This window comes from Pan troglodytes, chromosome 2 (assembly GCF_028858775.2).
Source record: "Pan troglodytes isolate AG18354 chromosome 2, NHGRI_mPanTro3-v2.0_pri, whole genome shotgun sequence".
In the NCBI taxonomy this organism is placed as follows: Eukaryota; Metazoa; Chordata; class Mammalia; order Primates; family Hominidae; genus Pan; species Pan troglodytes.
This window is the reverse complement of record NC_086015.1, coordinates 32,302,896-32,532,715: the sequence shown is the minus strand read 5'-3', so window position 1 is coordinate 32,532,715 and position 229,820 is coordinate 32,302,896. Positions and strand designations below refer to the sequence as shown.

General features: G+C 36.0%; 2 protein-coding genes and 1 pseudogene across 10 annotated transcripts; 1 reads left to right on the top strand and 2 right to left on the bottom strand.

Annotated features, from left to right (window-relative positions):
* Positions 1-27,378: 27,378 nt before the first annotated feature.
* ZCWPW2 (zinc finger CW-type and PWWP domain containing 2) lies at positions 27,379-201,144 on the bottom strand. 7 transcript variants are annotated; one of them, XM_009445066.5, is made up of 11 exons: positions 200,645-200,753; positions 198,222-198,276; positions 158,807-158,926; positions 136,052-136,396; positions 117,487-117,646; positions 73,622-73,739; positions 59,204-59,250; positions 39,389-39,447; positions 37,892-37,959; positions 32,427-32,551; positions 27,379-29,021 (listed from the first exon to the last, which is right to left on the bottom strand). In XM_009445066.5, the coding sequence occupies exons 4-11, from the start codon at positions 136,381-136,383 to the stop codon at positions 28,860-28,862; spliced, it is 1,071 nt and encodes a 356-aa protein (XP_009443341.1). In that variant the 5' UTR covers positions 136,384-136,396; positions 158,807-158,926; positions 198,222-198,276; positions 200,645-200,753; the 3' UTR covers positions 27,379-28,859. The 7 variants fall into 7 exon arrangements, with proteins under 7 accessions (XP_009443341.1, XP_054537548.1, XP_016795578.1 ...); XM_054681573.2 differs by having other exon boundaries at positions 200,583-200,725; XM_016940089.4 differs by lacking the exon at positions 158,807-158,926 and having other exon boundaries at positions 200,645-201,127.
* LOC134809433 (large ribosomal subunit protein eL34-like) lies at positions 102,789-105,138 on the bottom strand (annotated as a pseudogene).
* Positions 200,805-226,296, top strand: AZI2 (5-azacytidine induced 2). Of its 3 annotated transcripts, XM_001166351.8 has the most exons (8): positions 200,805-201,247; positions 209,240-209,460; positions 211,247-211,369; positions 211,825-211,924; positions 212,973-213,121; positions 217,433-217,491; positions 222,897-223,015; positions 225,379-226,296. In XM_001166351.8, the coding sequence occupies exons 2-8, from the start codon at positions 209,245-209,247 to the stop codon at positions 225,789-225,791; spliced, it is 1,179 nt and encodes a 392-aa protein (XP_001166351.2). In that variant the 5' UTR covers positions 200,805-201,247; positions 209,240-209,244; the 3' UTR covers positions 225,792-226,296. The 3 variants fall into 3 exon arrangements, with proteins under 3 accessions (XP_001166351.2, XP_001166162.2, XP_009443342.2); XM_001166162.8 differs by lacking the exons at positions 222,897-223,015; positions 225,379-226,296 and adding an exon at positions 217,910-218,170 and having other exon boundaries at positions 201,107-201,247; XM_009445067.5 differs by lacking the exons at positions 222,897-223,015; positions 225,379-226,296 and adding an exon at positions 217,906-218,170 and having other exon boundaries at positions 201,107-201,247.
* The last annotated feature ends 3,524 nt before the right edge of the window (positions 226,297-229,820 follow it).

The following is a 229,820-nucleotide window of genomic DNA, read 5'->3' as shown; positions in this document are numbered from 1 at the left end:
GTGACTTCCTTTGGCCTGTTAAAGAAGAGTGGAAGTGACAGGTGTCTCTCCTGGATGGAAGCACTTCAAAGCTCGTATGTGATTCCCCTTGCATTCTCCTCTGTTAGAATGTTGAGATGGTGATGTCAGTCACATGGCCAACTCTCTGTCAGCCTGTGTCCCTGAGTGACAATGCTAATATAGCATCCCTCAAGTGACATGCTTTAGACGTGAAGTGTGAGTGATAAATAAATCTGTGTTGTTTTAATCCAAAAAAAGATGGATTAAAAAGATTTAAATGTAAAACCCACAACTATAAAAATCCTGGAAGACAACATAGGCAATACCATTCTGGACACAGGAACAGGCAAAGATTTCGTGACAAAGACACCAAAAGCTATTGCAACAAAAGCAAAATTGACAAATGATATCTAAATAAACTAAAGAGCTTCTGCACAGCAAAGGAAACTATCAACAGAGTGAGCAGACAGCTTACAGAATGGGAGAAAATTTTTGCAAACTATGAATCTGACAAAGGTCTAATATCCAGAATCTATAAGGAATTTAAACAAATTAACAAGCAAAAAACCCAGCCCCATTAGAAAGTGGGCAAAGGATATGAACAGACACTTTTCAGAAGAAGACATACATGTGGCCAGCAAGCATATGAAAAAAACTCAGCTTCACTGATCATTAGAGAAATGAAAAATCAAAACCACAATGAGATACCATCTCACACCAGTCAGAATGGCTATTAATAAAAAGTCAAAAAATAATAGATGCTGTCGAGATTGCAGAGAAAAAGGAACACTTATACACTGTTGGGAGGAGTGTAAATTGGTTCAACCATGTTGGAAGACAGTGTGGTGATTCCTCAAAGACCTAAAAACAGAAATACCATGTGACCCAACAATCTCATTACTGTGTACATACTGAAAGGACTGGAAGTCATTCTGTTATAAAGACACTTGCACATGTATGTTCACTGCAACTCTATTCACAGTAGCAAAGACACAGAGTCAACCTAAATGCCCATCAATGGTAGACTGGATAAAGAAAATGTGGCATGTATATACCATGGAATACTATGCAGCCAGAAAAAAGACTGAGATCGTGCCCTTTGAAGGAACATGGATGGAGCTGGAAGCCATTATCCTTAGGAAACTAATGCAAGAACAGAAAACCAAATACTGCATGTTCTTACTTATAAGTGCAAGATTAATGATGAGAATACATGGACATATGGTGAAACAACAAACACTGAGGCCTATCAAAGGATCAAAGATGGGAGGAGGGAGAAGGTAGGAACAATAACTAATGGGTACTAGGCCTAATACCTGGGTGACAAAATAATCTGTACAACAAGCCACTTATTTTTGTTACTTATGTAACAAACCTGCACGTGTACACCTGAACTTAAAAGTTAAATTTAAAAGAAGAATGATAAGGAATGTCTAGGGGCAATGTAAGAAGCTCTACAATCATACAGTCCAGTAGAACTTTCTGGGGTGATGAAGATGTTCTATATCTGCACTATCCCATTTGGTAGCCACTTTGAAATGTGACTAGTATGACTGAGGAACTGAATTTTTAATGTTAACTTTTGGTAATATAATAACCATATGTATACAGTGGCTGTCATATTGGACAGCACAGATCTAGAAGCTAATCCTAGAGCTGAACAAGGGAAGCATGTTTTGCATAATAGTGTAGGAAAAGCTACAACTTCTCTTTGTGCAGAGATAGAAACGTATTTTCTTTTCTTTTTTTTTTTTGAGATGGAGTCTCACTCTATCGCCCAGGCTGGAGTGCAGTTTTGCAAGCTCAGCTTGCTGCAGCCTCTGCCTCCCAGGTTTAAGCGATTCTCCTGCCTCAGCCTCCTGAGTAGCTGGGGTTACAGGTGTGCACCACCATGCCCAGCTATTTTTTTTTTTTTTTTGTATTTTTAGTGGAGACAGAGTTTCACCATGTTGGTCAGGCTGGTCTCGAACTCCTGACCTTGTGATCCCCCTGCCTTGGCCTCCCAAAGTGCTGGGATTACAAGTGTGAGCCACCACACCTGGGCGGAAATGTATTTTCTTAATAGCTAGGGCCAAAATTTGTATAGGAAAGAGAGCTGTCTTTTCTTGGAAAACTGTCTTGGTAAGCTAATTGGGGTAACACTATGGCTCTGAGAACATGAGTGTTGCACTAGTTTAGGGTCTCTGAATCTCAGCACTATTGATATTTTGGACTAGATAATTCTTTGTTGTAGGATGTTTTCAGCATCCCTGGCCTATACTGATTAGATGCCAATATCACTCCCAGTTGTGACAACCAACCAAAAATGTCTCTAGACATTGCAAAATACCCCATTGGTACTAAAATTGCCCCTGGTTAAGGACCACAGAAATAATTTAAGTAATAAAACCACTGCCAAGCTGCTTGACAGGACAAATCAAGAAAAAGTAGGATTTGCTCTTGGGAAGGATAGGCAGAAAAAAGACTTGAGATGAGGAAAGCAGATAAGGAGGGAACATCTGCGGAGAGGCATGAGGTAGGTGTTTTGGGTTGTTTGGGTAAAGTACCAGTGGGAATGCCCAGGGGCATGCAGCAGAAGAAAATTTAAGCATAAGAAAGTTAGCTTTCCAACCTGGAGTTCCTTGTAATACCATGATGTAAAATTCCCTTCATATCTTCCTACGCCTGACCAGTAAAATTAACTATGCTTTGCAAATGTTTCTGCAAGCCAATTTTTATTGGAATCAAGAAAGAAGCTAAGAGCCATACTTGGACTAAATTACAAATCTAAAGCAGGTACCTGGGTATAAGGTGATAACAATAATGAAGATAACAGACTGAATTCATTGAGTTTTTTTTATGTGCCAGGCACTGTTCTAAGTGTACCTTAGAACATCTAAATGCCGCCCCATATATTAGCCTCAATTTACATATGAGGATATTGAAGTACAGAGAGACAAATTGCCTGTATCAGTTAGGGTTCAACTAGGAATGGAGAACCACCCTACTATTAAGGCGGTTCTGCACCCTACCATATAGTAAGCTCTTCTGCATATAGTAAACTCTTCTTACTATTATGGAGTAAGGAGTGTGCCAAAGTAAGGAGACCTTGCCTAATTATGAGACGAGCTAGAGAAGTAAAGTTCCAGAGAAGGGGAAGTAGAGGATCAGAGAAAAGTCAATAACACGGACCACACCACAGATGGACAAGTGAGAGCTGGCAAGCACCTCCTGTCACTGGGATGGGATCACAGTTAGGGGGTAAGTATCTTTTGGTGGGCCTGGGGCCTGTGCTGGTCAATGGCTTGTAGTCCAAGAATGGGAGGTGAAATGGAGAAAACTAAGACAATCTACCCGTAGGTACCCCTGGGTCTGTCCCGCACCACAGCTCTCTCCCTGATGCCTTTTACCCAACAGCTTAAAATTTACTTGAAAGGCAAATATTCACACTTAACATTTATGCAAGCAGATGTTCCTGCAATATTACTTATAAGTAAAATAACACTTTGCTTATTATAAACAACTAAAATAATAGGAAAAGATTGTGTAAGTTATAGTATAGCCACTGAAATATTTTCAAGACTTTAATGATATAGAGGAAAGATTATTATATAATGTTAAACAGTGTTATGAACTGAATTGTGTCCCCTCAAAATTCATATGGTGAAACCCTAACTCCCAAAGTGACTGTATTTGGAGGTAGGGTCTTTAAAGAGGTAATTAGGTTCAATAAAGGCATAATCCAATATGACTGGTGTCCCTATAAGAAGAGGAAGAGCACCAGGAGTGCATAGAGAAAAGGTCTCATGAGGACACTGAGAGAAGACTGCCATCGGCAAGCCAAGGAAAGGGGCCTCAGGAGAAAACAAACCTCCCATCACCTTGACCTCAGACTTCCAGCCTTCAGAAGTGTGAGAAACAAATTCCTGTTCTTTATGCCACCAAGTCTGTGATATTTTGTTATGGCAGCCATAGTAAACTAATACAGATTGATTGGAAAAGTATGTATGTGTGGTGTGTGTATATACACCAATGATCCAATTTTTAAAAAGGTTTTCTCATACACATAGAGAAATGACTAGAAGGAAATATACTAAAACCCAACCGGGAGGTTATGAAGATTTTTATTTTATTCCTATGTTATATTTTTCTCTGAGTGATTTATATAGGAATAATTTAAAATTGTTTAGTGTGCATCATTCATTTATGTAGGCTTTTTAAAATTTTTTCTTGATGTATATATATACTCTGCTTTATTACAGAAGAGATCTACACTAAAATTCTTTCCTAAAAACAAACCTTGTTTTTCAAAAATGATGTTAACTCACTTATTAAAGAAATGAGGTAAATATTTTAAATCCTTGTTCATCAGCATCTCAAATGAGGTGAAAGCTCTGTTTTGGATGTCACAGATGGTCGCCAGTTCCTGCCCTCAGCATTGCAACAAAATGGGCCAGGACAGCTCCCCGGCTAGAATGGTCAGCCTTGGTGCTGAAGGGGCTCAACCTCAGGTAAGGAGCACCCCTACCTTCTGCTCCTCTCTCCTCCCCTCTCTAGCCACACAACACCTACAAGACTGAGGGAACTCAGCCAGTCTTGAGGTGCTGGAGAATCTGACAACTGAAGATTCATCTTCTAGTGGGGTTATGTTTGAATGTGGCTTGGCACTGCAATTTTTTAAGGAATAAAGAATAGGGAAACACTTTTGGCCATTCTCTCCCTCTCACCCTTCCTCTCTCACTCTCTCCTTGTATCCTAAAATTATGCATTGTTTCACTAAAAAGGAATTCCCTATGATTTTCTAAGTCTGATGCCTGTTCTGCTCATGGCTGTGATAGAGCAGTTAGGAGTGGAGCAGACAGACATCCTGGAAGGACAATCCCAGTTATACAACCTGGGCAATTGGTAACAGAGTGCTTCCACATGGGTTTATGGGAAACGCTGACCCGTGGAAGGTGCCCAGGAATGGAAAGATGAGCAGGAGATCCATACAGCCTAGCAGAGAAGTTTATCAGAACGAATCAGAGCCCTGACTTCCTCTCTTGCCATGGATGCATGCAAGATAGGTAAGTGTGAGGAAGCTGTGGGAAAATGTTCTGGGCTTAGAACCCTTTCCCCCTGTAGTGGTATGATTCCTACATATTTCATTTATCTGGAAATATAATTTCCTGTATGTTCTCTAGCAATGAGGTTCTCATCCAATTTCAGTGTCTCTGCACAAGGCCAGCTCGCTTTCTCACTGGGCAACTTGGAATAACACACATTTGGCACAATTGGCTAAATCATTTTCATTTCCATACCAGCAGGTTCCAACCAAGGCAACCTAATCAATCTTCTGACCACCTACATTAATCCCCAAAATGACCCAGATAATCTGATTGGCTGCAGTGCACCCAGTGACAATTTACATCAGACCATCTGGTGATTCTATGTCCTCCAAGGGTAGCCCAGAAGGGCCATCTGCTTTAATGTTCCGTATGTCCTGCTGAAGGAGGCAAAGGTTGAGGCTGACCACACACCAGCAAGCCATTCTCCTCCGCCCATGCATGGACCAAAGAAATCCTGAAATGCACTGTAATTCAGCTGCTCACAACCTGCAGAGCCTGCTTTGCATTCTCCATGAACACATGGTAATATTCAGAATGCAAATTAAACTTTATGGGTGCCATAACCTTGGCCATTTATTGCAGCAGATTCTGTAATTGCCTGATGTTGCTAATACAGCCAAGACTACTTTGACTTTTTCTTTTTCTTTTTTTTTTAACTTTTGCAGATCAAGCTGCCATGTTGATTAAGCAATCCTGTTGTTTCTTTGCGGTATTTCTTTAGCTAATGTGTTAGTTAAGGTTCTTTCTCATACAAGCAAAGGGAATCAGTTTCAGCTAGAGATGGGCAGTAAAATTGAGAATAAAATATATTAGCATGCTCAAGTTCAAGTAGTACTTGGGAAATTAGTAGAGTTAACATTCTGAAGGAAAATAGGTTTGCACAATAATACAAGGAAAAATATAGGTTAATTTAAGAGCAACTGGTGACTACATACTAGAAGGTAAAAGTTGCTCTTTGAATAATTTGAACCACAAAGGCATCTGTGGTTTGTACTAACTTGGAAGAAAATCACCAGCATTAGAGCTGTCACCAAGGGAAAACCAGGAAAGTCTGGGCTATTGTTGGCCTATATAACATCTGTGTGCAAATTAGAAAAAGATGTGCATTTCTCTAGACAGGTAAAGCCTGCCATAAGCAAGCATATTCCATTGTAACCTTCAGCCCTGAAGATGCCACCACCAAATAAAATGTCCCAGGACAGCAATTCCCCCTCCTATATTTTAATGACATGGTGATAGAAGGAGGTGAACGTAAAAATCCTAATTTGAGAATGGAACTAGGTAGCGTTTCCAGAATGTCCAGGGGTATGGACTTCCCCAAAGAAGATGTCAGGTAGAAACGTAGGTGGAGTTAAAAGAGAAGTCTGGGGATTTGAATAAAAACTAAACCTCAAGCATATTCTTTGAGATGCCCTGGATTACAAGAGACCTGTTTTCCTCCCACTGTCCCAGTGAACTGCCAGTGTAAAGAAATCAGACTTAAGTTCATTTTCTTTTGCCTTCCCTACCTAGTGCCATGGTCATCAGAACTGGATCTTAAACCAGGACACTGTCGAGCTCATTCCTTTGGCAATACTTATGAGCTGGACTTGGCATGCAGCAATGTCCAAGGTGGTTCCTGCTTGTTATTTCTGAGGTGGCTAAAAGAAACTAATGTATTGAATGGACATGGGGCAAACAACAATCAGCAATCAACACAACCAATATTCTGCCATAGCACCGTGATAAATTGCATAAAGGACCCTCGTTCTTCACCTCCCCATGTCATATGAATTTGTCATTCCTCTCTCTAAGAGGCAGAGTCTGTCTCCCCACTGTCTTAGATTGTTTGTATCCCTAAAACAAAATACCACAAAGTGAGTAATTTATAAACAGAATGTATTTCTCACAGTTCTGGAGGCTGGGAAGTCCAAGATCAAGATTCTGGCTAGTTCAGTCTCTGGTGAGGGGAATATCACTCTGTCTGAGATGGTGCTTGGTTTCTGTGCTCTCTGGAGGGGATGAATCTTGTCACATGGCAGAAAAGATGGAAGGGCAAAATAGAGCCTAAGCTGGTTCCCTCCACCTTTTTTATAAAAATTTAAAATTTAAAGACAACATTTTTATAACTCTGAAAAGTATACAAAATTAGAAATGAAAGTCCCCACGTGCCAGGTTTTTATTTATCTTAAATTTTTAAAAAGCCAATACATAGTCTTACCTCACTTAAGCTGTTGACTTAATAGCTCTTGAGAAGCTATACTGCTTTTCCTACAACAGCTCCTCCCCAACCCACCACCCCATTTGGGGGGCATATAAACAACTTTTCATCTAAAAATACATAAATGAATAAGCTGCAAGGAATGATATTTTGACATTACCGTATTAGTCAGAGACATGCTAGCCAATTTACTAAACAGTTTCAGGTCATAAAATAGCATATAAAATAAATTTAACTTATGCACTATGTATAAAATAACCCAAAGTGTTTTTGCTGTCATTTACATGCTAAGGAACAAGAAAGAGGTGGCCTCGTCTATAACTTTTCGGTCTGTTGTACTGAATCTATGCAATTTCTGCATGTTTCAGAATTCTCACACATAGAGGGTTTATTTGGTCCCAAAAGTGCTTTTCTGTTCTATAATTTTATTTTTAAGTTTATTTTGACTTCAAGGTAACCACAAGTTCCCATAGGGTTGAAAACTAGGTGAAAGTATAAGTACAGAAAGAAGAATGCGTGCTTCAAAAAATGACTTCCTCCTGGGCAGGGCACGGTGGCTCACGCCTGTCATCTCAGCACTCTGGGAGGCCGAGGTGGGTGGATCATGAGGTTAGGAGATTGAGACCATCCTGGCTAACACAGTGAAACCCTGTCTCTACTAAAAATACAAAAAAATTAGCCAGGCATGGTGGTGGGTGCCTGTGGTCCCAGCTACTTGGGAGGCTGAGGTAGGAGAATGGCGTGAACCCAGGAAGCAGAGTTTGCAGTGAGCCGAGATCCTGCCACTGCACTCCAGCCTGGGCGACAGAGCGAGACTCCGTCTCAAAAAAAAAAAAAAAAAAAAAAAAAAAAAAAAAAAGACTCCCTCCTATCAGTCCTGTGCAAAAAAAATGAGTAGAAAAAGGCATCTCAGTTGGTCATGATTCTTTACCTGTTGGAGTGACCCAAACCTTGATTCTTAAAGGGTCTTGGGCCATTAGTAGCCTTGCCTGGATGGGACTGTTGTAGTTTTTCACTGACATTAATCATAGGCCATGGTAATACTAAGAGACTCCTTACATACTCTTCCTTACTTCCATTGTAGAGTAGTAGTACAATTCCCCCTTGGTAGTCAGGGTCAATCACTCCAGCCAGCACAGTAACTCTCTTATTTATCTGTTGATTCAAAAACATGGGAAGTCCAGCATGGCTGGGGGCGGTCTTAACTTCTATTTCAATGGAATCACTGTTGTGTCTTCTAGTAGAAGCATTTCTCCCTTTGGAACTAAGACCTCTAGGCCAGCAGAGCATAAAGTCACAGGAACAAGAAGCAAAAATTTTGCCAGTAGGTCACTAGGGGTAAGGGCAAGTACTGCCATTTTCATTTCTACGCCTTGATGCCTGAAATGTGAATCCTGGGTATAGAAGAAATAGCACCACATATCAGACACTGATTCAGAGCATATACAGCCTTCTACAGAACCTTGTCCCACCCCTGCCATTGTAACTGAGTCTTCAAAAGGCCATACCATTTCCAGATGGTAGAAAATATAAAACCAGTGAATTCCATAAACATGGGCTCCTTACCACACTTTTTTTTTTTTTTTTTTGCTGTGAGTTCCATGAGTGTGGATAAAATATTCTAAAAGTCCATGATGGTAGTTTTAGCAGAAGCATTGCATGCAGAGAAGGCAAATCTGTATCTAGAATAAGTGTCCATGCCAGTAAGAACAAAATGCTGCTCATTCCATGATGGAAGCAGTCCAATGTAATCAACCAAGAAGCTGGCAGATCACCCCAGGGAATGGTGCCATACAGGGATTCAATGTTGGTCTCTGCTGCTGGCAGATTTCACACTCAGCAATAGCTGTAACAAGGTTGGTCTACATGAGTGGAAGTCCATGTTGCTGAGCCCATGCCATCACGATGACTTTATTCATGAACCCTTTGGGTGATGACGGGGGAGGCTGGGAAAGAGTCTGACTGCTATCCATAGAATGAATCATCCTAACCACTTACTTATTAAAATCCTCCTCTCCTGAGGCCACCTTTGGTGAGCATTCACACGAGACACAAATATCATCATGGTTTTTGTCCATTCAGAGAGATCTATCCATATACCTCTTCCTCCAATTTCCTTGTTATCAATTTTCCAGTCATGTCCAAATCTCTCATTACTATCCAGCAAAACCACTAGCCTAGCCCATGAATCAGTGGCTAGGCTAGTGAATCTAATGGCACATCTGGTCATTTCTCCTTTCAAGCAAAGTGAACAATCAGATTCACTTCTTGAAGTTATGCTCACTGGGAAGATTTTTCTTCACCATTGTGCTTCAGAAACATCCCAGGTTGGGGCTATAGGTTTGCAGCTGTCCACTTTCAGGTGATGCCTGCAGGTAATGCAGAACTCTCTGTTAACAAAGGCCAAGGCTTCTCTTCCACTGTCAACTGACCATAGGGAATTCCCCAAAAAGCCAGAGGTGCAGGCTGGGAGAAAGAATAACCCAGTTTGTATGAGCATCTCAGATCACAAGGTAGCTTGGTGGCCCATGGTTAAGCACCCAGCCTTTGCTAAGGCTCAGTAGCAGGCCAAGAGGTATTTCCCAAAAGGACCATAGTTCTGTGGATGATGGCAAGACTTTGCTCCAAAATCCTAAAGATCTATACTGTGATTCACCCATAAGGACCTGTCAAAGCCTCCAAATAGCATCTCTATATGCACTGACATTTCAGGCATCATAGAATCTGCAGGATCATATGGCCCAAGTGGCAAAGCAGCTTAAACAGGAGCCTGGACCTGTTGCAGAGTCTTCTCTTCCTCTGGGCTTCTCACAAAATGAGAAGCTTTTCAGGTCACTTAGTAAAAGGGCTAGAGAAATACATCCAACTGAGGAATATATTGCCTCCAAAAATCTAAGGAGGCCCACTAAGCATTGTGCCTCATTTGTGATTGTAGGAGGGGCTAGATGCAACAACTTATTCTTCATCTTGGAAGAGATATCTTGACATGTCCCACACCACTGAGCCCCGAGAAATTTAACTGAAGTAGAAGTCCTTGAATTTATATGGGTTTATTTCCTACCCTCTGGCATGCAAATGTCTTACCAATAATTCTATAATGTTGGCTACTTTGTGCTCACTAGGTCCAATCAGCACAGTGTCATCAATGTAATAAACTAGTGTGATACCTTATGGAAGGTAAAGATGATCACGATCCCTGTGAACTAAATTATGACAAAAGGTTGGAAGGTTAATACACCCCTGAGGTAGGACAGTAAAGGTATATTACTGGCCTTTCCAGCTGAAAACACACTGCTTTTGGAAGGCCATTGACAAAAATGGAGAAAAGGCCTTTGCCAGATTATTAACCTCATACCATGTTGGGGGGTGTGTTAATTTACTCAAGCAATAAAACCACATCTGGTTTAGGAGCTAAGCTGTGGTTTGAATGCATACCCTTCAAAATTTAGGTGTTGCCAATGTGATAGTATTAAGAGGTGGGACCTTCAAGAGGTGATTAGATCTTGAGGGCTTCTCCCTTATAAATAGGATTAAGGTTCTTATTTAAAAGAAAAAAAAAGCTTCACACAGCATTTGACTTACTATTTTCCTAGGTAGAGGCAGTTCTAGTGGCTTCCACTTGGCCTTTCCCACAATGATAGCCCTCACAGCACAAGTTAGGGAACCAGTGTGGGGATTTCACCAGCTGCTAAGTACAACTATTCCAATTATGCATTTTGGAACTGGAGAAATAACCACAGGCTAGGGTTGAGGACCTACAGGGCCCACTATGAAATGGTCTTCAGCTAAAACTTCATTGATTACCTGACCTCCGTCAGCCCCTACTTTCACCAGTGGACCCAAAGTGACATTTTGGGTCTCCTGGAATTAGTATCAGTTCAGAGCCAGTATCCAGTAATTCCCCAAAGTTCTGATTATTTCCTCTCCCCAATGCACAGTTACCCCAGTAAAAGGCCAAAAGTTCCTTTGGGCTATGAGGAAGGTTAACAGTAAATTTTTGGCAGTGTCCCATGGTCTCTTCTGAAGAGGACCCAGCCTCCCCTTCATTCATGGCACTCTATGTCTGTAATCTTGCTCAAGTCTGGAAATTGATTGAGGAGTTGTGACTCTGTGTTTATGATTCAAGTTAGAATTTTGTTCACTTGATCTAGAACATTTCTGCTTATACAGATCAAATAAGAATTTAGTAGGCTTTTTTTCTGTTTCACTTCTAGGGACATCATGATCAATTAGCCAACACCCTAAGTCTTTGTGAGTCAGGCTATTCTAATTGCCGCTTTGACTCTTCTGTCCATTATGGTAACGATGTCTTCCTTCCCTTTAGCAGTTGCGTGATGCCACTTGGCCTTTGCCACCCAGGGATTCAATTACTTCAATTACTCCCATTGCATTTTAATTTCCCAATTCAATCACTGCAATCCCTACTGTAAGGTCTGGCCTAGAGTGATGAGTGGAGTGATCATGGAATTCTGAAGAGGTAGCTGGGACTCCCTTCACAAATTTCTCTCTCAAAGTATTGATGAAAGGTACATCTTCTGGGCTTTCCCATAGTGGGTTAGTAGGTCTTAAATGAAAACTCCACTCTAACCTTACAATCTCTCTAAGCCATTGAATCTCTTCCTCAACATTCAACCAAGGCAGGTCTGGCCTTTCTAATTCCCTCATCATAGGTCACCTTTTGGTCCAATGTTGCAGGAGTCAGGGACCCCAAACAGAGGGACCAGCTGGAGCCACAGCAGAGGAATATAAATTGTGTACATTTCATGGACATTTATCAGTTCCCAAAATTAATACTTTTATAATTTCTTATGCCTGTCTTTACTGCAATCTCTGAACATAAATTGTGAAGATTTCATGGACATTTATAAGTTCCCAAATAATAGTCTTATAATTTATTATGCCTGTCTTTACTTTAATCTCTTAATCCTGTTATCTTCGTAAACTGAGAATGTATGTCATCTCAGGACCACTATTGTACAAACTGATTGTAAAACATGTGTGTTTGAACAATATGAAATCAGTGCACCTTGAAAACGAACAGAATAACAGCGATTTTAGGGAACAAGGGAAGACAACCATAAGGTCTGACAGCCTGCGGGGTCGGGCAGAATAGAGCCATATTTTTCTTCTTGCAGAGAGCCTATAAACGGACGTGCAAGTAGGAGAGATATCGCTGAATTCTTTTCCCAGCAAGGAATATTAATAATTAAACCCTGGGGAAGGAATGCATTCCTGGGGGAGGTCTATAAACGGCTCCTCTGGGAGTGTCTGTCTTATGTGGTTGAGATAAGGACTGAAATACGCCCTGGTCTCCTGCAGTACCCTCAGGCTTATTAGGATGGGGAAGAAACCCCACCCTGGTGAATTTGAGGTCAGACCGGTTCTCTGTTCTCAAACCCTGTTTTCTGTTGTTTAAGATGTTTATCAAGACAATACGTGCATAGCTGAACATAGACCCTCATCAGTAATTCTAATTTTGCCCTTTGCCTTGTGATCTTTGCTTTGCCCTTTGCCTTGTGATCTTTATTGCCCTTTAAAGAATGTGAACTTTGTGACCTACTCCCTGTTCATACACTCCCTCCCCTTTTGAAGTCCTTAATAAAAACCTGCTGGTTTTGCAGCTCAGGTGGGCAACATGGACCTACCGATACGTGATGTCATCCCCGGTGGCCCAGCTGTAAAATTTCTCTCTTTGTACTTTCTCTTTATTTCTCAGACCGGCTGACACTTAGGGAAAATAGAAAGAACGTACATCGAAATACTGGGGGCCGGTTCCCCTGATAGTCCAAGTTTTAGCCAAACAACAAAACAGTTACAGTTCTTCCTAACTCCCAAGCTGCAACATTAAATGCAGAATCTCTGCTTAGTAAGCCTATATCAGCAAATTCAGCCTGATACAACTTTATGTTTTTTCCACCGTTATTCCACACCCTCAACATTCATTTCCTCATATGCTCCCCATTTCTGTCTATATAAATTAGAAAACTCACATAGTTCTTTTGTAGTGTAGTGCAACTCCTCATGGGTCATTCTTTATACCTCACCTTTAAAGTGCTGGTAGGGCTTGAGTTTAGTTATCATTATAGAAGCAAAGAGGGGTTCTGGGGGTGGGTCCTGAGGACAGTCAGCATTGTCTTGCATGGCAACTGCATCAGAAGAGGCTATTATAGTTTCCTCAGGCAATACAGAGTCAATACCCTCAGACAGAGGGTAGAAAGGCCACCATAACTAGCGAGGCAACTTCTACTGGCAAAAACACTAATCAGAATTTAGGGGGTCAGGGTCCCCAGATTCATCAGAGTCTTTTCACACATCTCTGTTTCAACATAGAGAATCCCATTCCTTCCCAATCAATGCCCTCAGTTTAACAGCAGACATGCTAGAAGGCTAGGAGTTCAACTTGCATTGTAATTCAACCAATAACAGGATAAGATTCTTTATTTGATTTTTCAGCAATCTCAGTCCTGAAGCTACAGGCAATAAGGATCTTCTTCAGGGCACACATAGATGTTTTCAGGTCATGTATGCGGCACTTGCACTGGGAATGAGAATCCCTGAGCTTATTCTTTACTTTCAACACTTTGTCCAGGGACATTATGCACAACCAGCCAACCTCATTACATTCATTAGAGTTCTAAAAATATTTATACATATAATATACACAGTCACCCAACTCCTTGCTCCTTTAAGTGGTTGATTAGGGTATCAAATGGAGATATTTTGTTTATCTCTATAAATACTACATACTATGGACTATCAGTGCTCTCTTTACTACTGAAAATAGAGTCATTAGCATCTTCAAATCTAAGTAGATTAGAGATCCAATTTCAGAAACACTTTGACCAATTTAGAAAAGTCATCCTTAAAATTATGTTCCTCTGGAACCATTTTTGGTACCCAAACAAAAATCTGTATTAGTCAGGGTTCTCCAGAGAAATAGAAGCATATATATATCAGCCTCCATGACTGTGTGAGCCATTTTTTCATAGTAAATACCTTCATTTATATATGAAGTCCCACAATCTGCTGTCAGAAAGCTGGAGACTCAGGAAAGCTGGTGGTATAATTCTACTTCAGGTTGAAAGGTCTGAGAACAAGGGACTGACAATGGTGGTCAGTCCAAGGACAGCAGAAGACTGATGTCCCAGCTCAGACAGGCAGGCAGAAAGCAAAAAGGGGTGAATTACTTCTTTCTCTGACTTTTTGCTCTATTCAGTCCCTCAACAGATTGGATGATGTCCAGCCATATTGAGGAGGTCAATCTACTTTATCAATTCCACCAATTCAAATGCTAATCTCATCCAGAAACAACCTCACAGACACACCCAGAAATCATGTTTAGTCTGGGTACCCTACTGGCACAATCAATTTGAAACAGAGTTAACCATTGTACCACAAATGCTAGATTACCTAACAAAACAGTATATGCAGTGTTGAAGACCATAGTGCAGGAGGGCAGATCCCTGGATGGCGTTGGCCAAGCCAGCTCTTTCCCCCTTGTTTGCAATTCTCAGGCCAAATGTACTGAGAATGCAACATTCTGAAATAAGAAGGAAGTGTCAGAATATCCTAGACCATGCCTTCATTCCTCCTAAATTAGGATGTTCTGCAGTGTTTGCACTCAGAGACTCAAGTGACACCCAGGGTATAAAACCCAGAGCAAAGTGCTTTTAGTGGTCCCTCAGCTGCAATGCAAAGTGGGGCATGCACAGACCAGACTCTCTCCACTCTGGGCAGCTTTCCTGCATCTTGAAGAACTGGCTCCTCATGGATTCCAGGCTTCTATCTATCCTTGCTGCCTGTCTATGAGTAATAAATTTGCTTTGCCTGATGTGCTGTGTGAGTATTCTGCCTGACCAGATTTATTCTCTGGTAGCTGGGTTTGTGCAAAACTTCCTGCTAGACCTAGGAACTTTTGCACATGGTTCTGAGACCAGACTGAACTATAATTCCTGTTCTGCTACTAGATCTTGGGCAAATTACAGAATCTTTTTATGTGTCAGTTTCCTCATCTGTGAAACAAAGATAACAACATTGTCTATCTCATTGAGTAGTTGTGAGGACTAAATGTTTTATTAAAAGCTAAACCACTCAGCACAGTGTCGGGCATATAAGAAGTGTTTAATAAATGTTAGCTATGAAGGAAAATGAAGCGTCAAACACTAAGTGTAAACATTAAGTGTTGTTTTTTAAAATCTGAGTAATTGAGGCTCTCAAATTCTCTTTGGCCTCAATCACAAATTTTCTTTTGCTTGAAAAATTGCTTTAACAAACTCACTAACTCAGACAGAGCTTTTCTTCATCCTCCACCATAAACCTCCTTTGGTTATTATTCTGAAATAAAATAGATCAGATATCAGAGTGGTAGATGTTGTCCAGGCATCCCACATCACCTTGATTCTGACCACCTCAGTCCATTCTGCTGTATATGGCAGGCCAGAAGCATGGGGAATCATTACCTTCCAGGAACAGTCTCTAACCAGTGACCAATGGGAAGTGGCATATAAATAGCTTAGCTTCCTCACACTCTGGGTGGCACAGTTCTGAGGTGTATGTCCCACACTGGCTCTCAGAGTTCCCCAGCAGCATTGAGCTTTAGTTGCCCATGATGGGAATTTGCTTGATAACACACCCTTAGTGTCCACCTTCCCTGTGTCACTTCTTCACATCGCCTCCCAGTATTGTCTAGCACCAACTCCCAAATAAAACACTTACCCCCCAAATATTTGTTTCTGGGGGAAACACTAAGACAATTAGCAATACAAATACGAAAACTACAAAAACGTGTTTTTAAAAATACCTGTCTTGGCTGGGCTGGGTGGCTTATGCCTGTAATCCCAGCACTTTGGGAGGCTGAGGCAGGCAGATTACTTGAGGTCAGGAGTTTGAGACCAGCCTGGCCAACATGGTTAAACACCATCTCTACTAAAAATACAAAAATTAGCTGGACATGGTGGCACACACCTGTAATCCCAGATACTCAGGAGGCTGAGGCAGGAGAATCACTTGAACTTGGGAGGCAGAGATTGCAGTGAGCAAAGATCTCGTTACTTCACTCCAGCCTTGGTGACAAAGTGAGACTCTATCTCCAAAAAAAAAAAATTGTCTAAAAAAAATAATAATAATTAAATCACAAACCAAGCAAATGTAAGAATTTCCAACTTATTCTACTTTGTATAGAATTTGCTTTAGGCCTTATGTATTTAATGGTTTCAGGATAATGTGTTATTTCTTTGTTAAATCTTTGGCTTAAACATGCTATCACATAGTGAACACTTCTATTCTTCTCTCCAATCTTATTTGAGACTAGAAGAATGCTTTTGACCTTGTTTGGAGTCACTTGAACTCTGTGGGCTCTGAGCTAACTTTTTCTCTCTCATCCCAAGCTCCATTTAGTGTCAACAAAACATGAACCTCTAGTCCAAATAAAAATATCTTGGAAAAGACTTATAAGAAGACTCTTAAAAAGTGTTGGTATTTGAAATGTCTCTGAAGATGTATAAATGAATCAAGTACACACAGATTAGATTTCCCTTGAAATATAGTTTCTAAAAGAAGGAAGTCCTTTAGGGAAAATATTTGTGAGAATTTACTTCTTTGGTTGTTTTTTATTTTTCTACTTAAAACATTGGTGGGATTCTTAAAAACTCTTCTCTTCAATAAAAGCATACCAAAATTATCTTAAAATTGTCATTAAGAGATAATCATTTCTATGGAGAATGAATTTTTAAAGTTCTTGCTACTTAGAAAACCAAATTCTAGGGGTTTGGAAAATTCCAAATAATTGTTTGAATGTCCTGAAGCTAAAGATTAAATATCGTTAAAAATTGTGCAATTTAAGATGAATAGACTTCAGCATATGCTTAAGTTTATGCTAAATGTATGCATTATAACTCATGAAAAAAAGTTGTAAGAAAGTTTGAAATTTGTTTACATTTTACAAATTCATTTACTAGATTCTATCAAAGTTAATTTTTTTGATAAATTATTATCAGAGCCGAGTGTCTCAAAGTGAAACAATTCATATTAAGTAAATATGAATCACAGAAAGATTTTTAAAATACCTTTGTCTGTATCTAATTAGGTTATCAAAAGAAATTCTGATCGAGCTGGGAAAACTCAATTATAAATGACACTACACATGCCTAGCCCTCATACCTTTTAATTCGCTTTGATAAAAATGTATGGTAGTAGGCTTCCAGGTAAAATACTTAATAGATGCACTTATTTTTAGGAATTTTTGATATTTTTCCTTTTATAATTTGAATGGCCTCATTTTTATTTAAGAAGAAAAAGCATGTATGGTAATTACATTTTTCAGTATTATGTTTTTAAAAAATAACAAACTACTCTTCTTTCTCACCAACAAATCCTAGTCTTTAAATGGTGGTCCTTTTTCCGTTCTGGCTATATCTCAGTAGTTACCTCTTCACTGTCTTGCCTGCACACACACACAAATGCACACCTACTCCTCCTCCCCACACACACACGCACACAAGCTACAGAATTTTTCTTTGTATCTTTCTATCTCTGTGTCTCTCTTTCTGGCTTCCTCTTTTTGATTCTCCCTTGTTCTGCCTTATTATTCCCTATTCCCAACTTTCCCCATGTGTCCTCTGTGAAGTTTACTCTTCAGCATTATAGCACAAATAAAATAATTCATTAATTTGCCAAGATTATGTTTATAAAAGGGAGCAAGAAAGAAAGAAAATCACTCATCTTTTAAAGAGAGAACACCAGCTACTGTCGTAGTAAAACTATGAGGAGTTTGGTTTGTTTGTTTTGTTTTTTGGGGGATGGAGTCTGGCTCTGTCGCCCAGGCTGGAGTACAGTGGTGGGATCTCAGCTCACTGCAAGCTCAGCCTTCCGGGTTCATGCCATTCTCCTGCCTCAGCCTCCCGAGTAGCTGGGACTACAGGCGCCCGCCACCATGCCCGGCTAATTTATTTTTTGTATTTTTAGAAGAGACAGGGTTTCACCATGTTAGCCAGGATGGTCTCAATCTCCTGACCTCGTGATCCTCCCTCCTCGGCCTCCCAAAGTGTTGGGATTACAGGCGTGAGCCACCACGCCCTGCAGGAGTTCTTATTTACATATAATTAAAAATGTTAAATGTGAGTTTAAATTCTGCATTATGCCTCTGAAAGGAGTGTTTACTTTTAAAATAAGGATACACTTCACTTGGTTATCTAAGGTGAAATATAAGATTAAAAAAATTGGATGTCCATGAAATGCACACATAATTTCATTTATTTATGATAACTAACACACTGTAATGAAGGCCAAATTCATTATTCAGTGATCATTTGATTCAACATGATATGTGTTTCAGAAGTGAAGGAAAAGAAGTAAAGTCCACAGCATAGAATGACAGAATTTTATTTGTTCTTCTGTTGGGAGAGCTAATCACTTGCCAATTTGAGACGTTATTTCTTCATAAACATATACTGATTGAGCCTGATTCTTTCCTGCAATGTCAGTAACATTCAAACATATCTGTGTTACTACAAAGGCTATATAATTTATTGGTGGGCACTAATGGCTTTAACAAAATCAGAAAGCTTCAAAGAGCAGAAATAATAACAGGAAGATTGCAATCAGTAAATTTTCTAATTCTTCATTCCAATTACAAATATTAGCTTATTTTGACTTATTAGCCATATTCATGTGTTTATAAAATGACTAACTTACATGAACAGATCTGTTTATTGCAGACCAATATTTGGTGCCATGTTCAAATTCAGGAAGAGAGGGATCCAAGCCACTGTGAGAGATTCAAATGTAAAGGTGCATTCGTGAGCTCAATTAACTAAATAGTGAAATCTGAAGCAAATAGTGAACTCAGCCTTAGCCATATTGGCCTTATTGAATATGCCATGCTTTTGCAGTATCATAACCTTTGAACCTGTGGTTCCCTCTGCCTGGGATGCTCTTTCCCAGATACATGCATAGTTCTATGCACAAATGTCTAACGAGAGAGGCCTTTCTGACACCTTGTCTAAAATATATAAAGTATCATCCCCCATCCTTGTTTTGGTTTTCTTCTTAGCTTCATATCTTCATTGATTCATTGACCTGATCCATATCTATTTTTAAATTATCTGTCTTCTGCATTAGACTTTACCTTGTCCCTTTAGGTTTACTTCTTTTCTTAGCCCCTAGAAGAGTATCTGGTAGATATTAATAAATATTTGTTGACTTAACTAGAATGTAATTGTGAAGCATTAACATCATTTATTGAGACAAGTATCTCAGTGCTACTCCAGGCACTGTGAGAAATAAGACATATGGTTCTTTTCTCTAAGATGCTTATAATCTATTCGGTGAGACAAGCCCATCAAATATTGCATTATTTATATATTGATGTGTAGGAAATTATCCCAAAACATAAGTGTGGGTCAGGAATCTAGGCAAGCCTTAGTTGAGAAGTTTTGGCTCAGGGTCTTTCATGAAGTTGCAGTCAAGATGTCAGCCTGGGTTGTGGTTATCTGAAGGCTGGACTGAGGCTGGTGGATTACTTCTAAAAGAGCTCACCCACGTGGCTGTCATGTTAGTGCTGGTTGTTGGCTGGAGGCCTCAGTTTCTTACCACTTGGACCTCTTTATAGGCTTGCTAGAGTGTCCTCATGGTGGGGCAGCTGGATTCCTCCAGATGACTTCTCCAAAAGAGAACAAAGTAAAAGCTGCACTGTTTTTTATGACTGAAACTTGGAGGTTACATTCTGTCATGTTTGCAATATCTTAATGGTTATACAGCTCAGCCCTATTCAATGTAAAAAGAGACTACATGAGTTTGGATACCAGAAGTTGAGAATCATCTTAAATACTGGCTGACACACACATGAAATAAGTAATAAAGCATATGTGGCCATGTGTGAGTGCTAAAATGTGAAAACATTCAAGGTTCATCCAGTTTTGAGAATTTAGACTTACATAATTGGAAAGGCTAAGTTAGATGGCAAATTTAATCTTCACTTGGGCAAGGGTATTTGTTCCAGGCATTTTAATAACATAAACTTGATTTATTCATTTATTAAACAAATATTTCTTAAGCCCTTGCTTGCTGTGCTAGGTCAAAGGATTATAAAATCCATAAGTCCCAGATCCTGACCTAAAAGTATTTATAATCTATTTTGTGTAAGGTAAAATTTATGAGCAATAATGGTTTTGAATGAATTTAAATACTTACTGCAAGGGCTGGGGCAAGAACCATCATACAACGCTAGACATTACAAAGAGACTACAAACACACAAAATATGTGTATTTGTGGTGAAATATGTGAATGAAAAATGAAATAGTTTTCATGCTCTCATTGCAATAAATTTCAATTTAATCCAAGAAAAGTGGATTTTAAAAATTATCAGCTAAGTAATTTAATATCAAAAAATTCACTGATCATGACTATGATATAGGAAGGAAAGCTACATGACCACTTTCATAAAAGGAATCTGTAAACACTGGCTTCATTCTCTAAAGCACCTCCAAATCCCTACCCCTGTCCAAACTGGAATATAACTCTCTGGATCTTTAAATTCTATCAGTTCACCAAAATGTTTATTAACCCAATGTCTCTGCACTAGTATTCATCACAACAGTGATTGGCAAAAAGGACATTTAGCATTTAAATCAAGTGACACATCATTTCTTTTAACATTTAATTTCCCCCCCTTGACTGCCAGATTTATTCTTTTATAAATTAGTCTATTTTATTTATAGGTAATAGTTATACATATTTATGGGGTACATGTGATATGTTGATATATGCATACAATGTGCAATGATCGAATCCATCCCCATAAACATTTATCATATTTTTGTGTTGGGAACATTTAAATTCTTATCTTTTAGCTACTTTGAAATATATAATTTTTTTAACTATAATCAACCTACTGTGCTATCAAACACTAAACCTTTTGCCTTCTGTCTAATTGTATGTTTGTACCCATTAACCAATCACTCTTCATCCTCTCCCCCACCTTTCCCAGACTCTGGTAACTGTCATTCCATTTTCCTACCTCGATAAGATTAATTTTTATAGGTCCCACATATGAGTGAGAGTATGTAATACTTATCTTTCTGTGCCTTGCTTATCGCACTTAGCATAATGGCCTCCAGTTCCACCAAAGTTGCCGCAAATGACAGGACTTCATTCATTTTTACAGCTCAGTAGTATTCCAGTGTGTATATATACAGTTATCTTTCTCCATTCACTTTTTACCACTCAGTAGTATTCCAGTGTGTATATATACAGTTATCTTTCTCCATTCAGTTGTTGGTGGACACCAAGTTTGATTCCCTATCTTTGTTATTGTCAATAGTGCTGAAAGAAACATGGGTGTATGGGTATCCCTTTGATATAGTGATTTTTATGCCTTTGGATAAATACCCAGTAATGAAATTGCTGGATTGTGTAGTAGTTATATTTTTAGATTTTTTAGAAACCTCCATACTGTTTTCCATAATGGCTGTATTAATTCACATTCCCACCAATAGTGTTAAAGAGTTCCTTTTACTCTGCGTTCTCATCAGCATTTTTTTTTTTTTTGTGGCTTGTAATAGCCATTTTAACTGGGATGAGATGATATCTCATTGTGGTTTTAATTTGCATTTTTCCTGATAATTAGTGATGTTGAGCATTTTTTTTTCATATACTTGATGGCCTTTTGTCTTCCATTGAGGAGTGTCTATTCAGAACTTTTGCCCACCTTTTAATCAGATTGTTTATTTATTTTTTAATTGTTTTGTTTGCTGTCGAATACTTGAGTTCCTTATATATTCTGGATATTGGTCCCTTGCCAAATGAGCAAATATTTCCTCTTATTCTACAGGTTATCAGTTTGTCTCTTCATTAAGTTAATTGTCTCCTTTGCTATGCAAAAGTTTTTAAATTTAATATAGTCCCATTTATTTTTGTTTGTGCTGTCCGTGCTTTTGAATTCTTAGTCCTAAAATCTTTGCTTAGACCAAGATCGTGAATCATTTCCTTTATGCTTTCTCTTAATAGTTTTATAGCTTTGAGTCTTGAGTATTTAATCCATTTTGACTTGATTTTTATATATGGTGAGAGATAGGGGTCCAGTTTCATTTTCTGTATATGGATGTCAAGTTTTCCCAGCACCATTTATTGAAGAGATTGTCCTTTCATCACAGTGTTCTTGGTGCTTTTATAACAAATCAGATTACCATAAATGCATGGATTAATTTCTGGATTCTCTATTATATTTCACTTGGTCTCTATGTCTGTTTTTATGCCAGTACAATGTGGTTTTTGTTATTATAGCTTTGTAGCATATTTTGAAATCTGGTAGTATGATGCTTCCAGCTTTGTTCTTTTTACTCAGAATTGCTTTGTCTATTTGAGTTCTTTCTTCATTCTGTGTAAATTTTATAATTTTATAATTTTTTTCCTATTTCTGTGAAGAATGTTATTGGTGTTTTGATGGCAATTGCATTGACTCTGTAGATTGCTTAGGGTAGTAATGTCATTTTTACAATACTAATCATTTGAATCCATAAACTTGGGGTGTCTTTTTACTTCTGGCTCTTCAATTTCTTTCATCAGTGTTTTGTAGTTTTGTAGGAGGTCTTTCACCTCCTTGGTTAAGTTTATTTCTAGGTATTTTATTTCATTAAGTTTTTGTAGCTATTGTAAATGGGATGGCTTTTTTTTTTTTTTTTTTTTTTTGAGACGGTGTCTTGCTCTGTCACCCAGGCTGGAGTGTAGTGGCATGATCTCTGCTCACTGCAAGCTCCACCTCCCGGGTTCACGCCATTCTCCTGACTCAGCCTCCCAAGTAGCTGGGACTATAGGCGCCCGCCACCACGCCTGGCTAAGTTTTTTGTATTTTTAGTAGAGACGGGGTTTCACCATGTTAGCCAGGATAGTCCGATCTCCTGACCTCGTGATCTGCCCACCTCGGCCTCCCAAAGTGCTGGGATTACAGGCGTGAGCCATTGCGCCCGGCCGGGATTGCTTTCTTGATTTCTTTTTCATCTAGTTTGTTATCAGTGTGCAGAAATACTACTCATCTTTGTATACTAAAGTTGTATCCTGCAACTTTACTGAATTCATTTATTCATTCTAAAAGTTTTTATTTTTTATTACACTTTAAGTTGTGGGTTTCTTACATAGGTATACACGTGCCATGGTGGTTTGCTGCACTCATCAACCCATCATCTACATTAGGTATTTTGCCTAATGCTATCCCTCCCTTAGCCAGCTGCCCACCAAAAGGTCACAGTGTGTGATGTTCCTCTCCCTGTGTCCATGTGTTCTCATTGTTCAACTCCCACTTATGAATGAGAACATGTGGTGTTTGGTTTTCTGTTCCTGTGTTAGTTTGCTGAGAATGATGGTTTCCACTTTCATCCATGTCCCTGCAGAAGACATGAACTCATTCTTTTTCATAGCTGCATAGTATTCCATGGTGTATATGTACCACATTTTCTTTATCTAGTCTATCATTGATAAGCATTTGGGTTGGTTGCAAGTCTTTGCTATTGTGAACAGTGCTGCAATAAACATACATGTGCATGTTTCTTTATAGTAGAATGATTTATAATCCTTTGGGCATATATCACTGATCCCACATATATACAAACTACCATCAAAGAATACTATAAACACCTCTATGCAAATAAACTAGAAAATCCAGAAGAAATTGATAAATTCCTGGACACCTACACCCTCCCAAGACTAAACCCGGAAGAAGTCAAATCCCTGAACAGGCCAATAACAAGTTCTGAAATTGAGACAGTAATTAATAGCCTACCAACCAAAAAAAGCCCAGGACCAGACGGATTCACAGCCAAATTCTACCAGAGGTACAAAGAGGAGCTGGTACCATTCCTTCTGAAACTATTCAAAACGATAGAAACAGAGGGACTCCTCCCTAACTCATCTTATGAGGCCAGCATCATCCTAATATCAAAACCTGGAAGAGACACAACAAAAAAAGAAAATTTCAGGCCAATATCCTTGATGAATATTGATGTGAAAATCCTCAATAAAATACTGGCAAACTGAATCCAGCAGCACATCAAAAAGCTTATTAACCATGATTAAGTCGGCTTCATCCTTGGGATGCAAGGCTGGTTCAACATACACAAATCAATAAATGTAATCCATCACATAAACAGAACCAATGACAAAAACCACATAATTATCTCAATAGATGCAGAAAAGGCATAAGATAAAATTCAACATCCCTTCATGCTAAAAACTCTCAATAAACTAGGTATTGATGGAATGTATCTCAAAATAATAAGAGCTATTTATGACAAATGACAAACCCACAGCCAATATCATACTGAATGGGCAAAAGCTGGAAGCATTCCCTTTGAAAACCAGTAAAGACAAGGATGTCCTCTCTCACCACTCCTATTCAACACAATATTGGAAGTTCTGGCCTGGGCAATCAGGCAACATAAAGAAATAAAGGTATTCAAATAGGAAGAGAGGAAGTCAAATTGTCTCTTTTTGCAGATGACATGATTGTATATTTAGAAAACCCCATCATCTCAGCCCAAAATCTCCTAAGGCTGATAAGCAACTTTAGCAAAGTCTCAGGTTACAACACCAATGTGCAAAAATCACAAGCATTCCTATACACCAATAATAGACAAGCAGAGAGCCAAATCATGAGTGAACTCCCATACACAATTGCTACAAAGAGAATAAAATACCTAGGAATCCAACTTACAAGGCATGTGAAGGACCTCTTCAAGGAGAACTACAAACCACCACTGAAGAAAATAAGAGAGAGCACAAACAAATGAAAAAACATTCCATGTTCATGGATAGGAAGAATTAATATTGTGAAAATGGCCATACTGCCCAAGTAATTTATAGACTCAATGCTATCCCCATCAAGCTACCATTGACTTTCTTCACAGAATTACAAAAAACTACTTTAGATTTCATAAGGAACCAAAAAAGAGCCCATATAGCCAGGACAATCCTAAGCAAAAAGAACAAAGGTGGACTGGAGGCATCATATTACCTGGCTTCAAACTATACTACAAGGCTACAGTAACCAAAACAGCATGATACTGGTACCAAAACAGATATATAGACCAATGGAACAGAACAGAGGCCTCAGAAATAACATCACACATCTACAACCATCTGATCTTTGACAAACCTGACAAAAACAAGCAATGGGGAAAGAATTCCCTATTTAATAAATGGTGATGGGAAAACTGGCTATCCATATGCAGAAAACTGAAACTGGACCCCTTCCTTACAGCTTATACAAAAATTAACTCAACATGGATTAAAGACTTAAGTGTAAGACCTAAAACCATAAAAACCCTAGAAGAAAATCTAGGCAATACCATTCAGGACATAAGCATGGACAAAAACTTCATGACTCAAACACCGAAAGCAAGGGCAATGAAAGCCAAAATTGACAAATGGGATCTAATTAAACTAAAGAGCTTCTGCACAGCAAAAGAAACTATCATCAGAGTGAACAAGCAACCTACAGAATGGGAGAAAATTTTTGCAATCTACCCATCTGACAAAGGGCTAATATCTAGAATCTACAAAGAACTTAAACAAATTTACAAGAAAAAAAAACATCAAAAAGTAGGCCAAGGATATGAACAGACACTTCTCAAAAGAAGACATTTATGCAGTCAACAAACATATGAAAAAAAGCTCATCATCACTGGTCATTAGAGAAATGCAAATCAAAACCACTATGAGATACCATCTCACGCCAGTTAGAATGGCAATCATTAAAATGTCAGGAAACAACAGATGCTGGAGAGGATGTGAAGAAGTAGAAACACTTTTACACTGTTGGTGGGAGTATAAATTAATTCAACCACTAAATTAGTTCCACACTGTGTAAGACAGTGTGGTGATTCCTCAAGGATCTAGAACCAGAAATAACATTTGACCCAGCAATTCCATTACTGGGTATATACCCAAAGGATTATAAATCATTCTACTATAAAGACACATGTACATATATGTTTATTGCAGCACTGTTCACAATAGCAAAGACTTGGAACCAACCCAAATGTCCATCAATGATAGACTGGATAAAGAAAATGTGGCACATACACATCATGGAATACTATGCAGCCATAAAAAGGATAAGTTCATGTCCTTTGCAGGGACATGGATGAAACTGGAAACCATCATTCTCAGTAAACTAACACAGGAACAGAAAACCAAACATCTCATGTTCTCATTCAAAAGTGGGAGCTGAACAATGAACACATGGGCACAGGGAGGGGAATATCACACACCAGGGCCTGTTGGGGGTGGGGGGCTAGGGGAAGAATAGCATTAGGATAAATACCTAACTAATGTAGATGATGGGTTGATGGGTGCAGCAAACCGCCATGGCACGTGTATACCTATGTATCAAACCTGCACATTCTGCATGTGTATCCCTGAACTTAAAGTATAATAAATAAAAGTAAATACATACACTTCTCTCCTGACTTCTCCTTTTCCTCTGCAAATTGCAAGAAGTTCATTTCATAAAATTAAAGATTTATGGAAATTCACTACATGTCATAATAAGGAAGCGTCGACAATGAAGGAGACTAATGCTGATCAAATATTTTGGTGAACTTCCTGATTTTCAAAAGTTATTTTGAGCCTGGGCCCAAATTCCAACTTGCTGCAGGAACACATCCTTAAAAACAGCATGGCTTTCCTGCAAAAGGCATTTGGCCATTTGCTGAAGTGCATCCAAAATGACACAGAAACCAGCCACTACTCATCAAAACTAAGACTTTCCCCCACCTTTCCCTTTTTAACTGAATGTCTATTAAGAAAGCAAAGTTATTTAAAGCCATTTCTAAAACTCAACAGTGAGCTGTACCTTAAAAGATAGACAGAAGATCATAATGTTGCTTGTGATGGTTTCCAAAGATTAATTTTATAAATGAGAAAGAAAGAACTCTGATATTGATAAGTAGTAGATTAAATGATATAACAGAAAGAAAACTGATCATTTCAAATGTATAGTTACATTTTATCTCAGTAATTATTAATTGCAATATATTTAAACACATACTTGGTTCTCTTTGCAAAGAGTAAACAGAAGATCAAATTGATTTACAAACCACTTTCACAAAAAATATCTCATTTATTCCTCACAACAGTGCTTGGTTTACATAGTTCCATCCCCATTTTACATATGAGGAAACTAGATTATCATTCCACCACCCAGATAGTTAAAAGCTTCATCAAGACATTATAGATGATAATCAATGGCATGGGATCTGGAACCTGACAGAAATGTACTCAACTTCCAGGCCTTCTATTTACTGGTTATATGACTTAAGACAAGCTAGTATGTAAAATATGAACCCAGATAGGCTTTACAACTCAACATCCTACGACACAATATCAGAATGCTAAGGAATACATGAGGAAAACAAGGAGGACAGAAATACATACATACTTTACTTTGACAAATAAGATATTTCACCGTTGTGAGTCTATCTCCACTCTCCACTCTACGTAATTATCATAGTATCTAAAAATACTTAAAAGAAGCAACCCACTCAATGAGTGATACGTTGGTTGTTTGGTGTCTTATTTGTTTTTAATATCTAGACATGTGCTGCCTCCTTGTTAAAGCAATATGAGGCAACTCACAACAAAATTCACCGCTGTGGTGATGCTCTCTTGCACTTCTTCTCTCCTCAAGCTTTGGTTTTTATGTGCTTGGAATGCCCTTTTCCCCACCCCGTACCACCAGAAAGAGATAGAGCAGGAACTAAAGATAGGTGTGAATGCCCACACATTTCAGTGTATGTAAAGCAAGATCTAGAAGGATATCTACTAAAACTGTTCATGAGAATCCCTGAAAAATGATGCGTTTTTACTTTCTATATTGTTAGATTTCTTATAATCAATATTTTTAACTTCTCTCTATACACTTTAAATTACATTTTTCCATCTTCCTGATGATACCTCCAAAGACACTGATTCAGCAGGGAAGGGTCCAGGATTTTGATCTTCCAAAATCTCCCAGAGACTCTATTAAGCAGTCAGTTTTGGGTACCATGGTTGAAATAACTGATTCCAGTATAAGTAGCAAGTGAAATTTTGCTTTTTAGGAAAAGTTTCAACTCTATTAAACAATTATTTAAAAAATTATTTCCTTATATTTTGTAATAGTTTGATTCCACTGCAAATATACATTCTCTAAGTTTATTAGATTTGAATTACCTCTGAGAATTATAATAGCTTGGCCAGCCATTTTAAGTTATCCATTTTTGAACAAAGGGCCTAAACAATCATTGTAAAGCATATGTTCGTTAGGCAAATTTCACAAACCATTTAAAAATTAAGGCAAACAAGAAATATATAAATACAAATATCAGGGTTTTTTAATTCTAAATTTTTAACACTAACTTAAATACCATTTGACTGGCTCTAAAAATCATGGCCATTCTCAAAATATGAAGCAGAAAGTTACCGCAAATATAAACTTTGGTATAATTTATACCTATTTCACTAAACATTTTTAAAGTTTTAACTTTGGATAAATATAAAGATGCCAATATTTTTATACTTAATTTGAAAAATGTATAATGTTCTAAAACTCAGACATCAAAGCATCTATTTCTTTAAACTTATTAGTTATATCCTCAATACATTCTCCAGCTTTTAATTTTATCCCATCAATTACAAGATAGTCCTCTTCATAGTGGTTTTCAAACAGACTGCCTGCAGGAGCTTCTGGGCTGCATTTAGATAACTGCAAAACAACCATATAATTAATCGGAACTATGTCAAATTTACCTGATTACTTGAACAAAACATAAGGTAGTAATTCCGCAAGCCACATTAGCTACACAAACTTTTCTGTTATTCTAGTGTTCAAATAATAATCACTATGTATAGTATAATGCAGGATGAATGTGTTAATATAAGAAAAAGTTATTATTTAGGTCTGTGTCTATTCCCCAGCCTTATACATTTTTAGTTTTAATTTTATGCTCTGGAAAAATGTGATAATTCTAATTCTATGTGAGTTTTCTACGCTGTTTTATTTTTTACATTATTGTTATAGGGAATACAACTTAAAATGTGACTGTTTCAGTCACATTTTCTGTGGTCATCTTGTCAAAAGGTCATCTGCATTACTTAAAAATAGCGATAATTTGCTCTTGCTTAGTGGGAAAGGACACTAGTAAAAACAATGCATATGTGGATTTATTTGATTTATAACTTCAGAGTTTATTAAAGATAGGGTTCACTTCCCATGTAATTCAAGGGAAAAAGTATATATGTAGTTCATATAAATATTTTCACATAACAAAAATGTACCCTTTTATAGAAATAATTTTTCAGTAAACTCTGTTTTATTTGTATATGGATTATTCAATTTGTGAATTATTCAGGTGGATTTATAGAAATCTAAAATTTATTTCCTCCGATTGCTTGCCAAGTCAAGGCATGTCACCCAATGTTAATATTAGCTTAAGAAGAACATAATTAGGAAGGTGACTCTATGTAGGAAAATAATTTCATAAAACATTTCAATGACAAATAGAAATGAGTTTTGATTATCTATGTGTATAAGCTTTTTTCCATGTTTTTACTCTCATCCATTGATGTAAATGCCTGAGATAATCCAATTGAAAACTCACAGGTGAAATGAATGATGAAAACATTATCAAATTTACAACTTTGAAAACAGCTTATACAATATCTGCTCAGAGAATCAACATGCTCAGGACTTTAAAATTCTTAGAGGTCTCTTTGGAGTACTTAACTTATAAGAGGCCACCCTCCCCTAAAAACAACACATCTCCAGCTTTAAGTGGAGTTGTTTTTGGGAGACATATTAATTATTTCTAATAACAATAAATAAATAAATAAATGAAATCCAACATGTGATTACTTCTTTACTTTTAAACTGAAATTTCTCCAGCTTTGCTAGTTGGTTTCACTGTTATTCTCCTCATTTAAAAGTGAACAAGAACCCAAATATCCTGAATCTGGCATGAATGCCAGACTTACAAAGCTCAGTGTGCAGAGTGCTTATGAATCAGTAACCAGGAGGCACTCACCTGCCCACTAGCCAGTTAAAATTGCTAATTTTTACACTTCTGAAATGCTGTTTGAAAGCATAAAATAATACAACAATCTAAAACAACAAGCAGTCTCCTGCCTGGTGATGGGTTAAAGCTATGTATTTTACCTTAAGAAATAAAAATCAGAAGTATTTCTCTGTTCTATCAAGTTACTACTTATAATGGCAAAACAGAAGTCAATTCTGTGCCTATAAAAGCTCCAGGACATCGCTATAAAGATCAATCTGGCTGTATTTTTGAAAAGAAACTGCTAACACTGAAAAACACTGCACAAAACCATATGGTATTCGAATAAAACACACATTTGCTGAAAAAGAATAATTTGTATATTAATTATACGTATATAGGATGTATGATACCAATCTGCAGGTCTTGTTCTGCAAAAGACCCATACATAGAAAACAAGTCTTTTTTTTTGGAAAGGAACCCAACTGGAAAAGTAGCATTTACAACCCATGAACATTCAGGTAAAAATTGATATTGCTGATTCTGATTAAGAAAGTTATGTTTTTCAACTAAGTAGGAGTTCCTAACATTAATATTACTTTCCTTTAGCATAATAATCTCCATAGCAGTACATTCTGTATATTTTATTAATTTCTAACTCAATAAAGGACATGTTTACGAATAATCTTTTTATTGACATTCTGAATGAAATCATACAACTGGGCAGTCTGTTTAAAGGTATAAACCCCTTTGTCCATTTATAAATCCATCTTTTTCTACATCTAGGAACAGACAGACTTCGAGATAGGCAGTTGCTCAAATTGTGAATGTGGGAAAAGAGAGATGAAGTAAGAAAATCTAAGCACTTATTCTCTCTAGCAACTGCCATTGCCAATTTTCAGTCTTTAATAATAGCCAAACCTTGGGTGTTTGTTCCTATGCAAAGCACTTTTCCTGGTTTACCATTTTTTAAAATTATACTTTAAGTTCTAGGGTACATGTGCACAACATGCAGGTTACATATGTACACATGTGCCATGTTGGTGTGCTGCACCCATTAACTTGTCATTTACATTAGGTATGTCTCCTAATGCTATCCCTCCCCTCTCCCTCCACCCCACGACAGGCCCCAGTGTGTGATGTTCCCCTTCCTGTGTCCAAGTGTTCTCATTGTTCAATTCCCACCTATGAGTGAGAACATGCGGTGTTTGTTACCAAATTTAATCCTCAAAACAATCCTCTGAGGTAAGTGATAAGCCACTTTTTCAAATTACGTAAGTCCTTATTGGCAGGACCAGGATTGGGACACAGGATTATATTTCAGAGTCAGTGTCAATATGCTCTCTTGACTCCAGGCACATTGTGTACCTAAATGAATGAATGAATAAAGCCTTAAGGTTACAGAACTCCTCACTGCCATTTTTTTTCCTAGTTAGGGAACAGCTGCATTGCCATGTGAAAGTGTCTACCCTATGACTTCTTTTTCTCATACCTACCACATCGCTGCTCTGTACTAATGGCATGAGCCTTGTATCACAAACTCATTTTATTGCAGAGACACTGAATAAAGTAAGCACATTTGGCCTTTCTGAGTTCAACATAGAAAGCCAAATGAAAAAATTAAAAAAGGAGGAGTCTACATATAAATGGTAAAACTTATTCCAGTGAAAAATTCTACCTCCCATATGTTAATGATAAGGTTTGTCCCTGTAGAGATTATCTTGGTACATAATCCAGACGGGGCAGATTTTCCAGTGAGCTCTTGGTATCCTGGCCCCCTCTCCTGACTGTAAAGACTGGCAGCAAGGAGGAATTCTCTCTGGAGTGGCCTACTTCAGCTATAGTGAGCATCATCCATCTTTCTTCACTCCAATCCCAAAGATTTAAAATTAAAAGAACTCCTCTACTTAAACACAGATTTTTTTTCAAATACTGATAGATGTGTTTTGATTTCTTAACAGGTTACTAGTTTATTATTTACCTCATGATAATCAAGGACTCAAATTTCAGACATGAAAAGAGTTTTTTATATATTTAAAATGTACAACTAGGAACAATTCTGCTGTTTAAAGAATTTGAAGTTGTTATTTAGGTCTGAAAATAACTATCAATATTACCTTTTCTCCCATATTTATTTCCTCTCCATGTCCTTCTTCTGATTCATCAGGTGTGGCTGTGGGTTGCAGTGCTTGCTGCAGCATTTGCTCCAGCTCTTTTAGTAAAACTTCCGTCTCATAGACAACTAAAAAAACAGGGTTAATACAGTAAAAATGCTACATCTCACTTAATTCAATCTAATTCATAATCTTAACTACCCAGAAAGAAGAAATCTTTTAAATGCTACAAGGTAAAATATAAATGTTTCATATAATTTTCATACATGACTTCTTCCTGATACAAAATTATTATGAATTTCAAGGTGAGTCTTTTACAATTCTTCCTTGAAAAATGTAGGTGATAGTCTTGCTATGTATAAACCATAAAGTAGAAGTGAAATATCAAAAGCTTATTAGAATTTTTTTTTAATTAGGGGCCAAGGGCACCAAACTAAATTATATTATTTATAGAAAAAGTGTCAGCAAATTTTTCTCTAAAGGGCCAGAGAGCCAATATTTCAGGCATTGGGAGCCAGATGGTCTGTGACAAAAACTCAATTCTGTTATTGTAGCACAAACCATTGACATGTACATAAACAAATGAGAGTGGCTATGTTCCAATAAAACTTTATTTACAAAAACAGGCAGCAGCTGGTGACCACAGTTTGCCAATCTCTACTATAGACTATTAAACTACTGTTTAAAAGGAAAAGTTTTGTAATTAAGTGGCTAGGCTGAACACAGGCTAGTGCCTTCCCAATCCAAATTGCAACACATCTTAATTGCCTAATCTAATTTTATTTTAAAAAAATACTGCATTTATAAAAGTCTTTTTGTGTCACTGTGACATGCTCATGCCTGTAATCCCAGCACTTTGGGAGGCTGAGGGTGGATCACGAGGTCAGGAGATTGAGACCATCCTGGCTAACATGGTGAAACCCCGTCTCTACTAAAAACACAAAAAAATTAGCCTGGTGTGGTGGTGGGTGCCTGTAGTACCAGCTACTCCGGAGGCTGGGGCAGGAGAATGGCGTGAATCCGGGAGGCGTAGCTTGCAGTGAGCTGAGATCACACCACTGCACTCCAGCTTGGGCGACAGAGGAAGACTCCATCTCAAAAAAAAAAAAAAAAAAAAAAATAGGCAAGAAAAAAAAAAAAATCTGGTAATTCATTGACCTTGCTGAGATAAAACAATATCCCCACCAAAGAAATAAAAGCCTACTATAACTCTAGACTTAACTACTGATTAAAAATATGCATTTGAATTCTTGACTTAAATAAAAGAAACATTTTCATTTGATATAGGGCCTAGTGAAGCCTTTGCTTCAAAGAAAGGAGGCCACATGTGGCCTGCTGTCTTGCACCAGAGGCAGATGGAGCATCTAAGAAGCTCTTCCAAAAACAATGTAATTCAGAGAGAAAGGCTGTGAGTACACATCCCTTCATCTTCCACTTTTTAGTAAAATCTAATATACCACCTTCTATTATCTGCAGTTCATGGGCAAGTCAACAAAAATCACACCTAGTAGAGCAGCTGAAAGGTCATGGAAAATGAAAACACCCAAACAGGACATAAGTAGGAAAATTTTTAATTCTGCTAAAGTACTTATTAAATAATGTTAAATAAAATCATAGCAGGTTATGATAGGTTTCCCTTTCTTGGTTGTCATTACAGTACTGGAAAACTACTTTAAGTTTATATTTTTCATAACACAAGTTCATCTTGAAAATAATTTTTCACTCAATATTTACTGCTTTCCCCAAGCACTTTCATACTCAATCAACAAATATTTACTGTTTACCTACTAAGGGGCAGGAACACAAGAAAATAGGCATAGACTAATAAGCCTTCCTAGCTATCACCTCCTTCTAGTCAATTTCAGGTTTTCTCTATGGAAAACCTCTTTCAAAATAGTTTGAAACAAGCTTTCTGATAAGCAACTCCACATCTTATAAAAAGTTCTCATGTTTAAAAACAAACAAACAAGCAAAGCCTGTAATTAACATGTTAGTTGCATCCACATAGATCTGTGTTCTAGGGTTACTGCTAAGGCCTAAGAACACGAAGTATAGAATGCTAGATTCTAAAACAGTGGCATTCAAAATTGTGTGGGCATAATAATCACCTGGGGAGTTTATTTAAAAATATAACAATGTCATGTCTATCAAATCAGGATTTTCTAGAGGAATGTAAATTTTTTATTGAAGCACTTTTGTTAATAAAACTAATGCCCTCTTTAAGACAGATTTCTTATTTAGTAACCTGTTAATAGATGACTGCTCATGGTTATTTTCACACCAATTCCCCAGTTCCACTCACAAATGTTACATTTTCCTACTTTACATTCTGAGTCTATGGAAATTGACAATGACATTTAATACACTGTTGAGAAGATAGATTTGAAGCTATGCTATAAAAGAAAAAACAGCAAACAAACATCTTTATATTTCTAATGTCAGGCTAAAATACAATCAGTTTATGATAATAAATATCATTGCGAAATGGCATTGTAGGCTCTCTGTTTTCAAGTGATCTGAAGAAATATGTACACTGCCTTTTGATCAAAATTAGACAAAGTAATGGATGACTTCATAAGTCAACTAGGGTTTACAACACCAACCTGACTGCTGTCAGCTTCTGCTTCCAGAGCAGTGGGAAGTTTGCTTTTCTAAATAAGTATTCCTATATTGTAAATGAAGTTACAAAATAATTCTCAAAAAATAGCAGTTACCTTAATCTACAAACTATGTTATCAGAATTGGTCAGTGATATCCTCCAAAGATACGGACAAAATGAATGCCTTTGCTGATTACATGACCAATCATCTTCTGTCAACACTGATTATCTTGTAGTTTCTCTGACTTGTTTCAATTTATTGTTGAGAGTGAAGTGGTAGCATTACGGCCACTCCATTACTCAGAGAAAGTTAAAAAAAAAAAAAGAAATGAAAGAAAAAATATGTATCTGTAATAGCGAAGTCCATATCTAGCTTTTTTTTTTTTTTTTTTTTTTTTGAGACGGAGTCTCACTCTGTCACCCAGGCTGGAGTGCAGTGGCACAACCTTGGCTCACCGCAACCCCCGCCTCTCGGGTTCAAGCAATTCTCCTGCCTCAGCCTCCCAAGTAGCTGGGACTACAGGCACGTACCACCACACCCAGCTAATTTTTGTATTTTTAGTAGAGACAGGGTTTTACCATGTTGGCCAGGCTCGTCATGAACTCCTGACCTCAGGTGATCCACCTGCCTCTGCCTCCCAAAGTGCTGGGATTACAGGCGTGAGCCACCATGCCCAGCCCCATATCTAGTTTTTAAAAATTAATGTGTAGAAAATAAATCAGTGTTGTTTTTCCATTCCTGATAAGAAATAACTCACAGTTTGTCTCAATAACTCAGTCACTATTTTAAAAACTTTCAAATACAAAATTTATGGAGTTTTCTTTCACCTCGACCTATCTATTAAATGTTTAAGAAGCTGTTTCCTCCTGATAGAGTTTGGATATGTGTCTCTGCTCAAATCTCATGTTGAATTGTAATCTACAGTGTTGGAAGTGGGGCCTGGTAGGAGGTAAGTGCATCACGGGAGCAGATTTCTCACAAATGATTGAGTACTATCCCCTTGGTACTGTCCTGGTGATAGTGAGTGAGTTCTCATGAAATCTGGTCATTTAAAAGTGTGTGGCAACTCTCCCCTTTTGTTCCTGCTTTTGCCATATGACATGCCTGTTCCCCCTTTACCTTCTGCCATGATTATAAGCCTTCTGGGAAGGCTCCCAGGAGCCAAGCACCATGCTTCCTAGAAAGCCTGCAAAACTGTGAGCCAATTAAAAACTCTTTTCTTATAAATTACCCAGTCTTTGGTATTTCTTTATAGCAATGCAAGAACAGACTAACACATTCCCTTATATAGTAGCTACTGGTTGGGTTACCCCAAAGCTGGCACTGAAAAAAAAATCCTAAATAAATTTGCAGGGCTATGTCAATGTTGAAATTCTGAAAGTGTTTTAATAAAAGAGAAGGGTGATGAGGAGGAAAAAGTACTTAGTTTTCTTTTATTTTCTAAAAGAAAGGTGTTAGAGTCTAAAACTTTTCCTACTTTACATTCTGGATTTAAAAAGAAGTTATTTTTAAAAAATAACTACTTCATCCTTTCTGTAACCCAGAGTGGAGTGCAGTGGCGTGATCATAGATCACTGCAAGCTCAAACTCCTGGGCTCAGGTGATCCTCCCACCTCAGCTTTCCCAGTAGCTAGGACTACAGGCATGTGCCACCATGCCCAGTTATTATTTTTTTTTTAAATTTTAGTAGAGATGAGGTCTCACTGTGTTGCCCAGGCTGGTCTTTAACTCCTGGGCTCAAGGGATCCTCCCACCTCAGCCTCCCAAGGTGCTAGGATTACAGGCATGAGCCACTGCACCTGGCTTTCCTTTCTTTTAATAAGACTACAACAACTGACTTATTTAGCCAATTGAAATGCAATGCCATAGGATCCCCTGGGAGTGGCTTCAAGGAAAAGGGAATATATCACTGATAACTCCTCAGGGTTTAATGGGCTTTGAACATGACTGCCAAAGTTCCACATTGCAAATAAGCATTTCACTGCTTTTCAAGACTAAAGAAAATGTAGAAGGAGGAAATTGCCTTTGAAAACTAAAACTTTCTCCCTGCATTCCACATTCACTCTACTGTGTTCTAACCAACGACAATTTAGTTGGAAGCCCCAGTCTTCTGCTTTTCTTTCTTCTCTCCCTTTGGCACTCCTAGGATCCCAGTAAGTTTGGAATGAAGAAGTCTGGATTGAAATGTATAGTTGTTGGTATTTCTTCCCACAGCTGCTGGTGCTTTATTTATTTATTTATTTATTGAGAGGGAATCTTGTTCTGTCGTTCTGTCGTTCTGTCGCCCAGGCTGGAATGCAGTGGTGTGATCTCGGCTCACTGCAACCTCCGCCTCCCAGGCTCAAGTGATTCTCCTGCCTCAGCCTCCAGAGTAGCTGGGATTACAGGTGCATGCCACCACGGCCAGCTAATTTTTGTATTTTTAGTTGAGACCGGTTTCACTGTGTTGACCAGGCTGGTCTTGAACTCCTGACCTCAAGTCATCTTCCTGCTTTGGCCTCCCAAGGTGCTAGGATTACAGGCGTGAGCCACCGTGCCTGGCTGGTGTGTTATTTTAAAAAATTAAATCCATGACTGAGACAGAGAAAATTCAATTCAAGGAAATAGAAACCTAAAGAAAATTTAAAAGCCCTGGTATGTAAATCAGTAACAAAAATGATTCATTAATATTTCTCATGTATATGTGTATATATACACACACATATATATGTGTAAAAATGTATACATATGTACGTACATGTATATATGTACACACACACACACACACACACACAGGAGATCTTTTTTTTTCCTTCAAAGGACTACAACTACATTCTGTGGAATTATATATAGGCTAAAGAACTAAAAGCAGGACAGGCTTTCACATACCCATGTTCTCCTTTGATAAGGCATCATCAGAACAAACATTTTCAAAAGAGCATTTTAAAATTGCTTTCCTAGAAAAAGAATTTGACAGATTTAGTTTCAAAAGATCAATCATGAATATTTAAATGACCATTTATGCCTATTCATTGGTAACTGTAGATTATAAATGCATATATTTTCTAAAGGTAATTCTCTTGGTTGTTTTATGTAGTAACAAAGTATGTTGCAGTGAAAAACAAAAAGACTAATACTGATTTGAGCTCTCACTAGGTGCAAAGCATTAACAATTTACCAAGCACCTTACACTGGCTTTTTCATAATCCTCCTCCAAAACACCTACTAATTTTTACTGTCATTATATAAAGAAACTGAGAATTTGAGGTATCAGAGAAAAACAAGAAATTTGACAACTTAGGTAAATGGTGGAACATGGTAGAACTAAACTCTCTCAGACTGCAAAATCCATACTGTTTCCACAATTCTACGTTGCTGACACAGAGTCAGAAAAAAGTTTGCTCAAATGTACTTTCTCTAACCATAAGGTCTTGAGAAAGTCACTAACTTCTCCAAGCTAGGGATTCTTCATTTTTTAAAATGGAGATTATAATATACTTCCTAACAATTTGATAGGGTTACTGTGAAGTGTAATGAAATAAGGCAGTGGAAGTCCATTTTTAAAATTTAGTTATTCATCTTCTGAAAAAGTACAAAGAAGGGCTACCTATTGGTGTCAGTCCTTGTTTTTGAGTAGGACCCCTCCTAACACAGCACTGATTACCATTCTTTAAAAAATGACTGGTTCAACGATAAACAGTAAAACTTGTCATCTGTGGCTTATTTGTTCACTATGAAAACCTGTTTCTGGTTTACATTAACTATTTTTAAACTAAAAACCTCATTCTCTTCTGATTGCTCATAAGATATTAATCTTTAAAAGTTCTGTTTCAAAATATTTCATGAATATAAAGCTTTTTCCGTACTTCTAAGACTACTCTTATAATTCTATTAATTCTTTTAGAAAACTATAAACACAGTATTTTCCAAGTGAAACAGAATCAAGGATTGTGAGATGCGGTTTCCAATAAAGCCCAGCTCAAACTCCTTTGGCCCCTTATCCTGGCACAAATTTCTTTTGGACCCTCACTATGTCAGTTTCCACCTATATACTAATAGCTTTGCATTTCATGTGCTTCTGGCATTTGATATTTTTTCTTTATCTAAAGGTTATATATGTGTGTACAACTTTAACGTGTTTTTATTACCATTTTTATGTGTTTGTGAAGTTATGTAAGGGGGAGTGGATAATATAGGAGGTAGGCATCCAAATCAAATCAGTTTAGCACTCCTGAAAGATGAGCAGATCCATGCAATTGCCCTGACTATGCAGTGGTTGACTAGACGTAAAGATGTTGTTTAGGGTTATCAGCTGGGGTGTTTCTAAACTAAATCCAATATATATTTCAACTTTATCATAATACTATTTAATTTCAAAAAGCATACCTTTTCCTTTTTCTAAATTCGGGCTTCTTCTTTTCCATATTATTTTTAGAAGTCTGCTTCTATAACACAAAAACAAAAATATGAGTTAGTTCATATAGGACTAAATCAGCTCAGTAAAATAATGGGTCCCATGCAGTTCAAGTAATTTGGTCAGAAGAAACACCCCGGCTGATAACCCTAAACAACATCTTTACGTCTGGTCAACCACTGCATAGTCACGGCAATTGCATGGATCAGCTCATCTTTCAGGAGTGCTAAACTGATTTGATTTGGATGCCTACCTCCCATATTATCCACTCCCCCTTACATAACTTCACAAACACATAAAAATAGTAATAAAAACACGTTAAAGTTGTACACACATATATAACCTTTAGATAAAGAAAAAAAATCAAATGCCAGAAGCACATGAAATGCAAAGCTATTAATATATAGGTGGAAACTGACATAGTGAAGGCCCAAAAGAAATTTGTACCAGGATAAGGGGCCAAAGGAGTTTGAGCTGGGCTTTTCATGTCTAGGCAAAGATAAGTGACATGTTTTGAGGGTGACACTGGTTAGAGAGCTGTGCTAATAATGTTCCATAAAGCCTAGGGACTTCAAGGATTTTTTCTGTCCATAACAAGAAAATAGGAAAAACTTCACTCACCGGGACACAAAAGCAATAAGGTAGTACGCAGTCTGACATGGGGAATTAGATGACAAAAAGCAATAATCCTAAAAGAATGAAAACACTAGGTCTACACCATTAAAGTGAGAAATCCAATTTCATGTCTCCTGAGATTTCCCAATCGAATAATTAACACGAAGACTTAGCCAGGACTTCTAAAATCACCAAGACAAAAGTAAGCAAAAGAGCCAAGAAATTAATGTAAAAATGTATACAGGGTCTTTGTAATTCACAAGTATTAAGAGCATACAGATCATCTGGAGAAGAAAAAGCCCATAAAATAATTATATTTGCACTGTATAGTTCAGTTGACATAAAACTATAAACAGGCAAAGCTAAACTGTGGCACTACAAGTCAGGATAGCAGTTACCTTGGAGGTAGGAAGTGTGACTAGAAGAGGGCATGAGAACACTTCTGGAGTTCTGGAAATGTTTTGCTTCTTGATCTGGTGCTGGTTAGAGGGGAATGCTCATTTTATAAAAATTCATCTAATTTTATCTACATTTATGATTTTCATTTTGTAAGTTTGTATTACAGCAATAAACCTAAATTAAAAATAAGTATTTAAGTTATTAAAGGGTTAAAATGGATTAGAAACTATAATGAACAACTTCAGGTTTCTATGATATCTATGAGACATGAAAGAATTTTTAAGAAGAGCCAAATAGCACTTCTAGAATCAAAAAAAAAAGTCAAGTCATTGAATTTAAAATTCAATGGATGAATTAAAGAGCTGATTAGATACACTGAAGAAAGAATAACTATTCTGGAAGGTAGATTTGATGAGATCGCCAAATCTATAGCAGTGAGAGACAAAAATACTTTTTGGAAAAGCAGCTAAGAATCATGGAGAATAGAATGATAAGGTCAAGAATATTTCTGAAAGGAGTTGCATAAGAATAATATAGAAACAAAATGGAAGATAAAATATTTGGAGTGATAATGACTAAGAATATTCCAGAATTAGGCCAGGCATGGTGGTTCGCACCTGTAATCCCAGCACTTTGGGAGGCCAAGGCAGGTTGATTATCAGAGGTGAGGAATTTGAGACTAGCCTGCTCAACATGGCAAAACGCTGTCTCTACTAAAAATAAAAAATAAAAAAATCAGCCAGGCATGGTGGTGCACACCTGTAATTCCAGCTACTTGGGAGGCTGAGGCACGAGAATCACTTGAACCCTGAAGGCGGAGGCTGCAGTGAGTTGAGATTGTACCACTGAACTCCAGCCTGGGTGACAGAGCAAGATTCTGTCTCAAGAAAGAAAAAAAAAAAAAGGAATTTTTCATGTCAATTTGTAAAAGCCCATGGTGCCAAGCTATAAAGGTAAGACAATTAGGCTGTAATAGACACCATATCAAAACAATATCCAGGAACATATCTTCAATTAAACAATATCCAATAAAACTATAATTCAAGAAGGTAGCCATATGTGTGTGTTTGTTGATACTGAGGAGTATAAAAAGGTTTAATACTATTTTCTCTGCTTTTTGTGATTATTGATTTCCATGATTATGAAAAAATTACAATTTTTAAAATAATATTTTTCAAGAGTGAGAACTAAAAAGATAGAACTTTGCTGAAAGAGCTACTACAGAATGTACTTTGGAGGAAGAAGATTAATCTAGAAAAATCAAAAAGAAGTGAAGATAAGTAAATTAAGTGCTGAACATTATGTAAATCTAAATAAACACTGACCTAAAAAAAGACAAATTGGTAATGGAGTAAAGAACAAAGAGGATTTACAAAAGTAGACAACTGAATGGAAGAGGAAAAGGGGTTAGACAAAGGTGAAAGCATCTTAAGAACCTTGAATTATTCAGAAGAAGAGTGATGGTGATTAGGTTTACATTGTTAAACCCATTAAGCATGTTCATATTTAAGGATAATCACCAAAAGAAGAGAAATATAATTTGTATTTTTTTAAAGAAAATTCATTTCTATTATGTCTAAAAATATGTACTTCAATGGATAGAAAAATTCATAGATTTAACACTTGGATAGACAGATAATGCCTGTCTATTCAGCACATTTATTATTAGAATTTGCTGCTAACATTTTTGAAAACATTTTTGAAAAAATTTTTCAAATTAAGTACTTTCCATTTAAAATCTTGTTTACATTATGTACATTCATTTGCTATATTTTCAAGTTTCATAATTTTGTTCGAAACTCACTTTAAGCTATTAGTTCCCATGAGTTAGGATCCAACCATATGACCCATATAAAGAATAGACATTTGCTCCTAGTTGGTTAACATCTGGATAGTTGAATGACTTCCTGAGTTCCCTTACTGCCGTGAAATTCAATTCATCTTCCAGATTGTCATACGTTTACCTCTTCCCCTCTTCTCTCTCCAGTGTTGATCCTTTTCACTTCAGCATTGATTATGCCCAGGGTCTTTCTTGACATCTGGGGTAGATTCTTAGCATTGACTCTCATCTTGATAGCTGAAAAGGCTACAAGTTCCAGAATGTAGCTACCAGGTGGTAGAGACTCAATCTGGTTCCCTTAGTGACCATGGAGTAGAGATTCTGTTCTAATTGTTTCATTCCCTACTAATCCTCAGTGGACATGCATAGTGTTTGTAAATGACTAATACAGTTAAGACATTTGTAGATCAACATCTTCTCATGGAAGATCCTAGACTTTCCTTACAGAAACTGGTGGCTTCTTTTCTTATGTCCTCAGGTTGGTTGAGGTTCCTCTTGGTTTGGTGGGGCATCTCTGATGCACAGTGAAACAGCTAGGAATGCTCTCCTGTAGGTCTAGGGTTGGCTGAGGTAGGTAGCTCTGCCCTACATGAATTGCATTTTCCTAAGACCACTGGGTAAACTTGGGTTAGTGTAGAGCTAAAAAGATAGAACTTTGCTGAAAGAGCTACTACAGAATGTACTTTGGAGGAAGAAGATTAATCTAGAAAAATGAAAAAGAAGTGAAGATAAGTAAATTAAGTGTTCAACATTATGTAAATCTAAATAAACACTGACCTAAAAAAAGACAAATTGGTAATGGAGTAAAGAAAAAGAGGATTTACCAAAGTCAAAAGAAAAGCAAAAATACACAAGCCTCTTAAGGACTATGTTGGAATTATCGCACTGTCACTGCGACGTTATTCCATGGGCCAAAGTAAGTCACAAAGTTCAGCCAAAGGCATGCAGTGGGGCAATATACTCTTCTTTAGAAGGAGCAATTGCAAAGGGTGTAGCTAAAAGAAGGTGGTCACATCTCCTCATTTCAAAAGTTATGATAAAGCTACAGTAATCAAGATAGTATGGTATTGGAATAAGAACAGAAAAATAAATCAACAGAATAGAATTGGGAGTCCAGAAAAAAACTCTCATGTATATGGTCAACTGATTTTTAGCAAAGGTGCCATGACAATTCAGTAAGAAAAGAATAGTCTTTTCAACAAATAGTACTCAGACAACTGGATATCCACATGCAAAATGAAGTTCAACCTGTACCTCACATCATACATAAAAGTTAAAATGGACCAAAAATGTAAACGTTAGAGATAAAACTTACAACTCTCAGAAGAAAACACAGGAGCAAATCTTTATAATCTTGGATTAGTTAATGGTTTCTTAGCTATGACACCAGAAACACAAACAACAAAAGAATAAATTGGATGTCATCAACATTTTAAAACTTCTGTGATTTTAATGGACACAATCAAGAAAGTGAAAAAATCTACATAATGAGAAAAAAATATTTTCAAATCATATATTTGATAAGAAATTGTATCTAGAATATGTAAAGAACTCACAACAATAAAAATACAATAAGTCAATTAAAATATGCACAATGAATTTGAATGGACATTTCTCCAAAGAAGATGTATAAACAGCCAATAAGCACACAAAAAGATGCTTAATATCATTAGTCATTAGAGAAATGAAAATCAAGACCACAATGACATACCACTTCAACCCACTAGGATAGCTAATTTTTTTTAAAAAATAGACAATGACAAGTGTTCACAGGGATGTGAAGAAATGGAAATCTTTATTTATTGCTGGTGGGAATATAAAATGGTACAGCTACTTTGGAATATAGTTTAGTAGTTCCTCAAAACCTCAAATTTAGAGTTACCCTATGATCTAATAATTCCAATCCTAGGTATATACCCAAGAAAAATAGAAGCATATTCCCATACAAGAACCAGTACATGATTGTTCATAATGGCATTATTTATAATAGCCAAAGAGTAGAAACAACCCAAATGTCCACCAATGGATAAAGTGTCGTATATCCATATAATGAAATATTATTCAGCCATTAAAAATGATGAAGTACTGACACATGCCACAATATAGATGAAAAGTGAACAGCCAGACATAAAAGTATTATATGATCTAAAATGTCTAAAAAAGGCAAATCTATAGAAGCAGAAAATAGATTCCGTGGTTACCACGGAAAAGGGCAAGGTGGGAAATGGGCAGTGATGGTTAATGGATATAAAGTTTCCTTTCAGGGTGATGAAAAACTGTTCTAAAATTAGCTAGTGATGTTGGTTGCAAAGCTTTGAAAAAACTGAATTGTACATTTAAAAAAAATGAACTGTATGATATACAAATTAAATCTCAATAAATCTGTAATTTAAAAAACGGAATGACATGGAAAGGTTGAAAGGGACAGGAGTAGTGGCTCACGCCTGTAATCCCAACACTTTGGGAGGCCAAGGTGGGCAGATCACTTGAGGTCAGGAGTTCAAGACAAGCCTGGCCAACAAGGTGAAACCCCGTCTCTACTAAAAGTACAAAAATTAGCTGGTGTGATGGTATACAACAGTAATACTCAGGAGGCTGAAGCTACTCAGGAGGCTGAAGCACGAGAATTGCTTGAACCCGGGAGGTGTAGGTTACAGTGAGCCAATATTGCATCACTGCACTACAGCCTGGGTGATGGAGTGCGACTCTGTCTCAAAAAAACAAAAGCAAAACAAAACAAAACAAAAAGGTTGAAAGTGAGGAGCTGGAACATATTCATAATTATTAACAAAAGAAACCTCATGTAGCTATTTTCATGTAGAAAAAAGCAGACATTAAGTCAAAAAGCACAATCAGAGATAAAAAGGGTTATTACCAAATGCTAAAAAAAAATTAACTCAGAAAATATAATTGTCTTGACCTGTCTATTATCTAAAATATTGGTGCAATAATTTTGATGTTTGTTCCCTCCAAACTTCTTGTTGAAATTTGAGCCCCAGTGTTGGACATGGGGCCTAATGGGAGGTGTTTGGGTTATAGGGGTAAATCCTTCACAAATGGATCAATGCCCTCCTTTGTGGGTGAGTTCTCAGTCTATTAATTCTCACTACGGTTGGTTGTTAAAAAGAGCCCTGCTGACTCCCCTTTGCCTTCTATCATGAGTGGAAGCATCCTGGGCCCCTCACCAGAAGCTGAGCAGATACCAGCACCATTCTTCTTGTACAGCCTGTAGAACCCTGAGCCAAATAAATCTTTATTAATTACCCAGTATTCCTTTATAGCAACACTAAATGAACTAAGACACGTAGCTTTAAAATGTACAAAGTGAAAACACAGAATTACAAATAGAAAATGCTGAATCTACAGGGTTTTTTTTACCTCTCTTAAAATTTCTTACACAATTTACCTCAAAAAATAATAAAGCAGAAAAAATATAGTGAATAGGATAATTCAACCACAAAAATAATAAGCCTAATATAATGAACATATATTAAACCTAGCATTGAATAATTAAAGAATAAATATTGTTTCCAAGCCTGAAACATTTATAAATTTGACCACCTACTGGTTCGCAGAGGAAGTCTCAAAAATATTAAAGTAATCGCTATTTTATAGACCACATTCACTGACAAAAATGCAATAACATGTGAAATCAAAACCCAAAAGGTAGCTAACTAAAATTTGTAATAAATTCATAGAAGCCAAGATTGCACCACTGTACTCCACAAAGGGAGACCCCATCTCAAAAAAAAAAAAAAAAGAATATTGAAAAGTCTAAATCACTGACCACCATCTCCAAAGACAATGTAGAGCTATTATTTCTATATTGTTATTAAGTATCATCTTAAATTAACTGCATGTTTGAATATAAAGTAAAAAGGTTTACTACAGGAGGAAATAAGATTAAAAGATAACAACAAGTGAAAAGTACTTTATCGGTACTAATGGAAATACCATTAAACAGTTACCATAAATCACAGAGATTCCTGCTGAAAAAAATTAATTCTTTTTCTACTTTGTTAAATATTCCACAATGACTGAAATGAACAAGTCAGTATTTACCAAAATGCTCTCTGCCTTCCTAGTATGAGCCTTTGATAAAATGTGATGGAGAAGAGCACAGCATTTGGTATAACAGGATCTAGAGTTAAGTGCTTATTCTGGCACTTACTGGCTATGTCATTTTTGTAAGTCACCTGACCACTCCAATAGCCAGCAAGTCTGGTGTAAACAATAAATATTTGTGGCCTAAATAACTATTTGGCATTTCAAGGTCTTCTTTTTGTTAAATGATGCCAAAAAATATCTACCTCAAAGTATTTGAGGGAAGATTAAATAACATTTCAGAAAATATCCAACTCTGCTTGCCAATTAGTTGTTCAATCATTGTTTACCTCTGGACCAGTGTCCAGATTCTACCCTTTTTGTTTATAGCATATGACCGAGGGAACTTAGCATTCTGGTATAGTAGGAGCTTGGGTAGTACACTAGTTTCCTAGGACTGCTGTAACAAATTATCACAAATGGAAAAACAAGAGAAATGTATTATCTTATAGTAATATAGGATAGAAATCTGTATCTGGTGACACATTAAAATTAGGGACCATCTCCAAGATGATCTCATCTTACTATCCTTACCTTGATTACATCTGCAAAGACCATTATTCCAAACAAGGTCATATTCTAAGGTTCCAGATGGATATATCTTTTTGGGGCCACTATTCAACCCACCACAGGTAGATACTGTAATATTTACCTATCCCATCCCTTCCACCTCTCTCACTACTGTTGCATAGCTGATTCTCCTATGTTGTCTAGCCTAGTACTATTCAGAGTAACGGCCAGAATTAGCTTGATAGAAATGCAAATTTTTATGCCCACCCTAGGCCTACTGAATCAGATACTCTGGGAGTGGGCCCAGGAATCTGTGTTTAAATAAGCTCCTTAGATGACTCTCAAGCAAATTAAAGTTTTTGAGGCACTAATTTAATGCTTTCCACCTATCCACACAAATATAACACTAGGTGTCACTGATTTTAAATAAACCAAATAAGTATTAATGCTTTCCTTGTTGAGTGTAAAAAACAATGTGGTTACATGGAAAGACTATATATATATATTAAAAATATATATTTGTTAAATATATATATTATATATTATATATATTATATATATATTTAATGATAATTAGGATTGCTGACTGGAATGGCAAATGACAGAATTGCCTTTAATTGCAAAGGACAGAAAATCCATAGAACTGTGTTTACATTAGATTTATATAATCTGCATAAACTGACTTGACATTGCCCATTTCCTTAAGTCACTATTCAGCTAAATGAAGTTTTCTTTTTTAATTTTTAAACAAAAAGAATGAGTCTGTTAGTTCTTTTAAATCCGAGGGTGTGAAATTTTGATTCAGTATTTTATGCTCAGGGAAGACATAAATATGTTTTGTAATCTTCTTTTGAGAGTAATTGTCAGTCAATAATCACTAAAGAGCTGCTTGCTTTGACAGAATTTCTAAAAGTGAATCTGTGTGCTTTGAATAATGTACACAAACTCCTTGTTAAAAGTCATATAAAAGAAAAAGCCAATATCCTCATTTCCCTTTGAAAAATCTGCTTAGAATAAGGATGAAAACTAGTTACATGTAGCACTGCAAATGATAGTTATTACTTAATCTGAGTATCCAGACAGTAGAGATAATATAGTTAAGTCTTTGGGCCTAGACAATGATTGCTTTCAACTTTCCTTTGAAAAGGAGGGGAGGATTAAAATGATCATTTGGTGGCCCTATTTTAGACACTATTTCAATAGAAAGAACACAAATCTAGTGTTTCTTATATAAATGTCAATCATCAATTGCTACATGCTCCAGTCTAGTCAACCTTTAATAGAGTTCTGCATTCCTATGAGATTTGAACAATGTGAGAGACCAGTCCCTGGCAATAAGACTTATAAATATCTTGCTGTTCCCTGCACTCTCTTCTTCAGCCATGTGTAAGTTTACAATAAAGCACTGTGGATTTCTCTGCTTTGAGGGGCTTATCAAAGAGAACACTGGAGTGTGTATTCAAGCAGTGAGCTGAGACATGAGAGCACTTTCCCTAAAAATAGCAGTCGATCACCAGCCCACCTTAAACAAAAGGCATAAAAGGCCTTTGATTAACACTTACAATCCTGGCTGAGGATAGCAGTACCAGGAAACTTCAAGGAGCTCTATGATTTGGTGCTTCACTAATAATTTTTAAAGCCTTACATTTAATTTATTTTTTAGTGGTCTTTGACTATATATACCAGAGATAGACCATGAAAATCCAGGTATTTCTTTTTGTAATAGAACAGATTTCACTTATAATTATAAAGAGTTTAAGAATACTAAGGACTAATCCAGACAGGGTGTCCGGGGAGGGACGAACCCCATGGAAAGCAGAATTTGTGACACAGTTGCTTAGCTGATTGAATAAAGCCAGTAAATTAGATTATTTGACCTCTAATTGTAGACTTTTTGAAAATCCAAATCAGTTGAAACAATTCCTACTTGGGTACAGTTTTTTCCTAAAAACAACAGATATCTTAGCAAGGGGAATGCTGGGAGAACATACTGTTTTTAGGGAAGACTTTCTAGAATCTATGTGTTTCAATTAAATTCTAAAAAGCTGATGCAGAGAATATTCAGTGGTTATAGTATCCACATTATGCTATTTTTCTGGACAAAAGAATGAATGTCAAATGTTTCATTATTTGTTTTATAATTTTTCTCTATATCAGCTAGAATAGTAAGGATAACCAGCCTGATTATTCAACCCATGGATCATTGTCAAATGCTTTAAGCATTTACCTTCAGTGTAATGCATAAGAAGATCTCTCTCATACATGGGAATAGACAGACTCTCCACAATAGCACAACTAAAACATTTAAAAATTATTTTTAAAATGTTGTCTAGTATAGTAGAGTATAAGTTTAAGATGTATCTCTAATATAAATATTTCATGATACGGCAAATTATTTCTGGAACAAAGTGAAAGAATTATTGTTATTATTATCATTATTTGAGATAGGGACTCACTCCCGTCACCCAGGCTGGAGTGCAGTGGCGCAATCTTGGCTCACTGTAGCCTGAACTTCCCAGGCTCAGGGGATCCTCCCACCTCAGCCTCTTGAGTAGCTGGGACCACAGATGCACGCCACCACACCTGGCATAATTTTTGAATTTTTAGTAGAGAAAAAGTTTCACCATGTTACCCAGGCTTGTCTTGAATTCCCGGGCTCAAGCGATCCACCTGCCTCAGCCTTCCAAAGTGCAAGGATTATGGGCATGAGCCACCCTGCTTGGCAAAGTAAAGGTATTAACTACATAAACAAAAAGACAAATAGCATCTCAAAATCATTATAATTTTAAATAATTTTAGAAGTAGTAATTTATAGGTTTTTAAAGAAAGAAAATAGGTCTGTGTCATTTAACATAAATGAAAAGTCGAAAGACTTGTGGACAAAAGCCAAATGCTTATAAATTTGAAACCGTAGGCTTGAATTCTGCTATAAGCCAATTTTCTTTTCACTGACATTGTATTTTTTCCAGTGATATCTCTCCCCTTTGCAAGCAGAATAGTAGTGTAACTATTAGGCATAGAAAAATCACTTAATATAACTAGTGTAATTGCTACAATCTATAAAATACAAACTCATTATTCAAATTCCTATCTATATTATATCAATAACCTATTGATTGGTAATACTGGTTTTGGTTTTGATGGAATGGAGTGAAGATGATGATGGTGAGCAAGAAATATTCCAGACTTCAGAGGAAACTCAGATTCATTTTGTGTGGAGTCTGAAGTTGGAAACAGGACTTATGTGTCTCTGAATCAGAGAGAAAGGATTACATTTTCAATAAATATAATCAGCAAAATGCATTGAAGAAAACTGCATACCACAACCTTAGGTCCAAATAACAAAGGACAACATCTGGCAGCTGTTCACCATTTGATAACTGGTACTTGAGGAAGATTTTGTTTCTTAAAAAACGGCAGCCACATTTTGTGGAATCATATTTCTTGCTTTCAGGCTCAAAGTTAAAATATAGAATAGAAAACAGGGAGACTTATGGTTGAAAAGTTTCAAATTTTTAGAATCTGCAGCACCAGATTTTAAGTATCATCAAATTCAAATTCCAAGTAAATTAATCTCAACTGAATTTTTAAATGGGCATTATGTACAGAGAAAAATTAATACAAAACTAGTCATTATAAACAGTGACATTCAAAAAGGATACTTTTGTGTTTGCTTTTTAGTAATAAGGATGAAAACAAGTTTTAAACGACTAGAGAAAATCACAGATAGATAAACCTCAATTTTTGTTTACCAAAAACCAGATTTGCATAATTAAACTCTGAATTTTCTCAGACAAACCGCTCACTGCACTGGGAAAGAAACACTGGTTTAGGAAGGCATCACTATACCCCTCTCCACTTCTACTTTCTTAGAACAGCCCCTTACAACTGCAACCCTAGCGACAATAAGCAGCCCAGCAGCCCTGTGGATGGAAAAACTTCCCCTTATAGCTAGTTGCTAGCCAACATTTCTTACACTATTTGCCCTGTGAACTTGGGGAATAATGTGGTCTTCGCACTACAACATACTATTGTTTTCTCTCCAGGGGAGAAAAACAAATGAGTTTTCAACTCTGCTATACTCACCCTTGACACGCATTTACCCTGTACTTCTCAGCTCCTCCCACTCCCACTGGCCATTTTGTGAAAACCACAAGTAGGCAGTTTGGCTGAAGACAGATCCATGAAGCAAAAATCAAATACAAAAAAGGGTTAAGCAAATATATAAGTCTCAACATAGACTTTTTCTTTTTTAACTTAAGGAGCAAATACAATAATCTGCACCGGAAAATTGGTATTCTGAAGCAAGGGATTCTTTGCTTGCCTTCATAAATGGTGTATAAAAGGATTTGGAATCAGAGATTTATCTATTTTCTCTAATTGTAATATTTTACTACTAATTGTTATCCTATAGAACTCCTATAGACTTTAATTCAAGATAAAAGAGGTAAATCTTGCAATTTAATCAAGCAGGGTTAGTTATGAAGTTACTAAAGAGTATCTTGTTAAAATCACCCTCTGGAAGGGCGTTTTAATACTGCCCTGTAAGGAGGCAGTTTCCCTCTACAGATTTTGAGCATAGGGCAAATGAAATTAGTATGAAAAGAACTTTCTGGTGGGATGTGGGTGGCTCATGCCTGTAATCCCAGCACTACGGGAGGCCAAGGTGGGAGGATTATTTGAGCCCAGGAGTACCTTGTCTCTACAAAAAAAAATACAAATATTAGCCAGGCATGGTGGTGCACACTTGTGGTCCCAGCTACTTGGGAGGCTGAGGCAGAAGGATCATTTGAGCCCAGGAGGTGAAGGCTTCAGTGATCCGTGTTCACGCCAGTGTATGCCAGCCTGGGCGACAGCCTTGTCTCAAAAAAAGAAAAATGAACTTTGTATGTTAAGATTTACACTGATGATTTAAAGTAATAAATGGATAAAATGGATAAAAATTTACATGAGGAAACTTTCTGGGTAAGGAAAATTCTTTATTTTGATTGGGGATGATAGTTTTATGAGTAAATATATTTAAGAAAAATTTATCAAACTATACACTTAAGATCTCTGCATTTCACTGTGTTTAAATTTTACTTCAATAAAAAAATAAATTATGAAAAAGTTGAGTCAAGTTGGCTAAATAAAATTTATAGGAGGTCGTCGTTGAGGACTGTGCCCCTGCACTAGGCTCCAATAATCCAAACCAAACTAGAATGGAGTCACTTGCACTAGGTGTCATGTAATCAAACTGAACTGAGACATAAGCCAGTCTTCCAAAAACCAGGAGATTTCACAGCAACCAATAACAAGGGTCCCAGTCAATCTGAGCTGGCATAATAAGAAAGTCTCTTCTGCTTTAAGCCACACAAGGAGAGTAACTTGAAGTAACCTGATGTTAACCAATCTCATTTTTTGCACAATGCTGTTTCCTTCTTCCTGCTGGAGCTGCCTTACAAAAGCTGATCATTCTGCTAATCCCAGCAGAGCACCCTTCTATTTCATAGATAAGATGCTGCCAGATTCATGAATCGCTAATAAAAGTCAATTAGATCTTTAAACTCAACTTGTTGAAAATTTCTTCTCTGAAAACTGAAAGAAAACTATAGTAATAGTACTGAAAATGGCAAAATGGTGATGGAATACCTGAATGATTCAAGTCTGGGGGCCACTGGCCTATGGAAAGGTGAATGATGCCCACAAAGTAGAATACAAAAGGAAATTAAATGGGTTTTGAAGCCTGACTGCAACTCTTCCCAAGGGGTTCTGCTCCTTGCTATTCTTTTCTGAGATTTCTCTCTGCCTAGGGCTAGAACCCAGCAGTAGGAATCTGCTATAATATATTTATCTTCTGGGAAGGATGCATATAAAGCCAAATAAATTAAGTGAGTTGCAGTACATGAATTCCATATTAATAGCAAGCTTAGCAATTACCACAAATATCCAGACATCTAGTCATAAAATGTAAGCAACTTATCCTGTTAATTGGGCTAATGAAAATTTTCTGCTTGTTATGAAAATTTTTTGTAATAACTTTGGAGAGAAATACTTTTTATCAGAAAACATAATAGCTGAAATTCCTCATATCGAAATGTATAAATCAAGAAAATGGTCCTTAATTTTGTTGTTCAAATAGTAAGTTAAATTATTGGCATTAATAAGTGTTAGGGAAAAAGATACACATAATTTCTGTAGGTAAACAAAAAATTAAAAAACAGATCCTTTTCCAGTTGGTAATAATATCTGGGATAGAGTTAATTAGAAATATGTAAAATTCTCTATTGAAAAAACTAAATAAAAATGGATAGAGAACCAAACTATGTTTCTACATGGATGCATGTAGTATTATAAACATGAAATTTTTCCCTAAATTAGTACATAGATTTCTTTTACTTCGTATCATAGAAACAACAACAAATTATGATGTAAACTGGCAACAACATCTTTATTATACTAATACCTGTCAATGACAATTATGGCATTTGCAAGCACTGATGGTGAGAGCACTTCAACATAATCCTTCTACTGGGAATTGTCCTTAAAAAAACAATTCCACGAATAGGGTAGGAGAGGAAGCTACACTGATAAAGCTTTTCATCAGTGTTACCAATAACAATAGAAGAAAGGTTAAGTGAATTGTGAAACATATTTTATATTAATAAAAGAGCAGTCTTTTAAAGCATGTCAAAAAAACACTGAAATCCCCAAAAGAGACAATTTTACTATATAAATACAGAAAAGGAACAAAACATTTAAAAGGAAAATCAGAAAATGTTTGTAACATATCAACAAATTATTAATAACTAATAAGTGTCTATGCCTACAAATCAATCAGAAAAAATATAAGCCTAAGAAAAAATGGGTAAGGGTATAATTAGGCAATTTTCAGAAGAAAACCCAGGCAATACCATTTAGGAAATAGGCATGGGCAAAGACTTCATGACTAAAACACCAAAAGCAATGGCAATAAAAGCCAAAATTGACAAATGGGATCTAATTAAACTAAAGAGCTCTGCACAGCAAAAGAAACTATCATCAGAGTGAACAGGCAACCTACAGAATGGGAGAAATTTCTTGCAATCCATCCATCTGACAAAGGGCTAATATCCAGAATCTACAAGGAACTTAAACAAATTTACAAGAAAAAACCAAACAACCACATCAAAAAGTGGTCGAAGGATATGGACAGACACTTCTCAAAAGAAGACATTTATGTGGCCAACAAACATATGAAAAAAAGCTCATCATCACTGGTCATTAGAGAAATGCAAATCAAAACCACAATGAGATACCATCTCACACCAGTTAGAATGGTGATCATTAAAAATTCAGGAAACAACAGATGCTGGAGAGGATATGGAGAAATAGGAACGCTTTTACACTGTTGGTGGGAGTATAAATTAGTTCAACCACTGTGGAAGACAGTGTGGTGATTCCGCAAGGATTTAGAACCAGAAATAACATTTGGTCCAGCAATCCCAGTACTGGGTATATACCCAAAGGATTATAAATCATGCTACTATAAAGACACATGACACGTATGTTTATTGCAGCACTGTTCACAATAGCAAAGACTTGCAACCAATCCAAATGCCCATCAATGATAGAATGGATAAAGAAAATGTGGCACATATACACCATGGAATACTATGCAGCCATAAAAAAGGATGAGTTCATGTCCTTTGCAGGGACATGGATGAAGCTGGAAACCATCATTCTCAGCAAACTAACACAGGAACAGAAAACCAAACACCACATGTTCTCACTCATAAATGGGAGTTGAAAAATGAACACATGGACACAGGGAAGGGAACATCACACACTGGGGCCTGTTGGGGGGTGGCTGGCTAGGGGAGGGATAGCATTAGGAGAAATACCTAATGTAGATGACGGGTTGATGGGTGCAGCAAACCACCATGGCACGTGTATACCTATGTAACAAACCTGCACGTTCTGCACATGTATCATAGAACTTAAAGTATAATAAAAAAAAAGGCATAGCTAATCCTAACTGTCTAATAGAACTATGATACTATTGTAAGTCTGAGAATTTAAAATTTTCTTAAATCCTTACTTCCTATGTCATTCTAAGGAGAAATTTGGAAGAAAAGTACTAGCATTTATTAACCACCTATTATAGTAACTATATGTTATTATAATTGCTTTGTATATTAACGTCTATAAAAATCATACAGGGTAATTATTATCGCTGCCAATTTAGAGAGATCTGATTAAATGAGGCTAAAAGATGTTTAGGTTAACTTTCCAAAGGTGACACAACAACGAAGTAGCAGAACTAGCTCTTGCAGACAGAGTTGTCTCAATTATAAGTTTGTATTCTTCCACCACAGTACACTGTTTCCTGAATACACACACACACATACACACACACACACGTATATATGTATATAAATATATATACATACATGTACATATCTATTCAAACATCTTTCAAAATCTATTACAGGTAACACCATCAGCTGGGTACACTATTGTTTTTTAGTCCTTATTTTATTATTTATCTTAGGCCCACTTGACTCAGATATTTATTATATCTATTAATTCTGGCCTGCACAAGTATTATGATATTCTACAGATACTTAACGAGCTGTTGTAAATATCTTATAGTTCACGGGATATTAGAGTAGGAAGGGACTTACAGAATCTAGACCCACTCCTTTTTATCAAGTGGAACTCAGAGAGATTAGTGTGACTTACTCAGAGTCTCTTTCATTCAGACTGCTGCCAGTGGGGCAGAGGTGATCAGGCAGGTGCACGTGTACTACACACCTCTATCACACATGGCTGAAGAGCTAAAAAAGGGAGCTAAGTGAAGGGCAGAAGCTTGTAGATAGAAGTCTCATACTTGACCCCAGGAATGCCAATCAAAATAGGCACTTAGGAATAGTATTGAAGATGGCAACACTCTTATATCTTGGTTCAAAGAGGTGGCAACAACTGATACTACAACTCAGCACAGGCCAACGCATAACTTTAACAACTTATTCCTCAAGGTCCACTCCTGATTCAAGGGAAGCAGGGAAACACTGTGAGTAGCTTTGATCCATCAATTCTTCTTTGGAATCTATCCTATAGAAATAATAGTACCAGCATTTAAGGATATATATCCAAGGATGTTTACTAAGTCATTTCTTATAGAAGCACCACACCACACCAGGAATTTGAAAACATCTACATATTCATCAATATATGACTGGTCAATAAAACTTTGATACATCTACTATGGTATGCTATGCAGAATGTTAAAAACAGGTCTATATTTGTTAATCTAAGTATTTAAATCTATAGAGTAACATATATAATAAGATCTCATTGTAAAAAATAAAACAATCACAAAACATTTATACGTATATACATATTTGTTTATATAAATATATAAATATTATCTCTGGTTCACAAGTGAAGAAAGCAGGCATAGGGATGTTGACCACTGCCAAAAACACAATGCAAAAATGGACGATAAAAAAGTAAATAATTGATTCAAGAGCCTCTCACCCTGGGTTGAAAATCTTAACAGTTTGTATTTTGTTTATTTCTATAAATACTTATGTATTATATAAATAATGTATTATATAATGTATATAAATACTCTGTATTACATAAATAATGTATTATATAATGTATATAAGTACTTACGTATTTATATAAATAAACAAAATACAAACTACTAAAATTTTCAACCCAGGATGAGGGGCTCTAGAAGCAATTACTTACTTTCTATCATCCATCTTTGCATTGTGTTTTTGGCAGTGGTCAACATCCCTATGCCTGTTTTCTTCACTTGTGAACCAGAGATAGTATTGAATATGCCCCATAATTGCTGTTGGAATAAAATGAAACAACATGTATGTAGTGCCTGGCACTTAGTAATTACCTAATATATTTTGCTATTATCTTTTGCTTTCATACCAACAGCTTTCTTTTATACATCTATAATATTTTATATAAAACAGTGCTGTCTTTAAAAATATTGTGTTCAATATCCATAAAACCAAATTGTAAAGAAAAATAAAAGCTACCTTACTAAGTGAAATTAACATTCAAATCTTAATGAGGCTACCTTGTCAATATTTTAATAGGAACTAAGAAAAACTAATTAAGATTAAATAAAAATATCTAAAAGTTCCATGTGGCTAGAGTAAGTTCCTTAACTTCTCTAACCACAAATGACCTTCTTTATAAAACAATGATAATAATGTCTGCCTTGTTTTCCCCTCGGGGTCTGAAGTGAAAGACAATGTTTGTGGAAATGTTTTACAATCTTGCTAGCAACACTAAAAATATTTCTAAATGTTTATTTTTAAAAATTCAGTGAAATCAATGCATTTCATGTATCTCTATTAATTTAGTAAGTAATATTTAGTTTTAAGACAAAAGCCATCTCAAATTTCCTGTTACATATCTGTAAATTCCTTCCACGGTTTCTCAGTAACTACACTTTTACCTTTTATGGCTAAATATATAGTTGAAAATGTTCCAAAGTGTTCAGTAAAATAGTCAATAATTTCGAGAACCATTTAATTTGTCTATTCTATGTCAGTTTGCCTCTCTATAACAAGCCTTCTCATTCCTTGGCTTTTAGCCTAACATGCTGTGTTTCAGTATTATTTTGTATTAACTCAATATAAAATTATATTTGTAGTTTGTCGAGTCCAGCAGAACATCCAAAATTATTCCAAATGTTGGACAGTTGTTTTACACAGCCCTGTTCCATGCATCTCAGAATATCTAGTGTCTCTAATCCTTGCCTAATAAAACACCTTGTATTCTCCAAAATTGCTATAACCCACAGCATCTCCAAAAATTTCTAAAATGTCCCCTAAGACAGTATCTCTCAAACTATCTGTGGTAAAGGATCAGTTTTTTCCCCAGTCTATCCGAGATCTATACTTTTATTAAATAAAATAAAAATAAGTTACTAGAGAAAAAATTAAATAAAAAACAAAGACATATTAAAAAATACAAGCTCCATTTTATACTATTAGATTCAACAGACAAAAAAAATTCTATCAAATTACTATACAAGTTCATAAATGATTACTCTTACTTTCTGTACATATCTCATTGCAGACCAACAAATAGTTTAAAGGTCAGATCTGGCCCATGGCACTGAGCCTGAGAATAGTATTGCCTTTGTTAAGAACAACTGGTACAGATAAAAGCAATATATAGAAACACTAGTTACTATCTTTATAGTCTTTGATTCTAAATACCATTTAGCAAAGATTGAAATAAACCTATCCACATTAACAATACTGCACTACTTCACATATTCCTGTCTAAATCTCCAGATGAACACACAAGACCTATATCCTTTCTTTTATAAAGGGCAACCTTGTTTTCTATGATACTGGATTCCTCTCTGCAAAGGAGCTGAACATTATTCAGCCAGTGAAAAGCCAAGATTCCTATATTTATAAGCCAAAAAGCAAAAAGATAAAACAAAACCTGATTTTAGAAGGACTCATAAAATGTACAAAGAATACAAACATGATGCTCATCCTTTGCCTAATCATCTATAGATACATGCCCAACATCCTTTTCTGTTCCTTGAGGTTACACTTGACCTTCCCTTGATCCGCTCTGCCTCACCACTCAACACGGGAAATCTCACCATAGGCTTTTCATTCTATCATAATTCCTTTTATTGTGGCACTAGTATATGTCCACAAGTATTTGTTTTAGGCACCAACTCTTTCTCTTTGTTTAGTGGTAAGAACATCATCTCTTGAGGAGAATGTCAAGGTTCATCCTATCTCAACCAAGTTTTTGACAGTAAGTAGAGTTAAACAACTCTCTGAATGCAATATTCAAAATAATGTATTAAATTGTAATAATTCTTTAAAAATGCTGTTGACAATTTTCATTTAAAAAATTCCAGGTTCAGAAAATTCATTAAGATGGCTGATATTGTTCTCTACTTAAGTTTAAGGTAGACACCATGTTGAGCCGTAAATTCTACTTAAATTTTCTATGAGATTGTGTATACACATTAGAGTAATATAGTATATAAAAATATTTTAGTATATGAGTATGTATATGAAATATAATTTAAGTAAAAACACTCATTTACTTGTTTACTTATAGTTCTCTATTGTTCTAATTTCTGACAGTCCGATAACATTAATATAAGTAACCATAAATATTAATTTCCTAGTATTAACCTAAGAAAGGAAACATACTGAAGTAACATTCAGAAGAAAAAATGGATTGTATGTCATTGTTTGTTTTTAAATAATATAATTTTCTTTAAAGAATAGTGTTAAATGAAATTTGAAGTTTGTATATTTTATATAATAAAACACAATCTTACCCTTTTCTTGACCAGTGCAGCAACTTTGTCATGTGTTTCGGATTTATCTGTAAGACAATGAAACATGGCTGCTTCAAAAAAGTGCCTATGTTCCTGTTCAAATAAATACTGAATTACACAATTAGAATTTTCTACTTTCTCATTACTATTATAACAGTATTTTGTTCCCGTTGTCCCTTTAATTAATATGCTAGTAAACTGAGCTGCCCATTGTTTAGTAGAGCAATGCAATCCAAAAGTAATAATATGAACATTTTTATACTTATTTGGCAAATCTCCTCTCTTAAAGTTGGTTAGTTGGATGTCCTCAAGTTGGTGTCTAGTATATCTTATTTCTAGGTTCTGGGGAGCTTGTGTGCTCTGGAGTATATAGGATCTAGAACTGAATCCCAGCTGCCTCCATTTTCATATCTATCTATTATATGCTGGACATGGGACAAGGACTTTATATAGATATCTTATTTAATTCTCATTATAACCTTGTAAAGTACGCAGTCCCTCCTCACTTCACAGCTGAGATAAATAATGTACCCTGCCTGAGGTCATGCAGCTTGGCCAGAACCATCTGATCGCAAGCCTCTAATTTTTCCAGAATGTCTGCCGTCTCCATTTGGGACCACTGAGCTGCCAACAGTGCCTCAGAGAAAGATTCAGCAAGAATGGAAACTACTAGTACATTTTCTCATTATACCACTCCTAAATTTAGTACATTTTCTCATTATACCACTCCTAAAAACAGAATAATTAGTAATGAAATAGTTCATAAAAAACTATCCCAGGATATTATTTTGAGATGTGCTAAAGTATGTATGTGTGTATATGTATCTATTGGTTACAACTGTTGTCATAAAATATAGAAACTCAGAGGAACAGGTTACTATATTCATGCCTACAACCTGGTGGTTACATGTAAACTATCCTCTTTCCTATATCCAGCTGTATATTTAAGATGATCCCTCTTTCTGGAACACCCTTTCTCTCCACTAATGAATGTATAAGGTTATGTGCTACTACAGATATTCCTCTGATTAGGATAAAACTCCACCTCTTTTGCAAAATCATAGTCATATAAAGCCATGAAACTTTCTTCCTTGTATTATGGTTAGTTATGAACATGTCTAAGTATTCTGTGAAACTAGAATATTCCTCAAAAGCAGGGACCATATTTTATATGCAGTAAGTGTTCAATATTACTTATAATTAAAAATGTATATGTATTTCATCCAAAATCTCATATGAATCTGAAATATACATTTTACCTTAACAAATTAATGTAATTTATTAATTAAAATAAACTGATCATTTACTTGGTATCAGCTACTATATTAGTATAAGATATAAAACAATGTATATGCTCTTAGACTCTCTTTATTGATAAACCAGGGGTAATAATTATTTTTCTTAAACTTTTAGTTTCAGGGGTACATGTACAGGTTTGCTATATAGCATAGTACCCGATAGGTAGTTTTTCAATCCTCACCCTCTTTCCACCCTCCACCCTCACGAAGGCCCCAGTGCCTATTGTTTCCTTCTTTGTGACCACGTGTACTCAATGTTTAGTTCTCACTTATAAGTGACAACATGCAGCACTTGATTGTCCGTTCCTACATTATCTTGCTTAGGATAATGGCCTCCAGTCCCAAACATGTTGCTGAAAGGACATTATTTTGTTCTTTTACATGACTACATAGTATTCCATAGTGAATATGTACCATATTTTCTTTATCCAGTCTACAATTGATGGGCATCTAAGTTAATTCCATGTCTTTGCTATTGAAAATAGTGCTGCAATGAACATATGTGTGCATGTATCTTCATGGTAGAATGATTTATATTTCTTTGGGTATAGATCCCAAAAATGGGATTGCTGGGTCAAATGATGGTTCTGTTTTAAGTTCTTTGAAAAATTGCCAAACTGCTTTACACAGTCACTGAACTAAATTACATTACCACAAGTAGTATATAGCCTTCCCTTTTCTCTGCAACCTCGCCAGTATTTGTTATTTTTTGACTTTTTATTAATAAGCATTCTGACTGGTGTGAGATAGTATCTCATTATGGTTTTGATTTGCATTTCTCTAATGGCCAGTGATGTTGAGCATTTTTTCATATGCTCATTAGCCACATATATGTCTTCTTTTGAAAAGTGTCTGTTCATGTCCTTTTCCCACTTTTTAATGGGGTTATTTTTTGCTTATTATAAATGCTGGACATCAGACTTTTTCAGATGCAGAGTTTGCGAATATTTTCTCCCATTCTGTAGGCTATTTACTCTGTTGATAGTTTCCTTTGTTGTACAAAAGCTCTTTCATTTAATTAGGTCCAGGAGTAAAAATGATTACCTCACTAGAATATTGTGAGATTTAAATAATATAATCTACTTAATTAAAACTCCTAAAACAATGTCTGAAGATAACAGATAATCAACAAATATTCACTTCCATTTTAGCTAATAGACATGGGGTGTGTGTGTGTGTGTGTATGTGCGCGTGTGTGTGTGAAAGAGAGAGAAAGAAAGAGAGATCTTGATCTTTGGAATACTAGGAAAAACACTTTAGTGATTATATATTTCACTATTGTATCATCTTTTTAGGTGACTCCACCATTCTTCTATCTAAATAATTATTTTCATCTTTTTAACATAGTTGGAAATAATTGATGAGTAATAATAAAATAGCAGCGTGTTTCAAGAAATAGGAAAAAATAAGATCACTAAAATCTCATAGTATATTTTGGGATTAATCATGTGTAAAGGGCCCAGTAGAACCTTATGGTAATTACAAGATGGAATAAGTTTTGTTGTATCTTTAAAAAAAGTAAATTTACTCTTTGTTCTTTTGAAAACCTCTAATAAGGATAAAAGTCATGATGAAATATCAATCATTAAAAATAGTTAAAATTAAACAAAAAGAAACTCAAAAACTAAAATTGGAGTCTATGTATCTGGATGGTATAGAGAGAGTTAACCAAAATGGATGTTTGCTATGTTTCCTGTCAAAATATACCTCATTCTTATGTAAATTTTCTAACAAGGCAATAAATTGGGAACAGAAATATGTGAACTGTTGTTCAAGGAGCTTTTTATGTTCAAAAGTTATAAAAACCATCTTCCAATAAAAGTAGAGTATCTTGGGGAGTATCAACAACCACGTTGATTTTCAAATGCCAAAGGAAAATTCTTATGTAATACTTAAAACATTATGATCAGTAGTAATTTCTTTACTAATAATAACAGTAGGTCTATGTTCAACTTTAGCAAAAATTAACAACTTCCTAAAAGCTAAATTTTCTCTTGTGAGAAAGATTTAATTTCCTTCCTTCAGAAATCTCTGCATGTAGGGACTCTCATCATAAAGAGTGAAAAGCAGTTAACAGGAAATATAGATGTGGATAATGAAAAGGGCCTTCACTCCTCCTTTGAGCTATATCCAAGTCATATTTTTAAAGTGCAAAAGAGGAGCTGCAGGTAGTAAATGAAAATGTTCTAAATGAGTAGAGGTGGTTTTGACTCATGACCCAGAACAGATGTTATTGATTTTTTACTTACAACCATATTAGGGAGAAATACAAATATTAACATAATTCAATGATTTATCTTATTTCAATAATTTTTTTAAACCTTGTGTATTCATGGACTCAAAAAATTGTCAGTTTTTGTTTGTTTAAATGTGATAGCTGAGAGCATTTTCGTAAAAACATAGAGGACAGTCCAGTTTCTGGTCTGGCATGTAAGGAGATTAGAAGTCCCCACTAGTGTCCAACAACATGTACAAAGGTGAGCAAAATGAAAAATGAACAACTCTTCTTAGATCCTTTGGAGAAGTGAGGTTACAGGGCAAACTGATGTCCCCAAATTTGGAGAAAAAGACAGGTAAATACAGAGAATCACAACCAACCTGAGCAGGGTGGAAACTAGTATAGGGGTAGGAAAACCTGAACTTTAATTGACAAATTGCTAGAAGCTCTGTGGGAACAAGCCTGAGACAAAAACTCCAGGGGGACCTAGTCATGGTGGGAGGGACACCCTTTTATTGAGTTTTACGTGTAGGAGCTCTACCAGGTTCTCACAGAGAAGATTAGGGAAATATCTCCTGGCTTCCATCAGGGGGAGGAGAAAAGTAACCATTTTGAAATAATATGTCAGACCATTCTGTACTTCTTAGCAAGGCCTGCCCTGAGGAGAAACTATTTTACCAGAGCCTAACCTATTGAGGGATTTTCAAAGCCTAACCCCAGCCTGACCTGGGGGAAGCAAAATACTCAACTCCAGCCCCCTCTAGCCATCCTTTACTACCTATGTAGGTGAAGAAAAAAAAGGGGGGTTGGAGGAAAGCCCTTATGAAGTTTACAGTCTAGGACTGAGACTTTATCATAGGAACATAGAATGCTTTCTCTCCCCCTCATGTCTTACCACTGCACTGCTAAACTATCATGATTGCAGTTATTTTACCCAGAACATCATGCCCACCTTTCAATAAAAATTTATAAGCATACTAAAAGGCAAAAAAGAAAATTTGAAGAGACAGAGCAAGCAGCAGGACCAGATCAAGATATGGCAGAGATGATGGGATTATCAGCTCATGAATTTAAAACAACTATGACTAATATGCTAAAAGCTACAGTGTTAAAAGTAGACAATATGCAATAACAGATAGGTAATGTAAGCAAAGAAATGAGAATTCTAAGGAAGATTCACAAGAAATGGTTGAGAGCAAAAGTAATGTAACATAAATGAAGAATGTGTTTGATGCGCTCATCAGTAGACTCGACATGGCTGAGAAAACAATCTTTGAGCTTCACGATATATCAATAAAAACCACCAAAACTAAAAAACTGAAAAAGAGAAAAGACTGAAAAAAATAATATAACAGAATATACAAGAACTGTAGGACAACTAGAAAAGTGTGACATACATGTAATAGGCATACCAGAATGAAAAGAGATACAGGAACAAAAAAAAATTTGACACAATAATAACTGATAATTTCCCCCAAATTAATATCAGATGCCAAACCATATATCCAGAAGCTCAGGAAACACTAAGTAATATAAATGCCAAAAATCTACATATCATATTCAAACTTCAGAAAATAAAAGATTAAAAATAAAATCTTGAAAGAAGTCAGAGAAAAAAAAACTTACCAATAGAAAAGATAAAAATTACATCCAACTTTTCCTCAAAAACCATGCAATCGATAAAAGAGTAGAACAAAATAAGGTGTTGACAAAATAACACAGCCATCTAGAAATCTACACTCTGAAATTACCTTTTTTTTTTTTCTTTTGAGATAGGGTCTCACTCTGTACTCAGGTCAGAGTGCAGTAGCACAATCATGGCTCACTGCAGCCTCGACCTCCCAGGCTCAAGCGATCCTCCCACTCAGTCTCCTGCATAGCTGGGACTACAGATGAATACCTGGCTAAGTTTTGAATTTTTTATAGAGACGGAATCTCACCGTGTTGCCCAGGCTGGTCTCCAACTCTGGGCTCAAGTGATCCTCTTGTCTCAGCCTCCCAAAGTGCTGGGATTGCAGGCCTGAGCCACAGTGCATGGCCTGTGAAACTATTTTTCAAAAGTGAAGGAGAAATAAAGACTTTCCCAGGTAAAGAAAAAGAAATGGAGGCATTTGTTGCCAATAGAACTGCCTTCCAAGAAACACTAAAAGAAGTTCTTCCAAGAGAAGAAAAATAATATAGGTTAGAAATTCAGATCTACACAAAGACAAGAAGAGCACTGAAAACTGAATAAGTAAAGGTAAAGTAAAAACTTTTTACTTTTCTTATTCTTAATTGATCTAATAGATGTTTGTTTAAAATAATCATGATACACTTAATTATGTATACTTATGCATACATCTTATGTGTGTGTGTGCATATATGCTTATATATAAGTAAAATGAATGATAGCAATGATACCAGGGATGAGAAGGCATAGTCTGTCATTATAAGATATTTGTACTATTCCTGAAACAGGATAATTATTTGTAAGTGGGATTTGAATTAGTTGTAAATGTATATTGCAAACTCTAGGGCAACCACCAAAAAAAGTTTTTAAAAAAGTATAACTGATAATTGGTATGCTAAGAGGGAAGAAAATGGAATTATTTAAAATCTCAAAATCACAAAGACAGAAAAAGAGTGAAAGACAAAAACAGTAACAAAGAAAAAGGGCACCACTTTAAAAAGTTTTAAAAAAGTATAATTGATAATTGATATGTCAAGAGGGAAGAAAATGGAATTATATAAAATCTAAAAATCACAAAGACAGAAAAAGAGTGAAAGACAAAAACAGTAACAAAGAAAAAGGGCAATAAATAGAAAATAATAACAAATATGACAACTATTAATCCATGATATTAAAAATAATCATTTTAAACATTAATGGCCTAGATGGATGAATTAAAAGAAAAAATATATCATGCTAACCCTAATGAAAAGGAAGTAGGAGGGGTTATATTAATTTGAAACAGAGCAGACTTCAGAGCAAGTTTAGTTATCAAAAATAAAGAGGGTCATACATAATAATAAAGAGGTCAATACTCCAAGAAGACTTGCAACCTTTAATATACATGCACCTAACAACAGAGCATCAAAATATGAGAGGCAAAAACTGATGGAACTGCAGAGAGAAATAAATAAATCTACTATTATAGCTAGAGGCTTCAACAGCCCTCTATCAGAAATGAACAAATCCAGCAAAAAGACACAGTTGCACTCAAAAGCACCATCAATCAACTGGATATATTTGACATCTGTAATCTACTTCATCCAACAACAGCAGAATACACATCCTTCTTATGCCCACATGAAACACTCAGAAAAAAAGACATCCTGGGCCATAAAAAATACCTTAACACATTTAAAAGAATAGATATAATACAATGTCTTCTCACAGACTAAAATGGAATTAAGCCAGAAACTGGTAACAGAGAGATAGGTGGAAATCCAAAATACTTGGAGATTAAGGAACACACTTCTAAGTAACACATAGATCAAAGAAAAAAAAAACTCAAGAAAAATTTTAAAATATTTTGAACTCAATGAAAATGAAAGTGCAACTTATCAATCATGGGATGCAGCAAAAGCAATGTTCAGAGGAAAATTTATAGCATTGAATTCATCTATTAGAAAAGAAAAAAGCTCTAAAATCAATAATCTAAGCTTCTACTTTGGAAACTAGAAGAAAAAGAACAGGCTAAATCCAAAGTAAGCAGAAGAAAAAAAAATAAAAGAGCAGAAATCAATGAAATTGAAGACAGTGGACAGAGAAAAATCAATACAACCATAAGCTAGCTCTTTGAAAGATCAGTAAAATTGAGACTCTAGAGAGGAAGGAAGGCAGGCAGGCAAGAAGGAAGGAAGACAGGACAGAAGGAAGACAGGAAGGCAGGCAGGAAGGAAGGAAAGAAGGAAGAAAGGAAGGGAAGAAGGGAGGGAGGGAGACAGGAAGGAAGGAGGAAAGGGAGAGAGGCAGGCAGGCACAAATTACTAATATTAGAAATGAAAGAGGTAGACATTATAACAAATCCCATGGACATTAAAAGAAAATAAAGGAACATTATGAACAACTCTATGCCCACAAATTTTATAACCTAGATGAAATGGATCAATTTCTTGAAAGAGACACTCTGCTAAAATTTTTGCAAAAAGAAACAGGCAATCTGAATAGGCCTACAATTATTAAAGAAATTGAATCAATATAATAACCTTCCCAAACAAAAAGCAGCAAGCCCAGATGGGTTCACTGGTGAATGCTATCAAACATATAGGAAGAAATTATGCCAATTCTCCGTAACCTTTTCCAGAAGATATAAGCAGAGAAAGTACTTCCTAACTCATTCAATGCAAGGTAGTTCAAAAATTGGAAACCAATTAATGTAATCAATCAATCACATCAACAGCATAAAGAAGAAAAATCACATGACCATGTAAGCAGATCACAGAAAAGCGTATGAAAAAAAAACCTCAGGAACAAGGAGGACGGGAACTTCCTCAGCTTCATAAAGAGCATTTACAAAATATCTAAAGCTAATATCATATTTAATGGTAACAAACTAGAAGCTGTCATGCTAAGATGAAGAACAAGTCAAGGGTTTTCTCCCTCACCACTCTTCTCAATATTGTACTGGAATGCCTAGATAACGCAGTAAGACAATAAATGAAAATAAAAGATATACACATTTGGAAAGAAGAAATAAAACTCTCGCTGCACATGATATGATTGTCTATGTAGTAAATCCAAAAGAATAGACCAAAAAAACCCTGTAATTAATAATAGATTATAGCAAGGTTGCAGGATACAAGGTTAATATCCAAAAATAAATAGATTTCTGACATACTAGTACCAAACAAGTAGAATTTGAAATGAAAACACATTAGAATTTACATTGGCAAACCTCAAAGTGAATTAGTTAAGCATAAATCTAAAAAGAAATACAAGATCTAAATGAGAAAAACTACCAAACTCTGATAAAATAAATCAAAAAAGAACTAAATAAACTTGAAGATATTCCACATTCATGGATAAGAAGACTCAATATTGTCAAGATGTCAGTTCTTCCCAACTTGATATATAAATTCAATATAATCCCAATAAAAATGCTAGCAAGTTATTTTGTGAAATCAACAAACTGATTCTAAAATTTTTGTGGAAAGGCAAAGACCCAGAATAGCCAACCCAATATGGAAGGAGAAGAACAATGCTGGAGAACTGACACTACCCAACTTGAAGACTTACTATGAAACTGCAGTAATCAATACAGTGTGGTATTGGCAAAAGAACAGACAAATAGATCAACAGAACAGAATAAAGAACCCAGAAATAGACCCACATAAATATAGTCAATAGATATTTGATAAAGGAGCAAAGGTGATACAATGGAGTAGACAGTCTTTTCAACCAGTGGTGCAGGAACAACTGGACATCCACACACACAAAAAGTAAATTTAGACACTGATCTTACACCTTTCACAAAAAGGAACTCACAATGAATCATAGGGCAAAATGCAAAATTATAAAACTCCTAGAAGATAAAAGAGAAAACCTAGATGACCTCATGTATGGCAATAACATTTAGATACAACACCAAAGGCAAGGTCCATGAAAGAAATAATTGATAAACTAGACTTCATTAAAATTTAAAATGTCTGCTCTGCCAAAGATTCTGTCAAGAGAATAGAAAAGATAAGCCACATATTGGGAGCAAGTATTTGCAGAAGACCTATAAAAGAGCGACATCTAAAATATACAAAGAACTCTTAAAACCTCTGCAGCAAAAAAATGAACAATCCGATTGAAAAATGAGCAAAATATCTCAGAAAACAACTCACCAAAGAAGATAGAAAGGTGGCAAATAAGTATATGAAAGGATGTTCAACATCATATGTCATTAGGAAATTGTAAATTAAAACACTTATGAGGTGCCACTACACACCTACTAGAGTGGCCAAAACCCAAAACACTGACACCACCAAATATTAATGAGGATGTGGAGCAACAGGAACTCTCATTCATTGCTGGTGGGAATGCAAAATGGTGCAGTCATTTTGGAAGACAGTTTGGTAGTTTCTTTAAAATTTGAACATATCTCACCATATGATCAGCAATTGTGTTCCTTGGTATTTATCAAAAGAAGTTGAAAACATCTGTCCAGACAAAAACCTGCACATATATGTTTACAGCAGCTTTATTCATAGTTGCCAAAATTTAAAAGCAACCAAGATGTCCTTTCATAGGTGAATGATTTTAAAAAATCACGGCACATACAGACAATGGGTATTATTCAGCACTAATTTAAAAAAGATCTATCAAGCCATGCAAATACACGGAAGAAACTTAAATGCATATTACTAAGAGAAAGAAACCAATCTGAAAGGGTGACATATCATATGATTCTAACCATATGACATTCTGGAAAAGCCAAAACTATGGAGACAGATAACAAAAATCAGTAGTTGCCAGGGAATAAGGGGGAGGTAGAAACAAACAGCTGGAACACAAAGGATTTTTAGAGCAGTGAAACTACTCTATATGATACTATAATGGTGGATACAGGTCATTATACATTTCTCCAGACACACAAAATGCATAACAGCAAGAGTAAACCCTAATGTAAACTAAGGACTTTGGGTGACAATGACGTGTCAGTGTAGGTTCATGAATTGTAACAAATAGATGTCATGGTATGGGATGTTGACAGTCGGGGAGATTGTGTGTTTAGGGATTGTGAGGAGGAGATATATGGGAACTCTCTGTACTTTCCACTCAATCTTCTGTGAACTTAAAACTGCTCTAAAAAATCAAGTCAATTTTTTTACAACATAAATAATTCTGGAAAAAAGTGAGAAATAAGGACATCGATTCCAAAATGTAGAACATGTAAGAAAGTCTTAATCTTATAAAATCCTAAAGCTGAATTATAAAGAGATTATATGGATAATGGTCTATTTATTTTTAGAAGTATAATTAAAATGAATGTTTCTATATAAGATAAAAAAATTTTCTAGCCCCAGCAGAATTACTTAGTTACGGTAGTAGTTATTACAACAAAAACAGTGCAACTAAATTATGAGGGTGAGACTGTTATAATCTGATTGGGTCCATATTTACATATATTTAAAGATCCTGCATATTTCAACAATGAGAGAGTTGCATCAGATAAAATACTGTACCAATTTCTGCATGGTAGGAAGACTATAGGCTAAATACTGGGGTAATTTATTTCTAGGTTGGAAAAAGAAATTGTTAGGTGAAGAAACCTTTAAAGTTGCTGGGTTAAAAAGTGGATTGCTGCTAAGTTATTCACCTTTGGTGAAATATCTAAACAGTGGCTACTTATCTTTCAAAACTACTTTTGAATACAGAAAGAAGCTGAATACTTTACCAGAATCTACACTGGATGCTAAGCAGACACAAGGATTACATGACTATTTTGGAGATAGTGAAGAGTGAATTGTGAACCTGTTACTGCAAAGACTAAACTCCTGGAATTCTGAAGTCCTGAAAGTTCATGCCCCTCCATTTTGACTACTTAAGAGGCAAAATGAAAGCTGTTAGGCATATGGCTCTCAAGAACTAGGCTGAATTACATAAAACTCTGCTTGTAAAAATAATCAGACTTTCAGCAAGAAAATGAGCTATTGCTGCAAAACCAATCAGAAATAATCCTTCTTCAGAGTCTCCGGACAGGCAAGAATGTCAAAGGACCCACCGCTAATTGAGAGAGCAAGTCTACTCCTGGTGAGAAATAGATACAAGTTTAAAAAGTAAATGACTATATTACTTAAAGCTATTAATGTTCAAAAAATTAAATGTCTAAAGGCTTTTGTGATTAAGAGAAATGTATAGTCTGTGCAAGGCATAAAATTGTATTTGTGACAATACAGTGAGTTCAACCTTTATTGCTAATAAACAGAGACATTATATTTTCAGCACAGGAATAAAATCGCATTTGTAATAATAAATGTCTCTTCTCCTGGTCTCAGAGTAAACCTGAGTAGTGTACTTGTCATTCATTTTCCACTCTTTTCAAACCTACTTATTTGCTTTAAATCCTAAACTTAGGTGGTTGGGTTGAAATTTAAATTTTTTCTCAAATAAAATCTTTTCACATATACATTTTTTGTAAATATAAATTGAAGTTTTCCAAAGGAGAAAAAAAAATCATTGCTACTTGAAAATTCAGTCAGCATCAAAGTCCGGATCCTTCTATCCATAGAGTAATCTGTTTAGAACTTAAAGTAATAAAGACAAAAAGGGGCTTGTAAAATATAAAATGATTATAATCACTAAGCAGAAAACAATTTAAACATATTTAAGTTTAATAAAAACTATCTCACACCTGTGATCCCAGCACTTTGGGAGGCTGAGGTGGGTGGATCACCTGAGGTCAGGAGTTGGAGACCAGTCTGGCCAATATGGTGAAACCTCGTCTCTACTAAAATACAAAAATTAGCTGGGCGTGGTGGCGGGCACCTGTAATCCCAGCTACTCAGAAGGCTGAGGCAGGAGAATTGCTAGAACCCAGGAGGCAGAGGTTGCGGTGAGCCAAGATCGCGCCACTGCACTCCAGCCTGGGCAACAGAGCGAGACTCCATCTAAATAAATAAATAAATAAAAGTTATCATTTTATGTGGCAATCATCTTCTTTTTAGAGTTAAAAATGTGTCATATCCATAGATCAATGGAACAGAATAAAGAACTCAGAAATAACGCCACATACCTACAACTATCTGATCTTCAATAAATCTGACAAAAACAAGCAATGGGAAGTTCAAGACCAGCCTGGCCAACATGGTGAAACCCCATCTCTACCAAAGATAAAAAAAATTAGCCGGGTATGGTGGCATGTGCCTGTAATCCCAACTACTCGGGAGGCTGAGACAGGAGAATCGTTTGAACCTGGGAGGTGGAGCTTGCAGTGAGCTGAGATCGCGCCATTGCACTCCAGCCTGGGCAAGAGGGCAAGACTCTGTCTCAAAAAAAAAAAAAAAAAAAAATGAGGAAAGGATTCCCTACTTAATAAATGGTACTGGGAGAACTGGCTAGCCATATGCAGAAAATTGAAACTGGACCCTGCCCCACTTCCTTATACCATATACAAAAATTAACTGAAGATGGATTCAAGACTTAAATGTAAAACCTAAAACTATAAAAACCCTGGAAGACAACTCAGGCAATACCATTCAGGACATAGGCATGGGCAAAGATTTCACAATGAAGACACCAAAAGCAATTACAACACAGCAAAAACTGACAAATGGGATCTAATTAAACCAAAGAGCACAGCAATAGAAACTATCAACAGAGTGAGCAGAGAACTTACTGACTGGAAGAAAATTTTTGCAATCTATGCATCTGACAAAGGTCTAATATCCACCATCTGACAAAGGTCTAATATCCACCATCTATAGGGAACTTAAACAAGTTCACAAGAAAAAAAAAACCATTAAAAAGTGGGCAAAGGACACAGACAATTTTCAAAAGAAGACATATATGCAGCCAACCTACATATGAAAAATAGTTCAACATCACTGATCATTAGAGAAATGCAAATCAAAACCATGAGATACTATCTCACACTAGTCAGAATGGCTGCTATTAAAAAGTCAAAAAATAGCAGATGGTGGTGAGGTTGAGGAGAAATAGGAATGCTTATACACTGTTGGTAGGAGTGTAAATTAGTTCAACCATTGTGGAAGACAGTGTGGTGATCGCTCAAAGACCTAGGGGCAGAAATATCATTCAACCCAGCAATCTCATTACTGGGTATATACCCAAAGGAATATAAATCATTCTATTATAAAGACACATGCACACGTATGTTTAACACTATTCACAATAGCAAAGACAATGACTCAACCTAAATGCCCATCAATGGTATAAAGAAAATGTGGATAAAGAAAATGTGGTAAAGAAAATGTGGCACCTGTACACTGCAATAAAGAAAATATGGTACCTGTACACCATGGAATACTATGCAGCCATAGAAAAGAGTGAGATGAGTCCTTTGCAGGGACATGGATGGAGCTGGATGCCATTAGCATTAGCAAACTAATGCAGGAGCAAAACCAAATACTGCATGTTCTCCCTTATAAGTGGGAGCTAATTGACAAGAATACATGGGCACATAGAGAAGAACAACACACATTGGGGTTTATCAGAGGGTGGAAGGTGGGAGGAGGAAAAGGATCAGGAAAAATAACTAATGTGTACTAAGCTTAATACCTGGGTTATGAAATATCTTTATAACACATCCCCATGACACAAGTTTACCTATATAACAAGCCTGCACATGTACCCCTGAACTTAAAAGTTAAATATATACAAAAAATGTCAAACCTACTATAATCTTTCAAATGGTTTCACTTAAAAAGCTAACTATATACCATAGTATTGAGAATTCAATAAAACTTTCTTTGAAAATAACCTAAAATATTATCACAATTTTTCACCTAGTTTTTTTTTAAAGTTGAAGTTTCTCTTCTATTCCTGCCCTGAATTTATTTCAAAATGCAACATTTTGAAAATACTTTGTTCTGTAATAATACAGCATATCCAAGTGAAATTTTAATGCCAGGAATATATTTAAAGCTATGGTTCCCATTGTGAAATATATGCCTTTTAAATACACAAGGGCATCTATGTAGATAGTCTAACGGTAAAGAAGATAGATAACAAAAGTGCTAACAAGAACTCCTGCATTTAAAAAGAGTGTATGTTTAGTCATTGAAAATTGTTTTAGGGGACAAAATATATGCTATTCATTGATATAAAAATAATTTTCAAATAAACAATGATATACTATTTCCCTATGAAGAGAAAGAGATAGAGATTTTTGAATGAGCAAACATATTTTGGAAAACATGCATTTGAATAAATCCTTATTTCAGAGTAATAAAGAAAAAATATTTATACACCTTGTTGTTTTGATAGGCAGCACATTTCCAGTCTTTGCTCATGAGAATATCCATAGAATAGACATGCTTCTTGTAGTGCACTTTTATACCACTTCTTTTTATTCTTACACTTTTCTGGCTATATAAATACAGAAAAAAGAAAAAAATTCATTTTTAAATATATAACTTTGTTTTAAAATCCACTTATTAAGCTGGAACAAAATCTAATTTGGAGCATTGTATAACATATTTCTTAGACTTTGGTATCTAATTATTATTTTAATATTATTTTAGAATTCAGCAAAATTGTGAAAATTTTGCAAGTTAATAGTCAAAGGGTCAGATGTTTGGTTCACTAAGATAATCATGATAATGTTATTCATCTCACACTTAGGAACTTACAAAAAGGCCCTCAACGTCACAAAGTAGTTAATATTAATAGATTTAATAAGAATAATGTTGATTTCCTTTTAAAAAACATAGCAATTATACTAAAGTGGTACAAATTGAAAAGCAAGTTTCTTATTAGAAGAAAATTAATTTGGCAGGGTGCAGTGGTTCACGCCTGTAATTCCCAGCTACTTGGGAGGCTGAGGTAGGAGAACTGCTTGAACCTGGGAGGCAGATGCTGCAGTGATGCGAGATTGTGCCACTGCACTCCAGTCTAGGTGAGAGAGTAAGACTATGTCTCAAAAAATAAAATAATAAAAAATAAAAAATTCTATTCACATCTAGTTTTAGTGTTACAGCAGATATTAACATATGCATACAAATTTCTTAAACCTTCTGTGCCCTAGTTTCTTTATCTAAAAACTGTGAATGATAACACTACATACATCATAAGGTTTCATGAGTATGAAATAAAATAATAGATTATAGTTTCATGGCATAATAAGAACTCAGTAAGTTATTTTACTTGGATACAGCACATTTTCTAAATGCATATTTAGTTTTCAAAAAATATATTTTAAGAAGAAAAACAAAATGAAAAAATATCTGGGTCAAAGATAAATATTAAATTGACCTAGTCTAATAATGTTTTCAGTGTTATTTTAAAACTCGGCAAAAAGGATTTTTATAATGTTTTTAAATGTTATATTTATAAAATGCATGCCATCATTTTCATTTTGAATACCAGCAAAAGGAATATGGCTATTTATTTTATTAACCTATAATTAACACCTATCTATAAAGATTATATTTTTCTCTCAGATGTATAAGATAATTCACCCTTTACACAGAAGTGTAAATCTATATAAGACCCATATTGAATTAATTCAGAGAATGAAACTATATATTTAAAGCTCTTCTCAAATGTCACCATATTCTTAGAGTCCCCAAATTAATATCAACTCTGTGCTCCCACTACACATAAATACTTTCATTTATTGATTTACTACTTTCTGCCTTCTATTACAGTTATTTGTGTTCATGACATCACTACCCATAAAATGAAAGGTCCATGAAGATGGAGGCAATACATAATATTTCATCTTTGCATCCTCCACAGTACCCATTTGCCTATACCTCATGGTATATTATACAAAGTATTCAGAAAGAGGCTGATAAATTGCATTTGGTCCTGGGCACTGATTAACTTGACATAAAAGCAGTGAAACAATAGGATCAAACAAAACTCTACTTTTGGACACATAATCTATGAATTTCATTCATTAAGTAAGTTATTTCATAGGAAACAGATGAAAAGAGGCAGATACAATTCACTAAATATTGGAAATTTTAAATTATTTTAAGGATGTCTAAGCTAGCCTTCACAGATTTTAGACATTTCTGCAAGTCAACTGTTATAATATTAAATTAGAAATTATGGTGAAAAATCACTTTAAAGCTTATAGCACTAAACAGTTCCTACACTATTCTGTATATAGGAATAGTGTAGGAACAGTTGCTATAATATTCCCTAAAGCAGGGGGTCAGACCAGTACTAGTCCATGACCGGTTAGCAACTGGGCAGCACAGCAAGAGGTGAGTGGGGGATGAACAAGCATTACTGCCTGAGCTCCACCTCCTGTCACGTCAGCTGTGGCATTAGACTCTCATAGGAACATGAACCCTATTGTGAACTGCACGTGGGAGAGATCTAGGTTGTGTGCTCCTTATAAGAATCTAATGCCTGATGATCTGTCACTGTCTCCCATCACCCCCAGATGGGAACCTCTAGTTGCGGGAAAACAAGCTCAGTGCTTTCACCGATTCTACATTATGGTGAGTTATATAACTATTTCATTATATATTACAATGTAATAATAATAGAAATAAAGTACACAATAAATATAATGTGCTTGAATCATCCCAAAACCATCCCCCTTCCTTCCCCCACTCCATGGAAAAATTGTCTTCCATGAAACTGGTCCCTGGTACCAAAAAGGTTGGAGACTGCTGCCCTACAGAAATAGTATAAGAAAATAATTAAAGAAAATTCTTGAGAAAAATCAGTGCCATATAGCTAAAATAAACTTTGATGACTTAGGGGAACTGAAAAGGTTTGTTTTAACACTTGTGTCTGGGAGTCTTTGAACTTATCAGTAGGCATGTGCCACCTAGTGGTACTACAAATTAAAACCTCCTAAGGAACTCAAAAAACTAAGGATCTATTTGAAGAGGAATTTTAATTTCCAAATTAGGTTCAACTGTGCTTTGTATTTTTAAATTACTTTTTTTTAATTGAAGAAGGGATAAGGTGCAAATTCTCACAATACAGAATGTGCCTTCCTTCCCATCCCAGGTACTACTTCTCCCAAAATTACTATTACTAGTTTCTTTTACAGTCTTCCAGAGATATTATATATTTATAGAACTATACAATTTATATAATATTATATATTTCTACAACATATAAATATATAATGAATGTTATGAATAGTTATATATAATTGATTTTTTAAATTTTCTTGCAGATTGCTGAATTTATTGATTCAACATATTCCAGACTCTCAGGATCTATCATTGAAGAAAACAGACAAAGCTTACATTGTAGCCTATGAGAAGAGACAATATATAACAAGCATAAAACAAAAGGCTATAGTGTAAGAGGTGGTAAGTGCTCTGTAATAAAATGTAAGGCAAAGTCAGGGTGATCATGAGTGCTGAGGGGTGGGTAATGAGTGGTCAAGGTAACTCTCATCAAAAAGGTGAATTTAGGCCATGATCTCCCTGAAGGAGGACAGGAAGTCAGCCATATATAAATCCATGGAAAGCATACTCCAGGCAGAGAAAAAAATCCTCTAATGTGGGAGAGTACATGTATATTAAAGAAGCATCAAAGAATCCAGTGTAGCTGAGTCTAAACGATGAAGAGAGAGAGTAATAGGAAATGATTTCAGAAAATTAACAAGGGCCACATCATCAAGGCCTTTGCGAGCCATTGTAGGGTCTTTGGCTACTACTTTGAGTGAAAATGGCACTATGGCAGAGTTCTGAGCATAAAAGTAATATTTGATTTGAATTCCTGTTTTTAAAGAAATCATTCTCATTGCTTTGATGAGGAAAGGCTATACAGAGGCAAGTATAGAAGTAGGACAATTAGTTAGGAGGCTATTGCAATAATTTATGCAAGAAATGGTGGCAGTGTGGACCAGGGAAGTAACAGTTACTGTAGTAAAAAGTGTTAGGATTCTGGACATAATTTGATGACAGAGCAAAAAGCACGTCCTGACCACTTGAAAACTGGTTTTGGGAGAAATGGAGGATTACTCTAGGACTTTCAAACTCAGCGGGCAAAAGGATGGAATTTGCTCTCTACTGAGATGAAGAGTCTGTCAAGAAAGAAAGATTTGTTGGAAGATCAAGAGTTTGGGGCGGGCGCGGTGGCTCATGCCTGTAATCCTAGCACTTTAGGAGGCCGAGTTGGACAGGTTGCCTGAGCTCAGGAGTTCAAGACCAGCTTAGGCAACATGGTGAAACCCTGCCTCTACTAAAAAATAAAAATAATAATAATAAAAAGTTAGCCGGGCGTGGTAGCATGTGCCTGTAGTCCCAGCTACTCGGGAAGCTGAGGCAGCAGAATTGCTTGAACCCGGGAGGCGGAGGTTGCAGTGAGCCGAGATCCTGCCACTGCACTCCAGCCTGGCAACAGAGCGAGACTCCGTCTCAAACAAACAACAACAACAACAACAACAAATAGTTCAGACATACTGACATGAGACTTCTCAATACCCAAGAGGAAGATAATTATGACATCGAGGTGGAGATGTCAAGTAGCAGTTGGATATGAAAATTCAGGACAGAAAACTTACCTGCAGATAAACTTTAGGAATTACATAAACACATACACAAATGTGCATGTGCGCGCGTGCGCGCACGTACACACACACACACACACACACGCTGTATTTAAAGGCAAGAAATATGGATGAGAGAACTGAAAGAATGAGAAAACAGATGTATGTATATCCACATATGTGGCATATATGTACCCCTATTTATTTGACAATGCTCAACTGATGGACACTTAGGTTGTTCCTAATACGCTGTTGGAAGCAATGCTGAAATAAAAACATTTTGTCCATATGTCATTTTGCCCACTTGAGAGTATACTGAAAGATAAGTTCCAAGACATAAAATTACAGGTTTAATGTATGTATATTTTAAATTTTGGAGGTTATTGTGAAATCACTTTTGAATGAGGAGGTCAAAGTTTACAATGCCACAAGCAATATATTCAATATATTTCCCCACACCTTGCAGAACACTTCTGTTCTGAGTTTTGACATCTTTGCCAATCTTTCTTTTATTAATTTTTAATTTTTGTAGGTACATAGTAGGTGTATATACTTATGGATTACATAAGGTATCTTGATACAGGCATGTAATGTGTAATAATTAGATCAGGGTAAATGGGATAGCTAACGCCTCTAGCATTTATCTTTTGTGTTACAAACAATCCAATTATACTCTTTAGTTATTTTTAAATGTAAAATTAAATCATTTTTAACTATAGTCACCCTTTTGTGCTAGAAAATACTAGGTCTTATTCATTCTTTCTATTTTTTGTACTCATTAAACATCTCCACATCCCCCTGACACTCCATTACCCTTCCCAGCCCCTGTTAACCAACCTTGTACTCTTGATATCCATGAGTTCAACTCTTTTAATTTTTAGCTCCCACAAATAAGTGAGAAAATGCAAAGTTTATCTTTCTGTGCTTATTTCACTTAACGTAATGACCTGCAGTTCCATCCATGTTGTTGCAAATGATTGGATCTCCTTCTTTTTCATAGCTGAATAGTATTCCACGGTGTGTTCCACATTTTGTTTAACCATTCATATACTGATAGATACTTAGGTTGCTTCCAAATCTTGGCCACTGTGAACAGTGCTACAATAAACATTAGAGTGCAGATTATCTCTTCAATAAACCGATTTCCTTTCTTTTGGGTATATACATAGGAGTGGGATGGCTGGATCATACAGCAGCTCTATTTTTTTGTTTGTTTGTTTGTTTGCGACAAAGTGTTACTCTGTCACCCAGGCTGGAGTGCAGTGGCATGATTTCGGCTCAGTGCAGCCTCTGCCTCCCGGGTTTAAGCAATTCTCCTGCCTCAGCCTCCTAAGTAGCTGGGATTACAGGCATGCGCCATCACACCTGGCCAACTTTTGTATTTTTAGTAGAGACGGAGTTTGTCATGTTGGGCGGGCTGGTCTTGAACTCCTGACCTCAAGTGATACAACCACCTTGGCCTCCCAGAGTGCTGGGATTATAGGCATGAGCCACTGCACCCAGCCTACTTTTAGTTTTTGATGAACTTCCAAACTGTTCTCCATAGTAGTTGTACTAATTTATATTCCCACCAACGCTGTACAAGGATTCCCTTTTCTCTACATCCTCACCAGCATTTGTTATTGCCTGTCTTTTGGATATAAGCCACTTTAACTGGGGTAAAATAATATCTCATTGTAGCTTTAATTTGCCTCTCTGGTGATCAGTGATGTTGAGCACCTTTTCATATGCCTGTTTGTCATTTGTATGTCTTCTTTTGAGAAATGTCTATTCAAATCGTTTGCCCATTTTTTTATTAGATTATTAGTTTGTTTGTTTTTTCCTATAGAACTGTTTGAGCTTCTTATATATTCTGGTTATTAGTCCCTTGTCAAATGGGTAGTTTGCAAATATTTACTGCCATTCTGTGGGTTGTCTCTTCACTTTGTTGATTGTTTCCTTTGTTGTGCAGAAGTTTTTTAACTTGATGTTATCCAATTTGTCCACTTTTGCTTTGGTTGCCTGTGCTTGTGGGGTATATTACTCAAGGAATCTTTGCCAAGACTGATGTCCTGGTGAGTTTCCCCAAAGTTTTCTTGTAGTAGTTTCATAGTTTGAGGTCTTAGATTTTAGTCTTTAATCCATTTTTATTTGATTTTCATTTATGGCGAGAGATAGGGTTCTAGTTTTTCTTCTACATATGGATATCCAGTTTTCCCAGCAACATTTATTGTAGACTGTCCTTTTCCTAATGTATGTTGTTGGCACCTTTGTTAAAAATGAGCTCATTGTAGATGTATGGATTTATTTCTGCATTCTCCATTTGTTCCACTGGTCTGTGTGCCTGCTTTCATGCCAATACCATACCATTTTGGTTACTATAGCTCTATAGTATAATTTGAAGTCAGGTAATGTGATTTCTTCAGTTTTGTTCCTTTTGCTTAGGATAGCTTTGGCTATTCTGAGCCTTTTGTGGTTACATATAAATATTGGGACTCTTTTTTTCTATTTCTGTGAAGGATGTCATTGGTATTTTCATAGGGATTGCATTGAATCTGTAGATTGCTTTGGGTAGTATGGACATTTTAACAATATAGATTCTTACAATCCATAAACATGAAATATGTCTCCATTTTTTTCTGTCCTCCAATTTCTTGCATCAATGTTTTACAGTTTTCATTGTAGAAAATTTTCACTTTTTTGGTTGAGATAATTCCTAGGTATTTTATTTTATATGCAGCTAATGTAAATGGTATTACTGTTTTATTTATTTTTCACATTGTCCACTATTGGCATATAAATATCCCACTGATGTTTGTACGTTGATTAGTATCCTACAACTTTACTGCATTTGATTATTAGTTCTAACAGCTTTTTGGTGAAGTCTTTAGGTTTCTCTAAATATAAGATGATATCACCTGCAAACAAGGATAATTTGACTTCTTCCTTTCCAATTTGGATGCCCTTTATTTCCTTCTCTTGTCTAAATTGTGCTAGCTAGCACTATGTTGAATAACAATGGGCATCCTTGTCATGTTCCGTATTTTAAAGAAACGGCTTTCAGTTTTTCCCCATTCAGTATGATACATACCGGCTGTGTGTCTGTGGTTTTTATTATATTGAGGTATGTTCCTTCTATACCCAGTTTTGTGAGGTTTTTATCATAAAGGGATGCTGAATTTTATCAAATTCATTTTTAGCATCAATTGAGATGATGATATGGTTTTTGTCTTTCATTCTTTTGATATGCCACACTGATTGATTTGTGTATGCTGAACCAATCCTGCATCCCTGGGATAAATCCCACTTGATCATAATGAATCATCATGTTAATGTGTTGTTTAATTATATTTGCTAGTATTTTGTTGAGGATTTTTGCATCAGTATTCATCAGAGATATTGGCCTGTAGTTTTCTTTTTTGATGTGTGTTTGTCTGGTTTTGGTACCAGAGTAATACTGGTCTCATAGAATGAGTTTGAAAGTATTCCCTCCACTTCTATTTTTTGGAATAGTTTCAGTAGAACTGGTATTAGCTATTCTTTAAACGTTTCATAGAATTCAGCAGTGAAGCCATCAGGTTCTTGGTTTTTCTTTGCTGGGAGACTTTTTATTATAGTTTTTATCTTGTTACTTGTTATTGGTCTGCTCAAGTTTTGGATTTCTTTGTGGTGCAATCTTGGTAGGTTGTACGGTCTAGAAATTTATCCATTTCTTCTAGATTTTCCAATTTATTGGCATATAGTTGCTCATGGTAGCCACTAATGAGCCTTTGAATTTCTGTAGTATTGATTGTAATGTCTCCTTTATCATCTCTGATTTTATTTATTGGGTCTTATCTCTTTTTTTCTTAGTTAATCTGGCTAAAGGTTTGTCAATTTTCTTTAGCTTTTCAAAAAAAATTGTTTTGTTGATATTTTGTATTTTATGTTTCTATTTCACTTATCTCATCTCTACATCTTCAATATTTATTTTTTTCTACTAATTTGAGTAAAAGAAAATCAGTTGAGTTTGAGTTTTGTTTGCTCTTGCTTTTTTAGTACTTTACAATGTATCATTAGGTTGTTTATTTGAAACTTTTCTTCTTTTTTAATTTAGGCACTCATGGCTATAAACTTCCCTTTTAGTACTGTGTTTACTGTATCTCATAGGTTTTGGTATGTCATGTTTCCATTATCATTTGTTTCAATGAATTTTTAAATTTCCTTCCTTCTTTTTTTTTTTTTTTTTTTTTTTTAAGACAGAGTCTCGCTCTGTCACCAGGCTAGAGTGCTGTGACGCGATCTCGGCTCACTGCAACCTCTGACTCAGTGGTTCAAGCAATTTTGCCTTAGCCTCCCGAATAGCTGGGATTACCGGCATGCGCCACCACACCCAGCTAATTTTTGTATTTTTCATAGAGATGGGGTTTTATTTACCATGTTGGCCAGGATGGTCTCGGTCTCCTGACTTCATGATCTGCCAGCCTCGGCCTTCCGAAGTGCTGGGATTACAGGCGCGAGCCACTGCACCCGGCCTAAATTTCCTTCTTAATTTCTGCATTGAACCACTGGTTATTCAGGAGCATACTGTTTAATTTCCATGTGTTTATATAGTTTCCAAAACTCTTCTTGTTATTTATTTCTAGTTTTATTGCATTGTAGTAAGAGAAGATACCTGACATACATTCAATTTTTTTGAATGTTTTAAGACTTGTTTTGTGACCTAACATATGGTCTATCTTTAGAATCATCCATGTGCTAAGGAAAAGAATGTGCATTCTGCAGCCATAGGATGAAATGTTCTGTAAATGTCTATTAGGTCTATATGTTCCAAAGTGCAGACTAAGTCTGATGTTTCCTTGTTGATTTTCTGTCTGGAAGATCTATCCAATGCTGAAAGTGGGATGTTGAATTCTCCAGCTATTATTGTATTGGGACCTATCTATCTCTTTAGGTTTAATAATATTTGCTTTATATATCTGGGTGCTCCAGTGTTGGGTGCATATATATATACATATATATATATCATATATATATACATATATATATCATATATATACACATATATATATATCATATATATATACACACACATATACATGCATACATATATACATATTTACAACTGTTATATCCTCTTGATGAATGAACTCCTTTATCATTATATAATAATCTTCTTTGTCTCTTCTTACAGTTTTTGTCTTGAAACCTGTATTGTCTGGTATTAAGAATATCTACTCCTGCTCTTTTGTGGTTTCCATTGGCATGGAATATCTTTTTCCATCTTTTATTTTCAGTCTACCTGTGTCTTTATAAGTGAAGTATGTTTCTTGTAAGCAATGGATCATTGGACCTTATTTTTATATCCATTCAGCCACTCTATGTCTTTTGATTGGAGAGTTCAGTCCATTTACATTCAATGTTATTATCGATAAGAAAGGACTTACTCCTGCCATTTTGTTATTTGTTTTCTGGTTGTTTTACAGTCTTCCTTCTTTCCTTCCTTCTTCTCTTCCTTTTAATGAAGGTTATTTTTCCTGGTAGCAAATTTAAATTTATTGCTTTTTAATTTGTGTACCTGTTGTATGTTTTTTGATTTGTGATTACCATGAGGCTTGTAAATATTATAACCCATTATTTTAAGCTGATAACAACACTGCTTACATGTTCTTACATGTAACAAACTAATAAGCAAAAAGAAAATACCTCTGAACTTTAACTCCTTCCTCCCTCTTTTTAACTTTTTATTGTTTCTATTTATATCTTATTTTACTCTCTATGTCTTGAAAAGTTGTTGCAGTTACTATTTTTGATTGGTTCATCTTTTAGTCTTTCCACTGAAGAGCAGTTTACACAACACAGTTACAGTGTTATAACATTCTGTGTTTTTCTGTGTACTTTCTATTGCCAGTGAGTTTTGGATCTTCAGATGATGTTGTATTGCTCAGGAAGATCCTTTTCTTTCTGATTGAAGTACTCATTTTATCATTTCTTGTAGGACAGGTCTGGTGTTGAGGAAATCTCTCAGCTTTTGTTTGTCTGGGAAAATCTTTATTTCTCCTGCATGTTTGAAGGATATTTTTGCTAGATATGCTATTCTAGGGTAAAAGTTTTTCTACTTCAGCACTTCAAATATGTCATGCCACTCTCTCCTGGCCTGTAAAGTTTCCACTGAACAGTTTGCTGACAGGTATATCGGAGTACCATTGTTTGTTATTTGTTTCTTTTTTCTTGCTGCTTTTAGGATCCTTTCTTTATCCTTGACCTTTGGAAGTTTGATTACTAAATGCCCTGAAGTAGTCTTCTTTGTGTTAATTCTGCTTGATATCCTATAATATTCTCATACTTGGATACTGATATCTTTCTCTATGTTTGGGAAATTCTCTGTTATTATCCCTTTAAATAAATTTTCTACCACTATCTCTTTCTTTACTTCCTCTTTAAGGCCAATAACTGTTAGATTTGCCCTCTTGAGGCTATTTTCTAGATATCGTAGGTGTGCTTCGTTCTTTTTTTTTTCTCTTTTGTCTCTTCTTTGTATTTTCAAATAGCCTGTCTTCAAGCTCATTAATTCTTTCTTCTGCTTGATCAATTCTGCTATTGAGACTCTGATGCATTCTTCACTATGTCAATTGCATTTTTTCAACCCAGAACTTCTGCTTAATTCTTTTTAATTATTTCAATCTCTTTCTTCAATTAATCTGATAGAATTCAAAATTCCTTCTCTGTGTTATCTTGAATTTCTTTGAGTTCCTCAAAACAGCTATTTTGAATTCTGTCTGAAAGGTCACGTATCTCTTCAGGATTAGTCCCTGTTGCTTTATTTACTTTGTTTGGTGAGGTCATGTTTTCCTGGATGGTCTTGATGCTTGTGCATGTTCATCAGTGTCTGGGCATTAAAGAGTTAGGTATTTATTGTAGTCTTCACGATATGGGTTTGTTTGCACCTGCTGTTTTTGGGAAAGCTTTCCAGGTATTTAAAAGAGCTTGAGTGTTGTGATCTAAGCTGTATCTGCATTAGTGAGCCCCGTAAGCCCAGTAATGCTATGGCTCTTGCAGACTCATAGAGTGTTGGATAAGATCTAGAAGAATTCTCTAGAATATCAGGCAGAGACTCATGTTCCTTGACTTACTTACAAACAAACAGAGTCTTGCTCTCTGTGAGTCACCTGGGGCTGGGGGTGAGGTGACACAAGCACCCTTGTGGCCACCACCACTGGGAATGCACTGAGTCAGATCTGAAGCCAGCACAGTACTGGGTCTCGCCCAAGGCCCACTGTAACCACTACCTGGCTACTGCCTATGTTCTCTCAATGCCATAGAGATCTACAATCAGTAGGTTGTGATTGTTTTTTAAAAGCCATTTATATTTTCTTTTATATGGAATGATGATTCAAGTCCTGTGTTAGTATGTATAATGGTCTTTTTCTTATTGACTGTAAAATAATATTTTTATATATTTTTTAAATATCCCTTTCCTCTATGTACTACAAATATTCTCCTCTGTTTGTAGTTTGTATTTTAGTACTTTTGTGTTTTCTTTTTTGTTCATTTAAGTCTTTCTTCCTTGTAGAACTAGTTTGGACATTTTTTTCCGCAGGTTACTATTTGTACCCATCCCATTTATTAGACAATACAACTTTTCTTATTTGAATACAACCTGAACCATTAACTATAATTTCAAGTACTTTTGAGTTTATTTGAGGAATTTCTATATATTTCTATTAATCTGTCAAATCACTATTAGTACCATATTGCCTTAACTAGTGACATCTTGTTATATCTATCATATTTTATAGGCCTAACTCTCTCTTTTGTTCAACCTTCCAACAAATTTATAATTAGTTTGTCAAAAGTCTCAATTGTTTTTTTAATTGAGATGGCATTTAAATTAATTTAAGGAGAACTGACATCTTCCATATTAAATCTTCCACATCAAGAAGAGAAGAGGATTATATCTTTCCATTTACTCATGTTTTATTTTTATTTTTATTTTGAGACAGAGTCTTGCTCGTCACCCCGGCTGGAGTCCAGTGGTGCAATCTCGGCTCACTGCAACTTCCACCTCCTGGGTTCAAGCAATTTTCGTGCCTGAGCCTTCCGAGTAGCTGTGACTAAAGGTGTGTGCCACCACACTTGGCTAATTTTTGTATTTTTAATAGAGACAGGGTTTCACCATGTTGGCCAGGCAGGTCTTGAACTTCTGACCTTAGGTGTTCTGCCTGCCTTGGCCTCCCAAAGTGCTGGGATTACAGGCATGAGCCACCACAGCCAGTCTCGGGCTTTATTTTCTGTTTCTTAGCAGCATTTTGAAGTTTAATTCACACACAGATCTTGCACATTGCTTCTTAGGCTTACACCAGTGTATTATTTATGTTTTGTTGCTATTATAAATGAGAATTTTAGTCTCTTCATATTTTCAAAATGGTTACTTCTTTTTTTTTTCCTTCCAACTTTTATTTTGGGTTCAGGGGGCACATGTTGAGGTCCATTACATGGGTAAATTGTGTGTTATGTGGGTTTGGTGTACAGATTATTTCATCACCCAGGCAATGAGCACAGTACCCAATAGGTAGTTTTTCTATCTTCACTGTCCTCCCACCCTACTAGAAGATTGCCTCAAGTAGGCCCTGGTGTCTACTGTTCCTATCTTTGTGTCCATGTGTACTCAATGTTCAGCTTCCACTTAGAAGTGAGAACATGCAGTATTTGGCTTTCTGTTCCTGCACTGATTCTCTTAGGATAATGACCTCTGACTCCATCTATATTGCTACAAATGACATGATTTTGTTCTTTTTATGGCTACGTAGTATTCCATAGTGTCTATGTACTACATTTTCTTTATCCAGCCTACCAATGATGGGCATCTAGGTTGATTCCATGTATTTGCTATTGTGAATGATGCTGTGATGAACATTCATGGGCTTGTGTCTTTAAGGCAGAAAGACTATGACCTGACACGCTACTGAATTTTCTTATGCTTTTAATCGTTTTTTCCTATTGTTTATAATAGTTTTGTTTACCATAGTTTTTGTTTGTTTGTTTGAGTTCCTTGGGTTTTACAGGTATATAATTGTCTACAATAATGTAATTTTTCTTCTTCCTTTCTTGTGTGGGCACTTTTGATTCTTTCTTTGGTTAATTATATTAACCAATTAGACCAGAATAATATTACATAATAGTAGCAATCTTACCTACTTTTAAAAATTCAAATTTCCCACCTGAACAACCAGTTTTTTCTCTAATTAAAATAAAAATGTAAAATGAGTTCATGTTCTTTTCGTGAGATGTTGAAGTAATTCGCATTTATTTAACTCCATTATTTTGAGAAGTTAACAAACAAGTTTGTTTGAAATCATTCTCATAAACTTAGCTCTTTTAGACATTATCATAATCTTTCAATTTGAATCTTTCACTGAAAGGCTTCTGGATTGGCAAGAAAGAAGCAAAGACTCAGCATCTCACTAAATATAATAGATTCATTCCATATACTAATTACTGGATAAAGTTTGTGAAAGATGAATAAACATCATGCTTGAATGAACTACAGTAATACCATTAAGGTTAAGTTCCATCTTAAAATACAATAGCATTTAAAGAGATAAATATTTGGTTTGGAACACATTTATATTATATTTTAGAAACAAATTAGCAAAGGAAGCAAAGCTGTTTTATAAATAAGGTAAAACTAAGGTAAAAACTACATTTAGAAAAATTATCTTTTGAAAGCATGGAAACATTTACATTTACCTTTCTAACCAGCAATCAAATAGATAATTAAGTTCATATTTAACAAATAATTATTCTCAAAGACAAATACTATTCAAAATAGGATTCAAGCTTAAGCAGAAAGCAACTGCCATTCCAACTTTTTCAACTGTAATCCAGATGTTTCTTTAGCCATGGCTAAAATCTACAGCAGTTCCTCTGATGTTTCTGATAACACTAAAATAATAAAATGTCCTGAAATTAGTTTTACTCCCCCAATATTAAAAATCCAAAGTGTCCTCTAGCATGTAAGAAACAAAATTCTAAGCTTCATTTCAAGTTAAAGCTCCTGTGCCCTACAAGCTAGGGGTACACTTCAGGCTGCCAGTGGTTCTCCTTGTCCATCTATGCTTCTTCTTCTCCCCCACTATGTTCTGAGTCCTCTGTGGCTGAAAGAGTTAGATATGGAGAATACAAAAGAAATTGCAGAAAATATATTTATTTGTCTTCTATTATGGAAATCTAGGATTGGTGCTCTCTGGGCTTGAAGTATTTTTTTTTTACTACAGTGTGCTTTGCGGGTTGTTAGAGGGTCTTCTCTCCCAACTAAGAACATCTGATTGCCAACTTCCTCGAGAGGAGCAATGTCTTTTTTTTAGTTGGTTGCTTTCAACCTATATCTCATTATCATATTCTGCCTCTTTCTGCTTAGGTTGCATGAAGGCAGGAAGCCCTTTTGGGTGAAGACCCTTTTAAACTGACCCCTGGCTCTTCCCATGTTGTCTGCATCATTGCTCCTGAAAACTGGAATAACGCTGGCCATTCCAGTGCTACCATCTGTCTTCAGTTTTCAGTGTGTAGATTTCTCAGGGAGAAGTTTTATATCAATATACTGTATTGCTCAAGCTCCAAGACACATTCATCAGGCATTCCAAAAAATAAAAAATAATAAAATAAACAAAAAAACACCCTTGTACTACACATGAGGTAAAGAAAAATGGCCATCTTCTTTTCCCCAAGATAGGGAGGAAGGAGGTATAGAGAAAATGCCACAATATACCAAAATTTCCTCCCCCAAAATTTTCCTTTTGATTTCTTTTCATTCCCTTTCCTTCTCTTTTCCTTCCCTTCCCTTTACTTCTCTTTCCCTTCTTTTCTCTCTCCCTTCCCTTTCTTTTCTTCTCTTCTTCCTTCCTTCCTTCCTTCCCTTCCCTTTACTTCTCTTTCCCTTCTTTTCTCTCTCCCTTCCCTTTCTTTTCTTCTCTCCTTCCTTCCTTCCTTCCTTCCTTCCCTCCTTTCCTCTGTCCTTCCCTCCCTCCTTCTTTCTTTCAGAGGGTCTTGCTCTGTTGAACAGTCTGGACTGCAGTGGCATGATCATAGCTCACTGGACCCTTGAACCCCTGAGCTCAAGGGATCCTCCCACCTCAGCCTTCCAAGTAACTAGGACTACAAGCATGTACCACCACCAAAAAATTTCTGTATGTTCAACCTCCACCCTTTTATAAAATTGGGTTAAGGGATGCCAAGCAAGTTTGGCACCTCCTTGTAAATCCTGCATACATACTCTTGTACCTCACTTTGCAATGCAAAAATAATTATTTTTGTACTTAGCTTGAGGTTCTAAAGACTTTCACTAAAATCTGAGTATATCTATTAATTTTAGAATTTTCAAATTAGCTTCTCTCCCAACCCAAAGCAAAACAGACAAATTTTAATTTTTTTAATTTAAAATTTAAATTTAAACATTTTCAAGGCAGCTCTGTAGTAAAAACTTCCAAGAACCTAGCTTATAAAGTCAAGGGTTAATACCAGTAACTCCAGATGAGACCATAGGAAGGAGTGGGTATCATGATCATCACATTCCAGTAAATCCAATGATTCCAAGAAAGGATATTATATCCTTAATATGTTTATATTACTTTGGCAACTTGAGTTTTCTCAATCAGTTTTATTAAATTTTCAGTGGAGGATAAAGGAAGTAATAATTATAGAAAGAGAAGAAAGACACTTAGACTAAAAATTTATGTAAACTTATGAATATAAATAAGATTATTTTTGATAAATGAATAAGCATGGAAATGTTTGGAGCAAGAGTGAGGTTTGAGACTAAACATACGGCTAGACAGAGAAGATAATGCTCTATGTCTGAGAAAATCCCTAGCTGTGTCCAAAAGTGAAAAGTTTGTAAACCACTGTTCTATGTGATCTTGTTTTAATCAGGTATTATTGACCAACTGAAAGCCTTAACCTCATTTTTCCTCTCCCATTTCCTTAAGGAAGAAGTTGAATGTCTCTTTTCAATAACTTTGGACTCACTGAACAAGGTTTGTGCTATTTCTGCATACTAATGTGGAGTAAAAAAATTCAAGGAAAAAAATACATAAGGGTTTGTCCACCGGTGAGGCCAGTGGAGAGAAATTTGCAATCTGGCAGAAATTCATGTCTTCTGTTGTTTCCTATTTTAAGACTTTTTTCCTCTACAAGAGACATAATCAAGATGTAATAAATAATAACCTGGGGTTGTAGCAGGATAAATCTTAATTTTCAAACTTGAATGTATAAGCAATGTCATATTACCTCATATTTGCAAAATCAAACTGAATGTGACAGTGCTCATCCAACCAGGATAATAAGAAATTCGATCTCTGTCATTTTGGGGCCACCTTTTACATTCCCTAGGTTCACATAAATCAGAAAGTCATTGTGCCTAAAAGGTGCTTGAAAAATGAGGGCAGATCACTGCTCTTCAGCCCATCACGGTTACATGAATATTATTTTTGTTCAAGTCCCTCGAAGTTAGGCAGCCCAACACCTTCTTTGCCACACCTTCACAAAAGAATCTTTTCAGAGTCTAGGGGCCTTGATAGCATGGGTTCAACCTCCCTGGGTATACCATGGTGCTATTCTTCTTCAGGGTACTGCCACATGCCCAGGGCACTGACAGACTTCTGTTCTCTTCCAAGTGTGAGAGACTATCTTCTCTGTCTTGCTATTCCTGTGTCTCCCTCGCAGTGGCCCTGGCCTTTGTGTTCCCAGTCTGCCCTGCCCACCCTCAAGGAACTCAGATCCAGAAAACAAGGAAACCCTGCTTTTGACCACCACAACAGAAAACTCCCCTGACATATGAGAATGTAAGGGGCCTGACTACTTTTCGCAGTAAAAGAAAGAGAAAAATACAATCAAGAAAAAATTATTAACAACCAACCAGTGGTGTCTGGTTAATTGTAGGGAAGAATGTCCTAGCTATGTGGCTTTGAATATTAGAATAGATAGGGAGGTGACAGTCTTTCCTTCCCACCCTTTGGTATTCTACTTCTTAACTCTGCCTTTTGCTTTCCCCTAATTTTTCTACATAGCACTCAAAAATAACTAACATACTATACTGTTTTTCTTATTTATTTATTTATTTATTACATGTCTTATTCCACTAATTTAAATTTTATGAGGGCATTCAATTTGGTCTATTTTGTTCACTTTGGAACCTAGAAGAATTTCAAATAATAGGAGTTCAGTAAATATTTATTGAGTAGTATAAATAGATATATTTCGTTCAAGGTGGCATGAAAAACAACCCAGTCAGGAAACTGGAGATGAAAATGAAAGGCTGCTACATTTTTTAATCCTGAATTATGTGATTAGCCTCTACAAAGGAAAAAGAAAAATTTATAAACATAATGATCACCTGGTATTACAGTGATACTAAAATAATACAAAACTTCATTTTGGGTAAACAATTTAGGTCTGTAAAGTATTTCATAGGTCACTGATTTATCCTCTAGTATTGGTAGCACTTTTTTCTTGAAAAAAATGTGTGTCTAATGTCAAGTACAATATTATACAAAAAATGGTACCTAACTTTAAAACTAAAGTAATTCAATCAAATGTTCTTAGTATGACCAATCTGGGGGGTGGGAGAACCTCATAACAACACTCTAGGTACAATGACAACATCTATAATCTAAAATTATCAATTCAAATATCAATATTAAAGCTAACTGCAAATATAAGCACCTCCAATTTAGAAAATTTATCTTTTAGACCCAATGTTTATATATTTAAAATCTGGAAAACTGGAATCACACATACTTACAATCTTCTTTATAGAGCTTCAAAAATTCATTGGTATGATTTCAAATATTGATCAGTACTTTAAATTATTTCTTATATGTCTTTAGCAACATGTGGATATAAGTCATAGATCTCATAATCTAAAGAAATAAAAAATTATTATCCTTTGGACTGCATCACCACTAAATGTTTAAAAACCAACACTACCACCTATTATAAAGTATCTGCCTAGAGATTTATGTCAATTACTGCTATTTATACATTCAAAGTTGCAGTGTAGCTGACTCTAACCATGTATTGCACTGACGCATCATTCTATTTACTATTGTACCAAAGCTATCGCTCTTTTCCTCTGTTGGGCAGATCGTTTTCACTTAAAGCAGTTCAGCAGAAACTTAATCACTAGGATATCTTGTCTTCTTTAAATTGGATTTCTGCAACAGCAACCAGTAATCCAGACAGTAAGAACATTCCTGTTCCTTTGATACAAACTAGAAGATTGCCACATTATACCCATGTGCATCAGAGAATCCATAGATTTAGTTAGCCTCCTTGGCTTTCTAATAATATCTGCCTTCCCACTCACCTGTCACTTTAACATAGGTTCATACAATCTTCAAATAATCAAATATGGTTTATTTAGACAGCTTATTCAAATTATTGAATACTTGAAGCAAATATTGCTTAAAAACTATTACTGACTTGTTGCTTACTCTGCTTAAGTTTCCTACAGACACAAATAGTAATTTTGCTTCCTTAACTCAGCAGAATTTTAAGATCAAAACAACTTATGTACCCCACTCTTCATGCCACTGGAAAGTGTAAACTATTAAAGCTAAAAAAAAAAAAAAAAAAAAAAAAAGTCTAGCTCTGTTTAGTGTGATCCCTTACATCAGATTGACAGATAATGCCAAGAATGCAATGGGCACTAGAGAAGAAATTAGCCAGAGAAAAATAATTAGAAAATTTGGGAGTCAAATCTTTATAGTGTAATTCCATTACTTGGCTTGAAATATTGGAAAATATCAAGACAGAAGACCAAATTCCTAACTGGGTACTCCCTGCAACATTGCAGGTAGGGCTGGGGAGGTAGGAAATGAAGCAGTTTATGATAAAATGGCTCCAATGAACCAATCAGAAAAATCACAAGGTACTAGATAAGCTTTGTATTCACCTAGACTTTAACATATATTTACTAAAAGTTTTGAATATCTAAGCGCTTTTCCTATCTAGAAGGAATAAACAACTGCTACATGTGGCAATTTTTTTTAAAGAAGCCCCAATCTGACATTTTAGGTTTGTCCACTATCTGGAGTGACATCCTTTTGGAAAACAATTTTTATATCACCAATATGCCAGTCATACAGTGTGATAGACCTGAAATCAGATTTTGAGAAGAGAAAATGAGAGGGCTCTGGATGTCACAGCAGAGAGAAAATCAGGCACCACCAAAAGAAGAAACATATTTAAAAGGACAAGGGAGTTTAATGTCACAATCCTGCCCAAGATTTTCCTGGCTTCTTCAGTACCACAGCTTCATAAATACTTTCATACATTCCATAGAGTAAACACAATAAACACAATACAAACAATACACTTTCACATAAATATCTTCTTTAGTTAATTCCAGTACCACACAGAAGATATTTTGGGAAAATAATCTGCTATACAGTGGTTCTTGAGATTTACCAAGGAGAGTGATTTCAAGAATACGTTTTTTGTTTTTTGTTTTTTTTTTTCTTTGGAGACAGAGTCTCGCTCTGTCACCCAGGCTGGAGTGCAGTGGCGCAATCTTGGCTCACTGCCACCTCCGCCTCCCGGGTTCACGCCATTTTCCTGCCTCAGCCTCCTGAGTAGCTGGGACTAGAGGCGCCTGCCAGCATGCCTGGCTAATTTTTTGTATTTTTAGTGGAGACAGGGTTTCACCGTGTTAGCCAGGATGGTCTCAATCTCCTGACCTCACGATCCACCCGCCATGGCCTCCCAGAGTGCTGGGATTACAGGCATGAGCCACCGTGCCTGGCCAAGAATAGGTATTTTTAAGGAGCTCTACAGCAGAATGTGACGACCAGCAAGCCTGGGAACCAAGAGTAGATCAAAACAAACAAATATAAACAAACAAAAAAACACAAAACGAACAATGGCAACAGGATAACAACATTTGTATTAATAATAATCAGTTACTGCTATGTTAAAAGGGAATGAAATAAATCCTAGGTTTTAATGACAACATGAAGAGCCTTCAAATCCATGGCAAGAAATCAATGCGCTAAGCATGACGAAAAGACCTTTCACATCTTTATTCAACTTTGAAAGACCCTGGTTAAAGGTTAAACTAATTAATCAGGTTGGCTGAAATAACAACAGTTGATCAATAAGAAGGCCTGTGCGGCTTTCCAGTTTACAAATGATAGTTTATTATGAATTTGGTATGCTTATGAAGATGAGAAGCAGATGCCCCAATGTAAATTTCAAGCAGGTTGACATACAGTATAAAAACCTGGAGTTTGTAATCATAAGATCTCGGCTTGAGTCCTGGTTCTGCTGCTGTGTAACCTCAGGCAAGTCACTTAACCTGAACCTCAGCATTTTTAACAACAAATGAAGACTATGTGAGATTATCATTTGATGTCTACAGTCCAAAAAATGAGATAGGCACTCTATTCACAATAGAGAGAAGTTGGCTGTGTACATATTTAATTTCTATAGGAGTTCTACAATTTAATGAACCTAATATTTTAAACTTACTAAGTTCTTCAATGCTCATATAGTACTGACAGGCACCATCCTAAGCGCTTCACAAATAACTCATTTAGCTTTTTAACAAGCTTATAAAGTAGGCACTAGAATCCTCATTTTACAGATGAGAAAGCAGAGGCACTGAGTTTAGAACTTGCATAAGTTTACATAGAGAGTAAGACAGAGCTGTAATTCATAACAGACAACCTAGAGAGTTTGTGTGTTTAGCTGCTACAAAACGATATTGTTTCACTACAAGACGATATTGTTTCACTACAAGGTAATTCTATTGCCTAACTATCAAAGATGGTGTTATAAAGAGTTCCTTAGCCCATATCATAAAAAAATAAGTGGTGTTGAAAATGATGAGAAACTGCCATTTGGCATTTTCTGTATCAGGTCACTTTTATATTGCTTAGGAAAAAAATTGTAGGACAATTAATCGTAGTTAAAAACTTAAATCACCAATGAACTGTACATTTAAAAATGATTAAGATGGTAAATTTTATCTTATATCTATTTTAATACAATTTTTAAAAAGAATAAAAACACTGTGTACAGTTTAAAGTATTTTATATATTCTGATTTCAAGGTGTAGAATTTTTATTTTTAACAAAACTGAAATTCATCAGGTCTGTAGCAAAAAAAAGTTGTAAACTCTGCTATGTAAAATGATAGTGAAGTATTAGTAATATATTGATGAATACAGCACAAGAAGCAAATGAGCATAGAGTCAATAGATAATTTTTAAGGCCAGTGCTTATCTAAAGTGCTGCTATCTTCCACTGCTCTAGCCAGACAGACTGCTGCAGGTAGAGACATTAAATAGAACTGCCATGGAATACTATGCAGCCATAAAAAATGATGAGTTCATATCCTTTGTAGGGACATGGATGAAATTGGAAACCATCATTCTCAGTAAACTATCGCAAGAACAAAAAACCAAACACCGCATATTCTCACTCATAGGTGGGAATTGAACAATGAGATCACATGGTCACAGGAAGGGGAATATCATACTCTGGGGACTGTGGTGGGGAGGGGGGAGGGGGGAGGGATAGCATTGGGAGATATACCTAATGCTAGATGACGAGTTAGTGGGTGCAGCGCACCAGCATGGCACATGTATACATATGTAACTAACCTGCACAATGTGCACATGTACCCTAAAACTTAAAGTATAATAAAAAATAAAAAAAAAAAAAAAAAAAAAAAAAAAAAAAACTTAATTTTAAAGAGGGTTTGCACCAAGCTTAAAAAAAAAAAAAAAAAAATAGAACTGCAAGAAGTGTACAGGTTTAAATCAGCCATGGAATAAGCATGCACTCATTTGCACAAAGCCTTTAAAAACTCAGGATTAGCCTAAAAAATTTTAAGCCACAATATTAATGGATATCAAGACCTGAACCTAAAAAAAGTTAGTATACTTGGATGCTATTTTCTACTCCATATTTGCTTATTTTTTATAGAATATGTGTTTAAGGTGAAACTCTAGTTGTGTTTATTACAAACAGATGCTCAGATTCTATGTTTAATGATAGAATCATAAGGGCAGGTGGGAAATCTAGGTAAAGAAGATGGTTAAATATGTGATGCAGAATCAGCACATATTCTGTGAGCTAAACAAATGGTAAAGAAGTGATAATTCTAAATTTATTTTCAAAACTAGTTTAGTCAGCACTGTTTAGGATTTGGGGATACTGGATTTCACCTAATTCATGGACCGGACCTGATCCTTTACTAGAAGATACTTTAAAGGAAAGATAGAGGTCAGAGGTATAAAGAAGAGATGATGCCATTCCTACTGAAACTATTCCAAAAAATAGAGAAGGAGGGACTCCTCCCCAACTCATTCTATGAGGCCAGTATCATCCTGATACCAAAACCTGGTATAGATACAACAAAAAAAGAAAACTTCAGGCCAATATCCTTGATGAACATCAGTGCAAAAATCCTCGTCAAAATACTGGCAAACCAAAGCCAGCAGCACATCAAAAAGCTTATCCACCATGATCAAGTTGGCTTCATCCCCAGGATGCAAGGTTGGTTCAACATGTGCAAATCAATAAATGTGATGAATCACATAAACAGAACTAAAGACAAAAAACACATGATTATCTGAATAGATGCAGACAAGACCTTTGATAAAATTCAACATCCCTTCATGTAAAAAACTCTCAATAAACTAGGTATTGAAGGAACATACCTCAAAATAATAAGAGCCATAAAAGACAAACCCACAGCCAATATCATACTGAATGCAAAAGCTGGAAGCATTCCCTTGAAAACTGGAACAAGATAAGGATTGCCTCTCTCATCTCTCCTATTCAACACAATATTCGAAATTATGGCCAGGGAAATCAAGCAAGAGAAAGAAATAGTATTCAAATAGGAAAGGAGAAAGTCAAATTATCTTTGTTGCAAATGACATAATCCTATATCTAGAAAACCCCATCATCTCAGCCCAGAAGCTTCTTAAGCTGATAAGCAACTTCAACACAGTATCAGGACACAAAGTCAATATGCAAAAATTGCTAGCATTCACCAACAACAGGCAAACCGAGAGCAAAATCGCAAATGAATTCCCATTCACAATTGCCATAAAAAGAATAAAATACCTAGGAATACAGCTAACAAGGGAAGTGAAGGACTTCTTCAAGGAGAACGACAAACCACTGCTCAAAGAAATCAGAGAGGACAGAAACAAATGGAAACACATCCATGCTCATGGATAAGAAGAATCAATATCATGAAAATGGCCATACTGACCAAAGTAAGTTATAGATTCAATGCTATTCCCATTAGACTACCATTGACATTCTTCACAGAATTAGAAAAAGCTCTTTCAAAATTCATATGGAGCTGAAAAAGAGCCTGAATAACCAAAACAATCCTAAGCGAAAAGAACAAAGCTGGAGGTATCATGCTACCTGACTTCAAATTATACTACAGGGCTACAGTAACCAAAACAGCACGGTACTGGTACCAGAACAGACACATAGACCAATGAAACATAATAAAGAACCCAGAAATAAGGCCCCACATCTAAGTTATCTGATCTTAAACAAAACTGACAAAAATAAGCACTGGGGAAAGGATTCCCTATTTAATAGAAGCTACTGGGAGAACTGGCTAGCCGTATCTAGAAAATTGAAACTGGACCCCTTCCTTACACCATTTACAAAAATTAACTCAAGATGAAATAAAGACTTAAATGTAAAACCCAAAACTATAAAAACACTGGAAAAAAAAACTAGGCAATACCATTCAGAACATAGGCATGGGCAAAGATTTCATGACAAAAGTCAAAAGCCATTGCAACAAAAGCAAAAATTGACAAATGGGATCTAGTTAAACTAAAGAGCTTCTGTACAGCAAAGGAAACTATCAACAGAGTAAACAGGCAACCTACAGAATGGGAGAAACTTTTTGCAATCTATTCATCAGACAAAAGTCTAATATCCACCATCTATGAGAACTTAAACAAATTTACAAGAAAATAACAAACAGCCCCATTTAAAAGTGGGCCAAGTACATGAACAGACACTTTTCAAAAGTAGACATACATGCCGCCAACAAGCATATGAAAACAAGTTCAACATCACTGATCATTAGAAAAATACAAATCAAAACTACAATGAGGGACCATCTCACACCAGTCAGAATGGCTATTACTAAAAAGCCAAAAAATAACAGATGCTGGTGAGGTTGTAGAGAAAAGGGAATACTTCTACACTGATGGTGGGAATGTAAATTAGTTCAACCATTGTGGAAGACAGTGTGGTGATTCCTCAAAGATCTTGAGACAGAAATACCATTAGACCTAGCAATCCCATTACTAGGTATAGACCCAAAGGAATAAAATCACTCTATTATAAAGACACATGCACACATATGTTCACTGTAGCACTATTCACAATAGCAAATACATGGAATCAACCTGGATGCCCATCAATGATAGATTGGATAAAGAAAATGTCGTATACATACAACATGAAATACTATGCAGCCATAAGAAGGAGTGAGATCATGTCCTTTGCACAGACATGGGTGGAGCCAGAGGCCATTATCCTTAGCCATTTAATGCAGGAACAGAAAACCAAATATTGCATGTTCTTACTTTTAAGTGGGAGCTACATGAGACCAAATAGACACAAGGGGAGAGACAACACACACTGGGGCCAGTCAGAGGGTGGGGAATAGGAAGATGGAGAAGATAGGGAAGAATAGATAAGGGATGCTGGGCTTAATACCTGGGTGATGGGATGACCTGTGCTGCAAACCACCATGGCACACACTTACCTATGTAACAAACGTGCACATCTTACACGTGTACCCCTGAACTTAAAATAAAAGTTAGAAGTGAAAAACTAAGATGAAGAAGTATAATGCATACTCATGAAAGGGAATAACACTTGCCTGTAATGACAAAGATAACAAAGGAGGAAATCCACAAAATTTAATAATATATCCTCCTCTTTCTTACAAATATTTGCATGACCTAATATCTCATTTTTAAAAATGCTAGGACATCATACTCCCTACATAAGTCCTGCTTCATGATATCAGCACTATTAATGCAATATATATGTCAAGCTTTATTAAAACTCCTTTTGATGTGTAAAAATAAGGTAGAAGGAAGAATTAATTAAAGGAAAATGATAAACAATATATACAATTATAAATATACACAATTATAAACTTTCACAATTATACGATTTTGAGTTTTAGACTTCACCATTCTTGATGGAAGAATGTAACAAGACGTTACTCTCCAGCTATTTACTAATTTAAGAACCCCAACACAAAAAATCTCATTATAAGGCAACTTTACGTATAAGGGAAATGACTCTCAGGGCAATTTTGTGAGTCTTGTATATTGGCTTAAAAACAATGACCTGATTCATGTTTTTTTCTTTAACAGAAAATAACCACTTTTAGAAAATTGAGAAAGCTATATATTGCAATTTCTTAGAAAAGAATATTGCTGTTCCATTGAAGGGTCAATATGATAAACCTAATTGATACATTTTTCATGCATTTGATGATGGAAAAGGTAGCCACCTGTTCCATTCTTTATATACTGAGTGAAGTTGGTCATATTATTTAGTTTGGACTTTTAACTTCAGTACAAGTTCACAGCTATCTAAATTCATAAGAGATGAAGTTGAGAGATGATAGAGGTGAATTCAACAATTTAGTTGGTGCTGCGAAGTCAGCATATATAAATGTGAGTGAATCCAAAAAGCAGAATAGAGATAGGGAAAGAAACTGGTTTCATTCAGTTGCAAAGAACATGAAATATAGTATTTCCTGTTCTCCTTCCAAATTCCATCAAACAAATCCAAAGTATGCTGGAGACACTGCTGATATTGGGCTTATTCATTCACCAAGGAGTCAGATTAAGAAGGCTCTAACTGATTTCCTGCTTTCAATAGTTCTTGACACTTCTGTTTACACTAAACTATGAAAACATTGCAGCAATGGTCTCATTTCAGTCATGTACTGAAGAATCAAAGAATAAGATGATCAACTAGCTCTACTTCTCTCAATTTCTGGGAGCATTGTGTTTGTTGATAAAGACCATTAAAATCACGTAATTTTCTATATATGATCTTAGTCAAAATAAAAGATACTATTCTCCACCTTATTGTTCTCAGCATCTTTTTGGTACTCTCCCCTATAGAGATGGGGTCCTAGGGAAAGGAAATAGATAATTTGACTATATATTTAACCTGTTACTTCCAACGAATACTAACAACTAACATTTATTGAGAGCCTACTGTATGACAAGCACATGCTAAATGCTTTACATGTATTATCTCAATTAACACTCATATCCACTTTACAAGGCAGATGCTATCACAATTTCTATTTTAAAGATAAGGTGGCCAGGCACAGTGGCTCATGCCTGTAATCCCAGCACTTTGGGAGGCTGAGGTGGGTGGATCACAAGGTCAGGAGTTCAAGACCAGCCTGGCTAACCGGGTGAAACCCCGTCTCTACTAAAACTACAAAAATTAGCCAGGCACGGTGGCAGGCACCTGTAATCCCTGCTACTCCGGAGGCTGAAGCAGGAGAATGGCAGGAGAATCGCTTGAACTGGGGCAGCAGAGGTTGCAGTGAGCCGAGACTGTGCCACTGCACTCCAGCCTGGGTGACAGAGTGAGGCTCTGTCTCAAAATATAAACAAATAAATAAATAAATAAGATGAGGTATCTGGGATTTGAAAAGTTAAGTGACTTGTCTTAGGTCAAGCATTAGTAAGTAGCAGAGCTATCCTTCAAGCCCAAAGAACCTGATTCTAGAGTCTGCCTTTTTAACCACTATGTTAACCACTTTGACAACTTTATTCTTTTCCTATTGTAAATTACTACCAAAGTTTTTCTTGGAAGATTATTCACAAATATGTCACAGTTATAGAGTCATGCTCTAATTCCTTCAACCTTTCTCCAGGACAAAACCTAAAATGATGTTTAGAAAACAAACAAAGGTTGAATCTAATAATCGCAAAATTACAGCAAATTTTATGCCAACTATGGGATTAGTATAATAAAATTTTGCTGAGAATTTGGTAGCTGTACAAGATTATTTGCTAGTAGGAACATGGTGCAAGAGTTTTTTAGTTTTTAGTTTTTATTTTCCAATGTATTTTTCCAGTGTGTCGGCTAATAAATCTGTATCCTGTTTCACTCCACTACTCTGATGGCAAAATGCTGCCAGATGATGAAGCTATAAACTCGTTTACTAATCCTTATCACAGACTACATCTTAGAATTGGGATCCTAATGAATCTTAGAAGCAAAACACTTTTTAATTAGATGTTAATCCAGATGTACTAGTCAAATGACCACTGCAAATGGAATTTGAAAATAAGAATTCTGCCTGTTCTTCTTGGTCTTTATTCCTCCATAGGGGAGCATTGAGCAGCAAGTAAAGAGCAAGTCTACCAGAGACTTCCATCATTCAACATGTATTTAAAAACAAAAAATTTCCTCATTGTAGGTACAAATGTGAGAAAACATTCAAAAATAAATTAGGTCACTGCTTATGCATATATATGTTGGCACAGTGTACAAAGAGAAAAGAATTTGGACTTGATATATGGATTCTAACCACTGCCCTGTCATTTAGCTGACAGACATTGGAGAAGACATGTAGGCTGAGTCTCCGTTTCTTCCATATGTCAAATAATGATGATGTCTACCTTCAAGGGATGGCTGTTAGACTTTAAATATTATGTTTAAAAGATCTACCTATCTTTAGCCTACATATATAGACTCAATATATGATTGATATAAACATTTGTGGCCTCTTTTTGTTATTGGAGTCATCACAGCACATGTTGAATGCAGTCCCTCAGGATCCAGGCTGAGGCAACAGCAAACCGACACCTCAAACATTACCAGTCACTGTGCCATGGAAAGAAAGAACTCTGGATGATATTTCACTAGCAGTGAAGTGCTCAAACAAGTGATATTCATCACTTTCACTCACAAGCCACTGGTCCTACCTACAACAAGGGTGTCAAATGTGCAAGTCTATTTTGCAGCAGGAAGGCAGAGATCTGGAAAGCTGACCAACAATATTAATGACTATCACAATTAGAAAGCAGCATTATTGGAGCTATAAAGCTCAAGTTTAGCAATACGGCAAAGCTCCCTTTCCATTTCCCTAGACAATATGGGTAAACGTCATAATACAATGGATAAACACCCAAATGATCTCTGGTACCCCCCAAAATAGTTCTATATGTATATAGGAATATCTTACATACAATGATAAGCAGACCACTAAGATATATGGCCAAAAACATCCACTCACATCATGGATAAGACAAGCTACATTTTTACTATAGGAGCATCTTAGCATCAGAGATGAACCATCTACTTTTTCTTGGCAACATAAAAAAACTACAAAAGTGCAGTCTAAGCAATTACAGGTTGTACTATACTGATAATAGGAATACATTATTTATGCCCAAGAAAAATTATAATGGCTCTATGCCACCTACAAGCTGGTTGATCAACTTAAACATGCTATAAACATTAAGTCAAAATTCTGAATCAGCAATATCTACAAATTATAAATAATATTGAATGACAAGAATGACCTCAACGTTGTGCTCAGTTAAACTGATTACTATTGGGTTAGACATGTAAGCTTATGGCAGTGAGCATAATTTCCAGTCCAGGCAAATGAAAGAGAAAGGCTAACAAAAGAAGTACTCCAAAGAAAGCCAACAGAAAGCTATAAACCATAACCAAAGTTAGACTACTACACTAGTAGGGATAAAACCAACAAAACTGTAATGCCTCAAGTTGAGAAAAACTTAATCAGAGGTTCTCTCTCCTTAAAACTTAAGGAACTTCAAATGCTTAAGGAATTTAAAAGTGCTTATGCCTGGCCCTTTTCCAAGAGATTCTGATTTAATTGATCCAGTAGAGTGAGGCTCAGACATTTCTGTGTTTTTCTTATTGTTTTTGTTTTGTAAAGCTTCCTAATGCACAGCAAGACTTGCATGAAGAGCAAACACTACATTACTCTACACTAAAACACTACACTAAATCATGTAATCTATCAAGCTACAAAATGAACTTTTAAATCATGGGTTCCACAGATATGTACCTACTAAATATAAAAGAAAAATCATTTGTACTAATGGGGAAGAATTCTATACCATGCATCAGCTTAAAAAAATAGCCCTGCAGCACATGTTCATGGTTATTTCTATGAGTAATTACTAGAGTAATATAAATACTGAAAACATACTTCTGTAATTTTTTATCATGATAAAATACACATAAAATCTACCATCTTAACTATTTTAAGTGTACAGTTTGGTCTTACTAAATACATTTATAATGTTGTGCAATCATCACCACCCTCTATCTCCATAACTGTTTTCATCTTGAAAGCTGACATTCTGTGTCCATTAAACAATAACTTCCTATTCTCTACTTCCCTCAGCCCCTGGCAGCACCATTCTACTTTGTCTCCATAATTTTGACTATTCTAAATACTTCATATAAATGGAATCATATGGTATTTGTCATTTTGTGATTGCATTATTTCACTTATCATAATATCCTCAAGGTTCTTTCATGATGTGTCATGTCAGAATTTCCTTTCTATTTAAGGCAAAATAATATTCCATTGTTGGTATATGCCACTAGTTATTGTCCTGTGTTTTCTTCTAAGACATTAGAATTTTAGGTCTTACATTTCGGTCTTTGATCTGTTATGAGGTCGTTTTTGTACATGATTTTAGGTAAGGGTCTAGCTTCAGTTTTTTGCGTGTGACTAGCCAATTTTTCTGAGCACTATTTGGTGATAAGATTGTCCTTTCCCCATTGAATGGTCTTTGCCCTACTGTCAAGAATAATTTGACTATTTACGTGAGAATTTATTTCTGGGCTGTCTATTCTATTCCACTTGTCTATAGGTTTACTGTAGCTTTGTCCTAAGTTTTGAAATCAGGAAGTGTGAGTCCTCTAGCTTAGTTCTTCTTCAAGATTGTTTTGGCTATTCAGGGTCCCTTGAGATTCCAAATAAATTTAGGATGGGTTTTGCTATTCATGCAAAAATACTATTAGGATTTTAATAGGGATTGCACTGACTCTGTACATTGCTTTGGGTAGTATTGCCTTTTTTTTTTTTTTTTTTTTTTTTTTTTTGGAGACAGAGTCTCACTTGGTAGCCCAGGCTGGAGTGTAGTGGCATAATCTCAGCTCACTGCAACCTCTGCCTCCTGGATTCAAATGACTATCATGCCTCAGCCACTGGGGTAGCTGGTATTATAGGCATGCGCCAACATGCCTGGCTAATTTTTGTATTTTTAGTAGAGGTGGGGTTTTTCCATGGTGGCCAGGCGGGTCTCGAACTCCTGGCCCCAAGTGTTACATCCTCCTCAGCCTCCCAAAATGCTGGGATTACAGGCATGAGCCACCACATCTGGCCGGTATTGACACCTTAACAATAGTAAGTTCCAGTCTGTGAACATGGAACATATTTCTATTTATTTATATCTTCTTTAACTTTGTTCACCAATGTTTTGTAGTTTTCATTGTACAAGTATTTGATCTCCTTGGTTAATTCTCAGGTAGTTTGTTCTTTTTGATGCCATTGTAAATGGAATCATTTTTATAATTATCTTTTGGCATTCTTAGTGTATGGAAATGCAACTGAATTTCTTTGTTGTATTTGAATCCTGCTGCTTTGTTGAATTCACTTATTAGTTCTAATATTTTTTGTGGAATCTTTAAGGTTTCCTACTCAGAAGATCATATCACCTGCAAACAAAGATAATTTTACTTCTTTCTGTCCAATTTTGATCTTTTTTTAAAGCCTTTTAATTTTTATTACCCTTAAAAAAAGCTTCATTTTTTATTTAGCTTTCTGACTCTGTGTTTGTACCTTAAACAATTTCACAACAATTTTCTGCTCCTTAATAAGGAAAGCACACTTGATCCTGTCATGAAAACATTTAGCACACATGGAAACACCATAGGGCCTGATGACATGTTTTTTTGTTTTGGACAATCTCATAAGAACTTCAGGCCTCACAGCACGAACCCCTCTAAGTCTGCCTGGGCACACACCACATGCAGATTTGGTGCTTTCCCAACCTTCTTTGTATAAAGGTAAACAATTCTATTGCCAGGGGTTCAGGACAGCCTAGTTTTATTAATGGTTGTATTGTAGGAAACCCTACGATGGTATGTCAAATGCTGGACCATTCTGAGTGCCTCTAGACAACGTTTGTGGAAGCTAGATATCTTTTATTTCTTTTTTCTTGCCTAATTGTTCTGGCTAGAACTTTCAGAACTATGTTGAATAGAATGGTGAAAGTTGGCATCTGTGCTTTGTTCCTCATCTCAGAAGAAAAGCTTTTAATCCTTCATCTTTGAATATAATGTTTGCCATGAGTTTTCATATATGGCTTTTATTATGTTGAGATAGTAGCCTTCCATTCCTAGTTTGTTGAGTGTTTTTTTTTTTTTAATCATGAAAGGTTGTTGCATCTTGTCAAATACTTTTTCTACATTAATTATGCTGATCATTTTTTTCTTCATTCTGGTAATGTGGTGTATTACATTAGTTGATTTTTATATATTGAACTATTCTTACATTCCAAGATAAATTCTATTTGGCCATAGTGTATAATTCTTTTACTATTCTGCTGAATTAAGTTTGTTAGTATTTTGTTGACTTTTTCCGTCAATGTAAATAAGGAATACTGGCCTATACTTTTCTTTCTTTGCAGTGTTTTTATGTGTCTTTTGTACCAGAGTAATGCTGGCCTTATAGAATGAGTTAGGAAGTGTGCCCTCCTATTTTTGGAAAAGTAGGATTTGAAGGATCAGTATTGTTCTTTAAGTGTTTGGTAGACTTCAAAGTGAAGCCATCATGTCTAAGATTCTTTACTGTTGGGAGATTTGGATTACAAATTCAATCTCATTACTAGTTACAGGTCTACTCAGGTTTTCTATTTCTTCATGCTTTAGTTTTGCTAGATTTTGTGTTTCCAGGAATTTGTCCATTTCGTCTAGGTTATCCAATTCGTTGCTGTATAACTGTCCACAGTATGCTCTTATAGTCATTTTTATTTATGTAGAATTGGTAGTAATGTCCCTGCTTTATTTCTGACTTTAGTAATTTGAGTCTTTTCTCTTTAATTCTTAGTCCAACTAGCTAAAGGTTTGACAGTTTTATTGATCTTTTCAAAGAACCAACTTCTGTTTTCATTGATTTTCTCTATTGTTTTTCTATTATATATCTTATCTCTGCTCTTATCTTTAATATTTCCTTCCTTCTAGTAGCTTTGGATTTAGTTTTTCTTTTTCTGGTCCTTTAAGTTGTAAAGTTAAGTTGTTGATTTGAAATATTTATTGTTTTTTTAATAAGTGTTTGTAGGTATAAATTTCTCCCTCAGTACTGCTTTCATTGCATACTATTAAGTTTTAGTGTGTTGTGTTTTCACTTTCTCTAAGATGTGTTTCATTCATCTCTAAGTGTTTTCCAGTTTCCCTTACAATTTTTTCTTTGATTCATTGGTTGTCTTGGGGTGTTTAATTCCCACAAATTCTAATTTTACCTGTTATTATTTCTACCTTCATTTCATTGTGGTCTGAGATAATACTCTGCCTTATATCTATCTTTTAAAAACCTCCTGAGACTTAATTTGTAGTCCATCATGTCATCTATTGTAGAAAATGTCCCATGTGAACTTGAGAAAAATGTGTATACTAGTCCTGTCGGGTAGAGTGTTTTGTACATGCCTGTTAAATCTAGTTGGTTTACTGTGTTGTTTGAGCTCTCTATTTCTTTACTTATCTTCTGCCTGGTGGTCTATCCATTACTGAGAATGGGGTATTAAGTCTCCAACTATTATTGTTGAACTGTCCATTTCTCCCTTCAGTTGTGGAAGATTTTGCTTCATATGTTTTAATAATCTTTTAACAGATGCATGTTTATAATAGCTATCTCTTCTTGCTATATTGAACATCTTATTAATCAAAATATCTTTCTTTTGTTTCTTGTAACATTTATGTTTATTTTGTCCAATATTAGTATAGCAACCCCTGTTCTCTTTTGGTTACTATTTGCATGGAACATCTTTTCTCATTCTTTCACTTTCAGTCTATTTGTGTCTTTGGATCTAAAGTGAATCTCTTGTTAGCAGATAGTAAGATCGTGTCTTTTTATTCATTCTACTAATCTCTGTCTTTTGACTGGGGAGTTTAACCCATTTAAATAATTACTAATAAGGCAATTATTTCTGTCATTTTGCTATTTGTTTTCAACATGTCTTACAGCTTTTTGTTCCTCATTTCTTGCCTTACTGGCTTCTTTTGTGTTTAATTTTTTATACTGAAACATTTAAATTCCTCTCTCATTTCCTTGTGCATATATTCTATAGCTGTTTTCTTTGTGTTTAACATGAGGATTACATCCTAAAGTTATAACACTTTAATTTGAATTTATACCAGCTTATCTTCCCCAACATACACAAATTCTGCTCCCTTAACAGCTTCATCCCCACCCCTTTCAGTTGTTGTCACGAAATTTCATCTTTATATGTTGTTTGCCCAAAAATATAAACTAATAATTCTTTGCAGTGCATCAGTATCTTAAGTTATGCAGAAAGCAAAATGTGGAGTTATAAACCAAAGTTACATATACTAGCTTTTAGACTAATAATGTTAGGGCCTCACTCTGTAACCCAAGTGGTGAGTTAATACTTAATAAACTCAAATATATATATATATATATATGATAGGTATATAATAGGATATATACCTATATATCCTATTAGTTCTATCCCTCTAGAGAACCCTGACTAATATAGATTTTGGTACCAGGAGTGGTTCCAGAGGAACAGAATATTAAGGATGGAGCTCTTTTGTTGGTTTGGGGGTTTCTGGAGTTGGCTGCTTAATATGATAGACCCCAGAATGCTAAGGACTCTATTTCTATAGAGCATATCAGTATAGAAACACTGATACTCCTTGGTGTGAACATTTTAGACAGCCAAATAAATGCATTTGACACTCCTGATTCACTGCCCATGTGAGGCAAGAAGTTTAGTGACTCTATACATAATACGTTTGACCATATCTGGAGAACCAAGGACTATAATGAAGCTGGTTGGTCCCTCCTAGGTTCAGTGGACAAAGTGATGAAAGCAAATGATGAACTCAGCGATTCTAACTCCTGGCTTCAGAAGCAGATACTGAGCCTCAAATCTGCTAAGATTGCCTTAAGTGAGAGTCTTATCTCCTGTAGAGGAAGAGCTGAAATTGTGGAAAGCTCTTATCATGCGAGTGACTGACCTGCAAAGAAAGGTGCATGCACAGCCTCACCAGGTGTCTACTCTAAAAGTGAAGGCATTGATTGGAAAAGAATGGGACCCTGCAATGTGGAATGGGGACATGTGGGAGGACCCTGATGAAGCTGGGGACACTAGATTTATAAACTCTGTAGTGGCAACTTCCCCTCCCTGACCCATGCTGCCATCATCCTTTCTGCCTTTGTCTGAGGAGATAAACCCTGCATTGCCTGAGACAACAGTGATGGCCTCCCCTGACGCAGCTGCCAGGGAAAATAATGTTGATTCTCCTCAGGAGCCACCCTCAACACTCATGTTATCTTCTAGACCTATAACTAGACTAAAGTCCTGGTAGATCCCTAGAGGTGAGGTTGAGAGTGTGACCATGAGGAGGCGTGCTACACTCAAGAAGGGCTGTTTGAGTTCTCTAATTTATATAAACAGAAATCTGGTGAACAAGCATAATAATGAATATTAAGGGTGTGGGATAATGGCGGAAGGAAGACAGAATTTGATCAGGCTGAATCTGTTGATTTGGGACCACTAAGTAGGGACTCTGCTTTTAATGTTGCAGCTTGGGGAGTTAAAAAAAGGTTCTAATAGTTTATTTGCTTGGTCACATGAAACATGGATTAAAAGATGGTTCATTGTGAGTGAGCTGGAAGTGCCTAATCTCCCTTGGTTCAATGTAGAGGAAGGGGTCCAAAGGCTTAGGGAGATTGGGATGGTGGAGTGGATTAGTCACTTAGACCTACTCATCCTAGCTGGGAGGGTCCAGAAGATATACCCTTCACCAATGCCTTGTGAAACAGATTTGTGAGGGCAGCATCTGCAATTTTGAGGAGCCCTGTAATTGCTCTTCTCTGTATGTCAGATCTAACAGTGGGAACCACAGTTACTCAACTACAAAATTTAAATACAATGAGGATCATTGGATCCCAAGGTGGCAGAGGCCAAGTGATGATACTCAACCATTAAAGGCAAGGTGGGCATAGCTACTGTAATGGACTGCAGAAGCAAAGCAGTAATCAGAATAGTCTGACTTGTGTAGAGCTCTGGTATTGGCTAGTTAATCACAATGTTCTTAGAAGTGCAATTGATACGAAGCCTACTGCATTCCTACTTAATTTATACAAGCAGAAAACTTCTAGGTTGAATGGACAAAAGACTAATTTGAATTAGAAAAACAGAGAACCACACCCCCTCAATCAATTTCCAGACTTGAGCCAGTTTACAGACCCAGAACCACTTGAATGAAGGGGAGGCCGGGTCACCTTGAAGAAGGACCCCACTAAATTACCGACAATTTATGCAGTGAACCTTTCTTCCACATGTCCCCAAGGAGACTTCTGGGCTTTCACCTGGGTAACTGTGCACTGGAAATGATCAGAAATTTCAGAGACTACTAGACACTGGCTCTGAGCTGACGTTGATTCCAGGGAACCCAAAATGTAATTGTAGTCCTCCAGTTAAAGTAGGGGCATATGGAGGTCAGGTAATTAATGGAGTTTTAGCTCAGGTCTGACTTACAGTGGGTCCAGTGGGTCCCTGGACTCATCCTACGGTCATTTCCCCAGTGCCAGAATGCATAATTCGCATAGACATATTTAGCAGCGGGCACAACCCCCACATTGGCTACCTGACTGGTAAGGTGAGGGCTATTATTGTGGGAAGGGCCAAATAGAAGCCATTAGAGCTGCCTCTACCTAGAGAAATAGTAAATGAAAAACAATATCACATCCCTGGAGGGACTGTGGAGATTAGTGCCACCATCAAGGACTTGAAGGACACAGGGGTGGTGATCCCCACCACATTCCTGTTCAACTCTCCCATTTGGCCTGTGCAGAAGACAGATAGATCTTGGAGAATGACAGTGGATTATCATAAGTGTAACCAAGTGGTGATTCCAATTGCAGCTGCTATACCAGATGTGGTTTCATTGCTTGAGCAAATTAACACATCTCCTGATACCTGGTATGTAGCCATTGACTTGGCAAATACCTTTTTCTCCATTCCTGTCCATAAGGCCCACCAGAAGCAATTTGCCTTCAGCTGGCAAGGCCAGTAATATACTTTTACTGTCGCACCTCAAGGGTATATCAACTCTCCAGCTTTGTGTCATAATCTTATTCAAGAGACCTCGATCGCTTTTCACTTCCATGAGATATCACACTGGTCCATTATATTGATGACACTATGCTGACTGGATCCAGTGAGCAAGAAGTAGCAAACACACTGGACTTATTGGTGAGACATTTGCTTGCCAGAGGATGGGAAATAAATCCAATTAAAATTCAGGGAACTTCTACCTCAGCAAAATTTCTAGGAGTCCAGCGGTGTGGGGCTTGTTGAGATATTCCTTCTAAGGTGAAGGATAAGTTGCTGCATTTGGACTCTCCTACAACCAAGAAAGAGGCACAATGCCTAATGGGTTTATTTGGATGTTGGAGGCAACGTATTCCTCATTTGGGTGTGTTACTCTGGTGCATTTAGTCAGTGATCCAAAAGGCTCTCAGTTTTGAGTGTGGTCCAGAACAGGAGAAGGCTATGCAACAGGTCCAGGCTGCTGTGCAAACTGTTCTGTCACTTGGGCCATATGACCCAGCAGAACCAATGTTGCTTGAAGTGTCAGTGGCAGATAAGGATGCTGTCTGGAGCCTTTGGCAGGCCCAAATAGGTAAATCACAGTGGAGGCCTCCAGGATTTTGGAGCAAGGCCCTGCCATCTTCTGCAGATAACTACTCTCCTTTTGAGAGACAGCTCTTGGTCTGTTACTGGGCTTTGGTGGAAACTGAATATTTGACTATGGATTATCAAGTGCCTGGGTGGCCTAAACTGCCTATCATGAACTGGGTGCTTTCTGACCCATCTAGCCATAAAATGGGTTGTGCACAGCAGCATTCCATAATCAAATGGAAGTGGTACATGTGATTGGGCTCAAGCAGGTCCTGAAGGCACAAGTAAGGTACATGGGGAAGTGGCTCAAATGCCCACGGTCTCCAGTCCTGCCACCCTGCCTTCTCTCCCCCAGCTTGCACCAATGGCCTCATGATGAATTCCCTATGATCAGCTGACAGAAGAAGAGATGGTTCTGCACGATATGCAGGCACCACTCGAAAGTGGACAGCTGCAGCACTACAGCCTCTTTCTAGGACATCCCTGAAGGAGAGTTGTGAATGGTAATCTTCCCAGCAGGCAAAACTTCAAGCAGTGCACCTGGTTGTGCACTTTGCATGGAAGGAGAAATCGCCAGATGTGTGATTATATACTGATTCAAGGGCTGTAGCCAATGGTTTGGTTGGATGGTCAGGGACTTGGAAGAAGCATGACTGGAAAATTGGTAACAAAGAAATTTGGGGAAGAGGTATGTGGATGGACCTCTCTGAGTGGTCAAAAACTGTGAAGATATTTGTATCCCATGTGAGTGCTCACCAATAGGTGATGCCAGAAAAGAAGGATTTCAAAAATCAAGTGGATGGGATGACCCTGTTCTGTGGACACCACTCAGCCTCTTTCCCCAGTCATCTTTGTCATCACCCAATAGACCCATGAACAAAGTGGCCATGGTGGCAGGGATGGAGGTTATGCATGGGCTCAGCAACATCAACTTCCACTCACCAAGGGTGACCTGGTTACAGCCACTGCTGAGTGCCCAATTTGCCAGCAGCAGAGACCAACACTGAGTCTTCGATATGGCACCATTCCTTGGGGTGATCAGCCAGCTACCTGGTAGCTAGTTGATTATATTGGACCTCTATCATCATGGAAAAGGCAGAGGTCCTCACTGGACTAGACACTTACTCTGGATATGGGTTTGCCTAACCTGCACACAATGCTTCTGCCAAGACTATCATCCATCGACTCACAGAATGCCTTATCCACCATCATAGTATTCCACACAGCATTGCCTCCGACCAAGGCACTCACTTTACAGCTAAAGAAGCGTGGCAGTGGGCTCATGCTTATAAAATTCACTGGTCTTACCATGTTCCCCATCATCCTAAAATAGCTGGATTGATAGAACAGTGGAATAGCCATGTGAAGTCACAATTATAATGCCAACTAGGTGATAATACTTTGCAGGGCTTGGCCAAAGTTCTCCAGAAGGCTGCATATGTTCTGAATCAGCATCCATTATATGGTACTGTTTCTCCCACAGCCAGGATTCACAGGTCCAGGAATCAAGAGGTAGAAATGGAAGTGGCATCACTCACCATCACTGCTAGTGATCCACTAGTAAAATTTTTGCTTCCTGTTTCTGCAACATTATGTTTTGCTGGCCTAGAGGTCTTAGTTCAAGAGGGAGGAATGCTGCCATCAGGAGACACAACAACGATTCCATTAAACTGGAAGTTAAGATTGCCACCTGGACACTTTGGGCTTCTCCTACCTTTAAGTCAACAGGCTATGAAAGGAGTTACAATGTTGGCTTGGGTGACTGACCTGGGCTATCAAGATGAAATCAGTCTACTACTCCACAATGGAGGTAAGGAAGAGTATGCATGGAATACAGGAGATCTATGAGAGTTTCTCTTAGTATTACCATGCCCTGAGATTAAGGTCAATGGCAAACTACAACAGCCCAATCCAGGCAGGACTACAAATAGCCCAGACCCCTCAGGAATGAAGGTTTTGGTCACTTCACCAGGAAAAAAAACCATGACCTGCCCAGATGCTTGCTGAAGGCAAAGGGAATACAGAATGGGTAGTAGAAGAAGGTAGTCGTCAATAACAGCTACAACCACATGACCAGCTGCAGAAATGGGACTGTAATTGTCATGAGTATTTCCTCTTTCTTTGTTAAAAACATGTTCGTTCATGTATACACTTGTACTAAGAAAATATCTTCATTTTATTTCCTTTTTCCTTTATCACGTGACATAAGATTTATTGACTTCATATCAGCATTTAGGTATTGTTAACTTTACGTAAGAGTATTTGGGTTGGGCACTGGTGAATTTCCGATTATACAAAGGATAGTTGTATTATGTTAGGCATAATTATGATCTCATTATTGTCTTTATTTGAAGATTATGTATGATCTCAGGAGATGTGTATAGGTTCCAGTTGCCAAGGGGTGGGCTTGTGATGGTTAATACTGAGTGTCAACTTGATTGAATTGAAGGATACAAAGTATTGATCTTGGGTGTGTCTGTGAGGGTGTTGCCAAAGGAGATTAACATTTGAGTCACCGGGCTGGGAAGGGCAGAGCCACCCTTAATTGGGTGGGCACCATTTAATCAGATGCCAGCAAGTATAAAGCAGGCAGACAAATGTGAAAAGGAGAGACCGGCCTAGCCTCCCAGCCTATATCTTTCTCCCGTGCTGGATGCTTCCTGCCCTTAAACATCAGACTCCAAGTTCTTCAGTTTTGAGATTTGGACTGGTTCTCTTTGCTCCTCAAGCTTGAAGACAGCCTATTGTGGATGTTGTGATCATGTAAGTTAATACTTAATAAACTCCCCTTTATATGTAGGTATATATATATATACACATCCTATGATGTGTATATATATATATCCTATGGTGTGTGTGTGTGTGTATATATATATATATATATATACACACACACACACACCATAGGATATATACTAGTATATATATATACTATTAGTTCTGTCCCTCTAAAGAACCCTGACTAATACACTGAGACTCAATAATTTCCATTGTTCTGCCTTCAAGTTTGCCGATTCTTCTCTCTGCTCTAATTTGTCTTTGAATCCCTATAGTGAACTTTTCATTTCAGTTGTACTTTTCTGTTCCTAAATTTCTTTTGGTTTTCTTATAGGTTTTCTAATTCCTTATTCATATTTGTCTTTTGTTCATACATCATGTTCTTGACTCTCAATATCTTCCTTTAGTTCTTTGAGCATCTTTAAGACAGTGGCTTTAAAGTATTTGTCTAGTAGATCTGCCATCAAGTTTTTGTCAGGGACAATTTCTGTTGATTTTTTTTCCTTTAAATGAGCCATACTTTCCTGTTTCTTTACAGGTCTTATGAATTTTTGTTGAAAACTGGACATTTAAGTCTAATAATGTGGTAAGTTTGAAAATCAGATTCATCATCTTCCCCACAATTTGCTGATTTTGTTATTGTTTTTGTTTATCTTTTTATTGTTGTCGGCTATCTTTGTGCCAAGGATCAGCCTGAACTAAAACTTTAAGTCCACTCAGGTCTTTTCTGAACCTGCACCTTTCCCTCTGCCTGCGCAGTCACTTTCTAATTTTCCCTGTATATACAGTTGGTTTAAAATGTCCTATGTTTAATCTCTGGCTTTCACAAGAGGAAAAATGGAAAAATGAAAGTGGTGGTGCAAAAGGGTGCCAGCCCTTTCAATCTCCTGGAAGTCACTTCAGCTGAAGGGGGAGGGGCTTGCACAAATGAGGGAGATTACAATAACAGTAGCTAGCTGCCCCTTTCATTGTCTGTACCTTTGTGATCATAAGCAGCAATCAGTGATTACAGCACAGATCCCTAATATTTGAAAAACAGGGTCATTTTTGCCCACCTCAGCTCCTGTAAGCTATGTGCAAGATGCTCCAGAAACATGTGCAACTGTCTGCCACAGGGCTGGGAATGGGGACTGGTAGCTGCTACTGTGTTAAGAGCTGAAGTTGATGGAAATTAACTGCAGCATACAGTCCAAGCCTTTTCCTGGAAGTTTCAAGCCTTCAATAGACTCCAGAGTTCAAAAATAGTTACATTAGACAGATTCTGCCAGTGTCTGATTGTTGTCTAGGTGGAGAGACATATTCATGGTGCTTCCTACTCTACCATCTTTCCAGAATCCCATCTCTGAATACTTTCAAGAATATCAAGGCTTCTTTATAAGAGAGGAGGCTGGATTTCAGCTATGTTTATAGCTACTGATTAAAAACTAAAATATATAAACTAACATCAGTTATAAATCTATAATAAAAATATTGCCTTCAACTATTTTCTGGAGTGTATCTCAGTGTACCAATGAATAGTTCCATTTATTAGGGGAAAACACTATCATCTGTATGACTAGAGAATGACTGAGTACTGTTGTGCTCTTAATAAAATTAATTAAGTCAGAGGTCTCATAAGGCAACCATGCACCTATTAAATTAACTATTTAAAAGACTAGACAAACATGATTGAGCCAAAATAAAATAGTTAAAATTTTCATAATAAAACCAAAAAAATTTAATTTAAATGCATATAATGCAGGTCTTTGTAGGCAAATTTATGTCTATACCACCTTCACATATGCACTGCAAAATATAGAGAATCCATATTTAGTGAAAATCCTGAAATATTAATTAGTTGTTAATTAATTTAGAAGAATTAATTTAGAGGAAAATGATGTTGAAATAGTGTATGAAGTAAGATTTAGCAATAACCAGTGAAAATTATACATGACTATCATTCTTCATCTGGTTTTAGAAAAAGTGATCAGACAACTTGTACAATTTACATACTTCTCCTCTAGAAAAAAATTTTTAAAACTCTACATTGTCTAAATATACAGTATTTTTTGTGTAAGTGGTTTTGTCTTTTTTTCTGAAGTTGGGAGCATGTATTTAATATCTAGATCAATGTGGTGCAGTATAGAGATAGCATTTGAGGATATAGGAGCTCCAAAGTGGAAAGGACCATAAAAGATTAAATCCCTGGGAAGTCTAGACAATAGAGTGTAAATTGGAGTCAATACAATCTCCATCTTCAAAGGAAAGGAAATCTCAGCTATCCTGAGGTAAGATTCTAAGGTCAGCTTCATGAGCAGCTAAAAGATTCCCGTATCCTTTATAAAGCGGCCAAGATGGAATATTCTATCCTGTCTTCTGTGGTTGCCAGCAGAAGTATCTAGGAGCACATTCAAAATGTCAGAGCAGAGAAGATGCCTCGTATAATGATGACTGGATCACAACTAGCATGAAATTGATTTATATGGTGTTATTCCCTACTTAAATGTTTTCACAAAAACAGCCTTCCCTCTTACCTGCTTCAAACTGAATAGTATAAAATACCAAACAAAATAGTATAAAATACATAGTTTTTACTATATATTTGCCAAAGATATAGTAAAAACCCATTAAAAAGTACCCCTAATTTTCACAGATTTAATTTTACTGTGGATTAAATTGCATGTTTTAAATACGTACATGTACTTATTTGTATTTCTAAATATGTACACATCTATTAACAAAACAAACAAAAAACATCCAGCTGGGCACAGTAGTGTCTGCTTGTAGACTTAACTACTTGGGAGGCTGAGGCAAGAGGATCACCTGAGCCCAGTAATTCAAGGCTGGCCATCACAAAAAAAAAAAAAAGAAAAGAAAATATTCAAATTGAGTAAAAGGTATCCACATTTCTGACATCCACTTTTTATCAAGTTTTAATGAAAGCATGATTTGCAGATGAAAAGTTTCAATATTAGAATATAAACACAGATCATTTAATTGATTTATACTTATTAAACCAAATATGTGGAAATAGGTCCAGTTTACCTATTCTCATAAATTTGAGAAACTATTAGGTTGGTGCAAAAGTAATAGCAAAATCACAGTTACTTTTACACTAATCTAATAATCTATTAATTATAATGTGAGATTTAAAGTTTAAAAAGAGTCAAAAAGATACTGAAGGAGTTAGTATAAATGAAATATTCCATTTGAAATTGAAAAACTGGTTGCAATCCATAATTAAGTTTTCCTGTGAGCTATGGCTATAACATAGAGTCTCCTCTTCTCAAGAGAATTTAAAAACTACCAAATGATAGTCTTAAAATAGCTTCAAAAGGCAATCACATAAAGTCTTCAGTTGATTTTTATTATATTACCATTAGAAAAATAAAATTTAAGGCTGGGCGCAGTGGCTCACGCCTGTGATCCCAGCACTTTTGGAGGCTGGGGCGGGCTGATCACAAGGTCAGGAGTTCGAGACCATCCTGCCAAACACGGTGAAACCCCATCTCTACTAAAAACACAAAACAATTAGCCGTGCATGGTGGCGGGCACCTGTAGTCCCAGCTACGTGGGAGGCTGAGGCAGGAGAATGGCGTGAACCCAGGAGGCGGAGCTTGCAGTGAGCCGAGATCGCGCCATTGCACTCCAGCCTGGGTGACAGAGCGAGACTCTGTCGCCAAAAAAAAAAAAAAAAGACAGAAAGAAAAATAAAATTTAAAACTCTCACAACTATTTTATATCCATACTTTCTTTGAGAAAAACACTAAAAATACAAATATTTGAATTAAATAAACAGCATACATCAATCTAAAAGCAAATTATATATATTTTATGATCAAAGATAAAAATTACCATAACTAAAAATAAGTGCAAGAAGAATAAAGTTTTGATGTTACTGTACCTACCTTTAATGTGATACTATAATGTCCAACAAATGTTGCCTTTATCCATGATCTTGAATGGGGATCGCCCAGGAATTCTATGTGATACTCTTCAACATTTCCATCTGGGTCATAAGTTACATATTTCCCTTTAAAACGGTCAGGGCAAAGTATTCCTGGCCAACTTTCAAAAGAAAATATTTGTAATTATTTTGATGCTTTTAAAAAGGTAGACATCAACACGTCTATCAATCGCATATTAACTTTCTCCTTTGAATTTTAATGCCTTTTCACAAAACATATATTCCTACTTATATCTTTCAAAGGTAGGATATTTGTTTGATACAAATAATAAATTGTATTTTATAGTTATAGAAAGCTTTGAAATGGTCACAAGTTTAAGATATAGATAAGACATGAGGAAAGAATTATAAAGCAAAAGAATGATCTCCAGGGACAGTAAGAGATATTTAGGCACTGATGATAGAAAAGAGAAAAAAAAAGATTCCTCAAATTCATGTAGAGCTGAATTAACTCTAAATCAAATGATTAATTAGCAAAATGTTAACCCACTAAGCATGGCTTCTGATGGCGTGGGAGAGAGCTGGTATTTCCTGAGCCAGGTCTGCCAAAGGAATCCTGATAGCTCAGGCTTTGACAATGCTGTGGAGTCAAACTACTGTGGGAAAACAGAAATAAAGCTCTGCAGTTCCATCCTGTCTCCTTCCTCCATCTGCTGCATTGCCAGGTGACCACATTGTTAAAAAATCTTCAACATTGAAAATAAAATTTATTCTTTATTAAAAACAAACATTTAGAGATATGTTATTTCATGACATAAACCTCTACAAATTTATTGATATGTTTCATTTTTCTCTTTGGTCTTCATTTCCCACTTTTACCCATTCTATTCTACTTTTTTTTTGTTGTATTTGGTTTTTCTATTTCATAATATGCAGCAGAGAGCTCCTGTCATTAACACCCCTGATAAGCAAAAACTGAAATAATAATTCTATATGGAGTCTGAACAGGAAATTAGAGAATAGTCCTGAAAAACCTCTGAAGTGAGAAAACCCACACCTAAGAAGTTATTCATTTTATTTGATTTATCATGTTCTGTTTAAAAGGAAGTTTGAAATAAACTGAAAATTTATGGGAACATAATCACTGTAAAAATTCCTGATTGTGAATGTAAATAAAAACAAATTTAGCACTAAGAAAATTAGAATTTTTAAGTAATATATTTGCTCAATATTTTAAAAATAATTTCTGTAATTTTAAACAGTAAAATGAAAATTGATTCAAGGGTATTATAAGAGAAACTGAGGAGGAATATCACAGATATTTAAAAGTGGTCAAAAAAAAACAAACAAACTGGGGTGGAATTGGAAGAGGCAACTTACTGAGGCAAGTTAATGATGTCAGTGTTCCCAGCACTCCTTTGAGGCTTTGATTATCAATTTGATCCTCCCACCAACCTGATGAAGTGATGAAGTAAGTTTTTTTTGTTTTTTGCTTTTTTTTTTTTTTTTAAGAGGGAGTCTTGCTCTGTCACCCAGGCTGGAGTTCAATGGTGTGATCTCGGCTCACCGCAGCCTCCGTCTCCTGGGTTCAAGCAATTCTCCAGCCTCAGTCTCCCGAGTAACTGGGATTACAGGCGCCTGCCACCATGCCTGGCTAATTAGTAGAGATGGGGTTTCACCATGTTGGTCAGGCTGGTCTCGAACTCCTGACCTCAAGTGATCCGCCCGCCTTGGCCTCCCAAAGTGCTGGGATTACAGGCATAAGCCACTGCACCCAGCCTGTTTTCTTTATTTAAATGAAAACTGAGTCTTGGAGCTATTCTGTAACTTTCTTAAGAAGACTGTTAATAAAAGGTGAAAACATGGTTTGAAAAAGGACTTTCTAATGCCAAAACCCAAATGTTTTCCACTAGATTAGATCACAGTCATGGCTCAGAAGCGGGATCAGTACCAAAGGGAGGGAAACCACAGGGAGGCTATATTCAACTCAAGAAAGGAAAAAAAGAAAAGGACTTAAGAATAATTAGCCCAAAGATGGAATATTCAGCCTCATAAATTACATTTCCTTGCTGGTTAAGAGCCTACACAACCATTTGATAAAGAGTACCAAAGTATGTGTGGTGTATAGTGTAGGGAGTATGTGTGTTTGTGTGTGTGTGTGTGTGTGTGTGTGTAAGAATATGCTTTGCTTATTGAAGTGGGGCAACCATATGATCTCTGGTTTTCTCTAGCTCTATGATAAAATCAATTTGATGAGGATTATCTGATACCATAGTCAAAAGAGTAAAGTTACTAAAATAACAAAAGGCCTTTCTTATCTGATGTTTGATCAATAAGGATTGCTACTCTATCAAGACCAAGGATAGAATGATGGTGGCTTTCAGTGAAATAAAACTGAAAAAGATACAGATGAGTTCGTCTCAGTAATATCTATTTTTTTCATTCAGATAATACATTGTAACTATAGCTAGATATTTTATTTATCTTACATATATATTAAGTCTACAATTTCTTAAATACTTAGTATTAATGTATCAAAAAATTGACTTTTTATTTTAAAAACTACAACTCTAAAATCAAAATTATCATCTTGTATTTAAATAGCACAATGTAAATTATTAGGCTAAAACCATCCATGGCAAAATTGCACTTATATATCAACTAAGTGTTAAAAAATTAACCAATCATTCTACACTCTGACCTACTGTTCAGAGAATAAAGCAGGAAGGGAAGACAGCAAATAAGGTCAGTAAGCTATGATTAAGGAATGTACAGTAGAAATATGATCGAGTTTTACAGATCAAGATATAAAATATGCATATCTAATATACCAAACCATTCAAAAATCTGTACAGCTGTCAAGTGTTACTTCACTTTGCAGCACTGTAAAGTCCCATTTAGACAATGATGTTCATAATCCCAAATCCTGTACCCCTCTACCTTTCGTATGCCCCCACGTTATAGCTCAGTGATCTGAGACACAGAATGCTTAGATTTTTCCAACATTTCTTAGTGGTACAGCAAAGGCCAACACATGCTCAAGTCTCTTGACCAGCAACATTTTTCTCTGGTTTTGCCATAAACCAGACAAGACGCACTGATATGGTTAGGCTTTGTGTCCCCACCCAAATCTCATCTTGAATTGTAATTCCCATAATCCCCGCATGTTGTAGGAGGGACCTGGTGGGAGGTAATTGAGTCATGAGGGTGGTTACCCCAATGCTGCTGTTCTTGTGATAGTGAGTGAGTTCTCATGAGATCTGATGCTTTTATAAGGGGCTTTTCCCTCTTTGCTCAGCACTTCTCCTTGCTGCCACCATGTGAAGAAGGATGTGTTTGCTTCCCCTTCCACCATGATTCTAAGTTCCTGGAGGCCTCCCCAGCCATGCTGAACTGTGAGTCAATTAAACCTCTTTTCTTTATAAATTACCCAGTCTCAAGTATGTCTTTATTAGCAGTGTGAGAACAAACTAATACAGGCACCAAGCACGTATCTAGACCTCATAGTAACTGGTTCCTCACTATGTTGTTATAAAGTTCAAACAAACATATACTTTACACATTTTTGGTTTTTGGCAAATTAAAAAATTGTAAAGTGACATCACTATGGGCTGAATTTTGTCCTCCTCACACCCTCAAATTTGTATGATGAAGTCCTAGCTTCAGATGTGGTCATATTTGAACAGAGAGCCTTAAAAAAGGTAGTGACGTTAAAATGAGTTCATTAGGGTAGGCCCTAATCCAATATGACTGGTCTCCTTATGAGGAGAAGAAATGAAGACACACATGCACAGAAGGAAGACCATGATAGGGCACAGCAAGAAAATAGCCATCTGCAAGCCAAGAAGAGGGTCTTAAAAAAAAATTAATCCTGCAGACACTTTAATCTCAGGATTTCTAGCCTCCAGAATAGAGAAAATAAATTTCTGTTGTTTAAGCCACCCAGTCTGTGACATTTTGTTATGGCAGCCCTAGCAAACAAATACAATCATATATATATAAGATATTTGGTACAACTGAGAGGAGAAAAAATGATACAAAGATATATTTGCTTCATTAAGGTAACTATTTGTAAACTAAATTGTTTAGATAATTTTAAAATCTAAAGAAAGTATACATATCATGCTGTAAAGAATCTGAAATCACAAAAATAAAATATCCATAAATTGCTTGAATTTGAGGACTGTAGGTTATTAATCTGTTAAATTATCAATTGATATCAAAGTTATAAAATAAATCTATGCAACTCATAACCAAATAAAAAAGTTATTACTTATATTAGTTCATTCTCATGCTGCTATAAAGAACTTCCTGTGACTGGGTAATTTATAAAGGAAAGAAATTTAATTAACTCACAGTTCCACATGACTGGGGAGGCCTTAGGAAACTTACAATCATGGCAGAAGGGGTAGCAAACATGTCCTTCTTCACATGGCAGCAGGAGAGAGAAGTGAAAGAAGTGCTGAGTGAAGGGGGGAAGCTCCTTATAAAACCATCAAATCTCATGAGAACTCACTATCATGAGAAGAGCATAGGGGAACTGCCCCATGATCTAATCACCTCCCACAAGGTCCCACCCCCAACCTGTGGAAATTACAATTCAGATTACAATTCAAGATGAGATTTGGGTGGGGACACAGAGCCAAACCATATCATTCTGCCACGGGCCCCTCACAAATCTCATGTCCTCACATTACAAAACACAATCATGCCCTTCCAACAGTCCTCCAAAGTCTTAACTCATTCCAGCTTAACCCAAAATTCCAAGTCCAAAGTCTCATCTGAGACAAGGCAAGTCCCTTCTGTCTATAAGCCTGTAAAATCAAAAGCAAGTTAGTTAATTCTTAGATACCATGTGAGTACAGGCATTGTGTAAATACACCCATTCCAAATAAGAAATTGGCCAAAATGAAGGGGCCTCAGGCCCCATGCAAGTCCATAATCCAGTGGGGCAGCCAAATCATAAAGCTTTGAAATTATCTCCTTTGACTCCATGTCTCACATCCAGGTCACGCTGATGCAAGAGGTGGGCTCCCACAGCCTTGGGCAGCTCCACCCCTGTGGCTGTGCAAGGTACAGTCCCACTCCCAGTTGCTTTAACAGGCTGGCATTGAGTGTCTGTGGCTTTTCCAGTTGCACGGTGCAAGCTGTCAGTGGATCTACCATTCTTGAGTCTGGAAGAGGATGGCCCTCTTCTCACAGCTCCACTAGGCAGTGCCTCAGTGGGGACTCTGTGTGGGGGCTCCAACCCCACATTTCCCTTCTGCACTCTCCTAGCAGAGGTTCTCCATGAGGGCTCTGTCCTTGAAGCAAACTTCTGCCTGGACATCCAGGCATTTCCATACATCCTCTGAAATCTAGGTGGAGGTTCTGAAACTTCAATTCTTTATTTCTATGTACCTGCAGGCCCAACACCACATGTAAGCTGCCAAGGCTTGGGGCTTGTACCCTTTGAAGCAACAGTCTGAGCTGCATTTTACCCCTTTTAGCCATGGCTGGGACACAGGGCACCAAGTCCCACAACTACACAAAGCAGCAAGGCACTGGGCCCGGCCCATGAAACCATTATTTCCTCCTAGGCCTGTGGGCCTGTGAAGTGAAGGGCTACCATGAAGACCTCTGATACGCCCTGGAGACATTTTCCCCATTGTCTTGGTGATTAACATTTGGCTTCTTGTTACGATGCAAATTTCTGCAGCTGGCTTGAATTTCTTCTCAGAAAATGGGTTTTTCTTTTCTATCACATCATCAGGCTGCTAATTTTCCAAACTTTTATGCTCTACTTCCCTTTTAAACATAAATTCCAATTCCAAACCATATCTTTGTGAATGAATACATAAAACTGAATGCTTTTTAGAGCACCCAAGTCACTTCTTGATCACATTGCTGCTTAAAATTTCTTCCACCAGATACCCTAAATCATCTCTCTCAAGTTCAAAGTTCCACAGAATCTCTAGGGCAAGGGTAAAATGCTGCCAGTCTTTTTGCTAAGGCATAGTAAGAGTCACCTTTATTCCAGTTCCCAAGAAGTTCCTCATTTTCATCTGAGACCACCTCAGCCTGGACTTCATTGTCCATATCACTATCAGCATTTTGGTCAAAGTCATTCAACAAGTCTCTAGGAAGTTCCAAACTTTCCCACATCTTTCTGTCTTGTATCGAGCCCTCCAAACTATTCCAATCTCAGCCTGCTACCCAGTTCCAAAGTTGCTTCCACATTTTTGGGTATCCTTATAGCAGCAGCCCACTCTGTGTGGTACCAATTTCCTGTATTAGTCTGTTGTCATGCTGCTATGAAGAAATACCCAAGACTGGGTAATTTATAAAGGAAAGAGGTTAAATTGACTCCCCAGTTCCACATGGTTGGGGAGGCCTCAGGAAACTTAAAATCATGACAAAAGGGGAAGCAAACACATCCTTCTTCACATGACAGCAGGAGAGAGAAGTGAGAATAGTGCCAAGTGAAGGGGGAAAAGTCCCTTATAAAACCATTGGATCTCATGAGATCTCACTCAGTATCATGAGAACAGCATGGGGGAATTGCTCCCATGTTCTAATTACCTCCCACAAGGTCCTGCCCCCAACATGTGGAGATTACAGTTTGGATTACAATTCAAGATGAGATTCAGGTGGGTTACAGAGCAAAATTGTGTCATTACTGATCATAATTAACAGAACAATGTAAACTAATAAAAATATTTCATGCCTGGTATTAGTGACATAAAAATTCGGATTCTAGGAAGTTGATGAGTCCCAACTCTACTGCCAGGATGTGGTGACATGGGTGCACAGTCAACAGAGATGGTGGAATGTGAGAATGAAGTAGATGTTCAGTTGCTCCCCAGAGGCTGAGCAGAGTCCTATGGCTCTTGTGCCTCTGAGTTAGGGAAAGCACAGGTAGAGGACTACCTGGCAGTCATAGGTTTTAGAAGAAGAAGGTCTAGAGCATTACACATTGTTTCCAACTATCTGGAACCCAAAGAAGCCTAATACGTTAAAAGAACTCTAAGTGATAACAGAAAGTCAATTGTAGCGTCAGGACCTCAATGAAGAAGACTCTCTGGTTATTATCAGGTTCACACACCACAGTATCTCATTGTTTGGCGACTGTTATTAGGCTTTCCTTAAGAGCAAACTTGAGTGGAGTTTACCTTGTAAACTTACATTGGAAATTTACATTACTGAAGGAACCCACTAGAAAGAAGACCTCACTAAGAAGCAGAAATGGAGACTCCATGGCAGCAGCAATGGAGACCCCAACTTAACAGAAATTTAGAAACAATGGGTCTTTCAAGCTAATTATCGTCTATTTTAAAAGCAACCAATCCATAATCGTTACATTACAGTGTTAAAACTGTAAAATGTAAGGGGTTTATATTTAATAGTTGGTGATTTAAAATTTCTAAAAGGATTATTGTCAAGCAATATCAAATTAAAAGTAGCACCTACTCCATTCAGCATAAAATAGTCTCAAGATTTCTCACACTTAAGTCATAAAAGTGGGAAGTATTTTGCAGTTATTATGTATAACATGAATGGCTATTTTGATAGTCTTTGATAAATCACATCTCTATTGGGCCCAAGAGTATTCATTTTAAATTATTACTTTATAAATATAAATAAAAACAGAGATGACCCTCAAAAAGAATTGGATGCTAATGAAAGAGAAAGCTTCTGTTCATATTTAAACATATTAAATTATAGAAAATCTTGTATGCCGATCTAAAGACAAATTGTGAAAGATATTGTCACAAGGCCAAATAAATGGGGCATTTCAGTATTTCTTCATGAGGCAGAGGGAAATTCTCTGACTCAGTCTGTACATCACAGTTAAAAATGAATGTGCTAAACTAAAGGAAATGCTGAGCAGATACAATAGATGTAGAAAACATGATTACTTCTCCTCATCTCCTACATTCATCATCTTTTCAGACTTGAGGTGTTTGAAGAAAGCTGATGTCCACTTTTTGCCCTTACACTGACCTCATTCTGAGTTCAGACACTGTCAACCATGATAATGCATTGTGTACTTCCATTTCTCTATTTTTCCTTTTACTCGGATGAGAAATTCTGAAGCATTATCAGGAGATTTAATGATGAAAGGGAGAGGAGTGGGCAACCCAATGGTAAGTTATCAGAATTACAAGAAAAGTATATGATCAATTTTGGAATCTGTGGGTGGTGAGAAGTAAAATGCACAAATGCAACAAAATCAGATAGATACCAGTCATTGAAATCCATCGGAGGAAAGGGCAAATTTTGGCAGGACAAGTAGGCTCAAGGGAATGCAAATGTATCAGGAAGAAACTCATGTCTTACATATTTGTTATCCAGTAGAAATGATCTTTAATAAGACAATTATTGCCCCCATAGAAGCTGAAGTTTAATCATGGTTTCAGTTGCCACGTAGCCAATTAGAAATACATGACTTCATGTTTAAATAGTGGTTTGGATGTATAAGTGGAGAGCAAACTTTACTTGGGGCTTTTCCCTAAACTGTTGGAAACAAAATGGATGAGTTGGAATCATGACTAAATATTATATTTGCCAAGAAATCTCTGGACTGTACCTAATTGCAGGGGCTGATGGAAAAGGGAAGTTTTCCTTTCAGATACACATATTATTAGTATATTAATTGATATGCAAAATAATGCGAATGAAAAGTAATCAATACTTTATAATACTGAAAGGATCTAGTAGAAATCTCAATTTATCAATTTATATACTGTGTCTAAAAAGTATCACTTGATTGCTTTGTTAACTTAAAGCCATATTTTATTACCAAACTGGACTACAATATAATGCAAACATATTTCCTATAAATTAATTTTCATATTTATGACAGAGCTTTGTCAAATATCTGTGTAAACATTCCTGAAGTAGTTACCGTAACAGAGCCTAGTTTCTGCTTGACAATGTATCTTCCTGAATTAAGTGAGATATGCACCATTTTTTTTCTCTAAAGAGTCCAGACTCTTTCTAGCCAAATACAATAGCGTATGATCAATTTTTAAAAAAACAAGACTGCTTAAACATTGTGGAGAGTTTTATCTTTCTGGTACATACAGATGTTTCCATCTTCAAGTATATAAAGGTAAAACGCAAAGGCAAAATGCTATATATACATATATATATATATAAAAATATAATTTTTTTTTGAGACAGAGTTTTGCTCTTGTTGCCCAGGCAGGAGTGCAATAGGGCTATCTTGGCTCACTGCAACCTCTGCCTCCCAGGTTCAAGCAATTCTCCTGCCTCAGCCTCCAGAGTTGCTGGGATTACAGACATGTGCCACCACGCCCAGCTAATTTTGAAATTTTAGTAGAGACAGGGTTTCTGCATGTTGGTCAGGTTGGTCTCGAACTCCCAACCTCAGGTGATCCTCCCGCCTTGGCCTCCCAAAGTGCTGGGATTACAGGCATTAGCCACCGCACCTGGCCTACATGTATATTTTTATAAGTACATAAATATATGCTGTGCCAGAATGTAGAAGTAGATATAACTGTTATAATTTGATTATTCCTGGAGTCTGCACATAGGAAAAGAAAGTGCTATTCTCTTGACAATTATTTGTTTTTATTATATAGATATAAAGCAGTTCTAGATTCTGTATCAGTTTCTAGTTAGCTTTATTATAGAGAGTCAACTTTTTTGAGAAAGAATAACTCTGAAATGTTGACAAGATTGAGTTTGTGAGCCTTAGAAGCTACATGTAAGGCCATGGGCTAAAGAGAATTGACACAGATAATGCTACACCACTAGGTATCTCTGAGGCCAGCAGCTAATCTTTCCACTTGGAACTTCAACACCTATGGCTTTGCTTAATTAAGATATAATATTTGTTTCTAGTTGGTTAATGCTATCTTTATATTTCTCTATTGTAATTTATCCTGTTATTATCTTTCTATATATTTGTGCTACTGAATAAGCAATATAAGCAGATTTGAGTTTCTTAATCTGTATTTTAGGTGTGTGCTCAACTTAGTTTATAAAGAGGAATATATGTGACAAATTAGCCAGATGCATTCTACTCTCCAGTAAATAAGAAGGTAGATACAGCTTATTTTTTGGGCATTTTGATGTCCCTAATCATAGATTAGAGATAATTGAGGTACTGGGGTAAAACATGTTTCATTTTTAAGTCTTAAGCCTCAGCAACTAGCACAACACTGCAAAAGAAAATTTTTAATCAAATTTCTAACACAGCATTTCAGACATAGTGACAAAAAAATCAATTTTTTGAGTTAGAATTAAAACTTCAGAATTTTCATTAGAGAATACAAATACTGTGCTTCCAAAATGTTAATTAGAGATAAGAAAAATTATGTGGGACTACAAATACCTTCATAAGTTCTCATAAAATAAGTGTTCATATTCATGTCTTTTAAAATATTTTTTCTTACATATCTATTTCCCCTTGATGTCCCTCCTAATTATTACATGGAAGCCAATTAACAATATAATTTTTAAACAACATTATCACATTTGATCTTTAGAAAAGCCCTCAGTAACAAAGGCCACATTTTCCCTGATTTCCCATACGTGCAAAGATAGTAAGCACATTGGTTTGCTAGGGCTACCATAACAAAATACCACAGACTGGGTGGCTTAAACAATAGAGATTTATTTTTTCATAGTTGTGGGGGATTAACATATAAGATCAATACATTGACATGTTTGGTTTCTTCTGAGGCCCCTCTCCTTGGCTTATAGATGTCCACCTTCTTGCTATGTCCTCACATGGTCTTTCTTCTGTGCACGTCTGTGTTCTAATCTCCTCTTCTTATAAGGAGGCCAGTCGTATTGGATTAGGGCCCATCTTACTTTTGATCTCATTTTCACTTAATTACCTCTTTAAGAATCATATCTGCAAATATGGTCACATTCTGAGGTACTGAGGGTTAGACTTCAACATATGTATTTCGAGAGAACAGAATTCAGTCCATAACCATAAGTGACAGAGCAAGAACATACATCTAGGTATTGATTTAAAGGCTGTGTGTGTGTGTGTGTGTGTGTGTTGGAATAAGACCACCACAGTCTCTCTATGAAAGCCAACATCCTATATTCTTCATGGAGAATAGTTGAACATGAATGAAAACAAGGTAGTGAGCCAGAATATACAGCTTTAAGAATGTTAGGTTGAAAAATGCAATGTAAAATAGTAAGGAATTCTGGAAAGATAGCAGCAATGGTGGTATAGTTTTAGAATATCCTGAAATTTCCCCATAAATACAGGTAGGGCAACTACAATAGCAAAACCAAACCTGACACACACCACCTATGATGAAACTAAGTGGTAGCTACCCACATGAACACCAAAATAGGAGCAAATGGGCACAAACTACTAAAAATTATATGATCCATATAATATTAGCATCTATTTGAGAGCAAGGAGGGTGGGAGGAGGAGGAATGAGGACTTCAAACTTGCAAGAAGCATTTACTGGAAAGTGCAGCAAGTTGAACTAAGAACAGCAGCCAAAACTGTGAGGTGGATTGCAACAAAATCTGCAAGTGTTGGAAAAGTGTGGGCCCTATGAAGCAACCAACCAAGATCCGTTTCAGGATAAAAGCTAACAGGGGCCGGGCGCAGTGGCTCAAGCCTGTAATTCCAGCACTTTGGGAGGCCGAGGTGGGAGGATCACGAGGTTAGGAGATCGAGACCATCCTGGCTAACATGGTGAAACCCCGTCTCTACTAAAAATACAAAAAATTAGCTGGGCATGGTAGCAGGCACCTGTAGTCCCAGCTACTCGGGAGGCTGAGACAGGAGAATGGCGTGAACCCAGGAGGCAGAGCTTGCAGTGAGCCTAGATCGCACCACTGCACTCCAGTCTGGGCGACAGAGTGAGACTCTGTCTCAAAAAAAAAAAAAAAAAAAAAAAAAAAAAAAGCTCACAGGATGAGAAACTGCTGGGAGCAAAATCTAAACTGAAGAGGACAGGATCAATAAGAAACAAAGGAAAAAGAAGATACAAATAAAAGTGGGGATATAACATCAAAGGCACCAACCATGACAGAAAAAAATGATAAAGCAGAGTTCATTAAAATAAAAAAATACCTGCTCTGCAAAGTCACTGTCAAAAGAATAAGATGACAAGCCACAGAGTGGGAGAAAATATTTGCAAAACATATATCTGATAAGACAGTGATATCCAAAATATACAAAGAACTCTTCAAACTTTACAATAAGAAAATGAATAACCAGATTTTAAAATGCGCAAAAAATCTGAACAGACACCCTACCAAAGAAGATATACAAGATGGCAAATAAGCATATAAAAAGATATTCAAAAGCATATGCCGTTAGGAAAATACAAACTAAAACAATGAAGTACCACTACACACCTATTAGAATTCAAAATTCAGGTAACACCAAATGCTGGCAGGGAGGTGAAGCAACACTGTTGGGAATGCAAAATAATACAGCCACTTTGGAAGACAGTTTAGCATTTTCTTTAAAAAAAAAACACACACACACATACTCATAGCATACTGTCCAGCAATTGCAGTCCTTGGTATTTACCCAAAGGAACTGAAAACAGGTCCACATAGAAGGTTGCACATGGATGTGTATAGAAGCTTTATTCATAACTGCCAAAATTTGGAAGTAACCAAGATATCCTTCAGTAGGCGAATGGATAGATAAGTTGTCCTATGTATAGACAATGGACTATTATTCAGTAGCAAAAATACATGAGTAATCAAGCCATAAAAGGACATGGAAGAGACGTAAATGCATATTACTAAATAAAAGATAGTCTGAAAAGGCTAAATACTATACAATCTCAACTATATGGCATTCTAGAAAAGACAATACTATGAAGATGGTAGAAAGATAAATGGTCACCAAGAGTTTGGAGGGATAGAAGGGTAAATAGGAGAAACATAGAGGATTTTTAGGCCAATATAACTATTTTGTATATACTATAATGGTGGACACATGTCATTATACATTTGTCAAAATTCACAGAATATATATTCTGTGAATATTCATTCACAAAGAATGAATCCTAATGTAAACTATGGACTTCATTGATAATGATGAGTGAATGCTGTTTCATAGATTATAACAAATGTACCACACCAGTGTGGGATATTGAGGGTGGGGCAGCTGTGGGTGTCAGAGGGAGAAAGGGACATACGGAAACTCTCCATACTTTCCACTCAATTTTTCTGCAAACCTGAAACCACTCTAAAAGATAAAGTCAATTACTTAAAATAAATAAAAATGTAAAGTGTTAAAAATTTAAAAATAAACATGGGGGAGAGAAAAACCTAGGAAATTTAAGAACACTGGTCATATTTTTGATACTTTGAGAAAACAATAAAATAACGGCTCTGGAACTTTGAATTAGGGGAAAAGAATCTAAAAACACACACACACACACACACACACACACACACACACAAACTATTCTCCAACATATGGTTCTCAACAAGATGAAGCACATTCATTTCTTTCTATTTCTCCCTCTATCAAAAAATCTGCATGTTATATATGAAAAAAAAAACATAAAAAGATTCTCAAAATTGAAGAGAAAACGATAGACTAGCTAGGGATCCTGTGACTTGAGGAATGACATGGCAGTGAGTTTCTTGCACTTTATATTCCTCAGCTGGGTACTGAAGAAGTCAGCAACCCAGAAACACCAGTGAGTGCAACCAGACAAACAAAAAAAGCTCCAATGAAGCCTGCTCTTTTTAGCCAAAGGACCAGGATAGGGGAAGCCTAGCAAGACAGAAAACTTACACAGAATAACTGCTTTATCCCAGAAAAACATCATGGAAAATATATGGCCTCCACATTTACCCCCATACCAAAGGCCAGTGGTGAGCCTGGACTGCAAATCACCCAGCAATAACGGAGCACCCTTCCTGCTCAGGTGGTGGCAGAAAAGGCTTAGTAGGAAGCCAAGATTTTTACCACCTTCCAGGGTTAATAAGACCCTCCCGCTATGGTGTCAGTGAAGTTCACCTGGCAACAATAAAAAGATCATCCTACCCCTACTAGCTAGAGTTGTGAGTGGGCAGCTTGAACTCTCACCTCTGCACAGTGGAATTGAGGCACCCTTCCCTCCCTTGGAAATCAATAGAGGCTGAGTGGGGAACCTTGACTCTTACTCCCATGTGGGAGTAACAAAGAGGTGCTCCCACATATCCTGCTGACACAGTAGCAAAAGCAGCCTGCTAAATAGGTTTAAATAAGATCCAAAATGAAAAGAATATAAAGTCTAGTAAATAAATAGGAAATATAAAGAACCAAATGAACATTTTAGAACTGAAAATACAATATTTTTAAAAGCTGAATGGATACTTTCAATACAGCATGAATATAACAGAGAAAAGAATCAGTGAACTTAAAAAGAGAACAATAGGAATAAACCAATCTGAACAACAGAGAGAAAATGAACTGAAAAAAAGTTATTACTCCCTCTTGCCTTCCGAACAAATAAGAACTCATTTCATATAAAAGTACTCAAGAAGAAAAGATTATAGTAGAATCTAATATAAAGTTGTTATGGTAAAAATAAATAATACCCCTACCAAAAAGTGAAAGCTTATCACAGTGGCATGGCCTTACAAAGATCAAAATTGTACCTGAAAGTTCAAGTTGAGAAAATAGAAATTAAGAAAGTAATACAAGTAATGAAAAAAAAAACAACATAAATTATAATTAAAAACTAAAAAAAAGTGAGAAAGTGATTAGAGAAAAATATTTGATGATGAGAACACATGGACATGTAGAAGGGAATAAAAGACACAGGGCCTACTAGAGGGTGGAAGGTGGGAGGAGGGAGAGGATCAGGAAAAACAACCAAGGGATACCAGGCTTAATACCTGGGTGATTACATAATGAAATGAAGGCAGAAATAAAGATGTTCTTTGAAACCAACGAGAACAAAGACACAGCATACCAGAATCTCTGGGACACATTCAAAGCAGTGTGTAGAGGGAAATTTATAGCACTAAATGCCCACAAGAGAAAGCAGGAAAGATCTAAAACTGACACCCTAACGCCACAATTAAAAGAACTAGAGAAGCAAGAGCAAACACATTCAAAAGCTAGCAGAAGGCAAGAAACAACTAAGATCAGAGCAGAACTGAAGGAAATAGAGACACAAAAACCCCTTCAAAAAATCAATGATTCCAGGAGCTGTTTTTTTTTAAAATTATACTTTCAGTATTAGGGTACATGTGCACAACGTGCAGGTTTGTTACACATGTATACACGTGCCATGATGGTGTGCTGCACCCATTAACTCGTCATTTAGCATTAGGTATATCTCCGAATGCTATCCCTCCCCCCTCCCCCCACCCCACAACAGTCCCCGGTGTGTGATGTTCCCCTTCCTGTGTCCATGTGTTCTCATTGTTCAATTCCCACCTATGAGTGAGAACATGCGGTGTTTGGTTTTTTGTCTTTGCGAAAGTTTGCTGAGAATGATGGTTTCCAGCTTCATCCATATCCCTACAAAGGACATGAACTCATCATTTTTTATGGCTGCATAGTATTCCATGGTGTATATGTGCCACATTTTCTTAACCCAGTCTACCATTGTTGGACATTTGGGTTGGTTCCAAGTCTTTGCTATTGTGAATAGTGCCGCAATAAACATACGTGTGCATGTGTCTTTATAGCAGCATGATTTATAATCCTTTGGGTATATACCCAGTAATGGGATGGCTGGGTCAAATGGTATTTCTAGTTCTAGATCCCTGAGGAATCACCACACTGACTTCCACAATGGTTGAACTAGTTTACAGTCCCAGCAACAGTTCCTATTTCTCCACATCCTCTCCAGCACCTGTTGTTTCCTTTTAATGATCGCCATTCTAACTGGTGTGAGATGGTATCTCATTGTGGTTTTGATTTACATTTCTCTGATGGCCAGTGATGATGAGCATTTTTTCATATGTTTTTTGGCTGCATAAATGTCTTCTTTTGAGAAGTGTCTGTTCATATCCTTCGCCCACTTTTGATGGGGTTGTTTGTTTTTTTCTTGTAAATTTGTTTGAGTTCATTGTAGATTCTGGGTATTAGCCCTTTGTCAGATGAGTAGGTTGCAAAAATTTTCTCCCATTCTGTAGGTTGCCTGTTCACTCTGATGGTGGTTTCTTCTGCTGTGCAGAAGCTCTTTAGTTTAATTGGATCCCATTTGTCAATTTTGGCTTTTGTTGCCATAGCTTTTGATGTTTTAGACATGAAGTCCTTGCCCATGCCTATGTCCTGAATGGTATTGCCTAGGTTTTCTTCTAGGGTTTTTATGGTTTTAGGTCTAACATGTAAGTCTTTAATCCATCTTGAATTAATTATAAGGTGTATATTATAAGGTGTAATTATAAGGTGTATAATTATATATTAATTATAAGGTGTATATTAATTATAAGGTGTAAGGAAGGGATCCAGTTTCAGCTTTCTACATATGGCTAGCCAGTTTTCCCAGCACCATTTATTAAATAGGGAATCCTTTCCCCATTGCTTGTTTTTGTCAGGTTTGTCAAAGATCAGATAGTTGTAGATATGTGGCATTACTTCTGAGGGCTCTGTTCTGTTCCATTGGTCTATATCTCTGTTTTGGTACCAGTACCATGCTGTTTTGGTTACTGTAGCCTTGTAGTATAGTTTGAAGTCAGGTAGCGTGATGGTTCCAGCTTTGTTCTTTTGGCTTAGGATTGACTTGGTAATGTGGGCTCTTTTTTGGTTCCATATGAACTTTAAAGTAGTTTTTTTCCAATTCTGTGAAGAAATTCATTGGTAGCTTCATGGGGATGGCATTGAATCTATAAATTACCTTGGGCAGTATGGCCATTTTCACAATATTGAATCTTCCTACCCATGAGCGTGTACTGTTCTTCCATTTGTTTGTATCCTCTTTTATTTCATTGAGCAGTGGTTTGTAGTTCTCCTTGAAGAGGTCCTTCACATCCCTTCTAAGTTGGATTCCTAGGTATTTTATTCTCTTTGAAGCAATTGTGAATGGGAGTTCACTCATGATTTGACTCTCTGTTTGTCTGTTATTGGTGTATAAGAATGCTTGTGATTTTTGCACATTGATTTTGTATCCTGAGACTTTGCTGAAGTTGCTTATCAGCTTAAAGAGATTTTGGGCTGAGACGATGGGGTTTTCTAGATATACAATCATGTCATCTGCAAACAGGGACAATTTGACTTCCTCTTTGCCTAATTGAATACCCTTTATTTCCCTCTCCTGCCTGATTGCCCTGGCCAGAACTTCCAACACTATGTTGGATAGGAGTGGTGAGAGAGGGCATCCCTGTCTTGTGCCAGTTTTCAAAGGGAATGCTTCCAGTTTTTGTCCATTCAGTATGATATTGGCTGTGGGTTTGTCATAGATAGCTCTTATTATTTTGAGATACGTCCCATCAATACCTAATTTATTGAGAGTTTTTAGCATGAAGAGTTCTTGAATTTTGTCAAAGGCCTTTTCTGCATCTTTTGAGATAATCATGTGGTTTCTGTCTTTGGTTCTGTTTATATGCTGGAGTACGTTTATTGATTTTCGTATGTTGAACCAGCCTTGCATCCCAGGGATGAAGCCCACTTGATCATGGTGGATAAGCTTTTTGATGTGCTGCTGGATTCGGTTTGCCAGTATTTTATTGAGGATTTCTGCATCAATGTGCATCAAGGATATTGGTCTAAAATTCTCTTTTTTTGTTGTGTCTCTGTCAGGCTTTGGTATCAGGATGATGCTGACCTCATAAAATGAGGTCAAGAAAAAAAATCAAATTTATAAAAATTGAAAAGAGAAAAACAGTTCAAGAAAAAGTAATACAAACGATAGACAAATAGCCACCATAAGTAATATCAAAATCCTAAAATAAGAAAATCAAAGCAATGCAACAGAACAAATATAATAGGTTATAATTTAATAAACATTAGCTAAAAATAAGACTTGAAGTTATATACTGAAAGTGCACACTGCATACTTGGGAAAACCAACCTAGAATGGGAAATATTGGAATATAATAAATCTACATAAATCTAAAGAAAAAATATTTTAGGTATCTAGGCAACAATTATAGAATACATGCTTTTCAAATGACTGTGAAACATTAATAAGATATGCCACAAGAAGGTATGGTGGGCCATACAATCAGAATCAGTGGAACTGATTACAACAGATTTAAATTAGAATGCAATAAGACACATTAAAATTCCCCAATATTTGGTAATTTAAAGACACACTTCTAAAAAACGGATTTCAAAAAGGAAATCACAAAGAAAATCAGTAAATATTTGAAAATGAATAATAAAACACAGTATATCAAAATTTGTAGGATGAAGCTACAACACTACTTGGAGAAAAATTTATAGCTTTAATTGCCTATATTGGGAGGAAAATAAGATACGAATTCAGTTACCTAACTTTCCCATTTAAAAAGCTAGAAAAAAATCCAAAGAAGTATGGAAAAGAGCAATGATAAATCAAGAAACAAGTAGACAAAAGAAAAATGTTTAGTCTTCAAAAAGATTTTTAATATTCATAAACCTGGAAAGACTACACTTCAAAAGTCATAAAACTACACAAACCTTACCTTGGCCAATTCTGTAATTTTACCAAAACCAGGCTTCCAAGAGGGAGCTGTGAATAGACAATCTTAAATCCACACTGATGAAGCTGAGACTCTTCAGGGAAGTCTTCTTCAGAAATTGAGCAGTTATTATATCTTGAATCAGTGTTCATGAAGCAGTACCATGGTTCATCATGATCAACCTTGGCTGCATCCTCACTTGATAACAATCTCCATTTCAAACAATTTTCATTCTCACATTGAACCCACACTTTGTTTACATACATGTTTTCCACTGAGGAATCCATTGCATAGTTACAATATTCAATCTTTCCATCCAATTTTTCTTTATCCATTAAGGCATTTAATCTGGAAAATAAGAAAGAGGAAAATAACAGAATGAGGATTCAAGAGTATAAGGAGAGAAAATTCAAACCAAAAATCAGAGAAATTCCTCTTTGATATCTTCTGTGCCCACCCCCTCTCTATCCTACAAAGACTACATATGTTGAACACGTTGTTTCCACCTACCCAGAAATAAAGGAACAAAATAGAAACAACAATCACTCTGAGCATAAAATGCACCAAAATTAAAAATAAGAAAAATATGATGGAGCCAAAGGGGAGTAGAGGTGACTATAATTTCTATTAACCTAATATATAGCACACATCTGGTATACATCAAGTACATTTTCCCATGATAACAGCTAAGCCTTACTGAATGCTGACTATGCACCAGGTATTATTCTAAGTGCTTTATACACATGGCTCATATAGTCTTCCCAACAACCTTATTATGCTCATTTTTACAGACAAAACTGAAGCTAAGAAATGTAAAGCAATTTGTCTCAGGTCCTGAAACTGGTACACAGTAGAGCTGGAATTTAAATGTCAGCAGTTTGATTCTAAGTTTGTGATCTTACCCATTAGTTTGTACTGCCTCTTGAGTATATATAATTGCATGACTAAATGAACCTTTTCTTCTTCTGTCTCAGGAAATCAAATGCAGCAAAATATTTCAACATACAAAAATGCAAGATTTTTAAAAATTAAATAAATCTCATATAGTTTCAGCTTTTATTTATTATTAATTAAATTTCTCAGAGCTTTTTTGTTAGAAAAATTTTAAACATATAAAAAGTTTGAATTGTGTAACAAAGCCCCCAAATTCTGGCTTCAATAACAAAGTATATAGTAATAAATAAATATAAATAAAATACAAGTAGAACTAATTATTGGCAACTTATTTTGCAATACAAAGTCTGTTTCTTAAAAATAAAAAGACTAATGTACCATACTATCCAAGTATAAGCACCATTTAAAGAATCCTTTAATTTATAAGTTAATCATATATTTAGAAGCTCACTTACTTACATTTGTCACATATCTTACCAGGGCCACTGCAAATTGCTTTAGAAATTTGTCCATATATTTCAATAGCCATAGTTCGAAAATTTTGACCTACTAATCCCACTCATGCAAATGTAATAAAATAAATTTTAAAAAGACCAACCAATACATAGCAAGACCAAAAACATTCAGTGTAACACTGTTTTTCATGTTGAAAGAGTGAAAAAGTCTAAAAACAGAATCAAATCTAGCAGAAGATATAAACTTTTACTAATGATATTTGTTTTAATGTGTTTAATTCTTTAATTAATGAGAAAATGCATAAGGGCAAAAACGCAATGTGGATTGCAACTGAAGTGAATAAATTTTTTCTCTACTTTCTGGGTCACCAGTCAGTAAAGCAGAAGTGACTGAGGTTAGACTTTGGAGCCAGGTTATGTGTTACTCACAGAGTCTCTGCCCTTTGCTAGACTTGCACTTCACATGAAGTGTGTGTGTGTAACAACTTTTTTTGCTTGTTTAGTTCCAATCTTCATATGCTGTCTTACTATGCTGGCTAAGACAGATATAACATTGACTAGAAGCCATGATAGTAGATTTTTTTTTTTCTAATTTTAAAGAGAATGCTTCGAATGTTTGTTATGTTGGGAGTACGGTTTTTGTAGAGACCATTAAAAGGCTACAGAAAGTTGTTTTCCTTCTATTACCAGCTTACCAAAAGGATTTTTTTGTTGATATTAATCATAATGTGGTGTTTAATTTCATCAAATTCTTTTCTGCATATACTGAGATAAATATATGGATTTCTTTTAAAATGTATTAATTGGGTACACATTGTATTCATGAATTTTTGAATAATAAACTATATTTGTATTCTGGATAATCCGTACCTGGTTATGCCTCATAAGTTTTTAATATACATTGCTGTATTTTGTTTATTAATAATTAATATTTTTACATGTGTGTATAAATAAGATTTGTCTATTATTTTATTTCTCCTTTTGTCTTTGTCTGGTTTTCATATCAAGATTATAAACTCACTTCATTAAATAAAGTAAAAAATGTTCCCCCATTTTGGGAAAGTTTGCCTAAGGGAAGAATTTTCTAATTTTAACATAAATTTTATGAATTTTAGTATATCTACTACATTTGTCTCTTTCGCTTTGAAGTTTGTTTATGCCCTCTCTTTTTTTCTTCATTTATCTTGTCAGAGTTTATTAAACAACCAGAATTTGAGTCCCTTCAGTTTTTTGAATTCTATTTAATGAATAGCTGCACTTTTCTTAATTCTTTCTTTCCTTTTACTTTCTTTGGACATTCTCTGTTGCTCTTATTTTTCTCTTCTTAAGTTGATGCTTAGTTAATTCATTTGCAGTCTTTTCTAATACAAGCATTCAAGGTTATACATTCCTATCTCAGTATTGCTTTATTATTTAGTTTTAAACACAAGGTTTCTATTCATCTTTTACCCAAGAGTTACTTAATTTAAAAAATTCAGAAGGTAGGGGTATTTAAGAGATTTTATTATTGATTTTTAATGTAATTGTATTTTGGTTAGAGAATATAATCTGTGTGATATTGATTTTTTTGGCATTTGTTTTGTTTTGTGGCCCTACTTAACAACACTTGTGAATGTTATATGTGTGCAAAAAAATGATGCATATTTTTCAATTGTTGGGTGCAAGGTGTACATTTGATCATTATACCAAGCTTTATATCAACAATTATAAATAAAATTTTATGATTGTGGGGTTAATTTTCTCTATCCATACTAAATGGTTGATATATTAATTACTTAAAGGGCTATGTTAAAATCTCCCATAGTAATTGTGGATTTGTCAATTTATCCCCATAATTTTGTCAGGTTTCTTTGCTTATTAAATATATACATGTTCAGATTTGTTACATCTTGTTGGTGAATTCTTCCTCATCTTATGTAATGATGCAATTTATCCCTAATAATGTTCTTTGCCAATCTACTAGTTTAATTAGTGGAACCAAACTACTTGGTCCACTATTAACATAGCAATTAAGATAGTAGTTATGTTTCTGATTGGCTTGGTCCTAGTTATAACTTTTACCATCCCTTTACTTTTACCCTTTCTAATATTATGGGTTTCCTTGTCTCTGCCTCCTGTAAACAATATATAGTTGGGATTTGCATTTTTATCCAATCTAAGATATGATCTGCTAACCAGTGATTTTAGTTCATTTACTTTGACACTGATATACTTGCATTTTTGTGCACCTTTTATTTATTATGCTATTTCTTTACTTATTTTCTCCTTTCCTAACTTGTATTAAAACAAATTAATATTTTTCTTCTCTATACTGGTTTTGACAAGTTTATGTTATTTTTATTACAATAGTTACCCTTAATACTACTCTTAATATATGATTTAACAAGGTATAAATTAATCAATATCTCTACCTTCTTCAGAATAACAGAATGCTTTAATCCAGATGACCTTTGTGCCTTTATCTCATTTCTTGCCAGCATCATAGTTCTATTTTGCATTTATACCTCAAAATTTGTCATAATTATCACTAGTGTGTTTTCTACAATATTCATTTAGATTTTTCCATATGTTTTCCAGTTTCTTTGCTACCTAACAGTATTCACTGAATGAGGATGGTGAGAGAAAGGGAGAAAACAGTGGCCAGGCATGGTTGCTCATGCCTATAATCCCAGCACTTTGGGGGGCTGAAGCTAGTGAATCATTTGAGGCCAGGAGTTCAAGACCAGCCTGGTCAACATAGCAAAACCCAGCCTCTACTGAAAATACAAAAATTAGCCAGGTGTGGTGGCAGGCGCCTGTAATCCCAGCTACTTGCGAGGCTGAGGCAGGAGAATCGCTTGAACCAGAGAGGCAGAAGTTGCATTGAGCCAAGATCGCACCATGCATTCCAGCCTGGGTGACAAAGTGAGACTCAAAAAAAAAAAAAAAAAAAAAGAAAAAGAAAAAATTAAGCCATCTGGAGTATCGGGAATATTTTCTGTGTTTGTGAATGAATAAGATGGAAGACTCTACTTTTTGTCTAAGTAGTTAACCAATGATCAAATAATATTTATTTAATTCTTCATCTTTTAGTAATTGGTCTGAAATGGCTCTTTACCCTAATTCACATATGTGCACATGAATCTATTTCTGGGCTCTGTATTCCTTTCTTTCAGATGTCTTTCCCTGTACCAAAAGAGATTCAGAAAATTCTAAGTCTAAAGCAGGTATTGACAGTCTATGTGAACAACTGCGCTGAGGGAAAATAGTTGGGGTGCAGATCTAGAAAGAATGAGATTATCAATAACGAGTTCATTCAAGGACATTCTATTTACTTTTGTTTAATAAGTAAGAAAAATAGGCTTTACTAATACTTAATATGAAATTGACACTGGAATCTTCACTAAGACCATATGTAAGCTGGTCATATGTGAGGTCTCCTGCTGAAAAGGTGGGAGATGCCATAACTTAAGAGGGTTTCACAAATGTGCCTTTCAGTTACTCATTTACAATTACTATAATGCAATGTATTGGAGTTACATTTAACTAACTAAACAAGTTTATAGAATATATTATCTAGATTAAACTATTCCTCACAAAATAAAGTTACTTTAGAAAATTTCTAAAAAGAAACAGAAAAACTAGACAATATTAATAATGCAAATAATGAAGTATGAGAGAGATGACAGAAAGAAGAAAGTAATTACTGTCACTCAATCATGTAGGATTTTGTCCAACTTGCAACCAATGGATTGCTATAAAGGGGAAAGTTTGTGGCATCACATCAATGGAAAGCTTATGAAAATTCATTATGACAGTCTATTATAAAATGTTAAGGGGATTAAAAGATTACTTTTAAATGGTAGATAAGGTTTTCAAATTTTCTTAGGACGTTGGGTCTCATAGTGGATAATACTGAGAAGATAAACTAACACTAAGAAAATGTCATTATTACTTAAATAGTGATACTCATTTTCAATTGCATCTAACTTAAACCTCTTGGTATTTTAGATTTGATACGTTTTATCCAGGCTACCAGAATTTAGAATATAGATCATAAAATGCTTATTCTTTTCAAACCAGATTCTCGTTGATTCCATTACATTTTCTCCAACACTTTGGTGGTTTTCAAAACTCCTGCCACATATAGAAGATGCAAATGACAATGAGGAAGTGAATGTGTTCACAAGAATGCTAGAGCCTTTGAAGGGATCCCTATATAATCATACCTAAGTAGACCAGAATTAGTTCATAAAGACAATGACAAATGCAAAGCTATGCTGAGTACAATATTTGCTTCATTCAACTTTTGTTTTTAATTTTTTATTTCATAACTTAGTTATATTGAACTAGAAAATGCAGAAAAACAAAATATTAAATTTTAAAAATAGAAAACACAGAATGGCTATTTAAAATTATAAAGTCTTAAGTTCAAGGAAATGTATATGAATGGTTATGGACACTCAATTTTCAGCCAGACAACTCTACCACTCTTTACTAGGCAAATTAGTTAACCACTCAAAATCTCTGATCCCTTACCTGGGGATAATAAGAGTACTACTTATTACCCTATATTGAACTCCTAGCATATTATTTTGCACACTATAGATACTCAATGTTTTTTGAATAAATGGATGACTTTAAACATCAATTCAAACAAATATTGAGTTCCTATTAAAAGTTAGACACTGGGAACAAAAGATGAAAAAGAAACAATCCCTGTTCTTGACTCAGAACAACATAGATACCAAGTTCCATAAAATACTTGATAAATGTAATACAGTGTGATGTTAGATGTACAAATACCTAGGAGAACACAAATGAGAAAATAATTTTCTTAAAATAAGAGGGCTCCATGAAGGATGCAGGGAGCAGCTAGCATTTGAGCTGAACCTGAAAAGATAAGTAGTTCACTTTACCAAGGTGATGGAGCAAAGGAACACATAGGAGGAAACTCGCCAGGTGCAATGGCTCATGCCTGTAATCTCAACATTTTGGAAGGCCAAAGCGAGTGGATCACTTGTGCCCAGGAGTTTGAGACCAGCCTGGGCAACATAGTGAGATGCAATCCCTACCAAAAATAATTAAATTAGCTGGGTGTTATAGGGCACACCTATATTCCCATTATTCAGAAGGCTGAGGCATGAGGATTGCTTCAGCTCAGGAGTTGGAAGCTGTAGTGAGCTATGATGATGCCACTGCAGTGTAGCCTGGGTGACAGACCGAGACCTTGTCTGTCAAAAAAAAAAAAAAGAAAAGGAAATTCCATGAAAACATGCATGCATGTAACGTACAAAAATATTGAGCTGAGCTGTTAGAACACTTTTTAAGGGAAGCAAAGGTCATAGCAGGTGAGGGTGGAAAAACCTCAGAAGAGTCTTATTTACCATGTTAGGTTAATCGACCTTATTATCCTGGAAGCAAAGAGGAGTCATTGTCTGTTTAAAACTAAGAGTATCACAAAAAATAAGATACCTCATAATTTCCAAGGCACATATTTTTACATTTAAACATCTCAGCAACCACACTGCCTGTACATGAATAGACTTGATAATTTAAAGTATAAGCTCACCCAAAAGTGCACAGATATGGTTTTCTCATGCTATGACTGGACAACAGTCACTACAAAAGCATTTCAAGAACTCTGATGATTTCTGAATCGTCTGCAGGGTCATTCTCCCATTTTCTTGGATAATAGATATTGGCTTCTGTTGAGATTGCCAATTTCTTTATCAGATGGTCATTTAGCCACACCCTTCATGTTCTCTCCTGAACATGCTTTCTCATTCTTTACTATATGTGTAGGCTGAGAAGTTTCCAAATCCTTAAGTACTGCTTCTCTTTTGATAAACAACTCCATCTTTAAATCACTTCTCTCCTCTTATACTTTACTATTAGCAGTCAAGAAGAGCCAAGCCACAGCTTCAACACTTTGCTCAGGTATTTCCCTCAGTCAAATATTCAATTTAATCACTCACAGTTCTACTTCCACAAAACACTAGAACATGAACACAATTGAGCCAAGTTCTTTGCCACATTATAACAAGGATGGCCTTTCCTCCATTGCTTTATGATATGTTCCTATTTCCATCTGAGAATGGCCTCCCACCTGTCTATATTTCTACCAACATTCTCCTCAGGATTACTTAGGTATTTTTTAAGAAGATTGAGACATTCTCTATTGCACTCCTCTTTTCTTTCTGGGCCCTCACCAGAATCATTCTTAACAGTCTGTTGGCCGGGTGGGGTGACTCATGTCTATTATCCCAGCACTTTGGGAGGCTGAGGCAGGCAGATCACAAGGTCAGGAGTTAGAGACCAGCCTGGCCAACACAGTGAAACGCCGTCTCTACTAAAAATACAAAAATTAGCCAGGCATGGTGGTGGGTGCCTGTAATCCTGGCTACTCGGGAGGCTGAGGCAGGAGAATCACTTGAAACTGGAAGGCAGAGGTTGCAGTGAGCCAAGATTGCACCACTGCACTCCAGCCTAGGCAACAAGAGTGAAACTCTGTCTCAAACAAACAAACAAACAAACAAAAACCTCTGTTTACAGCAATGTATGCTTTTTCTGGCATGCCCCTCAAAACTCTGCAAGCCTCTACCCTAAATCCACTATCACATTCTTAGGAATTTATTACAGCAGCACCTCCACTTCTCAGTACCAATTTCCTGCCTTAGTATATTCAGGTTGCAAAGGCCTACCACCTAATGTCACCTCCCAAAGGCTTTACCTCCTAATATCTTGGAGGTTAGGATTTCAAAATATCAATTTCAGGGGACACAGACATTCAGACCATAGCAATATTATGTGGAAAGATCAACATCAAAGACTGAATTGAAAAGAGACTTAGGAAAAGTACTTTTATATGAATAAGCTTTAGGAATTCCATAACCACATTTATTTCACTTATATTTTCTTTTTTTATGTGAGATGTGATAAGAATATATGTCTAAATGAGTTCAAAATAAATATTTTATTTCCATTGGTTATTGGGGAACAGGTGGTATTTGGTTACATGGGTAAGTTCTTAAGTGGTGATTTGTGAGATTTTGGTGTACCCACCATCCAAGCAGTATACAATGCACTCTATTTGTAGTCTTTTATCCCTCACCCTCCTTCCATTATTTCCTCCTAAGTCCCCAAAGTCCATTGTGTCATTCTTATCCCTTTGCATCCTCATAGCTTAGCTCCCACTTGTAAGTGAAGAATATGACGTTTGGTTTTCCATTCCTGAGTTACATCACTTAGAATAATAGTCTCCAATCTCATCCAGGTCACTGTGAATGCCATTAATTCCTTCTTTTTAATGGCTAAGTAGTATTTCATTATATATATATCACTGTTTCTTGTTTCTTTATCCACTCATTGATTGATGGGCATTTGAGTTGGTTCCATGTTTTTGTGATTGTAAATTGTGCTGTTATAAACATGAATGTGCAGGTACATTTTTCATATAATAACTTTTTTCTCTCTGGGTAGAGAGCCAGTAGTGAAAATGCTAGATCAAATGGCAGTTCTACTTCTAGTTCTTTACGGAATCTCCACACTGTTTTCCACAGTGGTTGTACTAGTTTACATTCCCACCAGCAGTGTAGAAGTGTTCCCTGTTCACCACATCCATGCCAACATCTGTTTTTTGATTTTTTGATTATGGCCATTCTTGCAGAGTAAGGTGGTATCGCATTGTGGTTTTGATTTGCATTTCCCTGATTATTCATGATGTTGAGCATTTTTTCATATGTTTGTTGGTCATTTGTATATCTCTTTTGAGAATTGTGTATTCGTGTCCTTAGGCCACTTTTTGATGTTTTTTTTTTCTTGTTAATTTATTTGAGTTCATTGTAGATTCTGGATATTAGTCCTTTGTCAGATGTATAGGTTGTGAAGAATTTTTTTCCACTCTCTGGGTTTTTAATTCTGCTGACTGTTCCTTTGCCATGCAAAAGCTCTTTAATTAAGTCCCAGCTATTTGTCTTTGTTTTTATTGCATTTTCTTTTGGGTTCTTGGTCATGAAGTCCATGCCTAAGTCAATGTCTAGAAGGGTTTTTCCAATATTATCTTCTAGAATTTTTATAGTTTCAGGTTTTAGATTTAAGTCCTTAATCCATCTTGAGTTGATTTTTGTGTAAGGTGAGAGATGAGGATCCAGTTTCATCCTCCTGCATGTGGCTAGCCAATTATCCCAGCACCATTTGTTGAAAAGGGTGTCCTTTCCTCACTTCATGTTTTTTTTTTTGCTTTGTCGAAGATCGGTTGGCTGTAAGTATTTGGGTTTATTTCTGAGTTCTCTATTCTGTTCCATTGGTCTGTGTGGCTATTTTTATACCAGTACCATGCTGTTTTGGTGACTATGGCCTTATAGTATAGTTTGAAATCAGTTAATGTGATGCCTCCAGATTTGTTCTTTTTGCTTAGTCTTGCTTTGGCCTATGTGGGCTCTTTTTTGGTTCCACATAAATTTTAGAATTTTTTTTCTAATTCCGTGAAGAATGATGATGGTATTTTGATGGGAATTGCATTGAATTTGTAGATTGCTCTTGGCAGTGTGGTCATTTTCACAATATTGATTCTACCCATCCATGAGCGTGGGATGTTTTTTCATTTTTTTGTGTTGTCTATGATTTCTAACAGCAGTGTTATGTAGTTTTCCTTGCAGAGGTCTTTCACCTCCTTGGTTAGGTGTATTCCTAAGTAATTTCTTTTTTCAGCTATTGTGAAAGGGGTTGAGTTCTTGATTTGATTCTCAGCTTGGTTGCTGTGGGTGTATAGAAGAGCTACTGATTTGTGTACATTAATTCTGTATCCTGAAACTTAGCTGAATTATTTTATCAGTTCTAGGAGCTTTCTGGAGAAGTCTTTAGGGTTCTCTAGGTAAACACTCACATCATCATCAAACAGCAGCAGTTTGACTTTCTCTTTACTGATTTGGATGCCCTTTATTTCTTTCTCTTGTCTGACTGTTCTGACTAGGACTTCCAGTACTATGTGGAAGAGAAGTGGTGAGAGTGGGCATCCTTGTCTTGTTTCTGTTCTCAGAGGGAATGCTTTCAACTTTTTCCCATTCAGTATTATGTTGACTGTGAGTTTGTCATGGCTTTTATTACATTGAAGTTTGTTCCTTGTATGCTGATTTTGCTGAGAGTTTTAATCATAAAGGATGCTGGATTTTGTCAAATGCTTCTGCTGTGTCTATTGAGATAATCATGTGATTTTTCTTTTTAATTCTGTTTATGTGGTATATCACATTTATTGACTTGCATATGTTAAACTATTCCTACATCTCTGATATGCCACTTGATCATGGCAGATTATTTTTTAATATGTTGTTGGATTTGATTAGCTAGTATTTTGTTAAAGATTTCAGCAACTATGTTCATCACGAATATTGGTCTGTAGTTTTCTTTTTTGCTTATGTCTTTTTCTCGTTTTGGTATTAGGGTGATACTGGCTTCATAGAATGATTTAGGAAAGGTTCCCTCTTTCTTTATCTTGTGAAATAGTGTCCGTAGGATTGGTACCAATTCTTTGAATGTCTGGCAGAATTTTGCTGTGAATCTGCCTCATCCTGGACTTACATTGTTGGTAATTTTTTAATTACCATTTCCATGTTGCTGCTTGCTATTGGTCTATTCGGGGTATCTAATTCTTCCTGATTTAAGCTAACAGGGGTGTATCTTTCCAGGAATTTTTCCATCTCTTCTAGGTTTTCTAGTTTATGTGTGTAAAGGTGTTCATAGTAGCCTTGAATGATATTTTGTATTTCTGTGGTGTCATTTATAATATCTCCCATTTCATTTCATATTGCACTTATTTGGATTTTTCTCTCTTCTTTTCTTGGTTAATCTTGCTAATAGTCTAAAAGTTTTATTTATCTTTTCAAAGAACTAGCTTTTTGATTCATCTATCTTTTGTATTTTTTTGTTTGTTTCAATTTCATTTAGTTCTGCTCTGATCTTGGTTGATTCCTTTCTTCTGCTTGGTTTGGGTTTTTTTCTTGTTTCTCTCATTCCTTGAGGAATGACCTTAGATTGTCTGTTAGTGCTCTTTCAGACTTTTTGAGGTAGGCATTTAGGGCTAAGAAGTTTCCTCTTAGCACTGCCTTTGCTGTATCCCAGAGGTTTTGATAGGTTGTATCACTATGGTCGTTTATGTGGAAGAATTTTTAAATTTCCATCTTGATTTCATTTTTGAACCAATGATCATTCAGGAGCAGGTTATTTAATTTCTATGTATTTGCATAATTTTGAAGGTTCCTTTTGGAGTTTTCAGTTTTCTTATACTGTGGTCTGAAAGAGTGCCTGATATAATTTTAACTTTCTTATTGAGGGTTGTTTTGTGGCCTATAATATGGTCTATCTTGGAGAAAGTTCCATGTGCTGCTGAAAAGAATGTATATTCTGCAGTTGTCGGATGAAATGTTCTGTATAAATCTGTTAAGTCCATTTGTTCCAGGGTATACTTTAAAACCATTGTTTCTTTGTTGACTTTCTGTCTTGATGACCTGTCTAGTGCTATCAGTGGAGTACTGAAGTCCCCCACTATTACTGTGTTGCTGTCTATCTCATTTCTTAGGTCTATTAGTAATTGTTTTATAAATTTGGGAGCTCCAGTGTTAGGTGCATATTGAGTCTTCATGTGTTAGGTGAGTCTCTTGAAGGCAGCAGATAGTTGGCTGGTGAATTCTTATCGATTCTGCAATTCTTTATCTCTTAAGTGGAGCATTTAGGCCATTTACATTCAATGTTAGTATTGAGATGTGGGGTTCCATTCCATTCATCTTTCTATTTGTTACCTGTATATCTTGCTTTTTTTGTTTGTTTTTGTCTTTTTTGTTTTTTTTTTTTTTGAGATGGAGTCTTGCTCGTCGCCCAGGCTGGAGTGCAGGGGCGCAATCTCAGCTCACTGCAAGCTCCGCCTCCCGGGTTCATGCCATTCCCCTGCCTCAGCCTCCCGAGTAGCTGGGACTACAGGCGCCTGCCACCATGCCCGGCTAATTTTTTGTATTTTTAGGAGAGACAGGGTTTCACCATGTTAGCCAGGATGGTCTTGATCTCCTGACCTCGTGATCCGCCTGCCTCGGCCTCCCAAAGTGCTGGGATTACAGGCGTGAGCCACCATGCCCAGCCGTCTTTGTTTTTTTAAGCTGTATTTTTATTTTATAGATCCTGTGAAATTTATGCTTTAAAGAGGTTTTGTTTTGATGTGTTTCCAGGATTTGTTTCAAGATTTAGAGCGTTTTTTTAGCAGTTCCTGTAGTGGTAGCTTGGTAGTGGCGAATTATCTTAGCATTTGTTTGTATGAAAAAGACTGTATCTTTCCTTCATATATGAAGCTTAGTTTTGCTGGAAGCAAAATTCTTGGCTGATAATTCTTTCATTTGAGGAGGCTGAAGATAGGGCCCCAGTCCCTTCTAGCTTGTAGGGTTTCTGCTGAGAAATCTCCTGTCTCAGCATCTGATAGGTTTTCCTTTATAGGTTACCTGGTGATTTTGTCTCACAACTCTTAAGATTCTTTCCTTCATCTTAACTTTAGATAACTTGATGACTATGTGCCTAGGCGATGATCTTTTTGTGATGAATTTTGCAGATATTCTTTGTGCTTCTTGTATTTGAATGTCTAGGTCTCTAGCAAGGCTGAAGAAGCTTTCCTTGATTATTCTCCCAAATATGTTTTCCAAACTTTTAAATTTCTCTTCTTCCTTAGGAACACCAATTATTCTTAGGTTTGGTCATTTAACATAATCCCAGACTTCTTGGGGCTTTGTTCATATGTTCTTTTTTGTTGTTGTTGTTTTTTGTCTTTGTTGGATTGGTTTAATCCAAAGACCTTGTCTTCAAGCTTTGAATTTCTTTCTTCTACTTGTTCCATTCTATTGCTGAGACTTTCCAGAGCATTTTGCATGTCTATAAGTGTGTCCACTGTTTCCTGAAGTTTTGATTGTTTTTTTGTTTATGCTATTTCCCTGAATGTTTGTCCCTTCACTTCTTGTATCATTTTTTTTTTTATTTCCTTACATTGAGCTTTACCTTTCTCTGGTGACTCCCTGATTAGCTTAATAACTAACCTCCTGTATTCTTTTTCAGGTAAATCAGAGATGTCTTCTTGGTTTGGATCCATTGCTCATGAGCTAGTGTGATTTTTTGGGGGTGTTAAAGAACCTTGTTTTGTCATATTACCAGAGTTGATTTTCTGGTTTCTTCTCGTTTGGGTAGGCTCTGTCAGACAGAAGGTCTAGGGTTAATTGCTGTTGTTCAGATTCTTTTGTCCTATGGGGTATTACCTTGATGTAGTACTCTCCCCTTTTTCCTATGGACATGGCTTCCTAAGAGCTGAGCTGTAGTAATTATCTCTCTTCTGGATCTAGCCACCCAGCAAGTCCACCAGGCTCCAGGCTGGTACTGGGGGTTGTCTGCACAGAATCCTGTGATGTGAACCATCTCTGGGTTTCTCAGCCATGAATACCAGCACCTGTTTTGGTGGATGGCAGGGGGATGAAATGGACTCTGGGAGGTTCCTTAGCTTCAGTGGTTTAATGCACTACTTTTGTGCTGGTTGGCCTCCTGCCGGGAGGTAACACTTCCCAGAGAGCATCAGCTGTGGCAGTATGTAAAGGAACAGGTGGTGGGTGGGGCCCTAGAACTCCCAAGAGTATATGCCATTTGTCTTCCGTTACCAGGGTGGGTAGGAAAGAACCACTGGGTGGGGGTAAGGCTAGGCATGTCTGAGCTCAGACTCTCCTTGGGTGGGTCTTGCTGCAGCTGCTGTGGAGGATGGGGGTAAGGTTCCCAGGTCAAAGCAGTTATGTTCCTAGCGGGATTACGGCTGTCTACACTGTGTCATGCAGGTTGTCAGTGAAGTGGAGGAAAACCAGAGTCACAGGCCTCACCCAGCTGCCAAACAATCTGAAGGGCCAGTGTCACCCCCACCATGCCCCCAGCAACATCACTAAGTCTGTTTCCAGGCAGTGGGCAAACGGGGCTGAGAACTTGCCCCAGGCTACCTGCCTCGTAGCTGCAAAAGCAAATATGGCTTTCCTTGTTCCCCGCCTGTAGAGTCTGCACACCGGATTCATGCCCTCCTTTGAGTTCTGGCAAGGAGGCCTCTCGATCAGTTCAAATCGTTACAGAGTTCAGCTGGATATTTCCTTCTCCCTGTGGCCTTTTCTCAGTGCTTCTGGCCACCCTCCTGAAGGACTCCTGTGAGGCCAGGCAGATATGGCTTTCTAGGGGACCCAGCGAGCTCACAGGTCTTTTCCTGCTGCTTCCGCTACCCCTGTATTTCACTCGGCTCTATAAATGGACTCAGCTCCAGGTAAGGACAGCATCTCCTCCCGTAATCTAGATCTTCAGTTTCCTCCATGGGGGTGTGTATTTGGGGGCAGACAATTTCCCTTTCCCACTTCCACAGTTTGGACACTCACAGTATTTGGGGTGTCTTCCAGGTCTTACAGGAGCATTCTGGTTCCTTCAGAGGGTATGTGGATCCTCTCAGGTTTCTTGATTTATTCCTGCAGTCGTTCTGGATCAAAAATTCATGATGTGAGCCTCCACACACTGTTCTATCCATCCGAGTTGAAGCTGCAATCTAGCCCTGCCTCTGGTCCACCATCCAAAATAACTTTTTAAATAACTATAAAGTAAAAATTCTAAGAATTAAGAAAGTGTTGTGTCTCACCCCCAAGATGATTATATTTGAGGATGGGGCCTTTGGGAGGTAATTAGGTCACTAGAGGACAGCCCTCATTATGGGATTAATGTCCTTACAATAAGAAATAGCACAGAGTTTGCTCTTTTTACCTCGACTCTTCACCATGTGAGGATACAGTGAGAAGATAGCCATCTGAAAACCAGGAAGTAGTCCCCCATCAGATATAGGACCTGCTGTCACCTTGATCTTGGACTTTTTAGCCTCCAGAACTGTGAGAAATACATGTTTGTTGTTGAAGCCACCCAGTCTACGGTAATTTGTTATAGCAGCCAGACTGACAATGTCTTACATTTAATTTGTGTTTTGGAAGAGATGCAGAGAAAACAGAAACAGAATAATTACCTAGTAAGAAAGCTACTAAACTGTGCATACAAAACATAATGAGAACTTCATTAGAACAACAGAAATGATGCAGAAATAAGCATTACTAGTTCACCTGAATTTATTAAAGAGAACACCAAGGCCTGTAGAGTCCTACTAAATAGTTCTAAGCAACTTAATAACAGTACGATTATTATAGGTATGTATAGCTTTAAGTGACATTCATAAGCTAAATAAAAAGTAAGAAAAGTCTGTGTTGATTTTACATAAATTCTACAAAGATTTCTGTATTACATACGTGTTATTTTTATTTAATTATATATTTATTTTTGAGATAAAGTCTCATTCTGTCACCCAGGCTGGAGTGCAGTGATGCTATCTTGGCTCACCGAAACCTCTGCCTCTTGGCTTCAAGTGATTCTCCTGCCTCAGCCTCCCAAGTAGCTGAGACTACAGGTGCTTGCCACCAAGCCCAGTTAAGTTTTGGATTTTTAGTAGAGACAGGGTGTCGCCATGTTGGCTAGGCTGGTCTCAAACTCCTGACCTCAAATGATCCACCTGCCTTGGCCTCCCAAAGAGCTGGGATTAGAGGCATCAGCCACCGTGCCCAGCCCATACATGTTATTTTTAAATGTTATAGCAGAATTTGAAAAAATTAAAAAATAAGATCAATTCTTCCTGAATTAAAATATTACATAGTTTTTGCGTTCATTAAAACAAAGGTATTTAAGATGGAGTATAGCCAATATAAATTCTTATGAAGCATCCATTTTTATTACAATGTATATCTATTTTGTGACTGATGTACCCAAAAAGGTAAAATCACAACACATGCAAGGAGTTTTGAATAATACCAGATTTTTTTTTTTTTTGAGACAGAGTATGGTTTTGTCACCCAGGACAGAGTGCAGTGATGTGATCTTGTCTCACTGCAACCTCTGCTTCTCAGGTTCAAATGATTCTCATGCCTCAGCCTCCCAAGAAGCTGGGATTACAGGCATGTGCCACCACGCCCAGCTAATTTTTGTATTTTTAATAGAGACGGAGTTTTGCCTTGTTGGCCAGGCTGGTCTCAAACTCCTGGCTTCAAGCAATCCATCCACCTCAGCCTCCAAAAGTGCTGGGATTACAGGTGTGAGCCACTGCACCCAGCCCAATACTAGAATTTAATGAAACAGTATGAATAAATACATATGGAATAGTAATGAAGATAAACGGCTACTTATGATAGAAATTGGTTTTATTGTTTGCATGTGAATGAGAAAAGTGATTGTTCTTCCAAAGTTGTCATACTTTCGCTCTACAATACTTTGGTTATAGGAAGATATATATCCATTTTTAGCTGCAGGCTATCACAGATTATGCAACTCTCCTGGGTTTGAGAAAAACAACAGTATCTGTATCACTGTCTTCAGAGTTGAAGAATTTTGATATTACAATTTTAATTTTCATCGTTTTCACTTTCTAGATAATATCTCACTTGTAAACAATGCTTTTAAGACTGCAATACTGAACATATAATGTGTTTTCAGTCAAACCTTCATTTTAAAAATGAAATGTTCACATAATGCCATTTTTAAAGTATTAACAGGATTAAAAGAATATTACTTATTTGTGTCCTGCCTACCTCCAGAAAGAACTTGAAGTGATTAATAAAATAATTCTAACGATATGGATTAAATTTTTATAATATTTTAGAGACAGTAGAAAAATATCAAGAATTGAAGTTGAATAACCAGTATGAAGTATAATTTTTCATACTGGTTATTCAACTTTCTAGCTGTATAATCTCTAGAGGACCTCTGTGTTCTTATCTGTAATTAGAGAATAGGGCTAGATGATCTCTAAAATTTGTTGTGTTCTAATGTTTCATGATTTATCCATTCTGGCTTTTCCGATTTTCCTCAAAAACTCTCTACTGACCCTGCTGCATTATCAGCTCCTTTGCCCTTTCTACCAGCTTCATTGATGTATAATTGACAAAAACTGTATATACCAAGGTATATAACATGATGTTTTGACATAGATCCATTGCAAAATACTTACCACAATCAAGTTAATAAACCAATCACCTTTCATAGTTATCTATTATTTTTTCTGATAAGAAAAATTAAGACCTAATATCTTAGCGAATTTTAAGTATATATTATTAAATATAGTCACTATGCTGTACATTAGGTCTCCATAACTTAAGGATTTTATAACTGCAAGTTTGTACTCTTTGATCAACATCTCCCTATTTTTCACTCCAAGCCCTCTGGTAACCACCCTTCTACTTTGTTTCCATCAGTACAACTTTATCAAATTCTAAATATAATTGGATCGTACAGTATTTGCCTTTTGGTGTCTGGCTTATTTCACTTAGCATAATGTACCCCAGGCTTACTCAGCTGTCATAATGACAAGATTTTCTCCTTTTTAAGGCTAAATAATATTCCATTGTATGTAAAAGCCACATTTTCTTTATCCATTTATCTGTTGATGGACATTAGTTTGTTTCCACTTCTTGGCTAACGTGAATGCTACCGCAATTAACATGGGATTGGAAATACCTCTTCCAGGTCCTGTTTTCAATTCTTTTGGATAAATACCTTTGAAGTAAGATTGCTGGAATACATGGTAGTTTTATTTTTAACTTTTTGGGGAAACTCCATACTGTTTTCCACAACAGTTGTACCATTTTACATTCCCATTTACATTACAGTGCAAAAGGATGCCAATCCACATCCTTACCAACACATTCTGCTTTTTTTGATAATAGCCACCCTTGCAGGTATGAAGAGTTATCTCATTGTGGTTTTGATTTGCATTTCCCTGATGATTATTGATGTTGAACATCTTTTCAACATTAATGTATGTGGGACATTCATATGTCTTCTTTGGTGAAATGCCTACTTAAGTCGTTGGCTCATTTTCTAATCAAATTATTTGATATTTTGCTACAGAATTGTACGAATTCCTTACAAATTTTGGATATTAACCCCTTATCAGATGTATGGCTTACAAATACTTTCTCCCACTCCATAGGCTGCCTTTTCACTCAGTTGATTGTTTCCTTTGCTGAGCAGATACACTTTAATTGGATGTAGTCCCACTTTATTTTTGCTTCTATTGCCAGTGCACTTGGTGTCACATCCAAGAAATTATTGCCAAGACAAATGTTATAAAGATTTCCCCTATATTTTCTCTCAGGAGTTATATAGTTTCGGGTCTTACGTCTCATTTTTTAATATATTTTGAGTTGATTTTTGTGTATGATGTAAGATAATGATCCAATTTAATTCTTTTGCATGTGAATATCCAATTTTCTTAAGACAATTTGTTGAAGACACTATTCTTGTCCCCATTGTGTATTCTTGCTGCCTTTATGAAAGATCCATTGGTTGTATATGCATGGGTTTATTTCTGGTCTCTTCCTCCTGCTTATATGTCTATTTTTATGATGCTACCATACTGTTTTGCTTACTATAGCTTTGTAATATAATTTCAAATCAGCAAGTGTGATGCTTTGTTCTTCTTGATCAAGATTGCTTCTGTTATAAATTTAGAGTCTTTCATGGTTCCAAAGGAGTTTTAGGATTTTACTGTCTATTTCTGTGAAAAATGCTACTGGAATTTTGATAGAAATTGCATTGAATCTGTAGATTGTTTTGGATCATAAGTATATTTTGACAATATTAGTTCCTCCAATCCACAAATATGAAATATCTTCCTATTTGTTTATTTTTCAATTTATTTCATCAATATTTTATAGTTTTCAGTGTACAGATCTCTCATCTCCATGGTTAAGTTTATTCCTAGGATCTTACTCTTTTTGATGCTATTGTAAATGGGATTTTCTTCTGAATAACTTTTTTGATAGCTCTTGTTAGTGTACAAAAACATAACTAATTTTTATATTTATTTTATATCCTGTATCTTTTGTAAATTTATTAGTTCTAACAGTTTTATGATGGAGTCTTTAGGGTTTTCTATATATAATGTCATGTCCTCTGGAAACAGAGATAATTTTACATCTTCCTTTTTTTATTTGGATATCTTTTACTCCTTTTAGTTGCCTAATTGCTCTGGCTAAAACTTCCAGTATGTTGCACAGAAGTGGTAAGAGTGAGAGTGGGTATGCTTGTCTTGTTAGAGAAAAACGTTAGACCTTTCCCCACTGAGTATGATGTTAGCCATACAACTGTGATACACAGTCTTTGTGATGTTGAAGTGCATTCCTTCTATATCTATTTTGTTAAGAGTTTTTATCATAAACTGATGTTAAATTTTGTCAAATGCTTTTTTCATCTATTGAGATGATCATATAATGTTTGTTCCTCATTCTGTCAATGTGGTGTATAACATTTATTCATTTGCATATGTTGAACCATCTTTGCATCCCAAAGATAAACCTCATTTGATCATAGTGTATGATCCTTTTAATGTGCTGTTTAATTTGGTTTCATGGCATTTTGTTGAGGATTTTTGCATCTACGTTCATCAGGGATATTGACCTGTAATTTTCTTTTCTTGTAGTGTCCTTGTCTGATTGTGGTATAAGGGTGACACTAATGTTGTAATGTGAGTTTAGAAGTGTGTTTCCTCCTTTTCAATTTATTGGAAGAATTTAAGAAGGATTGATATTAATTCATCTTTAAATATTTGGTAGTATTCAGCAGTGAAATTATCATCTCTTTGATGAGAAATTTTGATTACTGATTCAAACTCCTTACTTATTATTAGTCTATTTCAGATTTTATATTTCTTCATGATTCCATCTTGGTAGGTTACATAATTCTAGGAATTTATCCACTTCTTCCAGGTTATCCAATTTGTTGTCATATAATTGTTCATAGTAGTTTCTTATGATCCTTTGTATTTCTATGGTATCTGTTGTAATGTCTCCTTTTTCATTTCTTATTTTATTTTAGTCTTCTCTCTCCTTTTTCTTAGTTGAGCTACAGGTTTGTCAATTTTGTTTATCCTTTCAAAAAACCAGTTTTAGTTTCTTTGATCTTCTCTCCTTTGATCTTTTCTAGTATATTTCTAATCTCTATTTTTTTTTTCTGCACTAATCTTTATTTCCCACCTTATGCTAACTTTGGGCTGTTTGTTTTCTCCTCGTTCCTTGAGGTGTAAACTTTATTTAAACTCTTTCATTTTTCTTCATGTATGTATTTATTGCTATAAATTTTTCTCTCCTAGTATTGTTTTTGTATCAGCCCATCAGTTTTGGTATGATATCTTTTTCTTTATCTCAAAATATTTTTTTTTCATTTCACTTTTGATTTCTTCAGTGAGCCATTGGTTGTGCAGAGGCATGTTGTTTAATTACCACATTTTGTGAATTTATAATATTCTTCCTGTTATTGGTTCCTGATCTTATACCATTGTGGTCAGAAATTATATGATTTAAATCTTCCTAAATTTGTTAAGACTCGTTTTATGGCCTCACATATTATCTCTACTCTAGAGAATGTTCTGTGCATGTGTGAGAAGGATATGTGTTTTGTGCTACTGTTGGATAGAATGTTCTACATTTCTGTTAGGTCCATTAGGTCCAAAGTGTAGTATAAGTTCAGTGTTTCCTTATTGGATTTCTGTCTGAATGATCTCTCCCTTGTTGAAAGTGGGGTACTGAAATTTCCTACTATTATTGTATTCCTGTCTATTTCTGCCTTCAGATCTATTAATATTTGCCTTATATATTTAGGTAGTATGATGTTGGGTGCATATATATTTATGGATGTTATATCTTCTTGATGAATTGACTCTTTTGTCATTATATAATGACCTTGTTTCATCTTACAGTTTTTGACTTAAAGTCTATTTTGCCTAATATGTGTAGTCCTGGCCTCTTTTGGATTCTGTTTGATGAAATGTCTTTTTCCACACTTTCAGTCTATATGTCCTTAAAGCTGAAGTGAGTCTCGTGGGCAGCATATTATCAGATCTTTCTTTAAAACAAATCCATCCAGCTACTCTATGTCTTTTAATTGGAGAATTTGATCCACTGACATTCAATGTAATTATTGATTGGTAAATAGCAAACAGTAAGTAAGTAGGGACTTACTATTGCCATTTTGTTAAATTTTTTCTGGCTGTTTTGTGGGTCCTTTGCTCCTTTCTTCCTGTCTTTCTCTAGGGGCTGGGGCATGCACTGGGTTGGGTGGGTGGTGGCCTGGTCCTGGGGTGGCAAAATAGTGGCTCCTTCTTAGGGGATGAGGGTGAGGGACCCAAAAGCATTTCCCTCTCTGGGTGTCTGCAGTGGCAATGTTATTGGTTACCTCAGTTGTGAAAGCTGTCAGTATCCTCTGTGGAGCAGAGCATTAGAGGTCATGCTGACAAACACTAAGAGGATTCCGTGAAAACTGCAAGGTGTCCATGGCTTCCACAGGGGCTGCCATGTGGTAGCATAAGCCACACTGCTGATACTAGTAGCCCCTGCCCTTCTTTCGTATCCCTAGCCATCTCCAGGCATTTCAGGTATGCCCATTTCTGCAATGATTCTTTCAGAATATTGTCTATTTTTTGTTCCACTGCATTGCTGGAGGTTGTTAATTGGACTCCTGAGCCCTCCCAGGGCTATTTTCATTCATGGGTGGCTGTCTCATTGGCTTTGTGTGTGTGTGTGTGTGTGCGTGTGTTTGTGTGTGTGTGTGTGTGTGTGTGTGTGTGTGGCAGGGAGAGGGGACTGATGGAACTGAAGGCTGGAATCATGTAGTGCTCCATATTGCTGGCATGACTGCCTGCTATATCCTCTTCTATGTTCTTTTTAACCATGTATCAGACTACAAATTTCATCAGTCACCCTTTGATCACAACTGTGTCATTAAGTCTTGTTAGTTCTGAAGACTTGCTAAAAACCTTATCTACTTTGCAGTATGTGCTGGGCTTAAAGTTTATTCTATCTCCAATTCTTATGTAATCTCCCTTAACTTGAAAATAATTTTAGTCTAAAAGTTGTGCTTCTTGTCAATCATTAACATCCAGGACACTTCATCACCTTCAATCCCTATCTGGGGCCCTAGTCTAGCCTGGTACCTCTCATCTCTCATGAAAGATGCCTTTATCACTGTCTTTAAAACAAAAGACAGCAGATATGAATTCCCTTTGGCAAATGTTGATAGAGTGTTTCACTGTTCTTCCACCTAACCAACCCAAAATGATGTTATCCACTTCAAAGTCAGAAAGTGTAAGAAGATTCCACAACCTTCTAATTTGTGGCTAACTTTGGGAAAGTCATTTAACCTCCTAGTATTTTAATTTTATCTGAAAAATTATTATTTCATAGAGAAGTTATACAGGTGAATTTTTTTAAATTTTAAAATTGCATATATGCAATAGAGAACAGTGATGGGAATAAAAATGCTTATGTACTAGAGAAAAACATTTTGGAGTTTCTCAAGTACTTACGGAGTTAGACTTTTCTTTTGTTCCTAGCAAAATTCCATGAAGAAAATAGACTCCAAAACTCCAGAGAAGGGAAGTGAGGTCTGTAGTCACTAAAGAGGCAGGCGTTCTACTGGGATGAATCTGAAGAAGTTATACATCAATCTAGCAAATTTAAAACTATATAATACCCACATTTTTAAAATAATAAAGAATTATTTGAAATTCTGATATATCACTGACAAAAGCATAAATTTGTTAAAAACTTTGGGTAGGAAATTTTGGAATTTGTAATAAGTACTTTTAAGACATACTCATATGGTAATAGTATTTCATCAATGTTAAGATGCTGATTTTGATAACTACATTATGGTTAAGTAATAATAAAAATAATTCTTTGTTTTTTGAAATACACCATGAAGTAGTAAGAGGGATCACATCCGCACTTTTACTCTGTGAAGATGATATTCTTTGTTGTGTTGCCCTCTCTGGCACTAGCAACTCACATCAAGAATGTGGGCTGACATTCCCATGGCCATCTGTAAACTGGGAAATGGAGGATGTCAAAAAAGGTTAATTTTATGTGTCAGCTTGGCTGGGCCATGGTGCCTAGGTATTTGACCAAACATTATTCTGGATATTCCTGTGAAGGTGTTTTCAGATAAGATTAACACTAAAATTGATGAACTTTGAGTAAAGCAGATTAACTTCCATAATGTGGGTGGTTCTCATTCAGTCAGTTGAAGGCCTTAATTACGAAAACACTGACATCCCTTGAGTAAGAAGGAATTTTACCAGAAGACTGACTTTAGACTCAAACTGCAACTCTTCCCTGAGTCTCCAGCCCACTGGCCTCCCCCATCAGAAATTGGACTTGCCAAGTATCCACAATTGCATGAGATGTATCCTTAAATCTCTCTTTATAAATATATCATGTCCTATTGGTTCTGTTTCTCTGAAGAACTCTAAGACAGATTCTGGTACTGGGAATTGTTCTAAAAGAACAAAATCTTAAGGATGCGTTTCCTAAATTGGTTCTGGGAATTCTGTAATTGGTCTCTGATTAGATTTAAAGACACTAATAACTCCATTTCCATTACTAAAGAGAGCAATTTTAGTCCATGGCATGATATGGCAATAGAGGTAAGCAAAATATCACCAATGGATGCTCCTAATTAAGCACTTATAAAAGCCAAGATCTGGGCAACCATGCATATAGTATCTTCAAACATTTTTGTCAAAGTAATGAGTATAATGAGATTGGATGGTTCTTCCTCATGTTATTGGACAAAGTGATGGAAAAAAAAGAAAAAAGAAAGAAAAAGGATGAGCTCAGGGACTCAAATTTCTAGCTCAAGTTCTCCATCAGTGATCTGAAAGCTTCTAGGTCTGCCCTGAAGGGGACCCTTATATCTTGTATCCATGAATCAAGGGGTGGCAATGGGAGTATCACTACTCACTATTACCCCTAGTGGCCCACTAGTAACATTTTTGCTTCCTGTTCCCAAGATGCCATGCTGTGTCAGCCTAGAGGTCTTAGTTCCAGAGGGAAAAATGCTTCCACTAGGAGACACAACAATGATTCCATTGAACTGGAAGTTTAGGCTGAGGGGCTCCTTATTGATCTAAATCAACAAAGAAGGGAGCTGTGATGGATCAGTTGATTGATCCTGACTTCCAAAAAGAAACTGGGATACTGCTTCACAATGGAAGAGAAACAGTACGTCTGCAATACAAGAGAAATCCTTTAGGGCATCTCAGTATTACCACGTACTGTGACTAAAGTTAAGAGAAAATTATAATAACCCAAAACAGGCAGGAGTACTTAATGGCCCACATCACTCAAGAATGAAGGACTGGGTTATCAGCTGAGATGCTGGCTGAAGGTACAAAGAAAATACAAAATAGGTAGGGGCAGAAGGTGCCAGTTATGACTACATGACCAGTTACAGAAATGAGAATTTTAATTGTCATGAGTAGTTCTTCCTTATTTTATTATGAATATATGTGAGTATAAGCCAAATATCCTTGTTTTCTTCCCCTAATATCCCATTATCTTGTAATATAAGATATATTGACTTTATGTCATAGTATTTAAGTACTATTAACTTTACATCAAAGTATTTATGTTACAGGATATCTAGGAAAAGGGCAAACATCACACATGGACTTTGCAACCTCTTCTGGAAAAAGGATAAGTGTGTTTTCAGTTGTATGCAACATAGTTGTATCATATTAGGCAAAAGTATGATCTTGTTAGAGTCTTTAGTGGCAGATTAAGTATTGTTTAAGGAGATGTGTATGGGTGTCAGGTTGACAAGGGGGGGACTTGTGATAGCTAATTTTATGTGTCAATTTGGCTAGGCCACAGAGCCCAGATATTTGGTCAAATGTTATTCTGGATATTTCTGTGAAGGTGTTTTTGGATGAGATTAGCACTAAAATCAGTGAACTCTGAGTCAAGCAGGTTGTCTTCCACAATGTAGGTGGGCGTCATCCATTCAGTTGAAGACCTTAATAAAAGAAAGACTGACCTGCCCCAAGCAAGAAGGAATTATACCATTAGACTGATTACCTTTCAGCTCAAACTGCCACTCTTTTCTGTCTCCAGCCTGCTAACCTACCCCACCATATTTTGGATTTGCCAAGCCTCTACAATCACATGAGCCAATTGCTTGAAATAAATCTCTCTATATACATACACATTTTCTTGATTCTGTTTCTCTGTAGAACCCTGACTAATGAAGAAGGTAAGTGAAAATGCCATAAAACTCTCTTACTGAAATCTAGCAGCTTTCTTCTTTATTGCACACTCTTCTGGGTGTTACTAAGTTTTTGGTTAGATTCTAAAATTACATTCCAGAGCTCCAAAAAAGTCAATTCTGAAAGATTTTGCCAGTTTAATCATTGTTATAGTGGGCAGACAGCTTTTATTTTGAGTTTCCTATTCTGCCATTTTTTATGATATCACTGCAACTTATTCTTAAATTATTCCTCTTAAATGATTCAGATAGAGTACATAGATGTACACAAAAACATAAAGATAAATAAAGCAAATCTAATAAAATGTTAATATTTGAAAAAACTGGATGTAGAGTAACTGAGAAGTCTTTATACTATTTTTGCAGCTTTTCTGTAACTCTGAAATTATATGAAAATAAAACAATTTTTAAAATGTAACTGTCCTGGAGACTGGTTTAAGATAGATGACTAAATACTTGCCAGAGCCTTCGCATCTCACTTCAAGTGCCAGGAAATTACAGAAGAGTAAATTTTCATATCTTCTAAAATATATAATTTTTTAAAAAAATAGTACCCTCAGATCTGTAGAAATGATGGGGAATCCTTCCATGAAAGAAGACAGATGGGAACAAAGAGAAGAAAACCATGTGCAGAACATGCACAGAAGAAAACGCCTACAAAGATGAGAGGTGGTCCAAGGGTTTGCTAAGCCTACAAGTGACAGATAGTGAATATTGGAGGGATCTGGGAAAACCAAGAGTGATTGGTTTGAGTATTGAAGTAACAGCATATAGGGTAATCTCTCTTTGGCCAAGAAAAAGCAACAGAGATGCCTGTTGCCAGGTAAAGCAGAGAGAGCTGATGCTGGGCGGAAGGGGGAAAACAGGACCTTCAGTAGTCTACCGATATTCAGGAGGAACAGGAAGTTTTTACTGCTCAGAAGAAGCTATTGGCTCACCCTATCCAGGAGACTGCCCCACCAATTCTCCTTCTCCTTTTTGGAGAAAAACTAAAGTAAGCAGAGAACTCATAAACAGACTAACAATGAATCTAAAATACAGTTGATCACCCAATCACAAAAATCAAAGAGAAGAGCCAACAATCAAAGAGAAGAAACAAATCCAACAAGAGAAAACAGGTATCCTATAAAACATAGGCTTAATAAACAGTAGAGCATTTTAGAATATCTATAATCACATAACCTTAACTTATAAAAATAGAAATATAAAAGGCTATTTATTTTTAAAAGAATCAATACAATATCACAGATATTTTAAATTTGACCATCAAAATTGTTTAAATGGATAGGCTATCAAAATAATAAAAAATAAATATTAATGTGAGGCAAACTTTAGCTAATAATTTTTCATAGGATGCACCTTGAACTTTACAAAATGATGTATAAGAGAAATGAATAAACTAAAAAACAAGGAAAAAACAAACACAATGAATCTATTAGTCTGCTTGGGGAGGAATAACAAAATATCACAGACTGGGTAACTTAAACAACTTATTAATTTTCTTACAGTTCTAGAAACTAGAAGTTCAAGGTAAAGGTTCTGGCTGATTTGGTTTCTGGTGAGGGCTCTCTTTCTGGCTTGCGGACTGATGCCTCATTGCTGGATCCTCACATGGCTTTTCTTTGGCGTGTATGCAAGAAAAGAGGAAGTGAGTTTTCTGGTGTCTTTTCTTATAAGGGCATTAATCCTCCCAGATCAGGATACCACCTTTATGAACGCGTTTATTCCTAATTACTTTCTTAGGAGTCCCACCCCAAATTTAGCCATACTGGAGGTCAGAGTTTCAACATTTGTATTTAGGGGAGACTCAAACATTCAGTTTATAACAATCAACAAAAGCAAAAGCTGGTTCTTCAAAAAGAGAAAACAAATAAATTGTATTAGAAATATAACTATAGAAACAAAAATTTTAAAGTTGCTAAAGGATACAATGTATATATTTAATTCAAAAAAAAAAAAAAAGCTTAAAAGCCAGATAAGGAGAGTGTAAGAAACAAGAAAATAAAAGGTTATGTTAATCTCACTTAGGAAAGTAGATTTTTAAAATCCTAACTAAAACAGTAAATCAAATCTGTTAGAATATTAAGAGAAAAAATTCACCATGGCCAAATAGGTAATAAGAGTAAGAATCAATTAATCCAAGAATGGTCCCCTGCACGCTAGCCTCCCAAAGATATGATGTCCTACAAAGCTCCGTAGAAACTAACTATGGCCCAGAGCCTACAGCAATCAATTTTGGTCAACCACAATGTTTGGACGCCACTGTCACCTTCAACCCTTATCATGCCAGAGAAGGAGCTGGTGCTGGTCTAATCATGTGTACTGATATGGTCAATCCTACTCTTATCTTGCACTATCTTAAAGCTGTAACCATAAGGCCTGGATGCAGTTGGGCTGGGACATCTCATCAACCTTGAATATCCATGCTTTCAGAATAGTGCTGGAATAAAAGTTCTTCCACATCATACTGTATTCTGGCACCTGATCATGCCAGGGGATGAGGTGGTATTTCTCTAATTATTAATTAAAAGCTATACAGGCCAACAGTCAAGATCCCTCTAATGGAACTTGTCATATGGCCTTTAAAAATTGCTATGCCCTGTCTGCTTCAGAGTGGGATGGTGTCACAGAGACTCACACTTTGAGCTATTGACCCCTGTCCCTTTGAGCTTTCTCCAGTAAATTAAATACTGTTTCAACAGGTCTGATATGTGCAGGTCTTGACTACTTGTCTTGTTTTCACGACATGCCACATTATGGATTAAAGAAGGAAAACCATATGATCATCTTAATATGTACCCCAAAAGCATGAGAAATTCAACATCTATTTGTGATTCTTACAATAAAAAATAAAGTTTAATCTTAACCTAGCACCACTTATAAATTCTAGACTGACAAAACAGTATAAAATATGTATAATATTGAAGTAGAAATGTATGTAAAACACAAAAGTCATAAAAGAAAGATTGGCTGGCCGGGCGCGGTGGCTCACGCCTGTAATCCCAACACTTTGGGAGGCCAAGGCGGGTGGATCACTTGAGGTCAGGAGTTCGAGACCAGCCTGGCCAACATGGTAAAACCCCGTCTCTACTAAAAATATAAAAAAATTAGCTGGCCGTGGAAATGGGTGCCTGTAATCCCAGCTTACTCAGGAGGCTGAGGCAGAAGAATTGCTTGAACCCAGGAGATGGAGGTTGCAGTGAGCCAACATGGTCCCACTGCACTCCAGCCTGGGTGACAGTGAGACACCGTCTCAAAAAAAAAAAAAAAAAAAAAAAAAGAAAGATTGGTCAACTTGAATGTGTCAAGATTAAATCTTCTGTGTAACTAAAGGTACACTGAAAAATTAAAACCATAAAGTAAATTGAAAGGCAAGTAACCAGAATGAAATATTTTCAGTATACAGACATATGAATTAATACCCAGAATACATAGTCTGAAGTGAATGTACTCAGTAGAAAAGCTTCAGGAAAGCAGGGAAGCCGTAAGGTTGCTTTTCTTGTTTTTAGAATATTTTTTAAAAATTTTCTAGTAAGACTAATTTTATTTAGTATAAAAGCAAAAGTTTGACAAGCAGTATTTAATAACATAAAAAGTATAAAACAGATTTGTGCTTTCTAACATATTAATACAAAGTGTATAAATACATATAACATATTCCATGGGTAGAGAAAGATGAAAGCAAGGAAAGAAGACTGTGGTTGGGTCTAGTAACAAATAAATAAACACAGAAGTAGAGATAATCCACATTATAGTATATTCTACTATTAATACCAGCAGAAATGTATTACCCAAATTTAAAATATGGAGGAAAATGATAATGGCTAGGGCTCTAGTAATATACCTCTAAAGCTGTGGGAGAGCCCAGGAAATTCACTACATGGTCTGTGTATATGGTGGTATGGAGCATATTGATTTTTTCTAAAAGGAAGAAATATTAAATTTTAAGTTTAGATGAATAATTATAAAATTACAGGGTACCCATACCATCCAATTTTTTAAAAATCCAGTTTTAAAAGTAAGCATTGAGTCACATTCCCCTGGCAAATGTTCTTCATTCATTATAAAAAGTGTAAACTGACTTTTTTCCCCTGAACTTTCAGAAAAGTGGCAAAAAGAGTACTTTGGTTTAGGTTCATGTGAGGGAGGCTTTTAATGAAAATTTTAGAATTGAAGAGGTCCACGTTCAGAATTCATTAATCACCTAACATCCCAATATTTAGAATGTCTTGACTTAAAAAGGCCACCCAAAATCCAGTCCACTCAGATTTAACACACACCTCTTATCTTCTAGATTTTTTTTACTTATAAAGTAGAAAAAGAAATATACCCTAATAGGTTAAACACACCAAATGCCCATTTTACACAGGTAAAACCTTCATAAAGGCTAATTGAATCCATAGCTAAAACTGCATTGTGCAGGTTTTCAGTGACATTGTCAGTCACATAATACAAATAAAATAGTTAACTATTTATATCCATGGTAAGCCCACGGATAACAAGAAATGTAATCCAAGAAGCATTAACCTTTGCTTTGTGTCATATTTAAGACTTGCATGTTTTATTTTTCCAATATGTAACATTTAATAGAGTGTATTAGCTACTATGTGGTAATGCTTTGGTACTATTTGCATAGGTTCTTTCATCCTAAACATTTGCCATTTTCCCAAAAGGAACTGTGGTTCTGTTTTAGATGTCTTATATAAATTAAACACCTTATTGAGTATTAATATTGGGGAGATAACACAGGATGCAACATAGACAGTCAAGTTACCTCTGTATATTTAGGAATTACCCTCTCCTTCAAGGTATTTGCACTAGAAAGCTAAGTCTGCCCTGATTAATATTTCAATAGTACAGGGTTGAGTGATCAAAACCTTGGCAAAACCTTAATTCAGAATTGTTAACAAATACTGCTAGTGTCAATTCCATGTGATTTCATTATTATAAATTTATTATTATGAGGCAAAACAAGTATAGCCAGTCATCGTTGAAAATGCTTCAACTACTACTTCTTAATGTGGAAAGACTGAAACTAACATTTGTTTTACCATACAATTAATATAATATCTATGTACCCTGAAATTTCCTTAATTTTACTCATTAGGACAGGATTTTGAAAGACTTAAGGGCACTTTACAGCAGGATCCAGCTTTCCTATCAAAGACTCAGTATCTTAAATATTATATGTACCTTTTTTCTCTTTTATTAAACTAGATTAAGCTTCAGAGTTTGTGAAAATGGAGAAAATAACCAATAAAAGGATTCTATAAATTGTCTTTGGCACAATAGTAAGTATTCAAAACAAAAGCAAGAAAACCACTATTATCAGCTGAATTGTTTGCCCTCCTCTCCAAAAAAATTCACATTTTAAAGTTCTAATCCCCAGTAACTCAGAATATTACTCTACTTGGAGGTAGGGTCTTTAAAGAGGTAATTAAATTTAATGAGGTAATTAGGGTGAGCCTTAATCCAATATGTCTAGTGTCCTTGGAAGAAGAGGAAATTTGGACACAGACACATACAGACGAAAGACTATGTGAGGACAGGGAGAAGATGGCCATCTACAAGCCAAAAAGAGAGGTCTGAAACAGATCCTTCCCTCATAGCTCTCAAAAGGGACCCATCCTGTCAACAGGGTTGATCTCAGACTTGATCTCAGGCTTCTAGCTTCCAGAATTGTGAGAAAATAAATTTCTCTCTCTTTCTTTTTTTTTTTTTTTTTTGAGATGCAGTTTGACTCTTCTTGCCCAGGCTGGAATGCAATAGTGCAATCTCAGCTCACTGCAACCTCCACCTCCCAGGTTCAAGCGATTCTCCCGCCTCAGCCTCCCGAGTAGATGGGATTACAGGCATGCACCACCACACCCAGCTAATTTTGTATTTTTAGTAGAGATGGGGCTTCTCCATGTTGGTCTGGATGGTCTTGAACTCCTGACCTCAGGTGATCCGCCCACCTTGGCCTCCTATTGCTGGGATTAGAGGTGTGAACCACCACGCCTGGCCAAATTTCTGTTCTTTAAGCCAGCCAATCTGTTGTACTTTGTTACAGAAGTCCTAGCAAATTAATACAGCCACTTTATTGTTCCAAAATTTTGTTTTTGAGATAAGGGTTCTCTCTGTTGCCCAGGCCTGAGTGCAGTGGTGGGATCATAGCTCACTGCAGCCTCGAACTCCTGGACTCATGCAATCCTCCCACTCAGCCTCCTGACTAGCTAGGAGTACAGCCGTGTGCCACCATGCTCATCTAATTTATTTTATTTTTAGTAAAGACATAGTCTCACTGTGTCACCCAGGCTGGTGGTGTTCTAACATTCACATATGCAGTTGACCCTTGAATAACATAGGTTTGAACTGCATGGGTCCACTTACATGCAGACTTTCTTCCACCTTCATCATCCCTGAAACAGCAAAACCAACCCTCAGCCTACTCAACATAAAGACAGTAAGGACGAAGACCTTCATGATGATCCAGTTCCACTTAATAAATAGTAAATATATTTTCTCTTATGATTTTCTTGGTAACATTTTCTTTTTTCTAGGTTTACTGTAAGAATACAGTATACAACAGATATAACATACAAAGTATGTGTTAATTAACTGTTTATGTTATTGTTAAGGGTTTCAGTCAACAATAGGCTACTAGTGAAGTTTTTAGGGAGGCAAGCAATTCCTGCATAGTTTGGAACTTTGAGGAGGACAAATGAGTAAGGAATTTTATTTTCTATTAAATGAAGTACTTCCCCATCTGCCATCCTTTCAAGAGAATTCAGTAAAGACTTAAATTAATAATTGTTTTACTTTTATGTGTATATATATATATACACACCAAATATATATATACACCAAATATATATATATACACCAAATATATATATACACCAAATATATATATATATACACCATATATATATATATATATATACACACCAAATATATATATATATATGGTAAAGTTCAACAAAGTATATATATTTTAAACATAGCATATTATTAGGTAGAGAATAGACTTGTGGAAAAAGATAATGTTTTGGCCTTGGGTGGGAACAGAGCTTTGAAAAAAGTGGACTCATTCTGCATATGTTTCAGAGGTCAAATATGCAGGACTCACTGACATATTCCATGTAGGGAAAAATGGAAAGAGATTAATCAAGTTTGACTACTAAGATTTCAACCTAAATAATCAGATAAAAGTTAGTGACATTCATGTTTCCAGAAAAACTAAATGGTTGATTGTGTTGGACATTACTTAGAATTTTCAGGAATGAAGACAGAGAAGTTGCCATTGAATTTCAACATGGAAATCATTGATGACATGACAAGAGCAATGGCAGGTTTATAGTAAAGATGAAATTCTCATTGGAGCATGCTAAAGCATAATGATAAAGCAAGGAAATGGATAAAACAAATTCAGGTGATTCTTTGAGTAGTTGTTTCTGTTTGTTTGTTTGCACGTTTCTGTGGAAGTGAGGAAATGCAAAGAAAAGAGCAAGCTGGAAAATGTTGTGGGGTCGCAGCAAGTTATGACATACATTTATACGGGTGGTGAGGGGAAGGAGTCCAGCATAAAAAAAAATAAACTGGCCGGGCGTGGTGGCTCATGCCTGTAATCCCAGCACTTTGGGAGGCCAAGGTGGGCGGATCATGAGGTCAGGAGATCGAGACCATCCTGGCTAACACAGTGAAACCCCGTCTCTACTAAAAAAATACAAAAAATTAGCCAGGCATGGTGGTGGGCACCTGTAGTCCCAGCTACTCGGGAGGCTGAGGCAGGAGAACAGTGTGAACCCGGGAGGAGGAGCTTGCAGTGAGCCGAGATGACGCCACTGCACTCCAGCCTGGGCGACAGAGCTAGACTCCATCTCAAAAATACATAAACTAAAAAATAAAAATAAAAAAATTAAACATTAAAAATAAAAATAAACTTGACTTACTTAATGTTTTTGTTCCAAGATTAGGTCTACTCCATTATAATTCACCTGTCCCTTTGACCCCCAAAACAGAAAGCCACCTTCTAAGAAACTTCTTGATATGTTACTTGAGCTACAAATGGTCACGTTTTTCTATTCTCTAGTTTTGCTATGGAAAAGGTTCTTTTTTTTATTTAACAACTTTATTGTGAGATATAATTCACATTTCACAAAAGTCACCCATTTAAAGAGTACAATCATTTCCTTGTATGTCCTAAGTTCCTTAATTTTGCTCAAATAATGACTGGTGTTAATACATCCAGTGTAAAAAAAAAATGTTTTGGAAATAGAACAGAGAGGTATTTTCCTTCTAAACTTTTGTTTCAATGACCCATTTTAATGCAGAAGATATTTATTGTATAAAGGTAGATTTCAGAAAAACACACAGACAAACTTTCTACTTGTTGATATTCAGGAAAGAATTCACAGTAACATTCTTAAGGGCATTTTTTGCTGTTTTTTGTTTTAACCTCAGGAATTTTACCCTCATTCTATAGCACTTGTTTAAGGCTGTCTTTTTAATGTATTATTTCTCTTTTTCCTCTTGCATCCCCTCAGTGATTATTCTAAATCATTTTCATTCTAGACCATATTCCTCATTCTCAAAAGATAAATTTTCCTCTGGCTTTACAAGGATATCTCCATCACTTCTCATCCAAATACCTAAAAGCTTATTTAAAACTACTCTCTCACTGATTTGCTGCAGTCTCAGACCTTGATTCTATTTTCTTTGTTCTAGAACTATTTCTTGAGGGTTTGCTATGAACCAGGTATAAAATGCAAAGGTAAATACAAGACCCTTCTCCACAAGTGATGATAAGTACTATTATGGGTCAAATATAGAATACTATGGAAGCACATAAGGCACACCTGATATTTTCAGGCAGTGTCCAGCTACTTGGGAGAAGTGATGTCTAAGTTAATCAGAAAGATAATAAGTAGGAGTCAGTATCCCTATTATATGCCTCAGCAATCTCCACTCCCTCTGCATACCACTTAACACATTGTATTATAGTTTATGTAGTGACATCCTCTACAAGACAAGTCCACTTAGGACAAGGTTCATATCTATCTTATTAATTGCTTTATCCCTAGCATCTAAAAGAACACTCGTCAAAGAGAAGCACTGAATATTTATAAGGCATGAAACAATGAAAAAAATATAAACTTCAGAATTAGACTGGCTTAGGCAGTGCTGATATTCAAAATATTTAACAACAATCATGGCCATGTGTATCAGTTGAACATCATCCCTAGGTCTGGGCTTAAATTCTCACTTCGTTTCCTACAAGATTTTCAAATTAAGGCAAGTCAGTTAAATGATCTGAACATCTTTTTATCATATGTATATGTTGATGGTAATAATAGTTAATTCGTAGATAGTTTTAATGATGAAATTAAGCAGCATATGAAACCCATTTCAGTATCTGGGACACACAGAAGATATAATAAATGTTTGATTTCCTTTCTAGACTGCTTTTAAGTGAGTTATATTTCTAGTTAGATAAGAAAATTAAAATGTGCAAAAACCAATGTAGAATGAGAGCACTCTACTTTGTCTTTCATGATTTTTTTCAAGTGCTCAACAAATAATTATTTAGTTTTCTTCTAATCTTTAAACTGCATTTATCTTTAATCTTCTCTATGATGTATATTTAACTTTCACTGTTCGTTCTTTTACCTAATTAAGAAATTTATGCTCCTATGTCAACCCTATACTTAATGATCCCACAAAAATTTATTAAGAGCCTGTATCTATGCAAAACTGTTATTATTCAGAGACTAGTTTATGCAGATACTGGTGGATAATTTCTGGCATAGCTCCAAGAAGCTTAATAAAGATCTTCTTTTGTAATAATACAGATAACTGATAGGTTTCATCCAAAGTCAGACATGAAGGTAGAAAGGACGAAAACAGCATATTGGCATATTTAATGGCTGGTGTCTTTTGCGGCAACTATATTCTGCTGTGTTAAATATTTTCAAGGGAAAAGTAAATAATTGGAAATTTGATAAATTGTGCTAAAATGCTAACTCCAAATCTTAATAATCAAGCTATATGCTTTAGGTCTACATTGAATGGCTGCCAATTTTATTCAGCATATTAAGACTTGTAAGAATAAAACAGATCTAACAAGACAGTTCAAATTAAGTTCTTCAGACTGTCTTCAAATACAGTCGCATTATAAATAAAAAATTATATGGATAGAATGAATCAGAATACAAAATTTAGATGGCTTAGTTACTTTTTCCTGCATGTGCCCATTCTCAATTGACCTTTGGATTTAAGTTATATTGTCATGGAAGTCATACAGCTGATTTATTTAAAGGTAAAATTTTGTTGCCCTAATGTGAAAAAAGTTTTTAATTCAGTTGACCACTTTCCTTAAACTATAATACACAAAAAATAGAATCTTGAGCTAATCTAATTAGAAAATTGTAACTTGACATTCAAATTGATTTATACATTGTCATTTACTTTCCTTGTTTTTGAAATAAATGTCATAATCCTAACAAAGAGTAATAACGTTCTTACTCTCAGTTCTAGTGAGAACTGCATAATGATTGTTTCAAGAATCACGACACAAATATTAAGAAAAGGACTCTACCACAAGTTTTAAAATTAGAATGTAAAAATGGAAGTAGTTTTAAATTGCATGATGCAAAAATGAAAGCATGCATCTTTAATGCATGACATCTGAATCTGCAGAGTAAAACAACAGGTTGAGGATAGGAAAATTTGGAATTCTTTCTCTGGAAAGAAACAAAACAAACTAAAGGTCTCTAAACAAATCACTAACAAAATACAAAAAAAAGTCATCATGCAGTGAGTTCAATATTGGAAAAATATTTGTCTTCACTTTGAATTTCATTAGAACTGTCTAAATACATAACTAAGGAATAAAGAATATAATTTCAACCTCAAAACTAAAATCATGCCTATGCTTAAACAGTATGTTCACAATATATTATTAAATAAAGAAAGCAAATTGTCCAGTTCTGTTTAAGATTACAGACTAATTAATTTATCTTTTCTTTCCATTAAAATTACACTTAAGACATAAAAGAGAAAAAAAGGTTAGGGAGTTATCAGTGAACAAAAGATTTCAACATACATTTTGCAACAAAAGTTACATCACCAAAATGGTGGAGTACAAGGAATCAAGCTTCACTTCTCCCTAAGAGAAAACTAAAAACAAATACCTTCTGCCAAGATTACGATGAGCAATATCCCAGAACTGAAATCTGAGGATGAAGCAATCCCTGTGTCCAAAGAGAAGTGAAAAAACTGAGCAGACAGTATAGAGAATCAGACTTCTATGTTCATGACACTCCTCCCACAATCTGCCAGACATAGTGTGCTAGTAAAATTGAGTACAGAGACAAACCGCGAACTCTAGTACTGTAAGTTGGTGGTGCAATAGACTCATACCTCTAGAATGAAACTCCAAACATAAATCTATCCAAAAAATAGCTAGAGCAATCTGTAAAGATATGGGTAATATAAAAATATGTAAATACAATAATTAAAAGTCAAAATGTGAGAGGAATGGAGTTAAAGTGTAGAGATTGTTTTTTCTATTTCTTCATTATTTGTTTCTATTCTAAGATAAGCTGACATCTCCTTAAAATAACATCTATAAGATGTTTTTGTAAACTCATGATACCCACAACCCCAAAACCTATAATAGATTCACTAAAAATATCAAGTACCAGCAATCCCACTTCTGGGTATATACCCAAAAGAAAGGAAATCAGTATATCAAAAAGACATCGGTACCCCTATGTTTGCTGTAGCACTGATTACAATAGTTAAGATTTGGAAGCAACCTAACTGTCCACCAATAGATGAATGGATAAAGAAAATGTGGTACATATTCACAATGGAGTACTATTCAGCCATAAAAAAATGAATGAGATCCATCATTTGCAACATCATGGATGGAACTGGAGATTATGATATTAAGAGAAATAAGTCAGGAACAGAAACACAAACATTTCATGTTTTTACTTATTTGTGGGATCTAAAAATCAAAACAATTGAATTCATGGACATAGAGAGTAGAAGAATGGTTGCCAGAAGTTAGGAACAGTAGACGGGGGATGGTAGGGGAAGTGTGGACAGTTAATGAGCACAAAAAAAAAAAATAGAAAGAATGAATAAGACCTACTATTTGACAGCACAATAGGATGACTATAGTCAATAATAAACTTAATTGTATTTTTTAAATAAAGAATGTAATTGTATTATAGGTAACTCAAAGGATAAATGCTTGAGATGGATACCCCATTCTCCATGGTATGCTTATTTCAGATTACATGCCTGTATCAAAACATCTCAGTTAACCCATAAATATATATACCTATGTACCCACAAAAATGTTTTAAAAATCAAGCAATGGATTAAAACATACTACCAGAGAGAATCACTTAACCCCAAAGAAAGACAGTAAGAAAGAATGAAAGGAAGAGAGGAGTTACAAAGCAACCAGAAAACAAGCAACAAAATGGCAGTAGTTAAGTCCTTACTTATCAATAATAACACTGACTAAATGAACTCAATTCTCCAATTAAAAGGCAGAGAGTGGCTGAATTAATAAAGAAACATGATCCAAATATATACTGCCTACAAGAAACTCACTTCAACTATCAAGACACATAGACAAAGTGAAGGAGTGGAAAAAGGTATTACATACAACTTGAAACAAACAAACAAACAAAAAACTAAAAAAAAAAACAAGTAGTTATACTTACATCAGGAAAAATAGAGTAAAAATCAAAGACTAAAAAGAGATGAAGAGGATCATTATATAATGATAAAGGCGTGAATTCAGCAAGAGGATTCAGCAAAACAATTATAAATGTCTATGCACCTACCACTGGTGCTCTCAAGTATACAAAGCAAATATTAAAGATCTAAAGAGAGAGAGAGAGACCGTAATATAATAATAGTAAGGAACTTTAACACCTCACTCTTGGTAACACACAGATCATCCAGAAAGAAAAATCAACAAAAATTAACGAAAACCTGTTAAGCAAATTCAGTAAAGTTGTGGATACAAAATCAACATACAAAAATCAGTAGCATTTATATATGCCAACGGTAAACAATCTGAAAAAGAACTCAAGAAAGCAATCCCATTTACAATATCTACAAAAAATATAAAATAACTAAGAATCAATTTAACCAAATAAGTGAAAGATCTATACAAGAAAAACCAGTTGAGGAAGAGAACACTGATGAAAAGAACATACAAAAAATGAAAAGACATCCCATACTCATAGTTTGCAAAAATTAATACCATTAAAATGATAACACTACCCAAAGCAACCTACAAATTCAATATAATCCCTATCAATCTACCAATGAGATTTTTCATAGAAATAGAAAAAGTAAACCTAACATTTATATGGAACCAAAATAGAGCCTGAAGCAATCCTGAGCAAAAACAACTAAATTGGCAGCGTCACATTACCTGAGTTCAAAATATACTATACAAAGCCAAAGTAACCAAAGCCACATAAAAATAGACCCATAGACTAATTAAACAGAATAGAGAACCCAGAAATAATGCCACCTATTTACACTCAGCTCATTTGTGACAAAGGTACTGAGAACATACACTGGGAAGAGGACAGCCTCTTTAATAAATCGTGCTGGGAAAACTAGATAACCATATGCAAAAGAATAAAATTAGTGTCCTATCACTCACCATGTACAAGAATCAAATCAAAATGGACTAAAGACTTAAATCTAGGATGTGAAACCATGAAACTACTACAAGAAAACATCAGGGAAATGCTTGAGGACATTGGTCTGGGCAAACATTTTATCACATAATACAGCAAAAGCACAGGCAACAAAAGCAAAAATAAACAAATAAGATCACATGAAGCCAAAAAGCTTCTGCATGGCAATCAACAAAGTGAAGAGACAACCTACAGAATGAGAGAAAATATTTTCAAACTATCCATCTGAGATGGGATTAATAACCAGAATCTATAGGGATCTCAAACAACAGCAAAAAACAAACAAACAAAAACAAACAAATCTAATTTAAAAATGGGCAAAAGATCTGAGTAGACATTTCTTAAAAGACATACAAATGGAGCCAGGTGCGGTGGGTCACACCTGTAATCCCAACTCTTTGGGAGGGTGAAAGGGTGGATCACCTGAGGTCAGGAGTTCAAGACCAGCCTGGCCAAGATGGTGAAACCCCATCTCTACCAAAAATACAAAAATTAGCCATGTATAGTGGTGCACACCTGTAATCCCAGCTATTTGGGAGGCTGAGGCAGGAGAATCACTTGAACCTAGGAAGCAGAGCTTGCAGTGAGCCAGAGATTGCACCACTCACCACTGCCCTTCAGCCTGGGCAACAGAGCGAGACTCCGTCTCAAAAAAAAAAAAAAAAACAAAAACAAAAACAAACAAAAAAAAAACAACATACAAATGGCCAATAGGTATATGAAAAAAGGCTCAACATCACTAATCATCAGGAAAATGCAAATCAAAACCACAATAAGATATCATCCCACCCCAGTAAAAATGGCTTTTATTAAAAGGACAAAAAATAACAAATGCTGGTAAGGATGTGGAGAAAGGGGAACCCTCCTATTCTTTTGGTGGAAATGTGAATTAGTATAGCTGCTATGTAAAAGAGCATAGATGTCCCTCCAAAAAACTAAAGACTACCATATGATCCAGTAATCCCACTACTGGATACATATCCAAAAGAAAGGAAATCATTGTATCAAAGAGATAGCTTCACTCTCATGTTTATTGTAGCACTATTCACAATAGCCAAATTATGGAATCACCCTAAGTGTCTATCAATGGGTGAATAGATAAAGAAAATGTAGGGGGTCTGTGTAGATAGACAGATATAGATATGGATATATAGATATAGACCATAGAATATTATGCAGCCAGAAAAAAAGAATGCAATCATGTTTTTTGCAACAATAGGTGGAACTGGAGGCCATTATCCTAAGTAAAATAATTGAAACAGAAAATCAAATACCACAAGTTCTCGCTTGTAAGTGAGAGCTAAACAATGGGTACACATGGAGCTACAGAGGGGAATAATAGACACTGGGGACTTTAAATACGGAGAGGTAGGGAAAGGGGTGAGGGTTGAAAAATTGCCTGTTGGATACAATGTTCATTATTCATGTGATGGGTACACTAAAAGCCAATACATCAAAGCTAGGCAATATATCTATCTATGCAACAAAACTGCACTTGTATCCTCTGAACTTATTAAAATAAAATAAAGGACAAGTTGCCAAAAAAGGTTGTAAATAATGCACAGAAAAAGACTAGCAGAATGTACTTCAAAATGTATTAATATCAATGGCTACACTGTAGTTTTACTTTGCCAGTTGTTCAATAGGCACTTTTTAAACCTTTCTAATTGAAGAAAAAAAGCTATTTTTAAAAAGTTATTATTTCATTCCCTCATGAAATAATATTCAATCTTTAGATATTTGGGCTGTTAACATTTCATGATTTGCTTATTTTCCTTTTCTAAAAACACTGATGATTCTCTTAAGCTTCTAAAAACTTTCATGTCTTTATATCACAAAAAAAATACTATAGACTACGGTTCTTTAATATTATGGCTAAGTGAATATTTCACATAAATCTCTAACTACATCCAACAATCTTCATAATTATTGTCTTTTATCAATATAAGTCCTTCAATTACTATATTAATTGAATATAATTATGGTAGTATGAATTTTAGCAAGGTAATTAAAGTATGGAACCATTCTGCCAAGAACAAGATTAAGCCCATATTATTACAAGCAAAAAATGAAGAAAGGAAGAAGGAGGAGGAGGAGGGGCAGGAAGAGAAGGAGGAGGAGGGGCAGGAGGAGAAAGAGGAGAAAGAGGAGGAGCAGGAGGAGGAGGAAAGAAGAAGGAAGAAGAAGGAGGAAGATGAAAGAACAAACAAAAGAGAAGAAGAAAGCAGGAGAAAGAGAAGAAGAAACTGGCAAAGACTCTCCCTTTGACTAAACTTTAATCAGGCTCCTCTAAGGCCTCTTTTCCTCTAGGCCTGGCGCATGACCACATCCGCCACCAACCCCCACCCACCCTGTCCTGTCTTTGGCCTCTGCAGCCCAGTCTTAGCAAAGAATCCTGTTGTTAGTTTACTGAGAGTCCTTCCATCCTTAATATTGATCAATCATTTATTTATTATTTATTTATTTGTTGGTTTGCTTGAGATGGGTCTTTCTCTGTTGCCCAGGCTAGACTGCAGTGGCACAACCATAGTTCCCTGTAGCCTCAAACTCCTGGGCTCAAGTGATCCTCCCACCTTAGACTTCTGAGTAGCTGGGATTGCAGGCATGAGCCACTATACCAAGCTGATCACTCCTGATATTTGTTCAACTTCCTTTGATGTATAACTCCTTGGCCTTTAGTAAGACTCTTATCAAGTCAATTTAGCAAAATCCCCCTACACTTGATTTCTCCTCCCAGTAATTTTCTATCCACTGACGCCTTTACCATGTTCCTTGGCTGTAAATCCCCAGTTGTTCTTGTTTTATTCTGATTTCTCTCACCTACTACCATATACATATTGCAACAGTCTTGGATAAAGATTTCCTTACCATTTTAACAAGCGTCAGAAAAATTTTTTCTTTAACAAAACCGGTAGAATGTTGTAATAAAATCAAGCAATAAGCATCAACACATAATTTAGGTAGAATATTTTACATGATTTACTCTCAAATGTATACATTTATCAATACTATGATAAATTTAAAGTCTAATATTCCAAACCTAAGAATGTTTGATGTTTAAAGGAAACATAACTCTGTAACTAATTATAGTTAAAAAAAAAATTTATTGGTCGGGCATGGTGGCTCACACCTGTAATCACAGCACTTTGGGAAGCTGAGGCGGGCGGATCACCTGAGGTTGGTAGTTCAAGACCATCCTGACCAACATGGAGAAACCCCATCTCTACTAAAAATACAAAATTAGCTGGGCATGGTGGTGCATGCCTGTAATCCCAGCTACTCAGGAGGCTGAGGCAGGAGAATTTCTTGAATCGGAGAGGTGGAGGTTGCGTTGAGCCGAGATTACACCATTGCACTCCAGCCTGGGCAACAAGAGCAAAACTCTATCTCAAAAACAAAAACAAAAACCTTTATGAAAATTAGCAGAGTAAGTTCATGAATTATAACTGCATGGCTCAATGAATCATCACAAAGTGAATATAGTCATGTAACCAACATCCAGTTTAAGGATTAGAACATAAACACCACCTTAGATATCTTATAACCTCTCCCTAGTCACTACTGTCTTTCTTCTCCCCAATAGTAGCCATTATCATGACTTCTAATAGTTTTATTTGTCTGCTTTGATCTTCATATAAAGTATATCATAATGTATTCTTTTGTGCCCATATGAGATGCCTCCATGCTATTGCTTGTAGCTAGTTTATTAATTTTCATTCCCATAGAATATTCCATTATGAAAATATACCACAACTTATTTATCTATTCTAATACTGCTAGCTATTTAGATCTCCAGTTTAGGGTTGTTATGCCACAATGAATGTTTTTCGGGGTGAAGCAAAGATGGCCAAATAGGAACAGCTCCAGTCTACAGCTCCCAGCATGAGCGATGCAGAAGACGGGTGATTTCTGCATTTCCAACTGAGGTACCAGGTTCATCTCACTGGGGAGTGTCAGAAAGTGGGTGCAGGACAGTGGGTGCAGCGCACCAAGCATGAGCCAAAGCAGGGAGAGGCATCGCCTCACCCAGGAAGCTCAAGGGGTCAGGGAATTCCCTTTCCTAGTCAAAGAAAGGGGTGACAGATGGCACCTGGAAAACCAGGTCACTCCCACCCTAATACTGCACTTTTCCAACAGTATTAGCAAACAGCACACAAGGAGATTATATCCTGCGCCTGGCTCGGAGGGTCCTACGCCCACGGAGCCTCGCTCATTGCTAGCACAGCAGTCTGAGATCAAACTGCAAGGTGGCAGCGAGGCTGGGGGAGGGGCCCCCACCATTGCTGAGGCTTGAGTAGGTAAACAAAGCAGCCAGGAAGCTCCAACAGGGTGCAGCCCACCTCAGCTCAAGGAGGCCTGCCTGCCTCTGTAGACTCCACCTCTGCGGGCAGCGCATAGCGAAACAAAAGGCAGCAGAATCCTCTGCAGACTTAAATGTCCCTGTCTGACAGCTTTGAAGAGAGTAGTGGTTCCCCTAGCACGCAGCTGGAGATCTGAGAACGGACAGACTGCCTCCTCAAGTGGGTCCCTGACTCCCGAGTAGCCTAACTGGGAGGCACCTCCCAGTAGGGGCAGACTGACACCTCACAACGGCCGGGTACTCCTCTGAGACAAAACTTCCAGAGGAATGATCAGGCAGCAACATTTGCTGTTCACCAATATCTGCTGTTCTGCAGCCTCTGCTGCTGATACCCAGGTAAAAAGGGTCTGGAGTGGACCTCCAGCAAACTCCAACAGACCTGCAGCTGAGGGTCCTGACTGATAGAAGGAAAACTAACAAACAAAAAGGACATCCACACCAAAACCCCATCTGTACGTCACCATCATCAAAGACCAAAGGTAGATAAAACCACAAAGATGGGGAAAAAACAGAGCAGAAAAACCAGAAACTCCAAAAATCAAGTGCCTCTCCTCCTCCAAAGGAATACAGTTCCTCACCAGCAACGGAACAACGCTGGATGGAGAATGACTTTGACGAGTTGAGAGAAGAAGACTTCAGATGATCAAACTACTCCGAGCTAAAGGAGGAAGTTCGAACCCATCACAAAGAAGTTAAAAACCTTGAAAAAAAATTAGACGAATGGCTAACTAGAATAACCAACGCAGAGAAGTCCTTAAAGGACCTGATGGAGCTGAAAACCATGGCACGAGAACTACGTGATGAATGCACAAGCCTCAGTAGCTGATTTGATCAACTGGAAGAAAGGGTATCAGTGATGGAAGATCAAATGAATGAAAGGAAGCGAGAAGAGAAGTTTAGAGAAAAAAGAATAAAAAGAAATGAACAAAGCCTCCAAGAAATATGGAACTACGTGAAAAGACCAAATCTACGTCTGATTGGTGTACCTGAAAGTGACGAGGAGAATGGAACCAAGTTGGAAAACACTCTGCGGGATATTATCCAGGAGAACTTCCCCAATCTAGCAAGGCAGGCCAACATTCAAATTCAGGAAATATAGAGAATGCCACAAAGATACTCCTTGAGAAGAGCAACTCCAAGACACATAATTGTCAGATTCACCAACGTTGAAATGAAGGAAAAAATGTTAAGGGCAGCCAGAGAGAAAGGTCGGGTTACCCACAAAGGGAAGCCCATCAGACTAACAGCTGATCTCTCGGCAGAAACTCTACAAGCCAGAACAGAGTGGGAGCCAATATTTAACATTCTTAAAGAAAGAAATTTCAACCCAGCATTTCATATCCAGCCAAACTAAGCTTCATAAGTGAAGAAGAAATAAAATTATTTACAGACAAGCAAATGTTGAGAGATTTTGTCACCACCAGGCCTCTTGTAGGGCAGGCCTCTACAAGAGCTCCTGAAGGAAGCACTAAACATGGGAAGGAACAATCGGTACCAGCCACTGCAAAAACATGCCAAATTGTAAAGACCATCGAGGCTAGGAAGAAACTGCATCAACTAAGGAGCAAAATAACCAGCTATCATCATAATGACAGGATCAAATTCGCACATAACAATATTAACCTTAAATGTAAATGGGCTAAATGCTCCAGTTAAAAGACACAGACTGGCAAATTGGATAAAGACGCAAGACCCATCAGTATGCTGCATTCAGGAAACCCATCTCATGTGCAGAGATACATATAGGCTCAAAATAAAGGGATGGAGGAAGATCTACCAAGCAAATGGAAAACAAAAAAAGGCAGGGGTTGCAAGCCTAGTCTCTGATAAAACAGACTTTAAACCAACAAAGATCAAAAGAGACGAAGAGGCCATTACATAATGGTAAAAGGGATCTATCCAACAAGAAGAACTAACTATCCTAAATATATATGCAGCCAATACAGGAGCACCCAGATTCATAAAGCAAGTCCTTAGAGACCTACAAAGAGACTTAGACTCCCACACAATAATAATGGGAGACTTTAACACCCCACTGTCAATATTAGACAGATCAACGAGATAGAAAGTTAAAAAGGATATCCAGGAATTGAAATCAGCTCTGCACCAAGCGGACCTAATAGACATCTACAGAACTCTCCACCCCAAATCAACAGAATATACATTCTTTTCAGCACCACACCACCCCTGTTCCAAAATTGACCACATAGTTGGAAGTAAAGCACTCCTCAGCAAATGTAAAAGAACAGAAATTATAACAAACTGTCTCTCAGACCACAGTGCAATCAAACTAGAAATCAGGATTAAGAAACTCACTCAAAACCACACAACTACATGGAAACTGAACAACCTGCTCCTGAATGACTACTGGGTACATAACGAAATGAAGGCAGAAGTAAAGATGTTCTTTGAAACAAACGAGAACAAAGACACAACATACCAGAATCTCTGGGACACATTCAAAGCAGTGTGTAGAGGGAAATTTATAGCACTAAATGCCCACAAGAGAAAGCAGGAAAGATCTAAAATTGACACCCTACCATCACAATTAAAAGAACTAGAGAAGCAAGAGCAAACACATTCAAAAGCTAGCAGAAGGCAAGAAATAACTAAGATCAGAGCAGAACTGAAGGAAAGAGAGACACAAAAAACCCTTCAAAAAATCAATGAAGCCAGGAGCTGGTCTTTTAAAAAGATCAACAAAATTGATAGACTGCTAGCAAGACTAATAAAGAAGAAAAGAGAGAAGAATCAAAGAGAAACAATAAAAAATGTTAAAAGGGGGTATAACCACTGATCCCACAGAAATACAAACTACCATCAGAGAATACTATAAACACCTCTACACAAATAAACTAGAAAATCTAGAAGAAATGGATAAATTCTTCGACACATTCACCATCCCAAAACTAAATCAGGAAGAAGTTGAATCCCTGAATAGACCAATAACAGGCTCTGAAATTGAGGCAATAATTAATAGCTTACCAACCAAAAAAAACTCCAGGACCAGATGGATTCACAGCCGAATTCTACCAGAGGTACAAGAAGGAGCTGGTACCGTTCCTTCTGAAACTATTCCAATCAATAGAAAAAGAGGGAATCCTCCCTAACTCATTTTATGAGGCCAGCATCATCCTGATACCAAAGCGTGGCAGAGACACAACAAAAAAAGAGAATTTGAGACCAATATCCCTGATGAACATTGATGCAAAAATCCTCAATAAAATACTGGCAAACCGAATCCAGCAGCACATCAAAAAGCTTATCCACCATGATCAAGTGGGCTTCATCCCTAGGATGCAAGGCTGGTTCAATATATGAAAATCAATAAACATAATCCAGCATATAAACAGAACCAACGACGAAAACCATATGATTATCTCAATAGATGCAGAAGGGCCTTTGACAAAATTCAACAACCCTTCATGCTAAAAACTCTCAATAAATTAGGTATTCATAGGATGTATCTCAAAATAATAAGAGCTATCTATGACAAACCCACAGCCAATATTATACTGAATGGACAAAAACTGGAAGCATTCCCTTTGAAAACTGGCACAAGACAGGGATCCCCTCTCTCACCACTCCTAATCAACATAGTGTTGGAAGTTCTGGCCAGGGTAATCAGGCAGGAGAAGGAAATAAAGGGTATTCAATTAGGAAAAGAGGAAGTCAAATTATCCCTGTTTGCAGATGACATGATTGTATATCTAGAAAACCCCATCGTCTCAGCCCAAAATCTCCTTAAGCTGATAGGCAACTTCAGCAAAGTCTCAGGATGCAGAATCAATGTGCAAAAATCACAAGCATTCTTATACACCAATAACAGACAAACAGAGAGTCAAATCATGAGTGAACTCCCATTCACAATTGCTTCAAAGAGAATAAAATACCTAGGAATCCAACTTACAAGGGAGATGAAGGACCTCTTCAAGGAAAACTACAAACCACTGCTCAACGAAATAAAAGAGGATACAAACAAATGGAAGAACATTCCATGCTCATGGGTAGGAAGAATCAATATCGTGAAAATGGCCATACTGTCCAGGGTAATTTATAGATTCAATGCCATCCCCATCAAGCTACCAATGAATTTCTTCACAGAATTGGAAAAAACTACTTTAAAGTTCATATGGAACCAAAGAAGAGCCCACATTGCCAAGTCAATCCTAAGCCAAAAGAACAAAGCTGGAACCATCACGCTACCTGACTTCAAACTATACTACAAGGCTACAGTAACCAAAACAGCATGGTACTGGTACCAAAACAGAGATATAGACTAACGGAACAGAACAGAGCCCTCAGAAATAATGCTGCATATCTACAACCATATGATCTTTGACAAACCTGACAAAAACAAGCAATGGGGAAAGGATTCCCTATTTAATAAATGGTGCTGGGAAAACTGGCTAGCCATATGTAGAAAGCTGAAACTGGATCCCTTCCTTACACCTTATACAAAAATTAATTCAAGATGGATTAAAGACTTAAATGTTAGACATAAAACCATGAAAACCCTAGAAGAAAACCTAGACAATACCATTCAGGACATAAGCATGGGCAAGGACTTCATGTCTAAAACACCAAAAGCAATGGCAACAAAAGCCAAAATTGACAAATGGGATCTAATTAAACTAAAGAGCTTCTGCACAGCAAAAGAAACTACCATCAGAGTGAACAGGCAACCTACAGAATGGGAGAAAATTTTTGCAATCTACTCATCTGACAAAGGGCTAATATCCAGAATCTACAATGAACTCAAACAAATTTACAAGAAAAAACCAAACAACCCCATCAAAAAGTGGGCAAAGGATATGAACAGACACTTCAGCCAAAAGACACATGAAAAAATGCTCATCATCACTGGCCATCAGAGAAATGCAAATCAAAACCACAGTGAGATACCATCTCACACCAGTTAGAATGACGATCATTAAAAGTCAGGAAACAATAGGTGCTGGAGAGGATGTGGAGAAATAGGAACACTTTTACACTGTTAGTGGGAATATAAACTAGTTGAACCGTTGTGGAAGTCAGTGTGGTGATTCCTCAGGAATCTAGAACTAGAAATACCATTTGACTCAGCCATCCCATTACTGGGTATATACCCAAAGGATTATAAATCATGCTGCTATAAAGACACATGCACACGTATGTTTATTGCGGCACTATTCACAATAGCAAAGACTTGGAACCAAACCAAATGTCTAACAATGATAGACTGGATTAAGAAAATGTGGCACATATATACCATGGAATACTATGCAGACATAAAAAATGATGAGTTCATGTTCCTTGTAGGGACATGGATGAAGCTGGAAACCATCATTCTCAGCAAACTATTGCAAGGACAAAAAAACCGAACACTGCATGTTCTCACTCATAGGTGGGAATTGAACAATGAGAACACATGGACACAGGAAGGGGAACATCACACACTGGGGCCTGCTGTGGGGTTGGGGGAGGGATAGCATTAGGAGATATACTTAATGTTAAATGATGAGTTAATGGGTGCAGCACACCAACATGGCACGTGTATACATATGTAACTAACCTGCATGTTGTGCACATGTACCCTAAAACTTAAAGTATAATAAAAAAAAAGAATGGCCATAATTTAAACATTAAAAAATAATAGATGTTAGCATGGATGTGGTGAAAAGGGAATAGTTTTACACTGTTGGTGGGAATGTAAAGTAATACAATCAGTATGAAAAACAGTATGGAGATTAAACTAAAAGAAGAACTACCATTTGATCCAGCAATCCCACTACTGGGTATCTACACAGAGGAAAAAAAAGTCACTGTATGAAAAAGGCACTTACACACGTATGTTTATAGCAGCACAATTTGCAATGTAAAAATATGGAATGGGCATAAATGCCCACCAGCCAATGAAGAAATAAAGAAAATGTGATGTAAAAAAAAAAAGAATGTTTTAATATATGTCTATGTCTTTTGGTGCAATGTGCACACTTAACAGTTGGATATATACCTATAAATGGAATTGCTGGGTCATACATAATAGATAATGCCAATTACTTTCCAAAGTGGTTGTACCAACTTATACTCCCATGAAGAATATATAAAAGTTTCTGTCATTCCACATTTTTGCTATTAGTTGATACTATCAGTCTTTTTCATTTTAGCCATTCTGGTGTGTAGTGATCTTACTGTGATGCTACTTACATTTAACAGATGACTAACTGAATATGGATTAGGACAGTATGGATTATAGGAAGACTATATTTAAAATATAGGCTATTAACAGGAAATTTGAGATAGAGTAATGCTGACAGATCACAAGATAATTGCCATTGTGAAAAGACAGTTTATTATTCACAAAAGGAGGGAATGTCCACCACCACAGAGGGCTAGATGAGGAAGGACTAGGATCAGTCAGGAGGCAGAGGGAGAGGGAGGACTGTGAGCAAGAAGTTTAATTGTGGTTTCTATGAGAAGGAGTTGGAAAGGCAAGCCATAAGGTTTAAGATTGGCTAGTTTGAATGATTTCAGGAAGCTCTAGGACATAAGGGCTGACCCTAGTTTTCTGGTACCTATCTCTGGGGTGACTAGCACAGGTAAATAGTGGTATGGAGAGTGAGAGCTTGATAAAGGAGGTGGGTGGGGTGTGGGCTCTGGATTGGTTGGTCTGCATTTGAAAAGTACATTCCAAGGCCAGTCGTTTACTATCTCTACAAATGGGCAAACACTGAGTGGGGCTGTGCTTCTGGGATCAGCAAAACACCAGAAAGTCAAAGCATCAGAATATAAAAGGTAAAAGATATGGTTAACATTAATATGTTCATTCAAAGTGTAGAAACAATCTGCCAAGAATGAGAATAAGCCCAGTGCTATTAGAAGAAAAACTGAGTACTTTTTCTTTTCTTTTTTATTGGCCACTGGGAAATCCTCTTTGGTAAAGTACTTGTTTAAGTCTCTTGACCATTTTTCTACTCGGTTGTCATTGCGTTATTATTAAATAAAGTTTTGTATATTCTGGATATCAGTTATTTTGTTATTCTTTTTTTAAAAAATATTTTAACTTTTATTTTAGGTTCAGGGGTACATGTTAGACAGGGAAACTCATGACTCAGGAGTTTGGTGTACAGATTATTTCCTCAGCCGGGTACTAAGCATAGTACCCAACAGCTTTGTTTTGTTTTTTTTTTCTGAACCTCTCCCTCCCACCCTCCCCACCAAGTAGGCCCCAGCGTCTGTTGTTCTCCTTTCTGTCCATGTGGTCTCATCATTTATCTCCCACTTATAACTGAGAACATGTGGTATTTGGTTTTCTGTTCCTGTGTTAGTTGCTAAAGATAATGGCCTCCAGCTCCATCCATGTTCCTGCAAAGGATGTCATCTCATTCTTTTTTATGACTGCAAAGTATTCCATGGTGTATATGTACCACATTTTCTTTATCCATACTACTACTTATGGGCATTTAGGTTGATTCATTGTCTTTGCTACTCTGAATAGTGTTCAACATACACATGCATGTGTCTTTATAATACAACAATTTATATTTCTTCGGTTATGAAATGGGATTGCTAGGTTAAATAGTAGTTCTATTTTCAGTTCTTTGAGGAACTGCCACACTACTTTCCACAATGGTTGAACTAATTTACACTCCCACCAGCAGTATATAAGTGTTCTCTTTTCTCCACAACCTCGCCAGCATCTGTCATTTTTTTACCTTTTAGTGATAGCCATTCTGACTGGTGGGAGATTGTATCTCATTGTGGATTTGATATGCACTTCTGTAATGATGATATTGAGCATTTTGTCATATGCTTGTTGGCCGCATGTATGTCTTCTTTTGAAAAGTGTCTGTTCATGCCCTTTACCCATTTTTTAATGGGCTTGTTTTTTGTTTGTACACTTAAGTTCCTTGTAGATTCTGGATAATATCTCCCATTCTGTAGCTTCTATTGAACTATTTTTTAATAATATAATATAAAACCTATTCTTTAAAAATTTTAAGTGTACAGTATTGTCAACTATATTCACACTGTTGTACAATGGATCTCAAGAACATTTTCATCTTATATAACTGAAACTTTTTTAAGGCTGAAGGATATTCCATTCCATTTATATACCACATTTTCTTTATCCATTTATCTGCTTATGGACATTTAGTTTGTATCCACCTTTTGGTCACTGTGAGCGACTGCAATGAACACGAGAATGTAGATATCTCTTCCAGATCTTCTTTTTAATTATTTTGGATAAATACCTTTGAAGTAGGATTGCTGGATTACAAGGCAGTTCCACTTTTAATTTGGGGGAAACCTCTGTAACATTTTCCACAGCAGCTACACCACTTTACATTCCCACCAAGAGTGCACAAGGATGCCAATTTCTCCACATCCTCACCAACACTTATTTTCTGCCTTTAAAAAAAATTATAGCCATCCTAACAGGTATGAGGGTACAGCTCATTGTCTTTGATTTACATTTCCCTGATGATTAGTGATGTTGAGTATCTTTTCATATAACCTTGCCATCTGTATATCTTCTTTAGAAAAATGTCTAATCAAGCCCTTTGCCATTTTTAATCAGGTTTTTTTTTGCTATTACATTGTATGAATTTCTTATATATTTTTGATATTAATCCCCTATCAGATGCATGGTTTGCAAATATTTTCTTCCATTCTATAGGTTTCCTTTTCACTCTGTTGTTTCTTTTGCTGTGAAGATACTTTTTAGTTTGATATAGTCCCACTTGTTTATTTTTGCTTTTATTCCTGTGCTTTTGGTGTCATATCCAAGAAATCATCACCAAGACCAATGTTATGAAGCTCTTCCCCTACATTTTCTTCTAGATTTTTATAGTTTAATTCCTTATATTTTTCATATGCTTCATTTAATCTATTTTGAGTCAATTTTTGTGTATGGTGTAAGATAAAGGTCCAATTTCATTCTTTCGCATGTGAATATCCAGTTTTCTCAAGACTACTTGTTGAAAGAGACTATCCTTTACCTATTATGTAGTTCTGGCATCTTTGTTGAAGATAATTTTACCATAGTGTGTAGGCTTATTTCTGGGCTCTCCATTCTGTTCCATTGGTCTGTGTGTCTGTCTTTATGCCAGTACTAGTTGAATATCCCTTATTTGAAATGCTTGAGACCAGAGCATTTCCAATTTCTGACCTTTTTTTTGATTTTAGAATATCTGTATATACATAAAGATACATCTTGAGGATGGGACCCAAGCCTAAACACAAAATTTATTTATGTTTCATATGTACCTAACACATATAGCCTAAAATTACGTTTGGGCTATGTGTGTTAGGTGCATATGAAACATAAATAACTTTCCTGGGCCCTTTATTCTAATTTTATTGGTTTATATGTCTATCTTTATGCCAGTACCATACTGTTTTGATTAACGTAGCTTGGTAGTAATTTTTGAAATCAGAATGTATGAGTCTTTCTGCTTTTTTTTCTTTTCAAGGTCCCTTGACATGCCATATGAGTTTTAGGATAGTTATTTTCTGTTTTTGTTTTTGTTTTTTTGATAATAGCCATCCTAGTGGCTGTGATGTAAATCATTTTAAATCCAGTTATCTCTTTTTTTAATGCATTATTTTCCTGTTTAATTCTATCAGTTACTGAGGGATGTATATTAAAATCTACTTTTAGATTTGCCCCTTGGTTTCATCAATTTTTACTTCATTTCTTATGAGGCTGTTTCTTTAGATGCATACAAACAGAATTTTTTTTTTTTTTTTTTCAGACAGAGTCTTGCTCTGTCGCCCAGGCTGGAGTGCCGTGGCGCAATCTCGACTCACTGCAAGCTCCGCCTCCTGGGTTGATGCCATTCTCTTGCCTCAGCCTCCCAAGTAGCTGGGACTACAGGCACCCGCCACCATGCCTGGCTATTTTTTTTTTTTTTTTTTGTATTTTTAGTAGAGATGGGGTTTCACCGAGTTAGCCAGGATGGTCTCGATCTTCTGATCTCGTGATCCACCTGCCTTTGCCTCCCAAAGTGCTGGAATTACAGGCGTGAGCCACTGCGCCCGGCCAGAATTGTTTTGTCTTCTGGTGGAAGTAATACTTTTCTTCCTGAAAGTCTGCTTTGTTTCATCTTACTATAATTATACCAAGCTACATTAATGTATACATTATTAATATTTTCTGTTCCTTCACTCTTTCCCATGTATCTCTTGTAATCAGTACACAATGACTTTTCTTAATCCAAAGTGACATCTTTGTTTTGAGTAGTCTACTTACATTTAATGTAATTATTGATATATTTGGTTTTAAACATATCATCCTGTTAGCAAAACAAATAAATTTCAATGATTTCTAATTTTTCCTAAAATTTCTTATTAAAACATGAGAAGTGACCAAATGAAATTATGAATTATAATCCATATTTAAGGTTTCAAAAGTTTAGCCAAGAGAAGATGGGACGATCATAATCTACAATGTGTAGGGGGAAAAAAAGACACTATCTTTAATTACCTCTTACATAAGGGAATGTTTCATGAACATATCTCATAAATATGCCTAATGCTACATTTTATAGTTGATAATTTCCTGATTGCGCTATAGTTTTTTCTCTCCTAAAAAAACAATGAATAACTTGTTCTACAGTTTTTTGTAAGGATGAAAATCATTTACAAACTTTCAAACTTTTTTTGTTGCTAATTTATATTTACAAAGTCAGGATTACAAAGTATTCTGATAATTCATTTAATGTCAAGATACATATTTTTCTCTAGGCCTTTTTCTCTTTTCTTCAACTCAAGCTATTATTTTTATCCATGAAATCAAAGAAACTCTCATGCATATTTTTGTCAAGTAAGTTAGCTCTACTAGAAAATCCTAGTTGTCTTCTGCTTCGTTGCATAGAACAAATTTTAATTGTCTTAGACTCTTTATACTGTGTTTTGTACCTTCATAAGAAAATATTGACCAAAATAGAAAAATGTTCAAACTTAATAAATACAATACTTATCGTCAAAAAACAGTTATATTTTTCACAAATGTAAATGCTACAAATAATTTTAAATCATATTTCTGTTACTAATAAATCATGAATTTAAAATACACAACAATTTGGGTGGCAGATCTGACCATTTCCACTTTCATCCAATACAGTATTAAGAATCAAACTTAAAAATACAAGTAAAGGATAATCTGGCTTCTAAAACTCAATTACTTAATTTTGAGCCATCACCTCAGTTACTAGATTCAACATATCAATGACTTTCTCAATGTACAGTTAAGAATTTCTGGGAAGTAATAGTTTTCTGTCTTTTCTCTGATCTTTAAACTTGTTATCTAGCACAGCTATTTGTACACATTATCTCACTTCAGACAATAAATAAATTGTTAGGAAAACACAACACTTTTCAAACAGAAAATTTGAATTATTTCAGAAAAAGGATTGTTGGGGGGGGTAAAATGAGATATAAATTCCTCCTCCAACTTCTGACCATAATATTCAGATAGCAATCTAATCTACTACGAAGATTTCAGAGGATTCTTAGTTTTGGATGGTCTATGGAGAAAAACCTTTTTATTTCAAGTACAAAGGGAATGTGTTGCTTTGAATTCTACTATACAACACTTGATGTTGAAAAAATGATGATGCTTTATTGGTACATATTCCAAATAAATTTAAGACTCAATGTATTCTAGTAAAATTCCTTATCCAGACATATAAGATTCCCTTGAAAATATGTTTTCATCTAGGACAAACATGTGAGAACCAGATTCATAATTTTCAAACTGATGTTAGAGAATTTTCCTGGGGTTCCCCAATTCTCTGAGAATTTGACAATTATTTTTATAATATCAATGATAATATAAGACACTAAATACTGTAAAAGAATAATCAGAGTCACTTGAATGAAAATCTTTTAAGTGTGTAAAGATATCCAATTTCAGTGCCCACGTTGGCAGTATTTATAAGAGCTGGTGGAGAAAGAGGCTCAGCTATATTAAGAAGGTCCTTTTAAAAAATGTTAAGGAGTCATTTCAGGAATTTAAGAGAAGTATAATGATAACATTTACAGTTTTTAAAGATCACTTTGAAATGAATATAAAGAATGTGTTGGAAGAAAAAAAAATTTAAATGAAAACTATTGCAATAGTTCAGACAGCTAAGGAGTAAAACCCATAAAACTAGGTGAACAGATTTGACTGTGGGATGAGGGAAGGGATTACTAAAGCCAAAAGGGAATGATATAGAATGACTACCGAGAGTAAATAATTAATAAGGTAATTTCAGTGAATAAATAACACATTTTTGAGGGAGACTTAAGAATCACTTGAGTACTGATTCATAGGCAATTCAAAGTCTTTACTTTAGGAAACCATATCTAATTTTGTAATTACTACAAAGTATATCGTCAGGGTTCTGTAGAGAAACAGAACCAAAAGGATGCACAGATATATATGTATGGAGATAGATATATATATATATATAATATACCAACTATATATTATATGTATATATAATTGGCCTACGCAATTATGGAGGTAAACTCCCATGATCTGTCATATATAAGCTAGAGAACAAGGAGAGTCAGTGGTATAATTCAGTATAAGTCCAAAGGCTTGCAAAACAGAAGAGCCAATGCTATAAATTCTAGTCCACAGGCAGAAAACTTATGTCCCAGATCAAATATTCAAGCAGAGAGAGCACGAATTCTCCCTTTGTCTACCTTTGGTTCTAGTCAGGCCCTCAGTGGATTGGATGATGCTGCCCACTCACAATGTGGAGAGCAATCTGCTTTACTCCATCTACTATTCAAATGCTAATCTTATCTAAAGACACTCAAAGACATCCCAAAAATAATGTTTAACCAAATACATGGGCAGCCCACGGCACACATTCAAGTTGACACATAAAATTAACCATCACACCAAATCAAAAATTTCACTTCTGTATTTCGTGAGTTGTGAGTTTGGATGTTTTCCTTCTCCTTTGCTACACAACGTATTTGAAAAATGTAGCTTAACTTCCTTCTATAGATCTTAATGAACTTTAATGTCATCCTTTCATTATTATTTATTTGTAGCTTTATAAAATGGCTCTCCTCTGAATAATTGCTTTGTCTTCCTGGTTTTTATAATGTAAATGAAAGCCTCAAAAGAGAATTATTCTTCTCTTCCCATTTTAAGTAGGAAAAAACGGATTTTTTTTTCTTTATAGGCACATATAGAAACTATTGGCAAAAAATAAATGAAAGGGAATTAATTTTTTTCTTTTTTTTCAATTATACTTTAAGTTCTAGGGTACATGTGCACAACGTGCAGGTTTGTTACATATGTATACATATGCCATGTTGGTGTGCTGCACCCATTAACTCGTCATTTATATTAGGTATATCTCCTAATGCTATCCTTCCCCCCTTCTCCCACCCCATGACAGGCCCTGGTGTGTAGTGTTCCCTATCCTGTGTCCAAGTGTTCTCATTGTTCAATTCCCACCTATGAGTGAGAACATGCGGTGTTTGGTTTACTGTCCTTGTGAAAGTTTGCTGAGAATGATGGTTTCCAGCTTCATCCATGTCCCTACAAAGGACATGAACTCATCATTTTTTATGGCTGCATAGTATTCCATGGTGTATATGTAACACATTTTCTTCATCCAGTTTATCACTGATGGACATTTGGGTTAGTTCCAAGTCTTTGCTATCGTGAACAGTGCCGCAACAAACATATGTGTGCATGTGTCTTTACAGTAGCATGATTTATAATCCTTTTGGTATATACCCAGTAATGGGATGGCTGGATCAAATAGTATTTCTACTTCTAGATCCTTGAGGAATCGCCACACTGTCTTCCACAGCGGTTGAACTAGTTTATAGTCCCACCAACAGTGTAAAAGTGTTCCTATTGCTCCACATCCTCTCCAGCACCTGCTGTTTCCTGACTTTTTAATGACTGCCATTCTAACTGGTGTGAGATGGTGTCTCATTGTGGTTGTGATTTGCATTTCTCTGATGGCCAGTGATGATGAGCATTTTTCCATGTGTCCTTTGGCTGCATAAATGTCTTCTTTTGAGAAGTGTCTGTTCATATCCTTTGCCCACTTTTAGATGAGGTTGTTTGATTTTTTCTTGTAAGTTTGTTTAAGTTCTTTGTCGATTCTGGATATTAGCCCTTTGTCAGATGAGTAGATTGCAAAAATTTTCTCCCATTCTGTAGGCTTCTCCCATTCACTGTGATGGTAGTTTCTTTTGCTGTGCAGAAGCTCTTTAGTTTAATTAGATTCCATTTGTCAATTTTGGCTTTTGTTGCCATTGCTTTTGGTGTTTTAGACATGAAGTCCTTGCCCATGCCTATGTCCTGAATGGTATTGCCTAGGTTTTCTTCTAGGGTTTTTATGGTTTTAGGACTGACATTTAAACCTTTAATCCATCTTGAATTAATTTTTGTATAAGGTGTAAGGGATCCAGTTTCAGCTTTTACATATGGCTAGCCAGTTTTCCCAGCACCATTTATTAAATAGGGAATCCTTTCCTCATTGCTTGTTTCTGTCAGGTTTGTCAAAGATCAGATGGTTGTAGATGTGTGGTATTATTTCTGAGGGCTCTGTTCTGTTCCATTGGTCTACATCTCTGTTTTGGTACCAGTACCATCCTGTTTTGGTTACTGTAGCCTTGTAGTATAGTTTGAAGTCAGGTAGTGTGATGCCTCCAGCTTTGTTCTTTTGGCTTAGGATGGACTTGGCAATGCGAGCTCTTTCTTGGTTCCATATGAACTTGAAAGTAGTTTTTTCCAATTCTGTGAAGAAAGTCATTAGTAGCTTGATGGGGATGACATTGAATCTATAAATTACCTTGGGCAGTATGGCCATTTTCACAATATTGAGTCTTCCTATCCATGAGCATGGAATGTTCTTCCATTTGTTTGTGTCCTCTTTTATATCGTTGAGCAGTGGTTTGTAATTCTCCTTGAAGGGGTCCTTCACATCCCTTGTAAGTTGGATTCCTAGGTATTTTATTCTCTTTGAAGCAATTGTGAATGGGAGTTCACTCATGATTTGGCTGTTTGTCTGTTATTGGTGTATAGGAATGCTTGTGATTTTTGCACATTGATTTTGTATCTTGAGACTTTGCTGAAGTTGCTTATTAGCTTAAGGAGGTTTTGGGCTGAGATTATGGGGTTTTCTAAATATACAATCATGTCATCTGCAAACAGGGACAATTTGACTTCCTCTTTTCCTAACTGAATGCCCTTTATTCCCTTCTCTTGCCTGATTGCCCTGGCCAGAACTTCCAAAACTATGTTGAATAGGAGTGGTGAGAGAGGGCATCCCTGTCTTGTGCCAGTTTTCAAAGGGAATGCTTCCAGTTTTTGGCCATTCAGTATGATATTGGTTGTGGGTTTGTCATAGATAGCTCTTATTATTTTGAGATACGTCCCATCAATACCTAATTTATTGAGAGTTTTTAGCATGAAGGGTTCTTGAATTTTGTCAAAGGCCTTTTCTGCATCTATTGAGATAATCATGTGGTTTTTGTCTTTGGTTCTGTTTATATGATGGATTATGTTTATTGATTTTCGTATGTTGAACCAGCCTTGCATCCTAGGAATGAAGCCCACTTGATTATGGTGGATAAACTTTTTGATGTGCTGCTGGATTCGGTTTCCCAGTATTTTATTGAGGATTTTTTCATTGATGTTCATCAGGGATATTGGTCTAAAATTATCTCTTTTTGTTGTGTCTCTGCCACCCTTTGGTATCAGGATGATGCTGGCCTCATAAAATGAGTTAGGGAGGATTCCCTCTTTTTCTATTGATTGGAATAGTTTCAGAAGGAATGGTACCAGCTCCTCTTTGTACCTCTGGTAGAATTCGGCTGTGAATCCGTCTGGTCCTAGACTTTTTGTTCATTGGTAGGCTCTTTATTGCCTCAATTTCAGAGCCTGTTATTGGTCTATTCAGGGATTCAACTTCTTCCTGGTTTAGTCTTGGGAGGGTGTATGTGTCCAGGAATTTATCCATTTCTTCTAGATTTTCTAGTTTATTTGCGTAAAGGTGTTTATAATATTCTCTGATGATAGTTTGTATCTCTGTGGGATTGGTGGTGATATCCCCATGAAAGGGAATTTCTTATCGTGTTGTTAAATTTCACACAGCTCTTTGTCAATGTGACTGGCTTCTCTAATACGTTTTACCTCCTTGTACTTTAAAAAGCCATTTTGCCTATTTCATCCCAGTGCCTAAAACAGCATCTGGCACATGATAGGTGCTCAATAATTTGTCAAATATTGAATAAATGAACAAATTCACATCTCAATTAGCAAAAGAGTATAACTGCAAAGCCTCAGACAAGCATTTCTCTTACTTCATTTAATAAGAAGTATAGGATTCCCTCCACTGAGTCTTCTCTTACAATCTACCAACCTCCTCTGTTGCTGTTCTCCTGTTGGTTGGTCTCACATTTCTTCCCCCTACAATTGTTCATGTCAAAGGCTTTCTAGGACCATTAATTTTTCTTCACCATGTTTCTTCCAGAAAAATCACTGCATTTTATCATTGTGCAGACAATTATGGCACTCATGTTTTATTTTGGAAAAAAAAAAAAAACCTCTGTCAGCAAACAATTCCTATTGAATGCAAACATTTTTAAGTCAAAAAGTTCTTAGCGAAGCACAGATTGTATGTCTAGGACACAACTTTCTGCTGGAGTCAAAGTCATAATTTCTTTTATAAATGAAATGTAAATGCCATGGTAATTTAAAATCTACCATCATGCATCTTTTTGAAAATTACATGAACAAGCTCTCCTTTAGCAGCTGGGAACTCGATATCATGCCTCTTTTCCTTGAATTCATATTTCCATCTCACTTCCTCCACATTAGCTTATCCCAACATAATATATTTTAGTGTTTCAAAATATTTTAAATTGATCACCCTATCATACTTCCCTACAATAAAAAAAGTAAATTTAAAAATTTCCAAGAACATAAGTTCTAATACTGTGACCTCATTAAATGACTAGAACACTTTTGATGAGTATTAAACATATAACAAATTATAATTATCATAAAATATATAAAGGATTTTTTTTTTTGAGACGGAGTCTTGGTCTGTCACCCAGGCCGGAGTGCAGTGGTGCAATCTCAGTTCACTGTCGCCTCTGCCTCCTGAGTTCAAGCAATTCTCATGCCTGAGCCTCCCCAGGTGGCTGGGACTACAGGAGTGAGCCACCATGTCTGGATAATTTTTGTATTTTAGTAGAGATGGAGTTTTGCCATGTTGGCCAGGCTGGTCTTTAACTCCTGACCTTAGGTGATCGGCCCATCTCAGCCTCCCAAAGTGCTGGGATTACAGGCATGAACCACTGTGCGTGGCCTATAAAATACAAAAAGCTTTTATTGGAAATGCATGTCATAAAAAAAATGGACAGGACCTTCTGCCCCCTCCCTCATTAGGCCATATACCCAAAAATAAATATTACTTATTGCTAGAAAGGAACAGAATTCAGGTTAATTCTATTTTTATATGTTTTATTCTTCCATTCCAAACATTTGTGAGTGTAACGATTTCTGGTTATAGCAATAATCATTTGTGTGAACTCATAAGTTATATACCAGAAATCACACATGGGTATGCTTCAAAAATTATTTTTAATGATCAACTGATAAGTCAATTTGGTCCTTCTGCAATTATTTTCTAAAGCAACTGTAACTCACCAATTTTGCCAAAGAGTTAACTACTCAGTCATCACAGTCATTCACTTTCTAAACACCACTATCAAGATTTAGGTCAGATAAGGTATCCCCATATTTGTCAGTGAGAGAGGGACAACTGCTAAAGAGGAAAGCAAAAAGATGTCTAGTTCAGTACACTCTGAGGAAGATCAATCTTAGGAATGAATACATGCAAGTTGACAACCTGAGAATTAATACTCTTAAACTATCCTTAACTATATAACCCCCCCGGGAAAGCCTTTGTGTTCCTCTCAAGGTTAAGGGTAAAGGATGTATGTTGCCCAGTTCAGAGACTGCCGGTTTAAGATGCACACAGGTTTGGATACACACAGTTTAACAGAAGTCATGCACTGCAAGGCATACATAATTCTCTCTCTCTGTGTGTGTGTGTGTGTGTGTGTGTGTGCGCATACATCTGAGATAGAGGGAAAGGAGGGGTAAGGAGACAAAGGAGACGGGGGAGGGAGAAAGTACAGGGAAAACAGGGAAGACAACTGTGTATGCCCAAATACCAGGTTTTATTTTGGGTAGTATTCTTGAAATCGTTTTTATCCTTGCCACTAAAACTATTCTCATACCCTAAAGATAGTAACCTGAACATGTGATATGTCAGGAAAACAGAGGAAGAAGTTTCTGAAACAACACCGATGGAATGACACTGAAGCTGAGATGAATATGAAAAGACAGACACTGCCATTTCAATTTAGTGGTATTGACATATTAAGTCTTCTTCCTCTGACAATCAAGAGCCACATCTATCTGGGGTGCACCAAAGCACAGTCCTCAGAATATACAACAAAGAAACAAAAAATATGACCCCTGAGTAATATGACATTAATCAAATTAAATATACAATTTAAATCACTAATCAGAAATTCACTTAAAATTTTTTCTTAAAAATTGCACTTACTGTTTCTTTTTACTGTAAATATTCTTCACAGCTCAGATATAGACAAAGTCCTCATCTAAGAAAAAAAAAAGGTTTTCCATTATTTTTACATGTTGCCTAAAATTTGAAGCTCTAAAAATGCACCTTATTACCTAAAAATAAGTAAAAAGGCTAAGCTACAGTCAAAAGTTGTACTAGGGCCCATATTCTTTGTTAAGATATTGCTTTGAAGTCCAAGCTAATTCAGTGAAAAAGGGAACCCAGTCTCGGCCAGTATCATGTCCTTCAGGAGCCCTTTCCCTGATGGGAGAACATCTAGATCTTGGAATTGGTGTAGGGGGTGGAAAAAAGTGGAGAAGGAGCTTTTGTAATATACATATGTGTATATATATATATATATTTTTTTATAATGAGCGACAACATGTAGACAGGACAATTTTTAAAGTGCCTGGTGTCAAGAGTGTTCAATTCAGTCCAAAACAGCCATTCTAAAAAATATATATATATTTTTAAAGCAGTGACTTGTTTTGAAAATTTCAGATTGAATTTGTAGCTACAAAAAATGTAATGGTTTAAAAGAAAAGAAACTGTCCCAAACTTGGCCTTGGACACAGCTTTTTAGATGATGTAATTCACAACTCCCTCTTGGGAAAATATGAAAATTCCTGAAAAAAATCCCTAAGCAAAGTTCCAATAAATTTCAATGGAATCAAGATGCTCTAGAAAACCAACCACTCACTGAACTAGTTGGCTATCAGTTAAGATTATCATTCAGGACCCCTAAATTCTTTTCTTTCTTAGAGCTTAACGATTATCTAACCATTCTCTTTTCCTGTAAAATGTCCTTATCAAGACTGTATCTTTTAATTAACTTATCAGAGGTCTTTCCCTGATAATAAACCTTTAATACATGATTATATATGAACTGTGTAACAAGTTTTCTCTAATAATTTATTTTATTTGAGAAAGTTAATTGAAGCAGATACAGGGTGGAAAGTGACCATTTGCAGCTAAATCCAATGACTATATGGATTATATTTTGTCATAATCTAGCAGGGGTTCTACAACCCAAAAAGAAAAATTAAGATGTTTTACTTGACTAAAATAATAAAATTTGTACATCCTGGTTAAGCAAATACATTTCTTAATAAACCCATTATATGTTAATAAACCCACTGTGTAGTGTGCACTGTGAAACAAAAATTGACTCTCTCACCAGATAAACTTCAAAATATTGATTTATGACAACATTTTATCTTTACTTACTCAGAAAGAAAAGATAAAAATGATGTCCCCTGCCTTTTCAACAATTCTTAAATTATTTTAAATTGTGAACGAAGATTCAAAAATATTTCTACACCTTCAAATTAAAAACCAGGTTACCACTTTATTTCTAATAACTTGTGATGCCTCAACCAATTTTGCTAGCATTCTTCAAAACTCTACTTGTAAAAACATACACCTAATGGTTGTTTTAAATTGAAAATTCTCAAAATGCATCATGGAAGCAATCAAAAAAGTTAAGGACTGACACTTGCTCAAAATATTAAAAACACTGCTCTCTTCCATTCTCCAGCCCAGTAAATTGAAGCAAATCGTTTCCTTTCTCAATGATAACATTAACACAGATTTCTAAGTATTTTTTAAAATGTCATAAAACTTCAACTTGTGGTCTTTGTTCCTAACAGCTATAAATTTTCATTTAAATCTAAACCAAAAAAGAGAGGCTCAACAACAATAAAAACGAATTTTCATATAAACCCTTGAGTGAAATCCATCCTATTGGGCTGACAGTGGGCTGATAGTTAAGCGGACAGATGACAAAATACTACTTTAAGGGGGTGGTGAGTAATGTCCGTATTGCTAATCGGCGGTTAGTGACGTTAAATTTTCTATAATTATTGTTCCTTGTTTATTTGTTTATTTAACCAATAATACCTTAGAGCTACAGGGGTTCCACCTGGCTGCGACCTTCAATGACTAATTAATTCAACTACTTGTGACTCCACAGCTAGGGACGGTCTGTCATCTAGAAATAACCAAGATGGTGGCAACTCCAGGGAAGCCAGGCGCAACTCCAATACTCTGGCATCTTCTCCCTGTCTCTCATTCCATAAATTGAGCAGTGTGCTAGAAGTCGCGGTGTCGTTTGTGAATAATTACAGACCCCTACGCAATTCGTCGAGCTTGTGCCTCAAGTGATCGCCTGAGGGCTTGCAACTAGTTTAGAAAACAGAGGCTACAGAGGAACGGCTTCTAACAAGACTTCCCAGTTCCCAGCCACGTCAGCTCGTAAGCCTGTAACAGCGCTACTGAGCCGAGCCAGCACGCACCACACGGCCCGGGGACCCCCCAAAAGGACACTGAGTGAAAAAGACGCACCAGAGGGCGCCCCTGAAGGGGTACCTCGGCCCAACAGACAAGGCGGCTGGTAACGCTCTTACCTAACTCCACTCCGCCTCCGCCTCCTGGCGTCCCGCGGCCCCGCCCCGTCCCGCCGCGGAGGCTCACGGGACATGTAGTACGCCGCGCGCCACTCCTGCACTTCCCCACCCCCACGACCGAACCTGGCTTCGCTAACGCCCTCCCAGCTCCCTCGGGCCTGACTTCCGGTTTCCTCGCGCGGCCCTGGCGCCGAGCCCGCGGACAGCGGCAGCCCCTTTTCCGGCTGAGAGCTGATCCACACTTCCAATCACTTCCCGGAGTGCTTCCCCTCCCTCCGGCCCGTGCTGGTCCCGACGGCGGGCCTGGGTCTCGCGCGCGTATTGCTGGGTAACGGGCCTTCTCCCGCGTCGGCCCGGCCCCTCCTGCCTCGGCTTGTCCCTCCTTCCAGAACGTCCCGGGCTCCTGCCGAGTCAGAAGAAATGGGACTCCCTCCGCGACGTGCCCGGAGCAGCTCCCTTCGCTGTGGAAGCGGCGGTGTCTTCGAAGAAACCGGAAGCCCGTGGTGACCCCTGGCGACCCGGTTTGTTTTCGGTCCGTTTCCAAACACTAAGGAATCGAAACTCGGCGGCCTTGGGGGCGGCCCTACGTAGCCTGGCTTCTGGGTGAGTGACTCGCCAGGGCCGGGTGGAGGATAGGGATGCGGGCAATGCCGCGGCCAACCTCCGTTGCTGTTGCCGGTCCAAAAAGACACGTCATTTTTTTCTCACTCCCTCCCGCGCCCCCTCTTTTGACTAGGGAGCGGCCCACTCCTGGGCATCCCTTTCCCCAGTCACCCCCACACCCAGCTGTCCACACCCTTTCCCCTGTCACCCTCACCCCCAGCTGTCCAGGCCCTTCTTGGTCATTCACTTCTCTAATTACTCCTTTTCTTTTCGTACTCTTACTGGGGCGCCTTCAGTTTTTTTTCATTCATTGAGACTGCTAAATGCTTCTTTCCGATACAAATTATCGGAAAGAAAAGAGGGACATTGGCTAGGACGGTACTCCCTGGGGCATCTGAGTGGTGAATATCGACCCCCTGCACTTGATCGAGGGCTAACAGGTATTCGTCGTTTCTCCAATGTCTAACCTGTATACGGTATTCATTCCAGCCTTCGGCTGTTTGTTGAGTAACTACTACTACGTGCAAGGTATGCTGACACCCTCTACACAAAAGAAACCCCAATACTCGAAAGCGAGATAAAATACCCACGAAAACTCTAGTACAAATCAAACCATCAGTTGCTCCAAGAGGTGATGGAAATTTGCTAAGGTGATCAGAGACAGACGTACCAGAATTAAAATTGACCCTTGCTCCTTAAGTATAGAAGACATTTTGGTTTTTAGATTGGAATTTCAAATTGGATTGAGCAAGATCTCAAGGCAGAATTTCATTTCTCTAAAAACGCCATATCTAATTCCTAATCTTGTGATCATTTCATCATCTGTAAATTGAGAACAGTGCATCCTTTACAGGATATTTCCAAATTTTAATGTGATATTGTTTGTAAGCCAGACATCTTACGCAAATAGAAGGTTTTAATATTAAAGAGACAGCATAACATAATGGGAAATGACACTGGATTAGGTCAGAACACCAGTATCTGAATGCTGATTTTTCCATTTACTTGACAATGGGTACGAGGCTAAACTTTTTCTTCATTTTCCTTATCTCTGAAATGGGTGTAATACATACTGTAAGGCACCAAAGCATAGTTTCTAAGAGTTATGCTGGCTCTGGAGTCAGCTGCCTGATTTTCATTTCTGGCTCCCCTACTTTCTAATGTTTTCATGTCTCAATTTCTCCACCTGTAGTCTGAGGAGATTCTTTACAACCTCAGAGGTATTACATAGATTTACTGAATGCTTATGAAGAACAAATGAGATAGTTTCTCTAAAAGGTGAAGCACACTGCTTGGTATACCATAAACGCTTGGCTACTATTAATTACCAATGCAGAACCTTGTCATTATTATTAAGTAAAATGCTGAAGTTTTTTTTATAATCCATGAAGTAATAGAACCAATCTTTTTCTTTTTTATGGCACTTATATTCAGAGTGCAAGTATAGTTGCCTTATCACTGTTAGAAAATAATTTCCAATAACACCAGTAACATTGAATGTATAGTAGATGCTTAGTTGCATTAGAAGTATTACTGTATGAAAGGGATGAAAAGAAGTAGACTGCTCTTCATAGCTATGCTAACTCTGGAAGAGTCTTGATCTGTGCAATACAAACTGATTTCTGGACTAACGCAGTTTGTTGGATAACTCAGAGTCATAAAAATGGAACGGGAGTTTTTCTTCATATTGTATATCTAATGTTGAGTACATTTTTGGACATTTATTGAATTACAGGGCTTTTTATTGCTAATGTACACAGATTAAGAGATGATGTTTTGAAAAGAGGTACTTGATGACCCTTCTTTATAAACTAGTTAGGCTATTTTACAAATTGAGAAAGGGGAATAAGCATTGGTCTGTTTGTCTTCGTAAGACTTAATCCTTGCTCCATAGTATTTTGACTGATTGTACGAAATAGGTTCGGGAATATCCTAACTTTTCAGAGGTAGAAAGGTGGTGAAAATTCTAAATATGATTTACTTCAGGAGGCAATATGGAATAAAGAGCCTACCATATAGGCCTTGATTCAAACTTCAGTTTTGTCACATACTGCTGTGGTGAGGTGAATTTACCTCACCTCTTTGAGCCTCAGTTTCCTCATTTATCATGGTGCTAATACCTTTCTTGCCAAGTTTGGTGTGGACTTGAGAGAATGTGTGTACCATATCTTTTATGCAGTTCCTGGCATAAATGTGAATTCCCTTCTCTCTGTTTAGGTTGCCATTGTTCTGTATTTGTATTAAACTTTTGCCTTCACAGTTTAGTAAGGTGGCATCTTAGTGATGTAGTCTAACCCTATCGTTCTGTATAGGTGGGAAAATTTTGATCTAGAGAGGTAAAGCGAACTAAACTATAATCAGGGTTGCAAATCCTAGACTAGAATCTGTGTTTCTGAATCCTGGGAAAGTGTTCTTTTTGACATAGTTATGCCTTGTCCATATTCTTAGGATAACCAGAATCCCTTTTGTATTGCCTCTTTGAATGTTGTATTAATACCATAGACTTCTGACAGCTTACTTAGGTTCACATCTCACCTTTGCCACTGATTAGCTGTGTAGCTATAGGTAAGGTATTTAACTTTTCTAAGACTTTCTTCATAACAGTACTTAGCTAAGTGGTAGAAAAATGCATGTGAAAGCACTAGTGACTGGCATATGATAAGTGATCAATAAATGGCAGATATAAAGATGATGAAATATGAAAATGGCAGATATAAAGATGATGAAATATGACAGGATAATCATATTTATTCCTAGAAAAAAGACCAGTCTGATATCAGCAGATATGTTTTCTAGTATCCCAAACTTTGACATACGTAGCATATGAACAACTGAGAGTTCTCTTGGTGTTGATTGCCATGATGAAGACTGAAATTTAAGATCTTCTAAAATAATTCTAATAAATAATGTTTGAATCTTTTTTTTCCTGTGTTTCTCCCCAAGCTTCAGGTAGTACTGTTCTTATTTCTACCTACTTTATCTGACAAATTGTGCCCTTTCTTTTTTATCGTTCTTGGAAATTTCATTGTTCTAAAAAATAATTGTCAATAGTGTTTACCTCAATCTTTTCTAATTCGCTTTTTATATTTAAGTAAACCTCTAAGGAGAAGCAAAATTTAATTGCCAAATATATAAAATGTTTGCATGACTACATATAGATACATTTGCCTATAAATGTGCTTTATTTAACACCCCACTATATTGTGATGAGATGATGAATGTGAAATTACTTTCTATAATATTAAAAATAAAATCTAAAGGGTGTTTACTAATTCATAACATAGAACTAACTGTGCCCACAAATGTTCAAGGATACTAAGAATTGGAATTCTGTAAATTACGTGGTAACTGCTTGGCTTTGTTCTTTCTGATGAGTGGTTCTCAAATTGGAATATGACTTAAAATCACCTGGGTGCTTATTCAGAGTGCACTTTGCAGTTTTTCACCCCAGATATTCTGATTTGCATAGATCTGCAGTGGAAGCTAGGAATCAGTATTTTTTAACAGAATGCAGAGGAATTCTAAGGCAGTGGTCCACACCTTTGTCAAACACTGCCCTCAGTCATCTCCAGCTTCTTCGAATGCCCTTGGAAAAGCAAAATTTATTTATGGAATGTCCCTGTGGAATACATTTATTACTGATTTTCATCACTGAGAGAAGTCCACTTAAGCTTGTCTTTGGACAGTGTTTTGATGTTTGTTAAGTTTTGAAAGTTCAATTTCTGCTAGACTATTTAAAATACTATCTAGTCTTTGGTAATTTTAATTTTTGATAACAATATTCTGCTCATGGCACTTATTTTTTAAAGATTAATGCGAACAAAGATTTATTATTTTAAGAGCATTTAAATTATGATAAATAAGACTCAGTATAATGTTAAGTTTCTTCAAATGTTAAATGATATAACTAGCTTGGTCTAGTTTGTCAAATAGAATAATAGCCAGTTACACTTTTACCATTTATCTAGAAAATCAGACTTCATGGGCCAGCTGATTTGGATACACACACACAGCCATTTCATCGCAACAAAAGTGTATAAAACTGAATCTTTATTATGAGACTGATTACCACAGCTCCCTTTACTTCTCTGTAGAAATACATTTTATAAAGGATGCTTGCGTAGCAATAACACCAAAGGCAACACATAGCCTACTTTTTACTTTGCTAACAGTTTTCCTTTCATTATATTAATAAATATAATGGGATATCTGCCTTGTATTGTTTCCTTTCTAAGATTTCATTTTCCCTGGACCTGTAGCTTTTACTCTCCAGAGGTCTGGTTTGTACAGACTAATATGATAAGTATTAATATTCTCATGCTTGTGATTTCATATTGATTTTTGCAGGGATAGTAATTAAAATTTTAATTTTCCATTTTATAACAAATTTAAATGACAGTTATTTTAAAACTTAATAAAAGTTGATACATATATGTGGTGCTAGCACATTGTGTGTTTTAATATATGGCTATTTCTTACATAACTTTTAGGACAGATAAGCAATTTGATTCTGCTTTTCCGTGTAGTCTAAGTAATGTTTATAGTGTATAGAATAAATATATAGAATAATGGTATAAAACTTGAAAAAATCCTTTTATGCCATTGTTTTCTTACAAAGACAACATATATGCAACTTTTGATTTATAAATAAAAAGGTAGCATATCAATAGGTAAACCAGTCTGACTACTCATATTGTCTTAAAAATGACTAGCTATCATGTTGTATAAAATGTGACATTATTGTATCAATATACCCCCTTCCATGTAAAGTACTTTTGTAAGCCTTCTGAGGGGTTCCTAGTTTTGTAGGAGTGTAAGATTTTGTAAAAGATTCATTGGAGAGGGGAAAATATTAATAGCTCAGGCTCTAAAATCCAAGTCCTGGTTCATACTAATTATGCGATCCTAGCTAAGCTTCTTTACCTTTCCAGGTCCCAGTTTTCTCATCTGTGAGATGAGTTTGATAAGATTTTGTACCTCATAGGGTAGTCTTGAGAATTAAATGGGATAATGTTTGTAAACATTTAGCATAATGCTAAGTAGTTCATCTGGTTGTGAATTAAAAAAAAAAAATCAACATTGTAAGTATTCACACCATTTAATCATGTCCAGGCCTGTGTTTTTAAAATTCAGCAGAATAAGCACCAAAATCCACAGTGCCTCTACCAGGAAGGACCATCTCAGTTTGTCTCCATCCTGCCTTTTTAATCTCATCTCCTGCCACTCCTCTTCTCAACCTTTCTCCCCACACTTAGATCTTTGAACTTGTTCCCCTGCTGGAAGTTAACAAACTGTAAAGGTGTAAGTACAATAAGTACAGTACAATGAAAATAACCATCCTCTTCACATGAGAGTACAGTCTTAAGAGACATTTGCTCTTTTGTGGTATCTTCTTTGAAAACCACTTTTTCTCCCCATCCCTCAGACCCCCCATAACATTCTGTTGTTTCAAATTTATTACCTACCTTTATGGTATAATAATAATTTTTCTGCACAACTCTGCCTCTCTGGGTTTTCCTTGCTGTGTAAATGATTGTTTCATGATAAAAAGGAACAAGTAAATCCCAGCTGAGCTAGTTAGAACTTTGTGTAAAACAGAAGTGCGTGAGCCCAATCCTTAAAATACACAAACTGCAGGGTATCTGTTTTTGACTTCGCAGAGCAGTTTATGTTATTTCTTGTTTTCAGCTGTCTTTAGAAAAATTCCACATCGAATAAATCCTGCCCATTGGGTTGAGTATTAAATTATTTAAGTCAAATGTCTACTGTGGGCACAATTTTACCTCTCCTTAAACCAGGCTGCATTCTACCACTTACCTAGCCGTCTGTGACTATTTTACTTGCTCTACTTTTAAGGGGAGTGTGTGTGTGTGTGTGTGTGTGTGTGTGTGTGTGTGCGCATGTGTAAGAGTCTTATATGAAGATATATATGCATACTTTCAGTTTGCAATATGAGAATAACCTGTACTTTTATTTTGAAAGGAAATAATGAGAGTTTCAGCTAGCAGTAGCATGACTGGAATGATGTTTGCTCTTATTTTGGAATATCATTGAATCTGGAGACTGAAAAGTAAACTCTTTTAGAGGAAGAAAAGTTAAACTTTTCATCATTAGGAGAAAATGCAGCTTGCATCAGAAGCAGCATGAGTTAATTATGGTTCTGAGAATCTGCCACTTTTTTGGTATACTGTAGATAGCATAGTCTATTCTTGTTCTTGGACTTTATTGAAAAACTGGGAAAGATTGTACCTTAAGAGTGGGAGTTGTCCTGTATGGTTAGAAAATGTTAAATTGATGTTAATGAAGATTGACTGGATGGCAGGTTTTACCTACTCAAGACTTGTAGTATACACATTTATTTTAACCTGCCTTTCTTATAATTCTAGATACAAATTGCTTAGATGCTCCCAGCTGTTGCTTTAGTTGACAACAATTGGAAGTTTTTAATTGTACAATTAGAAAAGCAAAAATATAATGATATAAGACCAGACCCAGAAAAACACAAAACCTTTTGTTAGTATTCATGTGATCTGAAATAAGGCAAAAGAAATGTTAAAGGGATTAGTTGACACAGGAGGGAGATTAGACATTTTGGAAGAAAGCAGGCATAGTGAAACACGGGTTGGAAACGTGGCTGTAGTTAAATTGCCTATGTTTACATCTCAACTCTCCACTTACTATGTTACTTTGGAAAAAATACTTAAATTCCTCCTACCTCAGTTTCTTCATCTATAATGTTCTTGAACAGTGACTGATATTAGTAAGTAACCAAATTTTATTTCAAGCAAGGGATAGTTAAAAACTCACTTTCTAGTAATAATTACTGATCTAAGATACATGAAATTCAATTGATAATCTTTATTTAGAATGCTATATTTAGTTTTTTATTTTAAACTAAAAAATATTTAAAAGGACTTTTTAGGTTCTCTTGCATGATCTAAAGTCCCTCTTATTCTGTTTTTCCCAGGAGGTCTTAAAAGGTTTTAGCCACAGTTTCTCCTTCCATCATGTTTTTCAGGAACCTAACTCTCAGAGAAGTAATGCTGAACCTAACAGCAAAAGTAGATGTTCAGAGCAAGTCAGTTTTTCATTAAACAATGAAGGTAACGAGCTCTTCTCTTAGGTTTTGGAGTCAGAGTTTGATTTGAATCCTACTCTACCCACTCTTCATTCAGTAATCAATATTTATTGAGCAACTTCTACACAGTGATGAGTTGGGGACACAATGATGGGCAAAACAGACATAGCTTCTGCCCTCACAGAGCTTAACATTCTTCTAGATTTAACAGGGCTAATTCAACTTTCTAAGACCTACCTATAAAATATAGATGATACATATTTCATAGAATTGTTCAGATAATTAAAAGAGATAATATTAAAAGAATGTAGTGCATTATAGTGGGACATATTGGACACTCAAATGTTAACTAATTTGTCTTCTATTCTAAATATACAACAAACATAGCCAATTACTGGTATGGAAAGATAGAGTATGCATTAAGACTTCTATAATATAATATTAATATGTTGTTGTAATGAATTATACTCAAAGAACTTTTGAAAATTTATAAATTGAGAAGCTATGAAACTTGCTACTAATAGATCTAAGTGGAAATGTTAGGCGAAGATATATTTGGGGATGAAGTATTTTAAAATATTTTGATTGTTTTAATGAAACTGATATTTCAGATTTTTATAGAACATACTAATAATTATGGTTTTAAGTGGTTTATAGATATAATTTAATATTCTTAAGACTCTATGAGGTATTTGCTGTTATTTCTTGTACTTTATAAATAAGGAAACTGAGGCATAGAGGTTAAGCAACTTGCCCAAAGTCAGACACTAAATGGTAGAGTTTAGAATACAACCCAGGCAGTCTGGTTTTTAAACATTGTCCTAGTATTTACATTATTCTTAACTATAACTTTTTTTCCTTTTCACTTATTCAGTGAGACATTTGTCACTCATATTTTTTTTTCTTTTAAACAGTTGTCATGGATGCACTGGTAGAAGATGATATCTGTATTCTGAATCATGAAAAAGCCCATAAGAGAGATACAGTGACTCCAGTTTCAATATATTCAGGAGATGAATCTGTTGCTTCCCATTTTGCTCTTGTCACTGCATATGAAGACATCAAAAAACGACTTAAGGATTCAGAGAAAGAGAACTCTTTGTTAAAGAAGAGAATAAGATTTTTGGAAGAAAAGGTAATTTTTATCTTTTACCTTCATTGCGTTTGTGACATAAGGAATAATTCAAAATACTTGAAATTTTGAATACTTTTTGTCCTGTCTTCCATGATTGTACTAAATTTCCAAGAATAACTCACTGCTAATCTGAAAACTCTGGGCATTATACTTATCCTGTGTTTCACATACCATGTACTTGGTAAATATTTGTAGGAGAGGATTTAACAACTTGGAGTTATATTCCAAATATTTTTCTTTCATTTTCAGGTTTACTTACCTCCATAGCTGTATGTATTTTATTCAGAATTTTCAAATCTGGGCAAAAAAAAAAAAAGATATGCCAACAAAGGAAATTAAGTATCAAAGGAGGAAGCTTCTGGAACATTGTCCAATAGGTTTAATAGTATCTTTACCAGGGCTGAAATCTTTACTTCAACATTCTTTCTCTTCTTTAACACATGTAATAGGAATAATGCTTTTAATTGATCAACTGATGTTTTCTGTTTACCTTTCCATGTATAATTGTGACACATCTAACTGTTACAGAATATATAAGTAAGGCAGCTGATTCAATATAAAGCACCAATCTACTTGGCTTTATGTATGAGGAATATTCTTCAGTCATCCTTTTATTTTTGAGTTTTGAAGTTTTAACTTAGCTTAGTTTGTATTTTTTCAGCTCAGATAAGAGCATTTTTATCCTACAAAGAGCAGCCACCACAAAGGGTAAAGAATGCATTGTCCTGTGTAATATAAATTAATTATCCAAGGAAATGAATTATCCTATATAAAAAAAACTTGAAGATGGGGCTTGGTAGAGTTTGATTCATTTTTGGTGGGAAGTAAGAGAAAAGGAGTCGGTTGTAAAATAATTATAATTTCTTTGTATTCATATGAATTATATTTACTTTAATGTTGATTATGTAAATTTGTAACATATTGGCATACAGTGAGAGAAGGTAACATTTTGGAGCACATAGCTTTATTTTAAAGTTTAGTAGAAAAATGGGATTTTATGTATAGTTAACATTGGAAATATTTCTGTACTTCATGACCAACAATCCTATTAATTCCTATCCTGTAATATAAAGGATTTAACGAATTAACACACACATCTATTTCTTAAAAAGTCAAGTATGCCTTGGCTGGGCACGGTGGCTCACACCTGTAATTCCAGCCCTTTGGGAGGCCGAGGTGGGTGGATTGCCTGAGGTCAGGAGTCCAAGACCAGACTGGCCAACATGGTGAAACCCTGTCTCTACTAAAAATACAAAAATTAGCAGGGCGTGATGGTGCACCTATAATCCCAGCTCCTCGGAAGCTGAGGCAGGACAATCACTTAAACCTGGGAGGCGGAGGTTGCAGTGAGCTGAGATCGCCCCATTGCACTCCAGCCTGGGTGATGAGAGCGAAACTCAGTCTCGAAAAAAAAAAAAGTCAAGTATGCCCTAAGGTGCTGCTTTTTCTGATTATAGAAATTAGATACTTTTAATTTAAAAAACATCTAAGCAGTGTGTATCACATCTATACTCTGTTGTGGTTATGATGATTTAATGTTATAAAACAGATACCATGAATTATAAAATACTGATTATGTAAAAGCATAGAAGGCTTCAAAAAATATTCTACACATTTTTGCTTTCTATGTAAAGATTAATTTGTGGAAATGAAATACTCACCTAATGAATCCAGGCTTTATCCCCTTATTACGATTGAAGTAAGATATGGAGCCATCAGAACACTGACTTATTTTTTATCTATAGAATAATCTCTTAAGCTTTCTCTTCTAATTTCATACCGTTAGCTAATAGCTCGATTTGAGGAAGAAACAAGTTCCGTGGGACGAGAACAAGTAAATAAGGCCTATCATGCATATCGAGAGGTTTGCATTGATAGAGATAATTTGAAGAGCAAACTGGACAAAATGGTAAGTTGATTTGAAGCGAATGACATCTGCATTTTGGAAATGAATTTTCTCCTTCAAGAGGTTTAAAATTAGAAGTAAGTTAAATATTTACATTTAGTAATTAAAATTTTGTATACATGTTCAAGGCAAAATGGAAATTTTAGTAATATTTTAACTTATTTTTATGTAAAATATTTAGTATGTAATGATGTTTAGGACTTAAATACATCTAACACCACTGACTTATTTTGAAAAACTATGACATGGTAGATTTAGTCTTTTTTTTTTTTAAGCCAGTGAATAATGATGTCCTAAATTAGAAAAAGAAAAAAAGACATTTCTGAGAAACTGAGTTCATTTTGTCACCTTGCTTTTAAAGACAAGAATGTGTTTTTTTCAGTATCTTCCTGAAAATTACAATATACCAACGTGTAGATTTTATTGAATGTAATTTGGCATTTTCCCTACTTAACTAGAATAAAGACAACTCTGAATCTTTGAAAGTATTGAATGAGCAGCTACAATCTAAAGAAGTAGAACTCCTCCAGCTGAGGACAGAGGTGGAAACTCAGCAGGGTATGCCAGTTACTTGTTATAAATATTCTAACAGAATTAACATATTTTTCCATTTATTTGTAATATCAACAGTTTTCCGTATCCATATGCTAAGACCTTAACTTATTTTTTAATTTTTAGGTTTATGTTAATTTCTCTGTTCTACCTTCACATAATATCAACTTCCTTTAACTTTTCCTTAGCTATATATTGCACTTTTCCTAGAGAAAATGTGGTTTTTATTCAGGTCTAGGTTGTGATGAAGCAGAAGAGGAAAAGAGTAGAAGCCCAGAAGCAAGAAGTAGAAGTGAAATCATCTAGCCCACTGGTTGTCCTGGCTTCTCTTTCTTACTGAACATCTTGCCCACAGTTAAACACACTGCTGTGAAGTTGTTACAATTTCTTTTTCTTTCCGAAGGTTGTTAAAAGGTGCAGATGAAATGTTGGGATGGAAAGTTGGATCTGGGGCATATGGATAAATAGCCTGTTCCCATGAATATTCATTATGATGAGACAAGCTAAGAAGGTCTGAGAAACCTTCTGATAGGAGATTGAGATGCAATCTCTTAGCATAGCTAGTTGGAGCTTTTTGTAGCTAGAGAGACTGAGGTGCTAATTAAAGAATAAAGCAGTATCCAGTTTATTGAGTTTCTGCAGTGGAATGTTTAAGGATAAATTGTTTTGACATCATGCTCTGAGCTTGTTGGTCAAACTTCATACCTCTGAGAGGACTGGATGGAATGATTAGCTGAGCCTCAGTTTATTCAGTTTATTATTTTTATCACTGTTTTAACCTTATGCAGAATATTGATCTGTCTGCAATTTTAGCATATGCTTATTTTAGCGTAGTTGTCTTTAGAAATTCTAAAACAAGATTGCTAGATTTCTTATTCTCCTTAGCATAGATATTTGAAAGTATTAATAATTACTGTTTTTAAAAAACTATTGATCATATATGTTTTATGTTAGTTTTTCTATTATCTACATTTTACCAGAATAACCTATTTTTAAGAATTGCAGTCAATGTAGAAGGAAAAGATAACAATTTCAGTGTCCATCCTTTTTGTAGTGATGAGGAATTTAAATCCACCTTCATCAAACTGGGAGGTGGAAAAGTTGAGCTGTGACCTGAAGATCCATGGTTTGCAACAAGAGCTGGAACTGATGAGGAAAGAATGTAGCGATCTCAAAATAGAACTACAGAAAGCCAAACAAACGGTATTACAGAATTATTAAATTGAGAATTTCAGTATTTTTTGTGTATCATATGTAGGATTTATAACTAAGATTGTATTAAACCATAGAGTTAAAATAAATTGTAATTATTTGGAGAATGTTCTATTCCTTAAAAAATTCTTGTTTATCTACCTCTTTAAGCATTTCTGCTAAAATTTGACATGCCATATACTTTTAGTCTGTCACAAAATTATACAATTTTGTTTTTTAAAAGGTTGATTTTTAGTAGGCTTATTAGTTTATTATAACTGTTCTTTCAGACTCTCTTTCCTTCGATTTCCTTTTCTCTGTAAAGTTTAAAGAGAACTCAGGTTTTAAGTCCTATATTATTTTACTTAATAGTTTCATTAATTTAGATATCATAAGGGACAACTCGATTTTTATAATTAAAACAACAACAAAGAAAAACACGACCAACAAAGAAAACATGACAGAGCTTACTTATTTTCAAAAGACTAATACTTTGGGGGCATCTTTAACTACCAGCAAATATCTGAGAATTCAAGAATTGGAAAAAAATAACAAAAACCTGCCAAGTTGCTGAAGTGTGTTTAGCCTGAAGTCAACCACTAAAACAAGATGCCTTTTAGGTCCTCACCAAGAGTCTGTTTGCCCAGTATTTTACATCAGGTTCTAACAAGCTTGGATCTATGTTTTCAGACATCATGACAGTGCTGAGATTAAAAGAAGAAACGATAAAGAAGCAAGGTAGTGTGAGAGCAATGCACCAAATGCAGATTTTAAATAATTATTACAAGAAATTGAAAAGCTTAGTAGTCTGGTGCAAATAGCCATTTTATGCATTCATGTATCTCAAACTAAGGTATAACCAGTTATATAATGTTTCTCCACTCAACCATTTTGCCTACCAAAGCATTCTAACACTATTGAGGAATTGTGTTTCTTCTTGTTCCTCTGGGATGCCACCATCTGAAAGGGGAACTCCATCCCATACTTCCTGACTGCTTTCCAGATTCTGCCCTGAATCTCAAGTGTTCTTAGATGGAGCTGATACTTCTTTCTTCTCTAATGTAGTTTTTATGAGAGGTGACCACTCGATAAGAATGAGCCAGACATTAAGAATAATATAGCACTCTGCCTAGTCCTTGGCCAAATGAATTCCTCTGAACTGGGCAATGAGAACTCACTTTGGCACCCCCATCCCTGATAAAAGGGAAACACTACAAAAATTACTGTCAACTCCCGTTAGAGTCAAAGTGGTTTTTTTCCTACTTACAAAGTTGATTCCCCCAGCTTTGAGCTTGTGGCCACACACCACAATTCCTTCAAAGACTCAGCATCCTGTTCTACAGCTCAGTTACCATCACCACTGAGAAGCCTCTTTTCAAAAGATGGGTTTACAGGAAAAGGTCAGAATTTCAGACCTTGAAATTCTGAATTATAATTGTCATTATTTATATTCTGTTTGAAAGGAAATTTGATAGCCTTTATACGTGATGGATATTTTGTTGTAGTGTAGCAAGCAGTACCATGGAATCGGAAACTTAGCTCATAATTTTGGTGTTGCTTATTAACTGTTAACATTAGGAACACCATTTTACTTTTGGGAAGTTGTTTTCTGTAAAGTAGACACTAAATACCTTTTTTCATGAAGGTTAAATTAGTGTATATAAAGCAGTTATTAGGGACTTTAGACGTCTTCTAAACCAACTTCATTTACTGATCCAGTATCTCTTTTACTTCTTTGGCCCAAGAGTCTGTATTTCTCACAGGATCAACTGTTCTGAATATAAATGGCTGGAATATTAGGGGACACAGTTTTATGCTCCTGACCAAACATTACTATCATGCTCACAGGACTTAATATATTAATCACAGCCAGTTATCATAGTGGCCATTATATAGTATGTTCAGTAGGTAAATGCTTTTTTAAAAAATTTGATTAGAGTAATCCAGAAGGGCAGTACTTTTAGGTATTTATGTGTATTGAAATTTCTATTCTTAGCATTTTAGTTATTCTTTTCCACTAGATGGTGCTAGGGAATAAATTTGCTTTTAGTTTAAATTCATCTGTCATAAGTAACCAAATCACAGAAACAGACTTTTAGAGGTAGAAGAAATCACTTTCTTTAACTGATGACTAAGTTAAATCTGAGAGACAGGAAACTTTAAACAGTTGAAGATGAGCTAAGAGAGGAATATTGAAAAAGAAATATTTATAACATGGCCCCCACCTTCACAGGCATTTATTAGGGGTAGGGTGAGGCTGTGAAGTTAAAAAGGGCTCACTCACAACTAAAAGAAATGAACAAAGAAAAGGAAGAGTGGAAATAAAAGTTTATCAAGGATTCCAAGTTGAAATCTTGATGCATACTTTCAAATCTTGTTTCAGTGATGTTGCTGATCAGAATCCTCTTGGAGACAGGAATCTGAGAGGAAGCCAAGGAGAGAAATTTATGTTCACAATACTCTAGCCATATTACTCTAGCTCACATTACTCTAGCCATATTAAAAAAAAATTTTAAGATGATGCTTTCAGTGAAGCATTTTATAAAACCTTCTGAAGTATGTAATAGCATCCTACATGGATATAATAGTGTTGTTTTTGTTTGTTTGTTTGTTTTTTAAATATTTAGTGAGGGAACTCAGTTCATTAGTATTTCATGTTAGTGAGGTTTCAGGGGCAGTTCCACTATGGGCCTTTTAGACTTTCTGTGTACCCTAATATTCCAGCCATTTATATTCAGAACCATTGATCCTGTGAGAAATACAGACTCTAGGGCCAAAGAAGTAAAAGAGATACTAGATCAGTAAAATTAAGTTGGTTTAGAAGACGTCTAAAGTCCCTAATAATGGTAGCCCAGTTAGAGATTCACAGTGTACTGTAGTATATTAAAGGTTCTGCTATAGTATAGAAACCTATATAACTTGAACATTATTTCCCAAGATTTTGTAGCCATGGGCCTCACCTTATATGAAACTCCCACATCATGTGGCACTAGTTAGGGAACAGATCCATTACCACCTTTAGGACATAGGTGATCTATTACTAGCCAACAAAAGGGTCTTTGAATACTAGATACAGTCTCTATGAGCGTACTGCTGATGTACATTAGAGTCTCTAAATTGTTAGATAGTAGTTGGAAAAACATTTTCCCACTCAAACTGTCAAATTTTTATATTGTTGGCTTTAAAAATGAGGAAGGTTTTCAATGAACATATATGCATAAGTATATACTAATTTAAAAAAAATTAATTCATGATACAAAGATACTAAAAGTGATCTGATCAGATTCCATTATTTCCTGTAAGGCACAGGAAAAAACAAGGTCCAAGGAGATGTGTCTCGTTAGTGGTCAAACCTCCTGGACCTGTGGGCCAGTTCTGTTTCCCCTCTCCTTAGGGCTCCCTAAGATTTAACTTAACTGTTAGAGTATTAAAATCAGAGATCCAGAAATGTTTTAACTCCTATAAGATTAGGTATTTTTCACATTTTACTCTCAAGTTGAGAGTACTCATGAAGTCCTTGTGTTGCTTTTTAATGTTTCACTGCAAATTATATAATTTAGATTGTATTAGTAAGAAATAATAAAATTAAAATTTGTATTCTGAGCTTATACTGGCCACATCTGCCAGGAGAATTAGTACCTGTGATAATCATTTTCATTTGTTACAGATCCTTAAATGAGAATGCATTGCAAACAAGTGTGTTAGAGTTGTCTCAAACATACTAAGTCATTAAAAAATATCTTCTGAAGGTTCTGTCATATCTGCAACCTAAATCAACTGAATTTAAAAGCATATAGGGACTTTATGATGTCCTTGCCAGGTCATTTTTAATCCATGTGGAAGGAGGAAATGTATGCTGATGTTTTACAACAGTAACCTGTTAAAATTCTGGTGTGTTTTTGGTAATACTACGAAAAAGTGAAATACCAAAAAAACTTCCATTTTCCCATAGAATTCATTCACCCATACCATAAGTAAACAGAAATGTGACAAATGTGGAACACTTTTTTGAATATACACTTCAGATTGGTGTCTTTAGAAATATATTTTGTAAGATTACAAGGTCTTTTACAGAATGAGAGCAATTTTATTCTTTTAAAGAAAATTAAAGCATTAATACTTTAAACCATTGGAAGTGATTTAGAGATATTTGTTATAGATTGGAGGTATTTCATTAAAATTGAGTATAAAATCTAATTGTATTCTTTGCACTTACAGATATATTCTGTAAAACCTGAACATGTCTCTGGTAAGAAAGAGCTGAGACTAAATAAATTGTAAAAATTACAACTTTTAAACTTCTTTTTTTTAAACAAATGACAGGATCCATATCAGGAAGACAATCTGAAGAGCAGAGATCTCCAAAAACTAAGCATTTCAAGGTATGACCACTCTTCAGCATTAAGACAATACGTTGTCTTCTTCCATAAGTCACTTTGTGTAGGTCCTTAGATTTCTTTTATGACTTAATCTTAAAAACAAAAAATGGATATTGTTTGGATACTGATGTAACCTCTGATCACAATAAATGTGTAGAATAAAATTTAATTGTTAATAACAGCTTTGAATTTAAGTAATACAAAAACAGGATGCCTTAAACTTTCTGAACATTTAGTAATATTTTAGGTATGATTTTAGGGAACTAGCTATGTGGAGGTATTCTGTAATACTGAATTTGTACATGAAGAATTATTCATTATATATAATAACATTCCTTTGTCTTAAGAGCTTACTTGGCCATTGTTAGTCTTTGGGATAGCATGAAATTTATTTTTTTTTGTTTTTTGTTTTTTGAGACAGAGTATCTGTAGCACAGCCTGGAGTGCAGTGGCGCAATCATGGGATAGCATGAATTTTGAGGACTGTTCCCTCTTCGCATAAGAATAGAAGTAGCCATCAGAGTTCATATACTTTTTCAACCCTTTTTCCTCAAATACGTATCATTTTTACTTAAGTAACTTCAGTTCTGTGTTTTAAGCTATCTAATAATTGTTGTTTCTACTATGTTAAGATAGCCTCTCTACATTGTTACCCTCCATCCAATAAAAAATACTGATCTGACTTCATTGTTTTATCATTTGGCTTCCAAAGTTTACTGACCTAAGTAAATAATGTGAATTGTGTCAGGCCAATTTCTATCAAAAACCTGCTTTAGAGAAATGGATCAATTAGGAAAAACAATTTGAGGAAATGAGATACAGCCACTCTTCTAGATCAGGGGTTGGCAGACTTTTTCTATAAAGTGCCAGCAGTAACTGTTTTATTCGGCTTTGTGAGCTGGCAGTACAGTCTCTGTTGTTATTTAACTCTGCCATTTGAACAGTACTTCAATTATGCCTTCGAATTTTATCTAAGTTTACTGCAAGGAAACTTTTTCTTTTTTTGAAAAATGTGTCTAGTATAGTGTCCATGTAAACTATTCCTTAAAATTATCTTGTTATCTTTTCTCCTGTCAACCTAGGTTTCCCCTTATTTTTCTGTATTATCCTTTTTATAAGCCACTTCTAATCAGTTTAGAAAGGAGTAGAGAAGGAATAATATCATCAAAAGAGATCAAATACAGGGGCTATATAAATAGTACATTTGAAGCATGTGATATAGAATGGAATTTCTGCTTCCATTCATGGGAGATTACATAGTTTGGATCATATCCACTAAGAATTTCTTGAAAACCTGACTCCCCCAGAAAATACCTGTTTGAAGGCATCAGATAACTAACAAAATACTGAAAAAATCTCTGTGCCAGGATTTGGGGAAAGTTGTAGTCCCAAGGAGATATTTTCAAGGCTGCAAAGCTCTAATTGTGGCTCCAGAGTATAGTCTCGCAATTCTTTAAAGCTCAGTATCAATTCAGAGGACAGTTTTTAGAAATAATTGCCTTAAATTCAGTTTAAAAGTTACTTCATGTTAAAGCCATACCAACAGTATGTATGTAAAGAATTGTGTAATTACAGCACGTTCCAGTGGCTCTCTTAGTGCTCATATACACTTGTGGTTTTTTGCAAATTGGTTTGCATTTGTATCAGGTAGACAATGTGAACTGCAAAACTGATTAGGTTTCTCTCTTCTGGTTATGTACTAGAAAACTTATAACCAAATTTGTGGCCTACTGTTGGTCAACTTTTATCATGCATTTTTATATTAACCTCATTCTCCACTGCATTTTGTTTTGTTTTCTATTTTTCGCCTCATCATTTCTGCCTGTTTGCAGTTTATGTTCTTGTGTTTTGTTAATCTTTGTAAGTTACTTCATCCACTTTTAAGAGGAACAATTCAGATGACAGATTAGTTTACTATATTGGAGAAAGTACATAGGGATATTTCCATTAAACCATTAACTAAAGGTATAGATATTTTTAAGGAATATTTTTCAGTTATTTAGATAACTTGCTTTTTTGGAACTCTCCTTTTTTGTATTTCTTCCATCATATTGCTAGGCAAATGAGGTAGTATACTGTTTCTCTATCTTAAGATAGAGTGAACCTTTTAATTACTGGAGGCCTTTTATATGATACTCCTTGTATAAAACATCATTTAACAATAATAGCCCTATCAGAAATTTAACCAATGTCTTGCCAGTGTCCTGTTTTGATTTTGGCTTGAGGTTGATGGCTTCAGTTTTTAAACCAGATCTAGACAGGGAGTCGCTGTACTTCTTTTGCTCATCATCTGTAAACTTACATTGTGGAACTGTGTTACAGATGACTTCCTAAAATGTAAATTCCAGGTTTAGAAAAAAAAAGATTAGGTTAGTGTTTATCAGGCTCTTCTGTGTTTCCTTAGTGCTGTGAAATTTTATTAGTTATAATAAGCATTATAAAAATATGGAATAAGTCAGAAAGAACACACCAATACCAGAGTGCATTACACACAATAAGGGTAAGTATGGTTTCTTAGAACTTGTTTTCTTTGGGTTGCAGTGTAAAATGATTCTTGCTGTGCCTTGCAATAAAAAATGAGAGCCACTTGTTTGGGGGGAACCGCAGTTGTCAAAATACACACTTTTAAGTCTATAACTCTTGGCTAAGAATATCCCATAGTTTAATTCTACTGTGATGATGGAGGATGTAATAGTTCAGTAAATTTTCAAATGCTAAAGAAAAATATGTATGGCTGAAGTAGAAACTCAAGTAAGTGGATTTTTCTTATACAAGGAATAGTTATTTGTGTATTAAAGAGTTCCATATATAGTGTCAATTAAGAAAGCTGGGCTTTTAGCTGTTACACTTTGTAAGCAGGACATGTACTCCCTCCTTCAGTTGTGGACATGCAGGTTTCACTTAAAAGTCAGAGATGTGAAGTTTTATACTGAGAAGTATAAAACTTATAAGATTGTGTTGGCAGTCAGCATATTGTAGGTGCTTGGTAATTGATGATGATATCAAAAATGTTACTCCAAAAGGGCAGTGATCAGTCATTAGACCGGGTTAAGTGAAAGACAGCTTTGAACAGCAACATGGCAGACTGGAGTAGACTTCTCAACCCATTTCCTCGTGTGTAAAATGAGGTTACTCACTTTACCAAGTTGGTGTGACAGTGTAGGTGAAGTGCCTAGTATATACGTGCTCAGCCATCATTATTTGTGCTTTATCTGTTTTTAGAGTTCTCATTTGAGAAGTTTCAGTGTAACATTTCAATATTTTAAGTAGTTGTATAAGTTCTTTATAGACAACTATATATATTACTAGCATTTTGCTTGTGTGGCATTTAAAGCAAAACTAAACTTTATACTCCCAGTTGGGGAACTGCGGTGAGGATAGGAAGGTCACAATCTATACATTGTCTTTGAAATACCTAGATAAGAGGTTTAATTGGAAGCCTGCTAAAAATTAGGGATGACAACTTGCCTTTTCCAATATCATTTAAATAATGGTTTAAACATTTTGTTCAAGTAGATAGAATTTAAAATAATTTTTTACACACTTTGAAGATTGTAGCACTTTAATGTTAACTGTAAAGTAGGAAACACTAACTGCAGTTATTTTCTTATCCACAAGAGGGAGAGCTATACTTAGTAATAATTTTAGATTTGTCTATCTGTAGTTTTAAATTCAGGTTACATTAAGGGCAAAAAACAAGACTACATGTGTATTAAACTCAGTGACCTAGTTTTTAACTAAACCTAAGTTTTAAGCAGTCTTCATTAAATTGACCTGAAAAGTTTTTATTAGGCACTGTAAACGTTACTAGAATTGTTTATTTCCATGCCTAGCTGTGTATTTTAGTACTCAGAACTGTCTTCAGTATTTGCTCTTCTTTTCTCCAAAACACGCACTGATTTACTGTCTCGCACCAATAATAAACTATTTTTAAGCTGTATTATTCATACCATGACTGAATGAATGAATTAGCACATGTTCAGTGTTTACACTTACTGCTATATAATGTGAGTAACTCTTCGGAAAGCATACTGAATGCCTAGAATTGTACCAAGAAACCAACAACTCTCTTCACACTTAAGACAGGTTCCTATGTGAAACATTCATTGTAGCAAACAACTCAGATGTTTTTTGGTGAAGTAGACATGGTTAATTTTGTGAACTAATTATTTGACACCTATTAAAAACTTGCAAAGAGCTCTGATTTCTAATATACTACAACTTAACAAATGATGTTTACAACAGACTAAAGCAGATTTTTCTGAAAAGCAGTGTAAAGTTTATTGACAAAAAGGTATTTCACCTTACAGAATTCAAAATATTTTATATATATATTAAATATAAACTATATTCTGTAATTTGAGATATTAGATTTCAAAAATGTTATCCTTTTGAAGTTTATGGTAACACAAAAATTGAAGCATAAGGTGACATGTTTGTCTAGTTTGATTTCTGTACTATTAAAATTACACTAGTATCTAAGGGGTAATAATTTTTTTTAATGTTATAAGATTTAGTCTTACATTTAATATTTTGTGATATTCCTGTACAACAAAATGAGAATATATGCTGAAGATTTTAATTTCATTTAGTTGGCAATTAAGAAGCAAAAAAAGAAAATCATGAATGTCTGAATATGAATGTTGAATGGAAAACAAAATCTATAAAAATTAGATTTAAAATCACTAATTATAATTTCTTAGATAATTGAGGTAAAATACTTTTAATTATAAAAACAGGAGAGGCATTTTTGAAGTTTCTATTTCTGTTTCATATAATCTTCCCTCTCTAGCTTCTTTTTCCTTACCAGGAAATCATCTGGCTCTTCATGTCTTGTGCTGTCATGTCACATTGGTTTAGAACCAACATTATGAGACAGCCCAGTCAAACATAAAGAATGTAATGCATGAAACCTAAATTTTATTTTAATGTGGACTTGGATATATATTCAGCAGTTGATATATCATTTCAATTCACAGTGTCAAAACAATCAAAAGATAAATACAAATTGATCCATATTTGAATGAATGTAACTTTACTCTTAATCAGATTTGCAAATAAAGAACGTATTTCTTACTACTTACTAATTAATAGCTGCACATTACAGCCTAAAATGAAATCTCAGTTCTGAGACTCTGCAAGAAGCTCTTATCAGTTATAATATTTATTTTTATTATACCGTTTAATATAATAGTTAATTGCTACATATCAGATGGACAGTGTTATTCTTTCAAGATCTTTTCACTTATTAATGCCCTAGTTAAATATCTTTCAATTGTTTTTTTCAGTTTACATCATCTCAAAACTAATTGGAGCAGAAACTTGATCTGCATATTTCTAAAGTTATTCCCTTTTGTCTGTAAAAAAGAATGATGAGTATTAACTTTTTGTAAAAAAATTTATTTCAGTGATAATATGCAGCATGCATACTGGGAACTGAAGAGAGAAATGTCTAATTTACATCTGGTGACTCAAGTACAAGCTGAACTACTAAGGAAACTGAAAACCTCAACTGCAATCAAGAAAGGCAAGTCACTGTTTACCGGAAACCACTGATTCCAGCCAAACTGCCTGAAGAGCAACTAGCTGTCATATCTTATCAAAATCTCATCAAATGAGAGATTGATAAGCCAAAGTATATATAGTACATTCGCAGCCTACCCATTCTCTGCTTTGGCTTCAGTCTCATACTGGTCAACTTCACACATAAAGGTGTTGCTGATGTGTTTTTTCTTCAGTACTGTATTCTTTTCCCCTTGTGGCTTTTCTCAGCCAAGTGTTGCTTATGTGTATAAGACTGAGGTGTTAAGTTTGCTCTAGTTGACCTTTTACCACAGCTACTTCATATATTTGAAAAAAAAAAAAAGACACCAAAAGCAAATTTTCATTCCAGTGCTACAGAATACACCAAACACCTAGCTTTTTAGGTTGTTTTGAAAAAGAAAACAAACTTTGATTCATTATTTGGGTTTTTGCATTTCTTATAAGCTTTTCTTTCCATAAGGGATATAGCTGATTACAACGAAGACTAGGTGTTCTCCCCTTATGCCCTTCAACCAAAGATTTTCATTGCTTTGCCTTTCATATTTAACTGCTTGACTGATTTAACTTCTTGAGTTTTGTGTTAACTAGTAGTAGCTACTTTCGCCAAAGCTATTTTTATACCTTAGAGAAAAATCAGTACATTTGTACCTAGTATTACATAACAGGTATATTTCTGAAAAGTTGTGTGATACAAATTTGAATGCCCTAAAATTTACTTTTTAAAAATGAGATAGGACTTTTTATAAAAGATTATCACCATCTAGTTTAAAATTATTTATATTTCACATTGTCTTAAAGAGGACACAAGAGGATTGTGTCATAAATAGTTCTCCTCAGGAGTGTTTATTAGTGAGGAAAAATGTTAAATTTTGGGAAGGAAAATTGAATGTAGAACTCCTTTTCATTTTTAGAGAGTTGGTTACATATAAATCAGGGAAAATAGTATGGTGTTTTAGCAAGTCCAGCTTAATTTTTGGTTCACTTTGTCCTTGAGTTTTCCAGTGGTCAGTTATATATGAGACCAAAGGTTGAATGTACAAATAAGATCTCTCTATAAAGGGACTCACAGAGTAATTCTGCATTGAGTTTTCAATGTAGCTTTGTTTACATGATAAATAGAACTACCAAAGAATAATAAAGGAGCAATGCTCTTTTCATACTTGGACATGGCTCATCCTTGTGTTCCTTCCTAGCTGATTAATATTTTTCAGTGCTTTGGAACATAAGTTTTCTAGCACTTTTCCTATGACAGTGGTAGGCTCAAGGTCACCACTCCTTACACAGAACTCATTGCTTTGAGGAGTACAGAGATGAGACTAGAACCACCTTTCTCCTGACCTTTGTATCACCTTTTTTCCAAAGCCAAACACTACACTTCCAGTTCTCCTCCATCCATATCCACCCTCCCAGGAAAAACAATGAACTTATTTTATAATGTCGTTCAATCTGTTTCTTCTAAAATTACATGAAGTCAAGCCTTAGTTACACTTGGCCATCCTTCTTGAGCTAAGGATAAACTTACCTTTCCACACTGGTAGGCTGAGCTGAAGGGAGAGGAGAAACCTGTATTACCAATGTGCTGGCTGTGGTGAAATAATAGCTTTTAAGTAGTCTTTTTCTAGGCCATTGCATTTGTACAAAACTTTTTTTTTTTTTGGCTGTTTTTTTTTTTTTTACTTTACCTACATTGTGACCACAGTAGCATTAACATTTGCTGTGTTTTACAAGAAACAAGATTTTACAAATTTTATTTAAACTGCTTTATCCATAAAAGCCTTTGATATATAAAAACTTCATTTGGGTCTCACCAATTAAAAATGCAATTATTTCTAAAAAATTTGCTTTTGGACTGCCTGTGGACAAAGAGTTTGAGCAAAGGAATATTATATTTAACTAAAAAATGCTAAAACTTAAGAACTGTCTCAGTCCCCACTGACATGTGAACAGTCTGCAATCCTTCTCCAGCCACAATAAGAGCCAAGAACAGGATCTTTATTTGTATTTTAACTGTATTAGTTTCCAACTTTTAAAAATATGTAGTTCTTCATCTTTTAAAAGCTCTATGACATAGTTGGGACAGGAATTCTATATCCATTCTGCAGACAAGGAAAGAGACATCAGGAGCAGCTAAGAGACAAATATCTAAAGTCACAGTAAATTGCTGATCCAGGATTAAAACTCAGATCATCTGTCATTTATCTCCTAGTCAAAGTGCCTCAATGATCACACTAACTTGGAAATCTTAATTTCATCACCAGTTCTAGAATTCAAATTGGTGAAGTGTTATCGAATTTTATGATCACAAATGTAATGAAAACTGACATTTAGTCTGTGTTTTCTTTTTAGCCTGTGCCCCTGTAGGATGCAGTGAAGACCTTGGAAGAGACAGCACAAAACTGCACTTGATGAATTTTACTGCAACATACACAAGACATCCCCCTCTCTTACCAAATGGCAAAGCTCTTTGTCATACCACATCTTCCCCTTTACCAGGAGATGTAAAGGTTTTATCAGAGAAAGCAATCCTCCAATCATGGACAGACAATGAGAGATCCATTCCTAATGATGGTACATGCTTTCAGGAACACAGTTCTTATGGCAGAAATTCTCTGGAAGACAATTCCTGGGTATTTCCAAGTCCTCCTAAATCAAGTGAGACAGCATTTGGGGAAACTAAAACTAAAACTTTGCCTTTACCCAACCTTCCACCACTGCATTACTTGGATCAACATAATCAGAACTGCCTTTATAAGAATTAATTTGGAAGAGATTCACGATTTCACCATGAGGACACTTACCTCTTTCAGTGGTCCTCCCAAGAAATTATTTAACAAACTGAAAGGGGATTTTGATTAAAATTTTGCAGAGGTCTTCAGTATCTATATTTGAACACACTGTACAATAGTACAAAAACCAACATAGTTGGTTTTCTAGTATGAAAGAGCACCCTCTAGCTCCATATTCTAAGAATCTGAAATATGCTACTATACTAATAAGTAAACTTAAGGTGTTTAAAAAACTCTGCCTTCTATATTAATTGTAAAATTTTGCCTTTCAGAAGAATGGAATTGGAGATTGTAGACGTGGTTTTACAAAATGTGAAATGTCTAAATATCTGTTCATAAAAATAAAAGGAAAACATGTATGTTGCTTCAAATTGCATAATGGAACAAATGGCAATGTGAATAGGTTACATTTCTGTTGCTATAATGCGTAAAGATATTGAAAATATAATGAAATAAAAGCATCTTAGGTTATACCATCTTTATATGCTATTGCGTTTCAATATTTAAGATTTAAAGTGATTTTTTGGTCACAGTGTTTTGTTGATAAAATTTTTTTAGAATTGAAGTTTGAATTCTAAGACTTGAAACAACCTGATCACTGAAGCCAACTTTGTCCCAGCACATTCCTTAAGTCCTAATTGGAAAAAAAAAAATGAAATAGTTGAAAAACTCTGGGGTGTAAACAAATGATTGTAACCCTACACACTATTCAATAAGTAGTAGAAGGAGCATCACACAGATTTCAGTCTAATCTGCCCTTCTGTGGGCCATAATATAAACATAAATGTGTGTAATGATAAAAAGTCATTTTCTTCAAAGAGACTACAGCTAGCTGCACGTTGTGTAGAGCAGCTTCTAAATTGTTAGACTTTGTGTTGAAATGTAATATTCTATTTATTGAGAAAGTGATTTTAAATTATTATTTTTAATCATAGAAATCAGGGTTTGGGCTGTATTGATATTGTCAATCATGAAATGTCCACACTTATTCTAAGTGGCCAATTATTTGGAAATAATAAGGAAATAAAGATGGCTTCACATGGAAATTTAAGTTCTTTCAGGGTGGAGATTTACTTGGTTCATACACCTTTTGCCTGAATTAAAGTATTTCATGTAGGAGGACTTTTATCCTTTTTGATAGACAGTTTCATATATCTTGAACTCAATATCTCAGATCTCTTCTACTGTATTACTGAATAGCATACATACATAGACAATGTTCGCCATTCACCAGATATTTTTTTCTATTATCTTACACTTATTCAAGCTTGTCTGTGATTAATGGAATCGGTGTCAGATGCTGGAATTTATTCTGACCAATGAACACAGCTGACTCAGGGGAGTACAATCTCCTGCCAAGTAATAGAACCAAACCCAATATGCATAAAACAAATACAATACTCCAGGCTTTAGCTGAAGGAAGCAACTACCTGTGTAATAACAAAGCAGCAAAAACTATTTCTCATGTGGCTGCATAGGCTGTATATTATATCTGATCTCTAATGTAGCTTACTGGTTTGCCTTTTTTAAAACCAAAATTGGAAATTTTCCTTTGTAAAGAAAAAAAGTCTTATGAGATAATTGCTTGATTAATGTTTTGAACAATACCAAGAAATTGTTTAATTAAAATAAATATTTTTGTTTGAAATTGAAGTGGATGTGAAATATTGTCCTTGCCTATAGATCTCAAAATCTGGTACTAATTGTTGGTTGTTAATATGATTCATACAATAGACATTTATTAAACCAGCTTTTGAGTGGAGAAAATTATTTTCCATTTAAACAGTACAGTGATGATAGCTATCAAACAGGTATACTAAAAAGTCAGTGATTGTGACAGTTTAAAGTGTTAGACAAATGATGTATAAGGTTCTTTAGTAAGGAAAGATTAGCCAAAAATTTTTTACCCAGCTAGAAGCTTTTAAATCTACACTTGATATCTCTGTTCTAGGTAAAATTCAAACAACCAAAAACAGTGGCCTATCTGTAGCTTATGAATCTATTTAAAATTGAATATTTTATGTTGACTTCTTTCATACTAGCTGAAACTTGCTCTAAAGAGCTTCCTTTGAATCTTTAGATTTCTTTTTATAAGGTTCAATTCAGTACATCCATAAATCGACAGAATGAAGAAAACATAAATAACAAAAAGCCACCTATTCCTTCCTCTTGCTCCCTTATTATTAGCTAAAGTAAAATTTACATCTCTAAGAAGACTTACTGAGTTGCTGCCAAAATGGAACTGAATTCTTAAAAGCAGGAACGTGCCTATGTGAAACATTACAAAACCAAAATAAATGGGAAAATTCAGACTTGAAGAGCTGAATCATGTGACAACAAAGTACTGATCTTAATTCAGAAAGGCTACTTGGAGAAGGTGTATCTTAAGGGGTAAAAAACCTGTGGGTTACCACATATTAACAGGGAATAATATCAACAGAGGCACCCATAAGCAAGCAAGACACAACTGAGACAGATGTACCAGGTGAAAAAAATCTTCAGTATGGATACACATGGGTATTCTGAAGGCTACAATGAATGGTTTAGTCTTTGACATAAGGAGGATGAACATATTATTTATACTGTGTAATCTAATCTGGCTTCTATGGGGAAAGCAACATGTACATAAGTGAATTTTCTACATGAAGTGGGCTACTTCTGATTTTAATCAAAGCTATAAAATAGATTGTATATTTCACTAGCTTCTTAAAGTAACTCTTCCATTTTCATTTATCTCTAAAAACAGTTAACTTCCTGTGCTCTAGGAAATGCACCAATACCAAAGGTCAATGTGGAAATATGGGCATGTTTGCCCCTATGCTGTGTGGTCTCTAGATTTCTATATTTGCTTTGCTTTTGTCTGCTCTAGTAATCTCCCTCCTTTTGATCTGTGGCCTGGGAAAATGTGGTTTCTTTGTATTTCAAATAAAAGTAAAATAGTTTTTTGAGTGGTTCACTCAAGAGTAAAGTGTGGAACTTGAATTGATTCTTTAGTGTCCTATTTAAATTCTTTCTTAAAAAAAAATCTCTCAGATCTATTTCATGGGATTAGGGAAAGTTAAACCTTGTCTTAGTGGGTAGTAATTTCTATTTGTGATTTTAATGAGGACTGTGAAAATATATGTAAAATTTACTTATCTTGAAACTAGTTACAATGGCTGTGGAAGAGTTAACAGCTCATGGGGAAAAAATAACTTTTAATATAAAAGCTCAAATTATTAAATTGGGACATAAATTTTTTATACTACTTCCTGAGTCCATTACTATGTTACAGAATGGTAATTCACTTAGAAATATAACTTTTCAAAATGAAAGATTAAAGGACTCACAAGTTATCAGGTTAAGAACATATGTTTTAGAAAATTCTACATCAAAGATGTAAGTAAAATTAATTCATATAAGTAGGTATCTCCTTATCTATGGTTCTGCTATGGTTTGATGTGTCCCCCAAGAGTTCATGTGTTGGAAACTTTGTTGCTAATTTAACAGGACTAAGAGATGGAGCCTTTAAGAGGTAATAGGGTGATGAGGCTGGAGCCCTCGTGAATGGATTTATGCCATTATTACAGGTATTAGTTCTCAAGAGAGCGGGCTGTTATAAAAACTTGCCCACACTTGTTTGTCCTTCTATTTTTTACACCCTATTATGTTTTGATGCAGTATGAAAACCCTTGCCAGAAGCTGCTGGCAAATAAACTCCAGAACTGTGAGCCAAACAAACTTTTCTTATAAATTACCTGGTCTTGGGTATTCTCCCATAGCAACAGAAAATGGACTAAGATAGTTTCCAAATAAGCCTCTACTACTACTAACAGTAACTACCAATATAAGAGCATGTACCAGGTCTGAAGCACTGTCTTATACACTGTACGTGTACCTGCTATATGCAATACTCAGTACATCCTCACAAACTGTATTAGATTTACTTCCACAGCTGTATAGCTAATAAGTGGTAGAATCAGGAAGGATTCTGGTTCATAGCCATTCTGCTATACTGCCTAG

What these genes read in the sequence shown, in the direction of transcription:
- ZCWPW2 (XM_016940089.4), bottom strand. Translation starts at nt 136,383, where the DNA reads ATGGATAAAGAAAAATTGGATGGAAAGATTGAATATTGTAACTATGCA. An exon ending in AAATTACAGAATTGGCCAAG is followed by an intron (nt 117,647 to 136,051) that starts GTAAGGTTTGTG and finishes TTCTTTTGAAAG; the next exon opens with TTGGCCAGGAATACTTTGCC. An exon ending in CTGCACTGGTCAAGAAAAGG is followed by an intron (nt 39,448 to 59,203) that starts GTAAGATTGTGT and finishes TTTGTGTTATAG; the next exon opens with AAGCAGACTTCTAAAAATAA.
- AZI2 (XM_001166351.8), top strand. Translation starts at nt 209,245, where the DNA reads ATGGATGCACTGGTAGAAGATGATATCTGTATTCTGAATCATGAAAAA. An exon ending in AGAGCAAACTGGACAAAATG is followed by an intron (nt 211,370 to 211,824) that starts GTAAGTTGATTT and finishes CTACTTAACTAG; the next exon opens with AATAAAGACAACTCTGAATC. An exon ending in AGAGGTGGAAACTCAGCAGG is followed by an intron (nt 211,925 to 212,972) that starts GTATGCCAGTTA and finishes TCCTTTTTGTAG; the next exon opens with TGATGAGGAATTTAAATCCA.